General features: G+C 41.7%; 5 protein-coding genes across 24 annotated transcripts; 4 read left to right on the forward strand and 1 right to left on the reverse strand.

Moving 5' to 3' along the window:
* Window positions 1-13,168: 13,168 nt before the first annotated feature.
* Window positions 13,169-47,902, reverse strand: ZMYND12 (zinc finger MYND-type containing 12). 4 transcript variants are annotated; one of them, XM_069588321.1, is made up of 8 exons: window positions 47,688-47,902; window positions 35,726-35,867; window positions 34,099-34,270; window positions 22,477-22,646; window positions 19,191-19,313; window positions 17,200-17,311; window positions 15,523-15,668; window positions 13,169-13,501 (listed from the first exon to the last, which is right to left on the reverse strand). In XM_069588321.1, the coding sequence occupies exons 1-8, from the start codon at window positions 47,795-47,797 to the stop codon at window positions 13,376-13,378; spliced, it is 1,101 nt and encodes a 366-aa protein (XP_069444422.1). In that variant the 5' UTR covers window positions 47,798-47,902; the 3' UTR covers window positions 13,169-13,375. The 4 variants fall into 4 exon arrangements, with proteins under 4 accessions (XP_069444422.1, XP_069444436.1, XP_069444446.1 ...); XM_069588335.1 differs by having other exon boundaries at window positions 47,744-47,887; XM_069588345.1 differs by having other exon boundaries at window positions 35,726-35,953; window positions 47,688-47,873.
* A 418-nt stretch (window positions 47,903-48,320) lies between these two features.
* On the forward strand, window positions 48,321-64,704 carry PPCS (phosphopantothenoylcysteine synthetase). 6 transcript variants are annotated; one of them, XM_069588458.1, is made up of 4 exons: window positions 48,326-48,898; window positions 49,067-49,170; window positions 50,878-51,202; window positions 54,617-55,160. In XM_069588458.1, the coding sequence occupies exons 1-3, from the start codon at window positions 48,391-48,393 to the stop codon at window positions 51,199-51,201; spliced, it is 936 nt and encodes a 311-aa protein (XP_069444559.1). In that variant the 5' UTR covers window positions 48,326-48,390; the 3' UTR covers window position 51,202; window positions 54,617-55,160. The 6 variants fall into 6 exon arrangements, 5 of the variants coding, with proteins under 5 accessions (XP_069444577.1, XP_069444559.1, XP_069444565.1 ...); XR_011256754.1 differs by having other exon boundaries at window positions 48,332-48,898; window positions 49,067-49,388; XM_069588464.1 differs by lacking the exon at window positions 54,617-55,160 and adding an exon at window positions 64,546-64,704 and having other exon boundaries at window positions 48,332-48,898.
* CCDC30 (coiled-coil domain containing 30) lies at window positions 54,617-190,533 on the forward strand. 7 transcript variants are annotated; one of them, XM_069588198.1, is made up of 21 exons: window positions 54,617-54,818; window positions 64,546-64,717; window positions 67,759-67,879; window positions 75,367-75,554; window positions 83,160-83,249; window positions 84,537-84,690; window positions 94,879-94,950; window positions 100,211-100,326; window positions 102,590-102,688; window positions 122,726-122,895; window positions 144,080-144,323; window positions 150,479-150,658; window positions 153,957-154,166; window positions 155,729-155,880; window positions 160,697-160,859; window positions 167,626-167,738; window positions 178,413-178,554; window positions 183,412-183,548; window positions 184,743-184,857; window positions 189,063-189,130; window positions 189,378-190,533. In XM_069588198.1, the coding sequence occupies exons 2-21, from the start codon at window positions 64,658-64,660 to the stop codon at window positions 189,553-189,555; spliced, it is 2,772 nt and encodes a 923-aa protein (XP_069444299.1). In that variant the 5' UTR covers window positions 54,617-54,818; window positions 64,546-64,657; the 3' UTR covers window positions 189,556-190,533. The 7 variants fall into 7 exon arrangements, with proteins under 7 accessions (XP_069444299.1, XP_069444309.1, XP_069444350.1 ...); XM_069588208.1 differs by having other exon boundaries at window positions 54,617-54,653; XM_069588217.1 differs by lacking the exon at window positions 54,617-54,818 and adding an exon at window positions 78,324-78,420.
* A 499-nt stretch (window positions 190,534-191,032) lies between these two features.
* PPIH (peptidylprolyl isomerase H) lies at window positions 191,033-213,736 on the forward strand. 5 transcript variants are annotated; one of them, XR_011256773.1, is made up of 11 exons: window positions 192,792-192,944; window positions 193,280-193,344; window positions 193,637-193,660; window positions 193,936-193,980; window positions 194,229-194,271; window positions 197,632-197,724; window positions 201,192-201,279; window positions 201,771-201,811; window positions 202,429-202,518; window positions 209,285-209,521; window positions 209,776-209,961. XR_011256773.1 is itself a non-coding variant. In XM_069588565.1 (10 exons), exons 1-9 carry the CDS (start codon window positions 192,609-192,611, stop codon window positions 202,495-202,497), a joined length of 804 nt encoding a protein of 267 aa, XP_069444666.1. In that variant the 5' UTR covers window positions 191,033-192,608; the 3' UTR covers window positions 202,498-202,518; window positions 209,776-209,961. The 5 variants fall into 5 exon arrangements, 4 of the variants coding, with proteins under 4 accessions (XP_069444666.1, XP_069444673.1, XP_069444685.1 ...); XM_069588565.1 differs by lacking the exon at window positions 209,285-209,521 and having other exon boundaries at window positions 191,033-192,944; XM_069588572.1 differs by lacking the exon at window positions 209,285-209,521 and having other exon boundaries at window positions 192,782-192,944; window positions 209,753-209,961.
* Window positions 210,997-233,621, forward strand: YBX1 (Y-box binding protein 1). Of its 2 annotated transcripts, XM_069588405.1 has the most exons (8): window positions 213,566-214,803; window positions 215,494-215,557; window positions 225,214-225,247; window positions 227,963-228,052; window positions 228,352-228,654; window positions 228,768-228,850; window positions 232,135-232,400; window positions 233,234-233,621. In XM_069588405.1, exons 1-7 carry the CDS (start codon window positions 214,638-214,640, stop codon window positions 232,367-232,369), a joined length of 975 nt encoding a protein of 324 aa, XP_069444506.1. In that variant the 5' UTR covers window positions 213,566-214,637; the 3' UTR covers window positions 232,370-232,400; window positions 233,234-233,621. The 2 variants fall into 2 exon arrangements, with proteins under 2 accessions (XP_069444516.1, XP_069444506.1); XM_069588415.1 differs by lacking the exons at window positions 213,566-214,803; window positions 215,494-215,557 and adding an exon at window positions 210,997-211,287.
* Window positions 233,622-243,408: the final 9,787 nt, after the last annotated feature.

Raw genomic sequence — 243,408 nt, forward strand, 5'->3', positions numbered from 1 at the left:
TATTGACATCTATTGTGTTTGTATAGTGGAAATGCCACAGGACGGTGTGCAGCTGAGCGTCTGTGCCCAACTGCACTGTTCAGTGACATCACATTGGTAATCTGAAATCAACCATGGTGGGGATATCCACCCGCACAGAGATGGGCAAACACGATATATCGTTTTCCCCCCTGGGGAAATGCCTGTTAAACATTTATCAGCACACCAGTGCCAGTGGGTAACCAAGAAAGAAAGTGATACACTGAAGAACTGAAACATCTTGATTCCAGGGAGGTAGCATGTGTGATGGATTCCTCAGAAGCCAGTGTCATACTGTGCAAGACTGACTTGAAGAAAAACACTTGCAAACACAGCTTCTCTGCTTGTTCTATTTTTCTGTGTTTTTTTTTTTTTCCACGCATGAGAAATCTGCTGGGTTTGCTCCTGAACTTAGGAGTTTCTGAGGCTCTGTCTGACCTGTGGGCTATACTTCAGCTCAGTTCCCCCCAGAAAAGTGAATGTAGTTTTTCTTGCCTAACTGGCAAACGGAAGAGGTACCACAAAGATTTCCCTGGTGGTCCAGAGGGTAAGGATCTGCTTTCCAAGGCAGGGGATGAGTTTTGATCACTTGTCAGGGAGCTTAGATCCCACGTGCTGTGGCGCAACTAAGCCTGTGCATCGCTGCAACTACCGAGCCCGCATGCTGCAACCAGAGTCCATGTGCTGCAGGGAAAAATCCTGAACAATGCAACGCAGATCTTGTGGGCTGCAACTAAGACCCCATGCAGCCAAATAAATCAAAATAAATAAATTTTTAAAAGAACATATCTTCACTAGTCACCCAAAGAGCTTGTTTCCAAGTGGTTTGAACAGTAATAATGATGTTAACTTCTCCCACAGAGAAGAAATCATTTCTAAATGACTGTTTTGCTGGTTTTGGTTTTGATTAAAATTATTGCCATGGAACAGAATGTTTTGTTTGCCTTTGTCCCCAAATCTCTGTCCCTTTTGGTGGTTCTTTTTCAGTAAAAGTCACATGCTGAATCTACATTTTACTATTTTCATATCATAAAATGAGGAAAAGGCTTCATAGAAACTTTGTCCTATTCACTTGCACACCAGCTGCATTCTGAAAAACCGTAATTTTCCTTTCAAACGCAGAGTGCTGTCTGAATTGTAATGTTGCCAACTCTCAACTGTCAAGATGATGGAGGAAAATACCAATGCAGATGGTATGAGCTTGTTGTGGGCCTGCTCAGCATACTCTCCTGGACTGACTTTAGAATGAAGATGCAAATAGCAAGTGAGAGCTGAAAGCCATTGGGAATGGCTGTATGGTGCAGGAAGGGTCCCAGGGCACTGGAAGGATCTGGGTACCCACTGCAAGAGCCTTTAGGACTTGTTTGCTTGCCATTTCCAAAGACTTCCTGGGAGAAACAGTAATAAGAGCTTCAGGAACTAACTCCAGGCAGCCCCAGGCCTGAGGACCTTGAACGAAGGCTGTTCCCCGACTGGTGAGGGTCAGGGAGCTCCCCCCACCCTCCGCACTGCCTAGGAAGAGAGGCCTGGGGATAATCATTGTTGCAGCCAGGCTGCTGCTTTGCTGTGCCACCCACAATGTCCTTCAACCAAACCCTGGGGAATGTGACCCGAACTTCTTTTTTATTTTATATGAAATTCTTCAAACAACATAAAAGTAGAGAGGCTGGTTTAATGAATTCCTCCAGTTTTAAATTATCAAAATTTTCTATTTTTACTGTATCTACCTATTTCTTTTCTTGAGTATTTAAAAACAGTTCCCACACTCCGTATCTTTTCTCCTCTGCATACTTCGGCAAGCATCTCATTTTTAAGACAGATTTCCGGCACTTCCCTGATGGTCCAATGGTTAAGAATCTTCCTTCCGATGCAGGGGACATGGGACAGGGCCACTAAGCCTGCTCACTGCACCTACCAAGCCCATGCACAGCAACTAGAGAGCCCACGCGCCAAGTCAACAAAAATTTCCCCATGATGCAACGAAGATCTCGTGTGCAGCAACTAAGACCCGACACAGGCAAATGAATATATTTTTTAAAAGTCTATTCCACTGGCTATCTATTTCACATATGGTAACGTATATGTTTCCATGTTACTCTCTCAATAGCCAGTCGGAATTTGCTACATGTCCCAGGGAGCTCAAACCAGTGCTCTGTGACAGCCTAGAGGGGTGGGATGTGGTGGGACCTGGGAGAGGGATTCAAGAAGGAGGGAACACATGTATACCTATGGCTGATTCATGCTGATGTATGGCAGAAACCAGCACAATATTGTAAAGCAATTATCCTCCAATTAAAAATAAATACATTTTTTAAAATGTCTATTCCACTTAAAAAAAAGAGAGAGAGATTCCGTTATGCCTGTACTACATACAACAAAATTAACAGTAATTCCTTGATTCTGTCTAATATCCAGTGCATAGAAACTTCCCCCAGTTGTCCCAGAAGAACTGGATTTACTGCACTGTGGACCAGTGTGCTCGATGGGGCCTGAGGTCCCCTGGGAAGGGTGGTACCTGCTTTTCCACCATCCCTTCGGTGGCTCTGGCAGAAACCATGCTGAAGAGGCCACAGCAGAGAGGTCTTTAGGCTGGCTGCAGACATCTGCCCCAGGTGTTTTAGCTTGGGATTTCCTCTCCCCGAGGAAAAGAGCTGGTGGGACTTCCCCTCCTGGTTTCTGACGGTCCATGGTCATCCCCTGAGACCATTCCCACTTTGTGCTGCTGACACCCACCTGACTGTCAGGCTGATTCCCGTTTCATGCTTTCCCTGCAGCTGTGGTTTTCACTGCAGGAGTTTCCTCAATCAGCGAGCAGGCTTCCCCCGAGGATTACAGCTCTTCCCCTGGCCTCAGATCTACGGTACTCTCAGTGAATCATGGTTCTTCAGAGCTCCCAAGAGGCCTTGGCTTCTTCATTTGTTAGAAATTTTGTCTGAATCCCTTCTAAGTCAGACAAGATTAGAGTAGCAGGACCTCGTGTCACATCTAAAGGCCTAAAGGGACAGCAACCGGATGCACTGCTTGCTCAGGGATGTTCTTTTGCTCTAAAGTGAGGGTCCTAAACTCCGGGATCGAATGCCTGATGGTCTGAGGTGGAGCTGATATAATAATGACAGAAATAAAGTGCACAATAAGTGTAATGCACTTGAATTGTCTCAAAACCACTCCACCCCCTCTTGTCTGTGGAAAAATTGCTATCCATGAAAATGGTCCCTAGTGCCAGAAAGGCTGGGGATCACAGCTCTAAAGAACATCATTATGACAGTGGGTGATATCGGAATTAAAGTCTGTATTTATTCTTTGACAGTATCCTACTAATGACTTAGCTTACAGTCCACGGGGTCGCAAAGAGTCGGACACGACTGAGTGACTTCACTTTCTTTACTAATGATTTATTTCCCAATTTCAACGAATGTACCGATGAGAATATATAAGAGAGTGTCCTGGTTTTTAGAAGATCCATATTGAGTATTGAGGGATAAAGGAGCATCATGTCTGCAACTCACTTTCAAACAATTCAGAAAATAATGTGTGTTTATGGAGATAAAATGATAAGGCAAATATGGTAAAATGTTAACGTCTGGGGAATCTGAGTGAAAGACATAAGGGAATCCTTTGAATGAATACTCTGGATAAATCTGAAATCATGTCAGCCTCTTCCCACTAAACATTCTGTTTCAGGGCATTTCCTGCGGCTCTTGTCCTTCTTTCTCTTCTCTTCCCTAGGTTGTCTCCTCCATTCTCAGAGTATTAATTACCATCTGCACGATGCTCTTGATCTCTCGAAGCCAGGCTTCTCTTCCTAATGTCAGATGGCATGTCCAGTTTCCTGCCTTTTCATCGCCCCTCAAATGTTTCATAAGCATCTTTAAACTCACCGTGACCCAGTCTGAATTCACATTCTTCTCTCCCTCCCACGAACCTGCTCCTTTTCCAGGGCCTCCTCAAGTGAGGGCACAATGCTGACCACATGTTCAAACAGAGGAAAGGGACACATCCCAGCAGTCATTTACGGCTGCTCTCCTGCCCCTATATCCGGTGTTTGTTTCTTGTGGTAAAATTTGACTTTCAAGGCCTGAATAGTCTTTGCTCACTGGAAATTTTTCTTCCTTATTCTTGAAGATTATCCAGGATTGTTTCTTGTTTGCAAGCAAGGGACAACATTTATAATGTATAATCTTGGTTTTATATCCTGATTTCAATAGTAAGATTGCTTACATGCTTTTCAAATCTGCTGTTTGTTTAAATATTTATTAATTAGTGAAACTGTCTGTATAGGCATATATATTAAATAAAATACTTATCTCCATCTCATCATCATCCATCTGGTGAATATCAGGAAAGATGTACTTTTTCTAGCAAACAAAATGATGACACTGTTTGTCATGCAAGTAATGCTTCATTATCTTTTCTGAAGCACCTGCTTTGCCAGATGTGTGTTTTGTTCCTGAGCTACATCGTGCTTCATAGAGCAATTGTGAATACAGAAGCCTCACTTGCATGGCGCACATCTGTAGTAGGGCCTACTGGTGGCAGAGCACTGTGGTGTGCTAAAGTTGTGCAATGACAAAATATTGGTGAGTGGGTACCCAGAGCAACAACTCAATGTCAATCTTTTTTAAATAAAGGTTCGTAGACAAAATGACATAATTTGTAACAGTGCATGTGTACTTGCTAGTAGAGAACATTTATCCAGCCCTTTCAGAAATGATCCCTCAGCTCCACACCTGCAAATTCTATTGAAGATGCTTAGGGAAGGTTACCTGGTGGCAAGATAAGAGATACTCTTATTTCCCAAGAACTTCTGGTTCTCTTGAACCTGTGTACACCTTTTTGGGTCAAGTAAATCACATTTTAGTTTCCCAAGTGGTGCAGTGGTAAAGAATCTGCCTGCTAATGCAGGAGATGCAGGGGACGTGGGTTCAATTCCTGGGTTGGGAAGATCCCTTTGAGTAGGAACTGGGAACTTACTCCAGTACTCCTGCCTGGAGAATCCCATGGATAGAGGAACCTGGTGGGCTACAGTGCATAGGGTCACAAAGAATTGAACACAACTGATCATTTATGCATGCACGCAAATCACATTTCATAGAGAGCTTCAGAACTGAGACTACGGCCTGCATCACTGTATCATGTATGAAAGTGAAATACATTTTCATTGAAGAGTCAAAAAAGAGGGAAAAATAAAAACACTTTTGAATCAGTGAAAGAAAATTTGAGAATTTTCCATCAGCCAACTCTTTATTATTTATAAAATAATAATAATAATTGTGATTTGTGGGTTCAAGATACACATGAAATAAATAAAAGTAGTGATACATAAGTTGGGGGAAGAAAATGTAGTTTAAAGGTTTTAAAGTTTTTGTATTGTCTAGGATGAGGGTAAACAACCTGAATAACTTTAGACTTGGTAAGTTAGGGATGAACATTTGAATTTCTGGAGTAATCACTTTAAGAATAGAAAACAGTGTATAACCTACAAACTAGCAGATGGAGATGGGGGAAGGTAGAAAATGGAATGAGAAAAAATACATCATCAGTCTAAAAGAAAGAAGAAGGAAAATAGAACATGCGATACAAATAGAAGACACAGAATAATAGATTTAAATCCAAAAACTTTAGCACAGAAATAAAATGTAAATTGACTAAATGATTGGTTTTAAAATTACAGATATAAAAATATCTAACTATACTACTTGTATGAGAGGTACATACGGAACGTAAGGGTACAGATTGCTTGAAAGTACAAGGTTGTAAGAGGAAATAGTGTTTAGTCAGGGTTTAGCTGGGAAAATGGTAGTTTCCTCGAGCATTTTGAGTAAAGAGACTGATTTTATGTAGAGATTTAAAATCTTACATGATCTTTGAAATGGTTGGATAATCAGAAAGCCAAGGCCAGCAAGGTTCTTTTATAGGAAATCTGCTTTCAGGAAAGCAACAGTGGGTGATTCTCAGGAAGATTAAGGACTCCTCCTTCTCATCCGGCTTCCAAATATTGTGCAACTGCCCTGCATTGCCTGAATTTATTCTAGAATCATCAAAGGAAAGAGATAATGGGGACTGTAGTTCCATGCTTCCCCTCTGAAGCAGAGGTAAATGCTTAAGCAGAGGTAAATGGTAACACCTAGTTGATAACAAGCTTTCCAGCCCCAAAGGAAATAGGCATAGCTATGTTAGTATCAGACCAAAGTACTCTGAAAGAGGAACTCCCCAGGTCAGTAGGTGCCCAATATGATACTGGAGATCCGTGGAGAAATAACTCCAGAAAGAATGAGGAAACGGAGGCAAAGCAAAAACAACACCCAGTTGCGGATTTGACTGGTGATAGATAGAAGCAAGGTCCGATGCTATAAAGAGCAATATTGCATAGGAACCTGGAATGTTAGGTCCATGAATCTAGGCAAATTGGAAGCGGTCAAACAGGAGATGGCAAGAGTGAATGTCGACATTTCAGGAATCAGCAAACTAAAATGGACTGGATGAGTGAGTTTAACTGAGATGACCATCATATCTACTACTGTGGGCAAGAATCCCTTAGAAGAAATGGAGGAGCCATCACAGAAGACAAAAGAGTCTGAAATGCAGTCCTTGGATGCAATCTCAAAAATGACAGAATGATCTCTGTTTGGTTCCAAGGCAAACCATTCAATATCAAGGTAATCCAAGTCGATGCCCTGATTTGAAGACGCTGAAGTGGAACGGTTCTGTGAAGACCTTCAAGACCTTTTAGAACTAACACCCAAAAAAGATGTCCTTTTCATTATAGGGGACTGGAATTCAAAAGTAGGAAGTCAAGAAACACCTGGAGTAACAGGCAAATTTGGCCTTGGAGTACAGAATGAAGCAGAGCAAAGGCTAATAGAGTTTTGCCAAGAGAAAGCACTGGTCATAGCAAACACCCTCTTCCAACAACACAAGAGAAGACTCTACACATGAACATCACCAGATGGCCAACATCGAAATCAGATTGATTATATTCTTTGCAGCCAAAGATGGAGAAGCTCTATACAGTCAGCAAAAACAAGACCGGGAACAGACTGTGGCTCAGATCATAAACTAATTATTCCCAAATTCAGATTTAAATTCAAGAAAGTAGGGAAAACCACTGGACCATTCAGGTATGACCTAAATCAAATCCTCTACGATTATAGAGTGGAAGTGAGAAATAGATTTAAGGGACTAGATCTGATAGACAGTTCATCTACTTGATGAACTATGGATGGAGGTTCGTGACATTGTACAGGAGGCAGTGATCAAGACCATCCCCAAGAAAAAGAAATGCAAAAAAAGCCAAATGGATGTCTAATTAGGCCTTACAAATGGCTGTGAAAAGAAGAGAAGCCAAAAGCAAAGGAGAAAAGGAAAGATATACCCATTTGAGTCAGAGTTCCAAAGAATAGCAAGGAGAGATAAGAAAGCCTTCCTCAGTGATCAATGCAAAGAAATAGAGAAAAACAATAGAATGGGAAAGACTAGAGATCTCTTCAAAAAAATTAGAGATTCCAAGGGAAATTTTCATACAAAGATAGGCTCGATAAAGGACAGAATTGGTGTGGACCTAACAGAAGCAGAAGATATTAAGAAGAGGTGGCAAGAATACACAGAACAATCTTCATGACCCAGACAATCACGATGGTATGATCACTCACCTAGAGCCAGACATCCTGGAATGTGAATGGAGAAATATGGAGAACTCAGTAGTGGCCACAGGACTGGAAAAGGTCAGTTTTCCTTCCAATCCCAAAGAAAGGCAATGGCAAAGAATGCTCAAACTACTGCACAATTGCACTCACCTCACACGCTAGTAAAGTAATGCTCAAAATTCTCCAAGCCAGGCTTCAGCAATAAGTGAACCCTGAACTTCCAGATGTTCAAGCTGGTTTTAGAAAAGGCAGAGGAACCAGAGATCAAATTGCCAACATCTGCTGGGTCATCGAAAAAGCAAGAGAATTCCAGGAAAACGTCTATTTCTGCTTTATTTACTATGCCAAAGCCTTTGACTGTGGATCACAATGAACTGTGGAAAATTCTGAAAGAGATGGGAATCCCAGACCACCTGATCTGCCTCTCGAGAAACCTGTATGCAGGTCAGGAAGCAACAGTTAGAACTGGACATGGAACAACAGACTGGTTCCAAATAGGAAAAGGAGTACATCAAGGCTGTATATTGTCACCCTGCTTGTTTAACTTATATGCAGAGTACATCATGAGAAATGCTGGGCTGGATGAAGTATAAGCTGGGATCAAGATTGCTGGGAGAAATATCAATAACCTCAGATATGCAGATGACACCACCTTTATGGCAGAAAGTGAAGAACTAAAGAGCCTCTTGATGAAAGTGAAAGAGGAGAGTGAAAAAGTTGGCTTAAAGCTCAACATTCAGAACACTAAGATCATGGCATCTGGTCCCAACACTTCATGGCAGATAGATGGGGAAACAATACAAACAGTGGCTGACTTTATTTTTGGGGGGCTCCAGAATCACTGCAGATGGTGACTGCAGCCATGTAATTAAAAGACGCTTATTTCTTGGAAGGAAAGTGATGACCATTCTAGACAGCATATTAAAAAACAGAGTCATTACTTTGCCAACAAAGGTCTGGATAGTCAAGGCTATGGTTTTTCCAGTGGTCATGTATGGATGTAAGAGTTGGACTATAAAGAAAGCTGAATGCTGAAGAATTGATGCTTTTGAACTGTCGTGTTGGAGAAGACTCTTGAGAGTTCCTTGGACTGCCAGGAGATCCAACCAGTCCATCCTAAAGATCAGTCCTGAGTGTTCATTGGAAAGACCGATGTTGAAGGTGAAACTCCAATACTTTGGCCACCTGTTGTGAAGAACTGACTCATTTGAAAAGACCCTGATGCTGGGAAAGATTGAAGGCAGGAGGAGAAGGGGATGACAGAGGATGAGATGGTTGGATGGTATCGACTCAATGGACATGAGTTTGAGTAAACTCTGGGTGTTGCTGATGGACAGGGAGGCCTGGGGTGCTGCAGTCTATGGAGTCACAAGAGTCGGACACGACTGAGGAACTGAACTGAACTGAACTGAAAGTCAAAAGCATTCCTGGAGATAAAGAGAATCACTTCAAAATACAAAAAATAAGGATTCAATTCACCAGGAAAATATTTGAATTTGTATTTGCCTAATAATCAAACCCCAAAATAACGCAAAAATTGGTAGAATTGAAGGAAAATCATATTGGAGGGATTTTATATACCTGTCTCAGAAATAAATTAAAAATTCATCAATAAGATGCAGAGTTTGAAAATGTGAAAAAAATTTTATTTAATGGACATATATAGGGCCCAATAACTCCAATCTTTACCAGCACACACAAAACAACACAAATACATATTAACTATACCCTGGGCCATGAAAGAAAACTTCAAATAATTTCTTAAAAATCAAAACTGTACACAGAATATTTTATGATCTCAATAAAATTAAGGTGGAAAACAACAGAGGTAATTAAAGTCATCATCTTTTAGAAATTAAGAATCGTACTTCTAAATGACTCATGAATCATAAAAAATTAAGATCTATTTAGAGCAAATGATAGTAAAAATACTTTTAATAATATGTGGGATCAATGAAAGCAGTCTTTAGAGATAAATTTATAGCTTTAAATGCAAATCTTAGAAAAGCAGAAAGACTGAAAATAAATTACTAGACATGATGCAAAAAAGCAGAACAGTATGGGCCAGAACAGAGGAAAGCAGAACAGAGGAAAATCAGTCAACAGGAACAATAAATTGAAGCAATAATTTTATTAATATATGCAGTGGAGAAGGATTCTTGAAGAAGAATTCAGGTGTGGAAGGAACAGAAAACAGGGAGGAGGGGAAAGAGGCCACGACTATCACAAAGAAGAGGGCTCGAGCTTAACGAAAGGGATGTTGAAGGACTTCTGTAGAATAAGGACTTTCTAATATTTTCCTTTAAATCATCTGCTGAAGAACTGTTCATCCTTCTCCTCACTCCCCCAAACTTCATTAAAGATCGCTTTGGAAGAGCTGGCTCATATTTGAGGTGAGAATCAAGAAGGAGTTGCGTCCCTAAAAGAGGTGAAAAAAACAGCTACAAGAACAGCCTACCAGGCTCCTCCATCCATGGGATTTTCCAGGCAAGAGTACTGGAGTGGATTGCCATTGCCTCCTCCAAAGTGTGAAGGTAACTGAAGCTAAAAATGGAAGCAAGAGACAGGTAGAAAAGTAAGGCCTTTGGTACTTCGCAGTCTTTGAGAATCCTAAGTATCGGTTCAGTTCAGTTCAGTCGCTCAGTCGTGTCCGACTCTTTGTGACCCCATGAATTGCAGCACGCCAGGCCTCCCTGTTCATCACCAACTGCCGGAGTTCACTCAGACTCACGTCCATTGAGTCAGTGATGCCATCCATCCTCGGTCGTCCCCTTGTCCTCCTGCTCCCAATCCCTCCCAGCATCAGAGTCTTTTCCAATGAGTCAACTCTTCGCATGAGGTGGCCAAAGTACTGGAGTTTCAGCTTTAGCATCATTCCTTCTAAAGAAATCCCAGGGCTGATCTCCTTCAGAATGGACTGGTTGGATCTCCTTGCAGTCCAAGGCACTCTCAAGAGTCTTCTCCAACACCACAGTTCAAAAGCATCAATTCTTCAGCACTCAGCCTTCTTCACAGTCCAACTTTCACATCCATACATGACCACTGGAAAAACCATAGCCTTGACTAGATGGACCCCAAGGGGATTTTACAGATCCAAAGGGGCAAGGTAGCCATCCGATTTATTTTTATTATTACATGTGTCTGAGTGAATTAATTTCAGTGAGGAATATAAAACTCTCTGATAGGTCCTTTTTTTTTTTAGGGGGATAGTTAAATTTTTATTGAGGTATCTTTGATTTATAATATTGTATTAATTTCAGACATACAGCAAAGTGATTCATTTACACAACCGTATGTGAGAGGAAATGAGCCATTTCAGGTTGTGTTTATCACCTGGGGAGATGAAACAATATACATTTAAAAATTAGGAAACAGAGTGTACATAAGACTGATCTCTATTAGATATATTTTTATGTCTAGAAAAAATATCCAAAATACATTTAAAAATTAGGAAACAGAGTGTACATAAGACTGATCTCTATTACATATATTTTTATGTCTAGAAAAAATATCCAAAATGTTAGCTATGATATCTCTCTATGAGGAGTTCTGAGTGGTTTCTATTTTTTCTTTATATATAACTGTCTGTCATAAGTATGAACACTCCATAAATATGTATTTTTAAAAGTTATGTTGAGGTAACATTTTTTTCTTTTTAAAACGTTTTTTAAATTGGAGGATAATTTCTTTACAACATGGTGTTGGATTCTACCATACAGCAACACGAATCAGCCATAGGTATACATATGTCCCCTCCCTCTTAAACCTCCCTCGCATCTCCCATCCCCATTCCACCCATCAGAGCACTCTGTGACATACAGCAAATTCCCACTGTCTATTTTACATATGGTAATGTATATGTTTCCATGTTACTCTCTCAATTTGTCCCACCCTCTCCTTCCACCGCTGTGTCCATAAGTCTGTTCTCTGTGTCTGCATCGCTATCGCTGCCCTACAAATAGGTTCATTGGTACCATTATTTTAGATTCCATAAATATGCATTAATATATGATATCTGTTTTTCTGACTTACTTCACTCTGTGTAACAAGCCCTAGGTTCTTTCACCTCATTAGGATAGCCTCAAATGTGTTCTTTTCTTATGGCTAATATTCCATTGTATATATGTACCACGACTTCTTTATTCACTCATCTTAAAGTGGACATCTAGGTTGCTTCCATGTCCTAACTATTGTAAATAGTGCAGCAACAAACACTGGGTACATGCATCTCTTTCAGTCATGGTTTTCGCATAGTGTATGACAAGTAAGTAGTGGGATTGTTGAGTCATATGGTAGTTCTATTCCTAATTTTTCAAGGAATCTCCATATTGTTCTCCACAGCGGCCATATTGGTCCTTCTGTTTTCTAAGTTACTTTATTTTTGGCTGCCCTGAGTCCTCATTGCTGCACATGGGCTTTCCCTAATTGCAGCGAGTGGGGGCTACTCTCTAGCTGCAGTGTGCAGTCTTCTCCTTGCAGTGGCTCCTCTTGTTGCGGAACATAGTCTCTAAAGTGGACGGGCTCAGTAGCTGCAGCTCAAAAGCTCTAGAGTGCAGGCTCAGTAATTGTGACACATGGGCCCAGTTGTCCTGTAGCATGGGGAATCTTCCCAGACTAGAGATCAAACCCCTGTCTGCTGCATTGCAAGGTGGATTCTTAACCACTGGGCCACCAGGTTAAGTCCTTTGACAGGTCCTTGATTTGCATATCCTCTCCCCGATTTAGATCTATCCAGAAAGCTAAGAGCTAATGGGCAGGCTGCTTGGTGAGTCTGGAGCAAAAATATCTGTGCTAAATGACCAGAGTCCTCAATGGGACAAGTTGATACAGTCAGGGCCACACCTGGGCCATCTCAGAATGTAAGGATGAGACTGAGCGTGTGGGAGCAGGGGGTCACAGAGCTAGTATGTGAGGAAGCTAGGATTTGAACCGGGCATGTCTGCTCCAGTGCCTGCAGTCTGTCCCCGACATCACAGGAGACCTTCCAGAGTACTTCTCGCATCCACTTCAAGTAACTCTCTGAGGAAAGAGACACCAGCTTGAAAGGACAATTTAATCCATCTATACTGGAGCTCCTTGAAAGGCCCCAGGGCCTTTTCTGCCCAAGACCTACAATTTATGTCTGCATTTTGCTTTCTACGTGTTACGCATCCTCTTTGTTCCTCCATTCCTCCTTTACTGCCTGCTTTTCCATTAAGTGGATCTTTTCTAGTGTGCCACTTTAATTTCTTTGTTGATTTTAACTGTTTTTAGAGTAATTTTCTTACCGATTGCTCTAGGAATCATAATGGGCATTTTAATCACAATCTACCTCAAATTAATGCCAACTTAATTACAGCAGAATAGAGGAACTTTAATATAGCTTTAATCCCTACCCCTTTCTTTGGCAAAGAGCTATGAAGCATGAATCACTGGGAGACCTCTGAGAAATAGGATAAACTATTTGCGGTTTAATTACAGATACCTTGTTAGTGAACTGACAGCACATTATTCAAAGTCGTACAAAGTCATAATAAACAAGAGTTTTACTGATCTCTGTGCCAAAAGCTCTACATTCCCCCAACATATGTTGTGTAACAATAAAAACACAGCTACGAGGGCAGTCCCAGGGGAACGGGGTAGGTACTTCAGCAATTCATAGCACCTCACTGCCCCTATGCAAGGCTGAAATACATGAGATGCTCAGTCGTCCCTGATGCGGAGCTCATGGGTCACTAAGTAATGGGTTGAGCTTCCTCAACTGAGATGAGATTTAGTAAGTCTTGAATGGCGTTTTGTTCCTGAACACTGAGCTCCTGTATTTTGGCTAGATGGAGGGCTCTCAAGGCATATTCCTCTGCCTGAAAGAGAATTGCAGAAACAAAAGGAAATTGTCACAGAAAAGCATTATATTGGAAGCCCCATCTCTGCTCAGCCCCAGAAATATGGGCAAGGATCCTTCAACTTCTCACACCACCCACTGAGCTCTTTGTGAAAACCTGTGAACACATGAAATGGGTCTTCATAGCTAATGAAGGTGAGAGGTCAGGAACAGGAAGACCTGGATGCAGAATTTCTGAGTTTATAGTGGACAAAGTCTCTTTTCTCCATTTCAGGGCCCTTTGAACCAACACTGAGAGGCATAGAGGTGAGAGGTGCCGCCAGTAAATTGCCATCTGGGGAGTCCGGGTAGCCCAGAGTCTTGATTTGTACAGAAGTTTCACAGGACATCTTGACACAGACGCTGGCTCATCTTCCCTTCCTTGCTACCTCCCCTTCTTTCTTCCCTCTCTGCCTTTCTTCCCTCTTTCCCTCCTTTCTTTCAATAAACATTTATTGAATGGCTACTGTGTTTCAGAGACTGTGACTATAGGCAGAAATTCTTAACCTTGCGAAATTTACTATATAGTAGGAGAGAGAGGCAATAAACAAGACAAATAAGTAGAATACGATGGTATCTTAAATAGTGATTCATGCTAAGAGAAAAAACTAAACAGGCATTAGCGATGGCGATGGCAATGCTGCTTCTGCTGCAAAGTCGCTTCAGTCGTGTCCGATAGGGGGTTGTCATTTCAGACAGAGGACGGGGAAAGCCTGATTCAAGAGCAGATAGCTAATTCCAGACCTGAAGGAAGCAAGGCACCAATCTGAGTAGACAGAGGTGGCCCTTTCTTCTAAGAACCTCTTGTAGACCTAACATCCTTAAAATACCTTGGAGGAATGACTTCCTTGAGTAGAAAATGGGACCCTGAAATGAAGAGGTTTTGTCCACAGTAAACCTGGAAATGCAATGAAAATGGCTCTCTGTTCCCTGACCCTTCTCACCTCCATCCCATATAGGGTGGCTGTCCCTCCTTCATGCTCCCACAGTGCCCCAGGCTTTGTTATCACACTGTTTTGTATTTGTATTTGTTATAACACACTGATCCGGAACTCCTCCAGGCCCTGGTATACAGCTGGTGCTTAGTAAAAGTTTGCAGACAAATGGAAAGAATGAAGAAAGGAAGGGAAGAAGGGAACAGGGGAAGGATACCTTAACTTTTCCATGTCACCTGCACAAAATTGCCTCCTCCAACCAACCCTCTCTCCTCTTGCCTGCTTTGTTTTTCTTTGTAGAGCTTTTCTCTCTGAAATTATATTACACATCTATGTGTTTACTTGTTTATTGTGACTTCCCCTCCTCCAGAAGAGCATAAGTTCCATGGAAATAGGCAACTGGGCTAGTGGTTCACCACTGTACCCTCAGTCTCCAGAACCATCCTTTGCAAATGGCAGAAGTTCAATAAATTATTGAATGAGTGGATTAATCAGTCAATAAATCAAGAAACCTGAGATTTGCCACCTACTCTTTATGATATTTGGCAAATAATGGACCCACTCTGTGCCTCGGTTCGTTACCTGTAAAGTGGGAATGATAAAAGACTTACTTTGAAGGTTGATATGAGAATCACATGGGACAGTTCATGTAAAGTACCTAGGCTAGTGACTGGCATGTAATAGGCACTCAAAAATGATTACCTTTGGAATTGTTTCTGCCTGGATCCCTCCAGCAACAGGGAACTCACTATCACTGTGTAGTTAGAGTGACTGCTCCATTTCCCCAAGAACTCCCCAGAGCCCTTCCGTCCTGCAGGCCTCCCAGCACTGCCCAGCCTCTGTTTACCTGTGCGACCCTAGGGTGGTCCCCTTGAGGGAAGAAGACAATCCTGTTTTCATTGTGCAGTTAGACTTAACAAGGGGAAATGTCATGAGTGTCTGAACTTTTTTGGAGCAAGGGCTTACTCTGAGGACAAAAGCTAGTGCAGCTGGACAAAACAGCCAAATCCAACCAGAGGAATTTCTCCCTCTGTTTTAGACTTGCTGTTTTTCTAGAGGAACTTGCCTTTGAAGAATTCATCATCAGGAAGTAAAGCATGAACAGAATTTTGAGAACAAAGATCGTTTTCTGAGGGGCTTTGTTAGATGTAGTTTCTCGAATGTTCAAGATTGAAGTCAGGATCTGAATAGCTTCTGCTTCCTGGGCTTCATCTGCAATGGAAAGAAAGGGAGAAAAGAGGAAACAGGCCCTGGGGCAGCTGTGTCTACCCTCAGGGATAAGCATTGAGCAGTTAGGGCACTCGGCCTTCAGGCAGTTCACCAGCTTTGTCCAATGTGCCATCATCAGAGTAAACTGAAAGGAAAAAGAAAAAGTTCATTCCTACAGGTCCCTGAGTTGCTTCGCTTGCTTGCTTTCAGAGTCCTAGATTTCTCAGGCCCCCAGTACAGGGAATTTGTCCTGGTGTGATTCCTTGGGTTCAGTTCAGTTTCCACTCTACAGCGAGAGGAGGGAGACAGGCTTCTGGCAGCCACAGAATCTTAACTCTTCTTCCCCAAATCCAAAGATGTTTAAGCAACAACCTTTCCGCTTTCCCCATATGAGGCTAAGCTAAGAGAAAAAGACAGAAAAGTCATACACTATAATGTTAAAGTTGACACTCTTTGGATAGCTATGATTTTCAAGTTTTATGCTTTAACATGAACCACTTTTATAATGAGGGAAAAGTCAAGAAAGTCATGAATTTTTCAAAGCTTAGCTCAAAACTTCTCCTTCAAGAAGTCTTCCTTTTTCAAAACCATCCAGCTGTCCTCATTTCTTCATTCCGGGACTCACCTTGTAATATAATTTGTACTTGTTGAAGTTATCTTTTCTTTCCCATAGTTTCTGTCTCACTCACGACACTGTTGTTCTCTTTTGAGCAGAAACTAGATCCTGCATCGATTTTTATGATCTCAGAAGGAATGGTGCTGTGCTAAGCTCTCAGCTCTTTGCTGAGCTGAGGATACAGAGATGACTCAGAATCCACCATGCCACTGAGAAGCTCACGGTCCAGTAAAGGAAGGGGATGAGGCTCCAGAACAAATGAGCAATTGGACTTCTGTGTGGACATTCATGTGTCCTGGGAGGATAACATAAAAAATGGATGCTGTGCAAAAATCTCAGGGGGTTCTAGCAGGGTTTTTTTTCCTTCCAAATATGTCCCTCATTAGCCCCTCTGGAAAGACTGTGTGTGATGCTGTGGTGCTATGCTGTGTTAAGTCACTTCAGTTGTATCTGACTCTGTGCGACCCTGTGGACTATAGACCACCAGGCTCCTCTGTCCATGGGATTCTCCAGGCAAGAATACTGGAGTGGGTTGCCATGCCTTCCTCCAGGGGATCGTCCTGACTCAAGAATCAAACCCATGTCCCCTGAATTGGCAGACAGGTCCTTTACCATTAGTGCCACCTGGGAAGCCCATGGGTAATGCTGCTGCTGCTGCTGCTAAGTCCTTTCAGTCATGTCCAACTTGTGTGACCCCATGGACGGCAGCCCACCGGGTAATGCTGGGGACCTGAATTTTTCCCAACACTGGCCAAATCTCTTTGATTCCTCTGTCTCAGTTTGCCCATCTGCAAAATAGGGAAGATGGCACGGATGCACCCCATGACAGGGACAGCTGCTCTCCCTCTGAGAGGCAAAGTCTACGGATCAGAAGAAATGAAGTCACTGCTCTGTGTCCCAGGAAGAATTGCCACTTACCCAAGCCAGTGTCAGTCTCAAATCGTTTGCCCAGTAGATCTATTTGTTGGATGCGAGCCTGTGAGAGGACTTGATAGCGATCGTTCAAATATTTGTTCCAGATCTCAGAGACCTGTTGGGAAAAGAGATGGTAATCAGACAAGCAGGCTGGACTTTAGCCATTGGGCCAGCCATTTGAGAGGGCAGAACCTCTGGCCAGGCTTTCTGACCATCTCCAGACTCCCCATTTCATTGTGCCTAGAGGAAGGAGGAGCCCTAGGAGCCGGAGGTGCTTGCCCAAGGTAAGTCTGACAAATGCTGGGCTGCAAAGGGCATGTGGAAGGTTGATCTGGGGACGGCCCTGGTGGGGGTCTAATTATAACAGCTGCCATGTGTGTATGAATACCAAGAGGAGAAAGAGGATGGGATGAATTGGGAGATTAGGATTGACATGTATACACTACTATGGTGGTTCGCCTGAGCATGCACTCACACATGTTTAAAATAGGTAACTAATGAGAACCTACTGCATAGCAGAAGGAATTCTACTCAATGCACTGTGGTGACCTAAATGGGCAGGAAATCCAAAACAGGGGATATATGTATACATATAGCTGATGCACTTTGCTGTACAGCAGAAATGAACATAATATTGTAAACCAACTATACTCCAATAAAAATTAATTTACAAAATCAGGTTTAAATATATATATTTTTAAAAATGATTGCCATATGTTGAGCACATACTACTTCCTTCACATCCTCCCAACACCCCAACTGAAGCCTTGTTCTTATCACTCCCAATACATAGATAATTAAACTGAGGCTCAGAAAAGTTAAGATCACACTTGACTCTTGGTAAGAGCTGCTATGTGCAACAGCCAAGGTTTAAATTCAAGTCTGCCTGATTCCAGAGCTCATTTTTTTTTTCAGCTACATCACAATGCCTCCTCCTCAGAAGTGAGTCTAAAATATGAATAAACAGTCACTGCATGAGCGCCTCGGAGAAGGCGATGGCACCCTACTCCAGCACTCTTGCCTGGAAAATCCAATGGACGGAGGAGCCTGGTAGGCTGCAGTCCGTGGGGTCACGAAGAGTCGGACACAACTGAGTGACTTCACTTTCACTTTTCACTTTCATGCATTGGAGAAGGAAATGGCAACCCACTCCAATGTTCTTGCCTGGAGAACCCCAGGGACGGGGGAGCCTGGTGGACTGCTGTCTATGGGGTCGCACAGAGTCAGACACGACTGAAGTGACTTAGCAGCAGCAGCATGAGAGCCTATACCATATGCAAAAATGGTTATTTGCTAAGTAAGGTGTATATGAACATAACCAACATTTTAATATATTGGAAGCAGTTTAAAATCTTTCACAGGTAAAGATGGACATTTTAAAGTATTTTCATGTTCTTTGATCCCTTCACAGGACCTTTCCACAATCAATTTTGCTTAAAAACCTAATCTCTTCCTCTATACCACACTTCAACATGACCACCTTAGCTTGCTGCTAGGGATATGACAGAGTATGTGTGTGTGTGTGATAGTTGCTAGTCGTGTCTGACTCTTTGCGACCCCATGGACTGTAGCCTGCCAGGCTTCTCTGTCCACGGGATTCTCCAGGAAGTCTGGAGTGGATTGCCATTCCCTTCTCCGGACGATCTTCCTGACCCAGGGATCAAGCCCTGGTCTCCTGCATTGCAGGCAGATTCTTTACCATTTGAGCCACAGGGAAGTCCTATGACAGAGTATATGGCAGTCTGTTTGGAGGGGTTTGGTTCTTATTGACCCATAATTTGTTATTTGGTCACTGCTCTATGGATGCTGAGGACTAAACTCTTCTGGTAGAGGAGAAACAGAAAGAGAATGGAATATATGATGTATTAAGCTATGTGACCTTAGGCCAGTCACTTCATTCTGTCTGTGTCACGAATTTCTCATGAATGGTCTGACACCAGGTTCAAGATATAAGGCCTAAGTATCAAGGCTCAGCTCCCGTATTCCCAACTCACCTTGGTGTACAATGTGTCTGCCAGGTCCAACTTTTTAAGGCCATTGAAGATATTAGCCAGGTGGAAGTAGCCGCCTGAGGCCCTGATGTGCTCCGTTCCAAATGCACAACTGGCAAAATAAATCTATAGCAGAAGGAGGAAAGAGAGTGCTTGAGTTTTCTTTGTAAATCATATGTCTGATACAGGACGTGCATCCAGAGTCTATTAAGAATTTTTACAACGCCTCATTTAAAAATGGGCAAAGGATCTGAACAGACATGTCACCAAAAAGATACACCAATGACTAATAAGTACGTGAAATAATGCTCAGTATGATTAGTCACTGAGGAAATGCAAAACAAAACCCACAATGAGCTATATCTTTACACACACAATAACGGCTCTAATCAAAAAGACAGAAAATAACATATATTGGCAAAAATATGGCAAAAATGGAATCCTCTTGTCCATTGCTGGTGGGAACATAAAATGATGTGGCCTCTGTGGGAAACAGTTTGCCAGTTCTCAAAAAATTAAACATAGTTTAATCACATGACCCAGCAATTCTATTCTTAGGCATATATCCAAGAGAAATAAAAACATTCTCTGACAGTTCAGTTGGTAAGGAATCCTCCTGCAATGCAGGAGACCCCAGTTTGATTCCTGGGTCGAGAGATCCCCTGGAGAAGGGATAGGCTACCCACTCCAGTATTCCTGGGCTTCCCTTGTGGCTCAGCTGGTAAAGAATCCACCTGCAATGTGGGAGACCTGGGCTTGATCCCTGGGTTGGGAAGATCCCCTGGAGAAGGGAAAGGCTACCCACTCCAGTATTTTGGCCTGGAGAATTCCAGGGACTGAAACCCCAGTCCATGGGGTTGCAAAGAGTCAGACACGACTGAGCGACTTTCACTTCCACTTTCTTCACACAAAGACTTATATACAAATGCTCATAAACAGTATTATTTATAGGCAAAAGATGGAAACACCCCCAGTGTCCATCAACTGGTGAAGGGTAATTGTGGTAGATCTACATGATAAGTCAACTATAAGATAAATGAAGTATTGATATATACACAACATGGGTGAAACTCAAAATAATTATGCTATGTGAAGGAAGTTAGATGCAAAAGATCACATATCATTGTTTATATTAAATGTGTATATTAAAAGGTAAATCTAGAGGGACAGGAAGGGGCATGAGAAATAGTTGCAAATGGATATGAGGGCTTTCTTTAGGGTAAACATTGGATTATGTTGATGGTTACACAACTCTCTAAGTTTACTAAGAAATCATTGAACTGTACACTTAATTGTACATACCACCGAATTTTATGGTATGGATCAATAATTTGGGTGTTTCTTCTTAAACTTAGGCTGAGGAATCTGATAATGTTAACTGTGTGGTCCAGCTCCAGACAGAATGCGCTTCTGCTTCTTTTGTTGGAGGTTGTAGAGTATAGAGAGGAAACACAGATGAAGAAGTGCATGAGTCTAGCTCTTGGGTGGAAGTAGATGGTACCCTTACAAGTATTTCCTGAGGATGGTTTAATAAAAGGTTTACCTCCAGAGACGTGGAAGGGGTAAGGGACCAATGAGTTAGTGAAGCACTGGGGACTGTGCTGTTGAGAGTGTTACAGTAAGAGACTGTACAGTCCAAACTCCTGAGAAAACCAGGGGAGAAAGCAGGGTTACCAGGGCCAGAAAGAGAGCTGCAGGTGAAGGCTCCCTGACGGGATCTGTGGCTACGAGGAGCACTTCCCTTGCTGGAAGTGTGCTTGCGCAGAAAGGCAGCATAGAGTAAATACCTCACCCCCTGTCTCCTCCAAACCTCCTCTGCCATGCCTCTCACTCCTCAGACGCAACTGAGGCCAGAGAGCAGTGAAGTCCAGGTTCTACAGTCCATTAAGGTCAGCCTTCCAGAGCAGAGCAAAGAATGGATCTGGGGTAAGGGGATATGGAGAATAATCGACACAACAAGGTTTCCAGCAGATTTAGGGACATTGTGCAGTGGCAGGCAACCAGAGGGAAGGCTGCCCAATGGAGAGGTTCAAGAAGACTCAGCCTTCATTGAGACTGCAGTCTGACCCCAACCTCATCCAGATTTCAGGCTCAGGAACTCTTCTCTCTGATAATACTGTCCAATGTGCTGGGCTGTGCTGTGCTAAGTTGCTTCAGTCATGTCCAGCTCTTTGTGACCCTATGGACTGTAGTCCACCACGCTCCTCTGTCTATGGGATTCTCCAGGCAAGAACACTAGACTGGCTTGCCATGCCCTCCTCCAGGGGAGCTTCCTGACCCAGGGATTGAATTTGTGTCTCTTATGTCTCCTGCATTGGCAGGTGGGATCTTTGCCACTAGTGCCACCTGGGAAATCTCAATATGGTCCAATATTGAAATCCTAATAGAAACCTTAGGAAGAACAGCTCAAGCATCACCCTCATCATCCTGTCTAAACTGTATAGAGTTCTATAGTTTACAAATCACTTTCACACAACTCCAGGTCATTTAAATGTAATAGCCACACTCTGAAGAAAAGATGTTGATGTTACTTATAAAAATAATAGCCAAAGTACTGCACATGCTCTGCTGTCTTACTCATCTCTGCAATTTCTTTGCCTTTGGACCCAACTGAGGCAGAAACTAGTTTATGGTTTCTGTCTTACAGGTGATGAATGACATGAAATAATTTATGCAAGTCTATGTGCCTGGTGCAGAGAAGGCAATGGCACCCCACTCCAGTACTCTTGCCTGGAAAATCCCATGGACGGAGGAGCCTGGTAGGCTGTAGCCCGTGGGGTCGCTAAGAGTCAGGCATGACTGAGCGACTTTATTTTCACTTTTCACTTTCATGCATTGGAGAAGGAAATGGCACCCCACTCCAGTGCTCTTGCCTGGAGAACCCCAGGGACGGGGGAGCCTGGTGGGCTGCCATCTATGGGGTCGCACAGAGTCAGACATGACTGAAGCTGATTAGCAGCAGCAGCAGAATGTGCCTGGTGAAAAGACACCACTAGAACGAGAAGGAAAGCCCATAAAGCATCTTAATCAGGATGCTCTTCTGCTTCCCTTTATCACCCTCAGAGCAACTGAGGCTTGGGAAGTGACGTGATGTGGACAAGGACGTACAGACAAAAAGCGGAAAGTCCTGAGCTCAGGTTGTTAGAATTGTGTCCTTGCTAATAGTCCACCAAACAGTTGTAAACAGAAAGTTTCAGAGAAATGCTCAGTAAAAAGAAAACAGCAATAAACAGCAACCAAACAGAGGTGTTCTCAGATACACTCAGGCGTCGTAATTTAGCTTGTTTACATCATTGGCCAGATGATAGCGGGCTTCCTCGTAGTTTTCCTTAGCCATGTAGAGAAGTCCCAGGTTCCGATGTAGTAAGGAGTGGATGGCATAACTACATTCGGTTGATTTGAGGACTGTCCACTGAGCTTGGGATAGATATTCCTCAGCCTGGACGACCCGGCCCAGACCTGCCCAAAAGAGATAAAGATTGTAATTCATATCCTGGCCAGAGAACATATGTTGAAAGACGAGTCATCACCCATTCACTCATTTACTCATTGACTTAAAATACTGATTGACACACGGAAACCTGTACATGAATGTTTTTAGCAGCCTATTCATAATAGCCAAAATACAGAATTTAAATATTCATCAACTGGTGCGTGAATATACAAAATACGGTCTTTCCATATTCGCGAGTGGCATATCATTCAGGCACAAAAGGAATGAAGTGCTGATACATGCTACAACACAGATGAACCTGGAAAACACTGTACCGAGTGAAAGAAGTCAGAGGCAAAAGACCACATATTGTACGATTTCATTAATGTGAAATTTATAGAATAGGTAAATCCATAGAGACAGAAAGTGGGTTAGTAACTGGCCAGGGACTGCACTCCAATATTTTGGCCACCGGATGTAAAGAGCCGCCTCATTGGAAAAGACCCTGATGCTCGGAATGATTGAAGGCAGGAGGAGAAGGGGACAACAGAGGATGAGATGATTGGATGGCATCACCCACTCAATGGACGTCAGTGTGAGAAAACTCCAGGAGACAGTGAAGGACAGGGAAGCCTGACATGCTGCAGTTTATGGAGTCGCAAAGCGTAGGACATGACTGAGCAACTGAACAGCAAAAACAGCGACTGTAGGCATGGGGACTGCCGATGGTATTGGGTTTCATTTTGGGGTAACAAAAATGTTCCCGAATTAGATATGATAATGGTTGCACAATCTTGTGCATATACTAAAGCTACAGAATGGTACTTTAGAAGGGTGAATTTACATGGGCTATATCTCAATTTTAAAATATATGTATATTCATATTCAATACCTTCCATGTGCCTTGTGTGAAGTGATACGAATTCAAAGATGAAATTTTACAGGGAATGAATGAGTGACATGGAAACAAGAATATTCATTGTTGTTGTTGTTCAGTCGCTCAGTCGTGTCCAACTCTTTGTGACCCCGTGGACTGCAGCATGAAAGGCTTCCCTGTCCTTTACCATCTCCCAGAGTTTGCTCAAACTCATGTCCATTCAGCCAGTGATGCCATCCAACCATCTTCTCTGTCATGCCCTTCTCCTCCTGCCTTCAATCTTTCCCAGCATCAGGGCCTTTTCTAATGAGTCAGCTCTTCACATCAGGTGGCCAAAATTTTGGAGCTTCAGCTTCAGCATCAGTCCTTCTAATGAATATTCAGGACTGATTTCCTTTAGGATTGACTGGTTTGATCTCCTTGCAGTCCAAGGGACTCTCGAGAGTCTTCTCCAACACCACACACAGTTCAAAAGCAAAAATTCTTCAATGCTCAGCCTTCTTTATGGTCCAACTCTCACATTCATACATGACTACTGGAAAAACCATAGCTTTGACCAAGCAGACCTTTGTTGGCAAAGCAATGCCTCTGCTTTTTAATATGCCGTCTAGGTTGGTCATAGCTTTTCTTCCAAGGAGCAAGCATCCTCTAATTTCATGGCTGCAGTCACCATCTGCAGTGATTTTGGAGCCCAGGAAAATAAAGTCTGCTGCTGTTTTCATTGTTTCCCTATATATTTGCCATGAAGTGATGGGACCAGATGTGTTTTGAATGTTGAGTTTTAAGGCAGCTTTTTCACTCTCCTCTTTTACCTTTATCAAGAGGCACTTTAGTTCTTCGCTTTCTGCCATAAGGGTGGTGTCATCTGCATATATGAGGTTATTTCTCCTGGCAATCTTGACTCCAGCTTGTGTTTCATCTTGCCCAGCATTTCACATGATGTACTCTGCATATTAGTTAAACAAGCAGGGTTCCATAATATAGCCTTGACGTACTATTTTCCCAATTGGGAATCAGTCCATTGTTCCATGGTCAGTTCTAACTGTTGCTTCTTGACCTGCATACAAGTTTCTTAGGAGGCAGGTGAGGTGGTCTGGTATTCCCATCTTTTGCACAGTTCGTTCTGATCCACACAGTCAAAAGCTTTAGCATAATGAAGCAGAACTAGATGTTTTTCTGGAATTATCTTGCTTCTTCTATGATCCAATGGATGTTGGCAGTTTGATTTCTGGTTCCTCTGCCTTTTCTAAATCCAGCTTGAACATCTGGAAGTTCTCGTCCACGTACTGTTGAAGCCTAGCTTGGAGAATTTTGAGCATTACTTTGCTAGTTGTGAGAAGAGTGCAATTTTGTGGCAGTTTAAACATTCTTTGGCACTGCTTTTCTTTGGGGTTAGAATGAAAACTGACCTTTTCCAGTCCTGCGGCCGCTGCTGAGTTTTCCAAATTTGCTGACATAATGAGTGCAGCACTTTCACAGCATCATCTTTTAGGATTTGAAACAGTTCAGCTGGAATTCCATCACCACTACTAGCTTTGCTCATAGTATAAATAAGTACACTAGTATATCTGTAACATATACTAGTATCTTCATAATATATGTAGTATATTCCTAATATAGTGTGAATGCAATCACAGTAACATTATAAGGTTTTCAGGCAGAACAAAGTTGTTGTTTAGTAACTAACTTGTGTCTGACTCTTTTTCGACCCCGTGGACTATAGCCCACCAGCCTCCTAGGTCCATGAAATTTCCCAGGCAAGAATACCATAGTGGGTCGCCATTTCCTTCTCCAGAGGATCTTCCCAACCCAGGGATCAAACCCGCATCTCTTGCATCTCCTGCGTTGGCAGACGGATTCTTTACCACTGAGCCACCAGGGAAGTGTTTCATTCTATGGATGGGGTAGAGGCGGACAATGGAGTGGGGAGAGGCATGGCCAGTGCTTTGGACTGAACGTTTGTGTCTCCTCAAAATTCATATATTGGAGCCCTAATCCCCAGTGAGATGGTAATTGGAAGTTGAGCCTCTGGGAGTTAATTCAATTACGAGGGCAGAGCCCTCATAAATGGGATTAGTGCCCTTACAAGAAGAGGCACGAGAGAGATGATCTCGCTTTTGGCCTTGTGAGGATACACAAGAGAAGGCAGCTGTCAACAAGTTAGGAATTGGATTCTTACCAGATGCCAGCTCTGTTGGCACCTTGATCTTGAACTTGTAGCCTCCAGAACTATGCGAAATAAATGTTTGTTTAAACCACCCAGTCTATGGTATTCTTTTTTATCAACCAAGCTAAGATAGAAAAGCCTAAGCTAGGCTTGGAAGATGAATATGTTTTCCAGATAGTTAAAGAGAAGAGGGCATCCCAGGCAGAATGAACACATATGCAAAGCCTAGAGATATGAAGTAGTATGCTGTGTTTAGAGAATTATACGTTGGTCTGTGAAGCCAGAGCACAAAGTGTAAGGGATCGAGTGGCAGGAAATGAGAGGAAAGAGGTAGGCAGGGCACAGATCATGGAGGGCTTAGTAAGTCATGCCAAGAAGCTTGCTGCATGTGGATAAAAATTAGAGGATTTTCAGAAAGGGAGAAAGAACTGGATTTAGATGTAGAAGAATCCTCTGGAACTATGTGGAGGAGAGACCAGAGGGGAAGAGGAAGAGTAAACACTCATCCAAAGGCTTTTGAAATAGTTCCAGCAAGTACTTGAAGCCAGAACTAAAGCAGTGAATATGGATGGAGGAAATAAAACATTTAGGAGCTAGAATGATTTTGGTGGTTAACCATATCACATGGTGAAGTGAAAGTCACCTTTATTTCTGATAGTCAGATATGCTCGACACTTAAACCTTTTTTGTTTAGCTGTAAAGATATGTAACAGTTTCCTGCCTACCTGCTTGCCTCCTAGGGAGACTGTGAGAACTGAGCAGAAAACTACTCTGAGAGCATCTGCAGAGCAGGACGCACGACCTCACATGGAATGAAGTATTCCACGTGCTGAAAGCTGCAGGAGAAACGGTATCAGCAAAGAGTCGGAAGATGAGGACCCAGGCCCCTCCAAAGTCAGCCTTCTGTTCTTGGCACTTCCTCCCAGGCATGCTTCATATGTAAGCACTGCTTTATTCTAGTTGTAATCATACAGCACTGAATTACTGGAGGAGAGGTGAGGAAGAAGCAGTCAACAAGAAGCAGCAAGTAATTTTGCCTGAGTGATGCTCACACTGAAATAGGAAAACATTAGAATCGAGAAGCCTTGGCCCAGGATCCTGGCTCATGTTAATTAAATAGGCAAGTCACATTTTCCAACTGGATTTTGTCTAGAAATTAAGAGCTTTAGACTGAGGCCTTCTCAAATTCAAAGAAGCAAATGACTCTTAGCTAAGAGTTTGCGTACATATGTACTCAGTCATTAAGTCATGACCGACTCTTTGGAACCCCATGGACTATAGCTCGCCAGGCTCCTCTGTCTATGGGATTTTCCAGGCAAGAATACTGGAGTGTCTTGCCATTTCCTCCTCCAGGGGATCTTCTCAGCCCAGGGATCGAACCTGCGTCTCCTGCAGTGGCAGGCAGATTCTTCACTGAGCCACCTGGGAAATCTAGCTAAGATGTTTAAGCTTAGGAAAAAATTGGTAGACGGTATTGATATCTATTGAAAATTAAACTTTTTCATGTCCAGTTCTCATTTACAGAGATATTGCTGGAAAAGGAAGGCCCCTAGGACAAGCTGAACCACATCTAAACAAGGATCAGTACCAAAGGAAAAAGGGTATGTGCGAGAAAAAAAAGGACATGCCTGAAAATTCAGAGAGCAGGATATAATGAGGTGAGCAGATCAAGCTGTGACAAGCAGGTCGGAATTAAGACTGTGACCCATGAGTGGGTGAGCTCAGGCATGCCCTCCTCCATACAGCGCTTACCTAGAGGGGTGCAGGGAGAGAGTGGAGGTAACAGAAACATCAGGAAGGGAGACTATCAGTTCAGTTCAGTCACTCAGTTGTGTCCAACTCTTTGTGACCCCATGAATTGCAGCATGCCAGGCCTCCCTGTCTATCACCATCTCCCGGAGTTCACTCAGACTCATGTCCATCGAGTCCGTGATGCCATCCAGCCATCTCATCCTCTGTTGTCCCCTTCTCCTCCTGCCCCCAATCCCTCCCAGCATCAGAGTCTTTTCCAGTGAGTCAACTCTTCGCGTGAGGTGGCCAAAGTACTGGAGCTTCAGCTTCAGCATCATTCCTTCCAAGGAAATCCCAGGGCTGATCTCCTTCAGAATGGACTGGTTGGATCTCCTTGCAGTCCAAGGGACTCTCAAGAGTCTTCTCCAACACCACAGTTCAAAAGCATCAATTCTTTGGCACTCAGACTTCTCCACAGTCCAACTCTCACATCCACACATGACTACTGGAAAAACCACAGCCTTGACTAGACGGACCTTTGTTGGCAAAGTAATGTCTCTGCTTTTCAATATGCTATCTAGGTTGGTCATAACTTTCCTTCCAAGGAGTAAGCATCTTTTAATTTCATGGCTGCAGTCACCATCTGCAGTGATTTTGGAGCCCCCAAAAATAAAGTCTGACACTGTTTCCACTGCTTTCCCATCTATTTCCCATGAAGTGATGGGACCAGATGCCATGATCTTCATTTTCTGAAAGTTGAGCTTTAAGCCAACTTTTTCACTCTCCTCTTTCACTTTCATCAAGAGGCTTTTTAGCTCCTCTTCACTTTCTGCCATAAGGGTGGTGTCATCTGCATATCTGAGGTTATTGATATTTCTTCCGGCAATCTTGATTCCAGCTTGTGTTTCTTCCAGTCCAGCGTTTCTCATGATGTACTCTCCATATAAGTTAAATAAGCAGGGTGACAATATACAGCCTTGATGTACTCCTTTTCCTATTTGGAACCAGTCTGTTGTTCCATGTCCAGTTCTAACTGTTGCTTCCTGGCCTGCACACAGATTTCTCAAGAGGCAGGTTAGGTGGTCTGGTATTCCCATCTCTATCCTACAGGGCAATTTTCAGAGTATCCGCAGTAGAGAGAAAGGATGGCCAGTTAAGGAACAGTGGTACTTGTCTCAAGGAGGAGACAGCAGGCTTACATTGGGTTGTGGCAGATCCGAGAGATATTATAGTGGAAGATTTTGCAGGACTTGGTGCTGAAAGTAAAGAAGCCCAGAATAAAAGTCACGGATGATTCAAAGGTGTGGCTGGGAAACACCCAGGGGAAGAAAAGGGAATCAGCGTTTAATGAAGGCCTGCCTCATGCTATGCCTTCCACTGGCCTTCCACCAGGAGAGGCCACCTGCCTCTGTGATAACATCTGCAAACAACCCTGCAAAAGAAATATCAGAGGAGGAAACTGCATGCCTTCAGTTAATCTAAGTTCATCAGATCTGTCCAGTGTCTACCAGTCTGCCAGATGCTCATTGCAAGCTGCAGTCCTGACCTTAAGGAGTTTACAGTCCAGGGAAATCATTACACAATAAAGAAAGAAAAAGTGAAGTGCTAAGAAGGAAATTAGCAGCTGCTGCTGTTAAGTCGCTTTAGTCGTGTACAGTTATCAAAAAGGGCAGGGAGAAACCTACTTTGGATGATTACGGGAGACATCTCTGAGAAGGTGGTGTTTAAGCAGATGCCTGAAGTTTGAACGGAATCAGCCATGTAAGAGGGAGAAACAAGCATTCCAGGCAATGTGTAAGAGAGCCCTAAGGTAAGAAAAAGCTTAATGACTGGGATCCCACAACTAGTGAGGAGATGAAATTTAAACGTAGGTTTTCCCAGTTCCAAAGTGCTGGCTAGAGGGAGGGAAGATGAATAAAGTGGCTCCTCTTTGAAGTGTTACTGAAAATGTCATTTTCCAGCGGGTTAAAATTCCAAAGTTTTCCTTAAAAAAAGAAAAGATGAATGCCCATAATTTTTCCACTCCAGTCTGGAGGAATCTCTAAGATGGGAGAGGAATGTGGGGTGGGGGTGGGTGAGACATGATTTATTTAGACTTTCAAAAAGGTTGGCAAGGTTATAAATCAGTAATGGTGGGAGTTATAATGAAACCTTCCATCTAGATAGCACTCTCCTGCTTGCAAAGCACTTTCGTGTTCGTTACACACAAATTCATTTGATCCTCAAAACAGTCCTGTGAAGAGGACTCAGGTTCAACAAATGCTTACATAGTTCCCATTTAGGTGTCAGGTCCTGTGAGAGGGTTTTTGAGTGCCTTCTCTACACTAAGTACTGTTCTGGATGTAAAGACACTATGATGAGTAAGAACATACACAGCCCCAGTTCTCCCTGAACTTATGGTCTATTGCAGGAGAGGGACTTGAATTAAATAAGCTCATCAACAGTGTTGTTCTTGTTTAATTGCTAAGTCGTGTCAGACTCTTTTGCAACCCCATACACTGTAGCTTGCCAGGTTTCTCTGTCCATGGAACTTCCCAGGCAAGAAAAATGGAATGGGCCGCCATTTCCTTCTCCAGGGGATCTTTCCAACCCAGGGATCTACCTCGCATCTCCTGCATTGGCAGGCAGATTCTTTACCGCTGAGCTACCACGGAAGCCCCATCAACAAATGCATAATTATTATCAAGGTAAGTGCCCAGAAAAAAAGAAAGATGTTTCTAACTGCATACACAGAAAAAGAGAATCAACTCGGTCTAGGAGCTTGGGAAAGGGTTCTAGATGGCAGTGGCGACTCAAGCTGAGCCTGAAGGATGAATAAGAGTTAGTCAGGTGAGGGAGAGAGGAGGAGAAGTGGGGAGAGTAGCTAGAGAAGAACCTTCTAGAACAAGGAGGCATTGCAGTGCCAACGAGAGAAGGCCAATACAACTGAAAGGGAGAGAGAAGATGAGAGGTGAGGTAGGAGAATTCAGAAAGGCTGGACCAAGCATGGGCTCATAGGTTGCTTTAGGAACTTGGTCTTTATTTATTGGAGTGAGTTGGTCACATTTTGTTTAGAGACCAGATTAGAGGGAGGCCAGGGAAGATTGCAGAAGCCAGTTGGCAGGGAGTAATTCAGGTGAGAGATGATAGGATTTAGGCTAGGGTGACTTTTCCAATATTCCATAGCTAGTCAGTGTCAGAGATAAACAGTCTAGGCTGTATTTCCTTGTCCAGTGGTCTTCCACTATTTATGGAGGAGGGACAGGCCAGAATGGAGAGTCGGACCAAAGCAGGGTAAAAAGGGTATTCTTGAAGCTAAGTGGCCTGGGATGAAGAGTCAGAGTGCAAACCAGTGAGGAGGGGCTCCATGCAGAAGAGGTATCCCAGAATAAGAAGTCAGAGCCCACAAGAGGAGAGGAGGGCATCTGCCAGGGGAAAGAATAGGATTAGAGATGGGAGGTCAACTCATACAGCGTAACAGATTAAATATATAGATACATCAGGGAAAATGGAAGCCAACATTCTCACCGTCAGAGAAGGGAACTACAAATATAAAACTGGAGAAAATGAGATTGAACCCTGTGGATTTAAATGTAGTCCTAGGGACCCAAGATCATATATAGATACAGATGTAGAGAGAGAGATAAAGAGATTTAGAAAAAATGTGTATAGACATATACACATTCAGTTCAGTTCAGTCGCTCAATCGTGTCCAACTTTGCAACCGCATGAACCACAGCACGCCAGGCCTCCCTGTCTATCACCAGCTCCCAGAGTTTACCCAAACTCATGTGCATCAGGTCAGTGATGCCATCCAGCCATCTCATCCTCGGTCGTCCCCTTCTCCTCCTGCCCCCAATCCCTCCCAGCATCAGGGTCTTTTCCAATGAGTGAACTCTTCACATGAGGTGGCCAAAGTATTGGAGTTTCAGCTTCAGCATCAGTCCTTCCAGTGAACAACTAGGACTGATCTCCTTTAGGATGGACTGATTGGATCTCCTTGCAGTCCAAGGGACTCACAAGAGTCTTCTCCAACACCACAGGTCAAAAGCATCAACTCATATACACATTATCATACATATATTTCCTAATTCTGTCCACTGAGAAGCCTGGGAATAGCCATACCTCACTAGGAATGAGTATGTCTAGTGCACAATTCACGGCTTCTAAATTCCATTTTCCACTAAAAGAAATCAGGGCTCCTTGCAGGTAGGTTCCAGAAAGTAGGAAAATTGATCAAAGAACAATGTGGAGGGAATTCCCTGGGCAGTTCAGTGGTTCAGTGCTAATGGGGGACTTCTCTGATGGCTCAGATAGTAAAGAATCTGCCTGTAATGCAGGAGACCCTGATTCAATTCCTGGGTCAGGAAGATCCCCTGGAGAAAGGCATGGCAACCCACTCCAATACTCCTGCCTGAAAAACCCTGTGGATAAAAGAGCCGGGTGAGCTACAGTCCATAGGTTGCAAAGAATCGGACACTGCTGAGCAACTAACACTTTCATTTTCACTTTCCAGCGCTAATGGATTCCATGCTTTCTCTGCTGAGGGCACAGGTTCTATCTCTGGTCAGGGAACTAAGATCCTGCAAGCCTCCCAGCCACATACACGCACACATACACAAGTTCCCAAAAAACAAACAAGAAAGAAAGAAAGAGAACAATGAGGATGTGTCAAGGAAACACAGAAGCCAGTGTGATGGGCTGCCACTTGCCAAATCAAGGACAGTTTGAACATCAAATTAAAGATACTAATGGATTGTAACCCATTAAATAAAATAGGAAAACAAAGGTCTATGGTGATATAAATAAATATATTCACTGAAAGTTTGTTGAGGAATGGGATATTTATATAGTTTAAAATACCTCTCTATAACTTACCGATTGCAAAGAGAGGAAAGAGTAACTTTACAGAGAAGAAGCCTGACAGATACCACCTTAATAAAGTAACTTGAACATCATCAATAATGGAACAAACTAAAAACATGTGCCAACTTCTAGGGTGGGATGAGAAGAATACAGCCTCACTTCTGTGATATTCCTGCCAAAGACACATCACCTGAGTCCCGTCATGAAGAAACATCAGAAACACTCAAATTGAAGGACATTTTACAAAATAATTGGCCTTTAATCTTTAAAAGTGTCAACATAGTAAACATCAAAGAAAGCTTGAGAATAGTTTCTCAAGCTTTCTGGAATAGTTTCCAGAATGAAGGAGACTAAAGAGCCAAGGCAACAAAATGAGACTGTGATTCTGGGCTCTGTCCTTTTGCTATAAAAATGTGATTGAGACAATTGGAAAAAGCTGAATGGGGTCTGCTTGATAGTTAATCGTCGATAATGACTGTACTGTGGTTACGAAGGAGACATCTTTGTAGGAAATGCACAGTGAAGTAGTCAAGGCATAGGGTGTCAGGTAAGCTGCTTAGGGGGAAAGTCTTTTATAGTATTTCCAACAGTTTTACTTTTTTAAAAGCTTTTTTTTTTTTTTAAATAATGGCTGCTGAGATATACAAAGCAGTAGTATAGTACTGAAGGCAAAAGGAGAAGAGGGCAGCAGAGGATGAGATGGTTAGATAGCATCACCAACTCAGTGGACATGAACCTGAGCAAACTCGAGGAGATAGTGGAGGACAGACGAGCCTGGCATGCCACAGTCCCTGAGGTCACAAAGAGTCAGAAATGAGACTTAGCAACTGAACAACAAACAGTGCCTAAAATGCTGTAGACGCTCAAAAATGTTCATTCCCCTTGAAAATGCTAATTCTCCCCTTGTAGTAACCACCATGTGTGCTAAGTCTGTGCTCGCTGCTCTCAGAATCGCCTCTCCCATCAGTAGGAGCAGGTTCCTAACTTTGTTTGAACTGAGTGACTCCAACACAAAGGTAGACACAGATGGATACCACACTCGAGCTGAGTCAACACAATTCTTTTTTTCAGGAATTTAACATTGGAAATTAGATGCTACTTAGTTTCTATTACCCACCTTGAACCTGGAGGATGTGTAAATTCAATGTAAATTCAGCTACATAGGATATTTTGAGGTAGCTGTCTTCTGCAGTAAGCAGAGGGTAGAAAAAGCTTGTCTGCAGAGATGGAAAATAAAGCAGAATGCAGAGAGAAACAGAGACAAGACCCAAGAGAGAGAAACAGCACTAGCCTTGGCTTCTTATAGCATTCAGAGTCTAGTATCTCACAAAGCCTCCCTTCCTTTAGGACACTCCAGCATCCTAATAAATTTCCTCCTTTTGCTAAGGCCAGCTAGCATGGATATGAGTCAGTTATAACCAAAAGTCCATGACATCTCCTTCCCCACCTTGTGCCAAATTTTACAGCAATCCTGTTCTTCCACAAAATGTGTCTTGGTGCTATTGCCAGAGCTGGACATTTTGGCCATTAATATGACCCAATATGGACTTAGCTGGTGGCTCAGCAGTAAAGAATCCGCCTACAATGCAGGAGATTGCCTGCAATGCAGAAGATGTGGATTTGATCCCTGGGTTGGGAAGATCCTCTGGAAAAGGAAATGGCAACCCACTCCAGTATTCCCGCCTGGAAAATCCCATGGACACAGGAGACTACAGTTCTGTAGTCTCTGTAGCCCCTGTGGGCTACAGGTCATGGGGTCACAAGAGTTGGGCAGGACTTAGTTACTAAACCACCACCATCATGACTCAATATAGCACTTCTTCCTGGTTCCAGGGGGTCTCTAGTCAGCTTCACTTACCAAGGCTGGCTTCAGCCAACAGCAAGTAAGCAGGCACCAGCTCAACTGAACTCAGGCCGTGCACATTCATGCGAAAGCGAAGAGAGTGCAAAGCTGCTGGGACAGCATCTTCATGTTTTCCTTCAAAGATGTATTTCTGGGCAACGGTGTAGCAGAGTTCAATCAAATGCTTCTGCGGAAGAAAAAATGAGGCTATCTGAGACATCTAAGGGTAAAAGGTAATGGTGGTTATAGGTACCCCTGGAGATAAGGGCAACACCTAACGACCTGGTCAAGAGCCCATAGTGAGCCTGCCCACATTGAGGTGGACTTGAGACCCAAAGTAGGTGATTAGAAAGGAAAACTCTGGACTGTGAGTTCCTGTGAGGATCCAAGGTCCAGAGACAAGGATCTTTTCATCATAGGTCAGTACTTGGTATAAATGAGTGCTCAATATAAAATTATTAAATGAATATTATTATGTTCTTAATAAAATTTTAGTTTAGCAAAACTGTAATGTTTCAGGACAGTTTAAAACTTTCTGCCTTTCTGAGTTAATTTTGAGACAAACATATTTTTCCTTCTGGAATTATCCTGTTTAGCTAATATTAGAAATAACTTTGACTCTGCATCATTCTAAGGCCACTCTCAAAGTGTCACTATACTAAAATCAATGAATCTTTTGTTTTGAGATTTATGGCTTATAAAGCATGATTTTCTTTTCAGAATAACTGAGATGCTATCAATGCCATAATAATAATTTTCCCAATCTCCTTTATTTATTAACCAGTATATTCATACATCATTTCTTGACCTTCTGCTATGCGCCTAGGCTCTTATCACAATACTTAGCATGTTAGGGAGCTATGGCTGAATTTTGTAACTCCAAAATTCCTAAGTTTTTTTAAAGATTTTTTTTTATGTGGACCATTTTTATAGCCTTTATTGAATTTGTTACAATATTGCTTCTGTTTCACACTTTGGTTTTTTGGCCAGGAGGCATGCAGGAACTTCGTTCCCTGACCAGGGATTGAACATGCACCTCCTGCACTGAGAGGCAAAGTCTTAACAAATGGACCACCAGAGAAGTCCCCAAAATTCATATGATGAAGCCCTAACCTCTAGTACCTCAGAATGGGACTGCATTTGGAGACAGGGCTTTTTAAAGAGGCAATCAAATTAAAATGAGGTAATGGGGTATCTCCTAATCCAATCTAGTGGTGGCTTTATTAGGGGAGGAAATTTGGACACGAGGGATGTGTGCACACAGAGGAAAGACCACAGGAGGACACAGCAAGAAGGCGGCTGTCTGCAAGCCAAGGGGAGAGGCCTCAGAAGAAATCAACCCTGTGGACAACCTACTGTTGATCTTGGACTTCCAGCCTCCAGAACGGTGAGAAAATAAATTTCTGTTGTTCAAGCCCCCCATCAGTGGTACTTGGTTACGGCAGCAGCTCTAGGAAACTAATACTGCAGTGATTCAGCAAATTTGTGGACGACTGACTGAATGGAATTGAGGGCATAAAGACATAAAACCACACCTCTGCCTTCAGAGGTTGCAGCTCAGCGGCCTTGCACAGTCCGCCCTTTCACTGGGGCCACTGTGCTGCACCCCTGGCCTAAACCTGAAGCGCCCCACAGGCCCTACCTGCCGCTGCTGCAGCTGCTGCAGGCCGTGCTGCCGCTCTTCCTCCGAGTTGCAGAAGGGCATGGAGGTGCGCAGGGGAATCAGGAGCTGACAGATCTTCTCGTGGATGCTGCCCCAATCAGCTCTTTGATGGGCCACACCACTGACAACGGAAACGCAACTTCATTATCCCTGCCTTGGGCTTGACTGCAGATTCTCCTGGCCCTATTGCTGGCCGGGCCCTAGGGACTAGAACAGTAAGCTCAGCACAGACCAGGCAGGGAGCCCAAAGCCATTTCTGACACCAATTGCTCTTCCTTCACATGGTAATTGGGTGGTATAAAGACCAGGGGTGTGTGGGAGGAGTGGTGGGAGGATATTTCTGCAGGCCATTAGGTGGTGATGCTGTGGCTATTCCGCTTTTCTTCTTCATTAGTAACAACAAAGACAACGTTAACACTGTATTGGTCTAAGGTCATTTTCAAAATATCTGAACACTGAAGCTGATGAATTTAAGGATCTTTTTCTTAGGGAAAGGAGAGAGCCTCTCATGAGACTCTAGGAGACACTTTCCTTACAGCTGGGGCATAGCTGGGGCATGGCTGGGAAGAGCACCATTTGCAGTCTTCTGTGCTCCAGGGCAGCGGTCTGGGGTAGAGGGGCATTTGCATAAAACACACTGTGAATATCCTCCAATCCTAGCAGTGCAACAGGTGGTCTCACAAGTAACTGTTCAACTTTTTGCAAAGAAGCAAACAAACAAAAAAACATTTTTTAAAGGTAAGGAAGCATGGGCATGGAGAGTAAGTAGCTACTCTACGCCTGTATTCCAAAGCCAGTATGTTTTAGCTCTCCAGAGAAAAGCACTGTGACAGTTTAGTTTACAGCTTTTCTGACTGTTTTATGTGCATATTTAATATTTTTTAAACACTTAATTGGACAGCACAAATATAGAACGTTTGCATCACTACAGACACATTCTATTGGAGAGCACTTCGACAGACAGTCCACTCCCATTCCTTTTATTTTTTTAAACGGCCACACCACGCAGCCAGCAGGATCTAAATTCCCCAACCAAGGAAAGCGCCGCTGGGCCACCAGAGCCCAGGGAAGGGACAGGGAAAGTAACAAACCACGGGACCACTAGGAAATTCCCTCCCATTCCTTACACAATTTCCTCTATGAATGACTCCTGTTGCAGTGAAAAGGAAAAAGAGGAATGAGTTTTTCTTTCACTTCCTTGAGAATAAAGCAGAAAAAGAGAACAGTGAGCAGGCCTGAACATTCCTAGTTTTTATTGCAATTGTTCCTAATCTGTAATCTGTAACTGTTTCCTGTTCTGGCCCTTAACTCTGCACCTCATGCGAAAAGTTGACTCATTGGGAAAGACTCTGATGCTGGGAGGGATTGGGGGCAGGAGGAAAAGGGGACGACAGAGGATGAGATGGCTGGATGGCATCACTGACTTGATGGATGTGAGTCTGAGTGAACTCTGGGAGTTGGTGATGGACAGGGAGGCCTGGTGTGCTGCGATTCATGGGGTCGCAAAGAGTCGGACACAACTGAGTGACTGAACTGAACTAAACTCTGCAGGTGACTGCAGCTATGAAATCCATGAAATTAAGACGCTTGCTCCTTGGAAGAAAAGCTATGACAAATGTAGACAGCATGTTAAACGTAGATAGTGTTTGTCATCACTTTGCTGACAAAGGTCTATATGGTCAAAGCTATGGTTTTTCCAGTAGTCACATGTACAGATGTGAGAGAGTTGTGTGAGGACCATAAAGAAGGCTAAGCACCGAAGAACTGATGTCATTGAACTGTGATGTTGGAGAAGACTCCTGAGAGTCCCTTGGACTACAAGGAGATCAAACCAGTCAATCCTAAAGGAAATCAGCCCTGAATATTCAATGGAAGGACTGATGCTGAAGCTGAAGCTCCAATACTTTGGCCACGTGATGCAAAGAGTTGACTCATTGGAAAAGACTCTGATGCTGGGAAAGACTGAGGGCAGAAGAAGAGGGTGACAGAGGATGAGATGATTGGATGGCATCATCAACTCAATAGCCTTGAGTCTGAACAAACTCAAGGAGATAGTGAAGGACAGGGAAACCTGGCATGCTGCAGTCCATGGGGTCACAAAGAGTCACACATGACTGAGCAACTGAACAACACACCACCATATACAAAATAGACTCAAAATGGACATAAGACCAGAAACCAAAAAGCTCCTAGAGGAAAACAGGCTGAATACTCGCTAACATAAATTGTAAAAATATTTTTCTTTGGATCTGTTTCCTAAAGCAAAGGAAATAAAAGCAAAAATAAACAAATGAGACCTAATGACACTTACAAGCTTTTGCACAGCAAAGGAAGCTATTGACAAAATTAAAATACAACCTAATGAAGAGAAGAAAATATTTACAAATTACGTGACCAATAGGGGATCCCAGCCCAGGAATCGACCCCAGGTCTCCCACGTTGCGTGCAGACGCTTTACCATCTGAGCCACCAGGGAAGCCCAATAAGGGGTTACTATCCATCATATGTAAATAACTCAAACAATTTAACATCAAAAAACAAACAACCCAATTTAAAAATAGGCAGAGGAGCTGAGTAGATATATTTCCAAAGAGGACATCAGTTCAGTTCAGTTCAGTCGCTCAGTCATGTCTGACTCTTTGCGACCCCATGAATTGCAGCACACCAGGCCTCCCTGTCCATCACCAACTCCCGGAGTTCACCCAAACTCACGTCCATCGAGTTGGTGATGACATCCAGCCATCTCATCCTCTGTTGTCTCCATCTCCTCCTGCCCCCAATCCCTCCCAGCATCAGTGTTTTCCAGTGAGCCAACTCTTCACATGAGGTGGCCAACGTACTGGAGTTTCAGCTTTAGCATCATTCCTTCCAAAGAACACCCAGGACTGATCTCCTTTAGAATGGACTGGTTGGATCTCCTTGCACTCCAAGGGACTCTCAAGAGTCTTCTCCAACACCACAGTTCAAAAGCATCAATTCTTTGGCACTCAGCTTTCTTCACAGTCCAACTCTCACATCCATACATGACTACTGGAAAAACCATAGTCTTGACTAGACAGAACTTTGTTGGCAAAGTAATGTCTCTGCTTTTCAATATGCTATCTAGGTTGGTCATAACTTTCCTTCCAAGGAGTAAGCGTCTTTTAATTTCATGGCTGCAGTCACCATCTGCAGTGATTTTGGAGCCCCCCAAAATAAAGTCTGACACTGTTTCCACTGTTTCCCCATCTATTTGCCATGAAGTGATGGGACCAGATGCCATGATCTTAGTTTTTTGAATGTTGAGCTTTAAGTTTAGTCAAAGCTATGGTTAAAGAGGACATGCAGATGGCCAATAGGCAGATGAAAAGATACTCAATATTGTTAATCATTCAGTTCAGTTCAGTCGCTCAGTCGTGTCCAACTCTTTGCAACCCCATGGACTGTAGCATGCCAGGCCTCCCTGTCCATCACCAACTCCCAGAGTTAACTCAAAATCATGTCCATTGAGTTGGTGATGCCATCCAACCACCTTATCCTCTGTCACCCCCTTCTCCTCCTGCCTTCAATCTTTCCCAGCATTAGGGTCTTTTCCAATGAGTCAACTCTTTGCATCACGTGGCCAAAGTATTGGAGCTTCAGCTTCAGCATCAGTCCTTCCATTGAATATTAAGGACTGATTTCCTTTAGGATGGACTGGTTGGATCTCCTTGCAAGCCAAGGGATTCTCAAGAGTCTTCTCCAGCACCGCAGTTCAAAAGCATCGATTTTTCAGCACTCAGCTTTCTTTATAGCCCAACTCTTACATCCATACATGACTACTGGAAAAACAATAGCTTTGACTAGACAGACCTTAGTTAAATGTAAATCAAAACAGCAGTGAGATATCACCTCACACCTGTCCAAATGGCTGTCATCAAAAAAGAACACAAATAACTAATGTTGGCAAGGATATGGAGAAAAGGGAAACTTATACACTGTTAGTAGAAACGTAAATTGGTATAGCCACTGTGGAAAATGGTATGGAAAATTCAAAAAACTAAAAAATAGAGTTACTATATGACCCAGCAATTCTACTCCTGGGTATATACCCAGAAACTTTCATTTGAAAAGATACATGCATATATATATACACATATATATATATATATATATATATATACATATGTATATATATACATGCACACACACACACACACACACATATACTTCCCAGGTGGTGATAGTGGTAAAGAACCCACTTGCTAATCAATTCAGGAGATGTAAAGAGACAGGATTTGATCCTTGGGTTGAGAAGAGCCCCTGGAGGAGGGCATGGTAACCCACTCCAGTATTCCTGCCTGGAGAATCCCATGGACAGGAGCCTGGCAGGTATACACACACACACACACACACACACACACACACACAGGAATACTACTTAGTTAAAAAGAATGTAATTTTGCCAATTGTAGCAATATGGATGGATTTGGAAGGTATTATGCTAAGTGAAATAAGTCAGAAAAAAAATATGATAAGATGTCAATTATATGTGGAATCTAAAAAATACAAAACTAGTGAATATAACAAGAAAGAAGCAGAGGCACGGATATAGAGAACAAACTAGCGGTTATCATTAGGGAGAGGGGAGGGGGGACAATATAGGAGTATGTAGTTAAGACGAACAAACTATTATGTATAAAATATGGTGCAAGGATATATTGTACAGTGCAGGGAATATAGCCAATATTTTATAGTAACTATAAATGGACTATAACCTTTAACACTATATTATACCGCTGGAACATATGTATTATTGTACATCAACTGTACTTCTATTTAAAAAAAAAACTGAAGAAAAAAGAAAAGAAAATCTATTGACCACAGATGTATGTAGAATCTGCCTCCCAATTCAGGAGACATAAGAGACCCGGGTTCTTTCCTAGGGTTGGGAAGAACCCCTGCCAGGAGGGCATGGCAAGCCACTCCAGTATTCTTGCCTGGATAATTCTGTGGACAGAGGAACCTGGTGGGCTACAATCCATAGGGTCACAAAGAGTTGGACATGACTGAAGTGACTTAACATGCATAGATGGTATGTGCTTAGTTCTGGACTCTCAATTATATTCCATCAATCTATATGTCTATCCTTATGCCAGCATCACACTATATTTCTGTAGCTTTGCAGTAAATATTAAAATTGAGAAGTGTGAGTTTTCCAACTTTGCTCTTTTTTGAGATTGTTTTAGCTTTTTTAGGTCCCTTTCATTTTCATAGAAATTTTAGGATCAGAGTGCCCATTAACGCAAAAATGATGGTTAGAATTTTTACAGGGATTGCATTGAATCTGTGGCAGTGGTGGTGGTGTAGTTGCTAAACTGTGTCTGATCTTGCAATGCCATAGACTACAGCTCACCAGGCTCCTTTGTCCACGGGATTTCTCAGGCAAGAATGCTGGAGAGGGTTGCCAGGTCCTTCTCCAGGGGATAATCCCCATCCAGGGATGGAAGCTGGGTCTCCTGCATTGCAGGTGGATTCTTTATCGACTGAGTCACCTGGGAAACTATTTCCTATTAAGTCTTCCTGTCTACGAATATGAAATATCTTTCCATTTATTTAGGTTTTGTTTTGTTTTATTCAACAACATTTTGTTTTTTTCCAGTGTATGTCTTTTACTTCTATGATTAAATTTATTCCTTTATTTAAAGTGCTATTGTAAGTAGAACCATTGTCTTAATTTCATTTTCAGATTGTGCCTTGCTACTGTACAGAAATATAGCTGATTTTTGCATATTGATTTTATATCCTATAACCTTGCTTTTTTGTGTGAGGGGTTTCTCTATATAAAGATCATACTTTTACTCCTTCATTTCCAAGCTGGATACTTTTTATTTCATTGTCTTCCCTAATTGCCCCAGCTAGAACCTCTAGTTCAATGTGGAAGAAAAGTAATGAAAGTGACATTCTTGCCTCATTTCTGATTTTAGAGGGGAAAACTTACTGTCTTCAACTATTATATATGATGTTACTGTTGTGTTTCTCTATGATGCTTTTATGGATAGTCTTTACCAAATTACAAAAGTTCATTTCTATTCCCATTTTTTTAGTGAAAGTCACTCAGTCATGTCCAACTCTTTGCAACCCCATGGACTATACAGTCCATGGAATTCTCCAGGCCATAATACCAGAGTGGATAGCCTCTCCCCTCTCCAGGGGATCTTCCCAACCCAGGGATTAAACCCAGGTCTCCCACATTGCAGGTAAATTCTTTACCAGGTGAGCCACATGGGAAGCCCAAGAATACTGTAGTGGGTAGTCTATCCCATCTCCAGCCAATCTTCCCAACCCAGGAATTTTGTTAAGTGTTTTTTATCATAAATGGAGTTGGATTTTGCCAAATGTTCCTGTATCTATTGAGATGATTATGTGATTTTTGTCCTTTATTCGATTAATGTCCTTTGTCCATTAATTTGATGATGTTGTATATTGATTGATACTTTTATGTTGAACCAACTTTGAATTCCTGGGAGAAATTCTGCTTGGTCATGATATATAATTCTTTTTATATTCTGCTGGATTTGGTCTGCTAGTATTTTGGAAAGGATTTCTGCATCTGTGTCATAAGAGGTATTGGTCTGTGGTTTTGATGATTTTCTCTGGTTTTGGTGTTAGAATAACACTGGCCTCATAAGACTAGTTGGAAACTATTCCCTCTTCTTCTAAATTTTTTAGAAGGGTTTGTGAAGAATTGTTAACGCTTCTTTAAATATTTGATGGAATTCACCAGTGAAATTGTTCTGGGCTTACTTCTTGAAAAGCTTTACAATTACTTAGCTAGATTTCTTTAATTATAGATCTACTCAGATATTATATTTCTTCTTGAGTCGGTTTCAATAGTTTGTGTCTTATTAGGAATATATTTCACTAGGTTTTCAAATTTTTTGGCATACAATTGTATGTAGTATTCTCTTATAACTCCTATTTCTGCAAAGTTAGTAGCAATGTCTCCACTTTAATTTTCCGATTTTAGTAATTTGATTCTTCTTTTCTTGGTCTAGCTAAAGTCTTGTCAATTTCAACCATTTTAAACAATAAACTTTTGGTTTTGTTAATTCTGTTTATTATTTTCCTATTTTTTATTTCGCTGAGATGGTAGAGTCAGCCTGCAGTGTGGGAGACCCAGATTCGAACCCTGGATCAGGAAGATCCCCTGGAGAAGGAAATAGCAACCCATTCCAGTAGTATTCTTGCCTGGAAAATCCCGTGGATGAAGGAGCCTGGCAGGCTGCAGTGCATGGGGTCGCAAAGAGTTGGACACGACTGAGCAACTTCACTTCACTATTTTCCATTTCATTTATCTTTGCTGTAATCTGCACTATTTCCCTCCTTCTGCTAGTTTTGGGTTGATTTTGCTCTTCTTTCTCTTAGTTCTTAAAGTGTAGGACTAGGTTATTGATTTGCGATCTTCCTTCTTTTTTAGAGTATTTGTTTACAGCTATGAATTCCTTTCTAGGTACTGTTTTTACTGCATCCCATCAGTTTTAGTATGTTGTGTTTTTGTTCTCATTTCATTTCAAAGCATTTTTAAATTTTTCATGTGGTTTCTTCTTTGACCCACTGGTTGTTTGAGTGTAGTATTTCTATGTATTCATACATTTCCCAAATTTCCTTCTGTTTTAGACTAATTTCATTCCACTGTGGTTGAAGAACATATTTTATATATTTTCAATCCTTATAAATTTACTGAAATTCTTGCATGATATAATATTTGGTCTACCCTGGAGAATGTTCCACATGCATTTGAGAAGAATATATATTCTGTATTCTATAAATGTCTGTTAGGTCTATATTGTTGTTCATGTCATATTTCTTTGCTGATATTTTGTTTAGTTGTTTTATTCATTATTAAAAGGGGAGTTCTTCACTTCTATTGCCTATGATATACTTTTATTTAAAGGTGAGAAATTTGGCTGTTTGCTTCCATTTACACATACTCTAAAATAGGTAACAATAACTGAGGGCAGGGATTAGCAAAGCTTTTCTTGGGGCCAGATAGATAATCAATTTTGGGCTTTGAGAGCCATGTGGTCTCTGTTGCAACTACTCAACTCATTGTTGCATAAAAGCAGTCACTGTGCTCAAACACTCTCTTGCCTTCCTTTCTTCTGGGACAAAGAAATGAATAAAGTATTTGCTTTATAAACTGTGACAGCTCTCATACAAGTGACAAAAAGCATTTTAAAGGGTTTTTTGATAGAGAATTACTGTAAACAAATTAATAAAAGCACTTAACAGTCAGAATAAAGAAATAAGTGAGTTCCACAGAGTATTTATTAAATAGGGGCTTAGTGAGTAATTGTGTGAGCAATGGAAATATTAACTTACTTAACTGCCTGAACTTTTGTTCCACTGAGAGCATTTGCATATCTTGCCTTTCTAAAGAAAGGGAGCATATTTTATATATTTATGAGCTCTCTGCTTATTCTTCTGTATCATCCCTAACAGTTGTCACAGGGCCATGCATAAAGAAGGATTGAAAAAGTATGCATTCTAATCAGGGATCACGAGCAAATAGCTTGTGGGTTAGACATGTTTCGTTTGGCCATTACCATGTTTTTTAAACTGAAGTTGAAGACTGTTAGGCAGGGCCTGAATTCTCCAGTTCACCATAGATCCTACTATTGAAAACCACTTGACTGTTTTCTCTTCCTACACAGTGAGAGCATTTTTATTTGTGCCCCATTTGTTAAATGAAAGGAAAAATTATTGCAAATTACTCTTATCTCTATGCTACAACTTACTAACCTATACTACTAAAGCCTCTTTTACCTGTAATGTTGCAGTGTACTTTATAAAATTGCCTTCTCTTAAAAACGTCCTATTTCCTGGGAACATTCTCACAGTCCAAAACAGAATGATATGCACAAGATTACACAGAATGTAAAAAATAAATGAATTTATAGGAAAAGAACATAAGAAAATTCACCAAAACGTGAAGCTATTAATTATCTGGATTGTGAGGTTATGAATTATTTTTCATGTTTATATTTTGTATTGTATTATATATTGTATTCAGTAATTTCAAGTTTTCTGCACTGAGCATGAATTACATTTGCAATCAAAAAATTCTTTTGCAAAAAAAATAACTTTCACAAATTCAAGTTGACTTCCCTTCCTGATCTTTAAATTTGGAGTGAGGAAAAACAGTATCTATTGAGTGCCAACTTGATCTCAGGCATGGCACTAGATGCTTTACATTCAATCGTAAAAACTCTATAAGGGAGAACTAAAAGCCCTCATTTTTGAGATAGAGAACGACTATCACAGTTTTATTTTCTGGAAAAATCATGACCTCTCTAGGGCACAAGGATATAGATATCTGGAGAAAAGTTAGGGGGAGAGAAGACCTTAAAAATAATTAAAGGGAGTGAAAGAAGAGAAAGAAAATATAGGAGTAGAAGGGCATAGGAAATAATAATTTATTCATGGATTCATCAAATATTTAGTTTCAACCATTTCACGCTACTTTGCTGGAGACCATAGGGTATACACAGACGGGTCTGAAACAGATCAAAGATAACATATGACAGTCCGTCTACATATTAAACATAACACTATTCTGCATTAATGGCATGGCATCCTGTATTAATGGAGCATAATAAAATTGAGCTAACAGGCTTGCCAAGGACTAAAATGAGTCAGGGAAATGAGTCATCTGAAAGATTACAGAGTAACTACAAAGTGAGTTGAGAGGAAGGAGGAATTACTTCTGGGCTTGAGGGATGAAGAGCACAAGGGAAGACCTGGATGCTTATATCAGACAAAGGATACAAGCATCCAGAATGCCAGTCCTGCACTTAGAAGTGTTTACTCAGGACTTCCCTGGAGGTCCAGTGGTTAAGACTCCACGCTTCCAGCACAGGGTTCAAGGGTTCAAACCCTGGTTGGGGAACTAAGATCCCATAAACCACACAGCAAAAACAAAAACAAAGAAAAAGTGAAGGAAAAATGTGAGAGAGAAAATGAGATAGAATTTAGTTTGGGTTTAGCAGAAATACCTCTTTGAAGAAATAACATTTATGAGAAGAGAAAGATGAAAGGGAATTAGGAAGAGCTGTGACTGTAGAGAAAAATTCCCAACAGAGGCAACAGGCTGGGCAAAGAAACTGAGGGAGGAAAGGAGCTGGCAAATTGGAACTGAAAGAAAGCCTCTATAACTGCATCCCGGAAAAGAAGGGTGAGTGTGGTGGGAAATGAAAGTAGAGAGGCAGCTAGGGCTTTGTAGTTTCTGCTACAAATTCTGAATTGTATTCTGTACGCAATAAAGAAACAACAGTGGAAACAGAGATGCCACCCCTGCACTCCGGGAGCATACCACTTAGTGAGGGGCACAGACCACTAGACAAATGATTTAAATCTCTCATAAATGTGAGGATAGGGGACATGACGAGTGCTGTGAAAGCACTGAGGAGGCACACTGGATTCAGTCCAAGAGGTATGTTCACTCTCCACTGGGACCACTGCAACTGAGAAGCTATGTAGCCTTTACTTTCCAGTCTAGCTTCACATTGATACCTGTCATCTTTCCTTAATACAAATAGGAGCATGTGAAAACCATCCATGACCCCCCAGAGGATAAACTCCAAACTCCTTGATCTCATATCACTGTTTGGCCCTAACTTTTATCTTCTTGGTATAAACTTCTACTACTACCTATCACAAAGATTTTCAAACTTTTAAAAAATCAACCTATAGTAGGAAATACATTTCTCTAGTACAAACACATATCCACATAAAACACTAAAACACAAGTCTGAAGAAACAATTCAAGTAGGATTACTCTGATACTTTCTAGGTTTGTTTCCCCTTAAAACGCTGGTTGTGATTTATCCATAACCTGCTAATGGGGCCTGAGCAAGCTGACAGTCGTAACTGCTCTTTCCACCACTACCTTCTCAACCCACCTCTGAACAAAGTCTGTTCTCTCACTCTTTACCGAAGCAGTCCTGGATGCAAGAAGTGCCTTTCCTTTTCTTCTCCACTTCTCATTCACCTAGCAACTTCCATCTGATCTTTCAAGACTTTGCTCAAATATTACTTCTTCAGAGGAATCTTTGCAGATACCACCCCAGTCATCATGCTTCCATCCTTAGAGGTCCTAGGGAATAGTACTCCCTGAGTGACAGCACTTGTCATATAGGGTTATAACTTAATTTTTTAAACAGGTTAGCCTGCTCTGGACTAGGTTTCTGAACGTCAGCAACCTCATTGTCTTATCTCAGGCCCCAAATGGGATCCGATCTGAAGCAAAGGTCAGGGGATGTTATGCTGGAGTAAATGAAAACTAATATCATACCCTTCCCATACCGTCGTGATCCTGGCTGTGCACCGACAAACTAGTTTTCTATCTGTTCTTCAAACACAGCAAGGTCTTCCCTCCCTCGGAGCCTCACTGTGCCACTGTTCCCCCAGCGTTTCTCGGGCGGCCGTTCCTACTCGGTCATATTCAGTCCCTAGTCTACCCTCACAGAGGCTGTCTGCCCAACCTCCCATCACGTTTCCTTTGTCTTTAAGGCATTGTGTTGTTGTTTTGGCCGATTTTTTTGCGACCACATGGACTGTAGCTCGCGAGGCTGCTCTCTCCGTAGAATTTCCTAGGCAAGAATACTGGACTACTCTCTGGAATTATTTTGTTTGGTCTGTTGGTTTATTTATCTAGCTTTCTCATGACAATATTACTTTTTTGGGAGACGTGGTCTCCCGAGTTTCTCCCCAGTAACTTCAGCACCTAGAACAGTGCAAGGCGCACAGCAGGCGCTCCACAAAACATCTGGTGACGAACGAGCGAGTGGAAGAGGAAGCAAACGCAGACACTGAAGTCTTAGGGACCTGTCTTGAAGCCTCCCAGACTCTAGAACCTAGAGGGTTCCCTGGCTGAGAGGGAGAGGATTGAAGCGCCCAGGGGCCATGTTTCAGGGCCTACCAGTAGTAAGTGACTGTGCAGGCCCGACACACCCGCTCGGCCGGGGCTTCGCACACCTCACAGCAGAGCCGGCGCCCCTTGGGCACCGCCAGAGGGTAGATCACGTTCATGCCACGGCAGACGGTGTTGTCAGTCTCTAGGACGGTTGCCCGGCGAAGACACACCGGACAGCGGCGTCACGTGACCGACACGCCGCAGCCTCATCCCCCGCATTTGGAGGGTAAGGGGAGGGACGTGTGGCTCGACTGACAACTTGGAGTGTGTTTGTAGGGTAATTTTTTTGAAATGAAGGAGTAAAAAAAAAAAACAACCCAAGCCATCCCTCCACCTCTCCCCCTCCCGCACCGCTCTAAATCCAAAGGTTAAACAACCGGGCAATCAAATTTTTAGCCGCGGTCCGAGTCTAGCAGGGTCTGTACGGTAGCCGATAAGCATCAAACACGGCCGACCGGACCGTCACTCAGGCTAGGAAACTAAACAAGGGGGTGTGCCTCTCAGCCGAGAACTCAAGTGTCAGACTCGCAGGGTGCAGGGCGGAACCAGCACGTATTTCCAGACAGGCGGAAACCCCGCGCTGACGTCCAGCGCACCGTAGCCAACCGCCCAGTTACTATTGCGGCTGCGCGCGGGCCAGGTAAGGGGACAGGGGGCGTGGCGCCGCAGCGCCCAGAGTTTGCGCAGACGCGGAGGCGCTCGGGGACTGATGGCGGCCGTGGACCTGGTTGCCGAGTTTCCCCAGCCGGCCGGTGCTGCGCGCTGGGCAGAGGTTATGGCTCGGTTCGCCGCCCGGTTGGGCGCGCAGGGCCGACGGGTGGTGTTGGTCACTTCCGGCGGCACCAAGGTCCCTCTGGAAGCCCGGCCTGTGCGCTTCCTGGACAACTTCAGCAGTGGGCGGCGCGGTGCTAGCTCGGCCGAAGCCTTCTTGGCCGCGGGCTACGGGGTTCTGTTCCTGTACCGCGCGCGCTCTGCCTTCCCCTTTGCCCACCGCTACCCGCCCCAGACCTGGCTGTCTGTTCTGCGGCCCTCCAGCCAAGCGCCTTCGGGCTTGCTGAGCCTGGAGGCGGAGGAAAAAGCACTCCCGGGCTTCGCCGCAGCTCTGCAGAGTTACCAGGAAGCTGAGGCTGCCGGCACCTTTCTGGCCATAGAGTTCACCACTTTGGCAGACTATTTGCATTTGCTGCAGGCTGCAGCCCAGGCTCTCAACCCACTAGGTGCGTGCCTTTAGGAGTTCATCGGAAGCCAGGAGGCAGAGCCTTTCCCCCTAGACACATAGCCCCTTACTATATACCCAGGGCTCTCACAACGGAGGACCCTGAGTTGAAAAGGAGCTGACTCCATACACTTCTCTGATTTATTACACTCTGTGCTTCTTTTTTCAGGTTCTTCTGCGATGTTTTACCTGGCTGCGGCCGTGTCAGATTTCTATGTTCCTGCCTCTGAAATGCCTGAACACAAGATCCAGTCATCTGGGGGCCCACTGCAGGTGATGGGCGCTTCTCTTCCAGAGATCTGATTCCCTATAACCAATCTTGGGTTAATTTCCTTTTGATCTGGAGATGGCCTTTCTGCATTCCGTATGTGCTAGGCACTAGGGATACAGAGATGAATAAGACACCGCCCTCCCTCAAGAACCTCACAATCTGTTGAGGTTGCTGGACACAGACATAATTACAGTACAGAGTGATAAATGCTCTAGTAGAGGTACGTACCAAGTGAAGTCAGAGCATGGGGTGAGTGAATCTTGGGGAAAGTCAAGGCTTTCTGGAGGAAATGGCTTGAACTGGGTTTTAAAAGATGAGCAGAAGGTGTATCAGACCAAGGGAAGATCATTCCAGATAGAGTACACAATTGGAGCTTAAAAATGGGCATTGTGTTGTGAACTGACATTGTCTGGTAAAGCTGGAGAGTGGTGAGGGTGGAGGGCAGACTGAAGGAACAGCTTCCTTCATAGAAAATTTTGTGTTCCTTCTTAAGGAGCTTGAACTTAATCCTATGGAGCCAAGGGAAACGTAAGAGAATGAGATAAAGTTTTTGTTTGTGAAGAACATTCTGGCATCATCGTGAAAGGTGAATTAGAGAGAGTGGTGGGGGCAGATGAGATGGTGGTTATTGTTGCAGTTTAAGGAGAAGGTATGAGGAGGGTAGTGGTGTGGTGAAGATGCTGAAATCATCTGGCTTCTTGGAACCTGAGGGAATTCTTAGTCTTTTATTGGGTGATACAAGTAGGATTTAAATCGGAGAAACTACCTGTGGAGCACTTGCTGATTCTGTGGGACAGTTTATTTTTTCATTTCTTCAACAAATGTTTATTGAGTACCTACTATATGCCAGACACTATTGTAGGAGATAAGGCAGTGAAAAGAAACATATTGTGCCCTGGTTTTGCTTATACTCTGCAGAGGAAACAGTAAGTCAAATGCATAGTATATTAGGTAGTGATAAATTCTAAGCAGAAAAGTAAAATGGGGAACGGGTATGTGATCCCTGTCACTCTTGCTAACTATTTGAGGGAAAATTCTGACGATTAGCTTAGTGATTTCACACTTTAAATTCTGGGAACCTTACTTTATCCTGTAATTCTTAGTTCTGTAGTGTACTTGAAAGTACACAAAACAACTCAACATTCCCCTTAGAAGGGATTGAGAATGATATTGTGGTGTTGATGAATAAAAATAAAATCAATTCTGTTTCCTCAGTGCTAAGATGTTACCAGTGACAGTTTTTTAATGGAATCAAATAGTCCACCAGTGGAAGAAATATTTTAGGCTGAGGGATTTAAAAACTCAACCTTGAGCTTCTGCCAGAGTAACATTTGTGTAAACAGATTATTTGTATTTGTTTATTTGAGGGTTTGGATTAAATATAAAGGGAATGTTTGAGAAAATATAATGCTATTTATTCAGAGTTTTATTTATGGTAATGAGGGTTACAAGGCAAGGCTAATTCATAGGATGTAGTTTGCCCCAGAATATGCATGAAGCTTTGAAATCAGGCATCCTTATGAACCCTACAAAGGCAGCACTTTTAAGTAAGCATTTAATACGCTTTAAAAAGTTTGGCAGTGAGAAATCCTACTTGAATTGACGTAGCCAAACATCTGAGTCCTTGCTTCCTTGATTTCCTTTGAGATTGACCTGCCTGGTAGGTAGTAACCTTGTTTGCTTATTAAGATTCTCTTTTTCCAATACAGATAACAATGAAGATGGTGCCAAAAATGCTTTCTCCTTTGGTTAAAGACTGGGCTCCCAAAGCATTTATAATTTCCTTTAAGTTGGAGACTGACCCCTCCATCATAATTGATCGTGCACGGAATGCTTTAGAAGTGTATCGACATCAAGTGGTGGTGGCTAATATCCTTGATTCACGGCGATCTTCTGTGGTTATTATAACCAAAGACTCAGAAACCAAGTTACTGTTATCAGAGGAAGAAGTAGAGAAAGGCATAGAGATAGAAGAGAAGATAGTGGATTATCTTCAGTCTCGACATACTGCTTTTATACGTGACAAAAACTGAGGTAAAAAGCCTTTATTTATAGGATCAAAACTTGTTCAGTGGACCAGGGCTCTTATAGGTGGTGAGAAGTAGAATAAATCCTTTGCTTTCATGAAGACAGAAAATGAAGAGGAAAAGCAGTGAGTGGTGGGCAGGCTAATGTGGCTCGGCATCTGTCTTTCAAAGGTCTTTCGATACTCTTAAAAAATGAAAGCAAAGGCAAATCTGTTATCACCGAACCACCTGACACACTCACCTGAATGTTACCTTGATTTTGAGAATGACTCTAGCTGTTTCTCAGCTTAAAAAAAAAAGCTTATTGGGTATTATATTCCTCAAAATATACATGTGGGGCCTGAACATCAGCCTTCTTCACACTATAAAAAGGATGATGGATGCCTGAATGGCCATGCTTATTTTGTTGATACCTACTATGTGGTAGGCCCTCAGGATTTTGAAGAGTCAAAGGTGAATTGTTGTTCAGTTGCTAAGTCGTGTCCAGCTCTGTGACCCCATGGACTACAGCATGCCAGGCTCCCCTGTTCTTCACTATCTTCCAGAGTTAGTTCAAAAAGATGAATAAACATGTCTAGTTTGGGAAATGGCTATATAAAAATTAAGTACAATAAAGTATGTGCCCCAAAGTCAATACGATGATGTTGGTTTTTCTTGAAATTTAGTAAAAACAGGTGTAGGAGAGAAGGACACCTCCCCAAAGACAGATTTGCTGTAGATTGATGATTATCCCACCATATTTACTTCTTGCTTCTCTTCCTAGACTCACTTCATATTTGAGTTAAGAATTTACCTTTCAAATATTTTATAACTGCGATTGTGGGAAAGGTAAGCTGGAGGCCAGGCAGGACCCAGTTGGTGACCATGGCCCTGAAGGAGGTAAAGAGTATGGGTTTTGCAGTTGTCTTAGCAGATTTCACCCTTCCAGCTGTGCCATCTATTCACCTTATAAACTTTGATACCTGACTTAATCTCAAGTTTCCTCATCTATAAAATGGTGATAATTTCTCTGCAAAGTAACACCATTTGTTGTGGGGATTAAATAACTGGTGAAGGTAAAGCATGAGTCTGGCACTTGACACATAATTTGCAAAATAAATGGTTACAATTGCTAAATTTAATCACTTAGCAAGGCAGTGTTACTGCTCGCGCCTTGCTTGATTCCTGAATCCTTGAGAAGTTTTCAAAGCTCTCACTGTCCTGGGCTTTTGGTTGGGAGTGCAAAATAAGTAGACCAGAGAAGTACCCTCAGTGATCCATAGGGTGGTCCAGAATGCAGTGTGAAAAACTGTCATTAAGAACTAGGTATAAAAAAGTGCTTGACATAAATTAGTTAAAATGCAATTCATGGAGTGTGTTGGAAAGAGTAGTCCAATGTATCTGTCTGATAATAGAAGTATAATAAACTTTGAGATTTGCACATAAATGCCGAGATATACCTAAATATGTCATCAAGAAATGTGACTTCATTAAATCAGGAAACTAAAGTAACTGCAGCAATCAGGACTTCTCTGGAAGCAGCATTCCCGTTGAACAAAATTTAAAATTAATTTCTGATCCAAATAGCAAAATCTAAAAAGCAACATACTGTAGACAGTGGCTGCAGTACAAAAGGAGCATGAAGTAAAAGATTGACTTCTTCCCTTCTCTACATCTGTAGGTTCGTGTAGATGATGGCTGTCATTATCTTTGAATGTATAATGAGGATAAATGGAGCTAGAACTAGAAGTGATTGTAATGTTTGTTTTTATTAATATCATTATTACTCCCCTTAGGAACCATTTTCTATTGTGTTTTGTTAAGGCTTAAAAACAACCTCCATTACCCTAAATGGAATTGTTTAGTGTTTTCCAATTCAGTTTCATTTTCATTCAGAGCATGTGAAAATTCCAAGAGGTGGTTTTTTTAGTCAGCAGATGGAAGTGTGTGAAGAAAGCAAGACCTAAGAGTGAGGGAGTTCCCTGGTGGTTCACTGGTTACGACTTGGTGCTTTCACTGCCATGGCCCAGGTTCAGTCCCAAGCCAGGGCACAGCCCAAAATAAAAATCTAAGAATAAAAAGGAACATAAGTCAATTAGAGCAAATAAGAAGGATCCTGAATCTAAATTGGAGGACAAAACAATGTATCCCTAAGAAGAAAATGATGCTTTAACTGTTAGAAGTGGGCTGGGGAGATGGTGGTGAGCATTTTAGATCAGAGGGGAAAAAAAGAAAAAACACTTGCAAGGGCTCTGGTGCCAGAGGGAGAGATTAGGAAGTGTAAGGGGTACTATCTGTCCAGATAATGCATGTAGAACTGGCAAAGCTGTGGAAAGGAGCCTGTGAGAAACTAGAATAAGGTTAAGAAATGTTAAATGTATCTTGGGGATACCAGAAAAGCGTGGGCCCCAAAACATGAGTAAAAGCGGGTTTAGGTAAACTAACTAGAATCTTGCGATAAGAGTATTTAAATGAAGAGCATATAAACCGGTCCTTTGTTAAATGTTGTGTCTTCTAGATATTTTTATTTTACCTTACATAGGTGGAGAATATGGTTCGCGAAAACCGAATTTTCAGTGCTTAGGACTTCTAAAGGACTTAAGGAATAGTTGTAGTCAAGTTCGGTTTCGTCATTTTTACAATAATAAGCGGGTTCCAAAAGTGTTGTGATTTGTCTTAGGTGCCCTACCCAGGTGATGAGTGACAAGTCCTAAAATTCAGAACCGCTGACCTAGCTTCCCCCACCCCCCACCTTTTAAGAATGAAGTTATTTCTAGGAAATTTAATCCAAGTTTGTTAGACTGGGGCTCTAGATAAGGTTTGGCAGGAAGCTGAGAACAATTAATGCCCTGTGACAGAACTTGAAGTTGCAAATAGGCACCACGACGTTACCATGGTTACTGCAGAGCCATAGGGAAGAGCCGTGCCTTCGTTACCGTAACTTAGAGGCCAATGGTCTGCACCGTAGCAATGGTCTCTGGCCGGAAGCGCAACTCCTGAGCCAATGGCGCGCGTCGTTTCTATGGTTGCCGCCGGAAGGACGGCCAGGCGTCTCCGCGGCGAGCGCGGTTGCTATGACGCCCGGGACTGAGCAGGCACCTGCCGCTCGCACCCTGGCGGCCCCCGGACCCTCACCGCGCTTTCCAAGAGACAATTTCCGGCTTGATTCCTGAGGTTCCCGCAGCCCCAAGGAAGAAAGCAGCTATTCTTCGCTCTTTTTCAGCATTCCAGGCCTTTCCCGGCACGGCCCAAAACGACAGAAGAGCCTCACCTGGCTTGGCCTTTCTAGCCGCGGGCTGGAGGGATTCGGCCTGAGAATAGATTGGTCGGTTTCCAGGAACCCACCCGTCACAGGCCCTTAGAATTAGGCTGCTGCTTTTCTTTAAAGAGAGTTTAGAACACTCAAGCTGTTTAAGTAGGCGTTCCTTTGCTCACTTTCCAGGCGAAGACTCAGCCCTACTCAGAGACTGCGCGTGAAGGTAGGGGCCATGACAAAGTCCACCGAGCTACGGCATCCTCTGAGTGTCGGCCTGTGAACAAAGAACTGCTGTTTCCTCCCTTTTGCCGTTTGTTCGTCATGCAGAACTTGAATTCCTGATGAAGCTCTGGAGCCCCTTTGTATCCTCAACATCAGACGTCATCAAGTCAGTTACCTTGTGCCTTTCAAGCTGCAACCTCATCCACTTCTCTCATTACCCTGAGCGTCAGTTTTCTCATCCTGATCATTGTACAGCCATTCTCGCCCTTTCTTGTCCACACTGCGCATTCCTGAATGTTCACTCGTCTCCATCACCTCTGTTATCTCTACACCCCCTCCTTCTTTCCTGCTATAATGCTTTGGGTAACTAAGCATTTCACATTCTCCAGCCCTGGAATCATTTGGAAGATTTTCTTTGTGTCTCTGTACTACGGCAGTCATTCTGTCTTGAGTAAACTCGAGACGAAAATGGAAAAGCATACATTGGTAAATACAAACAGTAAATTTCTACAAGTCTGGTGTGTTTTGAAAATGGAGGAGAAAAAAATCCAAATGTACTTTTGGACTTATCTCAGTCTTATTTAGAGAAAGATGTTTCTTGTTAAGTGTATACTGTTTTAGGCATTCATTTTAGTGACGCATTCACGTTTGTGAAAAGATCATTCGAAATGATTGTTAACAACTTCAAGTCCGTATGAACTCAACACCATGACAGAATAGAATTTTCAGGAAAGGAGATGCTTGAAACAATTCTTGTGCCTGCTCTTCATGATAGGTCTTAATCAGAAAACATTCCTTGTGGTATAAGATAAGAAACAAAAACAGGAGGAATGATTGAAAATAAATATTTTTGGCAATGGGCAGGCTTAAAAGCCCTCAGAAACTTGGAAGAGAGGCTGTAAAAGTAGAATATGATTTCTTTAGATCCAGTGTACTTGTAACTGAGCTTGGAAAACTTTAATTTGTCTTAAAGTATGTGTTTCTTGTTGAGTTTTACTATTATATATATATATATAAAGTTATTTTGAAGATAGGCAAAGTGTACATTTTAAATGGGTATTTGTGGGGATAGAATGCTTTAGATATTTTTATTTATCAGACTAATTTCATCAGTTATTTGTGGTAGTCACGCTCAAAGCCAAGTCAAGTGTCCACATACTGAGAAATTCAGCTTTCTCTTCTATAATAGATTGGAGAAGGAAAATGAGTTCTGTGGCTTTTAAAATTTTTTTCATATTAAATGAGAGCTGAATAAATTTTAACTCTTGGTAGTAAGGGCTGTTAGATGCTATATGTTAAGGAGTTTTCTTTTCCCCTTCCAGTATATATTTATTAAACAAACATCATTATGGCAATGTTAACATAAAATTCAGAAAACTTTCCTCTTACCCCTAGCCTAGTGCTACTAAACCTTGGATGGGGCAGCAGGGGGAGGATTTTGCTCCCTAAGAAACATGGCAATGGATGGAGACATTTTTAGTTGTCACAACTGATGATATATAACTGGCATCTAGTTAGTAGAAGCCAGAGATTCTGCCCTCCATTCTTCTGTCCCCCGACAAGAAAGAGTTAGCCAGCCCTGAATGGCTGGCTGAGTCTGACAGCAGTGCTAAGGTTGACATATCAGTAGTTCATTGTTCTGTTCTGTGTCAATCCTTGCTCATGTGCATATGTTTTTTACATAGTTAACAATGGGCGTTTGCTTCTCTGTTTCACTTAATTCTGTATTTTAGGTGTTTAAACATTGCTACATTGTTTTCAACTTTTTAAAAGTTTATTTTTCTCATTTTATTTGCAAATTGAAAAGAAAAAAAAACTGTATAAATGGATACTGTATTTAAGACATTTGTATGTTTTAAATTATATTTGTGTAGGAGGAAGAAAGAAGGGGTAGGATGAATAACCTAAGTGGATTTCTCAGTTTTCAGGCCATACTCTTTACTGTGTTCCCTTATGTCACTCAAAGACCATGGGGTCACAGGCTCATCCTTTGTTCAGCGCCAGGAGATACGCTGTAGCTGTAGCACGAGGTATGGTCCTGGATTCGCACTGTAGTTGAAGGCACCTACTGCAGCGCCAAGAACAAGTCGAAATGACTGCACTCATTCTTTTGTCCTCTTCCCATTTCAAATTCTTTGCCTCTATCTCAGTTTGCTTTTACCACCTCATTCTTTACATCTAGAAGTTTTTAGAAGCTCCCAAAATGCCACAAGATGTGCTTCTTTCCAGACCGTGACTTTTTAAGATAATGAGCATGTATTCAGTATCTCCTTTTAAAGAATAGTATGCTTATGTACTTTGTTATGTGGGCGAGTTTAGGCACGGTTTAGATGTTAGAGCATTTAGAATTCAAAGAATGAATTTATATTACCTCAAGATCTACTTTTTTATAAGTTTCAAATTACTCAACCATTGGGGCTCAGTAAAACGGGAACATGTTAGTTCTGGGATGTCAGAGCAGAACAGGCAGAAGGACCCAGGATTCCAGACAGAGGGACCCAAATATTCAGAGTCGTGGAATAAGCAGCATGATGGGGATCAGTCCATACACCGGCATGAAGGGCTGTCAAGGTGTGGCAGAAGATAAGAGAGAGACATGTAGGGCTCATGTTGTGAAGACTCTGGTGCCAAGCTGAGGATCCAGACTTCCTGAAAGCAATGGGAATGTTAAGCAGCAAGTGATTTGCATTTACAAGGGTCAGTCTGAGAACTTTATAGAGTACAGACTGGATGGGGGCCAGCCCAGCAGCAAGAAAATCAGTTAAGGACACTGTTACACTGCTGCTGCTGCTGCTAAGTTGCTTCAGTCATGTCCGACTCTGTGCGACCCCATAGACGGCAGCCCACCAGGCTCCGCCGTCCCTGGGACTCTCCAGGCAAGAACACTGGAGTGGGTTGCCATTTCCTTCTCCAGTGCATGAAAGTGAAAAGTGAAAGTGAAGTCGCTCAGTTGTGTCTGACTCTTCGCAGCCCCATGGACTGCAGCCTACCAGGCTCTTCCGTCCATGGGATTTTCCTGGCAAGAGTATGGAAGTGGGGTGCCATTGCCTTCTCCAAAACTAATAAGAGAGGATTAATTAGAAAATGATCAAAGAGATGGAATCCACAAATGCAGGGACTGGTTGTCCATGAGAGTGGAATGAATAAGGATAGGCCAAAGATAACTCCCAGATTTCTGACTTGGGAAACTATATTGATAGTGATTTTAACTGGGATACAGATGGAAGACCAAGTGTTAAGAAAGATGAGTGGATTTTTCAAACTGAGCTATATACTAGAGAGTTGGATATGCATTTGGTCTTAACTAGTAGATTCATTTTGTATTGCCTTCTTGCCTACATCCTCTGCCCTGGAATTTGTACTTTTCTGCCAATCCTTGCTTAAAGGATAGGCTTGGTGGCTGTATTTTTATCCCTACTTCCCACCTGTCCTAGCCACAGCTAACTGAACAAGGAATATTGTACAACTAACTTCAGAGAGAGGGGAGCAATTCATGGGGTGAGCAACAAATAATTGTCTCTCTTTCATAAATTTGAACTAAAAGGGATAGATAAAAGAAATGACTTAATCTGAAAAATTACATAGGTTTAGGACTCAGATGACTATTTTTAGCTTTGCTGTTGAGCACACAGAGAAAAGCCATCTGTGTGGAAAAGCAAGTAAATGGGAGCAGGTTCATAGGGAAACACAGGCGAAAGACCTTATGGGTCAGGATAGACTAGCAATGACTATCTTAGTTCCATGTTCATTTTCCATGTAACTAGGTTAATGGCAACCCACTCCAGTATTCTTGCCTGGAGAATCCCACGGACAGAGGAGCCTGGAAGGCTACAGTCCATGGGGTCGCAAGAGTCGGACACAACTTAGTGACTAAACCACCAACCAAACCAGGTTTCAGTTAGTTCAGTTGCTCAGTCGTGTCCGACTCTTTGTGACCCCATAGACTGCAGCACGCCAGGCTTTCCTGTCCATCACCAGCTCCCAGAGCTTGCTCAAACTCATGTCCATTGAGTCCGTGATGCCATCCAACCATCTCATCCTCTGTTGTCCCCTTCTCCTCCTGCCTTCAATCTTTCCCAGCATCAGGGTCTTTTCCAATGAGTCAGTTCTTCACATCAGGTAGCCAAAGCATTGGAGCTTCAGCTTCAGCATCAGTCCTTCCAATGAATATTCAGGACTGATTTCCTTTAGGATGGACTGGTTTGATCTCCTTGTTTGCAGCATATGCCCTTGTATCTTATTCTTTCAATAACCCTTCTGAGTAGTTAGGATTGGTCAGCTGTAAAGGCCAGAAAACTCAAAATAATAATGGCCTGAAAATAAAAGTCACATAAAAGTCAAGAAGCAAGCACCCCAGAACTGATAGGGCAGCATTTTGAAATTACCAAAGGTTCAGATATCTTCTCTCATATGATAGTATATCATCCTTGGTCTGTGGCTTCCACATCATGGTGTCCAGGATGGATGCTCAAGCTTCAAATTATCTTTGTCTGCATTCCAGCCAGTAGAAAGGAAGAGGATGAGGCCATCCTTTTCCTTTAAGGACATTTCCTAAACTAGGTGGCACACAATTCCGTTTACATCCTATTGGTCAGAACTTAGTCACATGGGTGTATCTAGCAGAAGGCAGGCATCCTTGTGACCAGTCCCAAAAAAAGTATTATTTCTGCAGCAAAAAAGAAGACTACACAATCATCTATTAAAAATAAACATATTTAAATATATATATATATATAGAAGAAAAACTGGCAATTTCTGCTACATTTACTTATTTATATGTGTTCTAACTTCAGTGTATTTGTTTCTTGCTAATTTTTCTAGATAGACCTGGAGCTTAGCAGAGATGGATTATTGTTTAATTCTCCTAATAACCCAATGAGATTGGTATTACTATTATGTCCATTCTCTTTGAGGGCAATCAAAGTTTAAAGAAGTTAGATGAATTGTGTTACTCACACAACTAGAAAGTGATGGAGCCAGGATTTGGACCAAGGCATGTCAGACTCCCCTGCCTGAGCTGTTCGTCACCATGATAGTAAGAAGGGCGGAGAGCCAAAGGCAGGGTTCTTAGGAATGGTGGCATTTGACGTGTCTGTTGAAGAGCCCAGGAAGAACACAGGAAAGGAAAGGCCAGGGAGGTAAGAGTGAAAACAGGAAAAAGTGACATCACAGAACAGAAAGGAGTGGATAGATACCACTCCTAAAAAGAGCAGAAACATGTCCAGTTGAATTTGGCATTTTGAGGGTTGTTGCTGAGAGTATGAGTACAAGTAGTAAGAGCAGAAGCCAAATGCTGTGACTTGAGGAGGGTAAGATAGATTAGAAAGAGGATAGTAACTCCAGAGGGGGATGTGGTAGGATCAAAGGAGAGTTATTTTGTATCTTTATTTTTACCATCAAAGACATCTTAACCTAAGGAGATGACATCAGTTGAGAGGGAGATAGTGAGCCAACAGAAAAGAAAAAAGAAGCAATCCGAGATGGGATCTGGAACACGGATAAAGGGATTTGCTCTGGACAAGAGAATGGAAAACTCTTCCTCTGAGAAGGGAAAGGATCTCTAAAAATGGTGGTTAGTGTACTGATGGCCGTAGAAGAAGCTGACAGTCTTATGATGGCCTTAGTTTTTACTAGTGCTGTGGGAGACACGGTCATATGCCAACAGACGGAAGAGGTGAGGTTTGGAGTTTGATGGGAGAGGTGGAAGTTCTGAATATCTACTGAGTGAAATGGTGGCAGAAACTGGCCAAGTGCATGGAAGGACCTATGCAAGCAGAGAAGCTTGGCTCAGGCGGCAGACCATGGATTTGTAGTGGCTCCAGTGTGCATGCTTGTTCATTTCTCTCTCCCAGCACTCAGCAAACTAAAATAGGTAGAGACAAGTCAGATGGTCCAACTTTCCCCCCGGTTTGGATTTGCAGGGAAGATGGGACAAGGGGTTAGATAGCTGGAAACATTGATGAGAGACTGATTGAGATGAACCACAGTAGGGTCCAGGCTTGAGGGGGAAATAAGTGAAGCCAAAGAGTATCTGGTAATTTGAGACAAGATGTAATGGTCCAGGGACTGGAGGTTTCAACTGTCATTGTAGAATAGTTTAAGAGAGCAACAACTTCACACCCATTTCTATGGCTATTTTTTAATATATTTATGGCAGTTCCCCCCAAAGTTAATATACATAGATCTATATATCCAAAAATTCCATTCCTAGGAAGATGCCCCAAACAGCTAGAGCAGGAACTTAGATACTAGTTACACCAGTGTTTCACAGCAGTGTTATTCACAATAGTCAAAAGGTGGAAACAACTCAAATGCCCATCAACAGATGAGTGGATAACCAAAATAGATACAGTGAAATGTTATTCAGCCTTAAAAAGGAAGGAAATTCTGATCCATGATATGAAGAGGGTGAAACCTGAAGACATGCTAAGTGAAATAAGCCAGAAACAAAGGGACAAATGTATGATTCCACTCATATGAGGTACCTGGAATAGGCACGTTTATAGAGACAGAAATTAGAGCGTGGGAAATGGGGTCTCGTTGTTTAATGGATACAGAGCTTATGTTTGGGATAATGAAAATGTTCTGAAAATGGATAGCAGTAACGATTGCGCAGCACCGAGAGTGTTCTTAGTGCCACTGGGTTCTACACTTAAGTATGGTTAAAGTGGTAAATTTTAACTTTCGTATATTTACTATACACACACAAAAGAGTGGAAGGTGGACGAGTGGGACATTTGGAATTTAGAATTGTGGGATTTCAACAGTAGTTTAGGTTGTGACAGGAGCTCAGTGGAAGCCAAGGGCTTAGATGACTAAGTAGAATGGAGGTTAAAGGTCTCTGGCTTTGGAAGGGTGTTCAGTCTAGGAGCTTGGATGAGTCATACGCTTGGCTATTGACTTGCATCCTATACCACCGTCTGGACCAGACAAGCTTCCTTTTCCTGTATTGCTGCTTACCCTCCAATACCCCAAATTTCCCAGAAGCCAGGAATGCAAAAGTATTCTCAATATCCCCCATCCACTTCTCCTTTCAACTTCCTCCAGCTTAAGACTGCCCCACTCTACCCCACAACATGGTAGGGTGACGGGGCGTATGCTACTCTCTTGGGGGCAAGCAACTCACAGTGTAGGACATGTAAGAATTCAAACATTTGTTTTCTTATTATTCATAATCTCACCAAGTTATCACAGTTGTGTTTTAACATTTTGATGTATTTGCTTCCATTCTTATGTGTCTGATTTTTACATAGTTGTAATAATACCTTTATGTTCTACTTTTTATCTTTATTATAACAGAAGCATTTTTCTATATTGCCAAATGGATTTCTAGTGTCTTGGGTCCTCTAATACTCAGAACTAAAACCACAAGGAACTGACTAGTGCTCAGAGACCTTGTAGGGAGGAGGATATGAATGGGGACCAGATGATGAGAGTAGGGTGAGGAGCACAGGAAGACTTTTAGCTATAAGTCATGGGGAAGATGCGTGGGGCACTAAAATTCAGATCTGGACCCTCTTTTTTCTTTAATGTATCAGATGATAATTAACATTTTATATATCATCCACAAGAGCTGTTGACGTGAAAAGAACGAAACTCTGGAAAACGTATCAAGAAAAGATAAAAATAATCAAAACATAGTTTTACTGTTAAAAAAGCAAAACTGATCATGATTCTGTAGACTAACTGCAGTTCAATGACAGTTCTGCTTATCCCTATAATCTGGGTCACATTACCTTAGTTAAAAGTTATTAATATATTTGATTATACCAACGAGTCTTATTCACAATTGTTGTTCAGTCTCTTAGTCATGTCCGACTTTTTGCAACTCCATGGACTGCAGCACGCCAGGCTTCCCTGTCCTTCACCATGTCCTGGAGCTTGCTTAAACTCATGTCCATTGAGTCAGTGATGCCATCCAACCATCTCATCCTCTGTCGTCCCCTTCTCTTCCTGCCTTCAGTCTTTCCCAGCATCCGGGTCTTTCCTAACCAGTCAGCTCTTCTCATCAGGTGGCCAAAGTATTGGAGCTACAGCTTCAGCATCAGTCCTTCCAGTGAATATTCAGGATTGATTTCCTTTACGACTGACTGGTTTGATCTTCTTGTAGTCCAAGGACTCTCAAGAGTCTTTTCCAACACCACAGTTCAGAAGCATCAATTTTTCGATGCTCATTCTTTATGGTCCAACTCTCACATTCATACATGACTATTGGAAAAACTACAGCTTTGACTATATGGACCTTTGTTGGCAAAGTAGTATCTCTGCTTTTTAATATGCTGTCTAGGTTTGTTATAGCTTTTCTTCCAAGGAGCAAGTGTCTTTTAATTTCATAGCTGCAGTCACTGTCCACAGTGATTTTGGAACCCATGAAAATAAAGTCTGTCACTGTTTCCATTGTTTCTCTATCTATTTGCCATGAAGTGATGGGGCTGGATGCCATGATCTTAGTTTTTTGAATTTTGAGTTTTAAGCTAGCTTTTTCACTCTCCTCTTTCACCTTCATCAAGAGGTTCTTTAGTTCCTCTTCACTTTGTCTGCCATAAAGGTGGTATCATCTGCATATCTGAGATTATTGATATTTCTCCTGTCAATCTTGATTCTAGCTTGTGCTTTATGCAGCCCAGCATTTCACATGATGTACTCTAATATAAGTTAAATAAGAGGGTGAGAATATACAGCCTTGATGTACTCCTTTCCCAATTTGGAACCTGTCCATTGTTCCATGTCCAGTTCTAACTGTTGCTTCTTGACCTGCATACAGGTTTCTCAGAGGCAGATGAGGTGATTTGGTATTCCCATCTCTTTAAGAATTTTCCACAGTTTGTTTTGATCCACACAGTCAAAGTCTTTAGCATAATCAGTGAAGCAGGAGTAGATATTTATCTGGAATTCTCTTGCTTTTTCTGTGATTCAGTGGTTGTTGGCAATTTGATCTCTGGTTTTTCTGCCTTTTCTAAATCCAGCTGGAACATCTGGAAGTTCTTGGTTCACATATTGTTGAAGCCTAGCTTGAAGAATTTTGAGCATTACTTTGTTAGCATGTGAGATGAGTACAGTTGTGCAATAGTTTGAACATTGTTTGGCAGTGCCTTTCTTTGGGTTTGGAATGAAAACTGGCTTTTCCCAGTCCTGTAGCCACTGCTGAGTTTTCCAAATTTGCTGGCATATTGAATGCAACACGTTCACAGCATCATTTTTTAGGATTTGAGATAGCTCACCTGGAATTCCATCACCTCCTCTGGCTTTGTTCATAGTGATGCTTTAGTGATTCTCATAACACAGATACCATTCCATCAATCAGCAGACATTTATCTCTTCCACACCATGTAGTGCAAGCTGTTATGTAGCATGACTACTTTCAAGTTAAAAAAATTAAAGACAGTATCAATGGCAGGCTTAGATCAAGTTTTAGAAGCAAGCTAAATGACTTAGAAGTCAACAGAAGTTACAAGACACTTTCTAGGAGCAAAATAATTCCTTGATAGTAGAGAATTAATGGCTTTCCAGCTCCCAGCGGAATCCTTTTATTTCTAAATACTTAATAGACAAAAACTACTTTGGGATTTATAACATTGCGAGGGGCCTTGGGGAGATTTTCAGACTATTAAATTACAAACTTCAGAACTGGGCAGGCAGAAAGCTTGTATTTTTTAACACATGCTTTTCCTATTTTAGAGGATATAGTAGAACTCTTCAAAGCTTTAATTTTTTGTACTTTAGCTATTTCATGTACGTGCACATTATTACTTGATAACATAACTGTTAATTAATAGAGAAACTAAGCTATGCTTTGTAAGGAGTCTAACTGTAGGCATATAAACATAACAGATTTCTTGCATGCTCAGTTGTATGTTTGTACATACATACATATGCTTATGTCTTTTATCAAGGGAAAATTTCAACTAGATTTACTTCACCACCCTGAGAAGGAATTGAACCGCTTGCCTTAACAGAAGAGCAACTCTTGTTTTGTCTGGTGCTTGTTACAGCAAAGACAGGCTGATGACTGCTTCCAGAAATCTAGAAGAGCTGTCAGTGAAGCACATGAAGGAAATTAAAGACGTAAGAACTAATATAATTTTGAGATAGCCATGGTTTGGGGACGTCCCTGGCGGTTCAGTGATTAAGACTCTGTGCCTCCACTGTAGGAGGCAAGCGTTCTTTCCCTGGTTGGGGAAGTTGCGTGCAATGTGGCCAGAAAGGAAGAAAGAAACTGTGGTTTTAGTCATCATCCTTCCATTATGTTAACATATTAAAAAGCGATATTTGAGTATCACTGTGTAGTTTGCAAAGCATTCACGTGTACACTTTTTTTTTCATGAAATATGTCAGCAATCTGTATTGGTTTCCAACAGACTACATGTACAGGACATTGCCCAGAGAGGACTAGTTGAATATCCAAATAGGTCTGCTGAAGGTGGCTTTCATTATCTTAGGAAATTCCTCCTTATCTCAATAACCAGCCCTCTAGCTGACTCTCTGGCTAGTAGGCTTAGAGACCTGACTAGTCAGCCTACAGGAAATGGATCTGCTTCTCAAAGGTGGCCTTGTATTGACCAAACTCAGAAAAGTTTGTAGAAAAATCGAACCAGTTTTTAAAATATCAGTAAGAAAGTAACCACCAAAGGAACCAGACTCATATATCCTGTGGCTGATGCATTTTTCCTCTATAGACACACTACTGCTGCTACTGCTACTGCTAAGTCATTTCAGTCCTGCCTGACTCTGTGCGATCCCATAGACGGCAGCCCATCAGGCTCCCCCGTCCCTGGGATTCTCCAGGCAAGAACACTGGAGTGGGTTGCCATTTCCTTCTCCAACGCATGAAAGTGAAAAGTGAAAGTGAAGTCTCTCAGTCAAGATATACTACATAGGAAGCCAAATTTTAATCAGATGTTTACTTGCTGAACAAGTGAAATGATTCTGATTTTTTAGAGCACCAGCTAAGATAACCGTATTTCTACAATCGGACTATCATACCTGCCCTTATTTCTGGACCTGTTATATCCTAGAACCTCAGTACCAAGCCAGTAGAGGAGCATACAGTGACACCTTTTGACGCTTTAATCACTCTTTTTGATGTGTCCAGTACTGATTAACCTACATTCTTACATATACTTTATTTTTTTTTACTCCAGATACTTAAATTTCCTTTAATAAAGTTGTTTCCAACTTCTCAAAATATAAAGAAAAAACTCCAGTATAAGAACTAAATTGTATTTCTCTTCCTGGAAATACAAAGGTAATAAAAAAAATAAGTAAAACAACTATCTTTAATGCTTTGCTGATCCAGCATTTTCTTGCCTTGAAGGAATGGCTATTTACAGTGTATCTTTAAGTACTAAGTTCAACAGCAGTTAAACATCATTGTGATTTGATTAACGGGACATTTCATTGCTTGCCTAATGTTGGGCTTCATATCCTGTTTGCTACCTAGGCAGACATCTTTAGTTTTATAAAGTGCCATTTTGCTGTTTGGTATTTCTTGAAAACCACACAAAAGAAAGAAAGGGGAAAAGAAAAAACTTTACTAAAGCAAATGAGCCACCTCAAGAAACATTTTTGACAACATCCTTGAGTGTACAACCAGCCTCTTCTGTTTGCCCAGTTAAGCTATTTTCTTTAAATGAGTTAATAAATTCTCTCAAGTCACTTGCAGATCACTCTGTTGTGTCCTGACAGCTCAGCTCAGCTAACCTGTTGATTTTTAAAGTTAACTCTTGGAGGGCAGTCTGATTCCCAAACTCTTAAAGAAGCGAGCTGTTAGCATAGTAGACCATCAGCTTTAACATTAGGCAGGTGAGGGTGAAAAATTGCCTTTGGCACTGCCTCTCGTGTCACCCTGAGCAAGTTACTTCTTTGAGTGTAAAAATTTCTCATCTGTAGTTTGGAGCTGAGAATAGCTCCTTAAAAAGGATTTGTGAGGTTTACACCCAATGTGTATCAAACATTTCACATATGTTCTTGGCACCCACCAAGTATTTGATAAGAGTATTATTACTAGAAATAGATAGTATTGTTCCTGCCATTTTAAAGAGAAGGAAACTGAATCATACAGAAAGTGATAAAGCTGGGCTGCAGTTCTGTGTTCTTCCTACTATACCATTCAGCTTTTTGTTCATATTCTGAGCAGTTGTCCCCAGAAGGCTTCAACACAATTCAGCAAAATGCAGTTACTTTGGTAGTCTGCCGCTGCTGCTGCTGCTAAGTAGCATCAGTTGTGTTCGACTCTTCACGACCCCATGGATTGTAGCCTACTTCTAAGCAATTTGGCCTAGTAAGAGTGTGAAGTCTGGCTCCTGCCTTTCTGTCTGGCTTGACAATGCAACACCCTCAGCCTCTCTCAGCCTCCTCCTTCACCTGTAAAGGAGAAGATAACAGCGTCATAGGATTGTGGTGAAAACTCGGTATTTGATGTCCTTAACAGAGTACCTGGAGCATACGGTTTGCTTTCAATCTGTTATCATTGGCCACATAGAAGTACCTTTTGTGAAGCTGCCCTATTAATCAGAAACTATTTTTAAAGAATATCCAATAGTTTATTTTAATAAAGCTCCTATTAACATTTTATCATTTTTAACACCTTAAAACATAATTTATATAATTTTAATTTAACAGTTAATTAAAATAAGCAATTATTATGAATGAAAAAAATTTCAGACATCGTAATCATGAGTTTTGCTTAAGAGTATAAATAATTGTGTAGATTATTTATTGTGTAGATATTTCTACACAAATTATTGTGTAGATATTTCTCTGTTCCTGAGTATCATGGCAGTATTTCCCAAACCCTAGATAAGGAGACTTGATTTGAAACCTGAGTTGTTAATGGAAAAAAAAATCAAGAGATTGTGATTTTCCCAGAAATTTGTAGAGATGTGTCATCCTATCTTTAGGGAAACAGCATCTGATAACGTGACAACAGGAAGTTTAGGAAGAGACATCAAATACTGACATGAAATACTGAGGACATCAAATACTGAGTCCACACTTAAGCAAAGTTGAGTTTTCTTTCTCAGATTATAAACATCAATAGTATGGTGATCTCTTAATGACTCTTTCACTTAATAGTCTGGTAAGAAAATGTATTATTTTCTTCTTAGGTGGAAAACTATGCAAACCATGTCTGTGACTTACCAGAGGAAAAAGAAGCATTTTCTCCTAGTTATGAAAAGGAAAACAAACAGCCTAGACATAAGTTTAAAGAGCTCCAACTCAAACCAGGTAATCTTTCCTTTTGTAAAAAATGTAAATTTTTTCTCTAATTCTGACAAGCAGAGTTTGACAATTATAGAAAATTTGGGAAATGTATAAAAACAGAAGGAAGGAAAAAAAATTACTGCATACCCTGCACCTCAAGAAAAGTATTTGTAATGTTTTAGGTTTATTTTCTGCCTGTCTTTTTAAGGTGTGTATTCTGAAATGTGTGTGAGAGAGTGCAGAATGGTTCTTTTCTTTAATGTCGGTTGCAGCACTTAGCGCACTAGGTCATCATGACCTGTGTCAGCTCTTCTGGGGCAGAGATCACGTCCTCGTCTCCCTGGTTTCTGGGTTCTCAACAGCTCCAGCCTTGTAAAGTACCTAGCAGGTTAAGGGCTCAGGAAATGTTTATTAAGTACTCCAGAGCTACAAAGGACAATACAGACAGGACCCCTTTAAAATACTGTATTTTTTTTAACTCCATAAATTAGCTTTTATTATGATATGCAGTGTTTATTTAGATTTCAGTTCAATTCAGTCACTGAGTTGCGTCCGATTCTTTGTGACCCCATGGACTGCAGCACACCATGGGGTCATTTTACGCCAGTAAATATTTATATTTACCACACAATTATTATTTTCTTTGCTTAGCATTTTTCTTTCATTTCAGATATTCTATTTGGAATCATTTTCCATTTTTTCATTTTAGAACTTTCTTTCACAAGGGTCCGTGATGGACAGTTTTCTGTATTTTAAATCTCAGGTGCAGAGTGAGTTGAGCTAATCATAAGATCTAATTCATTTGTACTTCACTCTAGTTTCAATTTTCCTCCCCTTTTTTGTTTTCCATTGGATAACTGAGTTTTCTTCTGCTGGCTCAAAAGCTTGCATTCTAGTTTTGTTCATATTGTGATTGCATTTTAGGAATTTAAAATTTTTCCTGGCATTTTTAGTTTTTCTCAGCTGCAAGGTCGTTAAGGGCTCAAATCTGCCTTGCTGTAAGAAGCAAAAGCTCCTCTGTGCCCTGTTACTAGCATAAATTAATTAGCTCATGAAGGATTGGGAAATAGGGGAATAATGTCACTATAATGGGAGTTATATGTGGAAGTTCACATATCATTTTCCCCAGCATATTAATGATTTGTATTCCCCAGGATATTAATGATTTGGGTTCACCAACAAGCCACGGAGTTTGTACCTAAAGCCCATTCATCCCACTTTCCTCTTCTGGGTTGTTTGGCTACATATTTTGCCTTGAAAGTGCTTATTACAAAGATATTCCTAATCCTTTGCATTTTGCCTTTACTTTACCCTGCAGGCTCAGCTCCTTCTTTATCTCATCTTTACAGCAAACCTGATTTTAAAAAGAAGACAGAGGCCTATATCTGCTGTGTACATGTGTATGTGTGCTCAGTCGTAGTTTGACTCATTGCAGTTCCACAGACTGCAGCTGCCAGGCTCCTCTATCCATGAAATTTTCCAGGCGAGAATCCTGAAGTGGGAAGCCATTTCCTACTCTAGGGGATCTTCCCGACCCAGGGGTAGAACCCATGTCTCCTGCACTGGCAGGCGGATTCTTTACCACTAGTGCCACCTGGGAATTCCCTATATTGGCTGTGTTGTTCAGTTGTTCAGTCATGTCCAACTCTTTACTACCCCATGGACTGTAGCCCGCCAGACTTCCCTGTCCTTCACTGTCTCCTGGAGCTTGCTCAGACTCATGGCCACTGAGTCAGTGATGCCATCCAACCATCTCACTCTGTCACCCTCTTCTCCTCCTGTCCTCAATCTTTCCCAGCATCAGGGTCTTTTCCATTGAATTGACTCTTCACATCAAGTGGCTAAAGTATTGGAACTTCAGCTTCAGCATCAGTCCTTCCAGTGAATATTCAGGATTGATTTCCTTTAGGATTGACTGGTTTGATCTCCTTGATGTCCAAGGGACTCTCAAGAGTCTTCTCTGGCACCACAGTTCCAAAAAATCAGTTCTTTGGCACTCAGCCTTGTTTATGGTTGAACTTTCACATCTGTATATTACTACTGGAAAAACCATAGCTTTGGCTATGCCTTTGTTGACAAAGTGATGTGTCTGCTTTTTAATATGCTGTCTAGGTTTGTCATAGTTTTTCTTCCAAGGAGCAAGCGTCTTTTAATTTCAGGGCTACAATCACCATCTGCAGTGATGTTGGAACCCAGGAAAATAAAGTCTGCCACTGTTTCCATTGTTCCCCATCAATCTGCTATGAAGTGATGGGACCAGGTGCCATGATCTTAGTCTTTTGAATGTTGAGTTTTAAGCCAGCTTTTTCACTCTCCTCTTTCACCTTCATCAAGAGGCTCTTTAGTTCCTCTTCATTTTTGCCATTAGGGTGGTGTCATCTGCATATCTGAGATTATTGATATTTCTTCTGACAATCTTGATTCCAGCCTGTGCTTCATTCAGCCAAGCCTTTCACATTATGTACTCTGCATTTAAGTTAAATAAGCAGGGTGCCAATATACATCTTTGACGTATTCCCTTCCCAATTTGGAACCCGTCCATTGTTCTGTGTCCAGTTCTAACTGTTGCTTCATGATCTGCATACACGCGTTTTAGAGGCAGGTAAGGTGGTTTGGTATTCCTATATGTTTAATAATTTTCCACAGTTTGTTGTGATCCACACAGTCAGAGGCTTTAGCATAGTCAATGAAGCAGAAGTAGAGTTTTTCTGGAATTCTCTTGCTTTTTCTATGATCCAACAGATGTTGGCAGTTTGATCTCTGGTTCCTCTGCCTTTCCTCAATCCAGATTATACATCTGGAAGTTCTTGGTTCATGTACTGTTGAAGCCTAGCTTGAAGGATTTTGAGCATTACCTTGCTAGCATGTGAAATGAGTGCAATTGTGCAGTAGTTTGAACATTCTTTGACATTTATTGCCTTTCTTTGGGATTGGAATGAAAACTGACCTTTTCCAATCCTGTGGCCGCTGCTGAGTTTTCCAAATTTACTGGCATATTGAGTGCAACACCCTAACAGCATCGGTTTTTTAGGATTGGAAACAGCTCGTTTGGCATTCTATCACCACCACTAGCTTTGTTAGTAGTAATGCTTCCTAAGGCCCACGTGACTTCACATTCTAAAATGCCTGGCTCTAGGTGAGTGATTACACCATTGTGGTTATCTGGGTCATTAAAATCTTTTTTGTATAGTTCTTTTGTGTATTCTTGCCACCTCCTCTTAATATCTTCTGTTTCTGTTAGTCCATACCATTTCTGTCCTTTATTGTGCCCATCTTTGCATGAAATGTTCCCTAGGTATCTCTAATTTTCTTGAAGAGGTCTCTAGTCTTTCCCATTCTATTTTCCTCTATTTCTTTACATTGTTTACTTATATTTGCTATAGTATTCCCTTAATATTTTTTAGGAATTTGACACATCTCTTTAATGAACCAATATAATTAGGATTCTCAGTGTTTTTTTATAGCATTAATTATGCAATGATAAAGGTTTTGAGTGCTCCAAGCCAACATTTTTCCATAAGCTACATTATTTTTAGTGAGCATTTTTGTGAAATACAGATCCGCTTGTTTATTTTAGGAACACATATGTCAATCACATCAGAAATGCATCTGTAATTAAAGGATATCTTTTGAAAGTGGAGCAAACATGATTTGATAATGGGATTTTTTTGGAGCCCTATACTAAAGTCTTCCCTTGGGGCTTCCCTTGTAGCACAGTTGGTAAAGAATCTGCCTGCAACACAGGAGACCTGGGTTCGATCCCTGGGTTGGAAAGATCCCCTGGAGAGGGAAATTGGAACCCACTCCAGTATTCTTGCCTGGAGAATCCCATGGACAGAGGAGTCTGGCGGGCTATACAGCCCATGGGGTCGCAAGAGTTGGACACGACTTAGCGACTAAGCTGGCACCATACCAAAGTCATGGGCTTCCCTGATGGCTCAGATGGTAAAAAATCTGCCTGCAATGCAGGATACCTGGGTTCGACCCCTGGATTGGGAAGATCCCCTGGAGGAGGGCATGGCAACTCCAGTATTCTTGCCTGGAGAATCCCCATGAACAGAGAAGCCTGACAGGCAACTAAGCACAGCACAGCGCATACCAAGGTCACAGATTTCATGTTAGGTGGGAAAAAAAGAGAGAAATCACTGGTGACCCCAAGCTCTTTGGCCTGAACAGTTGGAATACTGGAGATCCTAACTACTCAGCTTGGGTAGATGTGGGTGGTTCTATTTAGGGAAGACAGTAAAGAGTTTGCTCTTGGACATCTGCATTTGGATGTGAATATTAAATATCTGAGTGGAAAGGTCAAATAGGCAATTTTGTTTATGTCTGGAATGCATTGTGAACTAGAGATGTAAATTTGGAAGTCATCAGGTATAGCAAATACTTAAAGCCATAGGATGGTAGGAGATACCCTAGGGAGTGAAAAGAAGAAGTTTCAGAGCTAGGCCCTGGTGTGTTCCCGTGTTTAGAGGTTAGAAAGGTAAAAAGTCAGCAAAGGAGTCTGAGAAGGAGTGGCATGAAAGCTAAGAGGAAACTAGCAGAGTGTGGTGCCCAAGGAGAGAAATGAGGAAGGTGTTTTCGGAAAAGGAAATGAACAGTTGGAAATAGCGTTAATAAGATATGTGAAATGAGGACAGGAGACTGACCATTGGCTCTGGTCGCATGGGGCTCATTGTGATTTCGAGGAGAGCTGTTTCTGTGGAGCAGATACAAAAGCCAATGAGTGGATTCAGGAGAGAATGGTAGGAGTGGGAGGGGACATGGCTGTGGGTGATCCTTTCTTGAAGTTGTGCAGCAAAGAGGAATGAAGACATGGTGGAGGAGCCAGAGGGCGATGTGAGTGTGAAGCAAAGGTTTCGTGGTTTTCATCACCTTGTTCTTATTTATTTTTAACTTTTCATTTTTAAATTTTTTGGCCATGCTGTGTGGAGCATGCAGGATCTCAGTTTCCCACCCAGGGATCGAACCCATGCCCCCTGCGTGGAAGCATGGAGTCCTAACCACTGGACCACTAGGGAAGTCCCTATCACTGCTGATTTTAATGGGAGATATTATACCATGTCTCTCAGATGAATAGTTGGGAAGAAAGCCCCATGAGACAGAAGAGATAAGAGTCAGCAATCCCACTTCTGGGCATACACACTGAGGAAACCAGAATTGAAAGAGACACGTGTACCCCAATATTCATCGAAGCACTGTTTATAATAGCCAGGACATGGAAACAACCTAGATGTCCATCAGCAGAGGAATGGATAAGAAAGCTGTGGTACATATACACAATGGAGTATTACTCAGCCATTAAAAAGAATACATTTGAATCAGTTCTAATGAGATGGATGAAACTGGAGCCGATTATACAGAGTGAAGTAAGCCAGAAAGAAAAACACCAATACAGTATACTGACACATATATACGGAATTTAGAAAGATGGTAATGATGACCCTGTATGTGAGACAGCAAAAGAGACACAGATGTATAGAAAGGACTTTTGGACTCTGAGGGAGAGGGAGAGGGTGGGATGATTTGGGAGAATGGCATTGAAACATGTATATTATCATGTAAGAAACGAAGTGCCAGTCTATGTTCGATACAGGATACAGGATGCTTGGGGCTGGTGCATGGGGATGATCCAGAGAGATGATATGGGGTGGGGGGTGGGAGGGGGATTCAGGATTGGGAGCTTGTATACACCCGTGGCGGATTCATGTCAATGTATGGCAAAACCGATACAGTATTATAAAGTAAAATAAAGTAAAAAAAAAAAAAAAAGAGTCAACTGCAGGAGCTTTTTTTTGAGAAGAGAAGGAATGAGATCCAGTGCACAAGGGGAGGGCCTGGCCTTAGGAACAAGGGTATCGTGTTTAATCTCACAAGAGGGAAGAGTACCAGAGAGCTGACAGATTTGGTAAGGGGAGCTTGTGAAAGCTCTTTTCAAAGTACTTCTCTTTTCTCGGTGAAATAAGTCAGGTGTTCAGGTGAGAGGGAGGAGGGGTCGGAGGTATTATAGATTTGATGAAAGAGAAGGATGAAATAATGGTTTAGGTCTCTAGAAAAAGAGAGAGACAGACAAGCAGGGGGATGCAGGAGGATTGCTGAGCAGCAGTAGGGCCCCACTCAAGGCTGGTTGGTGGTCATGAGTTTGAAATGAAACCAATCAGCACTGTCTGTGCAGTTTTCTCCAGCTACATTCAGCTTCTGGAGTGCACTGGTGAAGTGCTGGCTTTAAACAGGTTGAAGTTTTGTCACCAAGTATAATGGAAGGAAAGGAGGCAAGAGAAATGTGAATATTTTCAGGGGAGTGATTGTAATGATGGGCTGTAGAATCTAAGCTGGGTAAGAAAGGAAATGAGAATAGGGATAGAATAAGGAACGCTAAAAAGTTTCTATAATCAATGGATGCTAGTTTACAGTATGGTCAAAAGTTGTTGAAATTGAGCTGCTAGTACAAAGGGTGGGGAAGGATGATTGGAGAATAGGATGTTTGAGTTTGAGGCTAGGGAGAGGCTATAGAAACTATACAGGCTAATGACAGGGTCTAGGGGATTAATACGGAGTAGGTGACTAAGATGGGATCGAGGACTAGATTTTTGGAAGTTAGCTGGTAAAGGAACTGAAAGGACAGGCTCCTGGAGTATAATCATTTACCTGAATATTGAAATCATCAAGAATTTCGGCTTAGGATTAGCTGAGTGACTGTGGACAAGTTTCTTGGTGCCTGAGCCCTCATCTCTTAAGAGTGATAATATGATTCCTACCTCACTGGATTAAATAAGATAAATTTTTCTCAAATGCTCAGTATAATACCTGCCACATTAGCAAACACTAACTGAAACAACGGCACACTTTAAAAGTTATGCAAGGACAAATTTTAAACTTACACAGGTAGTAAGAATATCTAGAATACCAACCTAGACAGCATGTTAAAAAGCAGACATTACTTTGCCACCAAAGGTCCATCTAGCCAAAGCTATGGTTTTTACAGTAGTCATGTATAGATGTGAGAGCTGGACTATAAAGAAAGCTGAGTCCCGAAGGATTGATGCTTTTGAATTGTGGTGTTGGAGAAGACTCTTGAGAGTCCCTTGGACTGCAAGGAGATCCAACCAGTCAATCCTAAGGGAAATCAGTCCTGGGTGTTCATTGGAAGGACTGATGTTGAAGCTGAAACTCCAATACTTTGGCCACCTGATGCGAAGAACCAATTCATTGGAAAAGTACCCTGATGATGGGAAAGATTGAAGGCAGGAGGAGAAGGGGATGACAGGAGATAAGATAGTTGGATGGCATCACCGACTCAATGGACATGAGTTTGAGTAGGCTCTAGGAGTTGGTGATGGACAGGGAAGCTTGGCCTGCTGCAGTTCATAGGGTTGCAGAGTCGGACACAACTGAGCGACTGAACTGAACTGAAGAATATCTACTGCTTTTGAGAACCTTTTCCCACTACTTTTTAGTTTTTTGCCTGCATTTCTTGTAACAATATTGTTTCTGTTATTTCTTCCTAACAGAAAGGCAAACAAAGGAGGTTGAAATGTATCAAGAAGGCTTGTCTACAGTGGCTCTGAGCAGCCCTGGTGAACAGATCACACACTTAATCATGGAAAGAAGTACACTCTTGAGGAAACTGGAACTTGGGAACCCCAAGCCAGAACCACAAAAATGTCTGAGCCGTAACCTGCAGAAAGGCTTTCCCCAGGTATTCCAGAATTAACTACAGAATTGAATAAGAAGCAGGCCAGTTGAAGAATGCGTGTGTTTATTTAACCTTTCCTACATTAAAATATCAGGAAGCCAATTTTGATAGTGTTTAAAAATATAAACTTTAGGTTTAAATGGACCTGCTCTGCCCCTTGTGAGCAGTATGTCCTTGTATAAATTACTTAATTTTTGTGAGCCTCATCATCATAATCTGTAAAATCTGGGAGCAACTCACCTACTCCACAAGATGATCATGTAAATGAAATGAAATTGCTTAATATATGTATAGCTCTAAGATGAAACCCCACATGTTAATTAGCATTATTATTCTTGAGAACCTACTGTGTGCCAGGCTTTGTGCTAGTAGATGTAGGAACAAAGTCAAATTAAACATGATCTGGACTTGCAAGGAGAGAAAAATGAAAGAAATAAGTGAAGCTAATGAAGGAAAGAAATAAACTAGTGGTTATAATTCAGTGTGGAAAGTTCTTTAGTAAAGTGAGGCACATAAGGCTGGGAGAACCTGGGGGAGAGGCTCAGTCAGGATGGATAGAAAAGGCTTCCAGAAGAGGTGGTATTGAGTAGCATTTTGAAAGCTGAGTAGGTGTGAGTTGGATGAAGAAGAAGGGAAAGGCATTTCTGGCAGAGGAGACAGTGTATAACACATACTGGTTCATGTGAGTCAATGCTGAGAAATGCACCCGGAGATATTTTCAGAAACCACTTCATGGTGAGACTCATATGCTAAGCTAGAGAGTTTGGACTCAGCACCCAGCAGTGTTCCTGGAGCATACTAGAGGCATAAAAATATTTCAAATTGACTAATAACTGCTGTAAAAGGTCTGGAGAGTCACTAAATGATTTTAAGAGAAGAGTAACATGCACATACACACAGCATGATCTAATTTGTGTTTTAGAAAAATCACTCTGGCCATCGTGGAGAGATGGATTGGAAAGGGGCCAGATTGGAAGCAGGGGTTTCAGGAGATGTTAAATAATAAATAATTAAAGAATGAGAACCAAAAACAAGACTCAGAGTGTAAATGGAGAAGGGAAAATGAACTGAGTTATGAAGGAGATGGAATCTATAAAACAAATTGGTGTTTTGAAGGTGAAGTCTTAGGTGATTTTAAGGCTAAGATCATAGTTTACTTAGATCACTACTAAGTCAGTTTTACAACTCATGGACAGGAAGAATTCAAACAGATACTATAAAAGATTTTGTTATTATAAAATGTAATTCATAACATTTCTGTCACATTCCCGTTTATATTTTGTTTAAGCTAATGTTGTCATTTGCCTGAGCATAAAGTAATTAGTAGAGTCACTTTTTTGTAGAAATTGACAGGCTGATTCTAAAATGGATAAGGAAGGCAAAGGAACTAGAATAGCCCAAACAACTTTGAAAAAGAAGAACAAGTTGGAAGGTACACTCTTCCCGCTTTCAAGACTTACCATAAAGCTGCAGTAATCAAGAATGTGTATATAGATCAATGGAACAAAATAAAGACCCGCACCTGTATGGTGAATTGGTTTTCAAAACAGATGGGAAGGTAATTTAATGGGGAAAAGATGTGCTTTTCTACAAATGGTGCTGGAACAATTGGACAGGCATATGCAAAATACAAACAGAAAAACTCCCTCAACTCTATTGAGTTCCCTTCCCCACTGGTAAAGGAGGGAGTCCCTACCCTAAATACTATGAGAGAGTCAAACACGTGATACCCAGCTTTGGACAGAGATGTGGTTCATAGTTAATCACATAGACTTACAGCCCAGGGGAGGACACTGCCTGTCAGGCAGGGCCACAGGGGCTTGTATTCAGGAATGGAGTGAACTCACAGGATCCTCGGGAGACAGACTTTGTGGTAACAGTAGGAGAGGTGCCCCTTTGTTCCTGTGGGAGGGTATGACTGGCTTGCCTAAACAATTTCATGGGTTGGTGCTGAAATGACAGTCATTAAATGGCTGAGGACCAGGTAGACTATAGCTGTTCTGGCTGATAGGGGCACTAGCTGGGTAGGGAATCTTCCCTGTCAGATGGAGGTATATCTGGCAAAAGCAGGGGAATTCATGGTTAGGCTTTTGGTGCTCCGTGAGGTACAAGGGTGTGAAGGTAACACATGAAATTTAAGGCTTTATAATACCTTTATCCTATCCATATACAAAAATTAACTCAAAACAGTTCATAGATCATGTAGGAGATAAAATCTACAGAAGAAAATTTTAGTGACCTTGGGTTTGGAAGGATTTTTATCAGACAGGAAGAGCACAGAGTATGAAATTGGATTTTATCAAAATTCAGAATGTTGCTCTTCAAAAGACAGAAATAAAAGAGGAAGGCACAGACTGGGGGATGATATTTTTTTAAAATGTGTCCAACAAAATCTTTCTATCTAAATATATAAATAAGTCTTATAGCTCAATAATAATAACACATACAACCCAACTAAAAAATGGGCAAAAAAATTAAAAAGCAACTGCACCAGAGAAGATATACAAATAGTAAATAAGCATATGAAATAATGCTTAAATTCATTTATTATTAGGAAAACACAAAAATCACAATGAGTCACCACTATCAATTTATCAATATCAGTGAATGCCCAGAATTAAAAGACTAACCATATCAAGTATTGTTGACAATGTGAAGCAACTGTAATCCTCATATTCTACTCATGGGAATATAAAATGATACTACCACTTTGAAAATTGCTTAGCATTGCCTTAAAAAGTTAAATATGCAACTGTTACATTCCACTTCTAGGAATATACCAAGAGAAATGAAAGCATGTGGCCGTGTAAAGACTTACACATGTCACAGCAACTTTCACTGTATAATCAACTCAAGTGTTCATCAACAGGTAAATGTATAGATCTATAGAATGGCATATTACTTTATAATAAAAAAGAAAAATACCCAACAAAACAGATATATCTCAATTATCTGAGTGAATAAGCCAGACCAAAAAGAGTACATAGTCTATGGTTCCATTTGTATAAAGCAGTAGGAAATGCAAACTGGTATATAATAACAAACAGATCAGTGGTTATCTGAGGACACTGTTGGGAAAGAATAAATTTAAGGAAGCATATCTTTTGCCTGTGGTGGATATTTTCATTATCTTGATTGTGGTGTTGGTTTCATGAATGTATACATGTAACAAAAAATTGTACACTGTAAATATGTTCAGTTTGTTGTATATTGATTATACCTTGAAAAAACTAAAAAAAATTTTTTTGCAAAGATATTATTATTATGAACTGTAGCTTGTAAAAATTTCATTGCCTCCCTAGTTATATTTTACATACACTAATGTTGGAGAAGGAAATGGCAACCTACTCTAGTACTCTTGCCTGGAAAACCCCATGGATGGAGGAGCCTGGTAGGCTATAGTCCATGGGGTCGCAAAGAGTCGGACATAACTGAGCGACTTCACTTTCAATGTTGAACTAACCTGTGCATAAAGTAGATGAGAGAATCATTCCTACCAAAATGGGACCACAAATGATGACTTGAAACCCCAAGAAGTTTTGCAAAGCCTGATCTACATATAAACTATATTTTATTTAACATTAGTTTTTTTATTGGCTTTTTAACTTAATATAGGCACATAGTAAAAAAGGATTCAAGCAGTATAAAATAGAATGAAAAATGAGTTATCTTCTCACCTCAAATCCTCAGTTTCACACTGCTAAGCAACCACTGCCAACAATTTTTTAATCTATCTTTCTAAAAAAATTTCCATTCTCTTAAAATTCAAATTATATTCCATTATGCCTATTGTTTTCAGTATCTGTAATAGCATGTAGAGATTTTCCTTCGTCTTTTTGATAACATATATCCTTTAAATGGCTTAAAGCTCAACATTCAGAAAACTAAGTTCATGGCATCTGGTCCCATCACTTCATGGGAAATAGATGGAGAAACAGTGGAAACAGTGTCAGACTTTATTTTTTTGGGCTCCCAAATCACTGCAGATGGTGACTGCAGCCATGAAATTAAAGGACGCTTACTCCTTGGAAGGAAAGTTATGACCAATATGACAGCATATTCAAAAACAGAGACATTGGGTCTTTTCCAATGAGTCAACTCTTAGCATGTGGTGGCCAAAGTTTTGGAGTTTCAGCCTCAGCATCAGTCCTTCCAGTGAACACCCAGGTCTGGTCTCCTTCAGAATGGACTGGTTGGATCTCCTTGCAGTCCAAGGGACTCTCAAGAGTCTTCTCCAACACCGCAGTTCAAAAGCATCAATTCTTCGGCGCTCACCTTTCTTCACAGCCCAACTCTCACATCCATACATGACCACTGGAAAAACCATAGCCTTGACTAGATGGACCTTTGTTGGCAAAGTAATATCTGCTTTTGATTATGCTATCTAGGTTGGTCATAATTTTCCTTCCAAGGAATAAGCGTCTTTTAATTTCATGGCTGCAGTCACCATCTGCAGTGATTTTGGAGCCCCAGAAAATAAAGTCTGACACTGTTTCCACTGTTTCCCCATCTATTTGCCATGAAGTGATGGGACCAGATGCCGTGATCTTCGTTTTCTGAATGTTGAGCTTTAAGCCAACGCTTTCACTCTCCTCTTTCACTTTCATCAAGAGGCTTTTTATTTCCTCTTCACTTTCTGCCATTGGAGAAGGCAATGGCGCACTACTCCAGTACTCTTGCCCGGAAAATCCCATGGACAGAGGAGCCTGGTAGGCTGCGGTCCATGGGTTCTCGAAGAGTCGGACGCGACTGAGCGACTTGACTTTCACTTTTCACTTTCCTGCATTGGAGAAGGAAATGGCAACCCACTCCAGTGTTCTTGCCTGGAGAATCCCAGGGACGGGGGAGCCTGGTGGGCTTCCGTCTATGGGGTCACACAGAGTTGGACATGACTGAAATGATTTAGCAGCAGCAGCACTTTCTGCCACGAGGGTGGTGTCATCTGCATATCTGAACATCTGGAAGTTCTCAGTTCACCTATTGCTGGCCAACTGCCTAGAACTTTTCTTATCTGATCACAACCCCTTTCTCTTCACGAAGGTGTGCATCCCTAAATAATATATATAGTAGTTTAGTTTTGTCTATTTTTGAACATTACATACAAGGAATCAACTTTGGGAAGTGCTTTTTTGTAAAACGTTATATTTGTATTATCTGTTTTTAATCAGCTTGTCACTGCTATGTATTATTCCATCATGTGAATATACAGCATGAGCCTATCCATTCTATGCTAATTTGGGTTATTTCCAATTTATTATCTATTTTGAACGTATTTTAATTTTATCAGTTATGCTGCTGTGAATATTCTTCTGTGTGTGCATTCATTTGTATAGGGTATACAGCTAAGAGTAGATTTAGGAAATTATAGAGTAGGTGGATCTTCAGCTTTGCTAGATAATGTCAAACTTTCTTCTTAAATTAGTGGTACCAGTTTATTTTGGCACTAGTATTGTATGAGAATGCCTTTGCTTCTCATCAACCCCTGATGTTTTCAGACTTTTAAATTTTTGCTAAACTACTGGGTGCATAATGATATCCCATATTGGTTTTACTTAGCATTTCCCTGATTACAAATGAATTTAGTGTAATTATTTGTCACTTGCATTTCCTATTTTGTTAGTGTTTATTCAGGTCTCTTGTCCATTAAAAAATTGAGTTGTCTGTCTTCTTATTTACGTGTTTTGTCTGTGTTCTGGTTTCAAGTCTTGTGTCACAAATACTTTTTCCCCACTCTGTGACTTGTCCTTTTAATATTCTTGAAAGTGTCTTTTAATGAACAGAAGTTCTTAAATTTACGATTGTTCAGTTTATCAATCATCTGTTTTATAGTTAGTGTTTTTCTGTCCTGTTTAAGAAATTCTTTCCTTCTGGGATTTTGAGTTTTGGTTGCATTGACTCTATAAGTCTATTTGAGAGGAACTGGCTATCTTAAAATATTGATGTTATCTGTGATCATAGACTATCTCTCCATTTACTTTTTAATGTATATAAGTAAAGTTTTATCACTTTTTTCACAAAATCTTGCACGTTTTTGTTATATTTATTGGTAGTTGCTTCATATTTTTGGATGCTGTTAGTAGTGAATGCTGTATGTTTTTTGAGAATTTAATTTTCTAATTATCTATTGCTAGTATTAAAAGTATAATTATTTTTATATATTGACTATACTTAACAATATTGCTGAAATTTCCCGTTCATTTTAATAATTTATTTGAAGATTTTGTACTTTTTCCACCTGTACAGTCATATCTGAGAATAATGATACTTTTGTTTCTTCCTTTCCCATCTTTATTCCTTTAAATTTCTTTACTTACCTTACTATACTGATTGGATCTTTAGTATTATCTTGAATAGCAGACATACTTGTCTTGTTAATGATATCATAGAGAAAGTATTCAACTATTCACTAGTATGATGTTTGGTTAAGAGTTGCTATCTTTTCAAAAAGTTGTCTGATTTTTGCAAAAGAGAGAGGTTAGATTTTTATTATTCTTGTTTTCTTTTACAGTTCTACAGTTCCATCACAGTATTTTTTAAAAATAGGTCAGAAGTTATGAGGGTATATTAGAAAAGAAAATAAGTTATGTGGACTGTAAATGTTTTAAATTTGTAAGATTCTATAAATAAAGCTATATTCTGTTAAAAAAAAAAGAGTTGCTGTTTTTTAAAGATAGACTTTATTGAGTTAAGAAAGTTCTCCTTTATTCCTGATTTGTTCAGAGCTTCTATTAGAAATTGATGTTGAGTTTAGAAAATGTTGAGTTTTTTTCTATAGCTATTGAAATGATGAAGTCATTTCGAACTTTTACCCGTTAATGTGAGAATTTCATTGATTTAATTTTCTAATGTTAAACCTATCTTGTATTCCTGGGATACATCCAACTGCTTCATGATATGTTATCCTTTCTAAATAGTATAGATTCAGTTTGATAAGCTTTTCTTTAAATTTTTGCATCTATATTTATTTATGAGGGAGGTAGCCCTGTGATTTTTCTTTCTGTGTTACCTTTGTCAGGTTTTAATATCAAGATCCATCTAGACAGTGTTAGCCAGCCTTTTTTTTGTTTATTATTGCTTCTATAATGAGACTTTTAAAATAATTTTTTCTATCACTCTCCCATGAAATCTTGATGGTACTGATATAAAGTAATTCTGTTTATGTACCACAGACGTCTGTACTTTGTATTTAAAAGGGTAAGATTTCCCCACTTAGGAATCAGTTTGAACTCCCCTGGGGGCAGTATTATCTCACTGAGAATGCATAGTCTAGCCTCATAAAATTGACTGGATTGTGCTCCCTCTTTCTCTACTTGATTATATATATTTTTAATTTAAATGACATTTTAAGACTTTCCTGGTAGTTCAGACAGTAAAGCATCTGCCTACAATGCGGGAGACCTGGATTCAATCCCTGGGTTGAGAAGATCCTCTGGAGAAGGAAATGGCAACCCACTCCAGTACTCTTGCCTGGAAAATCTCATGGATAGAAGAGACTGGTAGGTTACAGTCTGTGGGGTCGCAAAGAGTTGGACACAGCTGAGCAACTTCACCTTACCTCAACTTTTGTTCATGAAGCTGATTGATATAATATTCATTTACCTCACTTAGGAGAAACTTGAACAAACCCACCAGCCTCTGCAAAAGGACCATCAGAAACATCAAGAACCTGTGCATCAGTCTAAAAAAAGCCTGAGTGAGGTAAGAAAAAATTTGCAATCTTTTGCTTAGTAATAATAGGTAATTACAAGTTAGCTTTTACCTTGGAAGTATTTTGTTTGAATACATTAAAATGCATAAATCCATGCTGTAAAAGATATAAGTTGTGCATAAGAGTATTATGAACACATCATAGAAATTTGGGAAGAAAAAATAAATTGTTTAACACAATAGCTGATTTTTATTGAATGTATCAAAATTTAAGCAATCAATATGTGTTATGTCCTTTGAAAAATCACCTTGGGACAGTACACACTTCTTTCCAAATATATTTGAAGCTTCTTTTTGCAGGGAGGTCCTTTAAAATGTGTTGCACATTATTTTAAATATAAGTAATTCTCTTTGTGGAAATTATTTTTGATCTAGGGAAATGTTATTAAGAGTTAAATCCAGTGAATAAAGTATATATAGAGAATTTAACAATGGGAAGCAACCCAAGATAAATATATGTGGATGAAACCATGGTATTATTTTCAATAGCAAAAATGGAAAACTACCAAAATGTTGAAATGATTATATAAATTATGTTGTACCCACTGGAACATTATATAGCCTCTAAAAATTATCATTACACAATCTATATAGCAATGTATGAAAAAAAAATCCTTGTATAATGTTAAATGAAAAAGCCAGACATAGATTGAGACTATGACTATGTAAAAAATGTGTGTAAATGAAAAATACTGCAAGGAAATATACCAGTAAGCTGAAAGTAGTTTTTTTATGTAGATGGTATTAATATTTGGTTGTTTTCTTACTTTTTAGGAAAATTTGTATAATGAAATTATATTCATATATGAAATACATATCTTGGGAATCAAAAGCAAAATATAATTAAGATTTAATTTCTTACATAGCTTTTAAAATGCTTTAAAAATAGTCGTAGGAAAGGAGCTCTAAACATGAATTGAGCCCTAATTGTTCCAACTTTGAAATTAAATAAAATTTAATGTAAAGGCATTTTACAAGCTGTATTTAATTACCATATAAATGAGGAATATTTTCCTTCTTTTTTGCCAACGATTATTTTTATGATTAAATTTCTAGTTTTAAAAATAATTATATAACCATAATCTCTTAAGTGTTTTAGGTTTGAAGGTGAAATTGTATAAAAACAATAAAATATCACTAATTTTATATGGTTCAACCTAGAAAAAGAAATGCACATAAATAATCTACTCTTCTTTATTGGCTTTCAAACACTTATAGGGCAATATCCTAAGAGTATATTTACTTTTTGGTGTACTACTAACAGCAATTTTATTTCAGTCCCATAATGAAGATCCAGAAAAAGATAAAACACCACAAAACTGCAGAGAGAGAGATTTGGAGGACGTAGCACGGAAGTTAGAGATGGCCCATGGAGAGATCCGAAGGCTCACAGATGAACTGCAAGGGAAGGAGAAGGTACAGAGCAAACTCGGTAAGCTGTGCTGACAGATGAACATCTGACCATGTTTTAAATGTGATGGTCCTGCTAAGGGTAAAACACAAGGACACAGAGAAAATACTCTTCTAAGATAAACACATAAAAGTCTGATATGTAGTCTCATTTTCTACAGTGTCCAGAAGTTTTTGTCGAAGCATATCATAACTACCAAAAGGTGTACAACTCCAATACACCACCCAGTGCAAGAAATTTCCAGTGCTCCAGAAGCCCTGTTTCTTCTCCCTATGTCTACATACTCTCTCCTCCCCTAAAGTCATGACTCGTCCTAACTTTTAAGGCTATTTCTCAGTTTTAACTGCAGGGAATATACATTGTTTAGCTTGTTTCTTTTGTTCAATATTATATTTGTGAGATTCATCCATATTCTTGCATGTAACAGTAATTTGTTCACTTTTGCCGTTTGTACTCTAGTATTTCATTGAATAAACATACTCCATTTATTTTATTTAGCCCTTCTACTCTTGATAGACATTTATGTTGTTTCCAGTTGTGGTCTATTATGAACAGTGCTGCTCTAAGTATTCTTGTCTTTATCTATACATTTCTGATCATGATATACTTGAGTAGAATTATTAGATCAGACGGTTAAGTATTTGTTCTGTATTGGTAGATTACTGCAAATAACTTAAATAAGCAGAGTGACAATATACAGCCTTGACGTACTCCTTTTCCGATTTGGAACCAGTCTGTTATTCCATGTCCAGTTCTAACTGTTGCTTCCTGACCTGCATATAGGTTTCTCAAGAGGCAGATCAGGTGGTCTGGTATTCCCATCTCTTTCAGAATTTGCCACAGTTTATTGTGATTCACACAGTCAAAGGCTTTGGCATAGTCAATAAAGCAGAAATAGATGTTTTTCTGGAACTCTCTTGCTTTTTCCATGATCCAGCGGATGTTGGCAATTTGATCTCTGGTTCCTCTGCCTTTTCTAAAACCAGTCTGAACATCTGAAAGTTCATGGTTCACGTATTGCTGAAGCCTGGCCTGGAGAATTTTGAGCATTACTTTACTAGCGTGTGAGATGAGTACAATCGTGTGGTAGTTTGAGCATTCTTTGACATTGCCTTTCTTTGGGATGGGAATGAAAACTGACCTTTTCCAGTCCTGTGGCCACTGCTGAGTTTTCCAAATTTGCTGACATATTGAGTGCAGCACTTTCACAGCATCATCTTTCAGGGTTTGAAATAGCTCGACTGGAATTCCATCACTTCCACTAGCTTTGTTCATAGTGATGCTTTCTAAGGCCCACTTGACTTCATATTCCAGGATGTCTGGCTCTAGGTGAGTAATCACACCATCGTGATTATCTTGGTCATGAAGATCCCTTTTGTACAGTTCCTCTGTGTATTCTTGCCACCTCTTTTAATATCTTCTGCTTCTGTTAGGTCCATACCATTTCTGTCTATTATCGAGCCTATCTTTGCATGAAATGTTCCCTTGGTATCTCTGATTTTCTTGAAGAAATCTCTAGTCTTTCCCATTCTGTTGTTTTCCTCTATTTCTTTGCATTGATCGCTGAAGAAGGCTTTCTTATCTCTCCTTGCTTTTCTTTGGAACTCTGCATTCAGATGCTTGTATCTTTCCTTTTCTCCTTGGCTTTTCGCTTCTCTTCTTTTCACAGCTATCTTCAAGGCCTCCCCAGACAGCCATTTTGCTTTTTTGCATTTGTTTTCCATGGGGATGGTCTTGATCCCTGTCTCCTGTACAATGTCACTAACCTCCATCCATAGTTCATCAGGCACTCTATCTGTCAGATCTAGTCCCTTAAATCTATTTCTCATGTCCACTATATAATCATAAGGGATTTGATTTAGGTCATACCTGAATGGTCTAGTGGTTTTCCCTACTTTCTTCAATTTAAGTCTGAATTTGGCAATAAGGAGTTCGTGATCTGAGCCAGAGTCAGCACCCAGTCTTGTTTTGCGGACTATATAGAGCTTCTCCATCTTTGGCTGCAAAGAATATAATCAATCTGATTTCGGTGTTGACCGTCTGGTGATGTCCATGTGTAGAGTCTTCTCTTGTGTTGTTGGAAGAGGATGTTTGCTATGACCAGTGCTTTCTCTTGGCAAAACTCTATTAGCCTTTCCCCTGCTTCATTCCGTACTCCAAGGCCAAATTTGCCTGTTACTCCAGGTGTTTCTTGACTTCCTACTTTTGCATTCCAGTCCCCTATAATGAAAAGGACATCTTTTTTGGGTGTTAGTTCTAAAAGGTCTTGTAGGTCTCATAGAACCGTTCAACTTCAGCTTCTTCAGCATTACTAGTTGGGGCATAGATTTGGATTACTGTGATATTGAATGGTTTTCTTTGGAAACGAACCGAGATCATTCTGTCATTTTTGAGATTGCATCCAAGTACTGCATTTTGGACTCTTGTTGAGCATCAGGGCTACTGCATTTCTTTTAAGGGATCCCTGCCCGCAATAGTAGATATAATGGTCACCTGAGTTAAATTCACCCATTCCAGTCCATTGTAGTTTGCTGATTCCTAGAATGACGACATTCACTCTTGTCATCTCCCGTTTGACCTCTTCCAATTTGCCTTGATTCATGGACCTGACATTCCAGGTTCCTATGCAATATTGCTCTTTACAGCATCGGACCTTGCTTCTATCACCAGTCACATCCACAGCTGGGTATTGTTTTTTCTTTGGCTCCATCCCTTCATTCTTTCTGAAGTTATTTCCCCACTGATCTCCAGTAGCATATTGGGCACCTACCAACATGGGGAGTTCCTCTTTCAGTATCCTATCATTTTGTCTTTTCATACTGTTCATGGGTTCTCAAGGCAAGAATATTGAAGTGGTTTGCCATTCCCTTCTCCAGTGGACCACATTCTCTCAGACCTCTCCACCATGACCCGCCCATTTTGGGTGGCCCCACAGGGCATGGCTTAGTTTCATTGAGTTAGACAAGGCTGTGGTCCGTGTGACTATATTGACTAGTTTTCTTTGATTATGGTTTCAGTGTGTCTGCCCTCTGATGCCCTCTTGCAACACCTACCATCTTCTTTGGGTTTCTCTTACCTTGGGCGTTGGGGTATCTCTTCACAGCTGCTCCAGCAAAGCGCAGCCACTGCTCCTTACCTTGGACAAGGGGTATGTCCTCACTGCCAAACACTGGGCTGGAGGAAGCACAAGCTGTAATCAAGATTGCCAGGAGAAATATCAACAACCTCAGATATGCAGATGCCACCACCCTTATGGCAGAAAGTGAAGAGGAACTAAAAAGCCTCTTGATGAAAGTGAAAGAGGAGAGTGAAAAAGTTGGCTTAAAGCTCAACATTCAGAAAACGAAGATCATGGCATCTGGTCCTATCACTTCATGGCAAATAGATGGGGAAACAGTGGAAACAGTGTCAGACTTTATTTTTGGGGGCTCCAAAATCACTGCAGATGGTGACTGCAGCCATGAAATTAAAAGACGCTTATTCCTTGGAAGGAAAGTTATGACCATCTTAGATAGCATATTGAAAAGCAGAGACATTACTTTGCCAACAAAGGTCTGTCTAGTCAAGGCTATGGTTTTTTCAGTGGTTATGTATGGATGTGAGAGTTGGACTGTGAAGAAGGCTGAGCGCTGAAGAATTGATGCATTTGAACTGTGGTGTTGGAGAAGACTTTTGAGAGTCCCTTGGACTGCAAGGAGATCCAACCAGTCCATTCTGAAGGAGATCCGTCCTGGGTGTTCTCTGGAAGGACTGATGCTGAAGCTGAAACTCGAATACTTTGGCCACCTCATGGGAAGAGTTGACTCACTGGAAAAGACTCTGATGCTAGGAGGGATTGGAGGCAGGAGAAGAAGGGGATGACAGAGGATGAGATGGCTGGATGGCATCACCGACTTGATGGACATGAGTTTGGGTGAACTCTGGGATTTGGTGATGGACAGGGAGGCCTGGTGTGCTGCAATTCATGGGGTTGCAAAGAGTTGGACATGACTGAGCAACTGAACTGAAGTGGTAGATTACTGCCATGTTGTCTTCCAAATAGTTGTACTAATTTAAGCTCTGCTCAGTTGTGTATGCGTTGTTAGTTCCTTCACATTCTTTTTCAGTGCTTGGTATTGTCAGTCTTATTAATTTTACCTTTTCTGGTGAGTTATGTTACAGTATTTAACTGTGGCTTTACTTAACATTTCCCTGACAGTTAACAATGTTGCAAATCCTTTCATATGATTGTTGTTGTTATTGCTTATTTAGGTATCAGTTTGTTCACTTCAATTGCTCAGTCATGTCCAATTCTTTGTGAGCCCATGGACTGCAGCATGCCAGGCCTTCCTGTCCATCACCAACTCCCAGAGCCTACTCAAACTCACGTCCATTGAGTCGGTGATGCCATCCAACCATCTCATCCTCTGTCATCCCCTTCTCCCACCTTCAATCTTTCCCAGCATTAGGGTCTTTTCCAATGAGTCAGTTCTTTGCATCAGAGTATTGGAGTTTCAACCTCAGCATCAGTCCTTCCTATGAGTATTCAGGACTGATTTCCTTTAGGACTGACTGGTTGGATCTCCTTGCAGTCCAAGAAACTCTCAAGAGTCTTCTCTAACACCACAGTTCAAAAGCATCAATTCTTTGGCTCTCAGCTTTCTTCACAGCCCAACTCTCACATCCATACATGACCACTGGAAAAACCATAGCCTTGACTAGATGGGCCTTGGTCATCAAAGTAGTGTCTCTGCTTTTTAATACACTATCTAGGTTTGTCACAGTTTTTCTTACAAGGAGCCAGCATCTTTTAATTTCATGGCTGCAGTCACCATCTGCAGTGATTTTGGAGCCCAAGAAAATAATGCGTTTTACTGTTTCCATTGTTGCCCCAACTTCTTGCCATGAAGTGATGGGGCCACATAGCATGATCTTTGTTTTTTCAATGTTGAGTTTTAAGCCAACTTTTTCACTCTCCTCTTTTACCTCAAGAGGCTGTTTAGTTTCTCTTCGCTTTCTTCCATGAGGGTGGTGCCATCTGCATATCTGAGGTTATTGATATTTCTCCCGCAGTCTTAATTCCAGCTTGTGCTTCATCCAGGCAGGCATTTCACATTATGTCCTCTGCATATAAGTTAAATAAGCAAGGTGCCAATATACATCTTTGACATACTCCTTTCCCAATTTTGAACCAGTCCATTGTTCCATATTCAGTTCTAACTGTTGCTTCTTGACCTGCGTACAGGTTTCGCAGAGGCAGGTAAGGTGGTTTGGTATTCGCAGCTGTTTAAGAATTTTCTGCAGTTTAATGTGATCCACACAGTCAGAGGCTTTAGCATAGTCAATGAAGCAGAAGTAGATGTTTTCAGAAATTACCTTGCTTTTTCTGTGATCCAACAGATTTTGGCAATTTGATCTCTGGTTCCTCTACCTTTCTTCAATCCAGCTTGAACATCTGGAAGTTCTCAGTTCATATACTGTTGAAGCCTAGCTCGGAAAATTTTGAGCATTACTTTGCTAGGATATGATATGAGTGCAATTGTGTGGTAGTTTGAACATTCTTGGAGAAGGCAATGGCACCCCACTCCAGTACTCTTGCCTGGAAAATCCCATGGACGGAGGAGCCTGGTGGGCTGCAGTCTGTGGGGTCACTAAGAGTTGGACACGAGTGAGCGACTTCACTTTCACTTTTCACTTTCATGCATTGGAGAAGGAAATGGCAACCCACTCCAGTGTTCTTCCCTGGAGAATCCCAGGGACAGGGAGCCTGGTGGGCTGCCGTCTATGGGGTCGCACAGAGTCGGACACGACTGAAGCGACTTAGCAGCAGCAGCAGTTGAACATTCTTTGGCATTGCCTTCCTTTGGAATTGGAATGAAAACTGACCTTTTCCAGTCCTGTGGCCACTGCTGAGTTTTCCAAATTTGCTGGCATATTGAGTGCAGCACTTTCACAGCATCATCTTTCAGGATTTGAAATAGCTCTGCTGAAATTCTAACACCTCCACTAACTTTGTTTATAGTCATTCTTCCTAAGGCCCACTTGACTTGGCACTCTAGGATGTCTGGCTCTAGGTGAGTGATCACACCATAGTCGTTATCTGGGTCATGAAGATCTTTTTTGTTTAGTTCTTCCGTGTATTCTTGTCACCTCTTCTTAATATCTTCTGCTCTTGTTAGGTCCATGGCATTTCTGTCCTTCATTGTGCCCATCTTTGCATGAAATGTTCCCTTGGTATCTCTAATTTCCTTGAAGAGGTCTGTAGTCTTTCCCATTCTATTGTTTTCCTGTATATCTTTGCAATGATCACTTAGGAAGGCTTTCTTATCTCTCCTTGCTTTTATTTGGAACTCTGCATTCAGATGAGTATATCTTTCCTTTTGTCTTTTGCCTTTCACTTCTTTTTTCTCAGCTATTTGTAAGGCATCCTCAGACAACCATCTTGCCTTTTGGCTTTGCTTTTTCCTGGGGATGGTTTTGATCACCACCTCCTGTACAATGTTACAAACCTCTGTCCATAGTTCTTCAGGCCCTCTATCTATCAGATATAATCCCTTGAATCTATTTGTCTCTTCCACTGTTTAATCATAAGGGATTTGATTTAGGTCATACCTGAATGGTCCAGTGGTTTTCCCTACTTTCTTCAGTTTAAGTCTGAAATTTGCAATCAGAAGTTCATGGTCTGAGCCATAGTCCCTGGTCTTGGTTTTTCTGACTGTATAGAGCTTCTCCATCTTTGGCTGCAGTGAATAGAATCAATCTGATTTTAGTATTGACCATTTGGTGATGTCCATGTGTAATCTCTCTTGTGTTGTTGGAAGAGGGTGTTTGGTTTGCTATGACCAGTGCGTTCTCTTGGCAAAACTGTTAGCCTTTGCCCTGCTTCATTCCGTACTCCAACGCCAAACTTGCCTGTTTTTACTCCAGGTATCTCTTGACTTCCTACTTTTGCATTCCAGTCCCCTATGATGAAAAGGACATCTTTTTTGGTGTTAATTCTAGAAGGTCTTGTAGGTCTTCATAGAACCATTCAGCTTCTTTGGCATTTGTGGTTTGGGCATAGACTTGGATTACTGTGATACTGAATGGTTTGCATTGGAAATGAACAGAGATCATTCTGTCATTTTTGAGGTTGCACCCAAGTACTGCATTTTGGACTCTTTGGTTGACTATGAGGGCTACTCCATTTCTTCTAAGGTATTCCTGCCCACAGTAGTAGATATAATGGTCATCTGAGTTAAATTCACCCATTCCAGTCCATTTTAGTTCGCTGATTCCTAAAATGTTAATGTTCACTCTTGCCATCTCCTGTTTGACCACTTCCAATTTACCTTGATTCATGGACGTAACATTCCAGGTTCCTATGCAACATTGTTCTTTACAGCATCAGACTTTTCTTCCGTCACCAGTCACATCCACAGCTGGGTGTTCTTTTTGCTTTGGCTCTGTCTCTTCATTCTCTTTGGAGTTATTTCTCCACTCTTCTCCAGTAGCATGCTGGTCACCTACTGGCCTGGGGAGTTCCTCTTTCAGTGTCATATCTTTTTGCCTTTTCATACTGTTCATGGGGTTCTCAAGGCAAGAATACTGAAGTGTTTTGCCATTCCCTTCTCCAGTGGACCACATTTTGTCAGAACCCTCCACCATGACCTCTCCTTCTTGGGTGGCCCTACATATAGCGTGGCTCAGAGTTTCATCGAGTTAAACAAGGCTGTGATCCAAGTGATCAGTTTGGTTAGTTTTCTGTAACTGTGGTTTCCATTCTGTCCACCCTCTGATGGATAAGGATAAGAGGCTTGTAGAAGCTTCCTGAAAGGAGTGACTGGCTGGAGGGGAATCTGGGTCTTGCTCTGATGGTCGGGGCTATGCCTGCACAAATATTAACTCAAAATGGACCACAGAGCTAAATGCAAGAGTTAAAACTATAAATGTTTAGAAGAAAACATAGAGTGGATTTTTATGATCTGGCCCTGACAATCACATGTTAGATATAACACCAAAAGCAAAAGTGATAAAATAAAGCCTAATAAATTTTACTTAATTGAAATTAAAATTTCTGTACTTCAAAAGATACCAACAGGAAAGTGAAAAGACAAACCGTGGACTGAGAGAAATGTTTGCAAATTATGTGTTTGATGCAGAATTCGTATCCAGACTATATGAAGAATTCTTACTTATATATTCTTTTATGTTGGGAAGGCAATGGCAACCCACTCCGGTGTTCTTGCCTGGAGAATCCCAGGGACAGCGGAGCCTGGTGGGCTGCCGTCTATGGGGTCGCACAGAGTCGGACATGACTGAAGCTACTTAGCAGCAGCAGCAGCATTCTTTTGTGTTATTATAAAAAGACAGTCTAACTTTAAAATGAACAACTTGAGTAGACATTTCTTTAGAGAAGGCATGTGAATGGCCAAAAGGCACATGAAAAGATGCTCAAAATCATTGATCACTAGGGAAGTGCAAATTAAATCTACAATGAGATCCCACTCCACACCCACCCGAATGGCTATAATAAAAAAGATAATGTCAAGTGTTGGCAAGGATGTGAAGAAATTGGAACATTGTTGATGGGAATATAAAATGGTGCAGACACTTTGGAAAGCAATTTGGCATTTTCTCAAGGTGTTAAGTGTAAAATTATCATGTGACCCAGGAGAAATGAAGATATATGTCCACTAAAAAGCTTGTATGAGAAATTAACACATTTTAAGTCAACTATACTTCAATAAAATACATTTTAAAAAAAGTTGTATGTGAATGTTCGAAGCACTGTTATTTACAGTACTAGCCAAAACATAGAAACAACTTAAACATCTATCATTGGTAAGTGGATAAACAAAATGTATATCCATCCTGTGCAGAAAATAGTTAAAATAGAAGACTTGACCCTGCTGTCCTTAGAAAGTCCTGTTTGTCAGGTTAGCCCTTGGCTAGCATCTGGAATGGAGAAGGCAACGGCACCCCACTCCAGGACTCTTGCCTGGAGAATCCCATGGACGGAGGAGCCTGGTGGGCTGCAGTCCATGGGGTCTCGAAGAGTCGGACACGACTGAGCAACATCACTTTCACTTTTCACATTCATGCATTGGAGAAGGAAATGGCAACCCACTCCAGTATTCTTCCCTGGAGAATCCCTGGGACGGGAGCCTGGTGGGCTGCCGTCCATGGGGTCGCACAGAGTCGGACACGACTGAAGCGACTTAGCAGCAGCAGGAGCAGCAGCATCTGAGAACTTGGATCTGGAGAAGATTCCCTCCCTCCCCCAATTTATAACAGTGGCTCACTGTGCCTGACCTGTTTGTACAATGTGGTTTATGCTAAAAACCTGCTTTCCTTCTGAGAGTCTGGAATTTTGGTATGTTCTAGGCAGAAGGTGGTGTCTGTGTAAGTAGCCCCCAGTAAAAACTTTGGCTGCTGAGTCTGTAATGAATTTTCTTGGCAGACTTTTCATGTGAATTGTCCAATTCATTGCTGGAGAAATTAAGCCCATCCTGTATGACTGCTGAGAGATGACTCTTGGAAGCTTGTGCCTGGTTTCCTCTGGACTTTGCTTCATGTACCTTTTCTATGTGATTGGGAATGATCTCTTGTAAGATTCATGTTGGTCTCTTACTCCTGGGAGATTCCTCAACTTGCCATTATAGGAGGCCTATCAGTTGTAGTATTGGTGATGAGTAGACCACAGGAGGCAAAGTGATAAAACCTGGGTTAGAGAACGCAAATTCAATAGACTCCTGTGCCCCATATACTTTCTCTATGCTATTCTGTAATCCTCATACAATTCTCGAATAGTACCAAAAGTTATTTCTGAAATTTTTCTATTTTGCTATTTTTAGGAACAGCTGGTGAAATTCTAAGTATTATTAATTTTAGGCATTAATTTTAAGTATTTATGTGTGTAATTTCTTTTTACTAAATTTGTAATACCATGCTTAAAAACTTTTAGCTATTCCTTTTGTTTACAGTGGTCCAAACTCTTTAGCATAGAATCTGGTTAGAGAAACAGGGAAAGATTACATGATCAGCAATATCAGGGATAGGAAGAAACCTAAGATGTAGTAGGAACATTAAGAGGGGACTCTGGGAAAGCTCCCTGGAGGAGGTGACATTTATGCAGAAACTCAGAGGACAGCCATCAGAAAGAAAGTATTCCAGAGGGTCACTTGAAAGTTGAGTATTATGCTAATCATGTGCTCCTTACACAAATATATTGCTCTTTTTTTCTTTTAGCTTCTGCATTTGAGAAGGCTCAACTAGAAATTGAGAAATTGAAAGAAAATTTGATAAAGCTGAAAGAAAATGGTGAGTAATTTTAACAGATATTATAATATTTAATAATAAAACATTAAACAATAATATAATTTGTCAAGTAATTTATTAAATAATATTTAATAAATAATGGTATTACTACTAGTTCTATTATTACTATCTCTACCATCTTATTACTGTTACTACCACTTGTTGCTTACTAACATATACTCTATCAGGCATTTTACATGCATTATCTCTAATCCTAACATCAATGCCAAGTTGCAGTATTATTCTAACCATTTTGTAGATAAAGAAACTTGAGTCGTGGCAAGGTTAAATGACTTATCCAGTAGCTACATTAAGTATTAGACCTGTATGTCTGACTGCAAAACCTTTGGTTAACACAAACATGTTTTACTGCGACCAATGAGGTTGCTGCTGCTAAGTCGCTTCAGTCGTGTCCGACCCTATGCAACCCCATAGACAGCAGCCCACCAGGCTCCCCCGTCCCTGGGATTCTCCAGGCAAGAACACTGGAGTGGGTTGCCATTTCCTTCTCCAATGCGTGAAAGTGAAAAGTGAAAGTGAAGTCGCTCAGTCGTGTCCGACTCTTCGAGACCCCATGGACTGCAGCCAGGCTCCTCCGTCCGTGGGATTTTCCAGGCAAGAGTCCTGGAGTGGGGTGCCGTCGCCTTCTCTGACCACTGAGGTTAAGACACTGTATAATGCATTTAACAACACCTCACCCTAACTTCGGTTCAGTTTAGTTCAGTCACACAGTTGTGTCCAACTCTTTGCGACCCCATGAATTGCAACACACCAGGCCTCCCTGTCCATCACCAACTCCCGGAGTTCACTCAGACTCACGTCCATCGAGTCAGTGATGACATCCAGCCATCTCATCCTCTGTCATCCCCTTCTCCTCCTGCCCCCAATCCCTCCCAGCATCAGAGTCTTCTCCAGTGAGTCAACTGTTCACATGAGGTGGCCAAAGTACTGGAGTTTCAGCTTTAGCATCATTTCTTCCAAAGAACACCCAGGACTGATCTCCTTCAGAATGGACTGGTTGGATCTCCTTGCAGTCCAAGGCACTCTCAAGAGTCTTCTCCAACACCGCAGTTCAAAAGCATCAATTCTTTGGCGCTCAGCTTTCTTCACAGTCCAACTCTCACATCCATACATGACCACTGGAAAAACCATAGCCTTGACTAGACGGACCTTTGTTGGCAAAGTAATGTTTCTGCTTTTGAATATGCAATCTAGGATGGTCATAACTTTTTTTCCAAGGAGTAAGCATCTTTTAATTTCATGGCTGCAGTCACCATCTGCAGTGATTTTGGAGCCCCAAAATATAAAGTCTGACACTGTTTCCACTGTTTCCCCATCTATTTCCCAAGAAGTGATGGGACCAGATGCCATGATCTTCGTTTTCTGAATGTTGAGCTATAAGCCAACTTTTCACTCTTCTTTCACTTTCATCTGGAGGCTTTTTAGTTCCTCTTCATTTTCTGCCATAAGAATGGTGTCATCTGTATATCTGAGGTTATTGGTATTTCTCCCGGCAATCTTGATTCCAGCTTGCGCTTCTTCCAGTCCAGTGTTTCTCATGATGTACTGTGCATAGAAGTTAAATAAGCAGGGTGACAGTATACAGCCTTGATGTACTCCTTTTCCTAACTTGGCTATGTATAAATGACACTAACTATAGTGAAATAGAATGAAATTTGAGTGTTATAATGATAGTAGGTACAAAAATAATTTAAAATATGTCTACTGGTTTTAAATAGTTATAAAGTTAGGTTTATTTACCCTGTGATGTTATAGTAAGTAACATGTATTTCGGAGAAGGCAATGGCACCCCACTCCAGTACTCTTGCCTGGAAAATTCCATGGACAGAGGAGCCTGGTGGGCTGCAGTCCATGGGGTCGCCAAGAGTCAGACTTGACTGAGTGACTTCACTTTCACTTTTCACTTTCATGCATTGGAGAAGGAAATGGCAACCCACTCCAGTGTTGTTGCCTGGAGAATCCCAGGGACGGTGGAGCCTGGTGGGCTGCTGTCTATGGGGTCGCACAGAGTCAGGCATGACTGAAGCGACTTAGCAGCAGCAGCAGCAACATGTATTTGGTCTTCACCCTAATAAAGGTGTCTTTTGTCACGACAATGAAGACTTTTGGAAAGTCCCTAGGTAACCAAAGGATAGGCTTCCCTGGTAGCTCAGTGGTAAAGAATCCACCTGCAGAAGATGTGGATTCAGTCCCTAGGACAGGAAGATCCCCTGGAGGAGGAAATGGCAACCCACTCCAGTATTCTTGCCTGGGAAATCCCACAGACAGAGGAGCCTGGTGGGCAACAGTCCATGTGGTCACAAAGAGTTGGATGCAACTGAGTGACTGAACACACACGCACACATACACACACACATTAACAACATTATTTCAGGTCAGGGTAGATAAGGGTTGGAAGAGAATATCCGCTCTGAACCTAACTGTATAGGTTGATTTTTTAAAATATAATTTTATTTATTTATTTATTATTTCCTGTGCTGGGTCTGTGTTACCGCACAAGCTTTTGTCTAGTTATGGAGAGCAGGGGCTACTCTCTGTTTGCAGTGCGTGGGCTTCTGATTGTAGTAGCTTCTCCTTGCAGAGCATGGGCTTTAGGGTACCTGGGCTTCAGTAGTTGCGGCTCCCAGGCACTAGAGCACAGGCTCAGTTGTTGTGATGCTCGGGCCTTGTTGCTCTGCGGCATGTAGGATTTTCCTGGATCAGGGATAGGATTCATATCTCTTGCATTGGCAGGCGTATTCTTTACCAGTGAGCCACCAGGGAAGCCCTAGCTTGATGTTTTAAAGAAACAAAAAGCCTATATTCCATTTGTGATAAGCAGAACAGTACTAATTTTAGTGACCTATTTAAAACTGTATTTTTTAAATTTATGAAAGTTAAAAATACTGGTAATATATAGTATAGAGAAATAGACAATGCCATTGTGAAAATACAGCTTTGTACAATCTTTCTGAAGAATAATTTGGCAGGCTCTGTCAAAGTTTTTAAATGTGCATGTCTTCTGATCCAGCTATGTCATTTCTTTCTAGGGAATTATTTTTTGGGAAATAATGTCATAAGGACTTAGAGACTGATGAACAAGGAAAATCCTTGTATAATTGTTTACAAGAATAAGCATTGGCAGCAAACCTAAATCTTCATCAGTAGGGGGAAGTGACATTGAAATGGCAATTTGGACAGTTGCTTACTATGCAGAACGAAATGAGGTACTGCATTAACAAATCAAGGTATATTAATAAGATGGACGCAAAAGGAACAAATTATCAATAAAATAGCGGTGAATCCCCCAAATACTGTAGATATTGAGAGAAAGTAGCCTGAAACAAACATATGTGTATTGCAAGATTTAATTTATATGAAAACCAAGAATGAGCAAAACTATTAATAGTCTCTGTGATAGAAGTCAGAAAGTGGCTATAGGGGTGGGTGGGAGTGGAGAAATGACTGAAAAGGATTTGAGGATATATTATGGTTTGATGAAACTGTTCTGTATCTTTTTGAAGGCAAGTTCACAAGTATATAAAATTTTCAAAATTCATTAAACTGAACACTTAATATGTTTGCTATATTGTATATAAATTATACTTCAATTAAAAAATCATTCCAAATAAATGGAAAATGACTTTAGGTATACTATCTTGTAAAGATATCCATGATGTATTCACAGGCAGTAAATTTGCTGACAGTATTGTCTAGCATTGCTCAAATATTTTTAAACTGCATATGCAAAAGTTAGAACAAATCTTGCCTTCCATATATGTATATGGATTGTGAATTATTTTTTTTTCTTTTTGGCATGTTTTCAGCATTTTTCAAGTTAAAAATTCATATGCTAAGGAGAAGGGGAATAGCAAGGGAAACCAAAAAATTAAGAAAGAAAAATTAATACAAGTTAAAAACTAAACAGGCAATGAAGAAGGAAGACAAAGGAAACTTTACAGCAGTATAAAAAAAAATAGGAGAAACATAAGTGAAAAAAAGAAACAGCTGCTGATCCAAGAAAATTACCAGCAACAAGTTTATACTATCGAAACTTTGATGAGTGCTAGGAAAAGCAGAACTCAACATGAGGTGCTGAGGTGAGAGTGGCCAGAAGATGATTTTGGTGGATTAATCTGATTTCGCTTGGACAGTCTGTTCATTGCTCCTAGCTCAGTGCATCAGCTGTATATGGGGATCTTACTGTTAGCAAATGCAAGAGAAGTAGCAAGGAATACATGAGGTGTGTAAGAGAGACTTCCCAGGTGGAGCTTGTGGTAAAGAACCCACCTGCCAATGCAGGAGATGTAAAAGCTGCGGGTTCGATCCCTGGGCTGGGAAGATCTCCTCAAGGATCTGCCCTGGGAGGGAAGATCTCCCTGGGCCTGGCAACCCACTTCTGTACTCTTGTCTGGAGAATCCCATGGACAGAGGAGCCTAGCGGGCTATAGTCCATACGGTCACAAAGAGTTGGACATGACTGAAGTGACTGATCATACACACATGTAAGAGAGATGGGACCACAGGAGCCTAGGAAGATGATTTTCTTGGTCATTTAGGTTTTAGAAGGCAGGTTCAATTGTTTTAAAATTCCAGGTCCTGGAAGAACCTCTATTGCTGGAAACACTACTCTGAAAAAGGCCAGCTCATTAGACTGGCATGAGAATTGACAAAACATTCTGTTCCGTTTCATGAGTTGGTACAACATTCTAGGGCTGAGCTTGACGGTCTAGCAGCTCTTCTGTGCAGAGACATGGTAGAACTGGCAAGAACAGCAGGAAATAGCACTTCCTCAGGTTTTAGACTTAATGCCCCCAAATTAAAACTTCAATCCATGGACTTCTTTGGTTGTCCAGTAGTTAAGAATGTAAGAATTAAAGATTTTAAAATTTAAAAAATAAAAAACTAAAAAAAAAAACCTAAAAAAAAAAAATTAAATAACAAATGCTAATTAAAAAAAATAAAAATAAAAAAAAAAGAAGAATCTACCTGCCAATACAGGGGACACAGGCTGGATCCCTGTCCAGGAGACTCGCACATGCCGTGGGGATCTAAGCCCGTGAGCCACAACTACTGAGGCTGTGCTTCACAAGAGACGCCACTGCACTGAGATACCTGCACACCTCAGCAAAGAGCAGCACCCGCTCTCAGCAGCTAGAGAAATACCACGCACAATGTCGAAGACCTAGTGTAGCCAAAAATAAATTCATTAATTTAAAAAAACTTCAGTCCAGTTGAATCAATTGCATTTTCTTTGTTTTAGACTCAGTTGACCTACGGAAAGCAAAGGAACATAATCAGAGACTGGATGAGGAAATTCTGGCTCTAAGAAGTCAGGTTCGATCACTTGACTCAGAAAAAAAAGTACTTGGAGAAGAGGTAAGTTGTTTAATTAAATTTGTTCCTAGAGTTAATCTAAATGTGTACAGACTAACAGCAGTCAGAGCAGCCTAGATGGATAACACATCATCCATTGGCCATTAGTGAAGTCTGATTCTGGTGGCTATAACATGGCAGGTAGATGCTATACTTTGACCTGGACGCTTTGTGTCAGTATTTCTGCTTCATACATTTTAACCACATATGCTGAACAGTGATGTTATTGCTCTTGTGCTTCTATAGGATCTTTACTTTTTAATAAGAATTTAGATAATAGTTTATACTTTTCGCATTTACCAAAGTTTGAGTTTGTTAATACTAAACACTTAGTTGTATTATGTTTTTGAATCATTTTTAATATGCACTTCCAGGTTCTAGATAACTATGCTGCTGCTGCTGCTGCTGCTGCTAAGTCGCTTCAGTCATGTCCGACTCTGTGCGACCCCATAGATAGCAGCCCACCAGGCTCCCCTGTCCCTGGGATTCTCCAGGCAAGAGCACTCGAGTGTTCTGTCACTCCAATTCTAGTTCTATTCATTTCGCAATCATCTCTCTGGTATCTAATGCAATGCCTGGCACACACTCTTAAGTGCTCAAGAAATTTTGTTGGAAGAATGAGTAGTTATTCATTAGGATGGCTATTATCAAAAAAATAAAAAATAACAAATGTTGATGAGGATGTTGAGGAATTAGAACCCGTTGTATATTGTTAAGAATGTAAAATGGTACAGACACACTTGAAAATGGCATGTACTCCCTTTAAAAAGTAAACATAGAGTTACCAGCAATTCTCCTTCTGGTTATATACCCAAAAGAATTGAAAGCAGGCACTGATCAGAGATTTATTCACTCATATTCATAGCCAAAAAGTTGAAGCAACTCAAGTATCCATTGACAGATGAATGGATAAACAAAGTATGGTGTATATCTGTGTGTTTGTGTGTGTGTATGTGTGTATATATATATATATATATATATATATATATATATATAATAGGGCCTTAAAAAGGAAAGATATTTTAACATATGTTACAGCATAGGTGAAACTTGAAGCCATTAGACTACTTAAACAAGTCACACAAAGACAAATAGTGCATAATTCCATTTATATGAGGTACCTAAAGTAGTCAAAAATCACAGAGATAGAAAGTAGAATAGTGGTTTCTAGGGGCTGTGGGGAAGGGCAGGATGAGGAGTTATTGCTTAATGATTAGAGCTTCAGTTTTGCAAGATGAGAAGAATTCTGGAGATGGATGGTGGTGATGGTTACATAATAATGTGAATATGCTTAGTGCTTCTCAACTATATACTTAAAAATGGTTAAAATGGTAAATTTTGTGTTATGTATATTTTATCATAATTTTAAAATGTAATCATAAGAATAAATATTGTTCAAGTTGTCTAAATCTCTATAAATTTGTACATATAATACTGATAAAATGTATTCAATGTATTTTAAACATGTTTGTGTATGTTTTACACATATATACATATATATTTGGACTTCCCTGGTGGCTCAGACGGTAAAGCGTCTGCCTACAGTGCAGGAGACCTGGGTTCGATCCCTGGGTTGGGAAGATCCCCTGGAGAAGGAAATGGCAACCCACTCCAGTACTCTTGCCTGGAAAATCCCGTGGTCGGAGGAGCGTAGTAGACTACAGTCCACGGGGTCACAAAGAGTCAGACACCACTAAGTGACTTCACTCACATATATATTTATATATGTTTGCTCAGTCATGTCCATCTCTTTCTCAGCCCCATGGACTGTAGCCTATCAGGCTCCTCTGTCCATAGAATTCTCCAGGCAAGAATACTAGAGTGGGTAGCCATTCCCTTCTCCAGGGGATCTTCCCAACCCAGGGATTGAACCTGGGTCTCCTACATTACAGGCAGATTCTTTACCATCTGAGCTACCAGGGAAACCACCCCCCCCAAAAAAAAATATGTATGTATATACACACGCAAAGAGTTAGACATGACTGGGTGACTGAACAGCAACACACATGCACGCCTGTGAGATAAAGTTCAGGAAGGGTATATCCGAAACATTGTTACTTCTGGAAAGGGAAATGAAATTGTGGCACAAAGTTATGTGAAGGAAAAGATCACTTTTTACTCTGTATACCTATATGTTGTTTAAATTTTTCACACAAAGAATGTATTCATGTATAACCTGTATGTTTTTAAAATAAAGCAACACCCCCCCTACCCCACCCCACCCCACCCCCGCCAACTGTGTATTTAAAATGCTTTTGTATTTCAGGTTGAACGACTTAAAAGAGGAACGCGTGAAGCTCAAGAGCATAAGCATCTCGGAAACCACTCTCCCGGAAAAACTGTGGGTGCTGAACAGAAAGTAGAGGTAGTAAAGTTCTGTTGCTTCTGACTTCTCATTTTGAAGTGAGCTGCATTTTACAGAGTGCACCAGAGCACTGGCTGCTGAGCACGTGCTTCTCTTTTCTTGCCTGCCTTTTCCTATTGCCTTGCCAGAGTGTGGAGAAAGAAATTTGAGTACAGAGGATAGGATATGTTTCTATTCACTTTGCCCCCACAGGGAATGATTAATATGAAAAATATAATGGGTTTCCCCATTTCATTTTGTTAAAGAAAAAAGAATCTTACAAAAATACAACCAATATGGGCATTTTTAATCGTCAAAATGAAGTTGCTTTATAGAGTCAACCAGTGGTAGGGGAGTGGGTAATGGGAACCACATATCAGAGAGAAATAAAATATGGTTTAGGCTCCAGTGTGTACAGCTTCCAGTCTTTTCAGCACAGTCAGCCTCTGAAGTGGTGGGCAAAATGATCAAACACAAGGCAGGTTGTAGCAAGAGCGAGTGTGTCATAGAGAGGGTGGTTTCAGACTTTCAGCTCAGAGAGGTGGTTTGCTACAGCCTTTTCTCTTGTACACCTAAGATGAGTAACGTTCCTTGTTGCTGAGGGATCTCCTTCCCTGGAACTTGTCTTTTTCACTGTAACTCCCTGGGCCCTATACCCCCCACCTCCTCGGTATCAAGGAAATTATAGCCACCGGATTTCTTGATGCCCTACCCAAGGAGCAAATGTTCTTCTTGTCTTCCAAAACTCTTTCCCAGGTAATAATGCATTTTGTAGGAAGGAAGGAAAGGAGAAAGGGTAGGAAGGAAAGAAGGTGGAGGAAGAAAAGAATGAAGGAGGGAGGGTGGCGGAGGGAGGAAAGAAAATGAGGAAGGAAGGGAAGAAGGAATTTCCAGGCAAGATTTCAGGATTGTTTACCAGAATTTCTCCCAGGCAACCCAGAATGGTGGCACTCTGATTTAAAGTTGACTTAATGAATAAAGATATACATACTTTTATTCATATAGAAGCATTTTGAATATTTATTCAGATTTCCTCCTTTCCTTCCTTTTCTTTTTTCTTTCCTTTTTTACTAAAATGCCTCTGGAGATCCTTCCATATCATACAAAGAGATCTCCCTCATTGTTTAGAGCAGCTAGCATTCTGTTGTGTGGATGTACTATACTTTATTTAACCAGTCTCCTGTTGATGGGCACTCGAGTTATTTCTTAGTCTTCTGCATATTTATACAGGTGTTTCTGTAGGATAGAGTCACAAAAATGGGATTACAAGGTTAGAGAGTAGATGCATCAGTAATTTTGGTCAGTGTTGCCAGATACTGCTCAGTGGAAATTTCATCATTTTCCTTTTCCCTCAGAAGTGTAGGAGAAAGAGAGTTTCCCAGAGATTCACTAACTGAATATATTGTCACATATTTGCATTTAGTAAACATGCAAATGTTTATGAAATCTTTACCAAATGCAAATGAGAATGGGTATCTCAGTGTAGTTTTCGTTTCAATCATCTAATGGTAGTGAGATTAAGCATTTTTCAAATATTTAAAACTTAATTTGTTTCTTTTATAAAATTAATTTCACCAAATATTTAATACAGTATAAAATACATATTTTAAGAGTTGAGTTCAATGAGCTTTGATAAAGGCATACATCTGTATAACCACAACCACTGCAATCAAGAAAATAACATATTCGTTAACCTAAAACGTTTCCTCACCTTTTGCTATCAGTGCCTCCCACTCCACCACTTTCTATGACCATACCATTTCTAGAATTTTAAATAAATAGAATCATCTAGTATATACTCTTGTGTTTGGCTTCCTTCACTTATTAATACAATAATGCTTTTGAGATTTATCCATGTTGTTTCCTGTATCAGTAGTTCATTTTTAAGCTGCTGAGTAACATTCCTGTATATATATAGATATACTATGCATTGTTTATCTAGCCATTGGTTAATAAATAATCAGGTTGTTTTCAGCTATTATGAAAAAGCTGCTACTAGTATTCACATACCAGTCTGTTTTTTCCCTCTCAGATAAATGTCTAGCAGTGGAATTACTGAATCACAGAGCAAGTGCATGTTTAATTTTATAAGAAATGGTCAGATTGTCTTCCACTTTGTGATGAATAATGCTGGTATGGACATTCATGTACAAATTTTTGTGTGAACAAGTTTTCATTTTTCTTCAGTATGTACATAGGAGTGGAAATGCTGTGTCATATATTAATTCTATATTTAACTTTTTGTAGAACTGCCAGACTATTTTCCAAAGCAGTCGTACCATCTAACATTCCCTTCAGCAGTGTATAAATGCTCCAGTTTCTCCATGTCTTACCAACACTTGTTACATTTTTTCTCTTTTATTATAGCCATCTTAATGGGTAGGAAGTAATATCTCAGTATAGTTTTGATTTGCATCTCCTGAATGACTAATGATACTGAGTGTATTTTCTTATGCTTACTGGCCATTTCTTGAGCTCATCATTACCTTGCACAGGTCCACATTTCCATCTGGTACCATACTTCTTCAGCCCAAAGAATATTGATTAACATTTCTTCTAGTGCAGATACAGTGATAAACTTTCTGATTGTCTCCAAAAGTCTTTGTTTTACTTTTTTTTCTATTTTTTCTTTACTGTAGTAAAGTACATATAACAGAAAATTTACCTTGTTAATGATTTTTAAGTGTATAGTTCAGTGATATCAAGCACCTTCATATTGGTTTTCACCCTTAACCATCATCCACCTCTAGAATGTTCTTCATCTTGCAAAACTGAAACTCTATACCCATTAAACAATAACTCCTTTTTTGCCAAAAGTTTGCACTTTCATCTCAGAGGATTTGTTAACAAAGGATTTGTTAACAAAATAAACCACTCATTATATACAAATAAATAATACAGATATATGTTAGAGAATTATCTAGCTTACTTTCAACATACTAACATTAACAGAAAAGGGAAATAGAAAGAGCAGAGAATACATCAACAAAGTGGGTTTTGACCCACATCCAGACTTAAACGGCGCTGGGAAGTCCCATGTGACAGCACATCTGAAGTCCCAGTTGGGAAAGGGTCCCAGGCAGGATGTTGGCTCCATGGGTCAGTCTTCAGAGATTGCAGTTCAGGGTTCCCACTTATAATCCCAGGACGGATGCAAACTGGTATCATCATCAATCTATGACCAAATTGCAAGCCTGGTTTCCTGTTAATGCTGTTTGTTTTGTTTTGTAAAACTTGGAATGTTGCTAACCCTGGGATGAGATGGTTGGATGGCTTCACTGACTCAATGGACATGAGCCTGAGTAAGCTCCAAGAGTTGGTGATGGACCGGGAAGCCTGGCGTGCTGCAGTCCATGGGGTCTCAAAGAGTCAGACATGACTGAGTGACTGAACTGAACTGAACTGAACTGAAGCCTGGGGCTTGGTTAGCCAGGCCCCCTTCAGGGGCTCAACAATCTCAAGATTCTTCCGCCATCTCATCTATGGTGCTGCAAGTTTTGCACTCACAGCAGGCAGTCGCTCCCAGTCAGGGCAGTGTCCAGGCAGGTTAGAAGCAAGGTCAGAGGCCTTCCCTGCTTTGTCTCTGAAGCCTAAACAAGACTATTTGCTTAATTTCCCTAACACTCCTTATTCTGTCCTTCCCTCCCAGCCTTGGCAACCACCATTCTACTTTCTTTCTCTATGGTTTTGACTACTCTGAGTACCTCATTTAAGTGGAATCATACAATGTTTTTCTGTGACTTTCTTATTTCAATTAGCATGAGGTCTTCAAATTTCATCAGTGTCATAGCATATATAATTTTAATATGATATATTAATCTTTTAAATCATGTAAAAAACAAAAAGTGGCATTTCAAGCCATTGTTACAATAATACTAGCTTTTATAATTGCGCATATATTTACCTCTACTGAGATCTTTATCTTTTCATATGGCTTTGAGTGACTGTCTAGTATCCTTTGATTTCACTCTATACGAGTCCCTTTAGGGTTTCTCATAGGGCAGGTCTAGTGGTAGCAAAGTCTCTCAACTTTTGTTGATCTGTGAATGTCTTCATTTCTTCCTCACTCTTGAAAAGACAGTTTTGCTGGGTATGGGATTCTTAGTTGACAGGTTTTTTTCTTTCAACATTTTGAATGTATCAACCCACTGCCTTCTGGTCACTAAAGCTTCTAATGAGAAATCTGCTGATAATCTCACTGAGGATCCACTGTATATGACGAGTCACTCTGTCTTGCTGTGCTTTAAAGATTATTTCTGTCTTTGTCTTTTAGTAGTTTGATTCTCCTGTGTCTCAGAGTGGGTCTCTTTGAGTTTATCCCTCTTGCAGCTCACTGAGCTTGTTGGATATTTATATTTAAGTCTTTAATCAAATCATCACTTTCTTTTGTATTTAATGGTGACCATGTTTGTGGCCCATTCCTTGTTCCGTCATTCATAAATCAACCTGAAGGAGGCTGCTCTAGGAAGCAACACCAAGATGAACTTAGAATTACAAGAGTTGTCCTTCACAGGGGTGATACCTGTGAAGGATAAAAGGCAGGGGTAGACCTGGGCAGGCAAAAACTTCAGGTCATGATATCGTTCTCACATCTGTTCAAGAAAAGAGAAAAAGAGGGGAAACCGGTTACGAAGAGCCTAAGACACGGCCCTGAGAAGTCTGACCCAGGCCAACAGGGGGCTCTGGCGCAATGGTAACCTGTAGAGGTCCCACACCGGCCAGAATGGCCAGGCTTTATTATTCTCACTATGCTCAGTCAGTCACTGGAGGCCGCCTGGAAGGAATGAGGCATGTTCTTTCTTGAAGTGAGACATGATACCTTGTGGCCCTCTGTCTTGTAGAATTCTTAATAGAGAAGACCCTTGTAGAATCATTGGTTAATCTACCTTCCTCTATGATAGACGTTGTCTATGACATTCTGGATAAATGAGAATCTATCTTATTTTTTAAAATGTTCCAAAAAGAAGATTATACAGTTTTTCTCCCTAAAGTATTGGAAAAATTTTTCTGTCTAATCTCAATTGTCTAGGCTGTGATAGAAACCAGTTTTCTTTTCCTTGTCATTAAGGCTTGAAATATGTGTGGGTTTCTAAAATAATAAAGCTTTATATTGACTCTCACTGATCCTCTCACCTACTTCATCCCACATAGAGCCAGCTGGGAAGGGACACTGAGGAACACTGTAAGTAAATGCTTCTTCTCTATAAAGTAGAAGGTCTCTAAAATTAGAGAAGTTACTTAAGAAATAAGTAGTCAGTTATACTTAAATGATTTTTAAAGTCATTTTCTGAGGAAAGAGGATGTAACTATAAATAGATTTTTGCTTTCAAAGTTCTCTCATGAAGAGAGAACTTAATCTTTCATGAAGAAAAAAACCACAAGCTTCCTTGATTATGTTTAGTAGCTGGATAGTGGTGATATTGATAAGTATTAAGTCAAGGGTCTTAGCAGGGGAATGAAGTGAGCTGAGTACTGTGATAGGTACGTAGAGAACAGCAGCACTTTTCCTTGAGCTCATTTCCAGATTTTGACCTAGTGCCATGCTTTCCTTGTCATGGATCTTCAGCTTTCAGACAGGTCTTGGGAAAGGGAAAGTTGCTCAGTTGTGTCTGACTCTTTGCAACCCCATGAACTGTAGCCTGCCAGGTTCCCCTGTCTATGGAATTCTCCAGGCAAGAATACTGGAGCCTTTCCCTTCTCCAGGGGATCTTCTCAGCCCAGGGACTGAACTCAGGTCTCCCACATTATAGGTGGATTCTTTACTGTCTGAGCCAGCAGGGAAGCCCAAGAATACTGGAGTGGGTAGGCTATCCCTTCTCCAGGGGATCTTCCCAACCCAGGAATCAAACTGGGGTCTCCTGCATTGCAGTCAGATTCTTTACCAGCTGAGCTGCCAGGGAAGAAGCCAGGTACTCAGTGTGTCATGCAATTATCCTGACTTATGGCTATTGACACAGTGTGGTCCCCTGGAGAAGGGAATGGCAAACCACTTCAGTCTTCCTGCCTTGAGAACCCCATGAACAGTATGAAAAGGCAAAATGATAGGATACCGGAAGAGGAACTCCCCAGGTCAGTAGGTGCCCAATATGCTACTGGGAATCAGTGGAGAAATAACTTCCAGAAAGAATGAAGGGATGGAGCCAAAGCAAAAACAATACCCAGCTGTGGATGTGACTGGTGATAGAAGCAAGGTCCGATGCTGTAAAGAGCAATATTGCATAGGACCCTGGAATGCCAGGTCCATGAATCAAGGCAAATTGGAAGTGGTCAAACAGGAGATGGCAAGAGTGAACATCAACATTCTAGGAATCAGCAAACTAAAATGGACTGGAATGGGTGAATTTAACTCAGATGACCATTATGTCTACTACTGCAGGCAGGAATCCCTCAGAAGAAATGGAGTAGCCATCATGGTCAACAAAAGAGTCCGAAATGCAGTACTTGGATGCAATCTCAAAAATGACAGAACGATCTCTGTTCGTTTCAATATCACAGTAATCCAAGTCTATGCCCCAACCAGTAACACTGAAAAAGCTGAAGTTGAACGGTTCTATGAAGACCTACAAGACCTTTGAGAACTAACACCCAAAAAGATGTCCTTTTCATTATAGGGGACTGGAATGCAAAAGTAGGAAGTCAAGAAACACCTGGAGTAACAGGCAAATTTGGCCTTGGAATACGGAATGAAGCAGGGCAAAGACTAATAGAGTTTTGCCAAGAAAATGCACTTGTCATAGCAAACACCCTCTTCCAACAACACAAGAGAAGACTCTACACATGGACATCACCAGATGGTCAACACCCAAATCAGATTGATTATATTCTTTGCAGCCAAAGATGGAGACTCTCTATACAGTCAACAAAAACAAGACAGGGAGCTGACTGTGGCTCAGATCATGAACTCCTTATTGCCAAATTCAGACTTAAATTGAAGAAAGTAGGGAAAACCACTAGACCATTCAGGTATGACCTAAATCAAATCCCTTATGATTAAACAGTGGAAGTGAGAAATAGATTTAAGGGACTAGATCTGACAGATAGAGTGCCTGATGAACTATGGACAAGATTCAGGACATTGTATGGGAGACAGGGATCAAGATCATCCCCATGGAAAAGAAATGCAAAAAAGCAAAATGGCTGTCTGAAGAGGCCTTACAAATAGCTGTGAAGGAAGAGAAGTGAAAAGCCAAGGAGAAAAGGAAAGATATAAGCATCTGAATGCAGAGTTCCAAAGAATAGCAAGAAGAGATAAGAAAACCTTCTTCAGCGATCAATGCAAAGAAATAGAGGAAAACAACAGAATGGGAAAGACTAGAGATCTCTTCAAGAAAATTAGAGACACCAAGGGAACATTTCATGCAAAGATGGGCTTGATAAAGGACAGAAATGGTATGGACCTAACAGAAGCAGAAGATATTAAGAAGAGGTGGCAAGAATACACAGAAGAACTATACAAAAAAGATCTTCACGACCAAGATAATCACGATGGTGTGATCACTCACCTAGAGCCAGACATCCTGGAATGTGAAGTCAAGTGGGCCTTAGAAAGCATCACTATGAACAAAGCTAATGGAGGTGATGGAATTCCAGTTGAGCTATTTCAAATCCTGAAAGATGATGCTGTGAAAGTGCTGCACTCAATATGCCAGCAAATTTGGGAAACTCAGCAGTGGCCACAGGACTGGAAAAGGCCAGTTTTCATTCCCATCCCAAAGAAAGGCATGGCCAAAGAATGCTCAAACTACTGCACAATTGCACTCATCTCACATGCTAGTAAAGTAATGCTCAAAATTCTCCAAGCCAGGCCTCAGCAATACGTGAACTATGAACTTCCAGATGTTCAAGCTGGTTTTAGAAAAGGCAGAGGAACCAGAGATCAAATTCCCAACATCCGCTGGATCATGGAAAAAGCAAGAGAGTTCCAGAAAAACATCTATTTCTGCTTTATTGACTATGCCAAAGCCTTTGACTGTGTGGATCACATTAACTGTGGCAAATTCTGAAAGAGATGGGAATACCAGACCACCTGATCTGCCTCTTGAGAAACCTCTATGCAGGTCAAGAAGCAACAGTTAGAACTGCACGTGGAACAATGGACTGGTTCTGAAGTGGAAAAGGAGTACATCAAGGTTATATACTGTCACCCTGCTTATTTAACTTATATGCAGAGTACATCATGAGAAATGCTGGACTGGAAGAAGCACAAGCTGGAATCAAGATTGCCAGGAGAAATATCAATACCCTCAGATATGCAGATGACACCACTCTTATGGCAGAAAGGGAAGAGGAGCTAAAAAGCCTCTTGATGAAAGTGGAAGTGGAGAGTGAAAAAGTGGGCTTAAAGCTCAACATTCAGAAAACAATGATCATGACATCTGGTCCTATCACTTCATGGGAAATAGATGGGGAAACAGTGGAAACAGTGTCAGACTTTATTTTTGGGGGCTCCCAAATCACTGCAGATGGTGACTGCAGCCATGAAATTAAAAGACACTTACTCCTTGGAAGAAGAGTTATGACCAACCTAGACAGCATATTCAAAAGCAGAGACATTACTTTACTGACTAAGGTCTGTCTAGTCAAGGCTGTGGTTTTTCCTGTGGTCATGTATGGATGTGAGAGTTGGACTGTGAAGAAGGCTGAGCACCGAAGAATTGATGCTTTTGAACTGTGGTGTTGGAGAAGACTCTTGAGAGTCCCTTGGACTGCAAGGAGATCCAACCAGTCCATTCTGAAGGAGATCAGCCCTTGGATTTCTTTGGAAGGACTGATGCTAAAGCTGAAACTCCAGTACTCTGGCCACTTCATGCGAAGAGTTGACTCACTGGAAAAGACTCTGATGCTGGGAGGATTGGGGGCAGGAGGAGAAGGGGATGACAGAGGATGAGATGGCTGGATGGCATCACTGACTCAATGGACGTGAGTCTGAGTAAACTCTGGGAGATGGTGATGGACAGGGAGGCCTGGCGTGCTGCGATTCATGGTGTCGTAAGGAGTCGGACATGACTGAGTGACTAAACTGAACTGAATCCTTATGACAGCCCTCCCCAAGGTAAGTAGGTATGTTCTGTTTCATACTTGAGTAGAGGAACTTGATAATGTAAGAGGCACAACCAGGAACTGATCCAGGTCTGTCTGGCCTTAGAGACCATTTTCTACATCATACCAACTCTCATGAGGATTCATAGAGGGAACATATTATAATGCACAGGGTCTACAGCACACCCAGTACTGAGCATGTCCCTGTCTGAAGGTGATGACCCGGCAGCATTTTATTTTCTGCAGCGCCTGCATCCGCCATCTCCTTTGACTGTGCCCATGAGAGAGGACAGCATGGCACAAGCACGTGCTGGGGGTAGAGGGTGGAGGATAGCAGTCACTCTTGTCATACGGTGCCTGGGAGACACAGTCTGGCTCAGAATGTTAGATGGCTCCCGCCCTTCAGATGACTCGATGCACATGGGTTTAGATGAACTCCGGGAGTTGGTGATGGACAGGGAGGCCTGGCGTGCTGCGATTCATGAGGTCTCAAGGAGTCAGACACACCTCAGCAACTGAACTGAACTGAACTGAACACTTCAGATAGTAGAACACTGCAGGTGGAAGATTCTGAGCTGTTACGCGGTTCTCCGGAGTTGTTGGCAGCTACCCTGTGCCAGTGAGGTGATCCTCTAGAAGTCTGGTCATTCTCTTTGCTTACTGCTGGCTGACAGATGAGGTGGGCTCCCTTCAGTTGCCTAGAGATCGCTATGTCCATTGCTTGTTTCTCACAGGATTGTGGTCCCTTTCCTGTGTTTTTCTGCTTTAAGCTTTGATCATCAGTCTCATGAAATGCATAAATCACCTAAATGTATGGCTGTATTTAGTATGCCACAAATTATGGTAAATTTCAAGTATATATCATTTTGAAAAGCTCTCTCTTGGAAGTTATAGCACTTAAGTACATGGCATTGTTGTATAGAGAAACCAAAAGAAATGGGCGGAGCGTTCCTATTTAAGAGTTGAAAACATTTTCTGCACTTGGCCCTCGGTCATCTCAGGTGGTGTATGGGCAGGGCTAAGTAGACTCTTGAGTGTTGAATGCATCAGTATGTCATGTGTGGATGTGCAGAAACATTAATCAGTGCAGATGGCAGCTGATGAACATGGAGAAGCTGACCTGGGGATAAAATATTTTCTTTCCTGTATCCTTGTGCATTTCTGCTAGGAAGTCAACATGATTCTTTAGTAGGTCTTTTGTTCATACCGCTAGGTAGGAGGATATGTAAAAGCTACACTTAGGTTTCAGTATCCATTTTTCCAGTAGCGTTCCCCATTTCTCCCAACTCATCAATGTGGAATTTCTATTAATATTTCTACTTTATTAATATTTAACATGAGAAAGATACATTATTGATAACCAACTTTACTGAACTAATGGATTTTTTTTTAATCTGTAGGTTAAGTTAATATAGTCTTTCAGTAAGTTATGAACCTGGGAATATAAGCAAACTCCAGGATACTTTCCCCCAAATTTGATTAGATAAAAATCAATTATTTCCTTTCTTCAGCCTAGCAAAGGAATATTTTTATCTCTGAATTTAGAAGTTCAAATTGAAGTTTCTGTTGAAACCTAATTCTGAATAGCAGTAATAAGTAATATCAATGTTGGTGTCTCCTGTTTCTAAATTACATCTAAATACTCATAAACCTCCTTTGCATTTAATTCTATTACTGGGCCAATCAGCACTAACAAGGAATAATTAGGGAGTTTGGGAAGGTCACGTACACACTGCTAAACTCAAAATGGATGACCAGCAAGGACCCGTTGTATAGCACATGGAAGTCTGCTCAATGTTATGTGACATCCTGGATGGGAGAAGGGTTAGGGAGAAAATGGATACACATATATGTATGGCTGAGTCCCTTCACTGTTCACTTGAAACTACCACAACATTGTTAATTGGCTATACCCCAATACAAAATAAAAAGTTTAAAGTTTGACAAAAAATAAAAGTTAAAAAAATAAGGTAAATTATCAACTTGATTAATTCAGAATCATCAGGATTCTGTAGTATGTTTTTCTAATAGCACTTGTTCCCTTTGGTTAAGTTGCCAAACAGAGCAAGGACTGAAATATATCTTAAAGCAACTCTCCAAAGGATCCAAGACCAGATAAAAGATGGAATTGCTGGTAGGGGAGGTTTCAAGGCTATAGCCTCTGAAAGAGGTTCTTAAGAAATGTAGGTTATCTTTTCAGCATTTTTTAAAAATAGCAAATATATGTATATATTTTAGCTGATGGTTTATTTGGATTAAGATTTCCCTCTTGGGACCTGAATTATCAGATAGAAAGAGATGAGAAACCAGTATGAAAGGTCGAGAGACAGTGAAAGTGCAAGATTTGAATGATGTAAGAAATTAAAAGATCATTTTCAGTTACATTTTGTAATACAGATGAGGCAGACTCTATAAGGATGCTTAAGAATTACTGAAAATAGATGAAGTGTTAGTTGCTCAGTTGTGCCTGAATCTGCAACGCCACGGACTGCAGCCCTGGTGGGCTCCTCTGTCCATGGGATTTTCCAGGCAAGGATACTGGAGTGGCTTGCCATTTCCTTCTCCAGGAGATCTTCCTCACCCAGGGATCAAACCCTGGTCTCCTTCACTGCAGACAGATTCTTTACCGACTGAACTACGAGAGAAGTCCCCAAAATAGGCAAAAAGAGTGGTAAGTTTACATCCTATGATGGTGATCATTGGTTACAGAAAACCTTCCAGGATTAGTCATTCAGGAAGGAGCCCTTTAAAACTGTGTTTAGAATAAACTATTATATTGAAATTGTAAGGATGACTATTCCTGCTCTTATGGCTATAATGTACATAGGACAGGTATTAGTTCCGTTTTACAGCTGAGAAAAAGAGGCTTAGAGGGAAAAACCCATCTTATGAGCTATGGTACCATGATCTAGTTTTGCCAGGCTCATCTCTCCCCATATGACTTTATAACTGAGTTAGGCAGAAAAGTATTGTCAAAATTTATAAGATACATGATTATTGTATTGAATATATAGAATTAATTATCTAAAATACTTTTTGCAGATATTGAAAATGAGCCAAGAAAAAATTGAAATATTTGAAAGTGAGTTGTCAGAAGAGACAGAAAGAAAAGAGCAGTTGACATCTAATCTTAATACTGAGCAGAGAACTTTGGAAGTTGAAAGTGAGGTATTTTGCCATTTAGGATGTTATTTTCCTCTTTTTGCATTTGCAGTTTAGGGATTTCATATTATTTATTTTTATTTTAAAATAAATTATAGCTATAGAATATTATTTATATTAGGAATAATAGGGTGACTGTTGTTTCTCCAGGCTGAGTTCCAGCACTAGCCAAAAAGAGTCCTTTAAGTATAAGGGGTTTGATTATTATGATGGTTGTAGAGTCCCTGACTTGTCTCTTCTTTTAACTGCTGATAATACCATCTTGGAAAGGTCTATCAGGAGACTTACCACCCTATATTTGGAAGAGAGACTTGGAAGTGAGTTCATGGAAGTCTAGATCATTAATTCAGAGGATGGTGGCAATCAGTTTGCAGGGCGGGTGAGAGCTAGCACAGTGCCCTAAATCTCATGCTGATGACCGATAGGAATTTTCCATGGAATGAGGTAGGACACTGATAGCACTTGCCCTCTTACTGTGGTTTTGGATGGCCACTCCCTACCTTCTCTCCTCATCAACACTTTCCTCCCTTTCTGATCTCAAGCCTTTGGGAATAGTAACAAGTATTGCATGCTTTGTGCTAAGTTGCTTCAGTCATGTCTGATTTTTTGCGACCCTATGGACTGTAGCTTGCCAGGCTCCTCTGTCCATGGGATTTTCCAGCAAGAATACTGGAATGGATTGCCATGCCCTTCTCCAGGGGATCTTCCCAACTCAGGGATCAAACCTGTTTCTCTGTGTCTCCTGCATTGGCAGGCAGGTTCTTTACCACTAGCACCACCTGGGAAGCACCATAAAGTAAATTTTATGTTATCTGCTCCTTTTATAGGAAGCTACACCACAGCCTGGCTCTCAGGCCCTGTCATCCACCAATCAAATGCTGCATATTCTATGTCATCAATACAGAAATTTAATAAGAATCTACATCTAACTAAAGTGTTTTCTCTCATGAATATGGAAAAAAATCAGAGGATTAGAGGAATCTCTAGTTAAGTCACTGAATATGCATTAAGTAAGGCAGCATAATTTGTCATGAATAGTGGTGTTTGAAGTCAGTCAGTTTGAATCCCAGCTTTATCACTTCCTGGCTATGTGAATTTAGGCAGATCATTTACATTCTCTGAGCCTCAGTTTCAATAACCCTACCTCATGGGGTTGTCATAAGGTTAAGGGGGAACAACATAGCACCTGATCTATAAAAGTGTAACTGTGAAAGAATACATTTTAAAGCAGGTAATATAATAAATGCAGGAATTGCTGAAGAATTTATCTCTGCACACCTTAAAGTGTATAAAGTGGGGATAAATAGAAGCCTAGTCTTTGAAGCTATCAATGATAGATATTAAGAATGCTAATGGCACGTGACCCTTCATAGCCATGGCTGGTCCAGGACTGCTTCCCGCTGCCTGGGCACCTAGTGCAGAGCTGGGGCCTTAGACTTGGCCTCCTAGAGGCCCTATGGAGCCCAGTTCCCTGATGCCTGTGGAGAATAGCTCTTTGACAAGACCAATAAACACCACTTCTTACACACCCTGGCCCTGTTTGGGTTGTCCCTGTATAGAAACCCGCTCTGGGCCGGTTGCTGCTAGCTTCTGAAACTACCTAATTCTGAACCAGCTTGTACTGCCAAGCTCTGAGTAGAGACCCCAGTACCCAGACATAGGCCCCCTATGAGAAGGAGCCTTGGGCTCTCTCTTGGGCTCGCTTGCCTTGGCTCTTTGAGCTTCCTCGTGTTAAATTTCTGGGTGGTTTTTGGTTTTGTTTTTTTAGCAGGAAGAAGATTAAAAGAGAAAGACAAATTTAGAAAAAGAATGCTTAATTTTTGACTTAAGGAATCTTTTCTTTAACTATAATAGAGAAAGGAATTTGTCTGCCAGAGTATAAATTAAAATATTTAAAGCAAAAAAGTTGTCAGAATCATTTCAAAGATTCCTTTTTAGCAGTAGTATACATTTTCTATGGAAAGCCTTGTTTTGTTCTACTAAATATTGTCATTTCTTAATCAGGAATTGAAAAAATTAAAGTCAGAACTTATATGCCTTTATCATGAAATTCAAAGTCTTCCAGGTGCAGCAGAAGACAGAGACCAATTTTTAATAGCATATAACCTGCTACAAAGAGAGAATTCTGAATTAGAAACAAAGGTGAGATTGAATTATTAAGTATTTAGACATTCTATGTATGACATGTCCTTATAAAGATGACGTAAAAGGAAACTAATTTTAGTAAGAGATGAGTTGGAAATCGGAGTTTCTTTTATTATTATAGAACAAATTGCCACATGGTGTGGGTTATAAGTCAAGCTGTATTTCAGGGTAAATATTCAAACTTCAGCCAGGACCTTACTCTTAGGATTAACCTATGAATTTTTTAGTTTAAAGAAGCTTCCCAATGGCTTAGTTTTTAGAGCACATGCTGTGCTGTACTTAGTCGCTCAGTCGTGTCCGTCCCTTTGTGATCCCATGGACTGTAGTCCACCAAGCTTCTCTGTCCGTGGAATTCTCCAGGCAAGAATATTGGAGTGGGTTGCCATGCCCTCCTCCAGGGGATCTTCTAACCCAGGGATCAAACCCAGGTCTCCCGCATTGCAGGCGGATTCTTTACTGTCTGAGCCACCAGGGAAGCCCTAATATTATGTAAAAGCTGAACTTAAAAACAGAACTGTCATATAGCCCAGAAATTCTGCTTCTGGATAAATATGCAAAAGAAAGACTTAGACAGATATTTGTACATACATGTTGAAAGCAGCATTATTCACAATAGCTAAAATGTGGAAGCAACCTAAGTATCCATCTGTGAATGAATGATTAAGCAAAACATGGTATATACATATAATGAAATATTGTTCAGCCTTAAAAAGAAGGAAATTCTGCAGTATGCTACAACACGGATGAACCTTGAGGGCATTATGCTAAGTGAAATAAGCCAGTCAGAAAAAGACTGATAACTATTCGATTTCACTTATATGAGGTACTTAGTGTAGTCAAAAATCATAAAGACAGAAAGTAGAATGGTAGTTGCCAGGATCTGTGGGGAGGTAAGAATTGGAGAGTTGTTGTTTAATAAGTACAGAGTTTGTTTTACAAGATGAAAAGAGTTATGGGGTTGGATGGTGGTAATGGTTGCACAACAATGTGGATATATTTAATACTATTGAACTGTACACTTAAAAATGGTTAAGATGGTAAATTTTATGTTTTATATATTTTATCACAATTTAAAAAAAAGCAAAAACAAACAGGTTTACTAAAATGTCTTCAACTTTAAAAACTTAAAGCATCTTTTCTTGCTTAACATCACTCATTATCAGAGAAATGCAAATCAAAACCGCAATGAGGTACCATTTCATGCCAGTCAGAACGGCTGCTATCCAAAAGTCTACAACCAAAAAATGCTGGAAGGGTGTAGAGAAAAGGGAACCCTCTTACACTGTTGGTGGGAATGCAAACTAGTACAGCCACTATGGAGAACAGTGTGGAGATTCCTTAAAAAACTGGAAATAGAACTGCCTTATGACCCAGCAATCCCACTGCTGGGCATACACACCAAAGAAACCAGAATTGAAAGAGACACATGTACTCCAATGTTCATCGCAGCACTGTTTATAATAGCCAGGACATGGAAGCAACCTGGATGTCCATCAGCAGATGAATGGATAAGAAAGCTGTGGTACATATGCACAATGGAATGTTACTCAGCCATTAAAAAGAATACATTTGAATCAGTTCTCATGAGGTGGATGAAACTGGAGCCTCTTATACAGAGTGAAGTAAGCCAGAAAGAAAAACACCAATACAGTGTACTAATGCATATATATGGAATTTAGAAAGATGGTAACAATAACCCTGTATGTGAGACAGCAAAAGAGACACAGATGTATAGAACAGTCTTTTGGACTCTGTGGGAGAGGGCGAGGGTGGGATGATTTGGGAGAATGGCATTGAAACATGTATAATATCATATGTGAAATGAAAAAAAAAACCCAGCAGTTTAAAAAATAAATAAATAAATTTAGATAATTTAAAAAAAAGCATCTTTTCCAATTATACTGAACTTAGAATTAGGAAAATGGTGTAATGTCCCAACTCTAGTAAATTCCCCAGATATAAAAATGGCACTGCCAGATTAGGGTCAGTGCAACACTAAACAGAGAGGTTGCCAGCTATGTAATTTCCAGAGTCCTACTTATTAGGTTATCACCAACTCCTGGTTGAAAATTCCCACCCTCAGTTACTCTCTTATGTTGATTAAAATGGTAGGAAGGACTAAAGGCTTGAACACAATGGTTGAAATATGTTGATTTATATTTTAATGCAACATGTGAGGTAGATGACTAAATCAAGGCCTAATTTATCCTATCTGAAGTTGTTACTCTGAAATCACAGAGTAAGTTGCTGAGGAACTGGGGCACAGATCAAATAATATGTGACCTAGGGAGAGAAAGGTCCAGCTAGTAGGGTAATATGTTGGCACAGCCTACATCTCAGCTTTGTTTGTGGGACCTTGTCAGCAAGATGCATTTTCATCACAATATACAACTGAAGGATCTTGTCTCTCAAAATCTCATCAGAAAACTTAACATAAAGAATGAAAGGAAATGAGAAGAATATAATATAAAGCCAGAGATCCAGATCACTATCCTGATGATGGGACTTTCTCTCCCTCTCTTTTAAAAAAACTTTTTACTTTGAAATAATTTCAGATTTACAGAAAAGTTGCAAAATAGTATCAAGATTCTCCATATACTTTTACTTCTCCAAATGTTAACATGGTACCATATTCAGTTTTATCAATCTCTCTCACTCTTGCTCTACACACAAACATACATACTTTTTTCCTGAACCCTGGGAGTGAGTTGGAGACCTAATACTCCTTTAACCCCAAATATTTCCATATGTTTGCTAAAAATAGTGACATCTTTTTGTGACAGTACAAGTATCAAAATCAGGAAATTAATATTAATATAGTACTATAATCTATAGCTCTTATTCAAATTTCTCCAATTGTCCCACTCTATAGCAGAAGACATTTTTTCCCCTAGTCCAAGGTCCAATCCAGGACCATACATTGCATTTAACTGTCATATCTCTAGAGCTCCTTGAATCTGCAACAGTTCCTCATTATTTGTTGTTCATGGTTTTGCTCTCTTTGAAGAGTACAAAGCATTTGTTTTCAAGAATGTCCCTCAATTTGGGTTTTTTTCATGTCTCCTCACAATATAATTTAGATTACATAATTTTGGCAAGAATACTGTAGAAGTGATGCTATATCCTTCTCAGTGCATTGTATCAGAACAAAAAAGGATATCCTTTTGTTATATTTACTTTGGGTAAGGTACTGTGTGTCGGATTTCTCCGCTATAAATTTATTACAGTTCCCTTTGCATTAATAACTGTCTGTGGGGAGGCGCTTTGAGACTATGGGTATTCTATTTCCCATCAAGCTTTTATTCATTAAAAGTTCCAGTTTTGCAGCTTTGGTTCTTTAATTATTTTCTAGTTTCTCTTTAGAACATAGAGTGCTTTAGACTTAAAGATAGTCTTGCTGCTGCTGCTGCTGAGTCGCTTCAGTCGTGTCCAGCTCTGTGCGACCCCATAGACGGCAGCCCACCAGGCTCCCCCGTCCCTGAGATTCTCCAGGCAAGAACACTGGTTGGGTTGCCATTTCCTTCTCCAGTGCATGAAAGTGAAAAGTGAAAGTGAAGCTGCTCAGTCGTGTCTGACTCTTCGAGACCCCATGGACTGCAGCCTACCAGGCTCCTCCTCCCATGGGATTTTCCGGGCAAGAATACTGCAGTGGATTGTCATTGCCTTCTCCGAGTCTTGCTAAGAGAGACTAAAACTTGTATTTTATGTATTTATTTGAAGCCCTTGTTCTATAGGCTGTTGTTTTATTTGGGCCACAGAATTTTAGAGCCAGAAAAGGGTGTATTCACATAGGCCAGTGTCCTCAGTTTACAGATAGGGACACCAGACTTGGAATAATGAACAAGTACCAAGTTGCCTGGTGTTTCTTAGCCTGAGCTCTGCCCTCACTCCTCTAGGGCCTTAAGCAGAAAGTGGAACAATCAACTGAATGCTTTATGGTACTTCAACATGGCTGGTTATGAGATTGAGCTATGTCACCAGGATAAAATTTCAGTAAGGAGGAGCCTGTGAAACAGAGTTACTCCTGTTCCACAACATCTGTGCCATGAAGGGTCCTGTGGACTTAACTTTCTTCATGATAAAGAGCAAAGCCTTTATCCAATGACTTGGTCATTTGAGAATCCAGAATACCTAGAAAGCGCTTAGTGTCAAGGTCACCTTCCACTTTAGAAACCGTCAGCAGTTCTCACTTTGCTAGAATGTCAAGTCTGTTTGACTTTCTTTACTTCTTAAGAAACTAACATTGACTATTTGTAATGTTTAAATTTTTACAATGACTATAAAAATCAGTGATTTAAATAGCATTTTGGAATCTGTCTTCCTGTTCACAAAAGTTACACAAGTTCGTTAAGAAAATTGTCTTTCGGGTCTCTTCATAATCTGATCCCTCCCCTCAGTCTTGTCTTACTTCCTCACCTCCTCATCTTGTAGCCTCTACTCCAGGAAGACCATCCTCCTCACTTGAGCAAAAATACTCCCTGCTCAGTTACATACTATGCCTTTGACCATATTGATCATGCTTGAAATACGGTATAGTCTCTTCTCCACCTGTCTGTATCTTCCCACCTCTTAAGGCCCAGTGTAAGACCAGATTTCTCCCGTGGAGAGGTTATAATCCGTATGAGATTACATATACAGCTTTATGGGATTATAACACATATCACACACTGTGGTTTTTCTTCAGAAAATTGAAAGGGCCAAGAAGATCAAAAAGATTCATTAAAGTAACTTAAACTGATCTTTAGATTGTGTTCTTGGAATCAAACATATTAATAATAACTATAAAAACTTTGCATTTTCAGAGAGGCTCAGAATGGGAGTCAGGCAGGTTGTTGTCTCTCTTCATGCAATACTTGAATGGAGATTCATCTTCCATTCTTAGAACTATCCCCCATCCACCCTTTCTGCTGCCTTCTGGAAGCATTCATTCATTTTACGTGAAAATGTGCATTTGAGGAAAGGAATCTGTTTGTCAAAAACCAAAGCAACAAAACCTGAGCAAATATTTTGCCAAACTACACAGTAGAGCAGTGACTCTCAAAGCATCCGCTGGAATCAGAATTGTCTGGGAGACTTATTTGAAGTGCACATTCCCATTTCCTGGCCCATACCACTGACCTGAATCTCAGGAGTGGGGTGGCGATGTGAGACCGCATTTTTTAACTCCTTAGGTGATGCTCTTATTAGCTGAAATCTGAGAATCACTACAATAGTCTGGGAGTCCTTACATGTTCGAGTGTTTCCAAACAAGTAAAATCTGATTGGAAGACTTATGTTCTCTGTCATGTATAGCTAATATCATTTCTAATGTCTTCTTGCAACAGTATATTATTGCTTTTGAATAAATGAAGTACACTCTAAACTTGAGAACAGAAATTTGTGATAATAATGCAAAAGCTCTAATAGGGTAACACATCTTTTTACTTGTTAAAAGAGCACAACCCTAAACAGCACTCTAGGAAGCTAATCCCAGAGACCCAAAATACCCTCTTTTCTAAAAACCGTGGACTTAATGCACTCCTATGCCTATGGTAAAAATGGGTTAGATTAGGTAACAACTGCAAAGTGTTAAATTGGAATAAGACTTCAATTTGGATGCAGTGTATGTTATTTAAGCTAATAATCATTTAAGCATGTAATGAAATCAACATACTTTTTTATAGTCACATATAAGAGTATGCAAAATAGAATATTTGTCTTTTTACTTAACAGGTCTTGAAGCTTTCACAAGAATTTGAGCAATCAAATCATTTTACTATAGGGAAAAAAACTGCAGCTGCTAATTTAATTACAAATGAAAATACCTGTAAAGATCTTGTGCCTAAAGTACCAATTTTGGGAGTAGATATTCAAAGCCTGAAGGAAGAGAAAGAGGAACTCTGGTAAATGGAGAAAATCTCATATCACTTTAATTATTTGGGGGGTATAATTATATAATTTTGATATTCATTTTCAAACGATGTGCATGGAAAAATCAGTTCAAAAAATTCCCAAAGCTTGGCTTTTGATATATTATTACAATCTTAAACTTTTGTTCCTTCTTTTAAAAATAAATATATGCTTTTTTGGAAAAATCCGGAAGGCATGGAAAAATATAAGGAAATATAGAAAAATGTTAATGTCCTAATTTTTTCTTTCTTGTCTTTTTTCCCATACATGTGCATGTATATGGGGCTTCTCTGGTGGCTCAGACTATAAAGAATCTGTCTGCAATGCAGGAGGCCCAGGTTCAATACCTGTGTTGGGAAGATCCCCAGGAGAAGGGAATGGCAACCCACGTGAGAATTCTTGACTGGAGAATTCCATGGATAGAGGAGCCTGGTGGGCTACAGTCCATGGGATTGCCAAAAATCAGACATGACTGAGCGACTGACACTAATACAAATATGTATGTATTTTTTACATAGTTAAGACCATACTTTTCAGAGAGGTTTGTTTTTTGCTATTTTTATTTAACATTATATCTGATAATTGTTTTGAGAATTTTTTTTCACTGTTGTTAATCTTGCCCTGTAACTCTTATGTTTCTACTTTTTCAGCCAATATATCTTTTATTTTTGGTTGCACAGTTCAGTTCAGTCACTCAGTTGTGTCCGACTCTTTGTGACTCCATGGACGGCAGCATGCCAGGTTTCCCTGTCCATCACCAATTCCCGGAGCCTACTCAAACTCATTTCCATCATGTTGGTGATGCCATCCAACCATCTCATCCTCTGTTGTCCCCTTCTCCTCCTGCCTTCAATCTTCATCAGGGTCTTTTCCAATGAGTCAGTTCTTTGCATCAGGTGGCCAGAGTATTGGAATTTCAGCTTCAGCATCAGTTCTTCGAATGAGTATTCAGGACTGATTTCCTTTAAGATTGACTAATTTGGATCTCCTTGCAGTCCAAGGGACTCTCAAGAGTCTTCTCCAATGCCACAGTTCAAAAGCATCAATTCTTGGGTGCTCAGCTTTCTTTATAGTTCAACTCTCACATCCATAACACGACTACTGGAAAAGCCATAGCTTTGACTAGACCAAACCTTTGTTGGTAAAATAACGTCTCTGCTTTTTAATATGCTGTCTAGGTTTGTCATAGCTTTTTTTCCAAGGAGTAAACGTCTTTAAATTTCATGTATGCAGTCACCATCTGCAGTGATTTCGGAGCCCCCAAATACAAAGTCTCTCACTGTTTCCATTGTTTCCCTATGTATTTGCCATGAAGTAATGGGACCGGATGCCATGATCTTAGTTTTCTGAATGTTGAGTTTTAAACCAACTTTTTTACTCTCCTCTTTCACTTTCTTCAAGAGGCTCTTTAGTTCTTCTTTGCTTTCTGCCACATTAATCTGTTTCCCAACCAGGGATGGAACCCAGGCCCCCTGCAGTGGAAGTACAGAGTCTTAACCACTGGACTGCCAGGGAAGTCCCATCAGAAGTATCTTGCACAGAAACTTTTGAGATTTAGACAAATGCATTACTGTGTTTTGGCACAAATGCTATAGATGAAATCAAATTTTGGACAAAAGCCTAGAATTAGATCATCAAAAGGAAAAATAGATGACATTTTAACTTATATATCATACTAAAGGATACCTTATCAGTGAGTTGAGAAAATATGGCCTAGATATAGCCAAATTTGTCTTTATTCTAAAATAGAAGGGACTGTTTTGCCAGTTTCAGGCCCCTGAATTTTATGTCCTCTTAAAAACTTGTTGTAAGTCTATAGTGAGCTCTAAGTCTAAGATTCAAAATCATGAGCCTTAGTTGCAGAAGCAGAATGAGATACCAGGGAGGTGTTAGAGAGCAGATATCATAGTGGTCACAGGAGCAAAGAGCCAAGAAGCCAGATCACAATGTGTAGGTCTGTTGTAGGAGTAAGAAAAAGAAAGTCTAGTTTTGATCACTAAAATAGTGTATTACAAGACTTTTGAGGGATATAGGCTTAGTAATTCTTTTAGATGAATTTGAGAGAAAAGACCAGTTAATCTAGATATTAGCCACAAATGCTGCTGCTGCTGCTAAGTTGCTTCAGTTCAGTTCAGTTCAGTTCAGTCGCTCAGTCGTGTCCAACTCTTTGCGACCCCATGAACCACAGCATGCCAGGCCTCCCTGTCCATCACCAACTCCCGGAGTTCACTCAGATTCACGTCCATCGAGTCAATGAAGCCATCCAGCCATCTCATCCTTGGTCGTCCCCTTCTCCTCCTGCCCCCAATCCCTCCCAGCATCAGAGTCTTTTCCAATGAGTCAACTCTTCGCATGAGGTGGCCAAAGTACTGGAGTTTCAGCTTCAGCATCATTCCCTCCAAAGAAATCCCAGGGCCGATCTCCTTCAGAATGGACTAGTTGGATCTCCTTGCAGTCCAAGGGACTCTCAAGAGTTCTCCAACACCACAGGTCAAAAACATCAATTTTTCGGTGCTCAGCTTACTTCACAGTCGAACTCTCACATCCATATATGACCACTGGAAAAACCATAGCCTTGACTAGACGGACCTTTGTTGGCAGGGTAATGTCTCTGCTTTTCAATATGCTATCTAGGTTGATCATAACTTTCTTTCCAAGGAGTAAGTGTCTTTTAATTTCATGGCTGCAGTCACCATCTGCAGTGATTTTGGAGCCCAAAAATATAAAGTCTGACACTGTTTCTACTGTTTCCCCATCTATTTCTCAGGAAGTGATGGGACTGGATGCCATGATCTTCGTTTTCAGATTGTTGAGCTTTAAGCCCATTTTTTCACTTTCCTCTTTCACTTTCATCAAGAGGCTTTTTAGTTCCTCTTCACTTTCTGCCATAAGGGTGGTGTCATCTGCATATCTGAGTCGTGTCCAACTCTGCGACCCCATAGATGGCAGCCCATCAGGCTCCTCTGTCCCTGGGATTCTCCAGGCAAGAATACTGGAGTGGCTTGCCATTTCCTTCTCCAATGCATGCATGCATGCTAAGTCACTTCAGTCATGTCCAACTCTGTGCGACCTCATGGACCAGCAGCCTACCAGGCAAGAATACTGGAGTGGGTTGCCATTTCCTTCTCCAGCCTCAGATGAAGAGACGGTAATTTAGAATGAATAAGTAACAGTGGAGATGAAATGACCAATCTGAATGCTTTTCAGAGAGTAATTTGATATCAGTAATCAAAGCTGATGAAAATCCACCTAGCTGATTTGGGATAATCGGCAGAGATACTTGCCATAGGGAACAAGGCTGTGGCCTTAATTTTTTTGGAGGTGGAGAGCCTTGCCATGAAAAAGACACTGGACTTCTCTATAAACAACTTCCACTGCCACTTGTTTCCACAGCTAGGTCGAAACCGCTCGCCATTGCTGGAATGGTAAGAAGTCCACTTATCTGCCGTATGTTTTCTCCTCTCCTCTTCTCATTATGTTTCCCTGTTTGCTTATCTTCCGTGCCCCACTTCACAGCCCCCACTTATCTCAGATCCATTACACAATCACATTCAACAATAAATTGCTAATCTATCATGTGTCAGGTACTGTAGGTAGATGCTGAGGCTACAAAGTAAGACAGACACTCCTCCTATCATTAGAGGAGTTATGGTGCATATTACCTGACGGGGGAATATAAATCATTAAACAAGTCTTGGATGGGAGCACAAAGGAGGAGCTCTGGCCTAGTTAATGAACCAGAAAATATTCTTAAAGGGAACTGATAAATTGAGTCCTCAAGTATGAGTAATCAAGGGCAAAGCAAAAAGTTGGGAGAATAATTTTCAGAGAAGATATGACATTTGCAAGAAAAAGCTTGATTTGTTTGAGGAACTGAAAGTGACATCAGTGGTGCTGTAGCGTAGAGTATGTAGAAAGGAAATGAGGAAGGAGATGATGAGAATGAAGAGGAAGTCAGGGATCTGATCTTGAGGGAATATGAATGCCTACCCTAGGGAATTTGGACAATAGGAAACTCCTGCAGGATTTAGTAACATAGCAGAGACACAGATAGATTTGTGCTTTAGAAAAATCACTCTCCCTGCTGTGTGGAAAGTAGATGGTTGGTACCAGAATGAAAGTAGCAAGACCAATTGGGAGGCAGTTACTGAAATGATGTTTATGAGGATAGAGAAAAGTGGATGAAATTGAGAGGAGGCAGAACCAATGAAACTCAGGGATTAATGAGTATAGGAAGTAAGGAAAAAGGTACTCTAGGCAGAAGTTTGAGTATGAGAACAGGTTAAGGACTATTTCATTTTCTGGTTTGATGGAATCATTCACATAATTTTGAGAGAGAAGACAGAAGTTCAGCTTTTGAGACAATGACTTTCGAGTGTCTTTGGAACAACCATGTGTGGATTTGCAACAGATAGTTTGATTGATGGGTTTGGAGGCCTGGGCTGGAGATAAATTTGAGGATCATCAGTAGGTAGACAGTAATACAAGTCATATGATGGATATATTCCCATATGTTGCTTGATAAAAACACTCAAAGGCAGAAACCTAAGGAAAACCTCTCTCTATGGACAAAAGGAGTACTTCCAACAGCTGAGGCAAAACAGCTAGAGAAGTAGAAGAAAAGTCAAAACTGTGTGTTTTATAGAAGCCAGATTAAAGAATGTTTCAAGAAAGAAGTAGTCAAGAGTATCAATATGCTACCAATGAGACAAACAAAATAAATGATAAAAAGTGACTGCTAAATTTAGCAACCTGAAGGTGACTGGAGACTTTAATAAGAGTAGGTCCGATGAAGGGCAGAAAACACATTGCTTCCTATATAACATGCCATGGGATGGTGAATGGGAGTGAGTTGAGGAGGGCATATGAGATGAACAGATGGTGACTGTAGATAACACTTTCCAAAAAGCCTGGTTTCAAAAAGCAGAGAATATGGAACCAAGTTAAGAGGAAATTCATGTATGTTTGAATACCGGTGGGGAAGTCTCCAAAAGGCCCTCTTGATGAAAGTGAAAGTGGAGAGTGAAAAAGTGGGCTTAAAGCTCAACATTCTGAAAACGAAGGTCATGGCATCTGGTCCCATCACTTCTTGGGAAATAGATGGGGAAACAGTGGAAACAGTGTCAGACTTTTTATTTTTGGGCTCCAAAATCACTGCAGATGGTGACTGCAGCCATGAAATTAAAAGACACTTACTCCTTGGAAGGAAAGTTATGACCAACCTAGATAGCATATTCAAAAGCAGAGACATTACTTTGCCAACAAAGGTCCGTCTAGTCAAGGCTATGGTTTTTCCAGTGGTCATGTATAGATGTGAGAGTTGGACTGTGAAGAAAGCTGAGCACCAAAGAATTGATGTTTTTGACCTGTGGTGTTGGAGAAGACTCTTGAGAGTCCCTTGGATGGCAAGGAGATCCAACTAGTCCATTCTGAAGGAGATCAGCCTTGGGATTTCTTTGGAGGGAATGATGCTGAAGCTGAAACTCCAGTACTTTGGCCACCTCATGCGAAGAGTTGACTCATTGGAAAAGACCCTGATGCTGGGAGGGATTGGGGGCAGGAGGAGAAGGGGACGACAGAGGATGAGATGGCTGGATGGCATCACTGACTCGATGGACGTGAGTCTGAGTGAACTCTGGGAGTTGGTGATGGACAGGGAGGCCTGGTGTGCTGCGATTCATGGGGTTGCAAAGAGTCGGATGTGACTGAGCGACTGAACTGAACCGAAGGACTCAGAAAATGGCTGGCATTAGTCAGGAGATCAGCCTTGTCCACTGTAACAGGAGGAAGAAAGGGAGGATGAACAGAAATCCAAATGGTTTTGTTTTTTTTTTTTTGGCCGCGCTGGGTTTTGGTGTCACGCGCAGCTTTGCCATGGCTTCTCTTGTTGCAGAGCACTGGCTCTTCAGTGGTTCTGGCCCAAGGGCTTAGTTGCCCCAGGGCATCCCAGACCAGGGATCGAACCTGTGTCCCCTGCATTAGCAGACAGATTCTTAACCACTGGACCATCAGAGAAGTCCCAAACGGGTTTATAACTTGAGAAGAAATCAAAGGACTTGTTCAGTAGTTTCTGTGTGCTCTGAAGCAGGAAGCAAGGTTATCTGCTGAAAGAGAGAAAGAGAAGAGCAGCCTTTGCAAGCGAGTGAAAAAAGTTGGAAATAATTACTGTGGAAAATGGAAAAGAAAACTGACTGGGGAGAGCAGTTGGTATGGAGAGCCCAATCAAGGCCAGAGGCCCCACATTTATGTTTATTTACATTTAGTATAGACATGAGAAGATGGTTGAATTTATCCAGGGTTGAGGTTTTGCCACATGAGTGGAGTGGAAGGGCAATGGGGCAAGAGAACTGAATATTTTATTTAGACAGTGATTAAAATAAGGAACTCTATAGACTCTGCATTGAATAAAGAAGCAAAGTAAAGGGAGCTGGGCAAGTGATTTTAGGTACTTGTGATTGCATTGAGTATAAATTATGTAAAAAGGAGAAGCTGGAATCCAGATGTCTAATTTTAGTATTTCAGAAGTGGAGCAGTTATTGATGACACAGCCCATGGTGTCGTTACATAAGTAGTTGGCAAAGTTGGAGAGATGAGACAGTCATTAGAGATAAGCAGACTGAGGAACTGAGATGTCAAGACATTGGTGGGTGATTTCTATGGACCTTGGGATGTTCCAGGATGATGGCAGGACTTGGGGTGAAGAAGATGCCAGAAAGCCATGAACCCAGATCTTCGATTGAAGAGAAGTAGGAAGTGTCACAGCACACCTAGCATGGTCCCATGTACATAGAAGCGGCTCAGTATGCCAAATTGATTGATTCTTATCTCCTCTACTAGATTTTAAGCTCCATTTAAGGTAATGGACTGTGTCTTGTTTTTCTACTGTCCTTCTAGGCTTCCCTGGTGGCTCAGCTGGTAAAGAATCCACCCACAATGCGGGAGACCTGGGTTTAATCCCTGGGTTGGGAAGATCCCCTGGAAAAGGAAAAGGCTACCCACTCCAGTATTCTGGCCTGGAGAATTCCAAGGACTGTATAGTCCATGGGGTCACAAAGAGTCAGACATGACTGAACGACTTTTACTTTTCACTTTGACTAGGCTTTCGTTCATTTTAACTGTACCCTGTCCTTGTAGGTTATCAAAATTCTTTCACATTTTACTTCATAAAATCCCAGCAATCTTATGAGTAAGTCAAGAAACTGAGATTCTGAGAGATTTTGCCTTACCAAACATTGCACAAATGGTAGGTGGAAGATTTAGGACTAGAACTCATGACTCATACTATTATAGTCTCTTTCTCCCATCTCTATTCTCGTTCAAGGCTGCCATGTATCGGGGCTGCTAGAAAAGGAAAAGGATAAGGATGCTGCCTAGGCACCTCCTACCAGGTGAAGAGCGAAGCCAATTACAAAATTATAGAATGGTGTAAAAGGAACAGGGGGTTGGTTTCAGTCAGAACTCAGCAAATAAATATTAAGAGCTGTGTTAGAGGGGAGGAGACATTTGAGAGGCATGGTGGGTTTTCTCGTCCCTAAGCTGTGGGTGTACTGACTGCAGGACACGCTCTCCGTTCCATGTCATTTTTGACTGGTGGTCTACTTTTATGCATGCAACTTTTACATTATTATTATCATCATATAAAAATAATACAACATACGTAGTAGTGTTTGGATAAAGTTTTTTGCTTGTTTGTTTTTTAATTTTGTTTTCTGGCCACATGGAATGTGGGATCTTGATCTTAGTTACCCAACCAAGGATTGAACCCCTGCTTACCTGCAGGGGAAGCACAGAGTCAACCACTGGGCCTCCAGGGAAGTTCCTGTATTACTTTTAAAAACCTGTTCAGTTTTCTTTTCATTTCCAAGTCATATTTTCTCGTATACCTTTTAAAAAGATAAAGCCTTTTCTTTTTGGAGAGTATTTATTTTAATGAATCTTTGTCTTAATATATTAAGATTACTTTAAATTAAATTCCCATATTCTTGGGTATTGTAGTTCTCCTTAATTCATATGAATACAGTTCATTTATCCAGACTATTATTAAAGATGTAAAATGGCATTATCCCAAGATTGTCCCTGGGAAAGAACTGCTCATCATTTCCTCCAAGTCAGAGAAGACTCACTGACTGCTGTCCTCTGAATAAGGGTTTACAGGCACATCTTACAGACCTACCTAAGAGGAGGACCATCTAAACTTTAAACTATGGAAATATGATGAAGGCAGCTTCTCTTCTCCTGTAACAGCATGGCCACAATGCAATTATAGAAGGAAACCATATTCAGTTCAGTTCAGTTCAGTCGCTCAGTCATGTCCAACTCTTTGTGACTCCATGAATAGCAGCACGCCAGGTCTCCCTGTCCATCACCAACTCCCAGAGTCCACCCAAACCCACATCCATTGAGTCGGTGATGCTATCCAGCCATCTCATCCTCTGTCGTCCCCTTCTCCTCCTGCCCCCAATCCCTCCCAGCATCAGAGTCTTTTCCAGTGAATCAACTCTTTGCATGAGGTGGCCAAAGGAGGTCTGGCTAAATTTACTCTTTATTATTCATCCCTCTAAATATGACAAATCAAGCACCTTCATAAATAATAAATGTCCAGTTTATAGATTTTTCATTTTTTAAACTAAACTTTTGAGACAATTGTGTATCCACATGCAGTTGTGAAAAATAATAGCAATCCCCATTTATGCTTTACCAGTTTCCCCCAATGGTAACCTCTTGCAAAACTGTGGCACAGTATCATAATCTGGATATGGCATTGATACAGTCAAGATACAGAGCATTTCCATCACTCCAAGGACACCTCATGTTGTCCTTTTATGGCCACCCCAACTTCCCTCCTATTCAACCCCTTCCTTAACTCCTGGCCCTGTTCTGTTCTGACTAGTCTATTCTCCATTTCTGTAAGTTTTTCTTTTCAAGGATGTTATATAAATGTAACTATATAATAAGTAGTATTTTAGGGTTGACTTTTTTCACTCAACATAATTCTCTAGAGATTCATCTAGGTTATTGCATATATCAATAGTTGGATACCTCTCATTGCTGAGTAGTATATCCTTGGTATGGCTATACTACAGATTTTTTTTTTTAAAGCATTCATCCATTGAAGGACACCTGGGTTATTGCAAGTTCTGGCTATTATGAATATAAAGCTGCTATAAATATTCAAGTTTTATGGGAACATATTATTTTTTCCTCTGGGATAAATCCCCAGCAATGCAATTTTGGGTAACCAGGTACTCACATATTTAGTTTTAATTCAGTCCAGTTCAGTTCAGTTCAGTCGCTCAGTCGTGTCCGACTCTTTACAACCCCATGAATCACAGCACGCCAGACCTCCCTGTCCATCACCATCTCCCGGAGTTCACTCAGACTCATGTCCATTGAGTCTGTGATGCCATCCAGCCATCTCATTCTCTGTCATCCCCTTCTCCTCCTGCCCCCAATCCCTCCCAGCATCAGAGTCTTCTCCAATGAGTCAACTCTTCTCATGAGGTGGCCAAAGTACTTGAGTTTCAGCTTTAGCATCATTCCTTCCAAAGAAATCCCAGGGCTGATCTACTTCAGAATGGACTGGTTGGATCTCCTTGCCATCCAAGGGACTCTCAAGAGTCTTCTCCAACACCACAGTTCAAAAGCATCAATTCTTCAGCGCTCAGCCTTCTTCACAGTCCAACTCTCACATCCATACATGACTACTGGAAAAACCATAGCCTTGACTAGATGGACCTTTGTTGGCAAAGTAATGTCTCTGCTTTTGAATATGCTATCTAGGTTGATCATAACTTTTCTTCCAAGGAGTAAGCGTCTTTTCATTTCATGGCTGCAGTCACCATCTGCAGTGATTTTGGAACCCCCAAAAATAAAGTCTGACACTGTTTCCACTGTTTCCCCATCTATGTCCCATGGAGTGATGGGACCGGATGCCATGATCTTCATTTTCTGAATGTTGCCCTTTAAGCCAACTTTTTCACTCTCCTCTTTTACTTTCATCAAGAGGCTTTTTAGTTTCTCTTCCCTTTCTGCCATAAGGGTGGTGTCATCTGCATATCTGAGGTTATTGATATTTCTCCCGGGAATCTTGATTCCAGCTTGTGTTTCTTCCAGCCCAGTGTTTCTCATGATGTACTCTGCATAGAAGTTAAATAAGCAGGGTGACAATATACAGCCTTGAAGTACTCCTTTTCCTATTTGGAACCAGTCTGTTGTTCCATGTCCAGGTCTAACTGTTGCTTCCTGGCCTGCATACAGATTTCTCAAGAGGCAGGTTAGGTGGTCTGGTATTCCCATCTCTTTCAGAATTTTCCACAGTTCATTGTGATCCACACAGTCAAAGGCTTTGGCATAGTCAATAAAGCAGAAATAGATGTTTTTCTGGAACTCTCTTGCTTTTCCAATGATCCAGCGGATGTTGGCAATTTGATCTCTGGTTCCTCTGCCTTTTTGAAAACCAGCTTGAACATCAGGGAGTTCACAGTTCACGTATTGCTGAAGCCTAGCTTGGAGAATTTTGAGCATTACTTTACTAGCGTGTGAGATGAGTGCCATTGTGCGGTAGTTTGAGCATTCTTTGGCCATGCCTTTCTTTGGGATGGGAATGAAAACTGACCTTTTCCAGTCCTGTGGCCACTGCTGAGTTTTCCAAATTTGCTGGCATATTGAGTGCAGCACTTTCACAGCATCATCTTTCAGGATTTGAAATAACTCAACTGGAATTCCATCACCTCCACTAGCTTTGTTCATAGTGATGCTTTCTAAGGCCCACTTGACTTCACATTCCAGATGTCTGGCTCTAGATGAGTGATCACACCATCGTGATTATCCGGGTTGTGAAGATCCTTTTTGTACAGTTCTTCTGTGTATTCTTGCCACCTCTTCTTAATATCTTCTGCTTCTGTTAGGTCCATACCATTTCTGTCCTTTGTCGAGCCCATCTTTGCATGAAATGTTCCCTTGATATCTCTAATTTTCTTGAAGAGATCTCTAGTCTTTCCCATTCTGTTGTTTTCCTCTATTTCTTTGCATTGATTGCTGAAGAAGGCTTTCTTATCTCTTCTTGCTATTCTTTGGAACTCTGCATTCAGATGCTTATATCTTTCCTTTTCTCCTTGGCTTTTCACTTCTGTTCTTTTCACAGCTATTTGTAAGGCTTCCCCAGACAGCCATTTTGCTTTTTTGCATTTCTTTTCCATGGGGATGGTCTTGATCCCTGTCTCCTGTACAATGTCACAAACCTCATTCCATAGCTCATCAGGCAGTCTATCTATCAGATCTGGGCTCTTAAATCTATTTCTCACTTCCACTGTATAATCATAAGGGATTTGATGTAGGTCATACCTGAATGGTCTAGCGGTTTTCCCTACTTTCTTCAATTTAAGTCTGAATTTGGTAATAAGTAGTTCATGATCTGAGCCACAGTCAGATCCCTGTCTTGTTTTTGTTGACTGTGTAGAGCTTCTCCATCTTTGGCTGCAAAGAATATAATCAGTCTGATTTGGGTGTTGACCATCTGGTGATGTCCATGTGTAGAGTCTTCTCTTGTGTTGTTGGAAGAGGGTGTTTGCTATAACCAGTGCATTTTCTTGGCAAAACTCTATTAGTCTTTGCCCTGCTTCATTCCATATTCCAAGGCCAAATTTGCTGTTACTCCACGTGTTTCTTGACTTCCTACTTTTGCATTCCAGTCCCCTATAATGAAAAAGACGTCTTTTTTGGGTGTTAGTTCTAAGAGGTCTTGTAGGTCTTCATAGAACTGTTCAACTTTAGCTTCTTCAGCGTTACTGGTTGGGGCATAGACTTGGATTACCGTGATATTGAATGGTTTGCCTTGGAAACGAACAGAGATCATTCTGTCATTTTTGAGATTGCATCCAAGTACTGCATTTCGGACTCTTGTTGACCATGATGGCTACTCCATTTCTTCTGAGGGATTCCTGCCTGCAGTAGTAGATATAATGGTCATCTGAGTTAAATTCACCCATTCCAGTCCATTTTAGTTCACTGATTCCTAGAATGTCGGCATTCACTCTTGCCATCTCCTGTTCGACCACTTCCAATTTGCCTTGATTCATAGACCTAACATTCCAGGTTCCTATGCAATATTGCTCTTTACAGCATCGGACCTTGCTTCTATCACCAGTCACATCCACAACTGGGTATTGTTTTTGCTTTGGCTCCATCCCCTCATTCTTTCTGGAGTTATTTCTCCACTGATCTCCAGTAGCATATTGGGCACCTAATGACCTGGGGAGTACCTCTTTCAGTATCCTATCATTTTGCCTTTTCATACTGTTCATGGGGTTCTCAAGGCAAGAGTACTGAAGTGGTTTGCCATTCCCTTCTCCAGTGGACCACATTCTGTCAGATCTCTCCACCGTGACCCGCCCGTCTTGGGTTGCCCTGCAGGCTTGGCTTAGTTTCATTGAGTTAGACAAGGCTGTGGTCCTATTGTGATTAGACTGACTAGTTTTCTGTGAGTATGGTTTCAGTGTGTCTGCCCTCTGATGCCTTCTTGCAACACCTACCATCTTACTTGGGTTTCTCTTACCTTGGGCATTGGGGTATCTCTTCACAGCTGCTCCAGCAAAGCGCAGCCACTGATCCTTACCTTGAATGAGGGGTATCTCCTCCCAATACCCTTCCTGACCTTCAACGTGGGATGGGTCCTCTAGGCCCTCCTGCGCCGGGCAGCCACCACTCCCTGGACGTGTGGTTGTTCCTCCCAGCCGCCGCCCCTGACTTCGGACGTGGGGTGGCTCTCCCGGCCGCCGTCCCTGGCCTCAGGTGCGGGGTATCTCCTCCCAGCTGTCTCCCCTGACCTTGGACGCGGGGTAGCTCCTCTCGGCCGTTCCTACGCCGTCGCAGCCTGGCACTCTAGGCCACTGTCCCTGACCTGGGACGTGGTGTGCCGGCCACTGCTGCCGCCTTTTCCAAGCTTTTTCCAGAATGACTGTATCATTTTATATTCCCACTAGGTATGTATAAGTGGCCCAGTTTCTCTGTATCCTCACTAGCATTTGGTGTTATCACTTTTAAATTGTAGCCATTCTAATAGGTGTGTAGTAATAACCCATTGTAGTTTTAATTTGCATTTTCCTAATGTGTAACATCTTTTTGTGTATATCTGTGTATCCTCTTTAGTGAAGTCTCCTTTGATATGTTTTGCCTATTTTCTAACTGGATTTGTTTTGTTAATGTTAAATTTTGAGAGTTCTTTTTAAATTCTAGATTCTAGTTTCTTTGTTGGTTATGTGACTTGCAGATATTTTCCCCAGTCTATGCCCTGTCTTTTCATCCTCTTAACAAGGTTTTCTCAGAGTAAAAAAAATATAATTTTGATGAGGTATCAAATTTTCCTTTTACAGATCATACTTTTGGTGTTAAATCTAAGAATTCTTTGCCTCACCTTAAATCTTGAATATTTTCTGCCATGTTTTATAGTTTGTGTTTAAGCTCATGATCTATTTTGAATTAATTTCTGTATAAGGTGTGAGACTTAGATGGGATTCTCTTTTTTTGCCCATAGATATTCAATTGCTTTAGCATCATTTCTTAAAAATACTGTCTTCCATTGAATTGCTTTCACATCTTTGACAAAAAGGAGTTAGGCATGATTGTGAGCTTCTGTTTCTGGTTTCTCTAATTCTATTCCATTGATCTGTGTGTCTATTCCTCCACTAATATCACACAATTTTGATTACTATAGCTATAGAACAAACTTTTTCAGAATCCTTTAACTATCTAATTCCTTTGCCTTTTCATGTAATGCTGGGATAATCTTATCTGTAAGTGTAAAAAATCTTGCTGGAATTTTGATACAGATTGTTTTAAATCTGCATATCAGTTTAGAGAAAATTGTCATCTCTCCTAAGAAGAATCCTCCAATCAGTGGACACAGTATGTCCTACATTTATGTTTAGATTTAGGTATATTCTTTTATTTTTTTATCAGTATATTATAGTTTTCATCAGACAAGACTCATACATGTTTTGTGTATATATACCTAAGTATTTTACTTTTCTGACCAATTGTAAATGGTACTTGAAATTTCAGTGTTTATGTGTTCATTGCTAATATACAGAAATAACAATTATTTATGTTGCATTCTGGGACCTTGCTGAACTTGCTTATTTGTTCTAGGTTTTTGTTCTTTTTTAAAGATTCCTTGGAATTTCCTACATAGACAATTACGTTATCTGAAAATCATGACATTTCTGATTATTTCATCTTTTCTAATCTGTATGCCTTTTATTTCCTTTTTAGCTAACTTATATTAGCTAGGACTTTCAGCAGTATGTTGAATAAAAGTAGTGAATATAAATATCTCTATTTTGTTTCCAATCTTATCAGGAAGGCATTTGATTTTCACCATTAGTATAATGTTAACTGTTGGATTTTGGTCAAATTAAAGAAGTTACTATTCTGTTTCTTTAAGAGTTTATAAATAAATTTTATAAACAATTTATAAATAATTTATAAATAAATTTTATAAACAATTTTATAAGTTGTTCAGTTCAGTCGCTCAGTCATCTCCGACTCTTTGCGACCCCATGAATCGCAGCACGCCAGGCCTCCCTGTCCATCACCAACTCCCAGAGTTCACTCAGACTCGCGTGCATCGAGTCACTGATGCCATCCAGCCATCTAATCCTCTGTCGTCCCCTTCTTCTCCTGCCCCCAATCCCTCCCAGCATCAGAGTCTTTTCCAGTGAGTCAACTCTTCGCATGAGGTGGCCAGAGTACTGGAGTTTCAGCTTTAGCATCATTCCTTCCAAAGAAATCCCAGGGTTGATCTCCTTCAGAATGGACTGGTTGGATCTCCTTGCAGTCCAAGGGACTCTCAAGAGTCTTCTCCAACACCTCAGTTCAAAATCATCAATTCTTCGGCGCTCAGCCTTCTTCCCAGTCCAACTCTCACATCCATACATGACTACTGGAAAAACCATATCCTTGACTAGATGGACCTTAGTCGGCAAAGTAATGTCTCTGCTTTTGAATATGCTATCTAGGTTGGTCATAACTTTTCTTCCAAGGAATAAGCGTCTTTTAATTTCATGGCTGCAGTCACCATCTGCAGTGATTTTGGAGCCCCCCAAAATAAAGTCTGACACTGTTTCCACTGTTTCCCCATCTATTTCCCATGGAGTGATTGGACTGGATGCCATGATCTTCGTTTTCTGAATATTGAGCTTTAAGCCAACTTTTTCACTCTCTTCTTTTACTTTCATCAAGAGGCTTTTTAGTTCCTCTTCCCTTTCTGCCATAAGGGTGGTGTCATCTGCATATCTGAGGTTATTGATATTTCTCCTGGCAATCTTGATTCCAGCTTGTGTTTCTTCCAGTCCAGCGTTTCTCATGATGTACTCTCCATATAAGTTAAATAAGCAGGGTGACAATATACAGTTTTCATAAATTGTTACATTTTATCAAATGCTTTTTCAGTGTCAACTGATATAGCTGATTTTCTATCTAGTTGTTCTGTCAATTTTTGCAAAAGGGTTGTTAAAATCTCCACCTGTAATTGTGGTCTGTCTATTTCTCCTTTTAGTTATTCGGTTTTTACTTTTGTAGCTTTGCTGTTTGGTGCATACACATTTTAGGATTGCTATGTCTTCTTTGTGGACTAACCCTTTTATCAGTAAATAATGTCCTCTCTTTCTTTTAATTTTCTTTTTTCTGAAATCCATTTTATCTGATGTTAATATAGATTCTCTTGTTTTCTTCCTATTAACATTTGCATGATATATCTTTTTCATCCTTTTGCCTTCAACCTGCTTTTATTACTATATTTGAGATGAGTTTTTGTAAACAGCATATAGTTAGGTCTTATTTTTTAATCCACTCTGCCAGTCTGTTTTAATTGGCATGGTTAGGCTGTTTACATGTAATGTAATTACTGATCTGTTAGAGCTTAAGTTTGCTATTTTTTCATTTTCGGTTCTCTATTTGTTCTCTCTGTTGTTTGTATCGATTTTCTGTTTTCTGCCTTCCTATGAGTTATTTGAACACTTTTTAATAATTCCACCTTGATTTTTATAGTCTTCTTGAGTGTACTTGTTTTCATGGCTTTACATTGGCTACTCTGGGTACTGTGTTTTACACACACATACATACACACACACAGTTTGACCAATTTGAATGAAATTTAGAAACTTTACCTCCCTTTATGTCCCTTTACCTTCCCCTATTTATAATTGTCTTAAAATTTTTCTCTACACACATTTAGAACCACAGCAGACAGTGCTATAACTTTTGTTTCATCCATTATACAGAATTTAGGAAACTCAAAAGTGGAAAAAATGAAAGTGAAATTTGCTCAGTCATGTCCGACTCTCTATGACCTCATGGACTGTAGCCCGCCAAGCTCCTCTGTCCATGGAATTCTCCAGGCAAGAATACTGGAGTGGGTTGCCATGCCCTTCTCCAGGGGCTCTTCCCAACCCAGGAATCGAACCCAGGTCTCCTGCACTGTAGGCAGATTCTTGAGCATCTGAGCCACCAGAGAAGCCCCTCAAAAGGAGAAGGAAAATGTATTTTTCCAGATTTTTACTCTTTCTGTACTTCCTTCCTTCCTGATGTTCCAGTGTGCCTTCTTTAATCATTTCCTATGAATATAGAGGTTTCCTTTAGTCATTTTTTATAGTACTTCTGCTAGTGGCAGATTCTTTTGCTTTTTCTTCATCTGAGAACATCTTGATTTCCTCTTCATTCCTGAAGAATATTTTCACTGGGTATAGAATTCTGGATCAGCACTTTTCTCTTTCAGCATTTGAAAAATGTTATGCAAATTCCTTCTTGATCTCTCTGATTTCTGATGAGAAGCCTGCTGTCCTTTGAATTGTTTTTCCCTATTGACAAAGTAGTGTTTCTCTCCTGTTCTTTCAAGTTTTGATTGTCCTTGTTTTTCAGAAATTTGACTTTGATGCATTTTGGTATGGATTTCTTTAGGTTTATCTTGTTTGGAGCTCACTCAGCTTTTGAATCTGTATGCTTATGTCTGGGGAAGTTTGTAGCCATTATTTCTTTACGTACTTTTTCAGCCCTACCTATTCTCCTCTCTTTTCAAGATCCAATAACAAAAGCATTCAATCTTTTGCTATAATCTCACAGTTCCTAGAGGAACTTTTTTTTTCCTTCCCCGCCCGCCCCCCACCAGTCTGTTTTCTCTCTGTTTTTCAGATTGGGTAATTTGTATTGTTCTGTTTTCAAGCTCACTGATTCTTTTCTCTGCCCCCTCCATTCTGCTATAGATTCTATCCAGTGAGTTTTTAATTTTTGGTTATTGTATTTTTCAATTTTAAATTTCCATTGTTTTTTCCTATATCTTCTATTTCTTTACTGAGACTTTCTAGTTCTTTTCAGACTTTCTACCTTTTCATTTGTTTCAATCTTTCATAATTGCTCTTTGAATTATTTTATGAGGTCTGATTTAAAATATTTTTAAATAATCCTGACATCTTGTTTTGTCATCTATTGTTGCCTTTTCTCATTCAAGTTGAGACTTCTGGTTCTTGGTATGATGAATAATTTTAGAATGAAATCTGAATATTTTGGATATTATGTTATAAAACTCTACATCTTGTTTTATTTAACCTTCTGTTTAGCTGGCTTCTTCTGATGCCACTCTGGGGCAGGTGACATGGAGGAGTATATTGTCTCATTACTGCCCCAGGTTAAAGTAGAAGTCTAGGTTTCCCACTCAGCCTCTATGAACACCCAAGGAAAGAAGGACTCCTCATTGCTGCTGGTAATGGTAGGAGTTACTACTCCTCACTAGGCCTCTACTTGTACTTCACTGACTGTGATGGCAGGGATGTCTTGTTAATGCTCTCTGCTTCGCCCCCATGATATCATGAGCAGGGCAGTGGTGAAAGTCCTAACCCTCTACTAGGCCTCCTCTGAAACTATCCCAATAGAGAAAAAGGTACCTCCTTACTTCCAGGTAGGGGTAGAAGTCCATATTCCCTATGTCTAGTACTACCTGGAAGGGATGAAAACCCCTGCTTCCCACTGGCCTCTGACACTATCCCCAGCAGAGGAGTTGAGGTACCTTTTTATACCAGGTGAAGGTGGAAATTTGGGCTCCCATCTTGACCTTTGCTGACATGAGTGAGGTAGAACCAGAGTTTTTTTCTATGACATTTGGCTGGGGAAAAGTGGATAATGTCCAAAGGTTTTCTTTCTTGCTTGGTTGTCCATTTCCTAGTCCTCTGTACAGAGTAAAAAGCCTTTCATCTACGCTTCTTGGTGTTGTCTGGGTTGCCAGCTTCTTCAGCTCCAAGTCTCGAATATACACGGCTACAATAAAACCCAGGAAACTCATAGACATGTCATTCTTCAAGTCCTGAGTTCCCTAGCTGATTTCACTTCTTCCTACTTTTCAGAGTCTTCTTATATTTGTTTTATATATAATGTCCAGAGTTTTTAGTTGTACTTGTTGGGAAAAATAGGGAAAAGTATGTCTACTTTATCTTCCTGAATGCAGAAGTCAGTTTTTCCATTTAAAAAAAATACTAGGTATGTTTGCATTTTCCCAGTCTTCAGCTTCCTTTGAGAGTAGGAAAAGGAGAAGAGTTTACGGAGGATGGAAGGAATCATTATTTTATCAGAAATTTATTTTTAAAACGTTCTACTCTTTATCTCATGTTTTTTATCATTTGAATATATTTAGTTCAGTTCAGTCGCTCAGTCGTGTCCGACTCTTTGCGACCCCATGAATTGCAGCACACCAGGCCTCCCTGTCCATCACCAACTCCCAGAGTTCACTCAGACTCACATCCATCAAGTCCGTGATGCCATCAAGCCATCTCATCCTCTGTCGTCCCCTTCTCCTCCTGCCCCCAATCCCTCCTAGCATCAGAGTCTTTTCCAATGAGTCAACTCTTTGCATGAGGTGGCCAAAGTACTGGAGTTTCAGTTTCAGCATCATTCCTTCCAAAGTATACCCAGGACTGATCTCCTTTAGAATGGACTGATTGGATCTCTTTGCAGTCCAAGGCACTCTCAAGAGTCTTCTCCAACACCACAGTTCAAAAGCATCAATTCTTTGGCTCTCAGCTTCACAGTCCAACTCTCACATCCATACATGACTACTGGAAAAACCATAGCCTTGACTAGACGGACCTTTATTGACAAAGTAATGTTTCTGCTTTTTAATATGAGTATATTACCTTTAAAAAAATTGCTGAGTTCAAGGTAAAATATTAAATTCTTCTTCATACAATATTAAAGGAATTTTAAAAGGGAAAAAAACTCAATAGATACAATTTTTCCTGTGTTCTTTTCCAGTTTTTTTCTATATATACCTTTACCATGTGTATGATGTTTACACACAATACATATATATTATTCATTGTTCCACAAGTTTATTAAGTATTTAATGTTGATGAATAGTCTACACACCATTTTCAAGTTGGTTTATCTTTAATCGTCTTAGCCATTTCTGTGTCTCCACTTAATCACTGTTTTAAATGCTGTGGTTATGAGCGTTATTATATATTCAGCTTTTTTCTTCTTGCCAACTGTTTTACACCAGTAAATTCACTGGTATGCTATTATTCAGTCAAAAGATCTGAACATTTTTATGGCTCTTGACGTACTGCCAAATTGCCTTCTTAGAGAATCTGAGCACCAACTATAACTTGTGAAGCATCTTGTGCTAGACCCCAAGGTACCGGAAACAAATTTAAGATTCATGGAAAAAAAACAAAATGGACTTGTTTGTGTTCACTTTTCATTCACACTGTCTAACCATGGAAGGTATGTTCCCTCCCTTGGCTTCCGTGGCTCACAGCCTTTGGTTTTCCTCCCCCTGCTCGGGCTTCTGAGCTTGCTCTTCAGGCCCCTTTCCTCTGCTTGTTCCGCACAAGTCTTTAGGCTTCTGACCAGATTGATCCTCTTCCTCTTACTTTCCCCCTTCTCCTTGGCTCATTAATCCCAAGCTTTCTGCTCACATTCCTCTGTATCTGTATCTTCACCCCAGGCATCTCTCCAGTGTATACCTGCGTTCTGTCTTCTTGGGCTACCATCCACTTGCTCATTTGTTTCCGTCAGAAATCCAGGTGTCACTCATTGTTCCCTTTTCTCCCTCACCTGCCACACCCAATAAATGACTGATTTTATCAATACTGTCTTCTGAATATCTCTCTAGGATCCATTCTGCCTTTTCATCCCCGCCATCCTATTCTAGTCACTCTTGGTTAGTAGGCAGATCACAGCAATCTCTCAACTGACTTTTCTGACACACAGATTCCAAATAATCTTCCTAAGGCACACTCTCTCTTTTGCCTCTGGGCTTTTACCTGTCTTATTTATGAAGTCTTCCAACATCCCCCATCTTCAACATGTACATACACACAGGCAAGTATGCACACATCCCTACTTTTACATTTGCCTAGCTTGTGCCAACTCATCCATCTGGCCTCCAATTACTTATTACTAGCTTAATATAATCACTTGTTAACTTATCCTTATTTCTCACTAAATTGTAAGCTCCTTAGGGACAGGATTTTGTCCTGTTGTAACCCTAATGCCTGCCAAAGTGCTTGGTGCTTATGAGTGATTAAAAAAAAAAATCTTTATAAGTTATATCTGCCCAATGCCATACTAAAAGTTGAAAAAGTAAAAAATTCACTAAACTGCTTATTTGTCTACACCTGTAGACAAAAACCTGGAGAAGGCAATGGCACCCCACTCCAGTACTCTTGCCTGGAAAATCCCATGGATGGAGGAGCCTGGTGGGCTGCAGTCCATGGGTCGCTAAGAGTCGGACACAACTGAGCGACTTCACTTTCACTTTTCGCTTTCATTCATTGGAGAAGGAAGTGGCAACCCAGTCCAGTGTTCTTGCCTGGAGAATCCCAGGGACGGGGGAGCCTGGTGTGCTGCCGTCTAGGGGGTCGCACAGAGTCAGACACAACTGAAGCAACTTAGCAGCAGCAGCAGCAGTAGACAAAAACCTATGATGGGTCATTTCCCTGCATTTGAGTAAAAAAGACACGACTGATTTGTTTTTAAAGTTTATTTCCAAGCATAAGACAACTGCTCCGCTGTAGAATTCAGGTCAAAAATCTTGCTTGCAGCACTTTCTTCACTGGTACATATTTTTCCTCCATATTCTGCTACTATAAGGAGCATTTTGATAGGTTTTTTTATTATTATATTTATGCTAAGTCCCGAACTAGGAGAAAATAAGCAGAAGGAAATTCCAGAGAAGGCAGTAAAGGAGGGCACTTTTCCAAGAGAGGGACGGAAGGAGGAGGACTCACAGCAGAAGCAAGAAACGAGAGGTGAAGAACAGCAGTTGACCCTGCAGCCTGAGGGAGTTACGAGGCTCAGAGAAGAGCTGAGCCTTATGAATCAGAGCCTCCTTCAGTCTCAGAGCTCTGAGGATACCACAGAAGACAGTAGTGCCCAGGTAGGTATGATAAACATGAGGCCTGACTGGCTCCATTTCCTCTGATCAGCTGTAGATAGAGGTTTAATTTTTAATATCACAGCAAATATCTGTTGAGCAGTATCATAACCATACCCCGAATGTTAATAAATAGCCATCAAAATCTCAGCTGAGCCCATTCGTTCATGCATTTTATTATAAAGGGTTCTTAGGCTCAGGAATTCTCAGCAGGAAAGAATGCTGATTGATTGTCATTGTCGGCACTGGGCAGGTGGAATAGGGGACAGCAGGATTTGTGCCACATTTTGTGTTCCTGGTACCTCGCTTGATATACAAAATACATTGTTTTGGTGGGGAAAAGGCCACAGACTTGGAATTCTTTAAAATGTGGCTGTAGCTACTTAAAGAGGAGAGTGAAAAAGCTGGCTTAAAACTCAGCATTCAAAAAACTAAGATCATGGCATCCAGTCCCATTACTTCATGGCAAATAGATGGGGAAACAGTGAAAACAGTCACAGACTATTTTCTCAGGCTCCAAATTCACTGTGGATGATGACTGCAGCCCTGAAATCAAAAGATGCTTGCTCCTTGGAAGAAAAGCTATGACAAACCTAGACAGTGTATTAAAAAAGAAGAGACATCACTTTGCCAACAAAGGTCCATATAGTCAAAGCTATGGTTTTTTCCAGTAGTCATACGTGGATGTGAGAGTTGGACTGTAAAGAAGGCTGAGTGCCAAAGAATTGATCCTTTCGAACTTTGGTGCTAGAGAAGACTCTTGAGAGTCCCTTGAACAGCAAGGAGACAAAACCAGTCAATCCTAAAGGAAACCAACCCTGAATATTCATTGGAAAGACTGGTGCTGACGCTGAAGTTCCAATAATTGGCTGCCAATGTGAAGAGCCAACTCGTTGGAAAAGACCTTATGCTGGAAAAGATTGAGGGCAGGAGGAGAAGGGGGCGACAGAGGATGCGATGGTTGGATGGCATCACTGACTCCGTGGACATGAATTTGAGCAGACTCTGGGAGATAGTGAAGGACAGGGAAGCCTGGTGTGCTGCAGCCCATGGGGTTGCAAAGAGTCGGACATGACTGAGCAACTGAACAATAAACAATTGCTATTTATTAGCAGTCTTCTTGCAGGAGACATAAAAGGAGTGACTATACCTCAATTCTTTTACCTCAGTTCTACTGATTCCCTCTTGTACAAATTAAGATTTCCCTACACACACCTTTGTGGGAATTATTTTGAGATCCACAGAGGGAGAATCTCATAAGTAAACGAACTCATAAGTAAAGCAACTTCAAAAAACTGATAATATACTTTTGAGGAGTGATTCAATATACATTTAGAAACCAAGAAAGAAAGAAAGTGAAAGTAGGAAACTGAAGTCGCTCAGTCGTGTCCGATTCTTTGCGACCCCATGGACTGTAGCCTGCCAGACTTCTCCATCCATGTGATTTCCCAGGCAAGAATACTGGAGTGGGTTGCCATTTCCTTTTCCAAGAGATCTTCCTGCCCCAGGGATTGAACCCGGGTCTCCTGCATTAGGCAGACACTTTACTGTCTGAGCCACCAGAGAAGTCCAAGAAAACAAGGAAGAGTATTAATAAAAGAAGTCAAAAATATACTTGAAAAGAGGTTTGGCTATAGAGTGAGAAATAGTCAAGTCATAGTAAACAAGGAAAATGTATACCTGAAAAGGAGATTCAGATACATTTGAATGAGAAGGAAGTCTCTGGATTTGTTCAAAAGACCAAACGGAAGTATGACATCACATAGTCAAAAAGAGGTTGAATTTTCATACCCAGACCATCCTTTTATCAGTCAGTGGGCCAGTGTAGGAGGCTTGAGCGGAGGCTGAACACTGTGGTCACAAACGATGATTAAAGTTGACTTATGAGCTTAAAATGATCAGTGAACTTTTAGAATAATAAAATCTAGAGTATGAGAACTAACACGTTGGCTAATTTATTCAATTCAGTTCAGTTGTGTCAAGGCAATGGCACCCCACTCCAGCACTCTTGCCTGGAAAATCCCATGGATGGAGAAGCCTGGTGGGCCACAGTCCCCGGGGTCGCTAAGAGTCAGACACGACTGAGCGACTTCACTTTCACTTTCAGTTGTGTCTGACTCTTTGCGACCCCATGGACTGGAGCACACCAGGCTTCCCTGTCCATCACCAACTCCCAGAGCTTGCTCAAACTCATGTCCATTGAGTAGGTGAGGCCATCCAACCATCCCATCCTCTGTTGCCCCCTTCTCCCACCTTCAGTCTTTCCCAGCATCAGGGTCTTTTCCAACGAGTCAGTTTTTCGCATCAAGTGACCAAAGTATTGGAGTTTCAGCTTCAGCATCAGTCCTTCCAGTGAATATTCAGGACTGATTTCCTTTAGGATGGACTGGTTGGATCTCCTTGCAGTCCAAGGGACTCTCAAGAGTTCTCCAACACCACAGTTCAAAAGCATCAATCCTTCGGCACTCAGCCTTCTTTATGGTCCAATTCTCACATCCATACATGACTACTGGATAAACCATAGCTTTAACTAGACGCGCCTTTGTTGGTAAAGTAACATCTCTGCTTTTTAATATGCTTTCTAGGTTTGTCATAGCTTTTCTTCCAAGGAGCAAGTGTCTTTTAATCTCATGGCTGCAGTCATCATCTGCAGTGATTTTGTGGCCCCCTAAAAAATAAAGTCTGTCACTGTTTCCATTGTTTCCCCATCTATTTGCCATGAAGGTTAATTTATTAATTTTCTCTAATTTACCCTTTCCCATTACTTGAAAAATCTTTTCTCAATACTTGGTGGGTGTGTGTGTGAAAAAACTATTAAATATATAAAAATTCTATGAGAAATCTGGGAAAATAGCCTTTTTGTGAATGAACAAATCTATATACCGCATAGCCACAGAAACAGTAATTTTCTTCCATAACAGTGAATCTGGATTATTAAAAGAAGTATAAGTTATTCTTATTCATTTATTCAACCAGTATTAACTGAGTATCTGTGATGTGCCAGGGCCTGTGTTAAGGTACACGCAGCAGTAAACGAGGTAGACACGGGCCTCATGGGAAAAAAAATAACATATTTGTGTTTTAAAATTTGCATTTCCCATAACATTCACACACATAATATTTTATTTACTCCTTTAAGCAAGCAAGGAAGAAAATGCATTTTTTAAAATGTATTTCATTTTTATTATTTTTTTGTGTTTGCCTGCACTCATTTTCATTGCAGCATGCAGCCTCTCTAGTTGCAATATGTGGAATCTTAGTTCCCTAACCAGGGATCGAACCCGGGCCCCCTGTATTGGGAGCATGGAGTCTTACCCACTGATACTGGTAAAGTCCCAGAAAATACATTTTAGTTGGATTTTTGTCTACAGTGCACTGTGCAGTGATAGTTTCAGACCCTCTTTCTGTGTATATAGCTCTTTGATCGTCTGATAGCTATAGATCATTCTACTTTTTAGTCCTTGTGTGTGTCGGTGTGTGTGTGTAGTCTTTAGACTTCACTGATGTTGCAAGATTATGGTGCTGGTACTTTGCTACTTTCCATGTGTGCTGCATCTTATTAATCTCATAACGTGCAAATTTAGGTAGCTGTAAAGACCGAAACTTTAAAGAATGCTTATAAATGGCAAATACATAGTAAAAAAAAAATTGTGAGAGTTCCTATTATGAGTAAGTATGTGAGCTGTATTGCTCATATGTCTTTTGTGACATCATTTGTGGTTCCTGATGACCTTTAGGGCTTAATTTCTGTCGTTCAACAGTATTCCAGGTGAGGTTGCAATAGCTGAGTTCTAGATATTACTTTTCCACTATTCTTGAAACACATTTGAACCACTGTTAATTGTCTTAATTTTATAGATTTAGTTTGTAGTTTCACATTTTTCACTATGCCCTAGGCACTGCACTTAATACTCTGTGTATATTAAGGAATACAGTGAGGCAGGAATATTATTGTTGCCACTTTATAGATGAAGAAACTGAGGCTTTAGAGAGGTTAAATAATTGGCCTGGTGTGACACTTTGTGGTGAAACCTGGGTCTGTCTCCGTTACAGCCTGACCTTTTAACTGTTTTGTCATCTGCTTCCTCTTGCTGACAGACTCACAGAAAGCACATAGTTCTCATGTCAAGCTAATTTTCTAAGGAAGGCTGGCAAGCTAGCTCCCAAAAGCCTTCCCAAGGTGTCTGTCTTAGACTGAAAATGAAAGTTAGTCACTCAGTCATGTCTGACTTTGATCCCATGGACTGTAGCCTGTCAGGCTCCTCTGTCCATGGAATTTTTCAGGCAAGAATATTGGAGCGGAAAAAAAAAAAGAATACTGGAGTGGTTGCTGCTGCTGCTAAGTCGCTTCAGTTGTGTCTGACTCTGTGCAACCCCATAGATGGCAGCCCACCAGGCTCCCCCATCCCTGGGATTCTCCAGGCAAGAACACTGGAGTGGGTTGCCATTTCCTTCTCCAATGCATGAAAGTGAAAAGTGAAAGTGAAGTCGCTCAGTCATGTCCAAGTCTTAGCGACCCATGGACTGCAGCCTACCAGGCTCCTCCTCCCATGGGATTTTCCAGGCAAGAGTACTGTAGTGGGGTGCCATTGCCTTCTCCAACTGGAGTGGTTAGCCATTCCCTTTTCCAGGAGATCTTCCTGACCCAAGGTTCAAACCTGGGTATCCTGCATTACAGGCAGATTCTTTACCATCTGAGCCACCAAGGAAACCCCTCTCTTAGATTATTGCGGTGAATTTATCTGGAATTGACCCTTAGGCTTGCTTCTCCAAAACTTTAATGTAATAGCTCCCCTAGAACAGATCTGAGTCATGGGGATACATTTACATTAAACCAAATCTTCTAAACTACTGGATAAAATTAGAATGTCCATCAGTTATTCTTCTATAACAATGAATAAATATCACTTGAACATGTTTAGATAACAGTGCATTTATCCAGAGCAAGCTAACTAGGGATCTTAGACACTTGTAGCTCTAAGACAAACAAGTTGGATCCAGACTGACTTTTTGACTAACCCAAGACCAGAACCAAAAGGCTAACAGGACTTGGGGAATTCACTGTGGCAATTCTGTTATAGCAAGATAAACTAGAATAATGATGTGACCTTTTCAGAAAGTCTTGACCTGGAAGCACACTGGACCAGGACTCAGGAAACAGATAGTATCTTATCTATTGAGCTGAATAAGGTTGACTTCTTTATCTACTCAGCACGCCTATATGTGCCTACCTTTCAGAAAATCTAAATAATTCCTCCTTTGGTCATGAGTTTTATTGTGCTAGAGAGGCCCGGCAGGAAAGTGTGTTGTTCAAAAGTAACTGAAGGAGAATCACAGAGTAAAAGGAAAGTGATGAGGAAGTCTAGGAATTTAGTATCTATCTCTTGCTAAATGTCCTCTTCCCCTTTACCGACAGACACTACACACATGCACACATGGGCACATGCACACACACAGCTTCCACACACAGTCACACTCCTCCATATATTGATGGTTTGAACTCCCTGTATTTTAAATTTTATTTACTTGTTTATTTTTGACTGCGGTGGGTCTTCGTTGCTGTGAGGGCTTTTTCTCTAGTTGCGGCAAGTTGGGGATACACTCTAGTTGTGGTGTGCGGGTTGCTCATTGCAGTGGCTTCTCTTGTTGAGGAACATGGGCTGTAGGGTGTGTGGGCTTCAGTAGTTGTGGCTCCTGGGCTCTAGAGCACAGGCTCAATAGCTCTGGTGCACAGGCTTATGTGCTCCAGGCATGTGGGATCCTCTCAAATCAGAGGTCGAACCTGTGTCTCCTGCAGTGGCAGGCAGATTCTTTACTTCTGAGCCACCAGGGAAGCCCTGTACTCCCTGTTTAAGGCATGTTTTGCTCTAAAACCGTCCACACTTCTGTTCCCCTTCATTAATGTGAAAAATAAGAACGTTACTTTTCTATGCTTAATTGCTTTTGATCACATAACTTCTTCAATATTTTCACCCTAGTATGAGTTAATTATATGAACATGTAAAACTAGCCATACATGTAAAAAGAGTAATTGGTTATAGTAAAGCTAACTCCAAAAACATTTAAGTGTGACTAATAACATTCTGATGGCTGGAACCCACGTTTTACCAACATTCTTTCAAATTGTCCATGTTTCCCTGGTAAAACGTTTCTTTTAGTATCCATCATCTGGAGAAAAACTGAAATACCAGCAGCAAGAGGAGGTACAACAGCTTCACCAGAATTTGCACCGGCTCCAGACTCTATGCAGCTCAGCAGAAAAAGAGCTTCGATATGAGCGAGGAAAGAACCTGGACTTGAAGCAACATAATAGCTTACTTCAGGAAGAAAGCATTAAGGTAATTCCAGTGGGGGTAGCCTTCATTTAAGGGTCTCAACTGCTCAACTGACCGCAGGAATGCAGGAATCTAACTTCTGCAACTTGGTAATTCATGGTTGAGCCCCCAGATGGGTAGACGGCGTCACCGATCTGGTGGCTCCATCCTTCAGCTTCTCTTTACCAAGTAGGTGCACACTTCCGTTGTGTCTCTGCTGCTGAAAGGTTGTATGTGCTGTAAATGTGAAAAACGTTTAAGGTTTTTGAAATCATTACCTAGGACATTGAGCACTTAATAGTTTCGATGACCTGAACCAAATCTCTGGTAGCACTTCCCTGGTTCTCTGTCTGGACATATTTATTCCTAGTAGGTGCATTCATTTTTTAAAAGATTATTTTTATGTGGACCATTTAAAATGTCTTTATGGAATTTGTTACAGTACTGCTTCTATTTTATGTTTTGGTTTTTTTGGCCCCAAGCATGTAGGATCTTAGCTCCTTGATCAGAGATGGAACCTGTACTCCCTGCATTGGAAGGCAAAGTCTTAACCACTGGACCTTCAGGGAAGTCCCTAGGTACATTCATTATTACTGGTTGAACCAAATATCAACTGCTCCAAGGTACAACCCATGAGAAAGCAAAATTGTTCTTCTTGACGTGAGTATATCAAAAAGTTAGAGGAACATCCCCCAAACTCAATAATCTGTATAGAACTGCCACCCACAGATTCATCTAAATGTTATGAACTACAAAATGTTCAGACTCAAACACCATGTAAAATGGTATTTCCTTTTAATTATGGTTCAATTCTGTAAACATATATTAGGGACCTAGTTTCTGTAAGCCCCTATTTAAGATTCTGGAGTTCAACATTCAACAAATGTTTATTGAGCATCAGTCTTAACACAAGACAGGCCATCTCGTCAATACTGAGGATTTAATGATAGGCAAAATGGACACAATTCTTATCCCCTGGTGCAGGGGTCAGCAAACTTTGGCCTATAGGTAAAATCCATAGGCAGGATTTGACTTGCCTTTTATTTCTGTAAATAAAGTTTTATTGGCACACAGCCACACCTGTCCTTTCACATATTATTGATGGCTGCCTTTTCACTACAACAGCGGATATGAGTAGTTCTGACAAGAGACCATGTGGCCCACAGAGGCTAAAATATTTACTGTCTGGTCCTTTATACGAAAAGCTTGCCACCCTGGTATGGCAGGATCAATGGCCTTATTTAAAAGGTGACATAAAAATGGATTAAGAAAGGTCCCTACTTTTTAGGAGCTCACAGTCTAGTAGGGGAGATATAGAAGAAAACAAATAGTCATTTATCTCAAACTTCTAGGAAAGCCCTTCTAGAGAGGTCTAGAATTCCAGGATTTTTTGGATATACTTCTTCCCTATCCTCTTCATTCACAGTTTTTTGAATATTAAATATCATATTCTCTCAAGCCTTCGCAGTTTTAAATTAAATTTCAAACCTTTCTCACATTTCAAGACAACCTTTTTCCTTTCCCTTCAAACACCTCTGTTAGATCATTTTAATTGTCCGCTCTGACTACATCTTTGTCAAGGTACAATGACCAAAACAACAGATCATAACATCTTAAATATGGTTGGCACTCTGTAAATATCAGTATTTGTTGATTAATGAACAAGTCCTTCAGGGATGGGTAAATGATAACTTGATAAAAGCAGAAGGTATTTTTTGTTGTTTTGAATCTCCTTCATGGTAGGGTAAAATTTTGGCCATTTCATTGATGAGACTTCAGTCTTTGGGCTGATGCCTTAGGTCAGGCACTTAAGCAGAGTTATATGCAATAGCCAGCTACCTTATAGTGTCAGTTTGTCCACTTTATCTATTATAAACCTCCCAGTCCTGAAGGGTCAGCATTTTATAGATGAGAAAATTGTTCAAGGTGGCAAAGCTGACAAATTGCAGAGTCGGAATTTAGTACCAGGCCTATTTCTGTCTTTCCCTTTCTTCAGTTTGGGGCACTTTGAAAGCTCAGCTTTGCAAACTTAGAACTTTTAAAAATCCACTCAGAGATGTTTGAACTCTGGGCCTCTGGCTAATATTAGGCATACTTATAAGACTGGCTAAGGAACCAGAATGCAAATGTGTTGCTTTTAAACCATTTTATTGTGAAATGTACCACTCAGAAGGCTTCCCCAGTGGCTGAGAAATAAAGAATCTGCCTGCAGTGCAGGAGACATGGGTTCGATCCCTGGGTCAGGAAGATTCCCTGGAGAAGGGAGTGGCAACCCACTCCAGTATTCCTGCCTGGAGAATCCCATGGACAGAGGAGCCTGGCAGGCTACCGTCCATGGGGTTGCAGAGAGTCAGACATCCTGAAGCAAAGGGCACACATGCATATACCGCTCAGAAAGTACAGTTCAGTTTATGTTTTTAAAAGAACACTGGCTGCAGTGTGGATAGCAGATGAGAAGGGACTGAAAATGGAAGTGGTGCAACCAGTGCTATTGCTATGGTCCAGGCTGGAGGTAACGATGGTCTAGCAGAGGTGCTGACACAAGTGACGGAAAGGGACACGAGATGTATCTAGGAGTAGAGTGACGGCACGTGCTGAACAGACTTACGACGGCGGGAAAGGAGGGCTCAAGGACGGCTCTCGGGTCAGTAGCCCGAGCAAAAGTTTGGGTGGCGGCATCCTTTACTAAAATCAGGAAGACTAAGAGGATAGTTTTGGAGATATGGGCAGAATCCAGGTGTTCCACTTTGGCGTATATTGGCGTAAATGTGGTATTTTTAGATCCTGAGAATGAATCTAGAGAGAGAATGCGTCACTTTCAAGGAAGGCCTAGAACAGTCCACTAATATTTAGAAGCTGAGTTCACTAGAATAGTCTAAGAAGAAGCCAAGAAGCAACAGCAGTGGTAAATGAAAACCAGGAGAGGTGGGTATCACAGACTAAGAGAGGAGACCTTTCTGAGAAGAAGGAAGGAACTGCTACTAACAGGTCAGTTGCCCACTGGACTTAAATTCTGGCAATGGGAGAGGCAGTAGTGCCCTTGGCAAAAATAGCTTCATGAAGTAGTAGGATTGAAAGCCAGCTTGGAGTAGACTGGGGGGAAAAAAAGGATGGAAACTATTTAGACCACGCATGTATAGAAACTCTTAGGAAAATTCCTTTGTCAAGCTGCCAGCAGCTCCAGAGAGGTAACCAGCCACATGACATTGCTATTTGTCAGCTCTTGGGAGAGACTATATTTCTTTGAAAGCTGCTTATTCTGGCTCACATCCACATTCATCCCATGCTTATTTTTGTCCTTGTCTTTATTACCCACCTCTAGATCAAAATTGAACTCAAGCAGGCCCAGGAAAAGTTGTTAGACAGCTCAAAGATGTGCTGTTCACTCACGGCTGAGTGGAAGCACTGTCAGCAGAAAATCAGGGAACTGGAGCTGGAAGTACTTAAACAGGCTCAGAGCATTAAATCACAGAACAACCTACAGGAAATGCTGGCTCAGGAGAAATCTAAAGTTGCTGATGCAGAGGACAAGGTAATTATCCTCACACTTAATAAATATCATGCCCTGGATACTACTACTGAAATTCTGTTTCCCTGAGGATTTTAAGAAATAGACACAGTGCAAACGATAAAATTCTAGGGGTTTTTCACTCTCCTATGCTTTCTTCTTTTGATGTCACCTGTTCCTACGGTTCCAGTAAATCTGAGATTAAATGACTTTCATTGTATACTTTCAAATTTTAAAGGACTTAGTCTCCTGTCCCTTGGATTGTCTGTTTAATTGATTTTTAGTTTGTAATTTTTGGAGGGATAGGTTTAAGAAATGAACCCTTTTGAAATGTTGCCCCTGCGTTTTAGCCTGCCTAACACCAGGTGGCAGTAGTATGTAACACGTGCACATTTTATTGGTAGGTTTGTCTGAGAGTCAAATCTTATGTAAAAAATAAATCATTTCATCAAACCACATAAATGTAAAGCAAACATCAAAATTAGATGATAGCAATCTATCTTAAACTCAAAAACTCAATGTTGAGGTAAAGAAGCCAGCACAAAGGAGTTCATACTATGTAATTTCATTTATATGAGGTTTAAGAATAGACAAAACTAAGCTATGGTGATAGAATAGTGGATATCCTTATGAGGGGGACATGAGGGAATCATCTATAGTGCTGGAAGTATTCTTTATCTTGGTCCGGAAGTGGTGGTTATGTAAGTAAAACACTTCTGAGTATGTGCAAGTTGTGGGCATATTGCCATATGTATGTTATTAATCCATTAAAAAAGTAACTGGCAAAATTGATAAAGATTAGTAAAATTTTAAAATTTAGACAATATAAATATTGGTACTGGATTTTGTGCAACAGGATCACATATTCTGGCTGCAGTTGGAAGAGTAAACTAGTATAGACACTTCAGAAAGCAATTTGGCATTAGTATCTAGTTAAGTTAAAGATGTATACATACCATACAACCAACCATCACTTCTACTACTAGGCATAAAAGCTAGGGAAATTCTACCGCACACGTGTGTCAGGACGCAAGGTGCATGCTCAGTCACTTCAGTCATGTCCGACTCTCTGCAGTGCCATGGACTGTAGTAGCCCTCTTGGTTCTTCTGTCCATGGGATTTTCCAGGCAAAAATACTGGAGTGGGTTACCATTTCCTCCTCCAGGGGATCTTCCCGACCCAGGGATCGAACCCAGGTCTCCTGTGTCTCCTGCATTGCAGGTAGATTCTTTACCACTGAGTCACCTGGGAAGCCCCAGTATTTATTTATATAAACATAAATTAATTTCTAGAAGGGTGAACAAGAAACTAATACCAGTGATTACCTGTTTGGTGGAGGAAAACTGGAAAGAAGATAGTATAAGAACGGAGAGGAGATTTTGTAGCTTAGTTTACCCACACACACTAAATTATGTGAACGTATTGCGTATTGCAACAAGTAAGTAATTTAATTTTAAAATAAATCTAGTCACACTCTTCAGATGAGATTTTTATGTTAGTACTACTGTTTGCTATCTATATGGTATTTCCCTAATTGGAAAATAAGTCACCCTTAAAGCTTTATTTGTAAACTCTTTCCATTTAAGATTTTGGATCTGCAGCAGAAATTAGAACATGCTCAAAAAGTCAATCTAACAGACACTTGTATTTTGGAGAAGCAATTAGAGGAAAGGATAAAAGAAGCAATAGAAAATGAAGCTAAAATAAAGCAACAGTATCAGGAAGAACAACAGAAGAGGTAAGAAGAGCAAAGGTGTCGTTTTTCTGTGGGCTAACCACCCCTGAGTTTACAGCAATGTCAGCTTACCACTGCATTTCCTCTGTGTCCCCACTGAAGTAAACTCAACTACAAAACTGCATATATATACACATATATATATATGTGTATATATATATATATATACACACACATACATATGTGTGTACGTGCTAAGTGGCTTCAACTGTGTCTGACTCTTTGTGACCCTATGGACCATAGCCTGCCAGGCTCCTCTAGGCAAGAATACTGGAGTGGGTTGCCGTGCCCTCCTCCAGGGCATCTTCCCAACCCAGGGACTGAACTAGTATCTCTTACATCTCCTGCTTTGGTAGGTGGGTTCTTTACCACTAGCACCATCTGGGAAGCCCCACATCTATACATGGTGATATATATGTATGTGTGTGTATGTGTGTGTATATATACATATACATATATATATGTATCACTATATTCTGATTATTTTCTTGCTTGCCTTTCATACTAGAGTGTGGAATTTTCAAGGGCAGGGATTATTTCTTGTTCTGGAACATGCTTGGTGCACCAGTAAATCTTCTTGAATGAATGGATTGCCCATGAAATATGATCCTCTGGGATCTGCTTTTCTAACTCTTAACACGATTGGCACAAAATGCAAACTAGAATGCGGTTGCTGTTTTGTATTTATCAGCTGATTTTCTTTAAAGAAGATCCAAGTACTTTATAGGCATCTTAATCATTAACAAGCTGATAGTAGTTAAGAGCTGTCATGTTTTTTTCTAGAAGGGTTTTGATTATTATTAAGATTCTTACTAAAATGATCTTATATACCCTAAACTTCAAGTCATGGGCATATATTGTCATATGTATGCTCAGTTCAGTTCAGTTCAGCCGCTCAGTCATGTCTGACTCTTTGCGACCCCATGAATTGCAGCACACCAGGCCTCCCTGTCCATCACCAACTCCCGGAGTTCACTCAAACTCACGTCCGTCGAGTCGGTGATGCCATTCAGCCATATCATCCTCTGTTGTCCCCTTTTCCTCCTGCCCCCAATCCCTCCCAGCATCAGAGTCTTTTCCAATGAGTCAACTCTTTGCATGAGGTGGCCAAAGTACTGAAGTTTCAGCTTTAGCATCATTCCTTGCAAAGAACACCCAGGGCTGATCTCCTTTAGAATGGTCTGGTTGGATTTCCTTGCCGTCCAAGGGACTCTCAAGAGTCTTCTTCAACACTGCAGTTCAAAAGCATCAATTCTTCAGCGCTCAGCTTTCTTCACAGTCCAACTCTCACATCCATACATAACCACTGGAAAAACCATAGCCTTAACTAGATGGACCTTCACTGGCAAAGTAATGTCTCTGCTTTTCAATGTGCTATCTAGGTTGGTCATAACTTTTCTTCCAAGGAGTAAGGGTCTTTTAATTTCATGGCTGCAGTCACCATCTGCAGTGATTTTGGAGCCCAAAAAATAAAGTCTGACACTGTTTCCAGTTACTACTCCATAAAAAATGTAGCTGGAAAAATTGATAAAAAATAGTAAAAATTTAAAATTTAGACAGTATAAATATTGGCACTTCTGTGGCACTCAGAACATGTGTCTTAAGAAACTTCTTAATAGTTTTAACTACTGAAAAGATATATAGCAATTCCCATAAATTGTTAAGCTCAGAAGCTTTACTTTCAGCTCTAATTGAAACCTCTAGTATAGGACTTCCCTGGAGGTACAATAGTTAGGACTTCATGTTTCCACTGCAGGGGTTGCAGGTTCGATCCCTGGTCTGGGAACGCAGATCCCACATGCTGCTCTTCAGCACAGTCAGAAAAGAAAAGAAACCTCTAGTGTAGAGCCAGACACTCAGTAGGTGCTTAGCAAATATGTTGTAAATAAATGAATGTTTGAGTAAGTGAATAAATGAATGTTTGAGTGAATAGTGAATTCACTCAGGTCTGATAGAAAAATACTTGTCTCCCTGCCACTCCTACCAAGATGACACCCTTCTCCTGTTTTAATATACAGCTAGTTCCTGAATAAACTACAATAAGTATACCTTTTAAAGCACTGCTCACAAAGTTAGAGAAAGCCCTAGGGCAAACATACAATGAGGCAGAACAAAAATAATGAATGGAAATCAAACTTCTAAGGGACAAATAACACTATCAGCTCCAGGTCCAAGAGAACCCGAGGGAGTTGCCACAAGGTGTGCGTGCTCACTCGCTCAGCGTGTCTGATTCTTTGCAACCCTGTGAACTGTAGCCCGCCCAGCTCCTCTGTCCATAGAATTTTCCAGGCAAGAATACTGGAGTGGGTTGCCATTTCCTACTCCAGGGAATCTTCTTGACCTAGGGATTGAACCTTCCTCTCTTGGTCTCCTGCATTAGTAGGTGGATTTTTTTTTACCGCTATGCCACCTGGGAAGCCTTGTAAAATACATGTAGTTTACAGTAATTTTAAAATTTCTCTTTGACATGTACTGCTTAAATAGAAATATGTTTAATATCCAAATATTGTGCTTTTCCATCTATTTTTCTGTTATGGATTTATGGTTTCAAGCCTCTTGATGAAAGAGGAGAGTGAAAAAGTTGTCTTAAAGCTCAACATTCAGGAAACTAAGATCATGGCATCTGGTCCCATCACTTCTTGGCAAATAGATGGGAAACAGTGGAAACAGTGTCAGACTTTATTTTGGGGGGAGCTCCAAAATCACTGCAGATGGTGACTGCAGCCATGAAATTAAAAGACGCTTACTCCTTGGAAGAAAAGTTATGACCAACCTAGATAGCATATTGAAAAGCAGAGACATTACTTTGCCAACGAAGGTCCATCTAGTCAAGGCTATGGTTTTTCCAGTGGTCATGTATGGATGTGAGAGTTGGACTGTGAAGAAAGCTGAGCACTGAAGAATTGATGCTTTTGAACTGTGGTGTTGAAGAAGACTCTTGAGAGTCCCTTGGACTGCAAGGAGATCCAACCAGACCGTTCTAAAGGAGATCAGCCCTGGGTGTTCTTTGTAAGGAATGATGCTGAAGCTGAAACTCCAGTACTTTGGCCACCTCATGCGATGAGTTGACTCATTGGTAAAGACTCTGATGCTGGGAGGGATTGGGGGCAGGAGGAGAAGGGGACGACAGAGGATGAGATGGCTGGATAGCATCACCGACTCGATGGACGTGAGTGTGAGTGAACTCTGGGAGTTGGTGATGGACAGGGAGGCCTGGCGTGCTGCGATTCATGGGGTCGCAAAGAGTCGGACATTGACCGAGTGACTGAACTGAACTGAACTGAATATTAAATAGTTGTATAGCATTTTGTTACACAGCTATATCATAGTTTGTATAAAATATTTTTAGACTGTTTGCTGATATAAAATAGTTTGTAATTGATATCCCGACCATGGGCCTTCCCTGGTGGCTCAGCAGTAAAGGATCCACCTGCCAGTGCAGGAGGCGTGAGTTAGATCCCTGAGCCAGGAAGGTCTCATGGAGAAATGGCAGCCCGCTCCAGTCTTGCCTGGGAAATTCCGCTGACAGAGGAGCCTGGTGGGCTACAGTCCGCGGGGTCACAAAGAGTCAGACGTGTCTCAGCGACTTAACCACCGCCACCACCATCCTGACAGATAAGACTTTGCAACTATAACGAAGTATGAGAAGGGTTATACTAAGGGAGATTTAGTATGCTCAGGTAACACATAGCAGGGACACCTAATTTGGTCCAGGAAGCTTGAGAAAGCCTTCCTCAAAGAAAGCTATGTAAGTTGAAAGTAAAGTAGTTGTTATGGAAAGCTAAGTGGAACATATCAGGTAAAGGAAGACCTGGAAGAGGAGGCTAGGGACAAGGTTGGAGTTGCAGGGGATTAATCAATGTGGAGGATGACTTGTCTTGGGAAGTGAAAATTTTTCATTTTGCCTGGAACAAAATGTTTTGGGGTAGAGGAAGTGGCAAGAAAATGGAGCTAGAAAGGTAAATTAGCTCACAAGTCATATTAAAGAATTTGGGGGAATTCCCTAGTGGTCCAATGGCTGGAACTCCACGCCTTCACTGCCAAGGACCCAGGTTCAATCCCTGGTTGGAGAACTAAGATCCCACAAGTCCAAAAATGAATTTGGACTTTTTCTGAAGAGTAAAGGAGAATGTTACAGCAGTGTTAACTCATGTGCCTTAGTATCAAGTGTTTGTAACTGACAGCCCCTTATTAAAACAAGGAGATTGAAGGGATTCAACTCATAAAGCAGTGTGGACAAGGACAAGGGCTATAGAATTCAGAATCAGAGCCCTACCTCCATCTTACTGTAGCTGTGCAACCTGGAGCAAGTTAATTAAGCCTGTCAGTGCCACAGCTTCCTCTGTGGTAGTGGTGGTGTTCAGTCACTAAGTTGTGTCCTACTCTTTGTGACCCCATGGACTGCAGCATACCAGGCCTCCCTGTCTTTCACTATCTTCTGGAGTTTGCCCAAGTTCACGTCCACTGAGTTGGTGATGCTATCCAACCTTCTCATCCTGTGCCACGCTCTTCTCCTTTTTGCCTTCAGTCTTTCCTAGCATCAGGATCTTTTCCAATGAGTTGGTTGTTGGCGAGTTCCCGTCCTCTGTGAAATAAGGACAATTATTTCTTCTTAGGGTAGTTTTCGGAAAAGAGGAAACTAAGAAAAGCTTCCATCACAAAGGAGATTTCTTTGATGTTTGCCCATTTTGGACCGCTACTTTATCTCGCTGAACAAAAGAATTCCCCTGTGCCCACTCTAACAATTTTAGGTCAAAGAGTTTCTTTTGCAAAGCTTTGCAATTCATTGTGTGATTTAATATACATTAATTGCCTTAAGGAAACTCCTAGATCAGAATATGAATGAGCTACAGAAGCAAGTGAAAATCTTACAGGAAAAAGAGAGTCTATTGGAAATGACCAGTTCTCAGCAACAAATCAAACTTCAGCAACAAAAGGCCCAACTTAAAGAACTGGAAAATGAAAAAAGAAAATCTGATGAGGTAAGAAGACAAATAGGTATGCTTCTCAATTTTCCTGTTCCCTTAGACCTAATTAATAGTTAATAAGAGCTAATAATTCTTAAATGCCTAGCACTTTACCCATTAAGTTTACTTAGGATTCAGACAGGGAAGCAGAATCTACTCTAGATATTTCAAGCAAGAAAGAATTTAACACAGGGAATAACATGCTTACGAAACTGTTGGAAGGGAGAGGTAGGGGTGAGTAGGTCAGCAAGAACTGTTGCTAGCTTTCAATAAATCCAGAAGTTCGGAAACCACAGGGAAACCAACCCTTGTAGGAGATTAGCAGGAACGCTCCCAAAGCTCTTTCAAAAGTTTCCCTCTTTCATCTACCTGATAGTGTTACCAGAAACTGGATTTAGCTCTTGGTGTCAAGCCAAGAGACACAGCCAAGTCAATAGATGAGGAGAAGAAAGGATTTATTTGCAGCAAGTGAAAACACCGGGATCTTTCCCAAAGCAGTGTCTCCTCAAACAGCAAAATTGGGGAAGTTTTAAGCTAAGGATGCATGCGTATTTATGAAGAAGCTTGAGCAAAGGAGAATTCAGCATCGAGCTGGGGCAAAGGTCCAGAGTCCAGGCTGTAGTTGATAGAAGTCATGAGGGTCAACATCACCCTTCTGTCCTCCACCTAAGTGGGGGCCTTAGTTCCTGCCGGACTCAAAGACATGTATCAGATTGCTATGTATTTCCCTTGAGGAGGAACTAGGGCTAATTTTATCACTGAACCATTGTTTCTTGACTGCTTTTGCTTTTTCTTGCACTTCTTCACTTCCCTTAAAATCATGAACTACTGAGACCTGTTCGGGGACAAGCATTGTGGCCAGGTTTAGATCACAAAATGGGTTAAGCCAAAAATGTCTTCTCTTATGTCAAGAAATCATGCCTGGTTCTTTCTCTGGAGACTCCCTACCCTGTCTGCTTACAGTCGCACAAGAGGAGCGTGGTGGCTCTTCCTGCGCTTTCCCCCGTGCTTTCCAAGCTGTGTGCATGTGCCTCTGATTTGCAGAAACAGAACTGGAACTCTGCGGTCAAGGGAGTTTGGGAAATGTGATTTTCAGACTTCCAATCTTGCAGCACAGGGGAGAGCTTAGAAAAGTAAGGGTCCTGGTGAGCAATGTCACAATCTACTTTGTATAAGCAGCTTCCGTCCAAACCCTTTTACCTATATTCAGCCTTATAAACTACAAGAAGAATAGTATGCTTCCACTGAGTAGAATGCACTGTCACTCATACAAATGAAGATGAAACAGCGCAACTCAGATTGGGGCTTGAACCCGTTGTCTTAATCGAGATCACACACGTGTTCTCAGGACTTAATGAAGCTCAGGTTCTTCTGTCTTGTCTCAGAAAGAATTCAGTGAGAGACAAAGTGATAAGTAAGAAGTAGATTTATTTAGAGAGATACACATTCCATAGGTAGATTGTGGTCCGACTCAAAAGGCCAGAGTGGCTCTGAAAGAAACACACTCCACAGGCAGAGTATGGACCATCGCAAAAGGCAAGAAGTCCAGAAATATGGCATAGTTAGTTTTTATAGACTGAGTAATTTCATAGGCTAATGATGGGAAGATTAGTCCAACTATTTTGGAGAAGGGCAGAATTGGGCCGTATGCCTTTTTGGCCTTTTATGATTGGCCTTGGAACTGTCTGGCACCTGTGGGTGTATCACTTACCTAATTACAGTGAGCATATAATGAGGCTGGAAGGAAGTGAGCATATAATAAGGTCTGCTGCTGCTGCTGCTGCTAAGTCGCTTCAGTTGTGTCCGACTCTGTGCGACCCCACAGACAGCAGGGGAAATTAAATCTTCTGCCATCTTGACCCTAATAGTTTCAACCAGTTTTTGTCATATCTTCAACAGTTATATCATTCTTTTAAAGGTTGTGCCCTACTTCCTATTTCATTGATACACTTAACTTCTGAAAGTCCCAACAGTATCAGTGGTTATTTATGGTTAATGTAATTGCTACTTCTTCAGTCTCAATCCACATGGATATACTAACTTTAAAAACTTAATTATAAATTAACTACCAATAATACAATAAATTAACTACCAATAAACATGTTTGGGGATATAGGTTTGAAAAGCCATTCCCATTCCAGCTCTTGGTTTCTTTCCCATATTCTGGCTCTGAGAGAGACCACAGCATGCATCAATCACTGGTTGAAAGTTTAGACATCATCTTATAGGACAACAGGGAACCTTAAAAGATGTTGTCACCTGGTCGGCATCATACCTACATCTTCCATAGGCCTTTCCACTGTTTTGCAGTTTTTTTTTTTTTCTTGGATAGTAGAATATATGATGAGAGCAATGACTGAGACTTTGTTTCACTTCTCTTACTTTAAAATGATTTTCTTGTTTGGGAATTATGTTGAGTAGTAGTATATCATGACAGGAAATAAAGAATTTGGAAAGCCCACAGATGGTAGTCCTGGCAAAAACACTGTGGACAGAGAAAGAAAATTCTTGTCTAAAATCAGTGTCTCTTTCACTGAGGACAAATTGTTGTTCTCTCCGTGGTGGAAGAGGTCCAGTATAATAAACTTACTATCCAGTGACTGTCGCCACCCCCCGCCCAACACACACACAGTGGATGGTCCCATATCAATAGCTCAACATTGATCTTTGCTTTTGGCAAATTGAGTAGATTAGCCTTGGTGACCCCTTGTCCACTTTGTACATGAGCCCAAATGAGTGAGCACATAAAGGACAGAAAAAGAGGCTAATGACATCTACAGAATGTACTGGTTTTTTTCCACTCGATTATTGAGGGCCGCCTCTTCTGTAGAAGCCCTCTGCTGTGGAAAAGCACACAAGGCGCGTATATGTTCACACTCTAGGTTCGTGCTGTCTAATATTGTGTCAGCTAGCCACTGTGGCTCTCTAAATTTAAATTAAAAATTTAGTTCCTGAGACATACTAGGCACGTTTCGTGTGCCCAGTCGCTGCAGGCAACTAGTGACCACCCTGCTGGAGAGTGCAGGCATGGGACACTTCCACCGGCAGGACACATTTCATCAATCTTCCAATATTAGTCTTTCCAAATCCCTGATCATCTGGCCAAACTATTAGAAACTTTCTATGAGTTAGCATCGATCCATGCCTCTGGACGTCTCTCTTTCCAGGCAAAGTGAACACAAACTTTACCCACTGAGATTTCCCTTCCCACTGGTCTGAAGGACCACCCCTCAGTTGGGGCTATCATGTCGCAGCAGCCCTATTTCAAGTGGTTGCCATGTTTTGTACAGAATCATAAGTACATCAGGTCCAAATTACTCTTTCTCGGCTAACCGGTAATACATGACTCCCCGTGAGGCCATAGGTTTGGGCTGAGAGAGGTGGTGATACAATAGAAGCAACTCTCACTTGCTCATGCAGCTTGCTCAGCATTTTCCATAGCAGTTCTGTTTGAGGACGGAGTACTGCTGCCCATGCCCAGCTCAGTGCTCAGTGGGTAAGAGAACACCTCGTTTCAGGAAGGGCAGCTCAGGTTACTCGACCCTTTCTTTCTTGTGGCCAACCATGAGAGGTGATTGAGAGGAGAGATGACTCTCCTCCCAAATCCTAAGATTAAAGCTTTCCAGAGGCTCTGTGTTGTTTCCTCATCTACCACAGAAACTTGGGGCAAATTTGGGTCTGCTGGGTCTTAACGCCCAAATGGCAGAGCAGGCTGCACCACAGCCTGGCACAGCACAGCTCTTTGTCTTGCTTTGGGCACCACTAAAGCCAGACAGCCTTGATGGTGCTTGATAAATGAGCTGAAGGAACAAAGGTGGTATAAGCTGATTCTAGACTCAGAAGAGGCTTTCTAAGAACTTGGCCTCCTCTATCATCAGTGGCCCTCATGCCTCAGGTTGGAAAGCCAGCAAGGAGAATCTGCTCTTCCATATTGTCTAGGCTGACTGCACACTCAAGAACTGGGAAATTCACAAACTGACTGCTAAGTCACTTCAGTCGTGTCCGACTCTGTGCAATCCCATAGACGGCAGCCCACCAGGCTCCCCCGCCCCTGGGACTCTCCAGGCAAGAGTACTGGAGTGGGTTGCCATTTCCTTCTCCAATGCATGAAAGTGAAAAGTGAAAGTGAAGTCGCTCAGTTGTGTCCGACCCTCAGCGACCCCATGGACTGCAGCCCTCCAGGCTCCTCCATCCATGGGATTTTCCAGGCAAGAGTACTGGAGTGGGTTGTCATTGCCTTCTCCGAACTGGGGAGCTTCACAAACCCACTAGACCCATCGTGAAACCTATACTGAGCCAGTGAGTCTTTGCAGACACACTCTAAGACACTCTGTGTGTTCAAACTCCCATTTTCCACCTTAATTCCTCAAGTCCCCACTCTGAATTCTGAACCTCAGTTGCATTTGGGGTTCCATGGTGCTAGTGCTGACTCAGAACCACTGGACTGCATGTAATTCCCCCCGAATCTACATAATCCCCTTTCTCCAGTGCCCGGTCACCTGGGTAAAAGGCCACAGATCTCTTTGGGAAAGGCATGGGAGAAGCTCACATGCTTGTGGCAGTGCCACACACCAGGTTCTCCCTGAAGAAAACCTAGCTAAAGGGCCCTGGGTCTGAACCGGCTCAGGTCTGAGGACTGAGTAAGAGGCCATTACTCTCTGCTGTTGTCATTCAAATTGGACCTCTGTTCCCCAGACCCAGGTGCATTTATTTATTTAAAAATACAACTCAAGTAAAACTTTAATAGGCTGCTCATCTATCTTAGTTCTGTAATCACTGTGACCAGTTAAGTACAACCAATGATTGCTACGAGTCTAGCCATTTGGTTTTATCTCTGGCCCTATTGTCTCATAGCAGTACTAATGCCCACCTTGTATCAGGGATTAAGCATTGTGCTTGACTTTTGACACTCTGCAGTAGCATCACCCCCCATCATAAAATCAGGGCTCAATTCCAATGTCGGCATCTCCCACCGTCATCCTCACAGGAGAGTGTTATGGAGCATTTCAAGGAATCTGGTGCTCACCAGTGTATTCGGCAAAGCCTTTGTGAAGGGCCCTCAGCCTGAGCTGAAGATTGGAGACTGATCACCTCCTCTTGGCAGAGAACTCAAATTCTGGTTTCCAGTAGGGCTGAGTTCCAGTCCTCCCTTCTCTGGAGGCCTAGGGAAAAGTCCCATAATGCCTGGGTATCTGTAGGTGGCAGGAGACATCTGTAAGGCCACCCCTTTTGCCCCCCTTTCCTACCTCCTCCCCCTTCTTCTTTCAACCTGGCTTCTTTTCCTCCCTTGAAATCTTTGTTGTTAGTACTTGGATCTGAAGTTCTGTGTCTCTATAGGAGGTTTTCTGAGAGACTGTATTCTTGTATTTAAGGGCTTCCCTGGTGGTGCAGAGGTTAAAGCGTCTGCCTGCAATGTGGGAGAACCTGGGTTCAATCCCTGGGTTGAAAAGATCCCCTGGAGAAGGAAATGGCAACCCACTCCAGTATTCTTGCCTGGAGAATCCCGTGGACGGAGGAACTTGGTGGGCTACAGTACACGGGTCGCAAAGAGTCGGACACGACTGAGCGACTTCACTTTCACTTTTGTGAAAGGAATGTCTTCTGAGTCATGTGAGGGTCATGATGAGTTGGGTGAGCAGGTCACCTATGATAAATCTACTCCAAACTTCCTATCTACTTAAGACTGTGGATTCTTTCCTCTCTCTTAGTATGGTGTTTGAATATCATTTAACCCTGGTCAGTGTAGAGTCCAACTTTCAGTCCACCAACCAAGCAAACTATTAAAGTCACTTTAGATGTTTAAATTAACACATTAAACCCTGAATCTCTGTACGTGTATCCATCAGGTCAGTAAATTCAGCCTATTCAACATTATATTCCTTTCTCCCTAGTATAAACATCCTTGGAATACAGTCCTATGTATATTCCTCAGGTTTCTGCCAATTTAACATCATAAAATCTTTCTATTCTTTCAGTATGTCAGTCCTCCTAGGTCAGTGACTATACTCAACTCCTTTTCCCCAGGATGTGCTGGGATCTGACTCTCACTGTAGGATTCGAGGCAAAGACAAGCAGTGGTGGTGGTATAGGGGCGGCTCTTAAGAACAACGGGTATCATTGCACAGGTAGATGCCCCAGGTGGAGGCAGTAGCGTCCTGGAGACACGGTCCTTAGTCTCCTGAGACAGTAGGACTGCTTATGCTGATAAGAGGGGCTCAGGAGGGTTTTGAGGCCAGGGTGCTCAAGGTTATTGGGATTCTGTCAGATGTTCTTGTTCCCAGTTCTCAGATTTCCATGTTTTCCAAATAAAACACTACTTTTCGTATAAGAGATCTAGCAAGGCTATGAGGTCAGCTTGTGCTTGCAGTTCTGCAACCTACTTGATGAAATTTGGATTTGGATTTTGGATATATTGACCTGCTGCCTACATGAAGGAAGTGCCCTGGGTTTCTGAATATGCCTAGTTCCAGTAAGCAAACCCTGAGTTGGCCATTTTCTCCTCGAGGGCTCATTAACGTGGTCAGATGTAGCTAACCACCCCACACATCTTAGAGTTGTCAGACTTTTCATATAGGCTTACACCACTGTCGGAAGGACTGAGGAATCACAAGTCAGGAAAAGGAGCTACTAGCTTTCAGAAATTCTGGAGGTGCAAAAATCACAGGAAGCTACTATGGTTTCTGTAGGCCTCTTTTAGAAGAAAGGCTTTGCCCGTCTACATTCTCTCAAACATCACACCTTTCTTCACCTGTGTATTCTCATTTTTTAAAATGTTTTTCAGCATCTCAAGAGCAACCAGGAATTGTCAAAGAAGCTGTCTGTGTTGCAGCAGGAAAAGGAAGCTCTATGTGAACAAAATGAGCACCTTTTGAAACAGTTTGATCTCCATGTGAGGTAAACAAAAATAAGTTCCCCTTAGAAGAGGACTGTGTAGAGTAAAGCTCTTTCTTAGAGAGCCAGCTCCCGAGTTCAGCAGGGGATGCTCACCGAGGTGACTTCAAGAACACCAACACCATTGTCCTTCCTTCCCAGAAGTTCTACCTACCGGGCTTTTTCTAGGGAGGTGTGGGGCCTTATTTCTTCTCAAGAGAGGGAGGGGGAAAGTGAAAGTGAAGTCACTCAGTCGTGTCCGACTCTTTGCATCCCCATGGACTGTAGCCTATCAGGCTCCTCCATCAGTGGGATTTTCCAGGCAAGAGCTGGAGTGGATTGCCATTTCCTTCTCCAGGGTATCTTCCCAACCCAGGAATCTAACCCGGGTCTCCACATTGCAGGCAGACGCTTTACTGTCTGAGCCACCAGGGAAGCAGGGAATTGCTATTTATTGAGCTCTAGTAGTATCTAACATCTTGCTCTTCCCCAAATACATCCCTCTGACTTGCCTTCAGGCATTTTCCCCTCACATGCTGTCCTGTCTGAACCATGCTCTCCCCATTTCAACTCTTCCTTCTCAGACAAGCCTTCCTTGACACCTTCAGCTTGGGCTGGATGAGGTGCTCACTCTTCATGTCCCTATAGCCTTCTGTAGGTGACTGTCTCTGATTCTTTAAGAACTCACCATGTTGTTCTGAAATAATGTGATTGACACCTATCTTCCTCACCAGACTATAGGTTTTAAAGGACATGGGCCACAGCCTTATTCATCTTTTTATCCACAGTCCCTGGTGTATAGAAGGTGCTCAAGAAAAATTTGTGTTCCCAGACTTCCTGCTCTTTCTTCCATTCCCTGGTCATCATCCCACCAGATTCCTCCCACTCTCCTCCTCTCTGAAGTGTAGCATGGTAGCTCAGAGTATGGACTCTGGAGCCATATTGCCTGGGTACAATTCCTGGTTCTATTAGGAACTAGCTGTGTGACCTTGGACAAGTTAAGTAACCTCTCTGTGCCTGAGATAGCTCATCTTTAAAATGGGCAAAATAGCCATTCCTTTCACATAAAATTGTTGGGAGAATTAAATGATGAATAAATACATGTAATAGAACAGTGTCTAGCACAAAGCTGTTACTCAATTCATTCACTCAGTCATGTCCGACTCTTTGCGACCCCATGAACCACAGCACACCAGGCCTCCCTGTCCATCACCAACTCCCAAAGTCCACCCAAACCCATGTCCATCGAGTCGATGATGCCATCCAACCATCTCATCCTCTGTCATCCCTTTCTCCTCCTGCCCTCAATCTTTCCCAGCATCAGGGTCTTTTCCAATGAGTCAGCTCTTCTCATCAGGTGGCCAAAGTACTGGAGTTTTAGCTTCAACATCAGTCCTTCCAATGAACACCCAGGACTGATCTCCTTTAGAATGGACTGGTTGGATCTCTTTGTAGTCCAAGGGACTCTCAAGAGTCTTCTCCAACACCACAGTTCAAATGCATCAATTCTTCGGCCCTCAGCTTTCTTCATAGTCCAGCTCTCACATCCATACATGACCACAGGAAAAACCATAGCCTTGACTAGATGGACCTTTGTTGGCAAAGTAATGTCTCTGCTTTTTAATATGCTGTCTAGGTTAGTCATAACTTTCCTTCCAAGGGGGTAAACGTCTTTTAATTTCATGGCTGGAATCACCATCTGCAGTGATTTTGGATCCCAGGAAAATAAAGTCAGCCACTGTTTTCCACTGTTTCATCTATCTGCTATGAAGTGATGGGACCAGATGCCATGATCTTCATTTTCTGAATGTTGAGCTTTAAGCCAACTTTTTCACTCTCCTCTTTCACTTTCATCAAGAGGCTTTTTAGTTCCTCTTCACTTTCTGCCATAAGGGTGGTGTCATCTGCATATCTGAGGTGATTGATATTTCTCCCGGCAATCTTGATTCCAGTTTGTGCTTCTTCCAGTCCAGCGTTTCTCATGATGTACTCTGCATAGAAGTTAAATAAGCAGGGTGACAATATACAGCCTTGACATACTCCTTTTCGTATTTGGAACCAGTCTGTTGTTCCATGTCCAGTTCTAACTGTTGCTTCCTGACCTGCATACAGGTCTCTCAAGAGGCAGGTCAGGTGGTCTGGTATTCCCATCTCTTTCAGAATTTTCCACAGTTGATTGTGATCCACACAGTCAAAGGCTTTGGCATAGTCAATAAAGCAGAAATAGATGTTTTTCTGAAACTCTTTTGCCTTTTCGATGATCCAGCAGATGTTGGCAATTTGATCTCTGGTTCCGCTGCCTTTTCTAAACCAGCCTGAACATCTGGAAGTTCACGGTTCACGTACTGCTGTTGTTATATCTTCTTATTTTTAGTTTTCCTGCTTCTAGCTCTGCACCCCTCATCTCTACTGTTTCTTTAAGTTGAAGCTTCTTATTCTCTTATGTTCTCACTTCCTATGTTGATGGTAGTAATAGTGATTTGAAAACCACTGTCTGCTGTATAGTGGAAAATTCTTCAGTCATTGATATTCAGTATCTTGCTTTGATTATCATATCACTGAGAAATATAGAAACATGGAAAGGAACATGTGTGGCTCAGCTCGTATTAAAATGACAAATCTAAGACTAGAACGCAGCCCTCTACTAACCTGCACAGAGCTCTTCTCACTTTGTATCTGCCGTTAGAGGGAGGGGAGGGCATCCACAGAGCCCATGGTGTCTCACAGCAGTGGGTCCAGAAAAGCCAGGCAGGAGCTCCAGGCCCTCCCTCTGTCAGGACCAAGATGCACCTTCCCGTCTTGGAAGTGCACTGACCACCTCAGAGCCAGGGATCCCAAAATGGATTCTCAGTGGAGATGTTTCACGTTCTGCTGATCGTGTAAGCATATTCGTGCTCTTTAACCAGCCTCGGGAGCACAGCCTTCTTGGGGTCTCAGTCAGATCAGATATAAATCATTAATCTCATTATTGTCAATAAATAATGCTGATAGTTGTTTGCAAACTGCCTTGAAACTCCAGACCTGTGATTACAAAGCAACACTGGCTTAATTGGTATATTTCGCTCCTGGACCACTGGTCAGTGCCAAGCAAGAACTTTCACAAAACAGTTCAGGCCTGATCGTAGGTCTGCTGGATTCAACCCTTTAACATAGCCCCAATTTAGTTAAGAATTACCCACTGATCCTGTGATTGATATTTTTTATGCAAAATAACTTAAAACCACTTTTGTACATATATTTTTCATTAAAAAAATTTTTTTTATAAATTCCTCAGTGTGGAATTACTAATACAAAAGCTGGAGCTATGGATCTCAAAAGGTATTATCAAACATTCAGAAGCATCCTACCAAAATTTTCCGCCATTATTGTGTGAGAGTAGAAATTTCACTACATCTGAATTTGCATTGGGTGCTACTTTTGTGGGAGGACGGCTCTGATGAAATTTTTCCCAATGCTCTTTCTTTTAACTGAGGTATAATTTACATATACACAGATTTTTAAATGTACAATTTGATGAGTTTTGACAAATGTGTATGCCCACTAAGCACAACCCCAATCAAGATACAGGACCTGTATCCGTGGATACATTTCCTTTATCCGTGACAGTTTGTTCCTTTTCACAGCCAGTCTGTATCTCCTGCTCCCTCACCTCCTCCCAGGAATCTGCTCTTCTGATTTCTGTTTCTACTAGAATGGAATTATATTACATGTGATCTTTTGTGCCTGACTTCTTTTGCTCAGCTTATTCCATTAATTTTTATTTTGGAATAATTCCATTCCGTTGTTTTTAATGATCAGTTATATTCATAAATTACTTGTTATTTTATTTTGAATTTCTCTGATGGCTAGTGAGTCTGAATAGTGTTCCATATTATTAGTCCATAGCCTTTAGAACAGTGAATCCTAACCCTAGCTGCACATATGTGGGCTGCAACATAGATTAATTAAATCAGAATCTGTGAGGATAGGGCTTAGGGATCAGTATTTTTCTAAAATCATCCCCATGTGATTCTGATGGGCACCTGGGGAAACTACAGCTGTAAGAAAGAAAATGGAAGGAATTGTCAAAACTCTAGGTTCATTGTTTTTTTTTTTTTTTCATTCCCCTGATACTACTCCTGACCTTTACAAACAATGCTTAATTTTTTTTTCCATATTTTCCCAGCTACTCTTCCAGAAGAACAAATTCCCTGCCATTTTGAAGTAAAAATGAAGGAAAGACCACCTGGTTTTACTTAAACATAAGCCAAAGTTGTCCTGATTTTAGAACATGAGTATTGTGCTGTCTTATCGTGCATGCAGTTAACCAAGCCAACCATAAACTCAGAAAATGCACATGTTCTTTGGCAAGTTGGTTAGCAGAACTTCTGACCAAACTGATAGGCGTGCCAAATAGCCAGCTAGCTATTTGGGGAGGTTCTAAGCTCTCATCAGCCTCGCTGCATCCATGTACTTTTCATACCATGTAGTACTACTGGAAGAAGCCTGAATATCTAGCAATAGGAGCCAGTTAGGTCAAGTATTCTGACAGAATGTGGTCCACTGGAGAAGGGAATGGCAAACCACTTCAGTAATCTTGCTGTGAGAACCCCATGAACAGTATGAAAAGGCAAAATGATAGGATACTGAAAGAGGAACTCCCCAGGTTGGTAGGTGCCCAATACGCTACTGGAGATCAGTGGAGAAATAACTCCAGAAAGAATGAAGGGATGGAGCCAAAGCAAAAACAATACCCAGTTGTGGATGTGACTGGTGATAGAAGCAAGGTCCGATGCTGTAAAGAGCAATATTGCATAGGAACCTGGAACGTCAGGTCTATGAATCAAGGCAAATTGGAAGTGGTCAAACAGGAGATGGCAAGAGTGAACATCGACATTCTAGGAATCAGCAAACTAAAATGGACTGGAATGGGTGAATTTAACTCAGATGACCATTATATCTACTACTGCAGGCAGGAATCCCTCAGAAGAAATGGAGTAGCCATCATGGTCAACAAAAGAGTCTGAAATGTAGTACTTGGATGCAATCTCAAAAACGACAGAATGATCTCTGTTCGTCTCCAAGGCAAACCATTCAATATCACAGTTATCCAAGTCTATGCCCCAACCAGTAACGCTGCAAAAGCTGAAGTTAAACGGTTCTATGAAGGCCTACGAGACCTTTTAGAACTAACACCCAAAAGAGATGTCCTTTTCATTATAGGGGACTGGAATGCAAAGGTAGGAAGTCAAGAAACACCTGGAGTAACTGACAAATTTGGCCTTGGAATATGGAATGAAGCAGGGGAAAGGCTAATAGAGTTTTGCCAAGAGAATGCACTGGTCATAGCAAACACCCTCTTCCAACAACACAAGAGAAGACTCTACACATGGACATCACCAGATGGTCAACACCCAAATCAGATTGATTATATTCTTTGCCGCCATAGATGGAGAAGCTCTATACAGTCAACAAAAACAAGACCAGGAGCTGACTGTGGCTCAGATTATGAACTCCTTATTACCAAATTCAGACTTAAATTGAAGAAAATAGGGAAAACTGCTAGACCATTCAGGTATGACCTAAATCAAATCCCTTATGATTATACAGTGGAAGTGAGAAATAGATTTAAGGGCCTAGATCTGATAGATAGAGTGCCTGATGAACTATGGACTAAGGTTCGTGACATTGTACAAGAGACAGGGATCAAGACCATCTCCATGGAAAAGAAATGCAAAAAAGCAAAATGGCTGTCTGGGGAGGCCTTACAAATAGCTGTGAAGAGAACAGAAGTGAAAAGCCAAGGAGAAAAGGAAAGATATAAGCATCTGAGTGCAGAGTTCAAAGAATAGCAAGAAGAGATAAGAAAGCCTTCCTCAGCAATCAATGCAAAGAAATAGAGGAAAACAACAGAATGGGAAAGACTAGAGATCTCTTCAAGAAAATTAGAGATACCAAGGGAACATTTCATACAAAGATGGGCTCGACAAAGGACAGAAATGGTATGGACCTAACAGAAGCAGAAGATATTAAGAAGAGGTGGCAAGAATACACAGAAGAACTGTACAAAAAAAATCTTCATGACCCAGATAATCATGATGGTGTGATCACTCACCTAGAGCCACACATCCTGGAATGTGAAGTCAAGTGGGCTTTAGAAAGCATCCCTACAAACAAAGCTAGTGGAGGTGATGGAATTCCAGTTGAGCTATTTCAAATCCTGAAAGATGATGCTGTGAAAGTGCTGCACTCAATATGCCAGCAAATTTGGGAAACTCAGCAGTGGCCACAGGACTGGAAAAGGTCAGTTTTCATTCCAATCCCAAAGAAAGGCAATGCCAAAGAATGCTCAAACTACCGCACAGTTGCACACCTGCTAGTAAAGTAATGCTCAATATTCTCCAAGCCAGGCTTCAGCAATACGAGAACCATGAACTTCCAAATGTTCAAGCTGGTTTTAAAAAAGACAGAGGAACCAGAGATCAAATTGCCAACATCCGCTGGATCATTGGAAAAGCAAGAGAGTTCCAGAAAAACATCTATTTCTGCTTTATTGACTATGCCAAAGCCTTTAACTGTGTGGATCACAATCAACTGTGGAAAATTCTGAAAGAGATGGGAATACCAGACCACCTAGCCTGTCTCTTGAGAAACCTGTATGCAAGTCAGGAAGCAACAGTTAGAACTGGACATGGAACAACAGACTGGTTCCAAATAGGAAAAGGAGTACGTCAAGGCTGTATATTGTCACCCTGATTATTTAACTTCTATGCAGAGTACATCATGAGAAATGCTGGGCTGAAAGAAGCACAAGCTGGAATCAATATTGCCGGGAGAAATATCAATAACTTCAGATATGCAGATGACACAACCCTTATGGCTGAAAGTGAAGAGGAACTAAAAGGCCTCTTGATGAAAGTGAAAGAGGAGAGTGAAAAAGTTGGCTCAAAGCTCAACATTCAGAAAAAGATCATGGCATCTGGCCCATCACTTCATGGGACATAGATGGGGAAACTGGAAACAGTGTCAGACTTTATTTTGGGGGGCTCCAAAATCACTGCAGATGGTGACTGCAGCCATGAAATTAAAAGATGCTTACTCCTTGGAAGAAAAGTTATGACCATCCTAGATAGCATATTGAAAAGCAGAGACATTACTTTGCCAACAAAGGTCCATCTAGTCAAGGCTATGGTTTTTCCAATGGTCATGTATAGATGCGAGAGTTGGACTGTGAAAGAAGCTGAGCGCTGAAGAATTGATGCTTTTGAACTGTGGTGTTGGAGAAGACTCTTGAGAGTCCCTTGGACTGCAAGGAGATCCAACCAGTCCATTCCATAGGAGATCAGCCCTGAGTGTTCTTTGGAAGGAATGATGCTAAAGCTGAAACTCCAGTACTTTGGCCACCTCATGTGGAGAGTTGACTCATTGGAAAAGACTGATGCTAGGAGGGATTGGGGGCAGGAGGAGAAAGGGACGACAGAGGATGAGATGGCGGGATGGCATCACCAACTCGATGGACGTGAGTTTGAGTGAAATCTGGGAGACAGTGTTGGGCAGGGAGGCCTGGCGTGCTGCGATTCGTGGGGTCGCAAAGAGTCGTACATGACTGAGAGACTGAACTGAACTGAACTGAGGTCAAGTATTGTACATTCTCTTGATGGAATATTACACAGCTGTAAAAGATGGTGGCCATGAAGATTAGAAGCCATATGGGAAAATGCTTGTGATACAATAAATGAAAAGAGCATAAAATAATTTTAACATAGTGTTTAAACAGAAGATACTTATAAAGAGAGTAGAAGAAAATACAACAATATCATAAAATAGATCATATGGGAGTTGATTTTTTCCCAAATTTTCTATAATTTATCATTTTAGAAATAAATAAAATTTTTAATAGTCCAAATGGCAGAATAAGAGAGACAGCAGCTGTCTGTCATGGAAGCTGCAGATGTGGGTTTTAATAGCCCAGGACAGAATGTGTAAAAGAAATTCTAGAAATCCATGTTGCATTTCAAATGATGTGAAAACGTCAGAGGAACTGTGAACAGCTGGGAAACTCGGAGACCAACAGGTGTACCATTAGTGTTTAAACCTCTAAAGCTATGGACTGGGGGATGCTGAAACCCAGTGATATCTTTTGAGAAACTCTTCCCAGAATAAGGGAAAATGAGAACATTTGTGAGATGAAAATATCTTCCTGTAAAGAACCCAAGTCAATCCACAACAGTATATACATCCTATTATATAGTGGGTGCTACAAGCGCCACAGAACTGAACAAGCCTAAGGCAGTTTTATAAACCTCAGTATCTAGAGTAACTCTATTGAGTTGCTATAGCTGAGACATTGAGAACATCTTTAGAAAGGGAGGGGGTTTCTCTCTTACCTAAAGTGCAGGGAGCTCAATGTTTCCAGTCTAGACTCCTTTCTTGTTGTCACTCCAGCATCTTTAGCACTTATCCACATCGTCCAAGGCAGTTCATTATTATATCCACATTTTATCCAACAAGAAGGGAGAAAGTGGGGAAGGCAAGGGCATTCTGTTTTCCTTTAAGGCACATTACTTCCACTCCAGCTACTGGCCGGAACTTACTGACATGGCCTCATCTATCTGCCTCATCTAACTACAAAAAAACTACATTTTCTTGTAGTTCATGTTTGAGCAACCAAGTGCCAAGCTAAAACCAGGGAGTCTATAATGATAGAAGGAGAAGGGATACTTGGGACCTTCCCCACAGTCAGTCACTGCTGCCCAAGCTGACAAGCTGGTGACAAGAGCCAGTGTGTATGTCTCTGACCTACAGGAATTCAGACTTCTCTGCTTGGCATCTGGCCAACAGCTGAATTAATCTTCTAAGGGAAAAATATGCAAAATGATTCTTTCATTTACAATCAACAGTTAGGAGAGAGAGGGGCACTATTTTGGAAAATGGAAGAGTCTTACAAAACACACTTAGTGGTAAGATAATAACTTAATCAGAGCAGAAGACTCTCTTGGAGTCGCTAGACTAAATTACCATCTAAATAAGTCTCCTTTGCTCTTCCCCTGCCATCCGGCTCCTAATTCTCAAAAGAAGTGTTGTTCGCTCAGTTGTGTCCGACTCTTTGCAATCCCATGGACTGTAGCCCGCCAGGCTCCTCTGTCCATGGAATTCCCCAAGCAAGAATACTGGAGTGGGTAGCCATTCCCTTCTCCAGGGGATCTTCCCAACCCAGGGATTGAACCTGGGTCTCCAACATTGCAAGCAGATTTTTTTTTTTACCATCTGAGCCACCAGGGAATCCCTTATAATAGGTTATTAAGATGTAATTCACATACTGTACAATTCACTCATTGAAAGTGTACAGTTCAGAGGCTTTTAGTTGTAATCCGTCACTGGAATCAATTTTAGAACATTTAATTACCTAAAGAAATCCTTTGGGCATGCCCTCCATTCCTGGTTTCCCTCCTTACTCCCAGCCCCAGGCAACCACTAATGTACTTTCTTTCACTCTGTATTTGTCCCTTCTGGACATTTCATATGAATGGAATTGTATAATATGTGGTCCTTTGTGACTGGCTGCATTCACCTAGCATAGTGCCTTCAAAGTTTGTTCATGCTGTAGCATGGATCTGTACTTCATTCCTTTTTGTAGCTATATAATGTTCCATTATACAGATACTCCATATTGTGTTTATTTATCAGTTAATGGAAATGTAGGTTGTTTTCACCTTTTGACTGTTACGAATAGTGCTACTATGAACATTCATGTACAAGTTTTTGTGTGGGTATACATTTTCATTTCTCCTAGTTATATACCTAGGAATGGAATTGCTAGGTCATGTGGTTCTCTATGTTTAACCATTTGAGAAACTGCTAGGCTTTTTCCATTTGACAGTCCAACCAGCAGTATATGAGTATTCCAATTTCTCCACATCCTTGCCAGTCCTTTTAAAAATACATGTATGTATTTATGTATTTGGCTGTACCAGGTCTTGGTTGCATCGTGCGGGGTCTTAGATCTTTGTTGCAGTGTGCAGACTCTTGGTTGCATGTGGTATGTGGGAGCTAGTTCCCTGACCAGGGACCCAACCTGGAGCCCCTACACAGCAGACCACTGGGCCACCGGGGAAGTCCTGCCAGTACTTCATTACCTTTTATTTTTTATTTTAGCCATTCTCCTGTGTGAAGAGGTACCTCACTGTATTTTTATTTGCATTTTCTTTATACTAATAATGTTGAACATCTTTTTATGTATTTATTGGTGGTAAGTTAAATTTATGTCAGAATCAGAATAAAAGTCTTGAGCAGAGATCTAGGCAGAACTGGCATTTAGAAGTCTAAACTCATGAGTGAAAGCAAACCCAGTTATCTGGAAAATCAACAAGACAGAGTGGTTTCTATCGCTGTTCAAGGGTATAGCCCAGAACCAGAGAATTTTGAAGTAATGACTAGCTCAGTGGCATAGGATTCAAAATTTTCAGATGTCAGGGATCAGAAGTCAAGGAGTTTCCTGTGTTGGGGAAGACTGAATCTGGTGTCATGGGGGAGGTTCTACTTGGTCCATTTCCCCCACTTGGGTGAGAAGTCCTATTGATGTGAGGCAGGACAAGTCTTCATCTCTGGGACCCACCCTGACAAAGCAAGAAGAGGAACCCCAAGAAAGGTGCTAATCGAGGAGGCAAAGTAAATTCTCAGTGTGCTCAGGTGCGCCTATATTTATATTTACTTTTGTAGAAACTATCATCAGAAACATCAGTACTACAAAGTCAAGCTGCACGCAATCAAGGATCGTTTAGTTGATGAAGTAGAACTCCGAGATGAGAAAATCAAACAACTTGAAAATGAGGTTGGAGCCCTGCGGCAGCAAATAGAAAAGGTGAGGGGGAAGGTGGAGCGCTCACTGGTCCTGCTGGTGTTGGGCATCTGGAGGAAGCCCACTTGATTGTTAATGTGTTTGTGGCCTCTTCATAGCCCAGGTTTCTATTTCTTTTCTTTGCACGCTTTTTCAGTTTGAGTAATTGTTTAAGCCCTGCCCAAAATTATGTAAGACTCATAATGATGCTAGGTCAAACTGGACACTGAAAATACTCTGTACTGCTGCTTAGGGCTAGCATCTTGCCTTCAAATGAAAGTGCCTTTTCTTTTTATATATATGCTGCTGCTAAGTCGCTTCAGTCGTGTCCAACTCTGTGCAACCCCATAGACGGCAGCCCACCAGGCTCCCCCATCCCTGGGATTCTCCAGGCAAGAACACTGGAGGGGGTTGCCATTTCCTTCTCCAACACATGAAAGTGAAAAGTGAAAGTGAAGTTGCTCAGTCGTGTCTGACTCTTAGCGACCCCATGGACTGCAGCCCACCAGGCTCCTCCATCCATGGGATTTTCCAGGCAAGAGTACTGGAGTGGGATGCCATTGCCATATATTTTTTTTTTAATTAAAAAATTTTAAAATTTATTTTTAATGGGAGGATAATTGCTTTTGCAATATTGTGTTGGTTTCTGCCATACATCAACGTGAATCAGTCATAGGTGTATATATATGCTCCCTCTCTGTTGAACCTCCTCCCACCTCCCACTTGATCCCACCCCTCTAGGTTGTCACAGAGCACTGGTTGAGTTCCCTGCATCATCCGGGAAACTCCCACTGGCTATCTGTTTTAGATACGGTACTGTGTATATTAATCGCCCTCTAGCTGAGACTTGCAAAGCAGCCTCCACAGCTCATTCCTGCTTTGTGCAGCCCTCATTTTGCCTCACATTTCTGTCCATTTTAAATGGCAATGAAAACAGGTGACCCCTATTCTTCTATCTGACTAGCACCTTCAGGCTGTTTTCTAAATCTCTCTGGTTTCTTTGTCTTGTCGCCCCTGTGACTTTCTGGTGTTGGCAGAAAGTAAATGGAACAGATGAATGGGACCCAGTGCAGAATGGCCTTGAGAGCAATAAGCTACATCGATTCAAAAGGGAGAGCAACTGATTTGGCCAGAAATGTTTCCCTTCTAGAGATCCCTAACCTATTTCAGAATTTTGAAAACATTGTCCTCAGTCCTAAATTACTCCTTTCGACACCCACCAAATTTTTATCATATCACCACTATGTGCCAAGGATACCAAAACAATTGATGTAAATTCATTCATTCCATGGGCTATTACAGGACTCCACAAGAAGAATCCCTTGAGACTGTAATAAAACGTGAGGATTATAAGAGATGGCTCACCAATGTGTTTTTGTTTTTTTAAAAAAAAATCCTCCTGTTACTTTAAATTGTAGTGAGAATGGAAAACAAGTTAGATTTTGCAGTACCCTCCTATTTTGGCACTAACTCACCAAACTTCTGAAGACTCAGATCCAGGTTAGGAAGGCAACGGAGAAAGTATAACAGAAGAAAGTAGCAGCTCTTGTTCACGGGCCCACCGGAAATACCACCAGCCTATTCTGCACTACCCATTCTTCCTGGTGGTGCCTGCCTTCCACTTCCAAGCTTACATGGCAAAACTAGCCTCCTGCTTTCAGCAGGCGTGTTTCCTGACTGTACTGTGTTGAAGAGTATACCCCCCAAATTCATGGCCACCCAGAACTCAAGAAAGTGACCTAATTTGGAAGTTTGCAGGTATAAACAGTCAAGATGAGGTCATACTAGATTAGCGTGAACCCCAAATCCAATATGACTAGTATCATTATACGAAGAGGAAAAGATGTACACAGGGGAGAAAGGCCATGTGATGATGGGGCACAGATTGGGGCAATGACGCCACAAGCCAAGGAGCCCCAAGGATCGGCAGCATTCGTCACTTAGGAAGGAGACTTAGGACAGGCTCTTCCCTCAGTGCCCCCAGAGCCAACCCTGTCAACAACTTAATTTTAGACTTGTAGGAATTAAAACAACAAATTCCTGTTGTTTTAAGCTGCCCAGTTTGTGGTAATCTGTTACAGCAGCCCTGGGGAACCAGAACATCTACCCAAAGAGTCACAGGTCTCCATGAAATTTACTGGAGGCTGCAAGTAACCAGAGGCGAGGAAAGAGTGGTTGGGGTTGGCCTTGGACGGGCTTGGATGCAAAGGCTAGCCCTGCTACTTAATAGTTCTGTGCCCTTCCCCGAGTCCCTTTGCATCCTTTTCTTGTGCAAATGTGAATCACTCCCCACCTCAAAAGGCTTCTGTGAGGATTAAAATACAAAATGCCTAAAGTGGGACCTCCTGGCACATACAAATCTTCATTGATGATGCTTTCTTCTTCGTGTAAAGTCTCTTGGTGGTGGTGGCTTAGTTGCTAAGTCATGTCCAGCCTTTGTGACCCCATGGACTACAGCCCATCAGCCCTCTGTCCATGGAATTTTTTCCCGGAAAGAATGCTGGAGTGGGTTGCCATTCCCTTCTCCAGGGGATCTTCCCAGCCCAGGAATCAAACCCTGGACTCCTGCATTGCATGCAGATTCTTTACTGACTGAGGTATGATAAAATCTCTTAGAAGCATGTTAATCAGTAGATGTACCACAGAGGTGCTAAACCTAGAGCTCTTGATTTCACTTATTTTAGGGCCTGTGAACCAGAGCCCCACGCATACAAATACTGGACTCACTCTCTAAGCACAAAATCTCCAGAAAATAATGCCCCTTTGCGGGGGGCGGGGGGCTTCATTCCTTCAGCCTTCTCTTATTCAGTGAGCCAGGTGAGAGCTCTGACTGTGACCACCCAAACCAGGTTTCCACAAATATTTTACCCTATTATTACAGCAGGTGTCCTGATTCCAAAAAATACAGTATTTCCGATGGACAGGGTGTCAGTAGCCGGCCCCACTCCATTTCCTTTCTAATCCAGTTATAATTGCAGAGATTATTGTTTGTCGGGTGGCTGCCTCTACTCTCAATCCTTACCATAAATGTATTTAAACAGTAACAGGTGAGACTGTTGTTAGACACTGAAGGGTCCTGGATGAAGGACTTTAAAATATGGAAGAGCTCCAAAACATGCTGTAATCTCCTTCCTTACAATTCCTTAATAATAGACTAATAGATGGACAGCCTTCCCTCTCCCTCCCTCCCTTCTTTCCTCTCTCTTTTGTTCCTTCCCCTCTATTTTGACTTATAATTGATATAATATTATGTTTACACCATTGTTACATTATTTATACAGCATAATGATTCAATATTTGTATATATGTCCACCACAATACGGAGAAGGCAATGGCACCCCACTCCAGTACTCTTGCCTGGAAAATCCCATGGACGAAGGAGCCTGGTAGGCTGCAGTCCATGGGGTCGCTATGGGTCGGCACGACTGAGCGACTTCACTTTCACTTTTCACTTTAATGCACTGGGGAAGGAAATGGCAACCTACTCCAGTGTTCTTGCCTGGAGAATCCCAGGGATGGCAGAGCCTGGTGGGCTGCCATCCATGGGGTCGCTCAGAGTCGGACACGACTGAAGCGACTTAGCAGCAGCAGCAGCCACCACAATAAGTCTAATTAACAGCCATCACCACCCAGAGTTACAAATGTTTTTTCTTGCGATGAGAACTTTTAATATCTCCTGTCTTAGCAACCTTGTCATATGTAATACAGTATTACTAGCTATAGTCACACACTGTATGTTACATCCTTATAGCTTATTAATAACTGGAAGTCTATACCCTTGACTACCTTCCCCCATTTTGCGCCCCCCTCCACCTCTTGTTGTTCAGTGGCTCAGTCATGTCTGATTCTTTGCCACCCCATGGACTTCACTTCTGGCAGCCAGCAATCCAATCTGTTCTCTATATCCGAGTCTGGTTTTTTGTTGTTGTTTGAGTTTTTTTAGATACCACATATGTGGACAGTCTTTTCTGAATGATCTGTATTATTAAGAGTACCTTATTAAAAGAAAGAAAGTTGCCCCTCCTAACAGTGTGATTCACCCAACTACCAGAGCTCCTTACTCTCCTCCCACTCGCATTCATGCCCATCCCACGAAGGAAGGTGGGAGCAAACACAAATAGGAGAAGGCACTTACCTATTACCACTAACAGGTCCTTGGTGAAGGGAGAAGGGCAGTTCTACACTTGTGAGCTTCTGAACTCCTCACCGTCTGTGATATTTACTAATATCTGCAGACTCAATGTAAGGATGTTAGTGTTTTTTCACAAAATATAATCCTGTATTGTTTTAGCTATAACTTCACTGGCTATTGCTTTCAGGGAAGATGCTGGTAGAAAATGAAACATGTCAAGCTAGAAATCATTTCCACATCATCACTGCAAGAGTACTCTCAATACCTGGCTGACATGCCAAGCAACTGAAACCCTGACGCTGGTTTTCAAGTGAGGTGGCTAGATCCCGTCTTCCTTCACCTTAAAAAGACTGTAACTACAAAGCAGATGGAAATGTGTTATATGGAAATCTTTCTCAATATGGAGCTTCAGAGAATTTTGTTGTATTTGTTAGTGACTTGATACCTATAGAATTAGAATACAGATGAGAGCATTTGGACCTTATTGGAAGTTGAGTGTTCAGACATTAAAAAATATTAACCCAAAAGAATGAATAAATGTCAAAACAAACACATAGCATAAAATAACCAAGATAAATAGAGGAATGATCTAGCTGGCAATGTCAGCAAACAGGTAAAGACAGACTAAGAAGACAGGAGAAAAAGATGTTTGCAAGACAATTTGCTGTTGAGTTTAAAAACAGGCTGATGCTCTTATATGGGTAATTCTTTCTCCTGCTGGGGTAATCATGAGGACTTATTATCCCTAGGAGAAGGCATTCCAGCACCAGATCGCCACCCAAAATGACACCCTGCTCCTAGAAAAAAGGAAACTTCTGGAGCAGGTCACAGAACAAGAATTATTGATTGACAGCAACAAATGGAGAATGTCTTCTGTCCAAAACAGGTAGGTGCCTGCCCCAGTGGCCTGTGAGCTCCACAAAGAGGATATTTCTCCCTCCACAAACATGTCATTCCAGAGGTGGTCCTTTGGGTTTGCAGACTTGTCCCATAACTGTTTCTCTGCCATTCGGCTGTTTGTAGCAGTTCATACAAGTGGCAGAGGTTGTGAAATTAAAGAGAAAAGTATCAGGGAGAAGGTGAGCTGGGCATTCAGACAGGCTCTTTCACGGCAGGATTGCCTCCCAGGGACCCAGCTGTGTTCATCCTGGTCCATCCCGCTGTACGTGTGCCTACGCTCATGTTTATGTTTTGGCATCTATGGAATCAAGGTAGACTGAGAGAGAATAAGGCTGGCATCTCAGCTCTATGACTTTCTGGTTTTATCTTTTTACATAAGTTACTTTCCCCATTCTGAGCCTCAGTTTCCTTACCTGCAAAATAGGCTTCGTAACAGGATCTATTTCATGGGCTCATTGTGAGGATTAAAGAAGCTAAAACATGAAAAGTGTTCAGTGTTTACTGTATAGAAGGGCTTCCCAGGCGGCACTAGTGGTAAAGAACTCATCTGCCAATGCAGGAGATATCAGAGATGCTGGTTCGATCCCTGGCTTGGGAAGATCCCCTGGAGGAGGGCATGACAACCCACTCCAGTATTCTTGTCTGGAGAATCCCATGGACAGAGAAGCCTGGAGGGCTATGGTCCATAGGACTGCAAAGAGTTGCACATGACTGAAGCGACTTAGCATGCATGTGCTGTATAGATAGTTCGCAGTGCCTACATACACGGTAAGTACTTGGTAAAATGGCTGCTGCTGCTACTATTGTTTCTACTACTGAAACAAAAACATAGGGTGACTGAGATCAGAACCAGATGCAGGCTGTGTGGCTACAATGTTAGAAGGCGTGCAGAGTTCCACCCCTAAATGGGATCACATCATTTCTTAGGTTTCTCAAGGGCTGGAACTCTGCCTTTTGTATTCTTGCATAGAGTGTGTCTCTATTCTCTACTTAATGACTGTGTATAAGCCAGAAGCTTACTCATTTTCACTTGGTTTTGGAATATGGTGGGAATTATTCTGGCAAAGTTGGTTCTAAAGTCTGGCAGTGGACTAAGACCCAGAGCTAGTGGGAAGTGGAAGAGAGTTTTTTGGATGATCCAGAAATGTTAAGTTACACCTCTGATCTGTGCCATTCTTAGAGTACTTTTCCTGGATGAAGAAAATAAGCAGCTACAGAAAAACTGTCTCCGGCTCACCCAGGAGACTGGTCTCCTAGAGCATATCATAAAGAGCATCCAGATCCACAGAGGGGAGGTAAGGCTGCTGTCTTCTCTCTTCCCTTCACCTTCTGCATGAAGCTGTAGCCTGAAATTGGCCTTGGTGGACTATGGCAGAAGCTCACTGGCTGCACACCCGGGGAGGAGACCCTGAAACAGCTCTTGGCCAACTTGCTCTTCATTGGGTCAGTTTTTGTTTGACAGGCTCCTCTGATGTGATCCCAAAACACTTTCTGTATGCCTCCCAGCTTCTTCCTTAACACACTGTACTGTCATCGCCTTTTCACTTCTGTCCTCATCTCAGCAGTGACATCCTGGAGGATAAGGGTTACATCTCATATGTCATTGTATCTATGAACAGGTGCTCCATAGATATTTGAGAATGAAAGTATGTTAAATGTCCTCACACAGATGCTCCTTCTCAGCTACCCTGTTTGCCTTGTATTATTCTATCCCCATTTTGAGAGATGAGCCCATCTGAGGCTCAGAAAGGTAAAGTGAACCTAGTCTGGTCTGGCAAGGAGTCAAGTCTAAGGAGAATATCTGAGTCAGAAATGCAATTTTGTTACAAAAGTCTCAGCAGGCAAGTAGCAAAGTCCAGAGAGATGCAGCAAATGGTCTACATTCAGATGAGATCCAGGGTCTGGCTGCTGAGCAAGTCAGCCAGAGGGACTTCAGTAAGCAGAGCTGTATTCTGAATCCAGGATGGAGCCTGCTTGCTTTCTTCCCTGGCTGATATCATCTGCTAGGCCTTTCTTCCCAGGATACTTCACAGTAGATCCTGCTTATTGGATTAGGGCCCATGGAAAGACATATCTCATCTCCCCTCTCCCATCTTCCCAGCCTTTGTCTTATAAGTCCTGTGGTTCTTAGTCTGTAGCTGAAGAGGTCTTTAGAAAATACATGTGGTCTGAGCAGATGACTGAATGGTGTGCAAGAACTTCCTGCAGTCTTCAGGGTAAAACTCCCAGTTTCTGACATGGTCTTTATATGCTCTGTGACCATGTCTCTGGTCTGTTTTGGTCTATATCTTTCTAAGAAAGAATATTTGGTTTTTAAAGTCATGGCGGACTTCCCTGGTGGCACAGTGGATAGAATCTGCCTGCCAGTGCAGGGGACCCAGGTTCAATCCCTGGTCCAGGAAGATTCCATATGCCTTGGAGCAACTTAAGCCCATGCGCCACAACTAAGCCTCTGCTCTAGAGGCCAAGAGCTGCAACTACTGAAGCCTAGAGCCTGTTCTCCACAAGAAAAGCCACTGCAGTGAGAAGCCCATTCACTACAACGAAAAGTAGCCCTCGCTTGCCACAGCTAGAGAAAGCCTGAACAAAAACCAATGAAGACCCAGTGCAGCCAAAAGTAAACAAATAAATAAATGAAAATTTAAAAAGTCATGGAGCTCAAAACAGGTAACCTTTTTTATGCTATAAAGGGATAGAAAATGTTTACTAGAGTATTAAGTAAAAGCTAACATAGGTAAATATAATGGAATGATTACATCAGCTAATATGAGGTTATTCATGTAGAAAAGTAGATATAAAAAGCAAGCTAGCAGTTATATGTAAGTTTTTTCTGTATTTTCCAAGTCTCCTATTACTGTGTTTTCATAATTTAAAAAAAAAGAAAATAAAAGCAGGCTAGCAGTGAAAAGCGCTAATACAGAAAGTCTGGCATTTATTTATTATTTTAAAAATCATTTTATTTATTGAGGTAACATTGGTTTCTTCCCTCGTATCTCAGTTGGTGATGAATCTGTCTGCAGTGCAGGATATCTAGGTTCAATTCCTCAGTCAGGAAGATCTGGAGAAGGCAAGGGCAACCCACTACGGTATTCTTGCCTGGAGATCCCATGCACAGAGGAGCCTGGCAGACTACAGCCCATGGGGTTGCAAGAGTCGGACATGACTTAGCAACTAAACTTACCTACCCTAACATTGGTTTATAACATTATATAGGTTTCATGTATATAACAATTATACTTTGACAGCTGTGTACACGACAGCATGCTCACCACCAAAAATGTATAGTTTCTCTTCAACACCATCAGCAGAACACGTCTGCCCGTTTCACCCTCAGCCACTCTCCCCTCTGGCGACCGCTACTCTGTTCTCTGTATCTATCTGTTTACTTATTATTCCACATATGAGTTAAATGAATTAAGGTAGGTTTAGTCACCAAGTCACGTTCTACTCTCGAGACCCCATGGACTGTAGCCTGCCAGGCTTCTCTGTCCATGGGATTTTCCAGGCAAGAGTACTGAAGTGGGTGGCCATTTCCTTCTCCAGGGGATTTTCCTGACCCAGGAGTTGAACCCAGGTCTGCTGCATTGCAGGCAGATTCTTTAACAACTGAGCTGTAAGGGAAGAAACCAAATGAGTTAAACCATATGGTATTTGTCTTTCTCTCTTATTTGACTTAGCATACCTTGTTTTCCACCCACATTGTCACAAATGGCAAGATTTCATCTTTATATATTTATAGTCTTCTTTATCCACCATTCATGCATTGAAGGGCACTTAGGGTATTTCCATATCTTGACTGTTGTAAATAATGCCATAGCTTTAAAAAAAAAACTTTATTAATATGTATATAGGCTACGCTGGGTCTTCATTACTGTGCAAGGGCTTTCTCTGGTTGCAGTGAGTGTGGGCTACTCTCGAGTCGTGATGCACAGACTTCTTATTGCAGTGGCTTCTCTTGCTGAAGAGCAGGGGCTCCAGAGTGTGGGCTTCAGGAGTTGTGGCACATGAGCTCAGTAGCCGTGGTACACAGGCTCAGCTGCCCTGCAGCATATAGAATCTTCCCTGAACAGGGATTGAATCTGTGTCCTCTGCATTAGCAGCAGATCCTTAACCACTGGACCACCAGGGAAGTCCACGTACACTTTTCAAATTACTGTTGTCAAATTCTTCAGAGAAATACCCAGAAGTGGGACTGGAACATGTGGTAGCTCTTAATTTTTTCAGGATTCTCCATACTCTTTTCCACGGTGGCTGCACCAATTTACAATCCCACCAACAGTCTATGAGGGTTTGCTTTTCTCCACATCCTTGCCAGCACTTGTTATTTCTTGCCTTTTTGATAACAGCCATTTTAATGGGCATGAGGTAATATCTCATTGTGGTTTTGATTTGCATTTCCCTAGTAATTAAGTGTTGTTCAACATCTTTTCATGTGCCTGTTGGCTATCTGTATGTCTTCCTGGGGAAAAATGTTTATTTAGCTTTTCTGCCCATTTTTAAAATCCAGTTGTTTGGTTTTTTGTTGTTAAAAGTATGAGATGTATAACTGTCAAATATTCCATAGATATTAGGGATTTTATCCCCCCAATTTTGATGATATAAATGACATATAACATTTAAGTTTAAAGTATACAATATAATGATTTATTATATGTATTTATTACAAAATGATCACCACTGTAAGATTAGTTAACATCCATCATCTCATATAGGTACAATTTTTTTTTCCTCATGACAAGAACTTTTAAGTTCTACTCTCTTAGCAACTTTCAATATATACAACGCAGTACTGTAGTCATCATGTCTTACATTACATCCCAAGAACTTATTTCTCTTACAAGAGGAAGTTCATACCACTGATCACATTCACCTAATTCCCCCATCCCTGACAACCACAAATCTGGTCTCTATTTCAAGACGGTTGGTTTTTTTTTTAAACTCCAAGCATATGTAAGATCATACAGTATTTGTCTTTCTGACTTATTTTACTCAGCATGATGACCTCAAGGTCCATTCATGTTGTCACAAATAGCAGGATTTCCTCGTTAAAAAATTTTCATTTTGCTGAATAGTATTATAATTGTACACATATTCTTTATCCATGTGTCCATCATGGACACCTAAGTTGTCCATATTTTGGCTGTTATAAATAAAGCTCCTCTAAACATGGAATATAGGTATCTCTTTGGGACAGTGATTTCACTTCCGCCAGGTACATACCCAGAAGTGAGACAGCTGGATTGTATGGTAGTTCTCTCTTTTTTTAGGAACCTCCATACTGTCTTCCACAGGGGCTGTACCAACTTACATTCCCACCAACAGTGCAGAAGCATTCCCTCTTTCCCATATCTTCTCCAGCATTTGTTATCTCTTATCTTTTTGGTGATAGCTCGTCTCATAGGTATGAAGGGATTACACTTTTAACCAAAAATATGTATAAAAAATACATATCACCAATGTGGTCTATGATTATAATTTAATACTCATCCTTTCTTTTAAGGAAACAACAGTTTGTGACATCCCTGAATCTGAAGTATTGAATAAAATCATGTATTTACCGAACTCCAGGTTAGTAAAATCAAGACCATCATTTGCATGCCTGGGTGTCACGGCTGCCTAGCTAGTTCTAGTTGCTGGCCTGAGAAAGCATAGTATTTAGAGGTAATTTTCTCTATATTTAGTATCTAAATCTTCTTGTAACTCCTTCTCCCCTTGCTACCACTTCACCTTCACACTTGACAGAATCCTGACTTAATCCAGACTTTAGGTAGAAAAGAGTCCATTTTATGTGGTCCTCACATAAGGCCCTTCTTAGTTTTTCAGGAACAGGTTTGGTAGAGTCAGCTGGAAGTCTTCAAGAGACTGAAGAACAGAGGTTAGAAGAAACAGTGGCACACCCCAAGTCCCTCGAGTCCCTTTCGTGTTCACAGAATTCTGAAGTTGGAAACATAAATGGGGCTTCCCCGAAAGAAACACATCTCATTCAAGAATAAGACGAAGTCAGATCTAGAAAATCACTGGTGTCTAAAATAGACTGATCAAAGCTGCTAACCTGAAGCCTGGGCGTGAAGGTGCAACATGACATGGAGAAGAGTTCGGGCAGATCCTCACTGGACGTCAACCAGGAATCTTCAAAACTGTTGACAAATTCATTAAACCTGTTCTAAAATGGATTTCTCAAGGTTTTTTTTGTTATCCTCAAATGCCTTGTATTGATCAATGTCATGACATAAATTCAGTGGTTTAATAAGGCTGTTGTTCAGCAGAGCATATATACAGCTAATTCAGTATTCTACCTATTCTTATTATCATGGGTATTATTTTTTAATTTAAAAGAAAAAACAATGTAATCACCTTAAAGCAAATATTTGAAAAAGAAAAAAAATCTATAAGGCCCACATTTTTAACACAACTACTTTCATTTATCCTTTTCTGGTTCTTATTCAAATGTATATACTTTAAATGATTATACTGTATATTCATTTTCATAGTCTGATTTTAAATTTAATATATCATAAAACATTTCCCCATATTTCAGCAGTCTTCATAATTATTCTTTTAATAACCAGATGATATCGTATCATTTTGTCCTACAAACTCTCCTGTCGTTTGACATTTGTTTCTACTTTTTTACTATTTAAGATTATTGCTGTGATGAGTCTTTGTAAATGTAGCTCTTTTCTTGAGTTATCCAGAAAACACATTTACAAGATGGGCATGATTGAGTTAAAGGATATAAATGATATATAGTTTTGATACATCACTTGTTGAATTGTTTTAAAAAACATTGTGTCAACATATTCTTTCTATAGTTTTAACTCCTCAAGCCTCAATTTTTTGATCCATAAAATGGGAGCAATAGTGGTTCCTATCCTATAGAGATTGTGAGGACCAAATAAAATGAACCATGTATGTAGCACTTAGTCACAGCTTAATAAATACTTAGACATCATTATTTATTTTCAATAGCAGTTTGGGTGTACTAGTTTTTCTGTAACCTCATCAACATAGGATGTTATCAATATAAAAAATTATTCTAAATAGTTGGTATAAAACTATACTGAAGGATGATTTCTGCTGCTCCTTCTCCTCCTCCCCTCTTCCCTCCATTTTCTCCTCCTCTTTCTTCTATACCTTCAATTGGAAGTAGAGAGGGAGACCAAATGGAGAGGGAAAGTAACCAGAAGTTATTTTAAAAAGACCTGTTGAGACACACTGAATTTTTATATGTAAACCTTGCTTCCTCAGACCAAAAGGGTGGTCATAGGATATAGGAAATAATAGCTGTGATATTAAATCCAAGCTTTACCCAATTCATTCAATTCATTGAATCCCTACTATGTGCTATTCAATAGTGCACACACCTGTGAAGGCATATGAGAAAAGTCTCACTTTTTGTTGGCAAACCCAAGTCCCTGTGTCTGCAGAACAGTGAGAACAAACAAATAGAAAAATTAGAAAGAATTTGGAGGAAAGAAAGTTTTATTGCATTAGCCATGTGAGAACAGGTGGTTCCTGCTGGAAAGACCCAAACTTTCCATTAGTTTTCAGGGAATAGTTTTTAAAGGCATCATTTGGGGCTGATGACTGTAGGGTGTATGACTTTATTCTGATTGGTTGGTGGTGAGGTAACAGGGTGACATTCCAGGAATCTCAATCATCAACCTTCTAGTTCCCACCAGTCTGGCTTCTCAGAAGGTAGTTACCATCCTCTACCTGGGTGAGGGCTTTAGTTCCTGCAGCACTCAAAGATCTGTATCAGATTATTACATATATCCCATGAGGAGGGACTAAGGCTCTGTTTTATCATTGAAATACAATTTTTTTAAATTTAATTGTAGTTGATTAACAATGTTGTTAGTTTCAGGTGTACAACAAAGTGAACTAAATTTTATTTATTTATTGCTGTGCAGCAGACAGGATCTTAGTTCCCTGACCAGAGAGCAAACCCATGTGTGCTGGAAGCATAGTCTTAACCACTGACCCACCAGGGAAGTCCCTGAACTATCATTCTGTGACTGCTTTTCCTTTGTTTTTGCATTCCCTCATTAGGAACTATTTGGATCTGCTCTTTGGAACAAGATCCAGGAGGGTCAAGTCTTTCTACAAACAAGGAATCAGGTACATAAGCAAGGGTTTTATACACAGCAGTGTCCTGCTAAGGGCCTGCTGTCTCAATGCCTTTTTCTTTGGTACTCAACAACCTTGAGGGGAACAGGTGGACAAGAAAGGTAACGTTATAGATAGGTTATTCCTAAGCTTTGCAAAGGCACCCGGTTTTTACGAAGGACCCAGCTTCATTTTCATGGAGTTAAACAAGTGTGAAGCAGCTGGTGAGGTGGGGAAACCATATAATTTTGGATGGTGAATGGCATGAAGAAACTCAGTAATCTATCCAAAAGAGTGACAGAGGGCTACTTTAGATTGGGTGCAATGTTCCTGACTAATGACCTGAGATGAGACTTGACCTACAAGACCACTCCGCACCCTCATGAAGATTTAGAAGAATATTAAAGTCAGTTAACAGGCCCTAAATAGAATCCGAGTCTCCGTGACCTAGAGGAACAGGCTAGAGTCCCAGGTAGGTGGCCAGATAATGTAATGTAGGTCTTTTATGTAGCAACTGGATTTTATTCTAAATAAGGGAATCCGGGAGTGATTTATAGGCAGATTCATTTAAAAGCTCTAGCTGCTCTGCAGTAAGTGACTTGGAGATGATGAAAGCGGAAGCTTGTGGGAGAACTGGAATTAGAAGTCTAGTGCCTGACTTCATGAAAGTGCTGAATATACTGAACAAGCCTTATATGCCAGGCTGTTCAAAGCGCTGAGGATAAACACGGTTTTTGCTTCCGGGCCTCCAGACTAGTGAAAAGGGGTAAGAGGCCGCACATATGATGGTTCAGACGGTCTTGGCTGCAAAGGCTGATCAGACCCTGAAGACTGCCTAGTCCAAGCCCCGTAGCCTGAGCGAGAATCATCCGTACTGCTCTTACTGTATCCAAGTGAATGAGAGGCCCGTGGGCCTCGAGCAAAAAAAAAGCCGAGGATGTCCTCCGGCCTCAGCGCTCAAGGAGACTCAGGTGAGGTAACAACTTGCGACTCGTCAAAACGGAAGGAAGCCCCGGCCACCCACGCAGCGCGCAGCTTGGCATCGAAGGCAGAGAGCTTCCGGGGGCGGGGCCGACCGCCTCCCACCGCACCGCCCCCCCCCCCGGCTCTTCCTGCGCCTGCGCCGGAAATAAACACCTCCCGGCGGAGCGAGAGCATAGGGTCGCCGGAACCCCGCGCTCCCGACTTCTGCTTCCGGGTCAGAGGCATGGCGGTGGCAAATTCAAGCCCTGTCAATCCCGTGGTATTCTTTGATGTCAGCATTGGCGGCCAGGTGAGGTCTTGGCAGCCAGCCAGCCCGATGCCAAAGGGAACGTGCACGCGGTGTGGCAGGCAAATCACCTCCTCAGGTGTAGCAAACTCGGGAAGCCAAAAAGTGAAATTGAACCAGCACCTACCGACCTGCGGGGCGGGGGTGAGGGAGTAGGAAGAGGAGTCGTCTTGCGCATCCTTGCGCCCCGCTGGTGGAGGGACCGGGTGGAACGGAAGAGTAGGCTACGGAGGCGGAGGTGGGAGAGACCAAGCGGCATGGGGGCCCGAGGGTTCCCTGTTCGGTGAGGCCTTCACGGGCTTGGACTGGGCTTTCTGAACGTCTCTCGCCGGTTGCAGGAGGTTGGTCGTATGAAGATTGAGCTCTTTGCAGACGTTGTGCCTAAGACGGCGGAGAATTTTAGGTAAGATGATGTTCTTCGCTGGATAAACCAAACGAGAAGCTGGGCCTGTCTGTGGAATCTTCTGCCTACCTCTATCCGTTCATTCACCGTCCTTGAGATCTGACTTCTCTGGGTATCTCTCTGAATAGTCTTGACCGTCCCCTTTTCAGTTTATGTTAATCTGTATGCCTGGACGTCTGACCAGCCAGTTGGTGGGCTAGCTAGCGCCGACGTCTCCCCTTCCCGCTGAGGTTAGGGGCGCTCAGAGTTGTGATGCCATGGCGACTGAATCGTTCACTCTTTTCCTTTTCAGGCAGTTCTGCACAGGAGAATTCAGGTCAGTCTCTGACGTGGTTGACTTCTCTGCTTGCTCCTGAGGTCTGTCCTGAGGCTGCAGTTGAGGGTATTGGGGAATCACCGGCAGGCCTTGCATGATTGCTGGTGACAGTAATAGAAGGTATTACTATGGGTCTGTCCTCAGTTCATTTGCCTTCTTCGTCTCTCTTCTCCCGACCATCTTTAGAAAGGTGTCTCTGGCTCGACTGTATGGTAAACGTGAAAGGCCTATGTTTACCTGTTTACCATTTCAAGTCTCTTTCTTTTTGCTTATAGAAAAGACGGGGTTCCGATAGGATATAAGGGGAGCACCTTCCACAGGTAAGGCCTTTGGCAAGCCATCCTGGGGGACTTTTAAAATTACTATTAGTATGGTTTAGAGTTACTTCCTTGGGGGATTAGTCTCTTCAGAGGAAAACAAAACCATAGCATAATTCTTAGTTCTTGAGAAGGGATGCTTTTGTGAACTCAACCATTGATTTGAGGACTTAAGTGATAAACATTATATTTTGAAATTAATGTTACTCCAAACCACAAAATCTCCCAGCATCCTTTGTTCTCTGTTTCAGGGTCATAAAAGATTTCATGATTCAGGGTGGAGATTTTGTTAATGTAAGTACTGTTCCTTTCCTATTAAGGGCCTATAAGTTTTGTTTTTGTTGGTTGTTGTTATTGAAGCTGCTCCTCGGGGAACTGAGAACAGTAGCCAAGTTTGCTGGGGGAGGAGGTGGGAATGGGAATATCCTGTGATGGCTGCTACTCGCTGCATCACTAGATAACATATTAGCACTTTGATTGAGTCACTCACTTCCAAATCTCAGTCTTTTAGGGCTGGGAACTGACTTTCCCAGCATACCTATAGGTGATCCATGACAGACCCAAATTAACTGAGCACATGGAATTTAGCTAGAAATCAGTTACAGTTACTTTCTCTAAATGGGGGCAAGTCCCTTTCCAGTGAGTTAAATGCTTATGCCCTGATTTCCCATTCACTTCTGGTATCCCAGTGCCTGGGAAGGTGAGTTGTTATTTTTTTAATCAAGTTCATTAGTGGGCAAGAAATCAGAGAGTTCTGGAAGGATATTTTCCCTATTCACTAGGAGAACCCATTGAATTAATCCTTCATTGCTAAGCATGATTTTTCTTGCCACTGTATGCATCCCCATTTCAAGCTTCCCAACCTTGCAGGGTTCTGAATAAACCACATTTATGCTTTCTTAAACCTACGTTTGTCCATACCCACCCATTTCTGTGCATGATCTTTCTTATTAATATCATTTGGTTAGTCATGCTGCTGTTTTCTTGGATCTGGGAGACATTCTTTATCCTTTACATGTATATTTAGTTTGACTGTTAGGAGTTTTTTTAAGATTTCTATCTTTCCTACCCAGATAAGTTTACAAAGTGGCAGATTTGGGGCTGAATCAGAAACAGATATGCTTTGTATCATCTGTATGATGTTGTAAAACTGGGAAATTTTCCGGAAAGTTCTGGAGTTTTGTTTTCTCTGTTACAACTGAAAAGTAGGGGTGCACTTGGCCTGTGTTTCTCATGTAGCAACATTTGGTTGAGTCAAGTAACAGCTCCCTTTAGACAGGTATGTCCTTATTATTTCACCACAGTTCCCACCACTGGCTTCCCTTCTTTACGTCACATACTCCTATAGGCATTTAAGTTTGCAACCCCTGGCCACGACTGATTAGAGTAGGGCTTGGGGTGACCATATCCTTTTTTATTGGCAAGTAAGAAGGGCTAAGATGCTATTCTCTGTGTTCTTTCTTCCAAAGGCTTCTATACTGCTATATTGTCTTAGCAGGGATAGGACTAACTTCTTATGGGTCATTGCTAGGCACATGTGATCACTTGCTAATTGCTCTAGAGTTAGCAGTTAGTCAGCCAGAAGGCTGTCAGGGAGAAGAAATTACTCAGAGCCACCCTTAGGGCAGAAAAAATAGAATGAGCAAGACATAGAAGCAGAATTTGAGACCTTCTAAAGTTGGACTAAGAATATTTGCTTGTTTGTTTGTTTTAATAATGTGTTTTAAAAATTTTAAAGATAATGTATTTTTTCTGGTTGCAAAACAAAAGTACAACAATGAAAATAAATCGTCTCAAGGAATATACTCTTGGCATCTTACTTTACAATTGCCCATCTTATTGTTGCGAATATTTGTATGTCAAATATAACTTTTAACAGACTTAAACTTTTAAAAATTTATGCTCAGTCACTGTGTTTTCCCTTGTCACTATCTACTTCCAAAACATTCTTGCTAATAACTCCTTACTGTTCCCTTAGGAAAAGACAGTGAATTTATTTGATCAGTCCACTATCGTGGAAGATTTAAGTTTCTTTCTGTTTTTTGTCCTGCAAATCAATTTGGTCATTTTCCCTACTCTGGCTTCTGGAGCACAGTAGATAGTATGATTATAGAAAATGATGTATTAACTGATCTTTTCTCTAGTTTTTTTTTTTTTTTAATTGGAAAGGAACATGTTTTCTCTTCCTTCTATATGTATGTGTGTATTTATGTGTAGTTAAAGAAATCCCATGGACAGAGGAGCCTGGCAGGCTACATCCATTGGGTCACAAGAGTCAGACATGACTTAGGGACGAAACAACAATAACGACAAAGATAAAATAGCTCACATTTACACAGAGCTATGTGGATTGCAAAAAGTTTTTCTCATAAACACTTATTGCATCTTTGGGGCACTGTTGTAAAGAGTAGGTGATTTCATTGTCACTTGATAGTTGAGGAAACTGGGGCTCAGAGATAGGAAGTGACTTCCCCAGCTCATAAATGATAGATCTGGAACTCAAAGCCCATCTTTCCACTATACAGAGCTTGGTTGTACCAATAACTTTTAATCAAGCACTTTGAGAGGTTTTTCGCTTCCCTGGCTTACATTAATCCCCTTTAGTGGTCTTTGCTCCAGTAAGGCCCCTTGATTCTGCACTCAGTGTTTTCACGTCCCATCATGTACCCAATATTCTTTTTGTTTACTGACTGGCTGGGAGAGATTGGTCTTTGGTAGTCTCTCAATATTAACTTTAAACCCCTGGGGTTCTGTTTAAGGTACTACAGCAAAGCCTTGGTCAGGTTGCTTTATTATCCTGACTTAAGTTCACTCACCTGAAAAATGGGGAGGATAATAATGCGTGTTCCGTGGAGTTGTTGGAAGAGCAGAGGGATAACACAAATAGGGCTAGTTTAAACAGAAATTGGGGATTTATGACGAGGTGTTTCGTGGAAGCCAAAGGAAGAAACAGGTCTAGGAACTGGAGAGTCACAGAACCAAGCAGTCCTTTCTTTCTGTTTCTCGAGCTTTCTACACATGTGTATTACAGTGCCTTTTTCTTCTCCAGCCCACCTTCCCAAAGATAGTCACCTGCAACTTCCAGGTTTCCACGGTACAAACTCAGTCTCCAGAGAGCAGATACTCTATTTCCTGCTTCCCATAGAAGGAACTCTGATTGGCCCTACATTCTCCCCTCAAATTCCCCTCACCTTGACTTTAGCCAGAAGGATGGTATCTTCTCGTACAGATTAGACTTCCAAGAGCCCACCCACCTGCGTAGTTGAGAGGAGAGGGAAAGTAGTCAGTTAAATGGATTCTCATATACGACTGCAGGCAAGAGAGTCTTTGGAAAGGGCATTGATTACATACGTAATCACTGTTTCCTATCCTCTATTTTGCTTGTGTCTTAACCCACCTTTCTAGAGGCCCAGCTGTGTGACCTGTTTTTTTTTTTTTCCTCAGTGAGGTGCCCTAGCCAAGTTGTGGGCTGCACGTGCCTTGGATGGGGCTTGTTTTGATAACAGGAGAGGGTTAAAGAGGTGTGGCTCCCAAAGTGGCCTGCAGGAGTAAGAAGACTTTAAAGCAGCGAGGCTTCGGGTGCAGCAGCTGCTTCCTGTGAGCTCTGAGAGCCAACACTCGCAAGTCACTAACACTTCCCTTCTCTCTGCTCAGGGAGATGGTACTGGAGTTGCCAGTATCTACCGGGGGCCGTTCGCAGATGAAAATTTTAAGCTTCGACACTCAGCTCCAGGCCTTCTTTCCATGGTAAGTGAGGACCAGTCAGTGTTTGGGGCTAGGTTTACAGCCAGCTGAATTCTGGGCCCCAGAGGGCACAGTCTCTTGGGATAGAAAGAAATGCTTTCCTTCCCTTGCTTGACCCAGGACTCAGCTCTGCCCTGCCTACCTCTTTCCTCAGTCTGGTTTGATTTTTGGGGCTGGACCCACTAGCCAACCAGGGAACCAAACTCTAACTCTGCTGTGTGTTTTCTTACTTTGTGTGAGCCAGGACGTGTGGCCGGGCACCCAGCCCTGCTGCTTAGAATGCAGCCAGCTGTGCTGGCAAGACCCAATGTTCACACACCCGTCACGCCACTCGCCCCTGCCTCTCCCTCACCCTGCCTGCTGGCCGGCCACCCTGTTCAGGGCTCACACCACTCCTGCCCACTCCCAGGACCCTGTCTGCCCATTTACAACCCCACTCAGACATCTTGCTGCTCTCTCCGTCCCCCTGCCCACCTGCTTTAGTCCCCCAGCTACACATCCCTGCTTGTTCCCCCTTCACTACTCCTTACTTACCCCTCTCTCTTCATTTGCCCTTACCCCTCTCACCTTGCCTCCTTCTCACTGTCCAACCCTCTCCCTCCCTCGTCATCACCTATTTCCCTCTGTCAGTTCCCCAACTCTCATTCCCCCAGACCCATTGTTTACAAGCACATTCTCTGTCTGCTTGCCCATTCTTTCACTCATCCACTCAGGCATCCGTCAAGTAAAAATTGTTGCCATCCACTGTTTAGGCCTCGTGGTAAGGCCTGAGGATACAGATCTGATCCCTGCCCTCTAAGGGGGAAGCACACATGCTGGGTGATGAGTCCAGTGTATAATTCATGCCATGAGGGTACTAAGGGGAGGTCACATCAGTGTACATAAGAGTACTGTGAGGACCCCAAGGAATGAGAGTAATTGCTGCAAAGATCCAGAGAAGTTCTCTACCAGATAAAACAGCATAGATAGAAGATGTGTGACCCTGAAATAGCAGGGTGGCATGGACAAGGGCCAGAAAGTGAGGAAGGTGATGAGAACATAGGTTGTGGATGGGGGAGGGAATGATCTAGTAGAGACCACTGGAGAGGCAGGTGGGTCTAGCTCCTCCCACTGCTGCTGCTGCTGCTGCTAAGTCGCTTCAGTCGTGTCTGACTCTGTAAGACCCCAGAGACGGCAGCCCACCAGGCTCCCCCGTCCCTGGGATGCTCCAGGCAAGAACACTGGAGTGGGTTGCCATTTCCTTCTCCAATGCATGAAAGTGAAAAGTAAAAGTGAAGTCGCTCAGTCAAGTCTGACTCCTAGCGACCCCATGGACTGCAGCCCACCAGGCTCCTCCGTCCATGGGATTCTCCAGGCAAGAGTACTGGAGTGGGGTGCCATTGCCTTCTCCGGGGTCTAGCTCCTAAAAGGCTCTAAATGCCAGAATAAGGATGAGGTTATGTGGACTTGATTTCATGGAATGTAGAAAGCCATACACTTTTTTGAGCGGGACTGGTCGACTTTGTGTTTTAAAACGAAGATCCTGGCTGCAGTGTTTGAGTGGCAGATAGGAATGAAGAGGCTGGGGCAGAGAAGCCAGTTAGGAGGCTGCCATAACACTCGGGTGAGCCTGGCGAAACAGACAGCGACAGCATACAAACCTCCTTTTCAGAAAGTCAGCCTGGGCAAGCACGGTACTGTGCCGAAGGGGCTTAGGTGGGCTTGGGTCGTCGTCATGAAGATTGGAACCCCTCTAGGTGTGTGCTGCTCTGTTAGCATCTGGGGAGGGGTCAGAAAAAGGTGGAAGGAAACTTTGCTTTCTGCTGCCTTCAGGCTGACACTGGTTAAGCCGTGTTGTCACCCATCCTGTAGCACAGTTGTTTTAATTGTAGCAATTGTAGCACATCATGATGAGTTCCTCAAGAGCAGAGGCTGACTTGCATTGATCTCCTAGCCTGACTACCTGATACCGAAAGGTGCCAAGCAGATACTGATGAATGACTGAAAGATAATCAGAATAAGGGCTAATGTTGAGCATATTCTCAGCAACAACTTTGTTTGCATTAATTCATTTTAATCCTCAGCATCCCTTTGAGATAGTGCGAATGAGGAAACAGAGGCATAGAGAGGTTATGCAGCTAAACTAGATCACAGGCAGGAGTGGGGCTGGGATTCAAGATAGATCATGTGGCTCCAGAGCTTGTTCTCTGAACCAGTAAGCTATTCTGCCGGAAGACTGGCTAAATGACTGACGGAAAACACATGTCGTATGACCGTTTGCCTACCTGCCTGCTAATAAGTGTTTATACATTGAGCAGCAAGGTAGATAGATAGAAAAAACAAAAAGGGAGGGAGGGAGGAAGGGAAGAGAAGAAGGAAGAAGTGGGACCACTGAGGAGTCTGCCCTCATTCCAGAGTTAGGTCTTTTCTCACTGGCTCAGGCAGTCCTTGCTAATGTGAGATGTTGCTGCATACATGAACAAAACCCCAAAATAGGCTCATCTCACATGGGGAATTTCCAAAATATAAAGTGAAATCCCTTCTAGACGAAGTCTCTAATGTATTTCCTACACATTTTCATTCCTTCAATGTTAAACGCAGACTCAACTAATTTAAACCCATTAAACATCCAGTGAAGGCTAGTGACCTATCTGATGATTTCCAGTGTTGTTTCCATAGTATTACTTTTATGAGAGCTGTGCTTTTAATAGTACTAGTGCTTTCAGGTTTCCATTTTCTACTCAGCTTTTTCCAAAACAAGAGAAGTATGCAGTGAAATATTCACATAGTTACACAGACACCTGGTAAGCTAGTGCTGCTGAAACATGATAGGGGTTTGCTGATTGCTCTGTGTTGTCATTATATAATGCATTGTGAAGTGTAATGATACAAAGACAATTTCAAGAGAGGAAAAGGAAAGGGGTATGGCTGGAGAATTTCAGATCCTCAATTTTAAAAGCTAATTTTTCCTATAAAATTGAACAATAAAGGATTTGGGGTGGAGCTGTAAAAAGCACGTCATTAATTAAACGGAATCTTTTTTCTAGCATGGCAACTTCTTGCACCTTAAACTTTTTTATTACCATTATTTCGGGACAGTACAGAGCCATTCAGACAAAACAGTTTACGGCACAAGTGACAGGCTTTTTGTGAGCTGGTAGCTAATTCGTTACGTGTGATCCAGTTATCACCAGTACTGGCCTAAATACAGCAAATCAGATTCCATAAACAATTTTTGCCATTATAAAAATTCACACTGTAGGAGACATGTGTAGTTATTGAAGGGTCTAGCTCTTTGAGGGCAGAAATTGTGTATTCTGTTCCTCTCTGTGTCCTTGGGGCCTAGGTCAGACCCTGGCTCACAGCTGATGCTCAGTCAGATTTGCTGGAAGAGCACGGAGGAGTCAGGGCTATAGTCTCTTTTAGGGAGTTCAGCCCTTCAGCTGACGTGGCCAGGAAAACTCACGGTGTATCTGTTTGGTTTCCATCAGGCAAACAGCGGTCCCAGCACAAATGGCTGCCAGTTTTTCATCACCTGCTCTAAGTGTGATTGGCTAGATGGGAAGCACGTGGTGTTTGGTAAGTCCTGTTCCTGTCCTTGTCCAGGTCCCCTCACCCAGCATGGAGCTTCTGAAGGAACTGGGCCCCCAACTCATGTGTTCAGTCGGTGTAACTGCCCTGGGTAGTAGTCAGGAAGGTAGAAGCTCTGGTGGGTGGGAAGGATATGTGGTTAGAGGGGATGACGAAAGGGCCGTATGATGTAGTGAGTAGCCACCTGGGCAGTGTGTCTGTGTAGGTGTGGGTGTGTCTGCAGGGGGTGGCAGCATGAAGAAATACCACACAGGCAGCATGGTACAGTGGGGGCTTTGCAATTGTTCCGACCTAGGTATGAGCCCTAACTCTGCTCCTTACTACCCGTGACTTTGGGAAACATTTCATTTCCACTCAATATTAATTTTGTAATGTTAGTCTGAGGTTCAAATAAGATAATGGCTGAGAATGTGCCTTGCGGGTCTGGAAAATATTCTGCAAATGAGAGTAGTCAAGTCCAGCTCACACTCTTCCCACAGGAAAAATCATTGATGGACTTCTGGTGATGAGAAAGATTGAGGTGAGTCCTGTGGTGCTGACCTCTGACTCAGCCATTCTGGCCTTGTACTGCCTGACTAGTATTGAGGAGCAGGAGAACTTGTTCAGCCAGGCTTCACAGGGAGGAGAGACAGTGTGCCTCCCAAGGTTTCTGGGCCCTAAGTTAGCCTCTCTTGTGCGAACAGAGCTTTGGCCTCTGCTTACTGTTTCACCTACCTGATGCAATCCTCCTCAGCATTGTATTCAAGGTTCTTCATGACTGAGTCCCTGCCTCCCTCTCCACCACCTCTTTTGCCCCTTCTGCCGCTGCCACTTCCGTGTTCTCGTCACATCAGGCTACTAGCCCGCCCTTAAATATGCATACACATCCCTGCCTCTTGCTCCTTCCTGCCCTGAGTCTGCTCATGCTGTGTGTCCTCTACTCTGTCTTATAACTTACTACATTTGTATATGTCATGAGTTTGATGAGTGGGGTTTTTTTTTTTTTTCAGATTATACATTTTCTCTTTGATCGGTATTATATTCTTGTCACATCAGCCTGTGAGCTGTCAGTCCTTAGCACAGGGGCTGGCAGGCATCGGTAAGTGTGTGTTGAGGGGTGTCAGAGTGGAGGAATCACCACTGTGCTTTCTCTCCTAGAATGTTCCCACAGGCCCCAACAATAAACCCAAGCTGCCTGTGGTGATCTCACAGTGTGGGGAGATGTAGTCCAGAGGGAGACTGAATCAGGTAAGTGTGTCTTTCCTGATCAGGAGTCAGGATCCCAGAGAGGGCAGCACGGTCTGGTGGAAAGAACTTTAGACCTGAAGATGCGGGATTGAGCACATTTTCTCTCTGTGTGACCCGAGAGAAGTCGATTCCCTTCCCTGAGCCTGTTTTTCTCATCTGTCCAGTGGTGATAATGCCTGTCTCCCAGGGTCACTGTAAGGATCAAAAGAGAAAGGTTGAGTGGGACACCTCATTTTTCTAACACTTTATAGTTTACAAACTATCAACCTGAAAACCATCGGGCACTTTCTGACAGCACTGTTAGACACTCGCTTTGTTCAGTAGTCCCACTTAGAAAGACCTGGCTGCAGTCCTGGGTGATTGGGAGCAGCCTGCGCAGCCAGAAGGCTCTCTTGTCAAGCTTCTCATCAGAACTGATGCTGCAGTCCCAGGCCCTGACTTTGTGTTTGCCAGACTCAGAGGTGAATATGACACATTTCTCAGCCCACCAAGACTCACTTCCTACCGAGGCTTGCTACTCACCGCCCACTCTGTGCTGGACATTGGACATGGAGAGTGGGAGAAAAAATTGAACGATGCCTCCACCTTTTAGGAGCTTATGGGGAATAAAAACACATTCTCAGAAGTGATCACTAGTAATACGTGTGATGTTGCTAAGTATTAGTATGAATTCAAGAAAGAAATTGAGCACTTCCAGCTAGGTAAAGGATGGTAGCGCTTTGCCTTTCCTTTTTCTTCTTTAAATTTTCAAACCTGCAGGATAATTGGAAGAATAGTACATTGAAACCTATATACTTTTCGCCTAAGTTTGCCAATATTGAACATTCTTGTTGTAGCATTTTGCTTTGGCTTTTGTCTCTTTGTCTTCTCCCCTCGCCTCCCCTTCCCATTCCCGCTGTTCCTCTCCCACTCCTCTTCTTTCCTTTCTTTCCCTTACTTCATTTCTTTCCCATCTGGAAGTTGGAGGACTTCTTGATACCTTACCCCTAAATTCTTCAGCAAGTGACTCCTAAAAATAAGAACATCGTGCATAACCACAGTAATGTTGTCTGACATACAAGTTCAAACTTCCCCAGTTATCCACAAAGTAACTTTTCTAGCTCTTAAAAGAAATCCAATCAGGATTCACATATTTTGTTTGGTTATTTATTCTTAGTTAGGAAAGCAACATAATTCACCTGAAAATTTTCACGCAGAACAGCTAAAGCACCCCCCTTCTCCTTCTGCATGCCCCCCCCTCCCCCGCCACTGCTCTCAGAGGTAACTGCTATGTCAGTCTGATGTATGGCCATGGGGCCTTTCTTTGCCAATCTAATTTGGAGAGGTTTTGTTTTTTCCTAAATGGCATCATACTATTGAGTTGGCCAAAAAGTTTGTTCAGGTATGTCCATAAGATGTTACAGAAAAACCATACGAACTTTTGGGTCAACCCAATATTTGCTCATTATTTTATTTCCATTTGACATATGTCTGGAAGACTTTTCCAATATCATTCATGTAAAACTATGTAGTACTTAAAACTGATATGCTATATATCTGTAGCATATATCTGAATAATTACAAACTTTATAATTATACAATTTGACTTGAATTAAGTGTACATTTCTGCGTCTTAGTTTTTATTTTTTATGTTGTGGCCATTTTGTCCTGAATATATGTTAAAGAAAATTAGCAGTGGGTTGCTTATCTTAACTTTGGTGATATCCTTTGTTAAAGAGAAGTTCTTAATTTTGATGAGATCAGAATTTTTAATCTTTTCCCTTGTGTTTTAATCTTGTTTAAGAAGGTCCTTTCTACCTCAATTTAATGCCTAATATTTCTGTAGTTTTTCTTACAAAAGTATCTAGAATTTATTTTTCTGGATTCTGCCATTTTTTTCAAATGGAGGTCTGGTCAAATACCAGAGCATCTTAACGACTGTGCATACCTCCATCTGTGACTTACTTTGTGTTCACAACATCTGGCACTTAAAGGCATTCAGTTAAAATTTATTACATGAGTTAATAGAGAGGGAGAATGTCAGGCATTTTAGGCATGGATCTGGTGTGAGCAAATGCCAGGGTAGGAATGCACAAGTGTGTGCTGAAAGCTCACGTGGACCCTTGTCCAGCCAAATGCTCCCTTCTCAGGCCCAGCTGACAGGCTGAACTGTCTTTTCTGACGGTACTGGGGGCCCCAGGCTCAACCTGCTATCCCCATGCCCTCACTGTGGTTCATTCTCCCTCCCCGTCTTTTCTGGGCCAAACTAAAGTTGAATTCATTGGTCCTTTTCCTTCTAAAGACTGACCACTGATCACCACTGGAGGACAGAAGATCATTAAAAACAGTAAAGTTTAGAAATCCTTTTATGTTTGCAGTCTTTTCTCTACATTTTTCTGATTCTGGGAGTCCCTTAAGAAAGTTACTGGAAATCCATGTTAGGAGTTTGTCTTCCTGAAGGTGGCAATCATCAACCCTCCTCTCCTCACCTGCTATGAGCGAACGTCATGTAAACCTTTGACTCTATGAAAGCCCTTCTTTTCCGTCTACAACCCCAAGCAGAACAAATCGCAGGGGTGCCCTTTGATGCCCCAGAGGTCCTCTACAGCCATGCTGTCCAGGGGGCATTCCTTTCTGTGCCGGTGGAAATGTTTTGCATCTGTGCTGTCCATTGTGGTAGCTTCTAGCTACATGTGACCGTTGAGCACTGGAAATGTGGCTGTTGTGACGGAGGGACTCAATTTTTATTTTTATTTAAATTTAAAGAGCCATATGTGATACTTTCAACTTAGTCTTCTAACCTTGACTTGCTCAAAATTAAATCTTTCTTAGCTTATATTTAGAGACAATAGAGTAAAAGCAATTCTATCACTTAGTGAATATTTCTGGTGCTCACATTCTGAGCTAAGAACCTTACTTTAATTATCTCATCCAACTTTACCAAGTTGAAAACTCATAGGTTTTAAAGTGTAGGGAGTCTGAGTGGTAGTCTGACCTTAAGGCATTCCACAGACGGGGTCCTCAATTTGGGTTTCTGAGTAATGGATTTGGGAGAAAGTCAGGAAAAGAGGTGAGTAATTCCCCCAGGAGTATGGTATCTTTCCATCATGTTTCTCCCCAGCTGTAAAGTTACAAAGATCTCTTAATTTCTAAAGGAGTATTTCAGATCCCTCAGGTAGTGTCTGGGCGGAATAATGTTTCACAGCCAGTATAGATGATGTTTTTAAGTCCTCCTAGGCAGTATTTCTCAAACTTTAGTGCACATATGAGTCACCGGGAGGTCTTGTTACGGTGCTAGTTCTGACTCAGTCTGCGTGGGACCTGAGGTTTTGCATTTCTGACCAGCTCTCAGTTGATGCTGGCCCTGACCTGGAGTAGCAAGGCCACAGGGAAATAACAGCCTGTCTTTTAATTGAGAAGTCACCGTGTTCCAATCAGAAAAGACACAGAAGGAGATAATCTTTTGATGGTATCAGTCCAGCAGGAATCTACTGCATTCAAATCAAGAATTCACCTATCAGGCGTTAGAGGCCTTATGCCGAGGCACTGGAAATAGAGGAATGTAGGAAGGAGGCAAGACAGGTGAAGTCACTCAATCAGCTGTACCTCCTATGAAGTCCTTCCTTTCACAACTTCTTTTGTGCTTTATCTTAGATCCTGACCTTGGTTGTAGTGAAAGTAAAGTTTTCTATCAGTATACAACTCTAGATGCAGGAACCTAGGTTCTATCTCAGTGAGTCCTTTGAAAGCTTTTTATTATGAATTTGTTTGAAAGTGAAATTTGTTTAGGCATGTCCGGCTCTTTGCGACCCCATGGACTAAACGGTCCTTGGCATTCTCCAGGCCAGAATACTGGAGTGGTTAGCCTTTGCCTTCTCTAGGGGATCTTCCCAACCCAGGGATCAAACCCAGGTCTCCCGCATTGTGGGCGGATTCTTTACCAGATGAGCCACAAGAGAAGCCCAAGAATACTGGAGTGGGTAGCCTATCCCTTCTCTGGCGGATCTTCCCGACCCAGGAATCGAACTGGGGTCTCCTGCATTGCAGGTGGATTCATTATCAACTGAGCTATCAGGGAAGGCTGAGTCTTATCTTCAGGGGAATTTGGGGAACAATGAATTTAAAGAAAGATCTCTACTGCTTGACAGCACCAGATCTGGGGATCACAGAGAGACTAGCAGGGCTGTCAAAGCGCACAGCCATTCTTTTCCAAGAGACTCTCAGGCTTTCAAAACAGGATTTTCCTGCTGTCCAGTGCACTGGGTTCTTGGCTACTTACAGGCACATGGCGGAGGTGTGGGGGCGGTGGAACCTTCAGGTCTAACATTAATTTCAAGTTTTGAGTGAGTGAGTGAAAGTTGCTCAGTTGTGTCCGACTCTTTGTGACCCCGTGGACTCTACAGTCCATGGAATTCTCCAGGCCAGGAGTGGGTAACCTTTTCCTTCTCCAGGGATCTTCCCAACCCAGGGATCGAACCCAGGTCTCCCACATTGCAGGCGGATTCTTTACCAACTGAGCCACAGGGAAGCCCAAGGTAGTGCTGAATGAATGTTTTTTAATATTTGTCTCTTAGGAGAAAATATAATTAGCATAGCACATAATTTTACAGCTATCATAGCTTACAATGAGGTGTTATTCACGTTCATACAGTCAGTAGGTTAAAAATTAATTGTACCTGTGGATGGTGGCTATAAGAGATGTGAAGCTGCTGTTGTAATGACTGAGTGTAAGTCCTCCTAGGCAGTATTTCTCAAACTTTAGTGCACATCTCAACCTGGGATTTCCTGTAGATGTGATACATTCCTGTAGAGGAAGATGCTGAAAGACACCTTGGTTAGACATCTTGGCTAACCGTTCATTCATTTCACAACTAAGAACTAATTAATTAAGATAGGCTCCATGCTGCAGATGAGGCTACAAACTCGGAAAGCCCAGTTCTTGCCTTCAGGGAACTCAGTCTCTTAGGGAAACTGGAAAGTACAGTACAGTAAAGCACCGGACTGGAGATTTTAAGATGAAGGAAAATGAATGCTTGTGTCTGCCTGGAGTGTTTAGGAAGACTGCAGGAGAGATGTTTCAGCTGAGTACAAGAATGGAGCTTGTCAGGTAGCTAAAATGGGAGAGCATTCCAGGCACAGGGAATAGCGTGAGCAAAGGTGCAAACCGCAGGAAACAGCAGGAAGTGTTAGGGAGACTGCCAGAAATTCAGTACAGCCAGAGCAAGGTGTGAAAAGCAAACAGAGGCGAGGCTAGAGGAGGCCAGGACAGATGTGAGATCCAGCGCAGGCTGACGTATTCATACTAACTCCATGGTGGGGGTGAGCTTTAGGCAGTGTGTACAACTCCCCCCAGCCCCTTCCCATCCCAGGGAGAGAGTCCACCATGCTTCTGAGATTCCAAATGGTGTCCTGGCTGTCCTAGAAGAACCAGGCCAGCAGGAGCTCCTCTAGGTTTTTGAGCAGAAGGACACCCTTACTGACATTGCTCAGAAGTGTGGAGGACAGGCTGGAGGCCAGTGAGGGGCCCCTGCGGCAGTGTGGCCAGAGGAGAGCTTCCACGGAAATACGGGTCTAGGGGGCAGGGCAGCAGATATCTGCATACCTGCTGGGTGTGTAACACTGTTCCCTGCCCTGAAAGTCAGAAACCCTGCCAGCTATAAAGGGCAGGGAGGAGAGAATGGCTCTATTCCAGTCCCTCCAGTACAAAGGCAAAGCTCCCTGCCCTGAAACCCGGTATACAGAGTGATACAGCATGTCCATGGAATACTATATAGCCTTGAAAGAAGTAGATCTGTATGTGTTGGCAGATTTCTAAGATACATTAGGGGACAAAGTCAAGATATAGTACATTATATACACATGATGCTATTTAGAATTACTCTTTCAGAAATTACTGTAGTGATGGATTGCTGACTGGTAGTAATGGTTACCTCTGCAGAGCAGAGATAGCTGAAGACTTTCTTTTCAGTTTATGTATATGCTTGAATTTTCTACATTGGGCATGTATTTTATAAAATTCAGATACACAGAAATACATACTGTGTGTATGCAGTTTTAACTAATCCTAGTTCCTCCAGTCCTTCCCAGGAGCATGTGGCTGATATCAGTTTGTGAATCATTCCCTGGTACCCTCCTGGGTATCCCTACAGTACTTGATTCACATCTCTGTTCCCACATTTAACACAGTGTATCATGGATGTGTTGGTCTGGTTTTCTCTAGACTCAGAATTCCTTGAGGCAGGGACCATGCCTACTCACACAGTGCCTGGTCAGGGATTAGAGCTTAGGTCCCAGGGCACCATGCAACTTGTAAAGTGCTTTCGTGCATTTTTGCACATTCTCCTTGAGGACCCAGGATTAGACTTCTGCCTGAGCCTGTGCTGTGACACCAGGACCCACTGTGCTCTGGAGGAGGAGGCGTGTTAGCCATGTTTGGGGGGAGGGGGCAGTGGTAACAGAGTGTACTAACCCCATTCTTTTAGTACAGCCAACTCCAAGGCCATAAACAGAGGGTGTGGACTTTCATTTCTCTATAGCCCTGAGCCCAAAACCTTTAAGGAAAAGGGATTGCTCTTTGTTTTTGCTCTCCAGAGAGCCATCAAGGTCTGGCAGAAAGCACAAAGACTTTGGAGCCAAGTAGACCAGGAAGCCCCATCACTGTCAGGCCATTAAACCCCTGGGAACCCTAGTTTTCCCCTTTGCTTAATTATAATATATACTACACAGAATTGTGCTGCTACTGCTGCTAAGTCACTTCAGTCGTGTCTGACTCTGTGTGACCCCATAGACGCCAGCCCACCAGGCTCCGCCATCCCTGGGATTCTCCAGGCAAGAATACTGGAGTGGGTTGCCGTTTCTTTCTCCAATGCATGAAAGCGAAAAGTGAAAGTGAAGTCGCTCAGTCATGTCCGACCCTCAGCGACCCCATGGACTGCAGCCTTCCAGGCTCCTCCACCCATGGGATTTTTCCAGGCAAGAGTACTGGAGTGGAGTGCCATTGCCTTCTCCCACAGACTTGTGAAGGGTAAATAATAAATGAGATAGTATATTGGCTGTAAATATTATTAATAGCTTCTTCCTTGGTTCTAACGTAATATCCCTCTGCACTCTGCTGTAGGGCACCAAAGGTCTGGCCTGTGGCAAGAATCAGAGCAGTTCTCTGGGGAAAGGAGGGTTTGGGGTGCAGAGGAGAGCTGCGAGTGTTTTCTCTCGTGGCCTGTCCCCTTTGAGCTGCTTCTCTCTTCATCCCTCACAGACCCTCCACCTCTGCCACTGCAGGCCTTCCCTTGCTCGATGTGATACTCTTGAGTAAGATAACCTGGATTGGCCCCTGTGTTGGCTTCCCTGCGGCTGCTACCCCATTTGATCAAGACAGAGACCTTGGAAGCATCACAGATTCAAAACCCAAAATTTTGTGTTTAAAGTTTTCAACTGTAAATAAAGTTGTTTGGTTTTTTTTTTTTTCCCTTTGTATGTTGTGTTCTTAAATGGTTGTAATGATAGCCCTACCTCCTCATGCCTTAGCTCCAGCTAGAACTGGCTCTCCCCAGAGACCAGCATGGACCAGAGGCAGGCTTTTGCTATGCAGAGTTGATGCCTCAGATTTATAAGCAGTTGTAGCAGTCCCCTCTTAGGTTAAAGCTAATCGGACAAAGAAGACAAAGCTCCAGGGCCTTCTAGCACTATTACTTCCAAAGATGTTTCCATTAGGTTCCATTTGGTTAGTTCTAGAGCCTGTAGGTGAAAGGTCACTAGCTTGAGATATTTGGGGATGGAAGACTGTTTGGCAGAATGTCTTAATCATGATGAAATGGGAATAATGTAGTTAAAAATCTTGGTCTGACTCTGAAGTCATTTTTTAAACAGCTGAGGTCTTGAGACCTTCCCCTTTCAGAACCTTGGTTTCCTCATCTGTAAAATGGGGATAATATTACTATTTTGTAGTATTGTTGAAGGGTCAAACAAGAGAATGAATATAAGAGTAACTTGTAAACAGTAGCACACATTGGAAAATATTTGTTTTGAAAGGAAATAGCCCAACATAAAAAGATCCCGTTGAGTATCATGTTCAAGAGATGAAGGGAACTCCCTGGTATTCCTTTCATGAGGCAATGTGTGTGTTATCCCATTCCTACGTTCTCTTGGCTCATGGCAGAGATGACTCATAACTACTAGCAGCAGGCTACTGTAGCTAGCAGAGTAGCAGAGAGTGAAATTCTCAGACACAACAGAACCAGCTTAAAAGTGCCATTTCACTGTACTGGGGGGGTCAAGGAAGATGGTGAGATGATCAAGGGCCTCTGTTGTGTGGATATATGCAACTCTCTCTGGTTAAGTAAACAGGATTCAGGGGACACAGGAAAGAAGGGGCTGTGGAGAAATCTTCAAGTAACTAAGTGGAGTAGAATTATAAAGAGACAGGAGGGAGGATGAGCAGCTGGGATCCTGAGTTGACAGCCCCGATGGGACATCAAATTACACTTGGCATCTATATTCTATGCCAGTGTCTGTCCTGGGCACTGGAGCTGTGAAAATGAGTAAGATGTGACCCGTTCTTGTGACAGGGACTAGGCAGTTTGGATTCAGTGCGGTGTTAGAATATGAACCCTTATGAGGGCAGGAAACTTGGTCTTGTCTTTTTTTTACTGCTGTCTCCATCACTAGAAGAGATAAGAACCCAGTAGCCAGTAAGTGCTCAATAAATTGTCATATGAATGACAGTGGTATGTTTAAGGTGCTATGGAAGCAGAGCGGAGAGACTGGGGGTGAGAGGAAGAGGCAACATTTGAGGTAAGTATTGGCAGATTGGTTGGAATTAGCCTGGAGATAATGGTGGGGAGGGCTTTCTAGGAAAAGGGGACTATGTTCTTGGGCCAGAGTCTATGAGAGATGGGGACCCAGTGAAAGTTTTGCAGGGGAGATTCTTGGAATGAACCCACTGGCTTTTCACATCACTTAAAGGTACACACCAGAGCTGTGGTCACTACACTGGGCTCTCAGGGTGACAGGGGGACTATGGTGTGGAGAGCTCCCACCCTGAAACAGGGGATGAATTTTGACATGAACTTTCTCCTCAGTGCTTCAGTACCATCTGCAGTGGTAGAGATGTAGCTACGAGGAAAACTAGTTTCTTATTTCTTAAATCGTTCATCTATCTTCATGTGCATTGAGCATGAAGAGAGAGCTTAGTAATTGAATGAGTAAGTAATGATACTTACAAGTAACACTTTAAAGACAAATGTTACAGAATTTATTTTTCTGCTTGAGAAGCCATCCCTTCAAAGCGGTTACATAGGGAAGGTTGGTTGCTCACTTATTCTCAAAGGTGCTGCTACCATTATTCTAAGTGTCTTTGTAACTCCACTTTGCAAAGAAGCTCTCAAGCCTATAGGGCACACTTTTAAATGTCCCCAGTGTTGGCAGAATTGCCTTTGAGGAAACATTTTCTTTTTAACAGCCAAAAGTCACCTGGAGCTGGAACAGATGAATAGCAGCTCTGGGGCCGCAAACCTTTTCTCTTGGATTACTGGCACTGCTGCCTAGATAACCTCTGCTATCAGTACCTTCTTCTCTGATCCATTTTCTACATCACACCATATTTAATACATTAAGATACCATGTGTCAAGGACTATGCTAGATGCCTCAGGAACTGGTGGTCCTATAGGGCAGATGTAATGAGTGCAGTACCCTGTGTGAGGAGAGGAAGGGTCTCCTAGTAACACCTGAGGCAAGGTGTAGAGGATGAAGAGGCAAAGGAGAAAGGAGGAACAGAGGGAATAGTATGCAGTAATTCAGAGGAAGGAGTTGTAAAAAGGTCACCTGGAAGGTTGGACCAGGGACGTGAAGGAAGACTGGAAACCAAGTTTAGAGGTCATGCAAGGTCCTGCCAACCACATTAAGGAATCTGGACAATTCTGTGGGTGGTGTAGTCACTGAAAGATTTTAAGTAAGACAGTGTCGTGATCAGATGGCGGTTTCAAACACTGGATGTTGGCGTGGGAACTGTTAGAGTAAGAAAAAAATGATAGTGGTGCTCTAAGCCAGGGCAGACCAGGTATTTTCTATTTTTCAGTGGTTCATGACCTAAGGATGATTTTCAAATGTTTAAATAGTTGGGAAAGGGTTTAAACAGTTGGAAAATCTAAATATTTTGTGACAAAAAACTGCATGAGATTCAAATTTCCATAAGTTACTTTTTGGGAGGAACACATGCACTTGTTTACTGACTGCCTATGGTTACTTTCAGGCTCTGTAAGGCTGAGTGGTTGAGACAGAATCATCTGACCCCTAGAGAAAAAGTGTGCTTACCCCTGCTCTGGGGCTTCCCAGGTAGCTCGGTGGTAAAGAACCTGCCTGCCAATGAAGGAGACATGAGTTCCATCCCTGGGTTGGAAAGATCTGGAGAAGGAAATGGCAACCCACTCCAGTATTGTTGCCTGGGAAATCCCACAGACAGGGCAATATGGTGGGCTGCAATCCATAGAGGTTACAGAGAGTCGGACACGACTTAGCAACTAAACAACCACCCCTACAATGAGCACTAGATGATGATGGCCTACATCAGAGTAGCAGCAGTAGGAATAAAGACTGGATTGGCATTTAGAGATTTTCTATGACTGATTCAGGGAGGCGTTTAGGAGGTGGAATTGACAGCCTAAATGATACCGATAGGGTAAGTGTTACCACACTAGCCTCCTAGGCGGCTTCCCTACTTCCAAGGTTCTAACCCATTCTCTACTCCCTAGCATTAAAAAAAAAATCACTCCAGTCCCCATTTCAACTCTAAAATTACCCTTCTCACTATTGCCCTTAAGTTTCAGATAAAATGTTCCTAATTTAACCCGGCCTTCCTGTATAACCCAGCGTCTTCATTCTGGTCCTACATAACTACTTTAGTTGCATTTCCCCCAGACGCCCATCTCTTCCCTCTATGCCTTTGCATAAACCTCCATGTGCTTGAAGTCGGCTCTCTACCTTCTTCCCACGGCCACTCCCAAAACGCTTTGTGCGTTAGCAGCGCTGGGGTGTTTGGTATGTCGCATTTTGAATTTGTGCCTTCATCCCTAGACTGAGTTTAAGAAGGCTGCAACTGGCGAACTTGTCCATCCCCGGGAGAGAGCAGACGCTTTATAAAGAACGAAGGTGCAGGGCTTCATCTACATCGTGTGGCAGCCTCAATTATGGCTGTTGTAAAAATAACATGCCTAGCTTGCTCAATAAACGTGAGCTGAAATTAAATCTTTTTTTGTGGCCAATACAAAAAGATGTGAATACTTAACAAGACAGTCCTCCTGTGCTTGGAAGGCAGGTCCCCATGGAGTACACCCCCGCCCTCCGCCCTCAATATTTTTAACAGGGGCTTCCTAATAGCTAGCGTGATCCCCCCCGCAGAGTGACTGGTTCGCCGTAAACCGACGCTCTTTGAATGGAGACGTTTAAGTATGTTCCAGAAACTCCCGGCTGTGCCGCGAGTACACGGCCATTGTAGAAAAGACGGCTCTATCTGCAGTAATGGTCTGAGGTCACAGGGACCATATTTGGAGCAGGGCGGGAGGGAGGCCTTCTCCACATGCAGCTATGGTGTCGTCGGGCCCCGTTCCAAGCCCCCAGGTCAGGCCGGGTAATCCCGGCGCAGGCATCTGGCCGTACCTTTCCTTCGGCCAGGACACAACCCTGGACCTGGAGCCGGCCCACCCCGGCTGCAGCCTCGTGAAAGTCACGTCCCCTCTTGCCCGTCCTCTCGGGTTCTCTATGGTTCTCGTGGTGACTCTACTCTAATTCTAGTTCCGGTCTCTATGGCGGCAGCAGAGGCAGGAACGGTTGTAGGTCGGCCGAATTAGCCGCCTAAAGGCCAATGAGAGTGGAGGAGTGAAAGACTATTAGCCAATAGAAACTAGGAGTTGTGGTCAGGTGGTGAGATTGACAACACTATTGACCAGTGAACGATGCTTAGGGCGGGTCGCTCGCAGGGCTTATCCCGCCCGTCCCGCCATTCTCGCTAGTTCGATCGGTAGCGGGAGCGGAGAGCGGACCCCAGAGAGCCCTGAGCAGCCCCACCGCCGCCGCCGGCCTAGTTACCATCACACCCCGGGAGGAGCCGCAGCTGCCGCAGCCGGCCCCAGTCACCATCACCGCAACTATGAGCAGCGAGGCCGAGACCCAGCAGCCGCCCGCCGCCCCCCCCGCCGCCCCCGCCCTCAGCGCTGCCGACACCAAGCCCGGCACGACGGGCAGCGGCGCAGGGAGCGGCGGCCCGGGCGGCCTCACATCGGCGGCGCCTGCCGGCGGGGACAAGAAGGTCATCGGTGAGAACCGGACGTGGACGGGGGTGGGGCAAGTAGGGAAGTCTGGCGGCGGAACCGTTACCCGAAGCGGGGCGAGCCGGCGGGCGCGCGGCCGGCGGGGACCGTCTCGGCGGCGCGCGGCCGCCCCTCCCCCAGGCCCCCCCACTCGCGCCCTCGCGGACGCTGGCCCGCCCGGTCCGCGTGCCCGGCAAGCGCGCGCGCGCGCCTCCTCCCGCGCCCCCTGCGGACCCCGCGCGGCCGCGCGCCCCTCCCCCTGTGCGGCCGCGCGCCGCCGACCGCGTGTGCGGCGGGGTCCCTCCCCTCCGTGCCCGCCGGCCGCGTGCGCCCGGGCCCGCACGCCGTTGTTCCGTCCCCCACCCGCTCCCTTCCGCGTGTACCCTGAGGGCGCGGCGCGCCGCCTACGCAGGCCGGAGTGGGCCGGGCGGCTTCCCCCTTCTCACGTGCTCGCCGCCGCCCGCGGTCCCCGCGCACACCCAGCTCGGGCCCGCGCCCCGGGCCTGACCCGGGGCCTCTGCTGCGGTGGGTTCACCCACGTGGACCGTGCGGATGGCCGGCAGGCCCTGGGGAAAAAGGCTGTCAGGTGGCCATGGGTCTTTGCCAGGGAATGCGTGAGCCACCGGATGCTGAAGCGTGGCGGTTTTGAAAAAGGACGTCTAGTAATTGTGGGTTTTTTTTTCCTCTCTCCTTCAGCAACGAAGGTTTTGGGAACAGTAAAATGGTTCAATGTAAGAAACGGATATGGTTTCATCAACAGGTGAGATGACCGCCGCTGAAGCCCTGTCCTGCCTCTTGATTGCTCTCCTCCATCTGTAGGCTTTAGGAACTTGGGGTTGTTGGCGCTTGTGTAGGTTGCCATCCCTGGTGTAGGGCTAGTGGGGTTTTGTTTTCCTTGGTGACCGAAAGGATTAGGAGACGTAGAGATTGTCTTTGTTTTGTAGCTAAATGTTGATCTCTAGCTAACTTGAAAGATACAAAGCGATTTAAAAGGCAGGCGGAGTGAGTGAGCCATCTCTTACCAGGGCGAACTGAGAAAAAGCTAAGATCTGGTGTGATTTTGTTAGGCTTAGACACCTCGCATTTTTATCCGTCATTCTTTTCTATGTTACTGAAATTGGTATTTGAAATTGTGAGCCGCTGTTTACTATATAGGTTATTTACAACTTTTTAACCTTTGGAGGTAACGTGCTTTGACAATGCAAGTATGTCATTTTGACTAAGGTCTTATTGCCTTATTCCTCCTACTTCCTTGTCCCCCCAAATCGTACCTGTTAAATCTTTGGTTGTAGCTTACAGTGACCTTAGTCCACGATTACATTCGTCTTTGTATTTGAAGGCAGAGCTGCAAACTGCATCTTAAGGATTAACCCTTTGAGTTGTTTGTAGCAGTGGGATGGTGACGGCAGTTCGCTCACAGTGCTCTTCGTGGTCCCTGTCAGCCGGGCATCTTTTCCAAGATGGCTGCCCGGGCTGGTGGTGCAGCTACAGGGTGTAGAGCAGTGTGCGTGCTGACAGCAGTGTTGGCCTTACAGGTGTGATGCGGTCATCGCAGCGTTTTATTTCTTAACACCCCTATTACGCTGGATGTTTGAAAGAACTTCAAGAGTAAGAAGTAATACCGAATGTTTCTGAAATGGACTCTACTGAGGGAAACCAAGTGGGCAAGATCAAGCCTAGACACACAATTGGCTGGCAAAAACCCACTAGTTACTCAAACGCTCAGAAAGCAAAAGAGATTGTAAGCATTTGACGGTCTGTTTTCCACGTTTGCAGTTGAGGAAACATTTTGTTTCTTCCAAAATCTTTAGGAATTTTCCATCTGTTCTTACACTGCCTTGGGACAGGCCAAGGCCACATTTTCTAATCAGTTTTTTGATAATGGGTTACTAGTGAGGAAGGCAGGGACTGCTTTGATGCCAGTGTTTGACCACTTTTTAGGTGATCTCTGAATTTGTTAGTATTTCAGTCTTACTCTGATTTTACTTTGGCCTCACCCTTAAACCAGTGGTTTTCGAATTTGTGTGCTTACCTTGAAAGGATAAAAGTACACATTCCTGAGTTCTTTCTTAGCTTAGATTCATTGGGTCTGAAGTACATTTTAAGGAGAATTCCAGGTGATAATAGCCTGTAAGCCTTAGTTTGAGAAACACTGCTTTTGACCTTTGACCCAGTGTGGCTATAGGCTATCACAGGTGTGCCTATTAGGAGTGATCTATAATTTGCAGCCTTTTAAGTAATTTGTGTGTGTGTTTTAAAGATTGTGGTATATATGTGCCTTCTGTTCTGCTGCATTTGTTAAATGGATCTAGATTATATTTGTAGGTGAACAATTGATAATCCAAGATAAAAGCAGTTCTTCAGGTTCTAAGTTTATTCTGTGAGATACCATTCCTTTATCCATCTAACTTGTAATCAACTCTTTTGATCATCAGATAGGGCAAGTTAAATGTAAGTTGGCTTTTAATGATCCTTTGTTTGGATTGTCTTAACCACAGTGTTTTGTCAAACTAACTGGTTCAAATAAATGTGCTTCACATTTCTAAACTGGTTGTCTCAATGATTCAGAGACTTTTGAACAAGACACTATAAAACCTAACAGAAGTTAAGTCCAGGAGAGGTTTACCTTGCTTAAGGGAAAATGTATAGCAAGTGGTTCAGGGCTGTAGGCACCTGGCTTTCCTGAGAGAGAGAGAGTGTGTGTGATGGGTGCTGTTTTTGAGGATACAGTATGTGGGATGATTGTATAGGTCTAATTTTAACCTTGGGATTCTATGAATTATGTATTTTAGGTTCTTAAGTTTTTAAAATTTGTTAAAAATACATTTTTAATGTAAAAGTCCCCTTTAAAGGAATGTATTTTCATTACAAACTTTTTTTCAGTCTGTTTTTGCTTGTGATAATTGTTAAAGCCTTGTTAGAATTGTTTTTTTAAGGATTGTATTGTATGAAAGGTGCCAAATAAATAAGACTTGATTTTAACACAGCAAGTTTTTTGGCTTTGTTTTCTTAGGCTATGTAGTCTAGGAATTCATTGTTATTCCTTTGTGTTCTGTGACTATGAAAGATAATTGGATTATGTCGCTATAGGGGTTTATTAACCCCCAGAATTATTTTTCATTTTATAATGAAAAACTTCACTCAGGACTATTTGAGATAGCATTAGAAGGATGGCATGGGGTCAGTCTTTCAGGGTTTGATTACTCTGATTTTGAATCTAGAAACTGTTTCCTCTTTTGCTTCCAGGTGTTGAGGATTAATCCATGCTCACCAAATTTAAGAAAGATTGACATGGATCAGTAACAACTTATTTTCCAGTTGGACATGCATCTTTTAGTGACCAGAAAAGAAATATTTTTCTGTTATCCAGAGTAGTTAAAATGCTAAATTAATTGTAAGGGGTGGCCAAGAAATTTTGAGCAAAGAGAATCGAATACAGAAGAGATCACAAACTTGTAATGTGCCTAATCTGTGAGTTTTTAAAGAGCTACTATTTTAGTTTGGGGGCCTTTAGTTCCAAGTAAATGAAAATCAGCTCGTCAGTTACATGTTACCACCTGTAATTGGGGTATGCATTCTCTTTTACCACATCTTTCAGGCTTAGTTTTCTCCTGTTGTTGACTTCCTTTCCTGCCTGGCCTCTATTAATGCATTTGTGTTTATTACTTATTACCCAGGGTCTAAGGAAAAGACTCAGCTGTCCCTCTCTAGAAAAATACTATATCGTGGCTCTCAGGTTTGGTCTCCCTTTAGGGGGCCTCCCTATTGGGGATTTCATGTGTATATAACTGATTCTTCATTACAGTGGTGGTAAGAGTAGCTAATGTTTATCAAATATTTATGCCAGGAACTATAGTAAATGCTTAAAGTCAACTAATGGATTTAATCCTCAACATTTCAGGTATAGGTACTATTCCATGGCACAGAGAGATTGAGTAAACTTGCTCCAAGAAGTGTGGTTAGTAAGTAGCAGAGCTGGGATTTGAATTTGTTTTCTCACATTGGAGTTTGTCTGCCCTAACTGCTGTTATGCTGTCTGCCTCGTCTTCAATTTGTTTGTTTCCGTATGGTTACAGACTGGGGGTGGAGGTGGTATTCTCGGCCATTTGAAAAGTTCTTAAATGATATCTAGCCTGTCACTAGGACCCCTGTTTGCTGCTAGTTCCTCAGATTTGAAAAGCTTTCTACTTCTCACTGCCTGTTTCATGTAGTTAGGGATTGCCGTAATATAGTACTAGTTTAGTGTGTAGATTGTCTACGTAATATTGGGAGACAATTAAGGATTTATAGGAGAGAGTACTAGGCTTTATCTTTAAATTCATTCTGTTTTTATATGATCTGTGAATCAGGAACCAGGTTTGCCTTTTAAATGTTGTTTAAAAGAGAGGAAAATATACAGCAGTCTGTGACCCTTCAAAGCCTGTTTTAAATATTTACTTGGCTCCACTGGGTCTTAGTTTTCATGTGGAAATCTAGTTCCTTGACCAGGAATTGAACCCAGGCCCCCTTGCGTTGGGAATGTGGAGTCTTGGCCACTGGACCACCAGGGAAGTCCCACAAAGCTTGTTAATTTTTAAAGTTTGTAGACCTGTAGAAAGATGATTGCCAAGCCTCTTAGGCTATTAAAGTCGAACTGATCATAGCTTGATGACATGGGAAGAGCCAAGAAATCATAGGTAGTCTGTAACATAAATGAGTAAATGCTGTGGCACTAGAGAAAACTTGAAGATTTGATGGTGTGCTACGTGACTGAGCGACTACACTTTCACTTCAAGGGGGCTGGAGGCGTTAAAAGACATTTGAATGGTCCCCCAAATCTGATGTGTCATTGGCAGTCTTTTCAAAAACAGACTGTAGTTCTTAAGACAGTGGCTTGTATGCAGAGCGCTCTAGGATTGATTCATGTGCTGGTTGTTAGGCACTGATTGTGAGTTGGCCAGAAGTCATTTCACTAAGTTGTTGAGAGTTGAAGCTTTTGTTTTTATAGCTATAGGATTATAAGTTAATTTATGCTCTTGGGCATATTAAATTATTAATGGCTTGGTGTGGTGGCCTTCAGATAAAGGTGTAAGAGCATTTATTGACATGTCTCCTTTCGGGCAATACTGTGGATTGGCACCTAGTGAAAAGAACGTTTCCTAAAATTTGAAGTTGGCTACATGCTTTTTACCTTCATTGGGCTACATTAGGGACTTTGAAGAGCCTTTCATTTTCCTTAGATACCGGCAGGATTTCCTTTTTCTTTGGCATTCTCTTAACTTAAAATGGCGTCCCCTTTTCTTCAGTCTCTTGCTGTCTGTGTGATTTCTTTTTCCTTGATGTCACTACTGTGACATCTTATATGCTGAATAAGAGCAAAATTGTATCAGTTCTTTTAGATAGGTGAGAAAGCTGTGTTTTCATTGTAAAAAATTTTTCAGTAGTGAATAATGTTCTGTGAACACCAAGAAGTAGAGAAACTGAATGTAAAAAAGTTCAATAGTTAATGTTGACCATGATATTGAAGTGATCAAATTCATTTGACTTGTCTTTGCCTTTGTTTTTTAAGGCCACTAGGAAACAAACTTAGACATTTGACTTCATAAATAAGGCAGCTTGCCCAAGATTATGTAGTTAATAATGGGAATAGCCAGGATTCCAACCTTGGCTCCAGTGATTTTGGTAAGGAGCTCTTAACCGTTGGGTTCTATATCTCATCTTGCCACTCTCTCCCCCTCCTTTGATTGATAGGCCTTCAGTTCAGTTCAGTCACTCAGTCGTGTTTGACTCTTTGCAACCCCATGAATCACAGCAGACCAGGCCTCCCTGTCCATCACCAGCTCCCGGAGTTCATTCAAACTCAGGTCCATTGAGTCGGTGATGCCATCCAGCCATCTCATCCTCTGTCGTCCCCTTCTCCTCCTGCCCCCAGTCCCTCCCAGAATCAGAGTCTTTTCCAGTGAGTCAACTCCTCGCATGAGGTGGCCAAAGTACTGGAGTTTCAGCTTTAGCATCATTCCTTCCAAAGAACACCCAAGGCTAATTTCCTTTAGAATGGACGTGTTGGATCTCCTTGCAGTCCAAGGAACTCTCAAGAGTCTTCTCCAACACCACAGTTCAAAAGCATCAATTCTTCGGCGCTCAGCCTTCTTCACAGTCCAACTCTCACATCCATACATGACCACTAGAAAAACCATAGCCTTGACTAGACGGACCTTTGTTGGCAAAGTAATGTCTCTGCTTTTTAATATGCTATCTAGGTTAGTCATAACTTTCCTTCCAAGGAGTAAGCGTCTTTTAATTTCATGGCTGCAGTCACCATTTGCAGTGATTTTGGAGCCCCCCAAAATAAAGTCTGACACTGTTTCCAGTTTCCCCATCTATTTCCCATGAAGTGATGGGACCAGATGCCATGATCTTCGTTTCTGAATGTTGAGCTTTAAGCCAACTTTTTCACTCTCCTCCTTCACTTTCATCAAGAAGCTCTTTAGTCCCTCTTCACTTTCTGCCATAAGGGTGGTGTCATCTGCATATCTGAGGTGATTGATATTTCTCCCGGCAATCTTGATTCCAGCTTGTGCTTCTTCCAGCCCAGCGTTTCTCATGATGTACTCTGCATATAAGTTAAATAAGCAGGGTGACAATATACATCCTTGACGTACTCCTTTTCCTATTTGGAACCAGTCTGTTGTTCCATGTCCAGTTCTAACTGTTGCTTCCTGACCTCCATATAGGTTTCTCAAGAGGTGGGCCAGGTGGTCTGGGATTCCCATCTCTTTCAGAATTTGCCACAGTTTATTGTGATCCACACAGTCAAAGGCTTTGGCATAGTCAATAAAGCAGAAATAGATGTTTTTCTGGAACTCTCTTGCTTTTTCCATGATCCAGCGGATGTTTGCAATTTGATCTCTGGTTCCTCTGCCTTTTCGAAAACCAGCTTGGACATCTGGAAGCTCATGGTTCACATATTGCTGAAGCCTGGCTTGGAGAATTTTGAGCATTACTTTACTAGTGTGTGAGATGAGTGCAATTGTGCAGTAGTTTGAGCATTCTTTGGCATTGCCTTTCTTTGGGATTGGAATGAAAACTGACCTTTTCGAGTCCTGTGGCCACTGCTGAGTTTTCCAAATTTGCTGGCATATTGAGTGCAGCACTTTCACAGCATCATCTTTCGGGATTTGAAATAGCTCAACTGGAATTCCATCACCTCCACAGGCTTTGTTCGTAGTGATGCTAGTTTCTAAGGCCCACTTGACTTCACATTCCAGGATGTCTGGCTCTAGGTGAGTGATCACCCCATCGTGACTATCTGGGTTGTGAAGATCTTTTTTGTATAGTTCTTCTGTGTATTCTTGCCACCTCTTCTTAATATCTTCTGCTTCTGTTAACATACTGTAATATGCAACTGTGTTTGGTAATTCAGCTGCTGTATTAGACTGAATGGTGGCGGCCTTCTAGATAGAAATTCTTGAGGGTAAACCATGTGTTATTTTTATTTCTGGTGCTTAGCACAATGCCCAGTTAGCTAGCACAAGTAAATACCCAACGTTATTAAAGAATTGAATGAGGCCTTTGCGTTTGCTGTTCTTTCGTTGTCAGTCCTGTGGCTACGGTAGATCAGAGGAAGAACTAATAAGGTGGAATAATATGGAAGAATAGACTTTGGAAAGAAGCTAAAAGTGGCAGTAATTGGGAATCAACAAACCCACACAGAACAGAACTGGTTTTATGTGGCTTGTGGGCAAAGAATTGCGTTTACATTTCCCATGTGTTGAGGGTGGTGAGGGGGCAGTATGTAGCAGAGCCCTGGTCCAGTCACACAGAATGTGACTGTGTTGCAGGTGAGGATGTGCAGAGATACTCCACCTGGCTTGTTATTTATTACTGTCCTCTCCCAAAATTAGAGAAGCCGTATCCTGTAGTCTACCTGGAAATAATTTGGAAATAGGTAAAGATTTCCGGACGGTCCTTTCTGAGTTTTCAACTTGATAAAGACCAGGGCCTGTAGAGTCAGATTCTACCACTGTAAGCAGATGACCACATACTTCATTTTCTTAATTTGTAGAATGGGTGGTAATATAAGTAAAAGCACCCACCTTGGCATTGTGAGGATTGGTATGGTAAAATGCTTGGCAAAGTATCTGAAACTTAAACCCTCACAGTATAAGCTGTTACGTATTGCTTTTCCCCTGTGTAACAAGTTGCAACTAGATCAACTGACTAGAGAAGTATTTGGTGAATTTTTTAAAATTCCCTTTACAACCCTAAAGTAAGATTCATAGACAACTGCTTTTCTTTTTATTGTGGTGTGTGTTTTCAGTCTGTAAATACCTATTTGCAGCTATATTAGAAAAAATGATGTTAGCTACCCAGGTCCATGGGCAGCAGCATTGATAGTAATGAAAAATCCCTCTCTTGAAAGTTGCCTCTTTTTTTTTTTTTTTAAGGAAATTTTGATGCATATTAAAACCATAAATTCCTTTTTCTTTTTTTCCCCCAAAAAACTCAAGTAATAAATTTACTTAATGGAAGTCCAATACCAAATGTCCTTTACCTTAGTCATCTGGCAAGTCTTATATCCTTTACTCGCGGTAATGAAAGTAACGCCCCCGTCTTTGGAACTACCTTAGAGCTTGAAATTCAGTCATGTTGCATCTGAAAACTAGTGGTGGCTATGGAATTGTGTGATGTATGTGGACCTATTTGACAGATGGATACTCCAGCCGGCTGTTAATTCCTAAGTGTTCCTAATACTCAATGGGGCTTCCCTGATGACTCAGTGGTAAAGAATCTACCTGCCATTGCAGGAGACGCTGGTTTGATCCCTGGATTGGGAAGATCCCCTGGAGAAGGAAATGACAACCCACTCCAGTTCTCTTGCTTGGGAAATCCCATGGACAGAGGAGCCTGGCAGGCTACAGTCCATGGGGTTGCAGAGTCAGACACGACTTAGTGACACGACTTAGTGACTAAACAACAATACTCAGCTAGTTTATAAGGTCAGTTTTCACTCACCCTGCCTTGGGTGAGGTGTGTGTGTGTTTGAAGAGTTTAAATTAATCCTGTTTGCGAGAATGTCAGAATGGGATTATGATATTCCCATGTTGTATGGATTCTTTGGTGCATAAACACTAGAAAGGTTAGTCCTTTCTCAACTCTGACCTACTGACAGCAGGGTGGGGTGAGTCAGGAAAGGTCCAGAAATGTTGCTTCTCCAGGGGTTCTTTTTACTAGTAGTATCATCACATTAATTCCCAATCTCTAGGAAGTCATTCACCACTGCCCCCTCACTGCTAACATCCATTCATTCACAGTTTTTCCCCTATTTAACAACAGACTAAAGATTGGTGTGGGTTTCCCAGGTAGTTCTGTAGTAAAGAATCTGCCTGCAGTGCAGGAGACCTAGGTTCAGTCCCTGGATTGGGAAGATCCCCTGGAGAAGGACATGGCAACACACTCCAGTATTCTTGCCCGGGAAATCCCATGGATGGTGGAGCCTGGTGGGCTACAGTCCGTGGGGGTCACAAAAGAGACAACTAAACAACGAAGGTTGGTGTAAAAATGATGTCTTAAAACGAAGTAAAAGAGGGTTGTGTGCTGGTGAAAAGTTGCATTCATCTTCACTTCCTGGTTTCCTGGCACAAACAAGGCTTGCATGTGAATGATGTCGGTATTGGTAGTGTTCATATTTATACTTCATTGTAATCTGTCGCTTTACTTTAATCAGTACTTTATTTTTACCAGCACTTTCTGTTCATGGCAAAGTTGAACAGAAAATACATAGTTCCCGTGTACCCCAGGCCTTCAGATTGTATCCATGACCGCTTCTGCTATACTGTACCAAGTGATACATTTGTTTAAATTGACAAATCTACATTTGACACCATTATTTATTGCTCAAAGTCCATAGTTTACATTTAGGGCTCACTCCTGGTATTGTACATTCTGAGGTCGTCCTTATACCTTCAGTGAAAGTTGAGAATTGGGGATGGTAAAGATGAAGTAGGAAGGAAGGTAGTTAATTGATGAGAGTATGTTCATGATCTCTTCTACTTAAGTTAGTAACAGTGTTCTTAGAGGCACGAATGGCTTGTGCTGGAATGCTTTTAGTGTTTAGTAGAATGAGAAGTGACAATAGATGTTGCTAGTCACTTCTGTCCTCTTAATGGCTTTGTAGCTCACACTTTTTATTTGCCTTTTTCCTTTTGTAGTCCTTCTGAAGTAGGTGGTGAGACGATTGTTAGTAAAACCATTGTGATTTACTGGTTGTGTTTCTGTTTCGATTCTTAATTTCCTTCCTAGTGGCTGGTTGGCAGCCAGGGAAATCTCTAAAAAGGGGAAGGGAAGGCACAAAGGACCAAGCGTATTCTTAATCTTTGGCAACATGCATCGGAGTGTTCAGTTTTCTAACTTGTTCTACTTGGTTTTGTCTTGTAGGAATGACACCAAGGAAGATGTATTTGTACACCAGGTGAGTGCTCCTGTGGCTATTTACACTTCTGGCTCAACACTTGTGAGAAGAAAAGGGTGTATGTCTTCTGAACTATTGTTCCTTGTAAAAAAGGTTTATTAAGTCCACTTACCAAACAGTTTAGTTCCCACAGGAAGAGGGGTAGTACAGCTTAAATGTGTACATTAAAACATTGTGTTGGCAGTTCACTTAATTAAAATAGGCCTTTCGTGTTGATATTTTGTTTTGTTAATAGCTGTAGCTTTTTTAAATGTTGAATTCACTTGATTCCTTACACTAAATTTTCAAACCTAATTTCAGATAAACTGAAAACCTCCATTAATCTAAATTCGAACCATACTGTTGCTGTCCATAACACACTCAAATGCTGTTAGAATTACCTCTGACAGATGACAGTAGTGATGGGGGAAATAGGCCAAAGCTGCAAAATACATTGATTTGAGACAAATGTTGAAAAACTGGACATTGTAGCATAGATCCTTCTGTTTATTCTAAAGTACTTTGAATGGGTAAGATATGTTTTTATGTTTGGAGAATTTTTACCAGCTTGGCAAATTTAGAAATCCTTGCTAGTTGAAGGTTAAGTGAAAGGGTGGTATGGCAAGGTTGGTAATTGCTTATTGAATAGTTTTTAGATTAGCCTTAGTGTTTGAGAGGGAAAAACTGCCAGGATAGGTGCTGCGTGCCAAGCTCTCGTCCATAAGCACTATTTAAGGGGAGTGTTCGGGGCAACTGTAAACGTTAAGAAGTTTATTGTTTAAGCCGCTGCCAAGTGAACACTGATAATTCAACCTTAAGTATATCATAGGCTTCATTGGACTTAATTTTCTCCATAGGAATGCAACGGGCAATGGGTAGGAAAAATGTTTAGGAATGCATACTTATATGAATTCTGCCGGGGGGAGTGGATTTGTTTTGTTTTGTTTTTTTTACTGAGACTATTGAAATATTATTGACTTGTATTGAAAATCGCTCTTTGAGAACTTTTTAACCACTGTACTGTGATTTAGACATCAAAAGACAAAGTCAGTCTCCACACTCGTGCCTTTATTCAGGCAGGTGTGAGCTTGGCTGGCAGCATACTTCTTGGAAAGACTGCCTTAAGTTGGTGTTGTGTAGCTCTTTGCATTGACCTGTAGACCACTCAGTGACAATTGAGAGGGAGTCCAGATCAATTTCTAGGTACATCCAAAACCCTGTTCAGTAATCACAGGGTCAAACATTAAGTATGGAAACATTTAAATTCTAAACAAATAAAAGACTGCTCAGGCAAAATATTGTATTAAAACAAATGTTTGTTTTATAAAATTGAATACCAGTACTTAATCTGTTTCTTACTTCCTTCTGCATATTCGAAGGAATTTGCAGACTTGGGTACAAGAGACAGACAGCAAGGCTTGCCAGTCTTGCTGCCTTTGGGCAACAGTGAAGGGTCTGGGAATGTGCAGGAGAGAATTGATACTGACCAAAACAAGAGTTTGGGGTTTTAATTAACCCATATTTCTGCTATCCCCTATGACTGCAGATAATTGAGAGTTACATGAAAGGTATGGAAACTTTGTGACAGTTTAGATGACAGATGAGATCGATTATTTGGCTGAACACATGTCACCCACTTGTACCAACCCACAAGTTGTCACCAACATGCTTTCCTCTTTATTTTGGAGGTGGTTTCAACATTTAGTTGTTTCTTAGGACTTTGGCTGCTCAGGTCTTGGTGGTGTTACAAGGAGACTGCAGTTCTGGGCAACTTTAGCTTAATTGGCTTCAGATTTGTTGGTTGTCCTGCCGCCTCTGGAATGGAAATGCATGGGTGATCCCGTAATGGATACCGCTGTGATATAGTAGAATGAACATGGGATTTGGAGTCCCGAGACCTGGATTTAGAAAAGTCCATACTCTGTCACTTACTTTGTGACCTTGGGCGAGTCCCCTGACTTTTAAAGCCTGTTTTATTACCCTAAAAGAGGAATGAATAATGATGCCTCACATCTTCATAATGCGATTGAGTGGGTAATGCATGAAAGTACTTCATGGAAGTATTAAATGTGAGATGTTATTCTTCCCCTTTAGTTTTATTATACAAGTCTAGAGAATGAGTAACAATGAGAGATTTAATGTATTCTGGGGAGGTAATAACCCACAGAATATTAAAAAGTGTCATAGTTAATTCATGGGGATTGCATTTCCATCGAAGTATTCCCACAATCAGGTTGGAAGGGATTTTGGTTGACATTTGTAACAGAGTTTGATACGGTAACACAGGGACAAAGTTGGTTTGGTCAACTTTGAAGCATGCAAAACTAAACTCGCCTGTCATCTAAACTGGCCCTGTGTGGGGCTCGCTTCTACTATTAAGTGCAGTCTTTGGGGATAGGTGGATATCCTCATTTTGTTCAAAGCTACATATAATGCTTTTGCAAAAAGCATTTTAAAATATATGTTTATAGTTGTGTTTGTCTTGCGTGTTAAATGACTTGCTTTAGTTTGGAAAATAGTGATAAAATGCTGGGGCCTTGTAAGATTGGAGTATTTTGGTTGAGGTTGGGGGTAGCACTGGTCCTTGTTTTCCTAAATTTATTGATGGTTTGGTCTTATTTAAAGCTAATTTTACTTGTATATCCAAGTTAAAATAATATTGACTCTGGTACATTTTAAATGAAAAAGCACATTATTCTCCCCTGTTAATCTATTTTTGGAATGTGATATTACTAGACTGCCATAAAGAAGAATAACCCCAGGAAGTACCTTCGCAGTGTAGGAGATGGAGAGACTGTGGAGTTTGATGTTGTTGAAGGAGAAAAGGTGAGGATGCTTTTTGTGTAAAGGTTTGACTTCAGTATGGAAATATTTTGGAGATCTCATCCATTAGGATGGTGGCTCTAAGGTGGATGGATGGGTCAGGTGACCACTTGAACACAGGTGCACCAACCCTAATGTGCTGGCTGCAGATAGAGGGCTACCTCTTCAGAACAGTGAGGAGCTAGTGTTAAATCATTTCTCTGCACCCCTGGCCACAGAGACCCTTTTGTACTTTTTGTGTGCGTTAATTGCTGCGTGTCCTTAATTCCATTGTCACTATGACTATATGATGGCTTTTGTAGGGTGCGGAGGCAGCGAATGTTACAGGCCCTGGTGGAGTTCCAGTGCAAGGCAGTAAATACGCAGCAGACCGTAACCATTATAGACGCTATCCACGTCGCAGGGGTCCTCCACGCAATTACCAGCAGAATTACCAGAATAGTGAGAGTGGGGAAAAGAATGAGGGATCGGAGAGCGCTCCCGAAGGCCAGGCCCAACAGCGCCGGCCCTACCGCAGGCGGAGGTTCCCACCTTACTACATGCGGAGACCCTACGGGCGTCGACCACAGTACTCCAACCCTCCTGTGCAGGGAGAAGTGATGGAGGTAAACGGATTTTATTTCCTTCTAACTGCTGCTGTATTCAGACTTTTGTCTGGTTGGGGTTTGCGCTAATGTAAATGGAGTAAAATTTGGCTTGGTCTCCATTGCCTTTTCAGGGTGCTGACAACCAAGGTGCCGGAGAACAAGGCAGACCAGTGAGACAGAACCTGTATCGGGGCTACAGACCACGATTCCGCAGGTGCGGCTTGCGTTTAGAGTTGACTGGAGCGCGTGCTACGACTCGGCAACAGCATGCTGCTTCTGCAGGCTTTTTCAGTCATTTGTCTGTTAACACTTCACATTTTCTTTCATCAGATGCCTAAGAGGTGAACCTGAAGTCAGTTATCTTTGAGAATGTGTTCTTTGCATCTTTGCTGGCACTGGTTAAAAACAGCTTTATAGATGTGGTCTACTTTTTGCAGTTGGTTTTGTTTTTGTTTTACTCTAATGAGGGTATGGAATTTCCCATTTCTGTCCTTTAACAGGTAAGAGAATGGTAGTTTAAACTGCACTGTATTATAACTTTAAGACCTGATTCATTGGGAGGGAGAAAAGTAAAGGTAAGCATACCTTTTTAACAGAAGGTGTTTAATTATTAGAGGAATTAGGGTAGAGCTTCACAGGCCAGATAGGTTTAATGCATATATGTAGTAAAAGGTCTTAGAATAGTGAGTCTCCAGATGTGATCCCTAAAACTAACAGGTAGCATCTGTGTCTAAACCTAGACACAGATACCTTGTTGAAATACTGCAAACAATCCAATGTCAGCTCTTAAATAGTGATGTGTTTATCTGTGATAGTGATAAACGGTCTAAAATAGGCTTTCATACGCTGTCCCTTTAAATCCCAAGGGCAGTATCCTTGGTCTACTTCTTGTTACGTTGTAGAACTTTGCCAATTTTCTACCTATTTTCATTGGTGTGTTTAAAAACAGCACATGAATTTTTGTTGAGTGCTTCAGTTTTATTTAATGGTCTCATTTGAATATATTTATTATAATCTATCGATGAATGCAGGGCTTTCCAAACTATTTAGTCAGGAATTTTTTGTTTGAATAGTAAATGACACATGCTACTTATAATCCCGGGGGTGAAATGATTGATGCAGATCCAAGAGCAGATTGTGAGAAATCTGAGATCAGTATAGCAGGAGTTTTGCTGAAAGGAAGATAGATGAGGTGGCAGTAAAGGGAAAGGAATCATTAAGAAAGGATTTTTTTTGTTTGAGAAATAAGAGCTTATTTGTAGGCTGAAAAATGCAATTTTAAAAAAAGGGTACTTGTCAGAATTATCTGCTGCAGCTATCTTCAGTTAGGATTGGGTTTGGTCCATGCAATGGGATGTCTTTTGCTGGGAACCGTGGATGTTGCATGTGTAAAAAGCCAGAGTTTATGGGCACCAGTGTGTTGGTGAAGTCAAAAGGAAAGGGGTGAGAGGTTTGGGACAAATATGTGAAATTATCTGTAGAAGAGAAATAGCGGAAGTCAGGTAACAGTGATCACAAATTTAAAGTGGGTCCACCAAACATGCTTGTGCTTTTCCAGCCGTTTTGAGCAGCAGCCTCAGATTAAGCAGAGTTAGATTTGTTCAGCATTTGTCTACTCAAAGATCCTGGGTTTGGGTTTGATGATAATCATTAGTGGTAGACCTTGCACTTCCGAGAGAAATGAGAGAAGAGGATTAAGGAAGAGTTAAGGGACAGAATGATCGATAGGATTGTTGGATTATAGGTCCTAGTGGAAATAAGAGTGGGAGAAGAAGACTCCTGGAATACACCAGGAAAAGAAGTAAAGGGTGACTAGAGAGTGGAGTGCTTGAAACTGAGAGAAGCTAAGTAGCAAACAGGAGTTGCATGGGAGGCAAAGTGGCCGCCTCGTGTGAAGAGCTGACAAGTTGGGAAAGACCCTGGTGCTGGGAGGGACTGGGGGCAGGAGGAGAAGGGGACAACGGAGGATGAGGTGGCTGGATGGCATCACCAACTCGATGGACGTGAGTCTGAGTGAACTCCGGGAGTTGGTGATGGACAGGGAGGCCTGGCGTGCTGCGATTCATGGGATCGCAAAGAGCTGGACACGACTGAACTGAACTGAAAGAATCTAAAAGCCCATGTTATGTGGAACTGTCGTGATAATTACAGTAGGAAAAGGGCAGTAAAATGGGACGTGACATTAAGATTTGAAAGGTGGGATTTTAGAATTCAAAAGGCTACAGGGGAGGGCCAGGGCAGTTTTGCCGAAGACTGGTCAGGAGTTCCCAGACACATGGGAAAACCGTTTCAGGAGAAGAGGTGGTGGGGGCTGTGGGGGGCGGGGGAAGTTGGGAGGGGTAGGTGGAAGACTGGAGGGGTTAGCGGTGAGAAATGGAATCGTAAATAGTTAGAGCTGGAATGACCTACACAGGTGTAAAGGCATGCTGGTAATCCTGGTGTTTAAAGTGTGAGACTCAGTGGATTTTAGTATATTCACACCAGCCCCTGGCTGCTGCTTTCCTTGTCTCTGTATTTGCCTAGTTTGTGTCTGGCTTTCACCTCGTGTATTTGTCATTCATGCCTTTATCATTAGTGCTTGATTTCTTTTTATGACCAAATCAGGTTCCGTTGTATGGATATTACATTTTGTTCTTCATTAACTTGGTTGATGGGCATTTGGGTTATTTTCACATCTTGTTGTGAATGTTTAAATAATGCGTGGTGGATATTGTTTTGGATACAGATCTAGAAGTAGAACTGCTAGGTCATTTAGTCTCCAAGCTGTTCTACAAAGCTGCTGCACCATTTTATAGCCAGACCAGCCAGCAATGCAGTGAGGGGTTTTTCCACCCCCTCCCCAGTGTGATTGTTTTCAGCTCTCCTGGTGTGTATGAAGTGGTTTTGATCTGCCTTTCCCAAACTAATGGTTGCTGTGTACTTTGATTTATATGAAGATAATACCTTTTCTCTGGTTTTGATTTCTGCTTTTTTTTTTAAAAAAACAAATGTTCATCTATAAAGTTTAGCACTTGTTTCCAAACCTGGTTAGTTTAATACCCATGTTTTTAAATAGCATTAGGGTATTGATGGTATTGTACAGCTTTAGTCCTTTCATGGCTAACTTTGGAATAGGTTATACTATGGGTATTTTGAATAATATGAGTGTGTTGTTCAGTCACTAAGTCATGTCCAAGTCTTTGTGGCCTCATGGACTGCAGCACTCCAGGCTCCCCAAACTTCACTTAACTATCTATGAATATATTGGGTATATATATGGATATATTGGGTAATATGAGACTGTTAAAATCAGTTTTAAACGGTCATCTTAGTTTACACTTCCAAATCCTTTTACCAAGTCGTCATACTCAATTTGTGAAGTAAAAACCAAGTTTACTCTTTCAGTTTTGATAAATTGCCTGCATACCACGTGATAAACAGAAAGAGCAGATGTGTTGACCTGGTGACTTGATTAAAGAAAGGTTTTATCATTGCAAGCTTCCACAATGTTCATTCCAGGGGCCCTCCTCGCCAAAGACAGCCCAGAGAGGACGGCAATGAAGAAGATAAGGAAAACCAAGGAGATGAGACCCAAGGTCAGCAGCCACCTCAACGTCGGTACCGCCGCAACTTCAATTACCGACGCAGACGCCCAGAAAACCCTAAACCACAAGATGGCAAAGAGACAAAAGCAGCCGATCCACCAGCTGAGAATTCGTCCGCTCCCGAGGCTGAGCAGGGCGGGGCTGAGTAAATGCCGGCTTACCATCTCTACCATCATCCGGGTAAGTAAGCCTCGATGGCCCTCTGGGCAGTCATGAGTGATGTCCATTAATGAAAGAGAGGAAAACCCAGTTCATCAGGTAAGGTAAGCCACTCAAACTTAGTGTCTTCTACCCAAACTAATCTTAAGATGACTTGAATGTCATTTTGTTAATGGATTGTATATCAGAGCCATACTTTGGCCTAGCTTTGCATTGTATCTTTTGTATTAGGGCTTTTTTGTCAACTTTCTTGGATGATTTTAAAGTAAGCTGGAGAAGGAAATGGCAACCCACTCCAATATTCTTACCTGGAAAATTCTGTGGACAGAGGAGCTTGGTGGGCTGTAGTCCATGGGGGTTGTTAAGAGTCAGACATGACTGAGAACACACATAAACACCAGTAAGCTGAGGAAAGTCTTGCTAACTACAAGTAATTACGTTATGAGATTCTTCATTTTCAAAAATAAGTGGGATGGCTACTCAGATTAAAAACGTAGGTGATGATGACCAGGATGGTCTGTTTACGTGGTGGCTTTGGCATTACATCATCAATTCTAAAATTAAGAGGATTCCCTTTTTACTTGATTCTAGGAGACATGTATTTGTCTCTGTTTGACTCTAGAATTATCATTTTCAGCCAGTGAGACTTTCTCCCCCTATTTTGAGTGTCAAAAGGTCATTCAGAACCTATGAGTAACCATTCTTATTATATAGCAGTGCCCACTCCTGTTATGAACTGCTGTGTAAAGGTAAACCAGTATGAGATGTGTTCCCTGCCTAGCTAATTTGATATACTGAAAGATTGCAGTGAACTATAGAAGGTAATTAGAAAACTTTTTTTTTCTCTCTTACAGTTTAGTCATCCAACAAGAAGAAATGAATATGAAATTCCAGCAATAAGAAATGAACAAAAAGATTGGAGCTGAAGACCTTAAGTGCTTGCTTTTTGCCTGTTGACCAGATAACTAGAACTATCTGCATTATCTATGCAGCATGGGGTTTTTATTATTTTTACCTAAAGACGTCTCTTTTTGGTAATGACAAACGTGTTTTTTAAAAAAAAAAAGCCTGTTTTTTCTCAATACACCTTTAAAGGTTTTTAAATTGTTTCATATCTGGTCAAGTTGAGATTTTTAAGAACCTCATTTTTAATTTGTAATAAAAGTTTACAGCTTGATTTTTTCAAAAAAAAAAAGTCAACAAACTGCAAGCACCTGTTAATAAAGGTCTTAAATAATTGTCTTTGTTGTATATTTCTGCCTTGCTTTTTTAGTTTATAAGTACTTAGCTGGTTATTAACTTAAATCTCTGCAGATAGGTGATACTTCGTGGTATTTACTCAAGGAAATGCTCTTAAAATGTGTAATCATTTGTTGAGTAGCATACCTGTACTGAAAATTAGAATTTGCTACGATAATCTGGCCATTTTCCATTCAGTGAGTTCCTTTTACTGGGAGGCAGTGGTAAAGAGAGGGCATGTTCTAGTGGAGACTAACAGAACTGTGAGTTACTTCAGCCTGCAGATTGAAGGACACCCACCTTAGTTAGCAGATGTCTGCCGCAGAGACTGCTGTACTCAGTAAACACAGCTCAACTCCTTTACTTGGGTACTAGAGATGGTAACCACAAATGATGGAATGCTTGTGGGAAGGCTGCTTAAAGAATACAGAGATCAGTGACATTCATTTTGTCCTCAGCACCCTTGTAACATAAGCGTGTTCCATATTTTATAGTGTCTTACTTTCCTTTATGGAATAATTTGATGACTGCTATCCAGAGACATTCTGGACCGTTCTGGCCAGTTTTGGAGACCTTGGGGATATACAGTTGGCTAGAGAGGCATATCTGGAAGTCATGCAGTGCTGTGTGCCTGTTCAGAAGGGGCTTGGCATTCACAGAGCTGAGAGTTGCTTTGCAGTGGTAGTTTTGGTTCAGGGGACTGGTGAATAAATTGGGGAAAAATAGGCAAGTAGCTGGGCTAGTATCAGTTAACACCTTGAAATGCCTTTTCTCAGTTTGGGACCAACTCTTTGGATGGTATGGACAATTGAGCGCTGCTCATGGTATGTAAAATGTAGTGTTTTTTTTTTTAACAGTTGCATGCATTAGGATATATGTTGTGGGAAATGATTTCAACATTGCTTATATAATCCAATAATGTAAGAATGTGATTTTGAAAACCATGGCAAGGAAGAAAGCTTTTTGTGATGTAGCCTTGCTGCCAGTGTTGCAGACAGAACATTGTTTTTCTCTTGTGTATTTTTCTCATGTCACCCAGCACCTCATGCTGAGTTCACTATGTATGAGGACTAGACAGCCTAGAGGGGGCGGTGGCCGCAGTCCTCTGCTGCAGCGACTTCCTCTGACAGCTTTGCCCTAGCTGCTTACCTTTGAGTCAGGTTTTCCCGCTGTAAGTTTGAATACCTCATGTTCCTGAAGAGCTGTGCAGCTGGAGCACAGGAAGATGGTAAGGAACTGAGTGCCAATTCAGTCAAATCAAGTTTGTTGTCTGTTGTTATTCCTTTAAAATTAATTTAGGATGCTTTTGGTTTCTGTTGAAGCTCGTACTGGGTGGCCTAGGCAGTCAGGTAGTACTTAAGGAATAGGTGATAGTGGTAACAAACCAGAAGAGCTTGTAGTCAAGAATGGATACTCAGTAAAGAGCGAAAATTTATTTCATATAAGAAATACAGTAGTATCAAAGAAATGCATGCAGAACTAAGTAGCATTTTCCAAAAATCTGGGAGGAAGCAAAACTATTGAAAGATGTTAAAGCGAAATGAAGAGTTACATGTTCATGGATATTAAGAATGATGTCAATCCATCTATACAAATTCTTTTTTTTTTTTTTAATGGCATTTTTGGGTTTTAGAAAAGATGAGAGATGGGAGGTTAGAGGAGAGAAAAGGATGTAAAATAGTTGTCTTGGAGAATAGGAAAATAAGTATACCAAGAAAGTAGAACTGCCAGCAGGTAGAGGGTTGGGTTTCACCCGAGCTTGGCCAGCTGAATCCAGCAGAAGGGAAAAAAGAGTAAAGGTACAGAAAGCAAATACAGAGGCTTCCCTGGTGGCTCAGTGGTAAAGAATCTGCCTGCCAGTGCAGGAAGTGGGTTTGTTCCCTGGTCTGGGAGGATCCCACGTGCTGCAGGGCAGCTGTAGCTCGCATGCTGAAATGCCTGGTGCCTGAACACTGGAGCCTGTGCTCTGTAACAGGATGAGCCAGCGCAGTGAGACGCCCATGCACTCAGCACAGCTAAAGAAAAGCCAGCACAGCAACAAAGACCCAGCACCGCCAAATAAGGCTTAAGTGAGTGCCAGGGTAAAGCTGATGCTGTTGTCCTCAGCGTCCACTTCCCCGGTCCCCAGATCTAGGAGGTGTATCCTTATTAGTGAAAGCCGATGAGAGCACATAGCTTGCTTTGGTGATTGAAATGAGTCTGTGAGCTGACACGGTTCCAAAGTGATCTGGTGGAGTAAAAGTACTAGTTAAGGAAGCTGGAAGAATGAGATGCTGGCCTTAAACCAACAAGCGTGGAGACCTGGGGCACTGGTAGTGACAGTTCAGGTTAAGATCACGTGTGTGGAAGACCGAACCGGAGGTAAAGGGGTCAAAAATAGACCATGGTGTTCAAAAGGATCCTGAGTGTTGAAATTCCCTCAGTGTTGATAGAAGTAGGTGTGGTGAAGGCCCTGGAATGTCAGGGAGTGCTGCTGGATCGTGAGCTTAGCTTGAAGGCATGGGCTTCAAGGAAGTTTGAATTTAAAAGTGGCAATGGTGTAATCGAATTAGCCCACCATCAGGGACCACAGTACTCTGGGTTTAGAAAAAGAAAGCCACTACTGAAAGCTCAAAAGAGTGTCTTCAGCACAAGTCTGCGGAGAGGTAGGCTAAGAACATTCAAAAAAGCAGCTAGTGGCTAAATCCACAGGACAGGGCAGGGCACAGTGGGGGTTTGAGAAGCGATACTGAGTCAGTAGAGGAGAGCTGATAGAAATTAAGGTAGTGGCACTGAATGGGAATTGAGCATCTGGCAGAGGTAAACAGGCAAGTATAGTTCATGACAGGCTCATTACTGAGGTTCTATAGTTGCACCAAGGCTGGTAAGGCTGCTTTTTGGCTGAGGAAGGAGCATTCGTTAGGAATTCTGCCACTCCCTGCTCTGAATGGTGCCTCAGATATTGGAGAGCCTGCTTAGATCCCTTCAGTCTGGCTGGCTGGCTTTTAAAAGTTATAAATGATAAAAAGTCAACTTGCATAAATACCTATCCAAGTGATGTTTAGCACCTCTTACTGGCTTGGGGCAGCCAGCTGTACAGCCCTTCTGTCTGGGTGATAAGGGGTCTGAAGGATGTTTGTATAGTATCTTTTTGGCTGGCTGTAGCTTGTGGGATCTCGGTTCCCTGAGCAAGGATCAAACTTGAGCCCTCAGCAGTGAAAATGTGGAGTCCTAACCACTGGACTGCCAAGGAATTCCGATGAATGACTTTTAAATAGGATAGTTATCATTATTTAAGTTACTCTGGGACAGAACAATGGGACATTGTTGTAGAAGCCCAGATAAGATGAGACCATAGATAAGGCAGTAGGAAAAGGTCAAATTTGAGATGTTCTCAGAAGTTGCTGGTTTGAGGGGACTAGCTGACTGTGGAACGAGGAAGAGGGAAGAATCTGGCGATTGTAGAATGGTGAAGAAGATAGAGCTACTTGCTAGAACAGGGGCTGCACAAACGGGAGGGCTCTGTTTGCTTGCAATGTCTGGGGAATCCATAGGGAAGGTGTGGAAAGCAGATGTGAAGCTAAGGAGTGGGGTGTTGACCACCCATCAGGTGGCTTTTGAAAGCTGTGACTGTGGAGAATAGAGTGGAGCCCCAAAGATGTGAGGAATCTAGGAAGGGGAGCATCACAGAATCATGGAGAACCAAGAAGTGGTTCAGTGGGCATCAAAACCAAACAGTCCCAAGAAGGGGGAGGCTGAAAAGTGTCCCTTGGGCTCAGCAGCAAGGAGACGAAGGGGGAGAACAGGCTTGTGGAAGTGTGAGGGTGTCCCCAGACTGAGCAGGTGAGTGGTGACAAGGGCTGCTGCATGCTCAACCTTCCGCATCTCAGTAACAGTCCATCTTTAGGGGTTCCAGCCAAAATCCTCAAGTCTCCTGACTTCTCACTTAAAACACTCCACATCCAACGAGTCTGCAGATCCTCTTGGTTCTGCCTTTGATATACCCAGCATCGGACCACTTCTCACCACCTCTGTCCACAGGGGTCCAAGCCTCTTGTCTCTCACTTGGATCGTTGTATGTGCTAGGTGAGCTCCCTGCTACCAAATCTCCTGCCCCACCTGTCTCCAGCCATTTCTCTTAAAAACTGTGTCAGACTCTGCGTCACTTCTCTGCTCAAAACCGTTTAGAAGCTTCCAGTCTCACTTTTCAACAAAAGTCAACACCCTACAGGAGTCTTCACAGTGGGCCCCACTCACATTTACTGCTTTCCCCCTGGTTTACAACAGCCTCACAGTTCTCTTCCTGGAATGTGCCAGCATATTCCAACTCAAGACTTTTACTTTACTTCTTGACAGGAAGACTGTTTCCTCCAGGAACCAAATGGCTTTCTCCCTCTGTTATTTCAGGGAAAGATTAGGAAGGCTTTCCCTGACCAATTTTTAAAATAGCAGCCCGTCTGTGCCTGCATCTGACCTCCCTGCCCTGCTTGACTTTTCTCCGTAGTGCACATATATCATCATAGGCTAATCAATAGTGCATATTCTTTTCGCCAGAAAGTAGAGGGCAGAGATACTTGTTTGTGTTTTGTGTTTGCTTTTTCCCTGATATATTCGAAGATCTACAAGGGTACAGAGTAAAAGCTCAGTAACTTATTACGCTGGGAAGAAGTGGGATGACGGAAGTGAGAGCTGCCGCTGGAAGGGCAAGATAAGCTGGTAATGTTAGACTGATTTATGTGTTAGCCAAATAGGTGCTCTTGAGAGTGACAGGGGTTTGATTGCCAATCACACTGGGATGAAAAGACTGCCCAGGAGTCCTGGTCACTCCAGAGATACCAAATTTGAAGGAAGAGTTTGTTTAGGATGAGGAAACATTTATGTGGGGTTGGGGGAGAAGGGGCCAAACAAGAAGAGCTTTGTGATTCTGTGGTGCAACCAAATGCCTTGTTTACCCTATGCATAAAATTCAGTTTTCATAGATCATTTTGAGACACCAGGATGAAAAGGTGATTTGCAGTCAGAAAACCTGAGTTCCAGTCCCACCAATGAAAGTAGAGGGCAAATAGTACCTACTTCCCAAGTTTCTTACGAAGATTAACTAAGAATACCTTATGTTTTGTTGTTCAGCTGCTAGTGAAGTTGCTCAGTCGTGTCCAACTCTTTGAGACCCAATGGACTAACCTACCAGACTCCTCCGTCCATGGGATTTTCCAGGCAAGAATGCTGGAGTGGGTTGCCATTTTCTTCTCCAGGAGATCTTCCCCACCCAGGGATTGAACCCGGGTCTCCCACATTGTAGGCAGATGCTTTATTGTCTGAGCCACCAGGGAAGTCCTGTTCAACTGCTAAGTCATGCCCTATTCTTTGCAACCCCATGGACTTCAGCATGCCAGGCTCCTCTGTCCACCACCTCCGAGGGTTTGGTCAAATTCATGTCCATTGAGTCAGTGATGCTATCTGACCATCTCATCCTGCCCACCCCCCTTCTCTTTTTGCCTCCAGTCTTTGCCAGCATCAGGATCTTTTCCAGTGAGTTGGCTTTTGTCACCAGGTGGCCAAAGTATTGGAGCATCAGTTAGTGCTCAGTAGGCTGTTACTATAGTAATTTTAAGTATCGACTTGGATAGGAGCTCTGAACACTGTAAACTGAAATTGTGGTGGCCATGAGTATGACTTGCAAATCTGTAACTGACCCAAGATGCTTTGCTCTGAAATCTGCCACCATGTTTGCCCTGAGGCTGTGCTTTGTAAGTGCTCCGAAGCCAATCAATGAGTAAGCTCAGCAGAGTTTCTAAAACAGTCCTGTTCCTGGAAGATACTGAACTCCTCTGACAGCTAACTGACTTAGACTCCATGGTATTCTATGATTCTTCAACCCAGTATTCCTTCACTTAGGCTTGATGAGCCCCCTACCCATTTTTTAAAGGTGTTTCCATAGTAAACGTCTTGCATTTTAATCCTGTTGTGGGGAGGGTGGGGGTCTACTGCTTGGAGAACCCAGACTAACATAAGCATCATAGGAAAGTAAGGAGGTGAGGAAGGATTCTGGGAAGATGACCGAGGATGAAGCACCAGGAATCTGTCCCCGTAATCTCAACAAGTACACTGGTAGAATTGGTCTGATGTAACTATTTTGAAGGCTTGCAACCTCCAGGGAAGACATATGGTAAACTGAGATTAATTGGGGATTTTGGTTCTTCATTCACCAGTGACTACCCAGCTCAGCCCTAAGGCATGCAATTGTTCCTGGAGCTCCTTGCACACACCTTGCAGCAGCCAAAGGGAGCAATAAAGACCCTGTCCATAAATACTGAGATTGTGTTCTGATTGTAGTCAATCGGCTGTTTCTCATCAAAGAGGTGCAAACACAAAGATAGCAGTCATTGTTGTTGGACCTACCCTCATTGTTGCAAGCCTCTCCCCTCCAGCTGAAGGGACTTTCAGAGGAGCCTGACTATATTCTCTAGTCGACCTCCACACCCCCATCCTGTGAAGTGAAGTGAAGTCACTCAGTCGTGTCCTACTCTGTGGCCCCCATGGACTGTAGCCCACCAGGCTCCTCCCTCCATGGGATTCTCCAGGCAAGAGTACTGGAGTGGGTTACCATTTCCTTCTCCAGGGGATCTTCCTGACCCAGGGATCGAACCCGAGTCTCCTGCATTCCAGGCAGACACTTTAACCTCTGAGCCACCCTAGTTGCTGGCAACTGAAATAAAGCAAAATTTCCACCAAAAAAAAAAAACAACAACAAACTAGGCAAAATACATAATTTTTTAAGCTTTAAGAGATTGAAATACAAACTACTAGGCTAGGTCCAGGAGAGGATGAAAGTGTAGAAAAGTAAGTGATTTTCAGGGCTTCCTTTCCCCTGGATGTGTTTGAAAATCTAGGCGAGAGAGCAGAGCCTGGGTGCTTATCTGGAAGCTTAAGTTTGCTGGCCTGGAAGAGGCAGTTGAAACTGCTAGAGGGCCCACTGAGCATGTGAACCCTTGTGTATTACCCCGTGCTTTGAGTTGAGGACTTTGAATTGTTACCATGGTAGTAAATTAACCAACCCTCACATAGATTGCCACCTGACTTGGAGTCGTATAGGGGCCCAGAGATCTCAAGCCCTAGACTTCAATAAAGGTGATCCTGAATTGCTGGTTCCACTGCCCCCCACCCCAGGCACCCGGAAGTAAAATATTTGTGGAAAATAGTATAATCCTAGGCTTTGAATTATTTCTATAAATGTTTTACAAATGCCAAATCAAGCATACATTCAAAGATGATTAGGTCTACAGGAGATAAGTCATCACGAACAAGGACCAGTAGAAGGCAGAAGCAGTAGACGGTGGAAAAGGCCCCACAGGTAGCCCAGAGGCCAAAAATATTAGACACAGAATGTAAAGCAACCATGTTTACTGCTTCATTAGATAAAAGACACTTGAAAATTTTAGGACGTGTTATGGGCTGAACTGTGACTCTCTCCAACCCAAATTCATATATTTAAATCCTAACCCCCAGTACTTTCCAGTGTGACTCTATTTGAACATAGAGTCTTTAAAGAGATAAGGTTAAATGAGATCATGGACACTAGGCTTAATCCAACATAGCTGGTGTCCTTATAAAAAGAGATTAAGACATAGGCACAAGGAAGGACCAGGAAGGCACCAGAAGAGGACAGGCTTCTACAATCTAAAGACGGAGTGTTCAGAGATAAACTAACTGCCTACACCTACAGCTTGAACTTTCAGCCTGCAAGAATGTGGGGAAATAAATTTCTGTTGTCTAAGCCACCCAACATACGTTATTCTGTTACAGCAACCCAGGCAAACTAATAAAGGAGGGAACCAGAAACTGTATAAATTGACAGCAGATTTTTAAAAATTAACCAGATGGAAATCTGAGACTATAAAAATACAATACACCAAAGAAATCAATAGACAGGTTCAGAAGCTACTTAAAAGCTGAAGATACAAAGGAAATTCCCTGGTGGTCTAGTGATTAGGACTCCACGCTTTCACTGTTGAGGGCCTGGGTTCAGTCCTGGTCAGAGAATGAAAATCCCACAAGCCATGCAGTGCAGTCAAAAAATAAAAATTACCTGAGAGATAGTCGAAGGAAATCATTTCTAATGAAATACAGAGAATAAACAATGTAGAAAATAGAGGAGAAAATATAGAGATAGAGAATATAGTAACAAATCAACCGGTCCGTAATTGTAGCCACAGAAGAAAGAAAAAAGGAGAAAATTGAAGAGAGAATGACTAAGACTCAATCAGAAATGACTGGGGTGGGGAGAGGGGCAGACACCAAAAGAGTCAAGAATCCCAAAGAGGTTAAATAAAAAGAAATCCACATCTAAACACATCAGAAATGATACCACAATTTTTTTTTTTAATGGCGAAAGAATATATTACAAAGAGCCAGGGAGAAAAAAAGATTACTTTCAGAGAAGTGACATTTAAGCTGATATTTCTCAACAGAAACAATGGATGCCAGAAAATAGTAAAATGATAGTCTCAGAGTAGAAAAATATCTTCAGTGACCTGAAAGAAAATAATTGCCAACCTAGGATTCCATACACAGTGAGATATGAAGGTGGAAAAAAAAAAAATAGACATTTAGCGATAATGAGGAACACTCACAAGCAGCAGATGGGCATCAAAAGATAATGATCCTATTTGAAACATTAGGAGATAAAAAAGGAATGAAAAGCAAGGTAAGAAGTAAGTCCTAAGTCAAGGTTGCCTACCTCTGAGCTGGGGAGGAAGCAAAAGCTGCCTGACACTAGATAAAAATAGGAATCTCACTACTAAGACCCTGAATTGATACAAAACGGAAATCTGCTTCCTGATGGGAAGGCAGGAAACTCCCACTCGAGACCCGCTGTCATCACAAGGCAGGGGTCAGGTGCTCAGGTGCACAGGGCCCACCTATGACTAAGGGCGGAGCAGAACTGAGAAAAGCTCTGCCACCACCATGAGCCTTGTGTCATAAAGCGAGCAGTGGCAAGCTGTTTCTGGGGAAGGAACAAGAGCACGGAGAGGGATTTCCTTTGGTGCCAGCATGCAGGAAGTGGTGAATGCCCAAGGCTCAGTAACACTAGGAAAAACTCTGGAGTCCAAGTCTCAAACTAAGCACAAGGTATCAGCAGAAGTGAAGAATTGCTTAGATGTGCTCATCAAATGCTGACACAACGAAGGAAAACGCCCTGATCTTAAAGATACACCCATAGAAGTTATACAGACCAACACGTGGGGAAGACAGACCGCTGAAGAGCTGTGACAATATCCAGCATGGGACGGAAGTAGCTGCTGAAGATGGAAAAATGTAGCAGAAGAAACATTTGAAAAAAATAATGGCTGCGAATTTCCCAAAGGAAATGAAAGTTAATACATCACAGATCCAGGAAGCTCAGAAAACATGAAGCAAAACGAACACAAAGGAAAAAATACATCTAGGCACATCATAGTCAGATTTAAGAAAACCAAAGACGGAGAAAATATGACTAACAGCCAGACAGAAACAAAGGAATGACAATATGGACAAGAGCAGACTTTTGATTTAAAAACTATGTAGGCTAGCAAACACTAGCAAACACTAGCATGACAGCCACGAAGTGCTGAAAAATGATGAAGGAGTCAACCTAGAATTCTATACTCAGCAGAAACGTCTTTCAAAAATGAAGGTGAAGATTCTGTTTTCATCACAGGTGAGTTCAAAGCTTCCATCTCTGTCTTGGGAGTCACCTACATTTGTCTTGTTTCATTACTGGTGGTATTAACTCTTATCCCTTGATTAAGATATGTCCACTGTGCTTATCATT

Source organism: Ovis canadensis, chromosome 1, assembly GCF_042477335.2.
Source record: "Ovis canadensis isolate MfBH-ARS-UI-01 breed Bighorn chromosome 1, ARS-UI_OviCan_v2, whole genome shotgun sequence".
NCBI classification, from domain to species: domain Eukaryota; kingdom Metazoa; phylum Chordata; class Mammalia; order Artiodactyla; family Bovidae; genus Ovis; species Ovis canadensis.

What these genes read in the sequence shown, in the direction of transcription:
- ZMYND12 (XM_069588321.1), bottom strand. Translation starts at nt 47,797, where the DNA reads ATGAACGTGATCTACCCTCTGGCGGTGCCCAAGGGGCGCCGGCTCTGC. An exon ending in GCTATCATCTGGCCAATGAT is followed by an intron (nt 19,314 to 22,476) that starts GTAAACAAGCTA and finishes CTTCTGCTATAG; the next exon opens with ATTTATTTTGCCAGTTGTGC. An exon ending in CAGACACATTGTACACCAAG is followed by an intron (nt 17,312 to 19,190) that starts GTGAGTTGGGAA and finishes TTTTCCCAACAG; the next exon opens with GTCTCTGAGATCTGGAACAA.
- PPCS (XM_069588458.1), top strand. Translation starts at nt 48,391, where the DNA reads ATGGCGGCCGTGGACCTGGTTGCCGAGTTTCCCCAGCCGGCCGGTGCT. An exon ending in CCAGGCTCTCAACCCACTAG is followed by an intron (nt 48,899 to 49,066) that starts GTGCGTGCCTTT and finishes TTCTTTTTTCAG; the next exon opens with GTTCTTCTGCGATGTTTTAC. An exon ending in CATCTGGGGGCCCACTGCAG is followed by an intron (nt 49,171 to 50,877) that starts GTGATGGGCGCT and finishes TTTCCAATACAG; the next exon opens with ATAACAATGAAGATGGTGCC.
- CCDC30 (XM_069588198.1), top strand. Translation starts at nt 64,658, where the DNA reads ATGACTGCTTCCAGAAATCTAGAAGAGCTGTCAGTGAAGCACATGAAG. An exon ending in TGCAGAAAGGCTTTCCCCAG is followed by an intron (nt 75,555 to 83,159) that starts GTATTCCAGAAT and finishes TACCTCACTTAG; the next exon opens with GAGAAACTTGAACAAACCCA. An exon ending in GATAAAGCTGAAAGAAAATG is followed by an intron (nt 94,951 to 100,210) that starts GTGAGTAATTTT and finishes TCTTTGTTTTAG; the next exon opens with ACTCAGTTGACCTACGGAAA.
- PPIH (XM_069588565.1), top strand. Translation starts at nt 192,609, where the DNA reads ATGTCCTCCGGCCTCAGCGCTCAAGGAGACTCAGGTGAGGTAACAACT. An exon ending in AAGGGGAGCACCTTCCACAG is followed by an intron (nt 193,981 to 194,228) that starts GTAAGGCCTTTG and finishes TCTCTGTTTCAG; the next exon opens with GGTCATAAAAGATTTCATGA. An exon ending in TGGTGATGAGAAAGATTGAG is followed by an intron (nt 201,812 to 202,428) that starts GTGAGTCCTGTG and finishes TTTCTCTCCTAG; the next exon opens with AATGTTCCCACAGGCCCCAA.
- YBX1 (XM_069588405.1), top strand. Translation starts at nt 214,638, where the DNA reads ATGAGCAGCGAGGCCGAGACCCAGCAGCCGCCCGCCGCCCCCCCCGCC. An exon ending in TGCAGGGAGAAGTGATGGAG is followed by an intron (nt 228,655 to 228,767) that starts GTAAACGGATTT and finishes TTGCCTTTTCAG; the next exon opens with GGTGCTGACAACCAAGGTGC. An exon ending in TACAGACCACGATTCCGCAG is followed by an intron (nt 228,851 to 232,134) that starts GTGCGGCTTGCG and finishes TGTTCATTCCAG; the next exon opens with GGGCCCTCCTCGCCAAAGAC.